Source organism: Sciurus vulgaris, assembly GCF_902686455.1.
Source record: "Sciurus vulgaris genome assembly, chromosome: 10".
Classification (NCBI taxonomy): domain Eukaryota; kingdom Metazoa; phylum Chordata; class Mammalia; order Rodentia; family Sciuridae; genus Sciurus; species Sciurus vulgaris.
Window position 1 is genome coordinate 137,765,708 of NC_136470.1, and position 288,358 is coordinate 138,054,065.

At 43.9% G+C, this 288,358-nt stretch overlaps 2 protein-coding genes across 18 annotated transcripts; one reads left to right on the forward strand and one right to left on the reverse strand.

Moving 5' to 3' along the window:
- Positions 1 to 2,506: 2,506 nt before the first annotated feature.
- Positions 2,507 to 202,827, reverse strand: LEKR1 (leucine, glutamate and lysine rich 1). 14 transcript variants are annotated; one of them, XM_079101109.1, is made up of 11 exons: positions 202,781 to 202,827; positions 201,687 to 201,802; positions 200,445 to 200,528; positions 87,877 to 88,062; positions 64,299 to 64,380; positions 54,530 to 54,607; positions 54,011 to 54,214; positions 28,824 to 28,917; positions 20,102 to 20,266; positions 17,220 to 17,519; positions 2,507 to 3,999 (listed from the first exon to the last, which is right to left on the reverse strand). In XM_079101109.1, exons 4-11 carry the CDS (start codon positions 87,995 to 87,997, stop codon positions 3,628 to 3,630), a joined length of 1,416 nt encoding a protein of 471 aa, XP_078957235.1. In that variant the 5' UTR covers positions 87,998 to 88,062; positions 200,445 to 200,528; positions 201,687 to 201,802; positions 202,781 to 202,827; the 3' UTR covers positions 2,507 to 3,627. The 14 variants fall into 14 exon arrangements, with proteins under 14 accessions (XP_078957235.1, XP_078957234.1, XP_078957230.1 ...); XM_079101108.1 differs by lacking the exon at positions 202,781 to 202,827 and adding an exon at positions 202,331 to 202,471; XM_079101104.1 differs by lacking the exons at positions 200,445 to 200,528; positions 201,687 to 201,802; positions 202,781 to 202,827 and adding exons at positions 101,092 to 101,267; positions 110,497 to 110,616; positions 127,992 to 130,978.
- On the forward strand, positions 201,824 to 235,826 carry LOC306638037 (uncharacterized protein). 4 transcript variants are annotated; one of them, XM_079101113.1, is made up of 4 exons: positions 201,824 to 203,233; positions 211,178 to 211,282; positions 216,346 to 216,431; positions 217,961 to 218,535. In XM_079101113.1, the coding sequence occupies exons 1-2, from the start codon at positions 202,297 to 202,299 to the stop codon at positions 211,189 to 211,191; spliced, it is 951 nt and encodes a 316-aa protein (XP_078957239.1). In that variant the 5' UTR covers positions 201,824 to 202,296; the 3' UTR covers positions 211,192 to 211,282; positions 216,346 to 216,431; positions 217,961 to 218,535. The 4 variants fall into 4 exon arrangements, with proteins under 4 accessions (XP_078957239.1, XP_078957241.1, XP_078957240.1 ...); XM_079101115.1 differs by lacking the exons at positions 216,346 to 216,431; positions 217,961 to 218,535 and adding an exon at positions 235,762 to 235,826; XM_079101114.1 differs by lacking the exon at positions 216,346 to 216,431.
- The last annotated feature ends 52,532 nt before the right edge of the window (positions 235,827 to 288,358 follow it).

The window sequence follows — 288,358 nt, forward strand, 5'->3', positions numbered from 1 at the left end:
CTGACACCCTCCTGCAACTCTTCTCTACTCAAAGCCTTTGACCTGAACTTCCCGCACGCGCCTTCTCCCTGCCCTTGGGATACAACTTCGGGTGTCTGTGATTCGTCTTAACTCTTCTTGCATCGTGCCTTTTCAGTTCTCCATGCAAGTTGAAGAAATGCACGAGGGACTAACAGTCTTATATCAACCTATGCACCAAGATGCTCAGAAACTGTGGAAGTTCAAAATCATCAGTCTTATCGAGTATTGATTTGAGGGCCAATTACTTAGTCTCTCTGCCTCATTCTTCTCTCATTTACTGGGAGTCTAAGGATTGTCTGATATACTTCTTTTGCTCAACAGGCACAAAGCACTATGCTCTATGAATGCCAGAGAGGGCGGAAATCCTTTTCTTTCCAGTGCTGGGGATTGAACCCAGGACCTTGAACCTGCTCCACCACTGGCCCTCAACCCCAAGGGGAATCCTAACTTACTAGACAATGGTAAATAGTGTTCCAAGGAAGTGCGTTCCCAATTCAACTGCTGTATTGTTAAGAAAATTCCTTATGTTAAATTCAGCATATACAAAGATGATGTCATACATTGTCTTCTAGAAATGCAACACAATAAATTGGCTTCAAAATGGCTACTACGTATGGTTGGTGTCAAATCTCTTAAGAAACCAGACGCCACCTTAGGATGACACCTATAATGGTCTCACGGGACCATTATAGGTGTCCTAGGCAAACACTGTACATTAACATTTTTTTAAAAGTCCAATACTCCATAATCATTATAAGATTTGTGGTCTGATTTCCTGTATCCCATAAGCTGTAGCACAACGGTTAGGAATTTTTAGTTGTAGTTATTAACCCTTTCAGGATACTAGGTTGGCCTATCAGTACAATGTCATAAGGATTTTAAAAGATAAAACTTGGAAAACTTGTTCCATAATCAAAGAAGTTAGCTACATGGATCTGTAATATGACAAAAATTTAGATTTATTAAGTATTAGAAGATCTTAATCTTATATAATTATGATATTAGTATCTCTTACAGGCCATTTCATTGCCTGAAAGCATAACTTTGAAGTTCTGACCAACTACAAATCCAGTAATTAACTTCATTAAGATTTTTAAGGACTGCTTGAGAAATTTCTGTTCACTATGGATTTCTCCAAACTGTGTCCACTCACACTAGTTCAAGAAGAACACAAAGAGGGTTAGCATTCTCTAAGGAACACTTGCTATCTTCTCTTCTGACACCCGTGTCATTGGAAGTCAGGAAAAACACGAAGGTCATGGAAGACATGTCTTCAGAGAAATTAAAACAATTAGAGTTAAGATCCTCTATGTGTATGTAAAGCCTTATTTTGCCATAATATTGCTACTTTTTTTTAACATTCCTGATACTGTTTCTTGGCAGGAGTTCATCCATCACTGAGAAAAATCAAGGATAATTTGAATGTGTTCTTACATACTTTAATGCTATTTTTTTTTTTTTTTAAAAGCACATAGTTTATTCTATACCATTCAAATGGTGTAGGTTAAAATAAAGGCAAATACTGTTTTGTTTATCCATGGAATCGCTTCTCGGACATCTAAGTGGAACATGACGACCTTAGTGCAGACCATGATTCTGTTCTCAGCGTCATCACTTTCAGAGCCGAACAAGCTGAGGAGCCAGGTTTTGCACTGGTAGTCTTTACCTCGCTGTAGAAATGCTTTTGTGTGGCTCTATCAATCTAAATATGTTCGTGATCTAGGGAAGAGGAAGACCCCATCACAGCCCCGGTTCCTGATAGGAGGGCTGCAACTGTTCCTGATAGGAAGCAGCAGGCAGGCCCTGGGCCGAGGCTGGCAGCCCAGGCATGCCTCAGGGCTGTCACCAGCACTTGGGATTTAAATCAGCAAAGGACAGGTCAGAGACAAGGAGGTGTAGTGCTGTGGTCCTGGCCTCTCACAAGATGGTGTTAGCTGTGCACCAAGGAACATCTCTTATTTTAAGATACATATTTATTTTAAAGTGCATTAGGAAAAATATAACCAGCAAATCAAACCAAGCTTGCTATTTCAGTTATTCTTCCTTGAATCCGATGTCCTTCTGATGCGAATAAAAGATTAAAAAGTGAGCACCCTTAAAGAAAAATGCTGATTACATGCATAGGTGCTACTGATTACAGGCATGGTGGAGCATGGAAATCTCTCGTGAGGTGTAAAACGGGGCGTGGTGATGGCAACTCTATCACCAAGTAGCTGCATTGCCTAGGCAGTGTGCAAGCTCTTGGGGCATCTACGCCTTATCTCAAAGAGAGGGTGAGGGTGTCCTGTCCATCCAGCCAGTGCCTCCATCTTAGGCCATGCTCACTTGCCAACTGTCATTACCAGGAGCAGCAATATCTCTGTAACCCAGAAGTTAGTGTCTGGCCCTAACAGATGCTCTCCTTGAACAAGAGGGAGAAATTAGTGGGTCTAATGTGGATTTTTTGTTTGTTTTTTTTGTTTGAGGTTAAAACACTCTATTTGAAACACTGGAGATAAACATGATTTTGCTTGGCGACTCTACCCTTTATACACATGGGAGAGATTCCAAATACCTTTGGATTCTCTCATTAATGAAGTAAGCAATTAGGAGAGAATTTTATACTACATTTCACATTACTATCATTCCGATATGTGAGTAGGAAGTTTGGATGTCCATGGAGGATTGTAGTCAGAGGAAAGATTTAAGTTAGTTTATTTTTTTGAAGAAAATATGCTGCTATCAGATAGAAAAAAGATGAATATTAGTCAAAGGTAAAGAATTATGTTTAAGACCAGGAGGAGCATGAAGCCTTAAGATAACTTAAAATAGCTGATCTGCTTTCTGGTTTTACTTTTTCACTCTGAAAACAAGAAAGTGTGTTAATAGCTACCCATTTTCTTGGGTAATAGAATTGGAATCCCAAGTGAGCTCTGCTTCCCTCACTAAGCTACCTGGAGGTCAGCTGTCTTCCCATGGCCGGAGGATGCGCGTTCCAACCCGACTCTGAGTGCCCAAAGCATTACATGCAGAAAATTTCTACCCGGCAATATTTTCAAGGTGAGGCTTCACAATCTATGAAGTAAATTCCCTGTCCTCGAGTTGGAGATGCTGCCACTGGTCCTAGAAAGTCCCAGTCACTAAGGAAGACTCCTCTGGCAGAGTTTCCATCCTTACTTCTGCACGGCCTGAAGAGAACCCACCAAACAAGTGGGCCGCAGGGTGAAGGTAAGGCTTTGCTGCTACTGCGCATTTGAACGAGGTATTTTGGAAATTGTCTAATTAAGGGCGAAAATACTTTCTCTATTTGGAGTGCTTATATATACGTGTAACCTATTTAGCTCAACAAACACACACTAACAAAACCAACGCCATCAATTTTGGGGAACAATATGTCTACTTGTAATGGTGCAAAAAAAAAAAAAAAGGTTAGAAGGAAAAGACTAGATGAAACGTTCCCGCGACCTCGGAGAGCGCACGCGCGCAGGGCACAAGGAGACAGACGTGGGACCAGTCGCTCAGCAGTTGTGATCTGCAGGCCTCCCGGTGGTGGCTGCCGCGCTGCCCTTCCCACGGTGGACGGGCTGCCCGCGGCCTGCACGCTGGAGGAGCGCCTGCCGTGGGGCATCACTGCTGACTCAGCCTCCTCCAGAGAGTGGCGGCCAGCCGCTGCGAGGGCGCCCGGGCCCGGGGCGGCTGCAGCTGCGGGAGCGCGGGCGGGCCTGCGGGCGGGGAGAAGGAGCGTCGGGGCGCCCCGGGCGCGCTCGGCGTCCTGACCCCTCGCCCCGCGCGCGGCGCCGCTCGGCTGCCGTCCCTGCGGTCGCCCGCGGCTGGGGCGGGGAGGGTCGGGCTGCCTCGGCCGAGCGAGCCGGCGGCCCGCGGCGCACTTCCGCTGAGCTTCCTCAGCGCCACCAGCTGCTCCCGGGCCTGGCTCAGGGCCTGCGTCAGCTCGGAGCGTTCTTCGCACTCTCTGCGCACCGTTTCCTGGAGAAAGGCGTTCTGCAAAGAGAAGGAGAGCAGCCCTGGCTTCAGACAGTGCACGGCACTGGACAGGCGTCGGCGGCGGCACCGAGACCGCGCCCCCAGAGGTCTGGGCTCGCCCTCTGTGGCGCCAGGAGGAGCGCTGGGAGCGCGCCTGGTCCAGCCCTTGCCTTGCAGGAGCGCACCAAGAGCCAGGGGCCAAGAGTCTGAGCGGCCCTGGATGGCAGGGTGGGTCTGGGGCAGAGCCTAGGCCTTCTAACACCTGCGTCGGTGTGCGTGCCTCGGATCTCAGTATGTTCTGCAACGTGATGTCCAACCGTTAAGATTCATTAGACTCATTATAGTGATGCATGTGGCAGTACCTAAGAGAAATAGGTCAAATTGCTTGAATTTTAAATCCAAAGAATAAAATCTATCAGCTATAGCATTTGAACAATAAAATCAACTATTTATATGATGCTTTTTCAATGAATTTTAAATTTAGATCATTTGCCATTCTATAAGCTAGTATCCCAAAATAAAGAACACTATCTTGTGTTTTTAACTCCACTCAGCAATCATTTATCAAGTTACTAGAAGTTGTAGTGGATACAGTTACTATATATTCATGTTACTATAACAAAACACCTGAAATAATTAACTTATAAAGAGAAAAGGGTTATTTTGGCTCATGGTTCTGCAGGTTTCAATCCAAGATCAGTCCATTGCTTTGGATCTCTTGCAAGGGTGGCACGTGCAATGTAGCAGTTCATAGAAATCATTAGCCAGGAAACAGAAAGGGAGGACTCATTGAGTCACACACATCTTTTGAGGGTACACCTCCAATGACCTAAGGACCTCCCGCAATGTCCCATTTCCCAAAAGTTCTACCTCCTCCCAATAGTGTCACCCTGGGGAACCAAGCCGTTAACACATGGGCCTTAGGGGATGCCCACCACCCGAACTATAGCATGGTCCTTGCCCTCAAGAAGTTTGCAGCTGACGAGTTTGAACAGTACTACTTTTTATGTCCCTAAGAGAGTCTGGACCCAAGGGTACATAAGCTTGGAGCTTAAGATAGGCTTAACTTTTTAACAGTCACAGCTGTCTGGATGGCATTTGGAAGAGCCAAATCTCACTTGGCAAGGATGCACGGAGACAGATTCAAACTTGCACTAGACACCAGCAAGGCCCCTTCGAGTCCTGAGCATCTACATGTTTAGTTCAGTAGTTCCTCCTCTTTCATCTTTGGAGTTTGTCAAAATTCCTTTGAAGCCCTGGTAAAGCTAGGTCTTAGTCTCCCCAATATCCCCAATGAGTCTCATCTCCCCAATGAGAAAATAAGCAGTTCAAAGTAGTCTTAATACATGCACAATTAAAACGACTGCACTATAGAATTCATTGACTCAGAATGAATTTCCAGGAGGTTAACTTGTTTCTAAAATCAGTCGTGCACTTCCAAAGCTGACTCTTGGTGGAAAAGATCCTCCTGAGGGTCTGCTGACTGCTGTCCTTCAGTGGGACTCACAAAAGCGGCAGCTTCCCGTATCTGAGTTTCTGTGATTATGGACAGAAAACTACTCAACTCCAAATTTGGCAATCAGAATAGAAGAATATGGAGCAATTCCAGATTAGCCAGTAGTTTTTTATAAAATTAGTGGCATGTCTCAGCACTTACATATAGTATTTACAAACATATGTGGTCCACATATTTACATACTTTTTCAAAATCACGGGCTTAAAAAAAATCATGGGCTAATTACTTGCTTCCAGTTATTTCTGTTTTGTATTTTTGGAGGAAGCAGAAGCCATGGTGCATGTGGCTTCACTGCCGGCTTTCATCCACTGTACCTGAAATGCTGTTGAAAAGGCAGGGGAAGCGGGGTGAGATGAACACGCTGCCCTCGCCCGTCCTCTTACGTACTGCTCCCAACAACTGTATTTGTCAAAGAAGCAGTGCAGCTCTGACCGGCCTTGCAACCTGCTGAGAGCACCCCAGCTCTGCGTGGTGGAGCCCTGTCTGGCCCCAGAGCCCTGCTCCATCTGCCTGGGCCCAGATTAGTTGTCTGACCACCGCATCAAGCAGGCAGGGTCCATTGTGTTCCCTTGAAGAAATAAACGGTAAGACATTTTGTTTGCTTTTGCCCATGGGTTTGAAACTCTATTGATCTAAACTTTCTCTTAAAGTTAAGGAAAACACTCCAGGAGCATTATGCTTCTTGTCTGCTGCTGGAACAAGCTGGCAAAATGTGTCCCAAGTGTTTACACTGTTGGTGGGACTGTAAATTAACACAGCTTCTCTAGAAGCCAGTATGGAAGGTCCCCTAAAGGCTAGGGATGGAACCACCACGTGACCCTGCTACACCTCTCCTTGGCATTTAAACTGAGTGGTCAGTCAGCACATTACAGCAAGTTTCTAGCAGCACAGTTCACGGCAGCCAAACGGTGGAACCAGCCTAGGAGTCCATCGATGGATGAATGGATAAAGAAGATGTGTCTCTACACACCACGCAGTTTTATTCAGCCACAAAGAAACATGAAATTATGTTATCTGCAGGGAAATGGGTGGAACTTGAGAACATTATGTCAAGCAAAATAAGCCAAACTCAGAAATCCAAGGGCCATGTGTTTTCTCTGATATGTAGAAGCTGGAGGAAAAAGGAAAGAAAGGTGAGGCAGGAATCCCAGGAAAAATGAAGGGAGATCAGAAAAGTGGAGGAAAGGGCCGGGAGGGAGGGCCGGGAGGGGGAGTGCTGGGGAGGGATGCTGGCCAAGCACTGTTGCTGTATCTCCTGCCCAAGTGAACACCTAACATAAGCGCCACCGTTATGTGCAGTTATTATGCACCAACAGAAAGAGTATGGGAAAAGTGTGTCCAAGTGACCAGATTTAAGTGGCTTTTAGTGAGTCAGGATAAAAATACCCTGATCAAGAAAACCACAAGAAGGAATGCATTTTATTAGAATAAATAAAAGAAAACCATGGGCAGCAGCAAATAACAAGGTGGGCAAATCGCTGACAAGATGACAGATGCGATTACATGAGGCCAGCGGTGGGGACAGAGATGACCAGAGCTCTCATTTCAGTAGAAGCAGAATTCAGCCAATTTATTAACACTAAAGTCTGAAAGGAAAGGAATGGTATCCTAGAAAACATCCCTACGGTGGGGCATGGAGAGGTGTTTTAGGCGAGAGACCAGGAGAGAATGAAGAGGTGGGGTGAACGGAAACACGTCCCCAAGGGCTGTGCCGCACGCCGCAGCTCCCACCACCTCCTGGGCCGCTGCCCTGGAGCCCATCCTTCTCCAAGGCTACTAGTCTTGGGAACGGAGGATTCATTCTCTTTCTTCTAATATTTTCAAAACCAGGAAGACTCTGAACTGAAGAAAAGATCCAAAGTTGGGGCTTTTATTTTTGTGCCAAAACACATGAAATCTGATGTGAACCTCATAATGCTTTGTACCCTGGGCCGCTGCTCCCACCTCCTCTAAAATTGAGATCGCACCTCAGCAGCGTCCAAGAAGCAGTTCAGATGTTAAAATTCATTCAATCACAGGGCAATTAAAATGGAAATAGAGCACTTACAAGTTTAGAAGTTTGCCATTTCAGGAGCAGAGTGACAGGGTGTGACAAGACATGTGGATGTGGCTGGAGTCAGTGACACATCAGTGGAAAATTCCATCATCCAGGAGGAGAATCGTCCCTGGGTTTGGATGGTTTTCAGCGATCTAGGCACGAGGAAGGCTGTGCAGCACTTTAATCCGTGTTTTCACCAACAAGGTGAGAAACCCGGGACGGTGGAATATGTTGTGGCGCAGGCCTGTAATCCCAGTGGTGCGGGAGGCTGAGGCAGGAGGATCACGAGTTCAGAGCCAGCCTCAGCAACTTAGAGAGGCCCTAAGTAACTCGGTGAGACCTTGTGTCTAAATATAATATAAAAAAGGGCCGTGGCTGTGGCTCCGTGGTTAAGTGCCCCTGGGTTTAATCCACGAAACCAAAAACAAAGCAATCCTAAAAACTGCAGGTCATGTGAGAACTTCCAGGGAAGCCGCATATTTTCCAGACAGCTCTCTCTGGCCATGTTTTACCGCAGCGAGGCCAAAGCGTGTGCTGGAGTGCAGCTGAACCAGAAGCGGAAGTGGGAGGGAGGCCTGGCCAGGTGAAGGGCAGGGGGGTCTCCAGGCAGAGTGGGCAGCGAGCGCCAAGGCTGGCATGAGAGGCGCACCTCACGGTGAAGCGCGGCTCAGTGTGACTCAGGGCAAGTCCACCGCCAAGGCCAGACCAGGACAGAGCGGGAGGAGACAGCAGCCAGGTTCAGAAGCAATCTGGCAAACTCCAGAGCTGTGGCTTAATCCCGAGGGTCACACGCAGTCGTGGAGGGGCTGACGTCAGGCAGGGCTGGCAGGTCCAGCCACAAGGAAGGAGGATCTCCGCCAGCACCGTGGGAAAGGGTTCGGAGTGGGCAAGACGGGGGTGGGGGGCAGGAGGCCCCTATCCCACGAAACCCTTGGTTAGGGTGGTCTGGGGCGGGAGGACCAGATTCCTGGGTCCTTACGCTCTGCCGATTGGTGGCCAGCATAGTTGATAGATAGCTCGGCAAAGTTTTCAGATAAAGGCCACGATGAGCTTAAAATATGGCTTAATCGCACCCCCACTGAGTAGGTAAATGTCAAAATGAAAATATAAATTAGCTCACCATCTGTTTTAAATTTCTAATATTAAAAATGGCCAATCTCCCCCACACTTGGCAGTGAAAGAGTGGTTTATTTTTATGTTTGTTTTCATTTTTATCCTTAGAGACAGCTGGGTTTCTTTCTATTCCAGAAACACTGGAAGAAGCAAGAGAGGGCTGTGCCGGGTAACCTGATCGTCCTGAAGGTGAGACTCCTGTTTGTGGTGTTCAGAGTCAGCTGTATTTGGCATAACCTGAAGGGAGCAAGTCCTCAGAGAAGAGTAAGCACAGATGGGTGGCGGGCGTCGTCATACTTTATACCCGGCGACGTCCACGTCCGTCATGGAATGATCAGGCATGCAGTTTCCGCCAACTCTAACTAGACAGATCCCAGGGGCGCCGGTGGCCGCAGGGCAGCTGGTGGGGGTGCTGAGATGAAGGAAAACGCTGTGGAAAGGTGTGGAAACCAGAAAGAGGAGCAGGGGTTGGCAAAGGGTGTGCCAAGCTCCCATTTAGAGGCTTCTGTTCAGCTCATCATCAAAACACCGCAGAAAGACTGTGGAAGTGGCCTTCTGCTGAGGCCAGAATGAGACTCTGAATAAATTTCCAGGATAGAAGCAAGATGGATGTCAGGCAGGTGGATCTTAGCATTATATTTCCATGCTGCCAACTATAAAACCAACCATAGCCAACATACCGGGTTTAACACTATAGAAACTGAGGGCAAGGATCTCTTAGCTGATGCATCTCAGAGCAGAGTTTCCGCATTGGGAGGAAAAGCCCACGAAGACAGCGTATTCAGGATTTACTTTTCTAAGTCAACAGTACAATTTGAATCAGGATTTAATTTGTATTGTCAGGCATGGTGCTACACACCTGTAATCCCAGCAACTCAGGAGGCTGAGGCAGGAGGATCACAAGTTCAAAGCCAGCCTTAGCAAATTAGTGAGGCCCCCAGCAACTTACTGAGACCCTATTTCGAAATTAAAAATAAAAAAGGCAGGGGATGTAGCTCAGTGGTAAAGTTCCCCTGGGTTCAATTCCCAGTATATAAAAAAAAGATTTGATTATTATTAATTAAACAAAACAAACACACGTCTTCTTTCAATATCCAGACGTATCCCTCTTCACAGGTGGTGACTCTGTCTGGGCATCTTGTCCTGTGCCCCAAGGCTAAGGCTCCCAGGTTCCCAGCTCATTGTCCTCCCTTCTGCCTGCCAGGCCGGAACTGCCCCTAGAGAACGTCCTCAATGTCTCACTTTGAGGAGACCCTGTCGTCTGTTTTTACCCTATTGGTGACTCACTCATGGTACTTTGATCTCCACCAGAGAAGGTGCGCTGTTTTCTCCATTCTGACTGAATGTGCGAGTACGGTAAGCGCATATCCTAACAACCAGGGAGATCTCTTCTGAAAATGAAGTTTTGTGTTTGCAAATGCTATAGACTTTTAATCTTTTATGGTTTACAGAAATCTATCCTTGCCAGGTTTACTCATAAACTTTTCTAAACAAATAGGGTTTCTTAAAAAGAAAAAAAAACCAAAAAAACAAAAAAACAGATTTTACCTTTAGAAAATACGTAAAAACACCGAAGTTTAAAATAATTCATGAGCCCAACATTTTTAGAGTATGTACAAGTGAAAGTCCTGCCCGTCCCTCCCTCTCCCCCAGGGGTACCCGCTGCTGAGTGGAGCCTTCCTGGATCCAGGCCGATCTCGCTGTGTCTGTAACCCCAGAGAGATAACTGGGACTCCCCCTATTTGTTTTGTAAGCCAAAAACCAGATCCAGAATGCCACGAGCTGGTCAGGCGAAGAGCATCACATAAATCACAACGGCAGCTGGGACGCGGGCAGCACAGGCTGCAGTCCTCGCCCCGCGTCTTGGCATCCAAAACTCTCCGCAAGAAAAATTCTGTAACTCATACCGTTGGCTGACACGATCTGCCAGTCTTATTTACGACACTAAGTGAGGACATGCAGATGCGTCACTGGGAATGCTGATGTCACTGCCCGGAGGGGCTGCTCCAGCTCTTCTGAGACTCGAACTCATTTCAGTTCCTCACCTGTCTGAGCCTCAGGTTCTCAGGTAACTGTGGACTGGCAGAGTTGCACGCTCCCTCTCTCCTTCCGAAACTTTCTGTCCTGGAGTCCTTGGCGGTGTCTGCCTACTTCTGTAGCCATTGCTGACCCTCCTCTTCCTCCTCGCCTTTAAAAGGTGGAACTCCTGTTCCCAAGCCTCTTCTCCATTACCTCATTCCCTGGCTGAGCTCACCCACTCCAAGTGTCAGCCACGAGTCTCTTCTGGGATGATGCAGAGCCTCTGGGACGCCTCCGTGGCTGACGCAGCAGGCGCGCTAACGCCAGCATGTCCACGTGCTAGGTGACATCAATAGGCAGCTACCTCGAGCCTTTCAGCTCGGGTGAACTTATCTGAAGGTGAGGGTCAGCCTCCTGTCCCAATCCTGGCCTCACACGGCTTCCTCTCTGCCCGCACGTCGTATTTCCACCACAGCTGCTGTCCCCTGTGTTATTCTGTGTGGCCCTCGTGTCCAAGATCACGCGCCCCTGAGCCAGAGAGCGTGCGCCTCTGCCTGCTCTTCCTTTCCAGCACTTCACTGAGAGTTATTGTCTCATTGTTCATCTACACGTTTTCCAGGTGTTGATAACTAATTTTTTACCAAACTCACATGAATATAAATATCCTCTCCACATATCCGAGTACTCCGTATTATTCACAGCTTTTCTCTGCTCTTGCAGACAGTTCTAAGGACCCCTCCATTCTGCTCTGCACAGCCTGGCTGTTCTAGAAATCCACTGTGCTTCTGACTCTCGTCCTAGGGATTCCGGGCACCCTTCCCTCCCGGGGTGAGGCCCCGATTTCTTGATTGCTGCTTCTCCCCTTTCTTCGTCTCTCTCTCGCTATGGTGTCACATCTCCTCTAGGAGCTTCCTGAGAAAGGCTGCAAGGGAAGAACCATTTAAGACGGCCCCACCACAGGAAATACCGTATTTGACACTGTGCTTGCTCGATGGTTGGCAGGACTGCCAGGCTGGGAGTCGCTTTCCTTCAGAACCTGGAAGGCATTTTCTTTCATTTTCTATTGTGGCTGTTAAGAATTCTTATGCCATTTTGACTCTTGATCCTTCTACAGTGACCTGCTTCCCACCTCTGAAGGTTCTCAGTACCTGTGTTTGTCAGCATAGCTCAGGGCACTGACGTCTCATGATGAATGCCCCTGGCGGGGCTGGGTGCCCTCCTGTGTTGTGTAAGCACTCAGTGGGTGCTTCTGTTCTTGGCTGTGTCCTTGAACCTAACTCCTGGGTAGTTTCCTCCTCTCCACTTCCTCTGTTCTCTCTTTCTGGAATTCCTACCAGTGGGTTATCAGATGTTCTGGCTCAGTTCCCTAATTTTCTTTTCTTCCCTCTCCATCTCCTTGCTTTTTTTTTTTCCTACTACTTTCTGGGAATCTTTTTTATCTTTATCAATGGCCCAAATATCAATTTTCTTTCTATTTTTTACATTCTTGTTCTTTTTTCATAGCTTCTTGTTCCTGTTCAACAATACAACAGCATCTCTTCTTCTGTGTCAGAATATTTGCTGTGGTTTGTGTGTAGTTTGAGTGTGTTCCCAAGGCTTCATGTATTGAAATTTAATCCCCAGTGTAAGATATGAAGGGATGAAACTTAATTCAACTATGGTGTTTGGAGGTGGACCTTTGGGAGTTGATAAGATTAGATAAAGTCATTAGGGTGAAGCCTATCAGACTGAATCCTGGTGGCTTTATAAGAAGAGGAAGAGAGAGAAGAACACACACACATGTTCTTGGTCTTTTCTCATGGGATGTCCTGTGCTACGTCAGGACTCTGCCAGCAAAAATGCCATCAATGGATATGCCCTTTTGACCTTAAGCAACCAGAATCATGAGCCAAAATAAATCTCTTTTCTTTTCTTTATAATTTACCCAGTGTGTGGTGTTGTGTTACTGGTAACAGAAACTGGACTAATCTGACGTTAATTAGACCTTTTTCCTGAAGCACTCTGCTGACCCTGTGTTACATCTAAGTTCTTCTCCCCCCACCCTTACTTGTTCATTTCTGGTTTCTGTCCTTTATAATACATGTGCTTCTCAAACACTTGGAGACCTCTGGCTGTTCGTGCTGAGTCCCCCGAGTGCTACCTGAAGCTCCATGTGCATGGGTAGGGCTCATTGGCTGCTACACCTGAGTAGGCAGCTTGTGTGTGACATGGTCATTTCACGGGGCCACCCCAATGGTCAGAATGCACAGCTCTCTTCTTTGAGGAGCTCATTTCCCTTGAGGGCTCTCTCAGCTTCTTGGCTACTGACCTATCAGCCTGCTGGCCAGTGTTCTGGGGGCTGAGTGTGACGGGAGCTGGGAGCTCTCCCACCTAACTGGCAGGCTCTCCTCTGGCTCTTGCTTTATCCCACACTCTGCTGTCTTGCATGCTCAGGTCCAGTGCCTCTCCCATTCAGTTTCGCTGGAGAATGACCTCAAGTGTCCTTCCAGGCTGCGTGGGGACTGGGGAAGCCACCTGAAGATCTACTCGCCCCTTTTACAATCTTCCAAGCAGTGCTGCTTTCAGCTCCTCTCTTCTGTCCCTCTTTCAGAGGTACCTGGTGTCTCCATTCCCGAGCCTCCAGGGTTAGGTCTGTTCCTTTCGGACCCCCTGCCTCATCACCACAGACATTAGGTCTCAACGGTCTATAGTCTGCTAAGTCAATGGTCTGTGGTTACCTCTCAGCCATTTGCTTTTCATGTTCCAAAATCTTATCAACATCTTTTCTTCTGCTGAACCCAGAAGACTTTACCACTGAGCTGCTCCCCAGCCCTTTTTGTGTTTTATTTTGAGACAGGGTCTCACTAAGTTTCAGAGGGTTTCACAAAGTTGGCGAGGCTGGCCTCAGACTTACAATTCTGGCTCAGCCTCCCTCCCGAGCCGCTGGGATCATAGGCGTGTGCCACTGCGACCGGCCCAGCAGCATCTTCCCATCCAGCATCTACTCCTCTTTTTCTCTTCCTCCTCCTGGATTATTCACTTTTCATTGAATTTTGCCATTTCTGTGGCAGCGAAATGAAGTAGATAAACATATCTGTACAATTCTCCATGTTCAGCCAAGAGCGTTACTTTCTGAATATCTTCCATCTTCATTGGATGGGCAACAAGAATTGGAGGATTAAACATTTATGCTCCTTTCTGCCCTTTACCTACAGTCTGAGAACAACAAAAACGTCGAGCGCTCTGCACTGGCTTTCCTTTAGTTCTCTTATGTGAGCTTTTGAGATATTTTCCCTTAATCTTCCATACTCTTTCTCTGGCTTTCCATAAGGCCGTGCAGTGAGACCACATCTCTTGACAAGATTTACATGAACAGGAATGAGGGCAACCTGGCCTCAGAGCATGTGCCCACGTTCACCTGGGCTGTGATGATAACTTGCTTTTCTTTGACACATCGACTTTCTCTTCTCACTTCCTTTTCTTTTTTTGTTTTTGAAGTTCGAAAGTTTTAATGTTTACGTCTGTTCCTCAGTAAGAATTGTTAGGGGCTTTTGTTCGCAGTTACGTTTCCAGTACAGTTTTATTTTCCATTTTCTCCCTTCTCAGTGACCTGCACCCTTTTCCTTGCTGCACCTTCTGTTGCTGTTGTTAATTCAGTGCGCCCGCTCCACTTGGGAAGGCCTGCTTACCTTCGGAGGTTAGCAGGGAGAACTTTCCTCTACACAATTAAAAGCAAAGTCTGCCCCTTCTTTGGCCTCTTGAAAGAGAATAGGACTTTCCTCCTTTTAATTTAGCCTCCCTATTTGGCCACTAATTCTTTATTTTAATGGGAATTTGTTCTCCACTTAAATGTTGCTTCTTTTTCCAGAACTCAAGAAATTTTAAGTGTCTGGAATGTGTGATCAAAAAAGAAAATAGTACTTTTCACTTTAATGTTTCCATTCACAGCCTCTATTCTTTCTGGCTCATAAATCCTGTCACTTTTATTGGCCCATTCCCTATTTTCATAAGCATGTTCTGGATTTTGGCTCAGTCAGAGAAATAGCCTTATTCACTTACACTTCAGTTCCAATCATTTACCCCAGAGGAGATGCTGGTAACTTCAAATGGAAAACCCCATCTGCCGCTCCCACGGCTGCCCCATGCTCATCTTTAATTAATTTTATCTTAACTTTTCTCCTCTCTAATAATGACCAATGACCATTTATATACTAACCCAGTGTCTTCTTTCAAAAGTCCATATATATTTTAAATGAAACCTCACTTCTAAGTTGCTTTCTTTTATAACTAAAGAGCAAGACAGCACCAGATGTAGCTCCTTTTGTGTGGTAACAAAATCTCTTTGTTTTTGCTCTGGTTTTTCTTGCTAAAATCACCTCCAGAGGCCTACGATTGGAAGTCTTTAAAATGGACACAGTGGTTTCTGCAGTCCCAATGGTCAAACTTGAGCGCTCGCTTCACCCCGAGTGTGGGCCGAGCTTACTGCATTGTCTGTAGCAAGCAACACGGGCAGAGGGATGGCACTTCTCAGACTCGGTTATACAAGGGCTGCAGCTCCTGTCCTAGCACCCTCCTGGCCACCAGGGAACCAGTGGACGCACTGTGAGCTGGTCCTCCAGGCAAGACCGCACCCTTCAGCACATGCCGACACCATGTGGTCTGGTGCGAGACCCCCAACCAGCTAGACAATGCTGGATTCTTGATCCGCAGAAACAATGAGATAATTTTGTAGTTTGAAACTGCTGAATTTGGAGGTAATTTGCCACATAGAAAAACATAATAAATACAGGCTCCTAAGGTGAATTGCCTAGCTTTTCATCTATGCTTTTCATAGATAAATTTCTGTTTAGGTCATTCTCTCCTCTGGAGAGGATTTAACTTAATCACTCATGAAAGATCTTCTTTGAGTCTTCTTTGGGGGCAGGAAGTGGCAGACATGGTCTTGCTCTGAATCACATCTCCTGTGCTCACCTAGCATGGTGCCTTGCACCCAGATGAGAATTTTTATTTTCTGAATTTGACACCTCTGTCTCTCTCTGCCTGTCCCAGTTACGTTACTCCTACCTTTCTGACTTCAGTTTCTCTTAGGATTCAGACCTGTGGGCTAGTTGCCTTGCCCTTTCCCTCCTCCACCTGCTGCCTCTCCTCTGAAGCGGCCACACTGCTGTCCAGCATCACCCTCTGTCCCTCAGTTCTGTGGTGGCATGTGTCCACTCTGCTCTCCTCCTCTCCTGCCTGGCTTGGGAAGCAGCTCCCTTGCTGGGGAAGGGGGACAATCCCCTGAACCCCTCACCATCCAGAGGCCTAAGGAGCGTGTAAATTGGTTTGTTTTCATTTTAAAAGTAATAAGTAGGTAGATAGTTGAGGCTAGGCGATATCTTGTGTAAAGTCTGAGGTCACCTTGAAATTTAAAGCCAGATTTGCTAGAACTCAGGTTTCTCAAAAGAAGAAACATCATACCAAGAGATTTAACTTTGAATCTGGGCTCCACCAAATTGTGTGACCTTATGGACATTTCTTAAGCTTTTCAATCAGTCCCCCATCCATAAAAAGTAAGTCATTTCTATTTTATTAAGTTTTCTTAGGCATTATTCTTGATCCAGTATTTTGTCCATTCCATATTTTAGCTTTTATCTCGTTGGGATAGGTTCACTTCATAGTTATAATGGTGATAAAAACTTTCTACTTTAGTTGATAATAATATAGCAAGAACGTGGCATATTTAGTTTTAGTAATTGATACTACTGTTGCTTTATTACTTTTTTTCCTTCATTAAGGAAAACCCAGCAAAAATTTGATTTCTCCCTGACAGCCAGAATCCACCTCCACCCAGTCTTTATTTGTTCTACCGTCATAAATGGGATCAAACAGTGTAATGCAGCAGATGGTGGAGATCAGAGAACAAGTGAGTGTTCCCCTATTTCTAAACTGCTTCTCAGTTCAGAAATAAGACTTTGTTAGAAAAAAGTTTCCAATCTGTTTGCAGAAAAAACACTGCTGGAATGATTATGCATACCTAAGAAAGAAGACGAAAGCATGTAAATCACCTTATGAGTTTAGGTTGACAGCAATGTAAAACACTAAAGTAAATTTGTTTTTATATTGTCCAAATAACTTTTTAACTTAAGAAGCAAAGATTCCATGTTAAAACGAAAAAGACACAAATACCTAAAGGCTCCTACTCTTGGAGACTTTAGTCATTTGCAGCACTGAATGGGGCACAGAGGGAACTTCAGAGATTATGTCGTTCAGTGTATTCATCTTAGACAGAAGGAAGCCAGGTCCAGAGGTAAGTGGCTGCCTAGTTAAGGACAGAGCCAGCCACTTGCCATGACACCAAGCTGCCCTTCGTGTTTTGCTAATTTGCTTTTTGAAAAAAAAAAAAAAAAAAAGTGTCTTATAAAACAAACAAAAAAAGCAGGGGTGGGAGGCAGGGGCTGGGGAATGGCTCAGTTGGTAGAGTGCTTGCTTTGCATGCACAAGGCCCTGGGTTCAATTCCGGGCACCACACACCAAAAAAACTCAAAAACGTGTCTCATGCTAATTGCGAAGGCACCATGGTCTGCATCCTACCTCCTCCTGGGACTGGCTGAGTTGCTGTATCAGTTGGGTTTGTGCCAGCAGTACTCTTTCCAGTTCCTCTGACTTGTGTTTCATTTCCTTCCTCAAGTCTTCTGAAACTGAATCATTACTGTCAATTTCCTTCTTCAAGCGAGATTCAAATTTTGCAACCAAATTTTTTAGATTTTCAATTTCTTTTTTCTTTGATTCAGATTCTTCACTGTATCGGATGTGGGAATCACGGAGTTTCTCTTTAAGAGTGGTCACTTCCAGCCTTAGGTCTCTAGTAGCGCTTGACATTAAGTCAGATATCTGTAAGATAAACCTCGTAAACCTTAGTTTGTAGGCAACAGTTTCTAGGTAACAACAGAGATCTTATGGTTTTTAAGAGGGTCATTCTAGTATGCTCTTCTAATTGGAGGAAAACGAACCCCATGACATCCACAGGCCTTCTATATTTTCTTTGTAAAAGTTAGTGTGACTTATTTTTCCACGTAAAATGGAAACACATTGATCAGTCAGTCACCCTGGGAAATATATAAACATATGTGTCTACACCGAGCTGCCAAGGATAGCTCAGGTCCTGACAAAGTGGATTCAGGGCCTGGCTGGACCTAGCTAGGTTGTCTGCAGGACCTCAAAATGCCTGATGTCTGGAGATGCGGGAAGGGGGACACCACACCATAGTCTACTAACACCATACAATTAAGTTTCCCTGGACATACTTTTGCTTTTCTTTTTTTCTTCCTTTCTTTCTGTCTTCACCTTTTAGAGCAATGCTGCCCAACAGAACTTCTTGTGATGGAAATATTCTGCATCACACAATGTGGTAGCGACTGGCCACATATTTATTCATTTATTATTGTACAGGGAATTGAACCCAGGGGCGCTCCACCACTGAGCCACATCCCCAGCCCTTTTTATATTATTTTGAGACGAAATTGCTGAGGCTGAATTGCTAAGGCTTTCACTAAGTTGCTGTTGCTGGCTTTGAACTTGCAATCCTCCAGCCTCAGCCTCCTGAGCTGCTGGGATTACAGGTGTATACCACTGCACCCAGCCACATATGGTTTTTGACAGTAGTGTGCTGGTAAATGACTCCCCCCACACAAAAAGTCAAATATGTATCTAATTTTCATGGTGTGCATACTCTCATCATGCCCACCACTGTGGTACCTGTGATCGTACTGAGCTGGGAGGAGCTACCCATGACAGGCTTGTGAAAGCCATGGGCAGTGAAATTCTAGAGAATATTAGACTGCTGTGAAAAAGGGCTGCTTCTTAAGGCTGTACTTCTAGATAGATAAACAAGACAATGACTTGGGGAGGTTTTTCCTTACAGTATGAAATCTTTAGAAGGGAAAAGACTGTTTTCCTTCTTAAAAAAACAAAACAAAGAACAGAAAAACAAGAAAGAACACAGTAATAAGGATATGAAACATATTCTTATTACTTCTGCTTCAGATATTGCCATATTATAAATATTAGCACAACAAGAAACTAGCCCACAGAGTCTGGAAAGCATTTATAGACCAAAGTTCCAAGGACTTTGTGAACTATTAAAAGAGTTATGTATCCAAACTTGTTTCAAATGTTAAATTTACATAAGAAATAACTCTTGAGAGAAATCTATTCACCACAATTGGTCATTTTATAAATTAATATTCTATTATCTTCAGTTAGTCCAGAAGGGAAGAGGTCACTGCTAGGTCTGCACGACTTTGAGACTGAGCTGGTTTTCCTGGGATAGGAGGTTCACCTAGCCATATATTTTGATTTTTTTTATAAAGGGAGTTAACATTTAAAAATCAGGAGATTTCCCTTATAAAATTTTGGACTTACGGCTTCTCTTGAGAATCAGAGCCATCTGGTCAGTTCAGGCCAGCTTTCCTGTGTCCCCACCCATGGGTTCCTGAACCGCCCAGACCTGCAGCCCAGTCATGAGGGGAGGGGAGGAAGGGCAGGGGAGCTCAGCGGGGCCCTTGGTACAATGACCAGGAATGGGAAGTCAGGACCCTTTTGGGGGAGACCAGATTTCAGTTGAGCTGAGGCTCCAAGCTCATGGCACATGTTCCACTGTCTCAACAGGATTTTACTTACAAAATCCCAAATTCAAAGACAAACCACCAAGAATGTCAAGGCAGCATGTGCAGAGCATCAGCCCACAGCACCAAGCCTTTCTGAGTGTGGGGGCCTGTGCCACGCAATCCTTGCTCGTGTGGCTGGTTTGCCTGTGGTTCCCAGTGGACCTCCGACAGCTCGGCGACAGCTCCTTCACACCAGAGACCACGAGGCTCATCGGATGCTTCAGCAGCATGGCCCCAGGAGTTTATCAAAATATGATTTCCCCACTGGGTCTTGATTGATACACACACACACACCTACACCTAAGTCCTATACAAACAGAGAAAACTTAACCTTCAGTTTAGGGCACACGGTTTAAGAAATTAGGGAGGTGTGATTATGTTTTGAAAACATTTTATCTTCCTTCAACAATGTTTGGAACTGGAAATATCTGCAATTAAAAAGTATAGACTTTGGTTGGGAAATTTTTACTTGCATTAACACCACCTCAGTTTTGCTGTTGGATAGTGAGCTCTTTGGAATATCTAGCCAGGCTAATTATTAGTCATAAAATGTATGCTGTTTTAAAGGTAAGTTTATCTTTGTAGAAAATTCCACATATCTCTGGATTGTATGCTTATGCAACTTACCTAGTTATCCATTCTGGAGAAGAGCCAGATCGTTTTACAGTGTAACTAAAACCAAGCGCAGTAGCCACAAGGAAAGCCACCAGAGTTATGAATACAGTAGTGTTCTTAGGAGGAAGTATGCACGCATTAAATAACGAAGCTTCAAAGACATTAAATAACGATGAAACAGCAATCGCTGACCTTCATTTGTAGTGCTTCCTGTTCCTTCTTATACTTTTGGATAATTTCTTGGTGTTTTTCTTTTTCAATATCAAGTTCCAGTTTTGCTTCTTCCTTAAAGAGAAGAGCCTGCTCCTCAAATTCAGCTAAATGTCGGGCTCTTTCCTTGGCAAGTTCAGCTTCAATCTAGAAAACAGCATTAGTTCACATATAAAACCACTTTATCTTAAAATAGGTACATTAAGCTTATTTTCAGATTTAATTTTAAAAAAATTCTAACATCAAGTTTTTAATTAAACTATTTAAAATTTTCAAGTACTTAAAAAAAAAAATTCTAACTTAGAACTTGGGCCAGAAGAAATGATCTTGGGTCAAGTATTACAAGACCTAAGACCTAAAATCTGAACTATTAGTAAAGAAGTTAGGACTATATAGTATTAGAGTTTTCAAAACTACTAAAAACTGAGTCATTTATACTTCATGACTAAAAGTTGAGTCATTTACACTGAAAATTCAGTCCTTGCCAGCTACCCATAAGTAGAAAAAATCTTTTTTTCTCAAGGTCCTCAGACTGAGTTCAGCTGAAATTCAGAGGAGCTACAAGTGCAGGTGTTGCTTTTGCAAATGGCCTTTTCCTGATGGAGGTCCCAGACTGTCATTCTAAGGTGATGGAGGCTGGAAAGATGACTGAAGGAAAACGCTGTGATTGACTCAGAATCACAGTGCCAGAAGGGACTTCACACATCCCCTGGTTCAGTCTCTGAAGTTCCTGTGAATTGGAGGAGGAATAAAGGAGGACTTTGTTTTGCGATGGAAATGAGTTTGATCTTGGCTCTGAGTCCTGCCTCTGCCGCTGACTTGCTGTGTGACCTGAGGCTGGGAGCCAGAACCTGTCCTGGAGGGTCAGAGCTCGCTCCCTCAGGGACACAGCCTGTGCGTGAGCTCCAGCCTGAGCAGGGACGCGGCCGTCAGGGGAGATGACCTCCACTGACAGTCTGCTGGGTGCCTGTCACCTCCAGAAGCTCCCTCCCCACCAGGAGTGCCCACTTCACATACACCAGGCCCGAGGCAGCTTCCCCGGGGCTCAGCCCACATCCTCCATGTGCTTTTTAACCGCTGGTGTTGGCTCTGCCTGCTGGAGCAAGAGAGAGGATGATCTCTGAGTGCTGCAGTCCTCTGTGCTCGGAGTTCATCCGAGATCAGAGAAATCCTGGCGACGGCTGGCTAGAGGCCTCTGCGGTGCCGAGCCACGATCCTTACCTCTAACGGGAGGTAAGCGCCAGGTAGGCTGGGAAGACCTCTCAGACTTGACCGACTGACTCTGGTTCTGGCCACTAAGAAAAGGGGAGTTGTCCTGGATACTCCTGATATCTCAAGGGGGGTCTGCTAAGAAACAGAAGGTTTGCTAAGAAAGTCCACAGGAAGCCCTTTAAATTAAATGAGACAGAAGACCAGCCCCAGTCAGTTGCCAGAACTGGGCGCCTGTCCCAGAGGCACGGGAATCGGGTTGACGGTCAATGGGAGGAGCTATTCTGGCTCTCTCAAAATAACTTTCTGGAAAGTTTGGGCAAAAGTCTACTGATGATCTGTCAGAACATTGTAGGATCGTTCATGCGGGCTGCTCCAGACTGCTGAAGAGGAGGAAAGCCTCAGGGCCACTCGGGGTAGACCCTGGTGTGATCAGGGACTCACGTCCACTTGCCTTCTGTAGCATTTGTGCAGCTCACGGGTGTGTCCAACAAGTGGCATGGCCTTGGACATGGTAGCCTCCCCAAAGCCTGTTCCTCGCCAGGCCCTCCGTGTGGGGACACAACACCACTGTCCACAGTAACTGGAGCCATCTCTCAAACTCCCTCCCTCGCCTCACCACACCTAACGAAAATCCCTTGAGTCCCTTTCTCCTCACCGCTCCCTCTGCCACCCTAATTTTGGCCACCATCCCTTCCTGACCAGCTCCCTATTGCCATTCTGGCCTCTCTAATCCATGCTACACACAGCAGTCTTCTTTACAAAATACCAATGAGATTCTTTTATTCCCTCTTACTGGTTTCTCAATGCATTGGTATAAAACCAAAACTCTGTATGTGACCTTTTATGGGGCCACCAGCCCACAGGACACCTTTGTGTGAATTGACAAAGCACTCCTTTCCTGAGATGAAAACAGCCTCATGCCAGGTGCAGGACTTGGAGAGCACAGCATGGGCTGGAGTCCAGCTCCGGCTGCCCCTTTGGCTAAGGCCCTCATGCAGGGTACAGCTGGAACTGTGTGTGGCAGCCCTGGATGACTCCAGCTGGACTTCTCCTTTCCCCATTTGATCACACAGGGTTAGATAAGTCAAGACAGGAAAGGAGGACGTCAAATGCAAAAAATATTAGGAAAAGTCAGAGGGCATCACTTCATGAGTTAAAGATCACAGGATATTTTCACTCTATTTTTTTTAAAGCAACATTGTTTGAGATGTTCAAGAAAAATGCATGCCAAGGTACTAAAATGTGAAGTGTTTTAAAAATAATCTCATGTGTGGTTAATTGGTAGAGCCCAGTAGTTATTTTAGGACAAAATGTATCTTTCAAAATATGACGGATTGCTCAAAATAAGTGAATGGCACACAAAGTAGGTGGAACAGGACATGGTCTAAATAAGATGACAGAAAAGACTTTGGAAGAACCTCTTTAAAAAGAAGTTCCTCAATTTTATTGATGGAGAAGAGGTCCTTTGATGCAGAGGAAACAAAGGAAGCACTCGGGGAAGAAAGGGGAAGGGCAGAGCTTTGAGTGGCAGAATGTTCTGTGAGGAGATCTCGCCCCTGACGCCTCCTTGAACTTCTGTGGGTAGGCAGACAGAAGGGCGCACACAGACCGTGGGAAAGAGAAGGCTCGGGGGCAGAGGGGCAAGAACGATTGACTGTTACTGGCTTGGTTTTTAATTGCACAACCTGAGAAGGAAAAGCAAAGCGGTGAGCTTCCGATGGGATTTCCAGAACTGCATGGGATGCCAAGAACCACCCTAATGTGACGATGCCGTGGCCGAGCCTGCTGGTCCCTTCATGACCCGAGGAGTTTGAACAGTGAAGAGCTCACACAGCGATCTGCTTACAGAACCTACTTGTACCATCAAGGGGTTGAATACACGCCCAGCTATGTGTTTACGCTTTATATAACTGCTGGGCTGATGTTTCATGCAAACACATGGTGTCGATGCTGCACATTCAAGCATAAGCTACTGCATACAGTAACTAACAGTAATTTTGAAGATTATGGGATAATACTGATTTTTTTAAATAGCATAAAACAAATGTGAGCTCAAGAGTCACACCAAGTAAAATCAGTAATCTGTGTGCACATTCCAGGATTTAGTTATTTTTGTTTTTATTAACCTCTACGAGTTCCAACTCCACCTCCTTGGTGAGGGCCTCCTGATGAGTCCAGAGCATTTGGAACGTAGCTCATTCCTTCCGTATGTGTTATTAAAGTGCAGAGTTAGTGTCTTAGAACATCTCTATCTAGTACTGATGTGCAGAATACCATCTTGTCACTGTTTTTTTCCGAGCGAGATCCTCCTAACTGTTGTCACCTCTGACTGTTCAGGGAGCCCATTACCACATTAGAACACAGCCGCCTGCTCTTCACTGATCCCTCTAAAAACACAGGGAACTTCAGATGCCAAAGTGGGGATCAGATCAACTGTTTACATTTGATATGCACACAGCATTCTTGAAAATATATCTCCTAAAATAAATCATTGTACTGTTTTCAAAATTGAAAACAAATGCTGATTGAAAGCTATGATTCCCACTGTCTAGATTACGAAATAGGCTCAGAGAGGTTAAGTTACTCCATCAAGATCAAGAGCTCTTGCGGTGGGGAGGTGGGCATGCTCAGATGTTCTGGTGGATTCTGTGGGGGCCTTGCTTGGGTTTTCCTGTAACTCCCTCCCCCCTGATTTATAGCAGAGTAGCTAATAGGGTGGATTGGTATTCATATAGTTTCAAAATACTGGGTGATTTTGCCAGATACCATTCTGTTAATGATTTCTAATTTAATTCCATTTTAGTCAGAGAAAAAACTATATGATTTAAATCCTTCTGGATTAAAAATCATGTATAACCGAAAATATGGTTTATTTTGGGAAATGCTTTATGGCTACATAAGAGGAATGTATACTCTGTTGTTAAGTGGAGGATTCTATAAATATTAGTTGGGTCAAGTTTGTTAATATTATTGGTCAATATCTCTTAAAAATACATTGTGATACCATTTTCCATAGCACAGGTTCTTTCTGGTTTTCTGGCTACTTTTCTGGCAGTCATTGAGAGAGAGAGAGATTACATTTCAGACTCCGGTCTCTTTCTCCTTGTAGTTTCATCAATTTTTTGCTATTAGGTGAATAAACATTTAGGATTATTGTGTCCTACTTTATCACATGAAATGGCCTTCTTTATCCCTGGCAATATCCTAAATTTTCTCATTTCTTTGCTCTGAAGTCTGTTGTGCCTGACAGGAATAAAGCTATGCCAACATCCTCTGGATTTGTGGTAGCACAACATACCTTTTTCACCTTTTACTTTTAATCTGCTGCATCTTCACATTAAAGCACATTTCTTCCAGTCAACTTATGATAGGATCTTGCATTTTTACCCAAGATGAAAAACTGTGTTTCTTAAGTGGAGATACATGGACCAGGGATTAACAAACCGTGGTCAGCAGGCTGAACCCAGCAGTACCCGTTCATTTGCATTTTGCTTCTGGCTGCTTGCGCTACGTGTAATGGCAGAGTTAACTGGTTTTGTTTCCACAAAACCAACACTACTTACTCACTAAAACTTTTATAAAAGGTTTCCTGACCTCTGGTTTAGATCGTTTACATTTATTGTTATTGTTGGTGAAAGCAGCTTTGAATCCACTGTCCTGCATTGCGCTTTCTATTTGGCCCACCTTATCTTTTCTCTTTTTCTGTCTTCTTTTTGCAATGAGTATTTCTTAAACTCAACTTATCCCTTTACTGGTTTATCAGCTCTTTAGGTGGTTGCTTTAGGTGTACAGAACACATCTTTAGTGCAGTCCACCTTCCAGGGTACACCACTAGGCGTACTGTAAAGAATCTCATGAGCGCACACAGGTGATACTCAGCGCAGGCTCTTTCACCTTGACAGTGATGTGAAAGTGACACATTCAGCAGAAAGCGTACTTTGAATTTTTATTTTTTTCTTGGCTAGTGATAGAAAAACTACTCTTGTTTTTTACTTTCAGGACAGTGTTCAACAAATTACATGAGATTTTCAAAACTTTATCACAAAACAGGCTTTGTGCTGGCCAATTTTGCCCAGTCATAGGTTGATGCCTGTGGTCCTGGGCACATGCCAAGTGGGTCAGGCTAAGTGATGCTGGACATACTGAATGTGCTTTGACGATGGCAGTGCCACCTTGCGGTGGGTCTACGGGGCTGAAACCACTGTTAGGGAGCGTCTGTTTCCCATTTCTTCCCTCCAAGCCATTGTGCTGAGGTTGTCAGAGCTTTTGCTTCTACATGTTGATAGTTCATATGAATCCAATTATTAAAGTTACATAGCATGATTAAACAAAATCAAAGTGTGTCTTCAGGATTCTTTTTAGCCATACATTTATTAGGTATAAATGTTAATAGGTATTATATGAATAATTTCATCTCTGGCAAAGTTTGTATTGTGCATGTTATTTTTTTAATTTTACTAATGGTTTATTACAACACATTGGGAATTATTAGACCATTTGGCTCTTGCTTTTGAAAAAGAATTGCAGATTTTTTTCCACCCTTCAAAATGAAAATTTAACATTTCTTGAAGTAAACTTTTCTCTCTTGCATTTTCACTATTGATCCAGTGACTTCAGCCAGAAGTAAGGCTTTGTTTGTTTTCAAAAGTTTCATGTAGTGCTTAAAATGAGGTCAATTGTGCAGTTCTAAAATGTTTCTGAAAGTAATGTCTTGATAATCTAGGAAATATTTGGTTGGGATTTGTTTACTGCGCTAATAAGTGACAGTCAGCAAGTGATGTGAATGGCTCTGTGAGCATCTGGTCACGGGAGACTTTTTAATTACTAAATGTTCACTGCATAGTAACAACAGTGAGCATTTGGAACCAATTTTAAAGGTTCAGCATGCACATTAATTTGCTTTCTTCGATCAAAGCAATACTTGAAATAAACAAAAGCCACGACAATTAGTAAATACAGTTATTTTAACGTGCCACCCCTGTTGCGTAGCAACTGTTGCTCCGATTGTGAGCTCTTTACATACTCTAAACTAATTAAGCTCAGGCACAAATTGCAGTCCACTTTGTTTGAATGTTAAAGGCATTTAAGTTATGAAGTTTATTCTAATACAGGTATTATATATTTATGAAGGGAACATTTCACTCCTACACAAAGGCACAGTGACCCGAGAAAGAGATGACAATGTCATACTAGCGATTCTCCTTTCTCATATGAGGACTTTCAGGGAAGTCTTTATTCACAGTCTCCATAGCTAACACAGCCAAGACCTAATTATCATTCCCTGGCTTTGCTGGCCTGGATTTTGATTTACTGCAAGTTAAAATGATAATGTTTATTAACAAGAAGTCAAACTATAGAAAAGCACACATACCAAAAGTACACGTCACATCTGTGCCAGATATCATGGTCTTAATAAGAACTTTGAGCCATTTTCCAGGAGTATTTCCCCATCACATAAACTCAGCATAAAGGAAGAACATAAAGCTTCCACAGGGTCAACTGCTACCACTACCTCAGTCTACTGAGTGCTCATGCCTCAGGACCAGGGCACACAAACGGGAGGCCAGTGTGGGTCAGAAGCAGAGACCTCCTTGCCAGTGTTATGGACCTGAAAACCTCTCGTGGGGGCGAATGTACAGGTGGGGCGCATCTGCTCCAGCAAAGGCAGCAAGTTCCCCAAACAGCGTCAAACAGGAAGCTCAGGAGTCCGAGGAAAGGGAAGGGTTGCTGATCTCCGTCCATGTTAATTCCATCAGAATTAAGTTCCGAGTCAGAAGATGGGACATATACTGACCAGCTAGTCTCCAGAAGGTGGCTTCAATTTCCAGTCTCTTAGAGAAAGTGGGAGAGAACCTTTCAGTAGCTCTTCACCACAGTGCCAAACAGCCTATAAGACGGATGGATTCAAGATCGTCTCTCATTTTACTTTGCATATTTTGGATTGTTAAGTTGGTCATCTTTGTTTTGAATTTTGAAACATGGATTTGGTAAGGATGGGAGAAGAGAATAAGAACAGAGCAGGTAATTAATACAACCAAGGCTTATAAACATTTAAAAGTGTGGGCCTTAGAAGAAAGAAAAGAACAGGCTGTGCGACGAACCAGGGGCACTTACAGCAACTTTAGTCCATACTCTTAAATTCTGTTCTCACCAACATGGAACTGAGGTCATGGCGATCACCTTGTTACAGAAGCCTACTCTGTACTCTAAGGAACCGAAGACAGGTGTAGATTTGTGGAGGGGTCTTACCAGCTGAATACGTTCTAAGACCGGAAACAGAAGAGACGATTTAGAGTTGACCTGAGCCAGTCACACACCTAAAGTGCTGATGGCAGAGCTGGGATCCCTGCTGGAAACGTCGGTTTGAAGGCAGCCACTGTTACTGATGGAGGTCACAAGTTACAGGGTCTAGTCCCCGAGGAGAGGAGTCTGATAACAACCAGACAAGCTGTGAGGACGTCAGTCAAACAACCTGAGTTTCAGTGGCCAGCTTCCATTCAAGAGAACATTCACGAGTTATAAGAAAACCCAGACGGGGCGTGGCTCCGTGGGGAGGCCCTCAGGGTGCAGGGTAGAGCCCAGCAGTCAACCAAGGAGTACTGGAAAGGACGTCAGGAGATGATATTGTCACCTCAGTGACTAGAGCTGTGCATGGCTTCAGAGGATAGGGACTGACAGTTTCAAAAACATGACTCATACCACATAAAATTACAAGTCACACATTTTCACTGTTGAAACTTTGAAACATACAGAATCTAAAGATTAGAATCAGTGCATTTTTTTCATACTCTAAAAGCAAACATTTCTTTATAATATCAGGCTAAATGGTAACTCATTTTATTTTGCCAGGATAGATATGATGAAAGTCCATAACTAAATAATTTTAAGTCATTTTCCACTCTTTTCTATTATCTTCTTATAAGAGAAGCAGAGAAGTTATAAGAACATTTCCCTTCTCTGAAGAACGTGATCAGTCAGGTGCAAGTGGTGCACTCCTGGTAATCCCAGCGGCTTGGGAGGCTGAAGCAGGAGGATCGTGAGTTCAAAGCCAGCCTCAGCAATTTAGCAAGGCCCTAACCAACTCAGTGAGACCCTGTCTCTAAACAAACAAAAAAAAAAGGATTCAGGATGTGGCTCAGTGGTTAAGTGCCCGAGTTCAATCTCAAGTACCAAAAAAAAAAAAAAAAAAAAAAAAGAAATCTGATCAAATATAGATTCTGACACTTATGTGAAAACGATTAACATTTAAAAGTAAAAATCATGCTTCTGCATGAGAACCAAGGGCTATCTTAATCTTCCAAGATTTCAAAATCTGTTCTTATTTTTTATTTCCTATTATGTTGTGTAATATTTTAGAAAATACACATCATAAGCATGTTTCCTGTTGGAAATCCCAGAAGGAATCAAAAGTGTAGACAGAAGCAGAGAAATCTCTCTGGGACAGTATTCTAGCAAACTCGACACAGGCTGGCGAAACCACGCTGCTTGTTACCTTCTCCTTCCAGCTATCGTCACTCAGCATCTTCTGTCTAATGGTCTCCTGCAGCTGCTCGATGCTTTTCTGATGCGACATCAGCATCAATTCCCTGAAAACCATAAACCAGCAGATGAGTCAAATGTCCCCTCACACTCCTTCCGAGTTTCAGCTCCTGGCTCAGAGACTATCCTCTTACAGCTTGGTGTTTATTCTCTTTAGAATATACGCATATGTACTTGTATGCACACACACACACACACAACATGAACGATTTTAATTGTTAACTGCAGTTCATAAACACTGCATATAAGGCTAAGTATCTTCTCAGGTATTACTTTTTTTAATTCATAATAAGTTGTTATTTTTGCATAAAATAGTAACATGTGGAGTCACAAATATAATAAAATGTTGTAAGTTGTAGTTCAATAACTTTGACTAAATTCCAGCACCAAAGAAACACCTTGGAATGTGTCTTAAAGCCAGTAAATGTTTTGTCAATATTCTTAACAAGTCTCAACAAATTTTAAGAAATTAAAATTATATTGTGTATCTTTTCCAACTGTAATGCAATAAATGTAGCAATCAACAAACAAAAAACTTCAAACTACACAAATACATGGATAGTAAACAACTTACTCTTGAACAACCAGTGGGTCAAGGAAGAAATCAAGGAGAAAATTCAAGAATTTATTGAAATAAATGAATATGGAGATATCAACATCAAAAATCTATGGCTTACAGCAAATACAACATACAAGTTTATAGCAATTAATGCTTACAGCACAAAAGCAGAAAGATATCAAATACACAACCTATTGCTGCAACTCAACCTATTTCTGCCACTAGAAAATCAGGAAGAAACCAAACCCCAAATAAATAAAACAAAAGGAATCATGACGATCAGAGCAGAAATAAATGAAATAGATACAAAAATACAAAAGAACAATAAAAAGAAGAGCTGATTCTTTAAAAAAGTAAACAAACTGATAAACCCTTAGAAAGCTAGATGAACTAAGAAAAAGAGAAGACTTAAATAAAATAAGTGATGAAAAGGGAGATATCATAACTGACACCACAAAAGCAAAAGGGAGTCTTACTTGTTAATATGAACAACTCTGTACCAACAAATCTGATAACCTAGGAAAAATGGACAAATTTCAGGACACATACCCCTGACCAAGACTGAATCATGAAGAAACAGAAAGGCTGAAAAGAGCAAGTAACAAGATTGGATCAGCAATAAAAGCTTCCTATCAAAGAAAAGTCTGGGATCAGGCAGTTTCACTGCTGCCTTCTACCAAACATTTAAAGGAGAATCAACACCGATTCTTCTAAAATTATTCCAAAAAATTAAAGAGGAGGGGTTTCTTCCAAACACATTGCACAAGGCCAACATTATCCTGACAACCAATCCAGACAAAGACACAACAAAAACCCCTGAATATAAAAAAAGTAATCCTGAGCAAAAAGAACAAAGCAGAAAGCAGAAGGCATCACGATACCTGACCTCAAAACACACCACAAAGCTGCAGACACCAAAGCAGCATGGCGCTGGCATGACAACAGACACAGACTGTACATTGGGACGGACAGCCCAGGGTAAGCCTGCACGTGCCCTACAGCCAACCAGCTTTTGGCAGAGGTGCTGAGAAGCTGTGGTGCAGAGAGGGCAGTCCTCAGCAACGGTGCTGGGAAAACTGCCACCTGCCAAAGAGGGAGAGGGACCTGGTTCTCTTGTCCATCAAAACACAGTAAAGATGCAAATGCATGAAAACTGCTAGAAAAGGCCTCCCCAGTCACAGGAAATAAAAGCAAAAATGGGCAGTGAAGTTACATCAAGCCAAAAAGCCCTGCACAGAAAGGACAGCCATAGTGAGGAAGCAGTCCACAGAGTCGGGGAAAATACTCGCAAACTATCCATCTGACAAGCAATTCATATTCCGTATTTTTCAAAGGGGAGTTATTGTCTTCTCCGCTGTGCGGGGGCTGTTTAGCTTGGAATCCCACTTGTCTATTTCTGCTTTTGTTTCCTGTGCTTTTTGGAATCTTGTCCCAAAAAAAACCCTTGCCCATTCCAATTCCTGAAGTGCTTCCCCTCTGTTTTCTTCTAGTAGTTTCATTGTTTCAGGTTTTACATTTATGTTTTTAATTTGTGCTGAGTTTCAAAAAACTTGGGAAGGTCCTGGGTTCAATTCCCAGCACAGCAAAGAATAAACTAAACTAAAATAAAACCCCATCATAAAATCTGATTTAAAAATGGGCACTAGACATAAACAGACATTTCTTGAAAGAAGGCATACAAATGCTCATCAGGCATATAAGAAAATATTCAGGGAAATGCAAATCAAAACCACAACAAGATGTAACCTCACTCTAGTAAAGATGCAACTGTCAAAAAGATAAAAGATGACAAGTGCCAGTGATATGGAGAAAAAGGAACCCTTGCACAATGCTGGGGCAGTGTAAATAGTAAAGCCGTATGGAAGTGGCTCGAAAAACTAAAAACTGAACTGTCATTTGTTTCAGAAATCCCACTACAGGGTATCTGTATCCCAAGAAAATGGAATCAGTATGTTGAAGAGACATCTGCATTCCCAGGTACATTGTAGCAACAGCCAAGAAATGGGAACAGCCTAGCATCTATCACCTGAGGACTGGAAAAAGAAAATGCAGCACATATACAGAATTGAATACTATTCAGCCATAAAAAATGAAGCCCTGTCACTTGCAACAACGTGGTTAGAACTGGAGATCATGATGGTAAGTGAAATTAACCAGGCACTGAAAGACAAGTGCCCCATGATCTCATTCATATATAGAATATAAAAAAAATGACTTCATGAAGTTGAGAGTAGCATAGTGGTTACTGGAGGCTGGTGAGAATCGGGGAGGCAGGGGAAAGGCTGGTCAGTGGGCACTAAGCTGAAGTTAGGAGCAAGTTGTGGGTGCTGCTGCTAATTACATACTGTACTTCTCAAAGAGCTAGGAGAAAGGACTTGAATGTTTTCACCATAAAGAAATGATGTTTTAGGAAGTATATATGTTTAACCTGACTTAAACATTACGTGATGTTTCTATATCTAAAAATAAGTTTTAAAAATGCAGATTTCACTAGCATGTTCGACAAGTTCTGCTTCATTGTGTCCCTCACACCGTTTCCTCCTTTCCTTTCCATCTGCCCATAGCCTCCCCAGTTCCCTGACTCCATCTCCCACCCAGAGGGTCGTGATAGAGTCTTGATCTCTTGATCTCTGGTCTCACGCTCATGTTATTCAACGCTTTTACCATTAAAATGATAGTGCCTTTACTTCTGGGTTAGGAAATTTAATGACACAAACACAAGAAGACACATTCAACTTGGTCATTCAGATATGAACATCATTTGAGGGAAACTGATTCTAAAAACCCCAAACTCCCAGACTTCCTTTCCAGAAGCACGTCAGACTAGGTATCTTAACAACTTTCCCGCTAAAAATAAATTCTAGTTAAAATGCAGGGAAATACCTTAAAGTTCATCAATGAGTTGGGCAAAAAGCGAGGACGTGCAGAGAGCAAAACTCAAGTGAAAGGACAGAGAAAGGCTCTCAGTGGAAAACTAGTGGGATCTGAATCAGGTCTGCAGCTCGGTTCATCCCGTATCAATGCTCATTTCTTAGTTTTGACAGACACCACAGTTAGAGAAGATGGGTGAAAGGGAATGGATCCCTCAGCACTGTCTCTGCGACGTCTCTGTGTCTCTAAGATCATTCCAAGCCAAGAGAGGCAAAAGGAGCCGTGAAAGGAAGAACCCGTGAGGGGGGCCTGGCACCCGTCCTCCCTGGAAGGCACCTTCCAAACCCCACAACCAGTCCGCACCGCTGGTTGGTCCAAGACCAACCAGTCTTGGAGCGCCAAGAACCACGCTCACCGGGCAGGCGTAAAACGCACGCGCTGAATGTCCGAAGGGCCGTCACCCTTCAGGACCAGAGGGAAACTACCTGCTTCGAACAACCAGCCGTGGCGCAGGCCTGTGTCTCGACTCCCTACCCCCGAGCGGTCCAAGTCCTCATGAGAGGATTCATTTAAAGTGGTGCTGGGCACTCTCGCCTCCAGATGCCTCCAGGAAGACGCTGAGAACTTGGAAGAACTCCACTGTCACCCAGACTCAAAGAATTCCTACCGGTCCAGTTTAAAAACTCTTAGTTTATAATGCAAAAGCAAGTTTTAAATTCGCAGTGAGAGGAGGAACGGGCAGGTAGAAATGGCAGCAAAATCAAACCTGCAGCTCCCAGCGTGCCAGATTTTCAGACAGAATATAAAGTAGGGATGGCTGGCACGGGAGAAGAAAGAGGAGAGTGACTTAGTGACTAATGAAAGAACAACCAGCCGAGGGTCCCGAGCACACCGTCCACAGTTGGAAAAGAGAAGTACTAAGATGAGACAGGACTCAAAGACTCCCAGTGCAGTGGGGGTAACAGGCCCAGAGTACAGCGGAGGACTCTGCTCAGTACTTCAGAAGCAAAGGAGACAGCAGCACTGCGGGCAGAACCCAGGTCTCTGAAAACCCCACGTGAGTCCAGGGCTCACAGGATTCCAAGCACAACGAACAAACTAGATCTCACACCTGGAGCCGCAGAGGGAAAGCGAAGAATGGCAAAGTTAAAGATCCTAGGAGTTGGAGAGGAAATCCTCGGAGGAACCTAAAGATCCTGAAAGCTCGTCCTCAATGGCAAGAGGATGACAAAAGCAGCAGAGGCCTGGTTATGAGCCTGTGTTCTGAGCCTGTGTTCTGAGTCTGTGTTCTGAGCCTGTGTTCTGAGCCTGTGTTCTGAGCCTGTGTTCTGAGGCCTGGTTCTGAGGCCTGTGTTCTGAGCCTCTGTTCTGAGGCATGTGTTCTGAGCCTGTATTCTGAGCCTGTGTTCTGAGCCTGTGTTCTGAGGCCTGGTTCTGAGCCTGTGTTCTGAGTCTGTGTTCTGAGCCTCTGTTCTGAGGCATGTGTTCTGAGCCTGTATTCTGAGCCTGTGTTCTGAGCCTGTGTTCTGAGGCCTGGTTCTGAGCCTGTGTTCTGAGTCTGTGTTCTGAGCCTCTGTTCTGAGGCATGTGTTCTGAGCCTGTATTCTGAGCCTGTGTTCTGAGCCTGTGTTCTGAGGCCTGGTTCTGAGCCTGTGTTCTGAGCCTGTGTTCTGAGCCTGTGTTCTGAGCCTGTGTTCTGAGCCTGTGTTCTGAGTCTGTGTTCTGAGCCTGTGTTCTGAGGCCTGTGTTCTGAGCCTGTGTTCTGAGGCCTGGTTCTGAGCCTGTGTTCTGAGCCTGTGTTCTGAGCCTGTGTTCTGAGGCCTGTGTTCTGAGTCTGTGTTCTGAGCCTGTGTTCTGAGCCTGTGTTCTGAGGCCTGGTTCTGAGCCTGTGTTCTGAGCCTGTGTTCTGAGCCTGTGTTCTGAGCCTGTGTTCTGAGCCTGTGTTCTGAGGCCTGGTTCTGAGCCTGTGTTCTGAGTCTGTGTTCTGAGCCTCTGTTCTGAGGCATGTGTTCTGAGCCTGTATTCTGAGCCTGTGTTCTGAGCCTGTGTTCTGAGGCCTGGTTCTGAGCCTGTGTTCTGAGCCTGTGTTCTGAGCCTGTGTTCTGAGCCTGTGTTCTGAGTCTGTGTTCTGAGCCTGTGTTCTGAGGCCTGTGTTCTGAGCCTGTGTTCTGAGGCCTGGTTCTGAGCCTGTGTTCTGAGCCTGTGTTCTGAGCCTGTGTTCTGAGGCATGTGTTCTGAGCCTGTATTCTGAGCCTGTGTTCTGAGCCTGTGTTCTGAGGCCTGGTTCTGAGCCTGTGTTCTGAGCCTGTGTTCTGAGCCTGTGTTCTGAGCCTGTGTTCTGAGCCTGTGTTCTGAGTCTGTGTTCTGAGCCTGTGTTCTGAGGCCTGTGTTCTGAGCCTGTGTTCTGAGGCCTGGTTCTGAGCCTGTGTTCTGAGCCTGTGTTCTGAGCCTGTGTTCTGAGGCCTGTGTTCTGAGTCTGTGTTCTGAGCCTGTGTTCTGAGCCTGTGTTCTGAGGCCTGGTTCTGAGCCTGTGTTCTGAGCCTGTGTTCTGAGCCTGTGTTCTGAGCCTGTGTTCTGAGCCTGTGTTCTGAGTCTGTGTTCTGAGGCCTGTGTTCTGAGCCTGTGTTCTGAGCCTGTGTTCTGAGGCCTGGTTCTGAGCCTGTGTTCTGAGCCTGTGTTCTGAGCCTGTGTTCTGAGGCCTGTGTTCTGAGTCTGTGTTCTGAGCCTGTGTTCTGAGCCTGTGTTCTGAGTCTGTGTTCTGAGCCTGTGTTCTGAGCCTGTGTTCTGAGTCTGAGTTCTGAGGTCTGTGTTCTGAGCCTGTGTTCTGAGCCTGTGTTCTGAGTCTGAGTTCTGAGGTCTGTGTTCTGAGCCTGTGTTCTGAGCCTGTGTTCTGAGCCTGTGTTCTGAGTCTGTGTTCTGAGCCTGTGTTCTGAGCCTGTGTTCTGAGTCTGAGTTCTGAGGTCTGTGTTCTGAGCCTGTGTTCTGAGCCTGTGTTCTGAGCCTGTGTTCTGAGTCTGAGTTCTGAGGTCTGTGTTCTGAGCCTGTGTTCTGAGGCCTGTGTTCTGAGGCCTGTGTTCTGAGCCTGTGTTCTGAGCCTGTGTTCTGAGTCTGTGTTCTGAGCCTGTGTTCTGAGCCTGTGTTCTGAGTCTGAGTTCTGAGGTCTGTGTTCTGAGCCTGTGTTCTGAGCCTGTGTTCTGAGTCTGTGTTCTGAGCCTGTGTTCTGAGGCCTGTGTTCTGAGCCTGTGTTCTGAGTCTGAGTTCTGAGGTCTGTGTTCTGAGCCTGTGTTCTGAGCCTGTGTTCTGAGCCTGTGTTCTGAGTCTGAGTTCTGAGGTCTGTGTTCTGAGCCTGTGTTCTGAGCCTGTGTTCTGAGCCTGTGTTCTGAGTCTGAGTTCTGAGGCCTGTGTTCTGAGCCTGTGTTCTGAGCCTGTGTTCTGAGTCTGTGTTCTGAGCCTGTGTTCTGAGGCCTGTGTTCTGAGCCTGTGTTCTGAGTCTGAGTTCTGAGGTCTGTGTTCTGAGCCTGTGTTCTGAGCCTGTGTTCTGAGCCTGTGTTCTGAGGCCTGTGTTCTGAGTCTGTGTTCTGAGCCTGTGTTCTGAGCCTGTGTTCTGAGCCTGTGTTCTGAGTCTGTGTTCTGAGGCCTGGTTCTGAGCCTGTGTTCTGAGCCTCTGTTCTGAGGCATGTGTTCTGAGCCTGTGTTCTGAGTCTGGGTTCTCTGAGCCTGTGTTCTGAGCCTGTGTTCTGAGCCTGTGTTCTGAGTCTGTGTTCTGAGCCTGTGTTCTGAGCCTGTGTTCTGAGCCTGTGTTCTGAGTCTGTGTTCTGAGGCCTGGTTCTGAGGCCTATGTTCTGAGCCTCTGTTCTGAGGCATGTGTTCTGAGCCTGTGTTCTGAGTCTGGGTTCTCTGAGCCTGTGTTCTCTGAGCCTGTGTTCTGAGCCTGTGTTCTCTGAGCCTGTGTTCTGAGGCATGTGTTCTGAGCCTGTGTTCTGAGCCCTGGTTCTGAGGCCTGTGTTCTGAGCCTGTGTTCTGAGCCTGTGTTCTGAGTCTTAGTTCTGAGGTCTGTGTTCTGAGCCTGTGTTCTGAGGCCTGTGTTCTGAGCCTGTGTTCTGAGGCCTGTGTTCTGAGCCTGTGTTCTCTGAGCCTGTGTTCTGAGCCTGTGTTCTGAGTCTGTGTTCTCTGAGCCTGTGTTCTGAGCCTGTGTTCTGAGGCCTGTGTTCTGAGGCCTGTGTTCTGAGGCCTGGTTCTGAGCCTGTGTTCTGAGCCTGTGTTCTGAGGCCTGTGTTCTGAGGCCTGTGTTCTGAGCCTGTGTTCTGAGCCTGTGTTCTGAGGCCTGTGTTCTGAGGCCTGTGTTCTGAGCCTGTGTTCTCTGAGTCTGTGTTCTGAGGCCTGTGTTCTGAGCCTGTGTTCTGAGGCCTGTGTTCTGAGGCCTGGTTCTGAGCCTGTGTTCTGAGTCTGTGTTCTGAGCCTGTGTTCTGAGCCTGTGGTCTGAGGTCTGTGTTCTATGGCCTGTGTTCTGAGCCTGTGTTCTGAGTTCTGTGAGAAAATGAACACTGGCCTGAAGATAGCCCCCAGGCATCATGCAGAATAAGGCACAATAACCTGGTAGAGCTTCCAAAGAATGTGCTCCACAGGAAGGAAGGTGGTCTCAGAAGGAAGGTCAGACAGCAAGGGAGGGTATGCAACAAAACTGCCCCCCACAGGCAGAGACCCCTGGGCTGTGCCAAGGGCAGTGGGGCCAGGCCCTGGGTTCAGGCTTCAGGGCTGGTGCTGTGAAGTCCTGAAACCTTGCTGTTTTTATCTTTGGATTTGTGTTTTTAAGTGGAGTCTGCAAAGACTCAAGCATGCACTAGGGTCTCGATGCTTCAGCTCTGACCAAGTCTCATATTATTAATTAACCCAGTCTCAGAATATTAATTCTGGTTATGTGCAATTAGAGGGGCTAATGAAAAGAATTAGAAAACTGGACCACAATGCAGAATGTATGTCAAAAGGGCAGCTAACGGAGCTCAAGTGTTCTCTGGTCTGTTCATTGTTCGAGAGGTGTTTAGGTATCTTAGAGGTAAAATTTCAAAATAACTGCTACAATAATAGAAATAAAATACACTGATAGTGGAAAAGTACACTAAGAAAATACACAAAACCAAAAATCCTCCTTCTAAAAGGCCCCAAATGAGAAACTAGTATAGAAAGAAAGAAAGGGGCGGGGAAAAAGAGAACACTTCCAACAATAATCAGAAAAGTGTTGAAAGTTAGAAGAAACAAACTTGATACAAAGCTTAGTTACATGCTCTATCCAGGAAACATTCCTAAACTATTAGGACATGTAAAGATTGAAAGCAAAAATTTGGGAAAGATCTAACAGGGATATACTATTACAGGAAAGAAAGAATATAACTATATCATTATCAGAGAAATAAAATTTAGGACAAAAGTCATTTTTGGGGCTGATAATGATAATAGGTTTGATCTACTATGAATACTCTAAACTTACATATACCAATTAAAGTGGTCTCAAAATAGGTGAAGCAAACCTTGCTGTAACTGTAAAGAGAAGCCGGCAGACCCTCACCACAGTGGCAGAATGAGGCACAGCTCCCTCGGTCATAGCTGAACAATCTAGGACCATACACGTGCCTTGGAAGCACAACTGCACAACTCTTGGCTGCGGCTGTGCAATCGAGGGACGCTGAGAATGAGTCAGTGAAGATACAGAGATTTAGGGCAAGCATGGAGACTGATTTGACATACAGGGCCCTGTATACATGTTGCAGAAAGACACATGATTATTTTCCAATTCATATGAAATTGACCACACACTAGGCCAGAAAGTATGTTTAAGCAAATTTCAAATAATTTTTATGCTATAAACCTGCTTGGCTGAATACGGTAGCCACTACCCTCAAATAGCTATAGAGCACTTAAAATACGGCGAGTCCAAATCGAGATGTGCTGTAAGTGTAAAAGACCAGATCTGAAAATTTAGTATTAAAAACTCCAAGATATAGCATTGGAGGTGTAGCTCAGTGGTAGAGCACACACACACCCACAATCGAAACTACCTACAATAACTTTGAAAGATGGTCACATATTTAAATAATATTTTGAGAAATCATGAACAGAATCTCCAAGAACTATGGGATATCAGGAAAAGGCCAAATTTAAGAATTATTGGGATTGAGGAAGGCTTAGAGAAACAGACCAAAGGAATGAACAATCTATTCAATGAAATACTATCAGAAAATTTCCAAAATCTGAAGAATGAAATGGAAGATCAAGTACAAGAGGCTTATAGGACTCCAAATACACAAAATTACAACAGACCCACACCAAGGCACATTATAATGAAAATACCTAACATACATAATAAAGACAGAATTTTAAAGGCCGCAAGAGAGAGGAATTAAATTACATTCAGGGGGAAACCAATATGGATATCAGCAGATTTTTCAATCCAGACCCTAAAAGCTAGAAGGGCCTGGAACAACATTTTTCAAGCCCTGAAAGAAAATGGATGCCAACCAAGAATCTTATACCCAGCAAAACTTACCTTCAAATTTGATGATGAAATAAAATCCTTCCATGATAAACAAAAGCTAAAAGAATTTACAAAAAGAAAGCCAGCATTGCAGAACATTCTCAGCAAAATATTCCACAAGGAAGAGATGAAAAACAAACAAATCAGCAATGGGAGGAACTATCCTAAAGGAATTGTCAAATAAAGGAAGAACCAAGTCGTCTCAAAATAAATAAATAAATAAATAAAATGAACCAAATGACCGGGAATACTAATCATATCTCAATAATAACCCTGAATATTAATGGCCTGAACTCATCAATCAAAAGACATAGACTGGCAGATTGGATCAAAAAGAAAGATCCAACAAGATGTTGCCTGCAAGAGACTCATCTCGTAGAAAGAGATACCCATAGACTAAAGGTGAAAGGATGGGGGAAATCATACCATGCACATGGACTCAGCAAAAAAGCTGGGGTATCCATCCTCATTTCAGATAATGTGGACTTCAAGTCAAAACTAGTCAGAAGGGATAAAGAAGGACATTACATACTGCTTAAGGGAACCATAAATCAGCAAGACATAACAATCATAAACATCTATGCCCCAAACAGTGGCTCATCCATGTATGTCAAACAAATCCTTCTCAATTTCAGAAACCAAATAGACCATAACACAATAATACTAGGGGATTTTAACACGCCTCTCTCACCACTGGACAGATCTTCCAAACAAAAATTGAACAAAGAAACCATAGATCTCAATAACACAATCAATAATTTAGACTTAACGGACATTTATAGAATATACCATCCAACCAAGAGCGAATACACTTTCTTCTCAGCAGCACATGGATCCTTCTCTAAAATAGACCATATATTATGCCACAAAGCTAATGTAAGCAAATACAAGAAGATAGAGACACTAGCATGTATTCTATCAGATCATAATGGATTGAAGTTAGAAATAAATGAAAGAGTAAAAAACAGAAGCTACTCCAACACCTGGAGATTAAACAATATGCTATTACATGATGAATGGAAAACAGAAGATATTAGGAAGGAAATTAAAAAATTCTTAGAGGTAAATGAGAACAAAGAAACATCATATCAAAATCTTTGGGACACTATGAAAGCAGTACTTAGAGGAAAATTTATTTCATGGAGCGCATTCAATAAAAGAAGTAAAAATCAACAAATAAACAACCTAACACTACAGCTCAAAGCCCTAGAAAAAGAAGAACAGACCAACACCAAAAGTAGTAGAAGACAGGAAATAGTTAAACTCAGAGCTGAAATCAACGAAATTGAAACAAAAGAAACAATACAAAAAATTGACAAAATAAATAGTTGGTTCTTTGAAAAAATAAACAAAATTGATAAACCCTTAGCCACTCTAACAAAGAGAAGACGAGAGAAAACCCAAATCACTAAAATTCGGAATGAACAAGGAAATATCACAACAGACACGACTGAAATACAAAACATAATTAGAAGCTATTTTGAAAATCTATATTCCAACAAAATAGAAAATTTCGAAGACATCAACAGGTTTCTAGAGACATATGAATTGCCTAAATTGAACGAGGAGGACATACACAATTTAAATAGAACAATTTCAAGTAATGAAGTAGAAGAGGTCATCAAAAGCCTACCAACAAAGAAAAGTCCAGGACCAGATGGGTTCTCAGCCGAGTTCTACAAAACCTTTAAAGAAGAGCTCATTCCAATACTTCTCAAAGTATTCCATGAAATAGAAGAGGAGGGTACCCTCCCAAACTCATTCTATGAAACCAATATTACCCTGATACCCAAGCCAGACAGAGACAAATCGAGGAAAGAAAATTTCAGACCGATATCATTAATGAACATTGACGCAAAAATTCTCAATAAAATTTTAGCAAATCGCATACAAAAATATATTAAAAAGATAGTGCACCACGATCAAGTGGGTTTTATCCCAGGGATGCAAGGTTGGTTCAACATCCAGAAATCAATAAATGTAATTCACCATATCAATAGACTTAAAGTCAAGAATCACATGATTATTTCAATAGATGCAGAAAAAGTATTTGATAAAATACAGCACCCCTTCATGCTCAAAACACTAGAAAAAATAGGGATAGTGGGAACATTCCTTAACATTGTAAAGGCCATCTATGCTAAGCCCATGGCTAATATCATTCTAAACGGTGACAAACTGAAAGCATTCCCCCTAAAAACTGGAACAAGGCAGGGATGCCCTCTTTCACCACTCCTATTCAATATCGTTCTTGAGACTCTAGCCAGAGCAATTAGACAGACCAAGGAAATTAAAGGAAAAGAAGAACTCAAACTATCCCTGTTCACTGATGACTTGATTATATATTTACAGGAACCCAGAAATTCCACCAGAAAACTGTTAGAACTCATAAGTGAATTCAGTAAAGTGGCAGGTTACAAGATCAATGCTCATAAATCCAATGCATTTTTATACATAAGTGATGAATCCTCAGAAAGAGAAATTATGAAAACTACCCCATTCACCATAGCATCGAAAAAAATAAAATACTTGGGAATCAATCTCACAAAAGAGGTGAAAGACCTCTACAATGAGAACTACAGAACACTAAAGAAAGATATTAAAGAAAACCTTAGAAGATGGAAAGATCTCCCATGTTCTTGGATAGGCCGAATTAATATTGTCAAAATGGCCATACTACCAAAAGTGCTATACAGATTCAATGCAATTCCAATTAAAATCCCAATGATGTACCTTACAGAAATAGAGCAAGCAATCATGAAATTCATCTGGAAGAATAAGAAACCCAGAATAGCTAAAGCAATCCTTCGCAGGAAAAATGAAGCAGGGGGTATCGCAATACCTGAACTTCAACTTTATTACAAAGCAATAGTAACAAAGACGGCATGGTACTGGTACCAAAATAGACAGGTAGATCAATGGTACAGAATAGAGGACATGGACACAAACCCAAATAAATACAATTTTCTCATACTAGACAAAGGCGCCGAAAATATGCAATGGAGAAAAGATAGCCTCTTCAACAAATGGTTCTGGGAGAATTGGAAATCCATATGCAACAGAATGAAACTAAACCCATATCTCTCACCCTGCACAAAACTCAACTCAAAATGGATTAAGGACCTTGGAATCAGACCACAGACTCTGCAGATTATAGAAGAAAAAGTAGGTCCCGATCTTCAACATGTCGGCCTAGGACCAGACTTCCTCAACAGGACTCCCATAGCACAAGAAATAAAAGCAAGAATCAATAATTGGGATAGATTCAAACTAAAAAGCTTTCTCTCAGCAAAGGAAACTATCAGTAATGTGAAGAAAGAGCCTACAGAGTGGGAGAATATCTTTGCCAATCATACTTCAGATAGAGCACTAATCTTCAGAATCTATAAAGAACTCAAAAAACTCTACACCAACAATACAAATAATCCAATCGACAAATGGGCTAAGGAAATGAACAGACACTTCACAGAAGAAGATGTACAAGCAATCAATAAACATATGAAAAAATGTTCAACATCTCTAGTAATAAGAGAAATGCAAATCAAAACCACCCTAAGATTCCATCTCACCCCAATTAGAATGGCGATTATCAAAAATACAAGCAACAGGTGTTGGTGAGGATGTGGGGAGAAAGGTACACTCATACATTGCTGGTGGGGCTGCAAATTAGTGCAGCCACTCTGGAAAGCAGTGTGGAGATTCCTTAGAAAACTTGGAATGGACCCTCCATTTGACCCAGCTATCCCACTCCTTGGCCTATACCCAAAGGACTTAAAATCAGCATACTACGGACATACAGCCACATCAATGTTCTTAGCTGCTCAATTCACAATAGCCAGACTGTGGAACCAACCTAGATGCCCTTCAATTGATGAGTGGATAAAGAAACTGTGGTATAGATATACAATGGAATATTACTCAGCCATAAAGAATGACAAAATTATGGCATTTGCAGGCAAATGGATGAAATTGGAGAATATCATGCTAAGTGAGATAAGCCAATCTCAAAAAGCCAAAGGACGAATGATATCGCTAATAAGTGGAGGATGACACATAATGGGGGGGGAGGGAAGGGTTAATGTTAGGGTTAGAGTTAGGGTTAGGGAGGGGGGCAAGTATGGAGGAAGAAAGTACTGTATAGAGGGTAAAGAGGGGTGGGAGGGGTGAGGGGAAGGGAAAAAATAACAGAATGAATCAAACAACATTACTGTATGTAAATTTATGATTACACAAATGGTATGCCTTTACGCCATGTACAAACAGAGAAACAACATGTATCCCATTTGTTTACAATAAAAAAAATAATATTTTGGATATATGAGTTAAGTAAAACATATTTTTAAATTTGATTTTTGCTTATTTTTAGTCTTTTAATGTGGCAATTAAGAATGTTTAAATTACATATATGGTTTATATTTTACCTCTTATGATCTATAATCAATATTCTGGGAAAATAAAGAAATGTCACTAACAAAAAATAAAATATCTCAAAGTATTTGAAAATTTAAAAAATATATTTCTGAATAACTCGGGTCAAATAAAAGTCATGGGTGGTACTTAAATATACTTAGAACAGAATAAAAATGAAATTGGTACATATCAAAACTTGTGAAATAAAGCTAAGGCAGAGTGGGCGGATAAATTGTGGGGTTCCAGAGAACACAAACCCAGATGAAGAAAGTGACCCTCAGCTACTCACAACCAGGCACAAACTCCAGGAACATTCTGTTGAGCACGAAGAACAAATCGCACATGCAGCATGATTTTTTTTTTGCAAACATCAGATACACATGAATCCAGCATTCCACTTTTTAGGAACAGAAACGTACTTGGTAAAATCAGAGAGAAGTAAGAGCACAGGGGCTGTGGCTCTTGCAGATGCCCTTGATCAGCTGGAGGCCGTTCCCTTTGACTCCTAGGTTCTGAGAACCAGAACCTGCCTGCTGGTGTCCCTTCTGAGGAAGGAGAGTCTGGGTGGAACTGGGGAGGGGCATCAGGGGGCTTCAGAGCTCAGGGGGGTTCTTTGTTCTACCCGAGTACACAGATCTCCTTGTATCACTTTGTACTGGGATCAACCTTCTCCACGAGTCCTCGGTGTTTATAAGAACAATTACTGATAAAGCCTGAACAGGCAGTGGGGAGGGGGAGGGGAGAATTCAAGGCAGAGGAAGGTGAAGGAAGGGGCAAGTGTGTAATAAGTGGGATTTTCTCCTGGGTAGTAGGGTTCACTGACATCCGGCCCTGAAGACACAGCGTCCCTGTCCATGTGGTGCTCAAATCCATACAGTAAAGGTTTGTCCTTTACAGTGTAAGCCAGACCTAGCAGGTTCTGATAGTCTGCCTGGGTCAGGGTTGGAGAAAGGGAAGTGAAGCAAGAGGAACAAAGGCAAGGCCAGCCAGCAAGCTCTCGCCAAAGCTTCACTGTGGCTCTCCCCAAGGGGCCAGACATCTCTGTCTCTTCACGTTTCCTCTTCTTCCAGTGCAAGCCAGATGCCAGCAACTCCCCAGTTTTCTCTAGTGCCATCTGTTCTGAGCGTCTGACACAGGTGCACCCAACTCTCCACCTGACTGCTCTGCTCTACTTTAGAAACACCCGAAACTTCACGTTTGAAGTCTTGGTGGCTGACAATGTGAGAATCCCCTTCGTGCTCACGTCCCACGCCGTACTGCTCACATGTGTTGTTCCAGGATGTGGCCCCAGGGGCAGCTCTTCCCTGGAATGCTGTCTTTGTAGCAGACCGAAAAGAAAAGTCATCAAAACACAGGATCTCTTAGAACTTCTGTCAGAATGGGGCATGTGACTTCTCTCACATTTCAGAGGCAAGAACGGTGAACTGCCAAGTCTGGTACCAGGTGGGGCTGGCGCCACCCTCGGCTGCTCTGGGTGGGGCACTGTGTCACCTCTCAGCCGGAGTCCAGGCCATCTTTGGAGCCCGGGAAGCCTGCTCTGGAGGTGGGAGACATTTCTTGCTCAGACGACGGGCCTTCCTCCTGGGGGTAATTTCGCAGCCAGTTTTCTCCACTTCCTGGCTTTCCTTTCTAAGATGCATGCTTTTTCATTGTCAACTTGGCCACATCAGAAAGGGCACTAGGGATTTTGCCCTGTTGGAAGAAAAACTGGCTTTCTCAACTTTCTTTGGGTCCTAAGATGCTGGGGGGCAGCTGTGCTCCTTCATACTCCCCAGGTCCTGCCCCTCTCATCTCCTGCCAACCCATGCTATGCTTTCTGTCGCTAGGTCAGTTTGATTTTCAGAATATATCTACATATCCGTGTATGAAACCATTCAGTGGACTCTTTCTGATCTAGCATCTTTTACTCAGCATGACTATTTTGAGTTTCATCCAAACTGCACTATGTGTTAACAGTTGATTGGCTTTTATGCTGAAGGTATCCCCTTGTACAGATGCAGTCAGATCATCCATGCACCCGTGGGTGAACAGATCATGGCTGCTACAGACATAGCTGCTGTCAGTGTCCGTGTGCATGTTATTGTGTGGGCATATGCTCTCACCTCTCTTGGGTAAAGATGTAGGAGTGCAATGGCTGGAAAACAAAGTAGATGTCTACTTAACTCATAGAGAAACTTCCAAACAATTTCCCAAAGAAGTTGTGCCATTCCACATTTCCACCAGCAGGTATGAGTGTTTTGGCTCCTCCACATCCTCTGCTGCACTTGGGATTTTCAGGCTTTTAGATCTTAGATGTTCTCAAAGTGTGTAGTATATCTCACTGTGGTTTTAATTTGCATTTTACAAATGACTAATGACACTGAGCATTTTTATGTACTTATTAGTTATCCGTATATATTGTTTGGTGAAGTGCCTGCTCAAATCTTTTGCTTATTTTTTATTAGGTTGCATATATTCACATAAATAAGATTCTAAAGTTCTTTATATATTCTGGAAAGAGTAGACGTGTATATATAGCTTCATTAGGTATATCCTTTGCAAATATGTTATCCCAGCTCGTTATGGTTTTTCTTTTCATTTTCTTACCAAAGTCTTTTGAAGAACAGTTGTTTTTCTTTTTTTTCCTTTCCTTCTTTTTTTTTTTTTTTTTTTTTTTTTTTTTTTTTTTTGTGGTGCAGAGGATTGAACCCAGGTCTGGTACATGCTAGGTAAGCACTTAACCACTGAGTTACATCACAAGTCCTCTTAGAAACTTTTAGTTATTAAAACAGGGTCTCAATAAGTTACCCAGACTAGCTTCAAACTTGGGATCCACATTCCTCAATCACCTGAGCAGCTGGGATTGCTGGTGTGTGCCACCACACTTGACTTGAAGAACAACTTTTTAATTGTGGTGAAGTCATTCAAACTTCTGACCTTCAGAACTGTAAGATAATACCTTTATGTTGCCTTAAGCTACTAAGTTTATGATCAGTTGTTATAGCAGCAATAGGAAACTCATACAATGGTCTACCTTCAAGGGATATTACACAACTAGGTAAAATATTAGAATCTTATAATAATAGTAAACTTGATCAAGAAAAAAGAGCAGCAGTCAATGGAAATAAAGTACCACTTCAAAAAGCAGCAATGATTTTCAAAATTCCAGGGCCACAGAAGAGGTATGGCTGCCACATGCTTATTAGAAGGGATCTGGCAGTCTGGTCCTTTCTCTCTCCCTCCCTTCCTCCCATCCTCCCTCCTTCCCTTCCCAGTCTTGTTTTCTCTTTCTTTCCTGCCTTTTTTGATGCACTTTATTTCTTTAACCAGATTTCTGTTTGAAAAGAGGTTTTACTGATTAGAAAATTCTGATGAGTATTTCCAGATGGTACCTGCAAGTACATTCAAAGTTACCTTTACTACAAAGTAGAGGGTACTAAATATCTGAGATGCTTGAATCTTAGTCTCCCTGGAGATAGTTACAATTTTGATACCATGAAAAGTGGAATCCATTCCATACACATTCCTTCGATGGACTCAGTATAAAGCATGGTTATTATATGTACAAGTAGAGTAGATTATAGCAGCTAAAATACAGTAGGTCATTCCATGTTCTTGAATAGGCAGAATTAACATTATAAAAATGGTCATACTGTCAAATGCATTATACAGATTCAGTGCAATTCCCAGCAAAACATCAATGACATTTTTCACAGAACTAGAAAAAAACGGTTCTAAAATTCATTTGAAAGAATAAGAGACCAGAACAGCCAAAGTAATACTGAGCAAGGACAGCGTTGCTGGCGGCATCACGATGCTGGACCTTAAATTATACTGCAGAGCTAGCGAGGGTAACAAAAGCAGGCGGTGTCCGCATCCAGACATGAAAGCAATGGAACCGGACACAGGGACAACCCACACACAGTTGTGTGACGCTCAACAAAGGTGCTGAGTACATTCGCTGGAGAAAAGACAGCCTTCTAAAGAAATGGAGCGGGGAAAACTGGATATCCACAGGTAGAAGAATGAAACTAGATCCACTTCTCCCACCCTGCACAAAAGTCAACTCAAAGTGGATCAGTGACCCAGGAATGAGACCAGAAACTCTGCAACTGCGAGATGGAAGTATAGACTCAACTCTCAACATTCGGTACAGGCACTGATTCCCTGAGCAAGACTCCTAAGGCACAAGAAAAAAAATTTAAAAATCAGTAAGTGGGATGACCTCAAATTAAAAAGCTTCTGCACAGCAAAGAAAACGAGTGCGAAGAGAGTCTACAGAGTGGAAGAAGATCTTTGTCAGCTGCTGCTCAGACAGGGGATCAATCTCCAGAATATATGAAGAAATCAAAAAACTTAACACCAAAAAAGGAAAAAAACCAAAAACAACCCAGTTAAGAAATGGCAAAAAGAATTAAACAGACACTTTTCAAAAGAAGAAATACAAATAGCTAATAAATATATGAAAAATGTTCAGCATCTCTAGCAACTGGGGAAATGCAAACCAAACTCCTCTGATACTCCATCTCACTCCAGTCAGAATGGCAATATCAAGAATACAAATAATAATAAATGTTGGCAAGGATGTAGGGAGAAAGGTTCACTCAGACATTGTTGGTAGAACTGAAAATTAGTACAACCACTCTGGAAAACACTTAGAGATTTCTCATAAAACTAGGAACAGAACCACCATATGACCCAGCTACTCTACTTCTTGGTATATAACCAAAAGATCTAAAATCAGCATGCTGTAGGGGTATAGCCACATCAGTTTTATAAAACAGCAGTGCGATTCATAATAGCTAAGCTATGGAACCAACCCAGGTCAACAGACAAATGGTTAAAGAAAATGTGGTATATATACAGTATACAGTTTTACTCAGCCATAAAAAAGAATGAAATTCTAGCATTGGCTGGTAAGTGCATGGAACTGGAGAAAAATAATGTGAAGTGAAATAAGCCAGATCCAGAAAGTCAAGGGTTGAATGTTTTCTCTAGATCAAAACAAGAGGTGGGGGGTGGGGGAAAGGCAGGGGAATCCCATGAAAATAGAAGAGAGATCAGTGCAGTAGAGGAAGGGGATTGAGGGGAGGGAGGTGGGACAGGAAAAGAGAGGAACAGTGGAAAGAATCTGATGGAACTTTCCGAGGTACATATCATACTTCACCACAATGAATTTCAACTTTATGTATATCTGTTATGCAGTAATTAAAAACAACAAGTAAGTAGAAGAAAAATCAGTTAGGTAGAGGGAATATGGAGAGAGAAGGGGGCAGGAAAGGGGCAGCACTGGGGCCTCACTGGAGTAAATCATATTCCGTGCTTATGTAATTATGTCAAAATGAACCCCAATGTTATGTATAATAAAAAAATATAGCAGGTCAGGGTTCAAATGCTAGAAATTAAGTGATTATTATTTAATGAATTTTTAGAATTATTTAGTCTGTTATGACATTTTCACAAAGTAGAAGGTGTTTGAAGTGAACTGCCTTTAAAAAATGAGCTTCTATCTGTGGTGGTAACTTGCTCGACCTTAGGGTTACAGAAATGACACAGATGTTTATACCTCCTTCATTTCCTGCTGGGCCCGTTTCCGACTCTAGGAACTCGGCAGCGTGAGTGCTGAGTGGAACAAGTGGAAAGAATAATTGCGTGTCATTTATAAGCACTGGCTTTCCTTGACTAGAATGGCAACGAGCAGTGTGTAAGGGGACTCATGTGTGAAAGACAGATCTGGCCCCAAAGAAAAAACCCACACTCACACCCTGCACCAGGGGAGGGCCCGCGCATCCTTCAGGTGAAAAACCATCTTCCTTCTTAAGACTTTGACAAGAGATAGTGATCTCATGTGGAAAAAACTAAAGGGACCGATTCGGGTGGCAGGGGCGTTTCTGTTGGGAATCTAGAGGAATTATGAGAACTGGCACAGTAATTTTAGGGGCATGAGTCATATTTTTCATGTTATAAAAGCTGACAACATGCAGCTGTTCAGGTGGCTGAGTTCCCTTACCAGAGCCAGTTCTGCCGATGCTGACGCCCTAGAATCACAGTAGCCAACACAGATTAATGCACTAAATTTGAATTCCACTACGAATCAAATAAGGATAACTGCCACTAGAATCCAAAGTCTGCACTCCACTCCTAGCTCAGAAGCTGCAAACCAGAAGTTCTGGGCCTGGAGAGAAACCGGGGCACTTGCAGCTTTACGACGGCACGCAGTTGCTTGATTAGAATTAAATTTATTCTCACTCGTACACACAGCAAATATTTACTGAGTGCCTGCTGGGTGTCAGGCACCCTTTCAGTGGCTCTATCTTGTTGCTCCTTAGGATTATGTTCATACAGTTCCCACATTTTTAGAAGAAAATGTAATATAGTTTTCTCACCAGATAGTGGGGGTTTTTTGTTTGCTTGTTTGTTTTGGTTAGGTTTTGGTTTTTTTGGTACTAGGGATTGAACCCAGGGGAGCTTTACCACTGAGCTACATCCCCAGATAGTTTTTTTTTTTTAAGAACATTTTTGAAGTTGACACAATAGGAAAATTGGGGAAATACTTGTTGTTAAGAGTATATTTTAAAAACATTAACTTTTAAATTCTGAGACCAATGAGCATTTTATGTCTTACAGATATGCAGGAATCTAGATTTCCTTAATTATAGTAAAAAATATAACTGCAAACAAATTTCAAATCATACTGCCAAAACAACAGCTTTTAGATTCTATTTCACAAGTGAAGACATCTTCACACTGTCAATCAAAAAGATCATTTTGATTTTGCCTCGACTCCTGTCTCCACTGAAAGCTGAGATGAGAAGTTTGGCAAACCAGCTGTTCGGAAGCTGCTGATGAACAGGGTATCAGAGAAAGAGCTGGGTCTTAGAGGAAAAAAATCTGGTAAGATTTATTATTTTAGAATATTACTTAGAATGCTTCATTTCACAATACTTTAAACTAATGGAATAGCATCCAAATTGAATCACTCTGAGGATTAATCTTTCCAACTGTATGAGCAAAGCAAACAATACTGAATTCAACAGATATTTATTGAACATCTGCATGGATAGTGCAGGATATAAATTAACACAATATGATGCTTCAAGGGAATTGCAACTTCTAGAAAGACGAAAAAGAGGAAATGAATGCTTACTGAGCACCCATCCCCTATGACCACAATTCTAGATACTTTAATATTCACGAACGTTAGCTGTCAATAACATGACCGTTTTTCGTGTAAAGAAAAGAAGCCTTATAGGGGTTAAGCTGGGATTTAAATCCGTGTTTGCCTGACTCGGACATCCATACTTCTTACACAAAGCCACACTGCCACAAGGTCCCAGAGGCCCTCCTATCACCTCCGAAGCCTTTTTTCTTTTTTAAATATTTTTTTTAGTTGTCAATGGATCGTTTATTTCATTTATTTATATGTGGTGCTGAGTATAGAACCCAGGGCCTCACACATACATGCCAGGCAAGCGCTCTACCACTGAGCCACAAGCCCGGCCCCTCTGAAGCCTTTTGATTTCTAACACTGGGTCTAGTGTCCAGCCTCACTGAAGTAGCTCAGCACCAAGTGCTCTTCTCTCTTCCGACCTGTCAAGCGAGGACACCCTCTCACAGTCACTGAGTGGACGGAGTGGACATGAACTAGGAAGGGGAGGGGATGCAGAGGGGCATTACGAGGTTTTTCCGCCTCCTGCAGGTCAGTGAGTTCCCTGGAGACTCCGTGTTACAACCTGTTGAGAAGGAGAAGACGCACTGAGAGTAACTGACAAAACAGCCCTTCAAGAAAGTCGTGCAAACCAGAGAGAAGGGAATTTGAGTTGTAAGGTCACACACAGCAGAGATTGTTCCTGTCTTTGCCAGTTATTGACCCTGAGTCAGACCGTGGCCTCCGTCGACTTCAGTATCCGCATCTACACGTGTGCACACTGACGCCTGTGTCAGAGGCCAGGGCCAAGCTCTGCTAGCCATGCCTTTGTGCCAATCTGAAAGGGGCCTCCCTTCTGGGCTGGAGAATCAGAAGCGCTCCCTCTGTCGGGGTGCACCTGTGACCCAGGGCTGGGCAGGAGAGATGGCATGCTTTTGCCAGAAAACGAGCCCCCTTCTCTAGGGCAAGTGGCTGGAAGCAGAGTCCAGGCTGGTGTTCAGGCCCCTTAGCCCTGCTGCTGGCCCCACACAATGGTGTAGGGCATTTCAATGGGGCAGTGTGTGGACAAGACACTGTCCCAACAGCTGAATGCATGGATCGTAGGTGAGAGGACTGGGGAGGGCTGGAGGGGAGGGAAGGAGTGGGGAAAAGAGGGAGAGAAAGAGAATGAGAGAGCAGGTATGTATGTTCAGGTATGGGGTCATGCATATGAAAGGAAAGAGCATCCTGAAATAATCTGCTGGATTTTATATTGTTTCTCTGAGGGTTTATAACTTTCAATTAAAAAATGACAAAAGACAAAAACACATCTGTCCTTATAAAATATATGTGTAAGTCTATTACAGAGAATTGGGAACACATTTTGACCTCAGAGTTTTCTGTAACCATGGAGCAGGTCCAGACCTCCCGCAGAGCACGCACTCAAGTGTAAGTTGTAGGTACAGGTCCCTCCCTGGCCACAGCGGCTGCACCAGGGGACAGAAGTCTGTTCCCACACAGGAGAGCAACCACACTTCTCCAGCACCACCCTGAGCTTACTGCCATCCTCCCCATCCAAAAGGAGGCCCTCAGCAGCCCCAAGGTGTCCGTGACCAAGCTGGGCAACCATCTCTGCCTGCAGACTCTCATGACCCTCAGAGACCCAGTCCTCTGGGAGTGGGAGAAAGCCACGCATAATTCAGCAGATTTGTACAAACAGATGAGCCGCTTCCTGGTCACTGTTTCCCTTCCTCTTTCAAATCAGAAGTTGTATCACTATTTTCTTTCCCCACTCTAGGTTTAGTTCTGGATTTTTATGTTGTTGTTGTTTTTTCTCCTCTTTTGAAGCTACATAACTTCTAAATTGCACATTTTGCAACCTCAGCAAGGGCTCCTTTGTCCTGAGGAGTGGCACCTGAGACCACCTGGATTTACAAAAACACACTGTTGCTGGGAGTGAGCTGGGCTCTGCCCTTTGGTGAGCGAGTACACCTGGCAGCCTGGGTGGATGCAGTGCTTCCAGAGCAGTATGGCAGCCTCCCAGACACCCCTGGGCCTAGTCAACACCATCTCCTTGGATGTCGCCAAGTCACACTGTGTCCAGTGTTTCCTGAGCCCAGCTTCTTCTCTGGGAGGGACTGTCTCTCCTCTAATTTCTTAAGGACAGCTCCATTTTGAGTCCCTACTGGGGCTTCACATCAAAGCTTAACCGACTCAGTTGAGAAACATGGTGGGTTTACTGAAGGAAGGAAAGTGAGAGAAGAAAGTCAAGTTCCTGTATGAACCTTGGGGAACGTCTGCAGTTGTGCGTCTTATTCAGTCAAAGGAAAGTAGAGGTAAAACCGTATCTGGAAGGACCAAAGCCAAGCCGTGTTGGCTTGTGAACTACAAAGACCTCATGCGACTCGCCCATAGAAACGGACATGGTGCCCGTGGCTGCAATGATGAGAAAGAGCTCTGAGACAAGACACCTCATTATCTGGGTGGGCTGGGCTCAGTGGTAGAGCACCACCCAGCACGTGTGAGGCACCGGGTTGGATCCTCAGCACCACATACAAATAAAGAAATAAAATAAAGGTATCGTGTCCATCTACAACAAAACAACAACAAAAAACAACCTGACTACCTGATTCTAAGTTGCCTGCTACCCTCTTCCCTGGCCCCACCCCAGGCGCTTCCTCAGGAAATATCTGCCATTATAAATAAGAACTAAAAAAATGATAAATCTTCTAAAGTATACTCATAAATAGAATAAAATGAAGATAAAAGATAAAGATGACAGGAAGAATGAAAAACAAATGACCTATCATGGACTTTCTGCTACAGAGAATAATACAAAACAAAAATTCCTACCCTTATAGAATTTGTGTTCTTTTGAAATATAATAATTAAATCTATAAATATAAATGGGATAATCTCTTAACATTAAAGATTCCCAGATTTTAAAACCACCACAACTGACAACAAGAAACCTTAGCTATGTATCAGATATGCATTTAAAACAAAAGGATTCAGGAAGAATGAATGAAGACACACAAGGTGAAAAAAGGAAGAAAGCTGAGTTGCAATATTAATTGTAGATAAGGATAATTTAAAGCAAATTAACGGGACAAAAAATATCTTGGACGGCTGGGCCAACATGCTTCTCAGTATCATCAGCACCACTGAGGAGGTATCTTTGCTTGTGGTAAGCTCTCAAGGAAAAAGCGGTGGCAGATGAGGAGGGAAGGGAAGTGACGTGAAAGCGCTGGCCCAGCAGCTGAGGCCTGGGTTCAGTGCCAGCACTACAGACACCAAGGCAGACACAGTGTGATGAAAAGATACTTTTCTGTTGAAAATGGCAGAGTTCACCAATCACTGGCTCAGGTGAAATTCAGTGGTACAAGCAGCACACAGGATGTGATTTTTTTTTTCAATAAAAATATGACACCAAATGAGACTTGAGTTCCTTTCATTTCTACTCTTACTGTGAGGCCTTAACCACGTCATTAACTGACGTGGGATTCAGTTTAATCACTTGTAAAATGAGGTAGTAAAATGCAGTGACCTTGCAATAAGATGTGTCTTTGGTCCTGTGATTTCACTGTTACAAATATTTAGGATGATGACATTTCAAATATATATGGACATTGTCTTAAAGATAAATAGCTTTGTAAGAAACCACACCTTTCATTTTTCAGTGCTGTGACCTCTTGCCTTGTCTGATTCAGAAGAGCTTTGGTGATCTCTAGCTCACTTTCTGAGACGTTAATTCTTCTCTTTGTGTCTTCTTCTTGCCTTTCTTTTGCAGTCAGCTCTTCCTGTAAAGCTTTGTATATTTGTTGACAAGTCATTAAAGAATCTTCTTTTTCTTTAAGCAGCCTAGTGTGCCTAAAAAGGAACAGAAAAGTATCTCACCAGCATGCATTAGATAGTATGTTTTTATATTTATCAAAGATGTATGGAAAGCTCATTTGAAATTAGAGACTACAACTGTAACCTTAAAAAGTAAAGACATTTAGAACATGATTGTTGTGTGATCTTAAACTGTCCCATCTATGCAGAGGCCAAAGCAATGAACAATCACAGGACATTATAACACTGGGTTAGGTATTACACATGTAAAGAATTAAGAAGAAAAGTTAAGTCCATTTTAAAATGTTTTCAGAATGATAAAAATATTAATTAAAAGTTTGCAATGTATACCGTGATTCAGAAATAATGGATTCAAACTTCAGTTTCCTTAGTTCTCTTTGATAGTCATCAGCTTCATTAGATTTATTCCTAAGATAATAAAGTATTTTAAATTAGTTAAAATATGGTATATTACAAATAAAGTGTAAGCATTTTTCTCTATCATTATTTTACTTAGACCAAAAAGAATTTCTTAAATCTTCATATTATGATGTCTTCAAAGAAATAAGCATTTAGTCCACTTTTATAATGACTAAATTAGCTTCTATGAAATATAGACCAGTCTATATTTCAATAAAAATAGCGAACTCTGGACAAAACTGATCAAAACAAAACCTGAACAAATAACCCCTACATAAAGGCACTGGAAAAGGAACCACCAACAGACCTAGAGGTGTGCTGACGTGGGGACGAGGAGACAGCACAAGCTCAGGCTGCATCCCAAGGCAGGTCCCAGGATGCACCAGGCAGGGAATTAAAACCCGGTAGAAAATGCCAGTCTTTTTGGCCTCAAGAATCAGAGCATAGTGTTTGAAGCAACCACCCCTGCTGGAAAACGAAGAGGGTCCAGAGAGAGAGCCCCAGGTGCTGTATGTAAATTCTGCTGAGCTCCACACTGGGCAGATTCCATGCAGCCCGGTTAGAAGAGCTAATCTAAGATGTAGCTGCTGCCCAGAGACAGAGTTGCAGTTTGAGACCAAGAGAACTAGCAGCTTACTGCACCACCCCCACTCCAACAATGACTTTTTTGGGAGGAATGTAAAAGATACAGAATCACCATAATATCCACAATGTCCAGACTGTAGTAAAAAATTACTTAACATGTAAAGAAACAGAAAAGTGTGACTCATTCTCAAGAGAACAGTTAATAGAGACTGACTCTGTGATAACTCAGATATTGAAATTAACAAAGATTTTAAAGGAGCAATTATAATTCAACTCAAAGTCATAAAGGAAAATCTGTAATTAATAAAAAGAGGAGAAATTTCAGCAAAGAAATAAAAACTATTAAAAAGAACCAAATGGAAATTCTAAATCTGAAATAAACACTTGTTTTTAACTTATATGATTGGGTTTTATAGCAACAATCGAAATGTTAAGAAAGATTAGCATTCCAGTTTACATTTATTTAGACTGCTCATTAACCATGTTGAATCACTTTCTGAATTTTCAAAATAGCTTATAACTGCACTATAAAATAGATTATAAGTGGGTCTGCCTTACTTGAAAAATGATTTTAATTTCTAGTAAATAATATAAAAATCATCATGAATATATATAGGATTCATTTGTTTTTAAACCTTTTATTATAAAATATATTAAACTGTGAAACAGAAAATTGCATAAAACCAATGTATAATATGGTGAATTATTATAAAGAGACTCTGATATCTATCATCCATGCCAAAAAATAAAACCTTAACCCCACTCTAGCAGCTTTTCATGACAGTGTCCCAAACATTGGCAGTCACCTCTTCCCTAAAAGTAACCATTCTCATGAACTTTGTGGTAATCACTCTGATTGTTTTTGATGTTTTATTGTCTATGCTGTATCCCCCAAAACTATATTTTAATTTTGCTTTTATTTTAATACCTTAAAATATTCTATTTTCTCCATCGCATGCTTTTTGTAAGATGTTAAGATGTTACTTTGATGTAAAACAAACTGTAGATCTTTTGGGGGTGGGTTGTGCCAGGATTGAACTCAGGAGCACTTGACATCGGAGCCACATCCCCAGCCCTGTTTTTTATTTTATTTAGAAACAGGATCTCACTGAGCTGCTTAGTGCCTTGCTTTTCCTGAGGCTGGCTTTGAACTCAGGATCCTCCTGTCTCAGCCTCCTGAGCCACTGGGATTACAGGTGCATGCCACCACACCCAGCAAATTGCACATCTTTAAAAATATACAATTTGATAGGAATGATGCATGTATACACCCAGGAACCATCACCATGATCCAGTAGCACGGGAACGCGCTCAGGAGCCAGGACTACTCAGTGAAATGGAAGATTGTAGGGGTGGGACGGAGAAGGTACATCAAACATCTTGCAATGCCAGAAAGAAAGAAAATACTTAGAAAAGCTGTGGGAGCTGTTTCCAAAACCAGAAGAGCCAGCTCGAAGTGCTCCCACTAGCTATGCCTAGGACAATCTAAGTACCAAAGTGACAGAGCAAGGAACTGAATTATCAACCATTAAAGCCAAGAGTGCACACGTCTAAAAATTAATGGATGTGTGAATGGAAGAAGGCGGCACCTGCTTAGAGCAGAATGCTGAGAGCTAGCAAGTGAGGCAGATGGTTAGGAAATGGAAAACCACCGTTTAGCACCCACTGGCCTTAGTAAGGATTGAACAGGCAAAAGCATTAATGGGTGTTATATCTAGAAATAGGTTTTGGTGAAGAGCAGAAGGTTTTCATGAATTTAAAGTGTTTCTTCTAGAATTTTTACTCTCTGAAGGGAAAGAACAATTCTCCCACCCCACACCATTAATTACATACTAGAAAAACAGCAATACCTGGACCAGGAAATCAAAATTACCAGCGGGGAAGATGATTATCAGGTGCCTCCAGATGTGATGCCCTGAGAAAGGCAGATCACCATCGTTGGGGCCCAGAAAATAATACCTCCAAAATGTGGCACCCTGATATGCTGGTTATTTTAAATTCAAGACCCCTGGAGAGCAGTAGGTGCCTGAAGAGGCTTTACTCTGAAGTTGCTTTATCTGCTTAAAGACTGGACCTGTCAAAGAGGAAGAGACTCACCTCTGACCCCTTCTTGAGTTTTCACTAAACATGCATCTGCAGGAAGGAAACCAAACTGGACAGATTTTGTCACAAGCAATTATCCATTTCCCAGACCTATTCAATTCCCTGAAAGAATTATGTTCTAACTACTATCTGAGCGTTGGACCCATTCATTCACCTAACATCACTGATGACCCCTCTAAACTTCCTCGTGCCACTCCTCTTCCCTGTGGGAAGGGCATACATGCATCTGACCTCACTGGGCTGGTCATCACACTCCTGTGACTGTCCCATGCACATTAATAACTCTTCTGTGGTCAGTTCACTCCAGTGAACCATCAGAGAGCTAAGGAGCCAAAACCACCTATTTGGTTTTCTAGTTGAGGATACATATTCTTAACCCAATCGTGGGAAATAGACCAATAAAATATGAGGAATTTTTTATTTTAAAAATGCATGAGGGGTTCTGCATTCTTCGAAAATGTCAAAGTCATAAAAAGACAAAGACAGTCTGTGGAAAGACGGTCTGACTAAAGAAGGCTGAAGAGGGATCCAAGCTGACTGACCCTAGACTGGATCCTGTGCTGCAGGAGAAAAGGCTGTGGAGGACTTTGTCCGTCAGCCGATGAAACTGAAATACGCATGGCAGATTCAAGTGTGTTCCATGCTGATTCACAACACCCAAGACTCCACAGTGGGCATGTAAAATGCCACTGTCCTGAAATATGCAGCGGGAAGTGCCACATCATATGTGATGCATCTTCAATCTCAGGAAGAAGATACGCATAGATCATAAAGCACAAGACAAGGACAAAGTCGTGCTCAGGTCGGTCACAAAGGAAAGAAGCTGTATACATGAGGGTTCAATTTTTTTTATCAAAGTTTTTAAAGTTATAAACTCAATATTGGTTAGGAAGTAGAGAAATGGGTATTTACAAATACTGCTGATATAAATAAATCAGTATAATCTTATTGGGGACAATATTCAAATATTTCTGTTTGATTCCAGTAAAAATTACTCCAAGGAAATAATTGTATGTGAACAAAAAGTTTCGTCTATATGAATTTTCTAAGCACCAACTTATGATAGAGAAGTACTTGCACATTCTAAAACAAGGGATTAGTAAATAAATTATGGTTCATCCAGGTTAAGAATACTATGTAACCATTTAATTATCTTCCACAAATATATAATGACATAGAAAAACATCCAGGATATATCACTGAGTAGACAAGTTTTGCAAAACAGGACATAAAGTATGATGTCAATTATGTTAAAAGTATTAATTACCTAGAAAAACAGACTAGAAGGATATGTCAGAATACAAGCAATTGGGCTGGGGATACAGCTCAGTTTGTAGAGTGCTTGCCTGTCAAGCACAAAAAAAAAAAAAAAAAAAAAAGGCGATCACCTGTGTTGCTCGGCTCCTGGTCTCCTTCTCCACCTTCAGCTCCATCACTGCAGCCTCTACTTCTGCCCTCACACCAACTTTCATGACTCCAACCCCTGCTTCCCATCTGCAAGGGCTCTTGGGATTACATGGGATTTTCCTGAATAATCCAAGATAATCCTCCCTTCTCAAAAATCCTTAATTCAATCACATCTGCCAAGTTCTTTCTGCCATATAAGGAACAGAAGGATTCTAGGGATTAGAACATTAAGAGCTTCAGGAGGCTCTGTTGGACCATAATTGGGCTCCTTGATTCCCCGGGTCTCAGATGCTGCCGTGTTAGGACGGCTTGCTCCATTCTGTCACCCAGATCTTGACTCAGAGGCCATCTGCTCAGGGCTGCCATCTTGCTTCTTCCATCCAGAGTACATCACTCCTCCCCATCACTTGCACTCTGACTACTTTATTTTGTATTTTCTGCAGTACTTTGCATTATCTGAAACCACCTAAGCAGCTCTCCAGGATCCTGCCAATCCAGTACTGCACACCACCATCCCGGCACACAATCAGCTCTCAAAAAACATTCTGTATTGAATGAATACAATTCATTCAAGTTAGGGCCATGTGAAAAGTAGATCTATACACTGCCACAGGATGTCACCAGGCCACTTTATGCTTGCCTGACAAAAATTGTTCACAAGTAAGTAGAAGTAAGAAGAAAATCAGAATTTGATACTTGCATCTCAATAACAGAGAATGTTCCAAGGGACAGATTGGCCAAATCAAACGTTGCTGAGAGATCAAGTCAGATGTTGCTGAGAACTTTACAAATTAATAACGTGTGCTGGTCGCAAGCTTGTTATTGCTCAAATTAGTTAAGCGAGAAGGTGGCTGCTGATAAAAGCCAAGTGTAAGTACATTACAAAGGTCCCAAGTTAGAAAATCATTCAGTATAACACTTTAGACACACTTTCTTTGTGGTTTTGCTCTCTGCAATTTCTGTTACCCACCATAGTCTGAAAATATTAAAAGGAAAATTACAGAAATGAACAGGCATGACTTTTAAGTCACACACAGACCTGAGCAGTGTGATGAGATCTCCTTCATCCTGCCCAGGCGCCAACCACCCACTTCCCAGCAGGTCCACCCTGTGCATGTTGCCCACTTCCAGCCCCAAGCCAACTGTCATGGCACCTCAGTGCCCGTGACTAAGTGGCCCTTCTGTAATGGCCTTCTGCTACATGTCCCCACGCCTACGTCACTTGCTACACTCCATCTTAGCACCCAGCACTGTTGCATCTCACTGGAAAGGGAGCAGGTACAGGGAGAAGTTCCAAGAGTGACAGGCCACATACCCATACCTCCCACTGCAGTATATCACTACAATTGCTCTATTTTATAATTTGTTGTTGTTGTTAATTTCTCACCATGCCTATTTTATAAATTCAACTTCATCATGGTATGTGTATGTAGGAAAAAATGCAATATACATTACATATCTGTATATATGTACATATATAAATATAAACACATATGTATATATGCCTGCATATATGCACATACAGATATACACATATATATGCAGGTATGTATAATAAAATAGAAGAGGTCAGGTACTAGCAGTGGTGTGGGGCATTCACCAGGTTTTGGAATCTATCCCCTGCAGATCAGGGTGGGGACTACCACATTCATTAGTACTTGACAAAATCCAAATCATTTTAAGTGAACATTGTCTTTTGATTACATTCATGAGAACAAACATGTCCACACAGTAAATGACACAATGTGCAGGTGTACAGAGTGAAATAAGGGTTTGCACATGTCCCCCCTGCTCAGTCCTTCCAAATGTCCACTCAGTGGACTTAAGCCCCATGTATGTGGACATTAATATGCACTTTCAACGAAAAGAGGTCATAAGTTTTCTGATCTTGTTTTTAATCTCTCAAATTCCTAACAGCCAGTGTCTCTTTGAGAGTACAATCCTGGGCATACCCTGTGTTCACCAATTTCCTAAGGCACTTCAGTTTTCCTGTGCGACCCTTAGCCCCTTTTGCAGGGTGGTGGGGAGTATGTTTTTCTTTACACGCCAACCTTTCGGCTTTAAGAGCCTTTGCTTCTCTGCTTTCCTGTTCCATTTCTCCCTCGGTTGTCCTGGAGGCTGTAAGAAGGTGCCGGGTCAGCTATCTGAGGTGGGCACTGAGTTTCCTCTTGGGCTGTGGGAGCCCCAGCTGGCCGGCTCCAGCCCCCACACTCGCTGCTTTAGCCTGAGGGCACAGATGCTTCCCCAAGCGCCGCTCACACAGGGCCGGCTGCTGGAGAGCCCTGCCATGGGCCAGCTGGCTGAGGTTCCCAGTGGGATTGCTCCGAGGGGGCGTCACTGAACCTCCCGCACTGGGAGCAAGGGGTGCATCAGAGTGCAAGGGCTTGGGGGTACTCCAGACCGAATGTGAAATCTGAGCATCTCTGGAGGGGCTTGGGGGACGGGTCACACTGCAGTGCTGGGCTTCAACAAGCTCCCCAGGAGCCTCACACAGATGGAGTCAGAGAGCCACTGCCCACTGTTCACCAGGCCAGGTCCTGCCTGTCACACGTCACTGCCACCAGCTCACAAGTGGCTTTCCTCTCGATTACTCCTCTAGAGTCGACCTTTCCTGTGCATTATGTCCCAGGAATTCCTGAAAATCTCCCAAAACCTAGGGCAGTCCTTGCCAGCCTTATTTATCCATCTCCAATATCTACATGAAAGTAGTAAAGACACACTTTGTATCTGTCTATACTTAAAAGCAATAACGTGAATTTCAATGTTCATGCTTTTCATTATTTTAGGGAGGGCTCCCCTTAATTAATTAGATGTCATGATTCCTAGACATAAAGCTTGCAGAGAATCTTGTCGCCAGCTCTGCAGAGGCCCATTTGTGCCCGTCACACAGCTAACACGGCTGGCTGCTTGGCCCTCCCCATGGCTTCCTCCCTGGCCCTCAGGGTCCCACCTGCCTACTCCTCTCAGGATGAGCCTGCCCATGAGCTCACTTTGGTTGTCCTGTTCCTCTTCCCAGTGACTTGTTTAGGAGAGGGTGTTAAGGGTTTTAGCCAAGAGGGTGTAGGGAGAGGGCTAGGTGGGGGCTTCTGGATAATTTTTTTTTCTTGCTTCTAAGGACACACCAGAAGAGCAGACCCATCCTGCCTCTGGTGTGGACACCTTGTTTGGACATGGGACCTGGAGTTGCAGCCACCTGCAGATCACAGGAGAGCTAGCTTTGGGTAGAAACCAGCGCTGAAGACAGCAGGAGGGAGAAGGAGAGAAAATCAGGCCCTCGGTGACGAGGCTGAGCCTCTAGATCAACTAACCCCCTGTTACTTGGAGCCCAGAGCATCCCAACTGACAAGAATCGGTTTTCAAATATATAACAGTGTTTTATAAACCGTAGAAAATATTTTCTTAAAAACATTAGAGGGAAAATAAAACCAATTCCATCCATGTGTAAACGGCTTCTTCCTCTTATACCAAAATTCACAAGACTTGTATCCAAATATTTAAACAAGAGAATTATCTAAGTTGAATAGGTAGAAGTCACTCCTACTCCAGCCCCTACAAAAGATGAGGACAAAAAAATTAAAGGAAACTGATGCCACAGTATTTTCTAATTTCTAGAAGCCCAAAGAGGTCTGAGTATATACAGTAAATCTCCGACTTACTAACAGGCTGAGTAAATTTTAGAGTGAATTATTTTTTACTCAAACTCAATCATTTAAAAAATGGCCAAGCCACACATTTGCCTCCAACCTATAAATAAAAGAGCACCAGTCAACCACTGGGAACCTCCTGGCTTCCGAGCAGTCCCAAGCTCTGATCCCAATCACCCACCGTCCCCAACTAACTCCTGCCAGTGCAGGTCCACAGCGTCGATGGACGATCTGGCAGGCGGCATTGGAAAGGTTGGTGGCACGGGAGGTGACTTCAATTGCTCTGCCATTCGCAGTTTACGTTTTCTGAGGACGGGGCTCTGGCCCAGGTGCAATGGTATGGAGGTGTCTCATGGGTAGGAAGCACCAGTTTTATCAACCAACGCGGCTCAGCAGTTCTGCCACCATCCAGGATCGCCTGCGGGTACTGAACTTGCGGGGCTTCAGTGAGGGTGCATACTTCTCCCCCAGCTGCAGTCTACCTTGGCCCTCGTCATTTCTTAGCACTCATGTCGCAAGTTATGTTTAAAATATAATGAACAAGAACACCACACAGCATGTATAAATCATAGGTGGAATGACTCCTTGTGTATGAAAAGAAGTCTGTGCGCGCTTCCCCTCCACGCAACCACCATAAGCTGCGGCCTTTCCCTGGCGGGCTTCTATTTAGCTTCTCCCCCAACTTTCCAAGAGTCCATCCTCCCAGCAGAGTCTCGGGTGGCCATGCATTTCCTTTTAGCTTAGCCCGGTGCTAGCACCACCTCCCAGCTTCTGAACTGCGCTCTCTGTACTTCTTGAGCTCCAAGAAGCCAATGTCACACAGTAGCTGTGGCCTGACGAGGCTGCTTCCCCCAGGCCATCCACCTGGCCAAGCCGCCCTTGCTTCCAGAGGGAGGGAAACAATGATCTCTTCTTTTTTCTTTTGCAACCACCACCCAGTTTGGCATGTTTCTTATCTCCCAGCAGCTTACTTCCTGGCTTGGGTAGGTCTTCCAGGACTGCTGCCCATCACTGATTCACCCGGCCATGCTACACAGACAGCTGAGCCACCCAGCTTACTGGACCATTAGCCTCAGTGTTATACAGCATGGATATTTGGTCCCCTTGGCTTTTGGTAACCACACTATTTTGCTACAAATAATCCAGGTATACATTAATTTGATGGAGTATTTCGGGATTTGTTCCTCCTTACCTCGTTTGGTGATTTAATTCTAGGAGTAACCCATGGTCAACACAAACACTTGGTTGCTAAGCATTCTAAATATTTGTATTTCTTATGAGGTTCATCCTTCTAAATTACAGGAACTGAAAACCAGAGCTAGCAGATTATACATCACAAAGTAAAAGAATGTACTTACTTTCAAAGATTACTTATGTTCTATTTTTGTTTTACAATTATATATGCTATGTTTATACAACAAAGTTACTTTTTAAATTTCTTAAGAGAATTAATTCTTAAAAGCAATAGTGCTCTGGATATTTTACAAGGTCATTTTTTATCATTTGTTTTCTAATATTTTCTTTTGCATTTTTTTCAAAGTTGAATCTACCATGCTAATGTTAAGAAACAACTCCAGTACTGTTTCTTGTGAAAAGACAGCAAAGAAATAAAAAAATTCAGAGTATTTCATATTGTTTGCCTCTGAACGACCAGGGAAAGCATTAATATATTGCTAGGTAGGTTGCTATACTTAATTTTGGCCAAAAGGTCATGAAGCAGCTGGCAACTTCCTTAGCGAGGGAAAGAAACCCTTTCCGTATTAAAAAATACTTACAGGTCCTTCAGTACATACAATCTAGGCCAGCAGGACAGCCCAGGAAAGCAGCAACCTACTCTTACCCACAGCTGAGCAGCTGCCCCTGGGGCGGGGCGGCAGACCCTGGATCTTCCTAAATTCTTCACTTTGTGGCACATGTACAGAGCACTGCAGTCTCACATCGTTTAATATTCATCAGCTTACGTGAGCATTTCTTGACAGTTGTCCAGCTCCGTCACTGCCCTCTGAAGTTTTAACCCAAGTGCTTCTACTTGACCCTGTAAATCTGAAATGACACAATGTATTTCTCTCATTAGCACATGGTAAGTGTCCAGATATTTTCATGGAGTAAATCATATTCCTTCAAAGTTGCCACTCAGTTCCTAAAGAACAACTCAGCTTTCAGTCCACTCAGCCTGTGTGACCGCTGGCAGCCTGGCTCCTCACTAACACCCACAGAAATAATGGATCTTGGTGGAAACTGATTTGTTGGCCTATTCTGCCCTCATTGGCAAGCTGATCTGCACGCAGCCAGTGGGTGAAATGTGCTGTCTCTACAGGACACATATGAGGCCGGCACATGGACTTCTGGCCTCTGACTCGTTGTGGAGACACTTGGTGGCCTGAGCGCGCTCTTGGGGTCCAGAACCAAGAGGCACTGCTGAGTCCTCCTGGCAGGACTGAAGCAGATGAGTCGTGCGCCCAGCTCACCGTCAAAAATTTGTTAGGTCAGGCATTTTCGTGACTTTCAGAACTGAGAGACTACAGCAGGAAATTGGCTTCCTGAATTGCAGAATGGGGAATTTAAGCAGTATGTGAAGATTATTCAAGAATTCATATCTAATGTGTGTAGATGCAGAACTAAAAGTAAAGCAGAAGGAACAAACAGCTTGGCCTCAGTCCTGCAGCCAGACCACGTGTGAGAATCAGGGTCTGAACCCAGCCCTGTGACAGTCCTCATTCTTTTTGAGAGTAAGGCAGAAAACAAACTTACATAGCTGGACTAACTGGTTTCTACAGAAAAAAGTAATTCAAAACACTGAAATTATAAAACTTTCATGTTTCATTTGCTCAACTAAAATGTGGTTTAATAATCTTTTTTTTTTTTTTTGTACGTGTGATTAAACCCAGGGTATTCTACCACTGAACTATATTCCACCCTTTTTATTTTTTGAGACAGGGTCTTGCTAAGTTGCTAAGGTTGATCTTGAACTTAAGATCCTCCTGCCTCAGCCTTCAGTCATTGGGATTACAGGTGTGTATCACTGCACCCAGTTTAATAATATTTTTAACAGTAGACAAAATCTTTATGAGGTCAAACAACACAAAACTTCTCTCTATATAACTCTTCAACTTGCCTTTTAATCTTTGTTTTCAGGAACAAAGAGCCAGTTCCTTAAATCAGAAAATGAATTCATCCTAAAGAAATGTCTTGCTCAGACATAAATCTTAAGTTTTATCCAGTACTTTCACATACATTCTTTTTTTTTTTGGGTGCTAGGGATCGAACCCAGGGCCTTCTGCTTGCAAGGCAAGCACTCTACCAACTGAGCTATCTCCCCAGCCCCTACATTTTTATTTTTAACCAATTACTTAGTTTAAACATTTTTAATTGTATTTATCATATATCACATGATATTTTGAAATATGTACACACTGTGACTAAATTGAACTATCCATGTGTGTGTTACCACAATACTTACTGTTTTTGCGGGTGAGAACACTTCTTAAGATTTGCTCTTAGAGATTTCCAAGAATGCAACATATTGCTATTCATTATGGGTACACTAGAGCTCTTGAAGTTTTTCCACCTCACTGAAATTCCATAGCCTTTGGACGACATTTTCTCACAAACATTATTTAATTGTACCCCTTACACCATCCCGTAGTTGCTAAAATCCCCATCCTGAGTCCCACGTCTGGTGTCCTGAAGTCAGTGGATGAGCGAGAAGCATCAACTGAGGATGTCCAGCCCTGCAGGATGCCGCAAGGACGGCCCCTCAGAGAGACGCGACGACAGCCAGAGGGGGACCTATCTGTAGGGTGCACCTCATCCAGGTATCAAGTGATACCTTCATATAGGAGAAAAGGGGAAGTGACAGGCAGGACATTTATTTTTGAGTGAAACCTTTCAAAAAAAGGCATTTTGTGAATGTGCTGTTAGGTGCTGACTCGCTCTAAAGCTCATGTGGGGCTTGTGGAGACTCGTTCACACGGGTTTCGACCCCACTGTGAGGGAAGCGGGGAGAAGGGGTGTTTCTCCACGTGTGCTGGTCCAGGCTCAGTGATTTTCACTCCTGGCCACAACTAACATGAAAAACAAGTCCACATTTTGGTTTTACAGATGAGGAGTCTAAGGATCAGATTAATTAATGAGCTTCTCAAAGTCCACGTGGCTAGTTAGAATGTCATCCTGTGATTCACGCTTGGGTCTACCAGACCCCAGCTCCGTGTCTCTCTAATGATTCAGCCATTCCTGGATATAAAAGCTGCCAGGGCCGAGGATATTTGTCTATAAAAGTGAGGTCAGCATGGCTACAGATCTGTTATCAGATTCCCAGAATCTTTAAAATGGTATCTGGAAGACAAATGAGAAGTACTATCTTGCATAAAACGTGTAGTAAACTGGGAGAATTTCTAACTCCAAGGATTGGTTCTGAAAGTTTGAAAATCAATGTAGTCTGACTAATAAAACCATTAAGACAAAGGTGGCATCACCGTGCAGATTCTATGGCGCTGACATCAGAGAGCACAATTGTGCCATCCCACAGATGTCAGGACACACCTCAGTCAGAGAAGCAGGGCTCAGAGCCCATGTGACATCGCTCCTCAATGTAGCTATCATTAAAAGGAAAATGTCTTAAAAGGAAACCCCACGGAATCGGTGTTTGGCATGTGAACTTTCTGCAATGAATTCTCAACTGCCTGAGAGACAGTGGAGCAGTGGATGGCAAGAATGGTAGCTCACTGAAGGCTCATGACAGCACTCAGAAGCATCCTGAGGCTCACATTTGGAAATGCTTGTGCATCACCATTCCAGAATTTTCCAAGCCGTCATGGCCCAAGTCAAGAGGAAAAGAAAAGCTGCTGCATTTCCAGTACATTCTGTCTGCCCAGCTGCCTAAGCTCCCTCTCCCCTCCTCCAGCTCTACACAAACACAGATGCTTAGCCTTTAATTCACAGAACCCAATGAGCAGAGAGCCAATTTCTTCAAGATTATTTGGCATATATTTTACAGCAACTTTGAGTAAAAATTGGGAAAGTAAAATACATGTTTTATTTTTCAAAAAACAAGAACCTCTGCAGGCTGTCAAGTGAAGTAAACAGACAGGAAACACAAGTAATGTCAACAAAGAAAACATTTTATATACGCTGAGACGATAAGAAAAATTCATACAAATAGTACATAGGCCCCCAGTGTATAATTAGGAGTTAATATATTTCCATGGCTGTTTTTTTAACCTTTAGCTATATTTTTAGTAATCAAGAAGTGCTATGAGTTATTTTTTAAAAAACGCAGGATATCTTTGCTGTTCTGAATGGGGTATAAGCAGCCTAGGGGTCTCCATAGGTTCTGGCTGACCAGCAGGGTCCTCCTGTTTACAGAAGCAGAGTGTCCCGCCCCTGTCCTTAATAATAAAGGGACACAGTTCGGACACACAGCAGAGGAATGAAGCGCCAGCTCAGAGGAGGGAAGAGCTCCTCCTGGGGAGAGGCTGCAGTCCTCTGGTGGGACAAGTCACCCTCAGTTTTCTGCTACTCGGCACCACCCTGGATCACAAGGCGAAGGCCCTGATGCCCACAGAAAGGACAGGAGCCCTGGCTCCCAACGCCCTGCAGCTGTGAGGCGGAGCCCAGAGACCACCCCAAATTCACGGCAGCACATCTTGCCAGGACGCGACTGCGTTCTTCACAGATAGTGAAGCAGCAGCAAATGGCTTCAAATGAACAAAGCAAAAAAGAACTCTTAGGCTCTCTTCCCATGAAGCCAGCCGCCTGCCGGGTGGCATTACCCAGGCATCAGATTTGGGGTAATCAGTCCTTTAGGAGAACTTTGCTATTCCAAAAGGTTTCTAGAAGCTACAAGAATAAAAGGCACTCATGGTTAACTATTTTATAGGATGATATAAAACTCTGTCATGTGGAGGGCATATTAAGTTGATATAATATTTGAGAAGACAATAAATAAAACCTTTATAGCAGAAAGCTATTCAAACTTAAACTTCCTGAAAAGCAACAAAAATTTAAAACTCTGGTGCAAAGTGCTGTTTGGAGGAAAATGATTCAAGACTCAAGCAGCAAAATGGAAAAGCAACTGGCACCCGGAGGTCCAGGGGAAATCTTTTAAATATGAAACTGAAGGCTGCTTTTCTTCTAAGTGCCCTCAAGTACACCGTGGTACAGGACGGTTTCGAGGGCTTTGTTCGCGTCAAATCCTGGCTCCTCTTCCTGCTGCTTGTATGATGACAGCATTTCAGCTTCCCTGTCTGGAAGGCGGTTACTGGTGCACAGGACTCTCCTGTGGACTAAGTGGCCTCACACACAGAAGGAAGGCAGCAGCCACAGCATGCTGGGAGCTCGGGGTGCGTGCCCCTACCCTAGCTGGTGTAAAGCCTCTCCCTTCCTGGGTCACATCGTGGCTCACCTGTGGGCCCTGTTCTTGTACACAGGACTGATGTCAACAGCCATCATCTTTGTATGGGGAGGAGCAAAAACAGGCATTTTACCCATATTTTCCTATAGCAATCTACAAAGTCACTGTGTTAGCCAGCTCTTCATCCCTGTGACCAAAGTACCTGATAAGAACAACTTAGAGGTAGTTTGGCTCGTGGTTTCAGAAGTCTCAGTCCAGATCAGGCAACTCCATTGTTCTGGGTCACATTCTGGAAATGACATGGCTGAGGAAAGCTGCTCAGCACATAGCGGCCTGGATGCAGAGAGAGGAAGGGGCCAGGGACAAGACGGACCCCAGTGACCTGCTTCCTCCAGCCATGCCTCATCTGCCTACAGTCTCCACCCAGCCATCCACTCAAATGATGAGGCCACAGCGCTCACATCTAATCATTTCACCTCTGAACATCCTGTACTGGGGATCCTGCTTCCAACACATGAGCTTTTCAGGGGCTCTTCATACCCAAACTGTATAACAGTAACTATGGCAAAATGTTGAAACTTCCAATATGGGTGATGGGTTCACTTACATTTTTAATTTTATTCTCTGTATTTTTCTGTGTTTGATATTTTGTCAACATGCATTGGTAAAGAGGAGCCTTGCCATAAGGGTCAAAAGTGACAGCATGTTCTGCTCCAAGGGTCTCATCAACTCTGTCCTGTGTGTCCCTGGTACAAAAGAAAACAAACCAAAAGGGGGGGGAAAACGTGCTGGGGGCGGGGTGAGATAGACCGAAACAGCAAGTAAGGGACCCACTGAGCCTCTGAGTAGGGAGCAGACAACTTTCAGCTGGGGCTGGGTATGTACCAACAAGGATGCTGTTGAGATGTTCGCTGTCCTTTGGAACACTATGTTCCAGAAGGCGTCCATGCCCGAGAACTTAACGTACATCTTCTAACCTGCATCTGACGTGTGAAAAAGCTGCATTTTTTGCAGGTGTTTTTAAAATTACATAAATTGTGCTAATCTACAAATCTCATTCTAATTCTTACTTTTTTTCACTCAAAAATCCTTACTTTTTTGAGACATATCCATGAGCTACATAGATGAGATTCATTCCTCTTTGCAATATTTCATGCACATTCCATATTTAATTAGCCAGTCGTACGGTGAAGGAACCTAGGTTACCTGACACTTTGTCACCACAAATCACGTGCATTCAAAGCTTTCCCCTGGTCCTGCCTACCTTCAGGAGGTTTCTCAGCACGTCCCTGGAGCTGTGCTGGGCCACGGGGGTCACGTGTTTAAGTTCTGCCTCACAGTTCCCAGAATGGCGCTCACACACTCTCCCACCACTCTGGATGAAGGTCCCTGCTTTCTGATGCCCATTGGAAAGAGCTGTTTTAAAATGCCTGCCAATCCCAAGGGTACAGAGTGGCGTCTCGAGGCCGGTGGAGCTGCAGTTCTCTGCTGAGCATCTCATCTCATCTCATCTCATCTCATCTCATCTCATCTCATCTCATCTCACCTCATCTCACACGTGGCCACGGATGTCCTTTTATGATTTGCCTTTCCCAATTCTCCTTGATAGGTCTTCCCATCAGGCTTTCTTCTTCAGCCTTCCACAAATGCAGCGCTTCTCAGGGTCGCAAACCCTCTCGTATGTGGGTGACTATACAGGTTAGCTGTCCTCTGAAAGCAAACGTGAGGTCAGCAGCACTTGTGCCGCTGTGCTCCCCCTCTTAGCAACATGCAGGCTGCTGCGCTCAGTCGCCATTGATGGTTCTCATTCTCAGGCCACTCTACCCGTGGGAAGCCCCTGGCACTGGGTTTCAAGCCTCTGCACCACATGCGGTACCTGCCAAGACGATCTCACCTAGTCTCATGGCTGTGGACGGCGATTTTCCATCACCACCATCACGGCTACCAAAATAGAGCACCGAGTGCAGGTCAGGCCTGGGGCCCACCGCTTCACACTCACTGTATCCTCGCAATGCAAACTTAATAAAGTGTGCATTTATGAAAGCAGGAACCCTCATCTGTTATATTCATAGGAACTGGGACATGGAAATTGTTCACAAATTAACCTGCGAAACAAGCAAATGAAATTTTGCAGGAATGCCAGTAAATGTGTTTAAAATTAAGCACCCAAGATCAAAATGCATGGAACATAGATAGTTGCAATTTTCATTGATATTATATGATAGATCTTTTGGTGCTAAAATACAACTTTAGCATAAATATGTTACTTTATTTCAATAGACATTTATATCTCTTATTTCTAACTAGGTTCTATGCTAGTTAGATTCTGAACAAATAGCAAGAAGATATATTTTCTTACCCTTAGATAAATTATAATCAAGTGCTTCATTTGGTTTTAAGGAATTTGTGTTTAAATAATGTCAATAACTGCTTTAAACTAGAAACTTCTATTTTTCACCGTTTAACATTATTTTATTAGTTAAATGTCAGTTATATGGTTAAAGCTGTGGAATTTCTGATCAGATATAACTGAATGAATAAAATCAAAATCAAGTCTGCTGTGTTAGATATAATATGTATATATGTTATATGATGAGCTGATAAGCATTTAGCCCTTTTCAAAAGCAATATCTGCTTTAAAAATTTGTATAATATGCATTCACAGAAGAAACCTTCGCACGTGTAAAAATACATGCCAATAGAACAAAGTTATTTAATGAGTATTCAACTGTGTCAATTCCAAATTAACATATTTTAACTTTAGCAAACATTTTACAAAGCTCAGATGGTGATATAGCCACTTAGAATATTCATTTCATTTGCCATTTATATTTCAGAGGTTTGCTTCATATCTATTTTGAACAAGTATTCTTGAGACATATTTAACATTTTCTACATTATGCCAGAAGGGAATGAAATAGCATTTAGAGATTATTATAATCATATGCTAGGACAGGTGTGAATACATGGCTAAAAAGGGGCAATGCAGTACAGACGTAGTTACAGTGTCTCTGTATGTACATGCATACGTGACAGGTGGTGGTGGCATTGGGAGATGGAGTGGATTAAATCAAGCTAAGGAGGTAATCAGAATATTTATAAAATTTATAAGTGAATTATAATAGTGAGCATGAAAACTTTCTCTTCAGAATTGTTCATGTAAAAATGCATATAATTTTCACTGTATTTTTATTCAGAACATTACACTGACTCAATATAACAGGAATATAATTATCATTTATAGGGGCTTATAAAATAGGACACATGTAGGTATGGATAAGACAGGAATCTTAGATTGTAGCTGTTTGGACCACAGGTAAATTGTGTAGTTATTCTTTCTCAACTGGCAAAATGAATAGAGCTGTTTGTCTAACTCATAGGGAACGAGTCCTGATAGATTTAGAAACTTTTTTATATGCTTTTGAACAGTCTTCTGATTTCTAATGAATCTATACAAAGAAATAAATGTAAGCAGTTACATGGACACACAGTCACATGGACACACACTGTGACAGGGACACATGTTATGCTGAGGAGTGCTAGGCAAGGAACGTACCACTCTGAGTGCACTAGCAAGTGCAGGACCCGCAGGGACACACCAGGTCACTAACTGAAAACCTCTATGGGGCAAAAAGAAGACTTAGGATCCATAACAAAGTAATCGATGGAAGATGGAAGTTGAGATCTTCGATTTAAGACATTTTCCAAGAGGGTCTCTCTCACAACCATGTGGACATGAACTCCCGAGTGAACCGTGTGCAGATCCTGTGAGCAGGACTACCTCCATGCAAGATGGGGAGGGGGTGCATCCTGGGAGTGCTGGCTCTCGCCCTGCCCTCTGCCTGTGCTCAGATGGCAGTCACGCAGGCAGAGGATGAGACACAGGACCTTCCTCCAGAGTGTTTTCATGCCACCCAACCACTCTGAGCTAACTGCATTCTAAAATGAACTCTGCTGCTCTACATGATGTAATCAAGAAGAAAAGATACCTTTCATAATTCTAAGAGTGAAGAGAGAGATCCGCAGGCAATACTCATGGATTCAGTAAAATTTAGCTAGGTGGATGTTTAATGTAATGTCACTGAGAACAACTGTGTGATAATAAGGTTAGACTAAGTAGGCTGTGATTCTCTGAACAACACAGCACTATGAATATTTCTAAAAGGAAAGACTCCACAATAAAGGAAAGGGGGTGGAGATTATAAAACTGTTATTTTAATAAAAATATATAATATTAAAAAAATAAAGTCTAGAAGGACACACTTCAAAACTTCGTAACTACTTGAATGTTGGAATGTCCCAATTAGTAAGTTAACATAACAGGAAACGAAAAGACCATATTAAAGTAGGCTAACAAGGAACCCGGAACATCTCACACACCACTGTGGACGTTTCTCGTGACACGGTTGGCATTGTTCGCCTGCCCCACGTAGAGAGTGCACGTTACCAGCAGCCCTGCTCCGGTGGCCTGGTAGGGCAGCACTCTGAGGTGCTCACAGACCGAGGCGCACATTAACAGCCCTGGGCTCAGGTTCCAGTTCTGTCTGTCAGTAGCTCCAGGGTCACGGGCAAGTGACTTCATCCCTCTGGGCCCCAGAAATCGCATTTGTAAACTGCAGATAATACTAGTCCTTAACACGGAAGGGTGACAGGAAGGGGCATGGTGGCTGAGCTGTGCCTGACCGGGTAATTGCTCTGTGACTGCTAGCTCTGTCCAGGCAATAGGAACTGTACCCAAACTCACAGGGACACTTTTTAATGACATAAGGACAGCACTGTGATTAGCTAGTAGGGAGAGGCTGACAAGGCAGTGACTGTTGAGCAAGGGGGCCGTTAATTTCCCAATGTCGCTATTACTCATGCTAGCAGCCCACAAACGTGGACAATCTGCAAATGTCTGTGAGCAGCAGGTACCTTCTGAGAAACCACGTGTGAAAGGTGTCTGTGTGGGTCGGCAGGAGTGTCCCTGTGGGTGTCAGAGGAAAGCTCCTCCAGCTCCCTCGCTCTCCCCTGGGAGGCCCTGAGGGCATAGAAGCTGTGTGAGAGAAGACCAGCAGCTACCACTGGCTCCTGGTGCAGCCTGGTGTCCCTCCTATGATCCACACCTAATTAGGACTGCTGAACCACCAGGTGAGCGAGTGGCCGGCATCCAAATGAGCAGAAGAAAAAGACTTAACTGTAACAGTCACGTGAGGCCATAGCATAAGTAGGAGAAAGAAAGGGAGGGGCAAATCTGTCTGAGAGAGGTGGGCGTAGGAAGCAAAGCCAAGGTCAGAGTCCACAGAATTTAAAAACACGAGTATCTAAAATTTACCCCCAATGTCCTGAGAGGTACTATGTGGTCAAAGAAAAGGCAGAGAATGTGGTAGGCTAGGTCGTCCCTCGAAAGGGGGCAATAAGATGTTGAAGGTGAAGAATGAGAAATCTGCAGGTGGAAAACACCAGAGAGTAAACCAGAGTCACATCGATCTCAGAGGAGAGAAAGGAGTCTGACAGGAGAGACATCGATCCTAAGTAGACGCTGTGACCACGACAGAACTTCCTCTAAGAGTCAAGCATTCATCAAATGGAGAGAATATGCAAAACAGAAATCACCGTATGGGAAGCTCAGTGTGGGGAGCAAATGAATAAGTAAACAGCAAAGATAACCTCTGAAGTCGCTGGTGGTCACAAACCAAATGGCTTCTGCAAGCCTACATTTCAATGGTGGCCTGGTCCTAAAAAAGGATTTTCAGGTTCTGGTTAGTACTGTCTGCCTCGCAACTTATCTAGAGACCTGGGGAATCTAGTTTTTGAGATCACCTTCTTTGGGGCATAGCAGCAGTTCACAGAGTCCCAATATCAAGCTAATCTTTTTTAAGGGCTATTGGATCTCGTATAACCACCGGTCACTGCAAATCTCCCTGGCTTTCTGTGTGTAAGCTTCGCACATTTCCTTTTATGAGAAGTCCAGGTGACCTTGTTCCAGCTGAAACTTGAGGGTTCTAAAGGAATGAGAAACTGGTGAATCAGCACGTGCACTGTGCTCTCTGAAAGTCTCACTTGCAGGTAAGGTCAAGGTGGAGTTCTCTTGGTAGTTTCCTTCCCCACCATGCAACAGGTGACTCCTGAAGTCACCAGAGACACTGCTTTCTGCAGCAACCTTTTCTAAGAGTGGGCAGACAACAGTACAGTGAGCCAAGGTCGACTGGAAGACACCTTAGTGAAGGCAGAAGGAGCTTTCAACAGCAGAAATCAAAATTTATCAAACTCCTATGTGATTAAAGTAGCACTTGGGATAACAACACCTTTCTGAGTGCAGATTGCTCACTGTCAGGTGCCTATCATCCGCCATTTGCCTGCCTCTTGCCTGTCCATCGCCTGCCTTTCACCTATCCATCATGCACCGCCCAAGGTTCACCACCTGATCTTCCAACAGCAGTCAGAAAACTGACCGCCAACCACCCATGGAGCGCCAGCTGCCTGCTGTTGCCTGGAAGGTCACTGTCATAGTACCTGCAGGTTTGGTTACACATGGCTGCTGCCATTTTGAGACAACAGCCAGGCCCCGTAGGAACCCAGTCCAGACTGACTGAGCCCCGTCTCCAGGATCCCTCAGCCCGACTGATCACTCCCTGCCTCTGGGGCCCTCACGTGGACTGACTGCTCCCTGCCACCAGGACCCCCAGACCAACTGACTGTGCCCTATCACCAGGACCCAAGACCGACTGATTGCACCCAGCCTCCAGGATCCCACAACAAGACCGACCACACCCCACCTCCATGACCCCTACCTGACCAACTGCACCCCGCCTCCAGGACCTCCAGCCAACCATGCCCACACTGGGAGCTGCAGCCATTTGCCAACACATTTGGAAGCCAGAGCGGCCATCTTGGATAATCCTGGAAGCCATAGCTCCGATCTTCAGGTGAGGCAAATCCCATCCTGAGACGCCTGCTGGAGGCTTAAAGCTAATTGTCAGGTACCTCCCTCTCATGCATCAGGCTACTGAAGACTGGAAGGTTTGTTAGAGTGTAGATTGTCTTTTTTCTCCTTATTGAAAAGTTTTTAAGTTTTTATTTCTTTACTTTTTTCACTCTTTTCCTTTTGTTTACCTGTTCCCTCAGTTTCTTTCTCCCTTTTTGCATGCTCACAACCAACTTCTTTTGAATACACTCTCACTCTATTATCTAGAATTTCTATATATTCTTATCCCATTGCATTATCTTATTGTGAATCTATTTGTTATACTGAAGATAATAATTGAACTCATTCTGTTTATTATGATAATATTGTTAATGTCCTCATAGGGGCTATTTGGTCTAGGGTTGCATACTGTTGGAACTGGGCACTGCTAATATTTATCTCCCCCTTAAAGAAAAGGTACTGGAAACGTATAGGGTCACTATAAGCCTATAGGGGGAAAATTGCAATACCCCAGATCTGCACTACTAGAGGGGAAGATACATGAACAACATGAAAAAACAAGGGAAGAAAATGATCCAAATAAATCTAGATTCTATATTAATAGAATCCAGTGACAATATGGTAGAAGAAATGTCAAAAGGACTCCAGATTATATGATTAAGATGATTCGTGCAGCAAAGGATAAGAGAGCAATGCAGGCAATGAATGATCATACCAATTAGCAGTTGAAAGAGCTACTGCAGGAAGCAAAAGATCCTTTCAACAAAGAGACAGAGATACTCCAAAAAAACCAAATGAAAATCTTTGAAATGAAGGAAACAATAAACCAAATAAAAAACTCAATGGAAAGCATCACGAACAGATTAGACCACTTGGAAGACAGAACCTCAGACAATGAAGACAAAATATTTAATCTTGAAAATAAAGTTGCCCAAACAGAGAAGATGGTAAGAAATCATGAACAGAATCTCCAAGAACTATGGGACATCATGAAAAGACCAAATTTAAGAATTGTTGGGATTGAGGAAGGCACAGAGATACAAACCAAAGGAATGTATAACCTATTAAATGAAATAATATCAGAAAATTTCCCAAACCTGAAGAATGAAATGGAAAATCAAATACAAGAGGCTTACAGAACACCAAATGCACAAAATCACAACAGATTCACACCAAGGCACATTATAATGAAAATGCCTAACATACAAAATAAAGATAGGATTTTGAAGGCTGTGAGAGAAAAGCATCAGATTATATATAGGGGAAAACCAATACAGATATCAGCAGATTTCTCAGTCCAGACTCTAAAAGCTAGAAGGGCCTGGAACAACATATTTCAAGCTCTGAAAGAATATGGTTGCCAACCAAGAATCCTATACCCAGCAAAACTAACCTTCAGATTTGAAGATGACATAAAATTCTTCCATGATAAACAAAAGTTAAAAGAATTTACAAATACAAAGCCTGTGCTACAGAATATTCTCAGCAAAATATTCCTTGAGGAGGAAATGAAAAACAACAGTATAGGTCAGCAAAGGGATTTTTCCTTAAAGGAAAATCCATTCAAAGGAGAAACCAAGTGAAGTTGAAAACCAAAAATAAGCCCAAATGACTGGGAATACAAATCATATCTCAATAATAACCCTGAACGTTAATGGACTAAACTCATCAATAAAAAATCATAGACTGGCAGAATGGATTAAAAAGAAAAACCTAACAATATGCTGCCTGCAAGAGACTCATCTCATAGAAAAAGACATCCACAGACTAAAGGTGAAAGGATGGGAGAAAACCTACAACACAAACGGACTCAGTAAAAAAGTGGGGGTTTCCATCCTTATATCAGATAAAGTGGACTTCAAGCCAAAGTTAGTCAGAAGGGATAAAGAAGGACATTTCATACTGCTTAAGGGAACCATAAATCAGGAAGACATAACGATAGTAAATATTTATGCCCCAAACAATGGTGCATCCCTGTACATCAAACAAATACTTCTTAATTTCAGGAATCACATAGACCACAACACAATAATTCTGGGTGACTTTAATGCACTGCTGTCACCACTGGATAGATCTTCCAAACAAAAACCAACCAAAGAAACCACAGAACTCAATAACACAATCAATAACCTAGACTTAATAGACATATATAGACTATTCCATCCATCAATGAGCGGATTCACTTTCTTCTTAGCAGCACATGGAACCTTATCGAAAATAGACCATATGTTATGCCACAAAGCAGCCCTTCGGAAATGCAAAAAAAAAAAAAAAAAAAAAAAAAAAAAAAAAAAAAATAGAGATACTGCCTTGTGCTCTATCAGATCATAATGGAATGAAATTAGAAATCAATGACTAAATAAAAAACAAATTACTCCAACACCTGGAGACTAAATAATATGCTATTGAATGACACATGGATAACAGAAAACATCAGGGAGGAGATAAAACAATTCTTAGAAGTCAATGAGAACGCCGATACAACATATCAAAATCTCTGGGACACTATGAAAGTGATACTAAGAGGAAAATTCATTGCATGGAGTGCATTCCAGAAAAGAATGAAAAGTCAACAACTAAATGACCTAACATTACAGCTCCTAGAAAAAGAACAGAACAACACCAAAAGTAGTAGAAGACAGGAAATAATTAAAATCAGAGCTGAAATCAATGAAATTGAAACAAAAGAAACGATTCAAAAAATTGACAAAAAGTTGGTTCTTTGAAAAAATAAACAAAATAGACAAACCCTTAGCCAAACTAACAAAGAGAAGGAAAGAGAAAACTCAACTTTCTAAAATTCATGATGAAAAAGGAAATATCACGACCAACACCAGTGAAATACATAACATAATGAGAAGCTACTTTGAAAATCTATATTCCAGCACAATAGAAAATACTGAAGACATCGACAAATTTCTACAGAAATATGCTCCTCCCAAACTGAACCAGGAGGACATACACAATTTAAACAGATCCATATTAAGCAATGAAATAGAAGAAGCCATCAAAAGCCTACCATCCAAGAAAAGCCCAGGACCAGACGAATTCTCAGCTGAGTTCTACAAGACCTTCAAAGAAGAACTCATTTCAATACTTCTCAAAGTATTCCAGGAAATAGAAAAGGAGGAAACCCTTCCAAACTCATTCTATGAAGTAATATCACACTCATACCCAAACCAGGCAAAGACACATCAAGGAAAGAAAATTTTAGACCAATATCCTTGATGAATATAGATGCAAAGATTCTTAACAAAATATTGGCAAACTGTATCCAAAAACATATTAAGAAAATTGTGCACCACCATGAAGTAGGGTTCATCCCTAGAATGCAAGGGTGGTTTAACATCTGTAAATCAATAAATGCAATCTACCATGTCAATAGACTTAAGGATAAGAACCATATGATTATTTCAATTGATGTAGAAAAAGCATTCAACAAAATACAACACCTCTTCATGGTCAAAACACTAGAAAAAATAGGGATAGTAGGAACATACCTGAACATTGTAAAGGCTATTTATGCTAAGCCCATGGCCAACATCATTCTTAATGGAGAAAAACTGAAACCATTCCCTTTAAAAACGAGAACAGGACAGGGATGCCCTCTTTCATCATTTCTATTCAACATCGTACTTGAAATACTAGCCTGAGCAATTATACAGACTAAAGAAATTAAAGGGATACAAATAGGAAAAGAGGAACTTAAACTGTCACTATTTGCTGATGACATGATTCTCTATTTAGAGGATCAAACAAACTCCTCCAGAAAACTTCTAGACCTCATCAATGAATTCAGCAAAATAGGTAGGATATAAAATCAACACTCATAAATCTAAAGCGTTTTGATACATAAGCAATGAAACATCTGAAAGGGAAATGAGGAAAACAGCTCCATTTGCAATAGCCTCAAAAAAAAAAAAAATGCTTGGGAATCAATCTAACCAAAGACTAAAAGATCTCTACAATGAAAACTACAAAACATTGAAGAAAGAAATTGAGGAAGACCTCCCATGTTCTTGGATAGGCAGAATGAATATTATCAAAATGGCCATACTTCCAAAGGTGCTATACAGATTTAATGCAATTCCAATTAAAATCCCTATGACATTTCTCATAGAAACAGAAAAGGCAATCATGAAATTCATCTGGAAGAACAAAAGACCCAGAATAGCCAAAACAATCCTGAGCAGGAAGAGTGATGCAGGAGGTATCACAATACCAGACCTTAAACTCTACTATAAAGCAATAGTAACAAAAACAGCATGGTACTGGCACCAAAATAGACAGGTAGATCAATGGTACAGAATAGAAGACATGGAGACATACCCACATAAGTACAATTTTCTCATACTAGACAAGGGTGCCAAAAACTTAAAATGGAGAAAAGATAGCCTCTTCAACAAATGGTGCTGGGAAAACTGGAAATTCATATGCAGTAAAATGAAAGTAAACCCCTCTCCCTCAACCTGTACAAAACTTAACTCAAAATGGATCAAGGATCTAGGAATTAGACCTGAGACCCTTCACCAAATAGAAGAAAAAGTAGGCCGGAATCTCCATCATGCTGGCTTAGAACCAGACTTCCTTAACAAGACCCCCATAGCACAAGAAATAAAAGCAAGAATCAATACATGGGATAGATTCAAACTAAAAAGTTTTTTCTCAGCACAGGAAACAATCGACAATGTGAAAAGAGAGCCTACAGAGTGGAAGAAAATCTTTGCCACACACACTTCAGACAGAGCACTCATCTCCAAAGTTTATAAAGAACTTAAAAAACTTTACACCCAAAATTCAAAGAACCCAATCAATAAGTGAACTAAGGAAATGGGCGGATACCACAGAAGAAGATATACATGTGATCAACAAATATATGAAAAAGTACTCATCATTTGTATTAATTAGAGAAATGCAAATTAAAACCATCCTAAGATTTCATCTAACTCCAATTAGAATGGCTATTATCAAGAACACAAGCAGTAATAAGTGTTGGCGTGGATGTGGGGGAAAAGGCACACTCATACATTGCTGATGGAGTTGCAAATTGTTGCAGCCACTCTGGAAAGCATTATGGAGATTTCTCAGAAAACTTGGAATGGACCCACCATTTGACCCAGCTATCCCACTCCTCGATTTATACCCAGAGGACTTAAAATCAGCTTACTACAGTGATGCAGCCACATCAATGTTCACAGCAGCTCAATTCACAATAGCTAGATTGTGGAACCAACCTAGATGCCCTTCAATTGACGAATGGATAAAGAAACTGTGGTATATATACACAATGGAATATTACTCAGTCATAAAGAAGAATAAAATTATGGCATTTGCTGGTAAATGGATGAAGCTGGAAAATATCATGCTAAGTGAAATAGGCCAAGCCCAAAAAACCAAAGGCCCAATGTTTTCTCTGAGAAGTGCATGACAATATATAACGATGGGGGGTGGCGGGGGGGAAGAGAAGAATGAAGGAACTTTGGATGGTGTAGAGGAAAAAGAGGTGGGAGGGGGTGGGGATGGAAAGACAGTAGAATGAACCAGAGAGTATTACCCTGTACATATGTATGACTACATGAATGGCGTGAAAATATATTGTGTACAACCACAGAAATGAAAAGTTGTATCCCATTTATATACAATGAATCAAAATGTGTCTGTAAAAATAATAATGAAGTAGCACTTGGGAGAATTCTAATACGTTTGCCCTATACACAATCATTTAGCTTGCTATCACACCAGGAAAACCACTTTGAAATGCCATTTAATTTTATGGGTCTGTATCATTGTTCTTTGGGCATTACTACATTTTCTCTTATCTGTACTCCTAACACTCTAATGTAAGCAAGGAAAGCCACCATAGTCCCATTTTATAAATGAAGCAACTGAGTCAAAGAAATTAATAACTTGTGCAAAGGGTCTGCACGAGGTGCAAACAGGCCCAAAAAATGACGTGTTTGGCCCCTGGGTCAGTCTTCTTTCCAAGTGCATGGCATTCATTTTAACTTTTTCCGACTTCACTAGTGGAGCCTCTCATTAAGGGACATGCCACCTACTCATGTTACAGCACAGAGGCGACCCGCACACACCGGGCAGCACGCACAGGACCATGTACTGCACGTTCCACTCCAGGGCGGCCACCTTCGGAGGCCAGGAGGAGAGGAGCAACCATGGCCCTGGGAGGGACTTCACAGGCATGAGGCTTCTTCACAAGGGTGAAGGAAAGGCTCAAAACTTCAGTTGTGGCAATGGTGACACAACCCTGTCCATCTCCTAAACACCATTAATCTGTACACGAATAAAGGGTGAATTCATGTAAATTATATTTCGATAATTCTGTGTTTGAAAAACTAAATTAGGATGTTAAAATATTATATGCAAAATAACTTCATTGTATTCAACAGCTTACTGAAAGAAAAAATTTTTTCACTTGGGATAAATATGAAAGTTGATGAAACAATTTTAGGGAATGATATTAAGGCTGGTATGATTTATCTGAACTCCGTCTTCCAATATTTGCGACTGCTGACAAAAAGCTAAGAACACATCATTCCACCAGGTGGAAGGAAAATCACTTAAGTGCACTGATTTGTAGGTCACAGTGACCTCTGAGAGGAGTATTATCAATTGAGATAAATTGTGCATTTTGGAAGTAATATTAGCATGAGCCAAACATAAAATTACAAAACTTAGGCCAATAAATCTTTAAAAAGGAAGCTAAGAATTTAGTCTTCCAATTTTTATTTTACATATTTACTTTTCTATGAAAAAAATTAAATTTTGGCATTAAGAATTGGGCTGCTATTGACAGTGCACAATTTACACTTATACCACTATTAAACTATCTGAACCAGAACTAACACATGCATTTAAATTTTTTAGCATCTATTTCAAAAGAAAAAAAGGGAAAATTCAAAGTTTTTTTTTAATTTTTTTTTATTTTTTTATTTTATTTTATTTTTTTATCATTTCTTTTTTTTTATTGTAAACAAATGGGATACATGTTGTTTCTCTGTACATGGCGTAAAGGCATACCATTTGTGTAATCATAAATTTACATACAGTAATGTTGTTTGATTCATTCTGTTATTTTTTCCCTTCCCCCCACCCCTCCCACCCCTCTTTACCCTCTATACAGTACTTCCTTCCTCCATACTTGCTCCCCTCCCTAACCCTAACTCTAACCCTAACACTAACCCTTCCCTCCCCCCCATTATGTGTCATCCTCCACTTATTAGCGATATCATTCGTCCTTTGGCTTTTTGAGATTGGCTTATTTCACTTAGCATGATATTCTCCAATTTCATCCATTTGCCTGCAAATGCCATAATTTTATCATTCTTTATGGCTGAGTAATATTCCATTGTATATATATACCACAGTTTCTTTATCCACTCATCAATTGAAGGGCATCTAGGTTGGTTCCACAGTCTGGCTATTGTGAATTGAGCAGCTATGAACATTGATGTGGCTGTGTCTCTGTAGTATGCTGATTTTAAGTCCTTTGGGTATAGGCCAAGGAGTGGGATAGCTGGGTCAAATGGCGGGTCCATTCCAAGTTTTCTAAGGAATCTCCACACTGCTTTCCAGAGTGGCTGCACTAATTTGCAGCCCCACCAGCAATGTCTGAGTGTACCTTTCTCCCCACATCCTCGCCAACACCTGTTGTTGCTCGTATTCTTGATAATCGCCATTCTAATTGGGGTGAGATGGAATCTTAGGGTGGTTTTGATTTGCATTTCTCTTATTACTAGAGACAAAGTTTTTAACATAAAGAAAAGCTATGACCATAAAGGTTATATACTGATTTAAAGCTGAAATTGGCTGGGCGCAGTGGCGCACACCTGTAATCCAGGATGCAGCTCAGGAGGCTGAGGCAGGAGGATTTTGAGTTCCAAGTCAGCCTCAGCAACTTAGTAAGGTCCTAAGCAACTGAACGAGACCCTGTCTCTAAACAAAATGTAAAAAAGGGCTAGGGAAGTGGCCCAGTGGTTAAGCGCCCCTGGGTTCAATCCCCAGTACCAAAATAAATAAATAAATAGATAGTTGAAATTGTCTGATGGTGTTTTCAAAAACAGTAACAAAATGTGAAACTATAAACATTTATTCAACCTCGGAAACAAACAAATTCAGAACTAGAATCCGGTCACAGCAGACGGGAGCCTGAATGGTCTGCAGGTCTGGACCCAGCCCGCTGTGGCCTGGGTGTGGATGCAGTTGCTGGGGACAGGTGGTGGTGTGGCAGTCCCCTGGGTACTGAGTGGCGGGTCAGTGTCCTGACCGTCGGCCTAGGATGCTTTCAACTAATACCACGTTGGTGGGGAACAGGGGTGGCGGGGGCTGGAAGACACAGGAGAGACAGCTCAAAGCTTGAGATGGAGGAAGACTGTTCTCAAAGTTAAGAGATGTGGAAGTACAAAATGCAGTACAACTTTTAAAACAGTTGTAAGGAAACACAATAGTGATAAAATACTCAGCACTAAAAGTTTAGAGTGTAATGAAATATATTTCATGTTAGTCAAAAGAGTGTGACATTTTACCTTAGTCAATAAGAGCATAACACGATGAGTCACTTCTTAAGAGAGAGAACCTAAGAGAGAATAAGGAACAACCAGGAGAATAGGCCACAATGGAAATTCAAGAGAACTAGTCCAGAAAGGGAGTGTATTGTGATACCTAACAGGCAAAATTGGTTCTGTAACTGTGGAGCTGGCAAATGGTTTATAGAAAGAAGCATAAACTTGCAGACGTTTAGGTTCTTTTTTTTTGTACCAGGGATTAAACCCAGGGGTGCTTAACCACTGAGCCACATACTCAGCCCATTTTTTTGTTTTTTATTTAGAGACAGGGTCTCCCTAAGTTGCTTAAGGCCTTGCTAAGTTGCTGACGCTGGCTTTGAACTCAAGATCCTCCTGCCTCAGCCACCAGAGCCACTGGGATTAAGGCATTTATCGCGTTGCCAGGCTAGAATTGTTTTTAAGATTTTTAATTATAATAACCCATGTATAAAGTTCATGTTAAAAGTGAATTTTAAGTACTTTATATTGTATTCTTTTTTAAAGTACTTTTTAGTCATTGATGAACCTTTATTTTTACTTATTTTTATGTGTTGCTGAGAATCAAACCTAGTGCCTCACACATGCTAGGCAAGTACTCTACCACTGAGCCACAACCCCAGACCCCTATTGTATTCTTTAAACATATTTTCTTTCTTCAAAACAAGACACAAAAGAGATGACTGTGTATCAGTCTCCCCTTGTGTTGATTTGCCCAAAGAACCTAAAATGCCATGCCCACTATATCACTCCAGTGATTTGTCTGGGGAGAAGATATTCACTGTAACATATTGGATTTTCCTTTTCTCAAAGGGTAACATGATTTCTGAAAAGACATAAGTAAATGGAAAAGGCATAGATAACAATATTACGACAACAAAAATTTCAAATATAACACTCAGCTAGTAACAGAAAAACTAGGCATGCATTAAAATAGAGCACATTAAGAAGTAAGACATTTGAAGTTCATGAAAATTGTGAAGCAAATGTCATCATATGGCAGAGAAAGTAAAACTAGACAAAATAATTGGAATGGCAAATAATTGGAGCTGGAGAAATTTACAGAACATTCTCAACACAGAGGACGTAAAACTCTGTTGAGACTCACCAAGGTCAAGAGCACCTGCACATACAGCTGGTGTGACGCCAGGAGGGAGGACATCCTAGGAAGACCCTTCAGAGCCAAGACCCTGTACACCTGACATCGAAGGGGAGACAAGGCCCAGAGGCTGGCACGCAGAAGATGCCCAGTAAACACTCGCTGAAGAAATGAAAGGAACTGCAGGCCAGCGTCAGCCAGGGAACAGCGGGAACAGCCGTGGTCAGAAGGTAGTGGACAGGTTCGTGGATAGTGGGCAGGGTAGTAGCAGGTTCCAGCAAGCGGGGAACAGGTAGCGGGGAGGAGGGAGCAGGCTTGGAACTCCGGGAGGGCTCCGCGGGTCCGCAGAGGAAACTGCACCTGGCTTGACAGACACACTGCAAACACGGAGATGGACTCTGCTGTCTTCCCTGCAACGTTACTTCTATAGTCTTCTGTGGGAGCTTCCGTCACTGAGACAAATACCCAAGAAGATGAACTGCAAAGGGGGAATGATTTATTCTGGTTCCGTTTCAGAGGATTCAGTTCGAGGTCACTTGGTCCTCTTAGGGTCTGGGCAGCACAGTGGAGCATGTGGCAGAGGAAGGCTGTCCACCCCGTGACAGCTGGGAAGCCAGGAGACAGACACAGGGGCGAGGCTTCAAGGGCGTGTCCCCAGCACCCTAACTTCCTCCTACTAGGCTCCACCTCTTCAAGGTTCCACCAACTCCCAACAGTACCATGGGCAGGGACCAAGCCTTCCACACAGGGGACGCTGCGGGACATCCAAAACCTCAGCTGCAGCACCTTCCTAAACCACTAGAATCCACTTTGGCAAAATGAATTGGAAATGTTGGTACAATCCAGTCAGTTCACCCAAAGAGCATTGGTGGATAAAGCAAGAGGTATGTTTATAAGCTTTTTAATAGATGTCTTGATGACTTTCACACTGAGACCCTGACAAGGGAGCGAGTAAGATTCCCGTGGGTTCAAACAACCTGGAACCCTTGGGAAAGAAACATAGGGAGTAGTATTTATTGTCACTAACTGAGGGTAGCTCTAGTAAGCCTGTCTACTCTGACTTATCAATTCAAAAATGGCTTCCACCAAGAGAAATGTAAAGGCCTTTAAAATTATTTCCTTGTTCATGTAGTGTGGGTGTTACCTGTGGAGAGAGTCTCTTCAATAGATTCCATGAGGGCCTATTGTTCACACATTAAAGAATCTCACAACTATTTATGTTTTCTGCCTCAACAGCTCCTAGTGCAATGAACTCTACCCAATCACTTTTGTGCTAGTTTCCCTTACATGTCTCTAGTGTCTCCATCTAGCTAGAGACAGCTTCTAGTTCTCAAAAGTCTGCAGGAATCCCCAATCCTGAGGGCCACCCTCCTGCGGCTCCTCCAGGTCAAGGGGGAAATCCCAAGAGGAGAGAATCTCAATGTCCTGAGGAACACAGGGTAACTCTTAGGTAGACCTTGCCACCTCCCTGCTTCTTCTAGTTCATTAAATCAGAGCATACAGCATATGGAGCATGTGCTGTGTTGACATATTTCAGGTCTCAGGTCTAAAAAATTCACTTGACTATAACTTCCATACACTCACTGCTGAGAACTGGTTTCTTCAGTCAGGCATGGTGGTGCCCACCTGTATCGCAGCGGCTCGGGAGGCTGAGGTCACTTGTGATCCTCTTACAAGTTCAAAGTCAGCCTTAGCAATTTAGTGAGGCCCTAAGCATCGTGGTAAGACTCTGTCTCAACACTTAAATATTTTAAAAGGGCTGGGGTGTGGCTTAGTGGTGAAGCATCCCTGGGTTCAAGCCCTAGTACCCAAAATAGAACCAGTTTTCTCATTCCTTGTAACACTACCACTAGCAAAAAATGTATTTGAAGCTTTAGCATCTTAAATCCTAAGCTGCCTAGTCAAACTTCCCAGCAACTTGGAAATCCTTTTATAATATTCCGGAAAGTTGGCCATCAGACTCAGCTCACTTCTTTATAAGGTAGCCCATATTGTTAAAAGGCTCCATTAAGACAAAGTTATTGTCCAAAATCCGATTCCTTGAAAACTGGTTGGAAAGAAACAGACCAAATTTATTCCCTTTTCTACATGGCAGCCCATTAAGAAATGGTAGCATCTTTTCTTATAATGTTGCACATTTCCAGTTCCTTCAAATCAGTCATTTCGAAATTCCAAAATGCCAATTTCCACTGGAAAGACTGCACACCTGGCCTCAGTTGTAGACTAAATGTCAAGTGAAAAGGGACACTTAATTCCCTGACTCCGGGCTTCCTTGTGGTTAAGGCATTCACCTTTGTTGCTTATTAGCTTTGTAACCTAGACCTTCAGTGACCTAAACCACCAATCTACTGCGGATCTCCATATAGCAGAGTAAGTTGCTCTTTGTTTTTCTGAAATCTGACTTTGGGCTTACAACATCTTCAGCGCACGCACTTAAGTCTTACCACTCAAAGACACAAGTGGAAGGGATGAGAGCAAGCAGGGCTCCCAGGCACAGTTACCATTGTAGTTACAGTTAGGCATATTTGCAAGACAAATAAAGCAAGATTTTGTTGTGATTGTAAGAAAAACATTTCTAGAAAATTCCTCATTATAGTTAGTTGTAGAAAAAAAAAATGCACTTTACCTAGTACTTCTTTCTGCAAATCATGGCATCTGACTTGTAAGTTTTCTTCCTGCTGCTTGGACACATGAATCTGCTGGGACCTCAGTATGGCTGTATCTGACAACAGTTTGAGATTTTTCATTTCCTCTTCAAGGCATACCTTAGTTCTCTGTGACACTGTCAAACTTTTATTTAGTGTCTCTATCTCTGTAGAAAGAATTTAAAATTTATAAATAAGTAACCCCAAAGAATAAAACATTTCTCCAAAAACTGAGTTTTAGAAAATAGTTGAAAGCCAACACATCTTTTCTGAGAGTATAACAACACTTAACCAAAAGGTTAAACTTAAATACAGTAGTGATTCTGAAAAAAAGAAATGAGAAAAGGGTTGTATTGCTAAATGACTTTAAATTATACCAAATGAAAATTCAGCCTACTTCTTAAGTACTCATAAATGAATTACATAATATCTGTGTAATGATCTGGGTTTTATCAAAATTACACTGTTTTCTTGGCAACATGATTCAGAAAAATCAGTTTAAATGTGCTAGCATGAGCTGGCTGGGTAGCATTTCTAAAATAATGGCCAGGACGGTTCTATGCCAATTATGAAGAAAGGCGATGGGGAGGAGCGGGCAAGGAGGATACAGTAGCTAAAGTTGATGAACTTCTGGGTAGCATTTATTAAGTTAGTAAATATGTTTCAATAATCCTAATGTTATCCTGTTCCCCCCAAAACAAATGAGACCAGAATCCATCATAGCAATTATCAGTCATTATTCTGTCTACTCAAAATTTAATAAAAATATATCTTCGAAGTTCTTAGTTTTAAATGTGCTAATTTTATATAATTTGAGAAATATGTGGAGCATATCATTCTTCAGAATAATTACCAAGCTCCCCTTCATCAGTGATTTCAGTATTGCACCATAAGCCACCATTAAAACATATGCACACACACACAGCAGCAATACTATAGAATTCGTACAATCACAATGGGGATGTGAGCTACATGAAACTCTAGGTGGTGTGCTTTTCCAGAGGACAGTCCTCCTGGGCTGTGTGACCATTGCAGGTGTGACTGGTGTTCTGGAGAGGTCGGCTTCTTTTATTGCTCTTCAGACCACCAGCAGAAACAGCAGCCACACAGCCAGGGACGGCCAGAAGGACAGACACACAGGAAAAACAGCAGCAGAGGCAACGTGGTCTGCAAACGGTCACAGGAACTGTAAAGTAGTGACCAGAATAGAGCACAGAGAAGATGCATGCCTTATGGGATGGTAACGAGCAGGACCTGGAACAGAGCCCGGGGAAAGAAGAGTCTGGAAGAGAGGGGCACCCACCGCCAACCTGGGCTGGAGACAAGGCTCTACCACCTTTTCATTCTAAGTTCATGGTCAAAATGGAAAACTGGAGAAATAAACTGGCAAGGACCAAATAAGTGAATTTCTATTATAGTACAGTGGTCACTTTCTGAGGAAATTTCCACCCAAAGATTAGCTAACCTGCTTCTTAAAACTTAGAATGATGCACCCATTTCTGTGAGGATAACTACCAATACCCAAGTGCATAAAATTTTTTAATAGACTGAAGTTTAAGAAAATAAGGATATAGTTTTCCCTCACACCTAACAAGTCTCTCTGGGTATTTCTTCTTGTGTCTGAATAAACTATCCTGTACCATAACTGTATCTACGTTTAAGTCAGAATGACACTGCAGAGTAGCACACACATTCTGTCACCTATTCATCGTTTGCCAAAATGACACCGCTTGGGTTAGCAGGCTGACTCTGTTAGTGAACACCACAGTCTCTAAAATAACTATTCATGTCAATGTGACTTTCTATCTGACATTAAAAGAATAGAATCTGCAATACAAATTTATTTGTAAAATGTAGTCTAAAACATGGAAAAGTACAGCCAGATTTCAAAATGAACAGGAGCCACAGTGTTCCCTTGGTGGAATCAGGAGTCAGCTCAGGGGAGGCCAACTCACCCTCGGCAAGCCACACGCTCCTGCACCTGGGGCAGACCTGGGGCAAGTCTGAACCTGCCCTTCACCATCACACCACCTCATACTTGTCCATCTCTGGTCCCAGGCTGGGGTTCAGGAATTTTATCCTCTACCAGACCAACCCATGTGGATGGGTGTACCTGCCTTGGGCCTCCCCTGGTCAGCAATATCCCTTGAAAGGGGTCCTCCTGTCCTCTAACATCAGGCCTGCCTGCTCAGCTGCCACCTCTGTGAGACTCTTCAGACCTGATCCAGCTGTGTCCTAATCTGCATGCAACCAATTTACACATTTGCACGGCACTGATCATACAAACGTGGTCTACCACTACAAGTTCCTTTAGGCTAGGGATAATACCCTCCTCATTTATAGTCACCCCATGATTCCTACCACAACACCCAGAATTAACTGGTGACTCAATGAGCACCTACACATGAGGAAGGCACGGCTGAGCAGAGCTTCTGAAGACAGTTCACCAGAGCCTGGTTGAGCACCCGGGCATGCGCTGGCCCCAGCCTTCATCTCAGAGGCTGGCAGGTCCCCCACGTGTTTCTTAATATCAGACTGTTAGACAGACACCCAAAGGGAAGAAGCATTTTAATAGGATAAGGAAAAAAGCCTGTTTTATCCTTAATTTCATCAGTTTTATTAAAACCATGGGCAATATTTCTAAGTTCAATTCTAGACTTGAATTTTAAAAGTTCAAAAGTATTCAGAGGCTGAGGGTGTAGCTCTGTGGTTGAGTGCTTGCCTGACATGTGGAAGGCTCTGGATTCTTAAAAGAAAAAAAGGAAGAAAGAAAAAAAAATAAGCTACTCAGTCCATAGTTGTTGTGAAAGTGGAAGCAAAACATATTTCACTAGGTAATGCAAGTACAATTATTAGCATTAATCTCATGCAATCAATTTCTTCACTGTGGTAAGATTTTTCTAGGGCTGGGGGTGTAGCTCAGTGATAAAGCACTTGCCTAGCATGTGTGAGGATGTGCGCTCAATCTCCAGCACTGTAAAAAACTTTCCCATTGTTTTTAGTCCTATGAGCTCAGTCAAAGAACTTAAAATACAACAGGTTAGTGAACTTCTAGAACCTTATTGTCAAGACATTCTAATGTTACACACTGTGTGACCATTAATTCATATGACCTTACACAGTTTTATTATAATAGAAAAATCCTCAGAAACTACAGCTATTAAATGAAGAAATCAGAAAACAGTATGTAGACTTTTGAATATTTTAAATATTTAAATATTAATTCTTAAGTGTGATTTTTGAAATAATTCTAGATCTACAGAAAGTTGCTAACAAGCATAGAGGGGAGTCCTGTTCCCTAGCTGCACTACTCCCCATGTGGGGCCTTTGGTGTAACCGCAGTACATGATCAAACTAGGAAATCTACACTGATACAATCCAGAGTTTATTCAAACTTCACTAGCTGTAAACACTCTGGTGTGTGTGTCTTCTGTGTGATTTTATCAAAAGCGCAGCTTCATGTAAGGACACCATGACCCAAACACAGAGGTGCTGCCCTTACCACATACCCAGCCCTGCAGCCCCTGGTGGCCCAACCTACCCAGCATTCCTCGTCCCTGGCAACTGCTTTTGTTGTTTCAAGAACGTTGCATGAATGGAAGCACGTGGAGGTGAGATTTTGCAACTGGCTTTTTTTCATTTAGCAAAGTCTCCTGGAGGCTCGTTCAGGTTGCATGGATCAGCAATTGTTTTCTTTTTTGCTGGGAAGTAGTATAAGGCCTGGATGTAGAAGGCTGTCCTTCACCCCTGAGGGGCACTGGAGTGTTTCCAGTTTGGGGCCATCCTGAATGGAACTGCTGTGGACAGTCACATGCAGGTATTCTTTGTGAACACGGGCTCCACTTCTCTGGGATAAATGCCCCGGAGTGCAACCGCTGGTTACGTGGGAAGTCACTTTTAGCGTCAGAGGAACCTGCAAGAGTCTTCTAGAAAGACTGCCCTCTGTACATCCCGACCGGAGATGCTGAAGGTCCAGTTTCTCTGATCCTCAACAGTACTTAGTGTGCTCAGTCTTTTCGATTTGAGACAGTCTGACAGACGTGTAGCAGTATCCGATGGCACTTCTTTTATGTCGCGTTCCTCAGGTGGCTGAGATGCGAGCACTTCTTCAGGCTCATTTTCCACCAGGACACTTCCTTTGGTCAAAGTACTGCTCATATCCTTTGCCCGTTTTTCTAACTGGATTTTTTAAAATTCAGTTTTGAGTTCTCTGTTCCTCACACAAGGCCTGTGCTGGGTGTACGGTGAACAGTCTCTCCTGGCCTCTGGTTTCTGTGGTGTCTTTTCATCCTCTTAACAGGGTCTTCCTTATAGCTCAGGTTCTTAAGTGCTAGGATGCAATTTATTGATTTTTCCTTAGCCTATGCCTAAGAACTTTTTGGCTAATCCCAGACTATAACATTTTTCCCCAAAAGTTTTAGTGTTTCATTTGATATTTATGTCTATGATATATTTCGAGGTGTAAGGTTAGGTCAAGGATTCTTATTTTCTCTATCTATCCATCTATCTATCATCTATCTATCTATCTATCTATCTATCTATCTATCTATCTATCTATCTATCATCTATCATTTTGCTTAAGGGCATAGAGCTGCCCCAGCACCATTTATTGAAAAGGTTGTCCTTCTTCTACTGAAGTGTGTGTATGCCCTTCCCCAAAATAAATTGAGCCAGGTGCCATGGTGCATACCAATCCCAGCAACTTGGGAGGCTGAAGCAGGAGGATCCCAAGTTCAAGATCAGTCTCAGCAAATTATTGAGGCCCTATCTCAAAAAAAAAAAAAAAAAAAAAAAAAAAAGGGCTGAGTATGTAGCTCAGTTATGAAGTGCTGCTAGGTTTAATCCTCAATACCCAAAAATAAATTGCATAAAATTTTTAAGAAATAAAATTATTAAAAAGAAAACTATAGCAAGCACAAGGCCCTGGGTTCAATCCCCAGCACCAAAAAACAACAACAACAAAAAAAAAAAAACTATAGGTGAAAAACACTGATTTTTGTTCCCTTAATTAAGAAAAAAATCTGCAAGTCTATGACAAAGAACACTTTTTGCAACACAAGGGGAGTTCAATGTGACAGGGGGAGCTTGGGGTTTAGAATAACAGAGCAGTGACAGCAAACGAATCCCGATTTGAATCCCGATTCCTCGCCCAGCCAGGCATCTTCAGTGTCCCCCCTTACAAATGCAGACACTGAGGCTCCCGGTTCTGTGACGCTGAGCCAGGGTGTGGACTCTGGCCCTCTGCATCTGGGCCACCGCTCTTAAGACACCTAGGGACCTCTGAGTGCCAAGAGTTGAAGCTACAGGACAGGCCAGCACAGACCAGCACAGGCCAGGCCCAGGGGACACAGTGGCTCTGGTAGCCCTTCTCCAGACCTGGCGGCAAGGCTACCAAGGATCCCACATTTCCTGCAGATTTCTCCTGGCTCTGTCTCAAGTTCTAACATTGTCTATGAGGAAAGTTTAATAAACTTAAGTAAAGCTGAATTAAATAATCAGGACAGCAAACTAGGAATAAGAGACATGGACAAGTTATTATGGAGAGTGACAAGTGTGGTATTCTTCAGCTGCAATTCACAGCGTCCTTACCAGTTTTAGAAATATCAATTGCAATTATAGAATTTTTAAAGCTTTTTAAAGTGTGGAAATATTTATTTATTTATACCTGCAACATTCACTAAAAATATACATAAGGCAAGTCACATAATTTTAAATTTCCAGTAGCCACATTAAAAATGTAAAGACAAACATGTAAAATTAATTTTAACAGTGTATTTTAACTCCATGTATCCAACGTTATCATTTCAGCAAAAGGCTATGGGCCACACACACCTCAGGTGCTCAGAGGCCAGGGGTGGCTGGTGGCTGCCATGCTGGATGGGGCAGGTGGACACCCTTCTCACGCTCTTCATCTTTCCACTAGGTGTGACAGATTCTCGAGCTTTGCCAGAATTAACCTTTAAAAACACTGCACTCCATTTTTTTCTATATGAATTTAAGATACGGATTATTAAAAATTCTAATTTGAAATTGGCTCCTTTATACATTTACTTAGAACTTCTGCTAAATTTAAAGTATACTCAAATCAACTGAAGAAACTGTGAAGAGTAGCATCCCCCCTGCGGAGTCTGGCACACACTCCTGCCTGCTGGAACACCACACCTAGGGGCTGGGACCTCAGTTCCATGCCCCACTGTGCTGTGCGCGAGCTTGTGCTCGGGAGGTGAACATACTGTCGTGTGTGTGGGTTTAGCTCTTGAGGCTTCTGCGATCCCCACCATGATCTGCACCAACCACCGCAGCTTCTGAAGCAATCGCAGGTAAAGATAAATGTAAAAGTCAAGGGTTGAAAACCAAAGATGTAACATTACTTGTAGATTAAAAAGCATTTAATTAATGGCTCTGACTCCACTTTTAGGAATTAACTATGTTAAGGAAAAAATGGGATAAGACCACATAGATGCATGTGTGGAACATTCACCACAAATTTAACAGCAAAAAGTATGATCAACCTTAATGCTCATGCATAGAAAACTTGATAAGACACATTTCTACAGTGAAAAGCTGTTAGCATCATTAATTGGCATGACTATACTTCCATGATATTTCTATACTGAGTATATATCTATGTACAGAAATTTAAAAATTCAGAAAGTTCTATACCAAAATGTTAAGTGTACCTCTCTATAATGAGATTACAGATGTTGTTAACTTCCTTTTTTGTTTATTTTCTGTTTTTATGTTGATGCTATTTTAAGGCTATGGTCAGAAAAATCCTTAAAGGATTTTGAACTTGGTCGGGGGGTGTTATTAAGTTTTTGTATGTGCTTCATTAGAAGTTCAATAAACAAGTTTCAAACTGTTTTTTTTTTTTTAGATACATATGATAGTAGGGTATATTTTGACATATAATATATACACAGAGTATAACTTATTCCCATACTTGTGGCTGCACACAACGTAGTTTCACTGGTTGTGTATTCATACATGCACACGGGGAATTCATTCCACTGTCTTTTCTATCCCCACCTCCCCCACTTCCCTTCATTCGCCTTTGTCTAATCCAATGAAATTCTATTCCCCCCCTGCCCCCCCGCAACACCTATTGTGTGTTAGCATCTACATTTTAGAAAACATGCAGCCTTTGGTTTTTTGGGACTGACTTATTTCACTTAGCATGGTTTTCTAGTTCCATCCATTTACTAGCAAATGCCATAATTTCATTCTTTATGGATAATATTCCATGTTTATATACACTACATTATCTTTATCCATTCATTTGCTGAAGGGTACCTAGGTTGATTCCATAGCTTTTCTATTGGGAACTGAGCTGCTATAAGCATCGATGTGGCTGCATCACTGTAGTATGTTGATTTTAAGTCCTTTGGGTATAAACTGAGGAGTGGGATACCTGGGTCAAATGATGGGTCCATTCCAAGTTTTCTGAGGAATCCTCATACTGCTTTCCAGAGTGGTGGTACCAATTTCCAGTTCCACCAACAATGAATGAGTGTGCCTTTTTTCTCACATCCCTGCCAACATTTATCATTACTTGTATTCTTGAACTGCCATTCTGACTGAAGGTGGAATCTCAGTGTAGTTTTAATTTGCATTTCTCTAACTGCCAAAGATGTTGACCATTCGCATTTCCTCACCTGTGAAGTGCCTGTTCAGTTCCTTTGCCCGTTTATTGACTGGGTTGTTTTCATGGCATTAAGTGTTTTGAGTTCCTTGTATATCCTGGAGATTAATGCTCTACCTGAGGTGCAGGTGGCAAAGATTTTCTCCCATTCTCTAGGCTCTCTCTTCACATTCTTGATCGTTTCTTCTGCTGTGAAGCTATTTAGTTTGATACCATACCATTTATTGATTCCTGATTTTGCTTCTCTAGGAGTCTGGCTAAGGAAGTTGGTTCCTAAGCCAACATGATGGAAATTTGGGCCTATATTTTCTTCTCATTGGCTCAGGTCTCTGGTCTAATTCCTAGGTCCTTGATTCACTCTGAGTTGAGTTTTGTTCAGTGTGAGAGATAGGGGTTTAATTTCATTTTACTGCACATGAATTTCCAGTTTTCCCAGCACCATTTGTTAAAGAGGCTATCTTTTCTCCAATGTATGTTTATGACTCCTTTGTCCAGTATGAGATAACTGTACATATGTGGGTTTGTCTCTGTGTCTTCTGTTCTGTTACACCAAACTAGTTTTAAAATTCCAATTTAAATGCCTTTTACTTCCCAAATGGTTCTCAGAACTTAACCTTCTGGGTAGTCAGATTAGTAGGAAGATCAGTAGGAAGAATTTTTTTGGCCTTAATGTTCTCATTGGCAAATGCAATAGTAGGTATGAAGTTTAGTCAGACATTGTGGGAATCTCTGGTCAGTAGCTATGGTGAATCTGAGAAAACTGAGGCCATGAAAAATAATAAGCAGGATGCACTAGAGAGCACATCATCACATGTCAGGGGATTTTGGAAGTGAAAGACTGTCCAGATCCTGCCTAACCTTTCAGTAAGCCCTGGAAAATAGCAGGCATTCAATGCATGAATGAATGAATTAGTAGAGTGAAGGGATTTGGGGTTGGTTGGTTGTTTGGTTTTTGCCTTCCCTGGAAAGCAGCCAAAGAGCAGATTTAAATTTGCTTAGTAGCATTTACACTAAACCCTTCTAGAGTTTCTTCCTTTCCTGCAGAAAGGCAGCATCTCATAGAAAATGTATTACAGGCCAGGAGCAGTAGTGCATGCATGTAATCCCAGTGACCTGGGCGACTGAGACAGGAGGATCCCAAGTCTGAGGCCAGGTCAGCCAAATTAGCAATAACCTATCTCAAATTAAAAAGGAATAGGCATGTGGTTCAGTGGTAAAAGATCCCCTGAGTTCAATCCTCATTACTCCCCAAAATTTTTAAATGAAAATAGTTTTAAAAGTAATATTTCAGGCTACTCATAGTTGCTCTCATATGATACCTCACATATTCTTCGTACCATTTAGGTTCTTATAACAGCACATGCTATGTGCCAGCTGCTTTTAATAAGTGCTTTACATATTATATATTCTGAGTCCTTACAACTACATGCAAGAGATACTATTACTACTTGCATTTATAAATAAGGAAACTAAGGCACAATTAATTTGCCCAGGAACACACAATAAGTAAAGGCTTTGTGATTCAAACAAACCCACACAGTCTTGTTTCAGTATCCGTGTGGGGGGGTTTTGTTTGGTTTGAGTTTTTTTGTACAAGAAATTGAACCCAGGAGTGCTCAATCACATTAACATACTTCATAAGCCACTCAGTATAATTCTTGCTTCAAGTGAGCATGTGAATTTCAAGGAAATGCAAAGGAAAAGGAGTCTCATATTTACCCATATTTATTATTTATGGTACATCCTTCCCGAGGATGTTGGGGCTCTGTTCATCATTTTCAATATTCATTTTATTTCTCCTCTTCAAACTGAATAATTCCTATTGATAAATCTTACAGTTCACTGATTTCTTTTTTCTATAAATGCAAAATTCTACAAAAGTCCATCCAGTGAATTTTCATTTGAGATTGTATTTTTCAGTTCTAGAAATTCCAATTTTAAAAATTTCTCACAGAGGTCTTCTATTTTTATTCATTACTAGTGCATTTTCCTTTATATCATAGCTATAGCAGCTGATTGGAAGTCCTGGTCAGCTACAGACACTCCTTGGACATAATGCAGTTAACCACTGCACTCAGGGAATGTCACCATAAAGCAAGTCCTGTAGTTCTGGCTTCCAATGTATATAAAAGTTATATTTCTACTATGCTGAATTCAGGTAAGTGTACAAAAGCATTGTGTCTAAAAGTACAGACCTTGATTTCAAAACACTTCAGGGTTAAAACATGCTAAGTCACCTGAGTCTTCAGTGAGCTGTGACCTTTCTGCTGGTGGAGGTCTTGTCTCTGTAGCTGGTGCTGACTGGTCAGGGCAGTGGTCACTGAAAGTTGGGATGCCTGCAGCAATTTCTTAAAATAAGACAACAATAAAGTCTGCACTATCAATTGACTCATCCTTTCCTGAAAGATTCCCCTGTGGTGTATGATGCGTCTAATAGCACTTTACCCACAGTAAAACTTCTCTCCGAACTGGAGTCTTGCTCTCAAATCCTGCCACAGCCTTGTCAGCTAGGTTTATGCAATATACTAAATCCTTTGTTGTCATTTCAACAATGTTCACGGCACCTTCCTGGTAGTGGACTTCATTTCCAGAAACCTCTTTGCTCATCCATAAGAAGCAACCCCTCAAGTGTGGAAGTTTTATCAGGAGACAGCAGCAATTCAGCCACACCAGGCTCTGCTAATTCCAGCTCTCTAAGCTATTCCCATCACATCTACAGCTACTTCCTCCACCAAGTCTTGAACCCCTCAAAGTCATACAGGAGGGTTAGAGCCAACTTATTCCGAACTCCTATTATTTGACATTTTGCCCTGTGCCCATGAACAATGACTGTTCTCAGTGCCACCTTTCCAGAAGGTTTTCAATGTACTTCACCCAGATCCATCAGAGAAACTGTCATCATTGGCAGTGATAGCCATACGAACTATCAGCTGTAAGACTTAAAATCACAATTGCTCCTTGACCCGTGGGTGAGTGCCGTTAGTGGCGTGAAGACAACATTAACCTCGAGAATCTCCACCAGAGCTCAGGTGACCAGGGGCATGGTCAGTGAGCAGTGGTTTGAAAGGAATCTTCGTTTTTTTCCCTGAGCAGTAGGCGTCAATAGTGAGTTTTAAAGATTCAGTAAACATGTCGTAAACAGACATGCTGTCGCCCAGGCTTTGTTGCTCCACTGACAGAGGGCACAGTCAGGGCACAGTCAGTATAATTCCTAATGGCCCTCGGATCTTCTGAATGGCAAATGAGCATGGCTTCAGTGCCATGCCACAGCCGTCTCAGCCCCTAATGAGTGAGTCAGCCTGTCCTCTGGACCTCTGGAACCAGGCATGGACTTCTCCACCTGTAACCATGTCCTAGATGGTATCTACTGCTTCACTGGATGTCCACTGCTTGGCACAGCCGCCATCCTGGGCCCGGGAGAGGAGGCGGGGTGGGGTGCAGAGACCGGGAAGGTCTCTACCCCCCTGGCCGAGGGGTAGAGCGGTGAGAACACACGTAAGAGTTACGGATTATAGGAGCTGGGCTTACAACTCAGCGGTAGAGCACTTGCCTAGCAAGCACAGGGCCTTGGGCTTGTCCCCAGCACCACACAAAAAAAGATTAAGTTCACCATCTTATATGGGCATGGGTCATGGTGCCCCAAAACAATTACAACAGTAACATCAAAAGTTACTGATCACAGGTCGCCATAAGAGACATAATAATAATAAAGTGTGACATATTGTGAAAGTTACCAAAATGTGACAGAGAGCATATGTTTACTGGAATGAGCACACATGCTGCTGGGAAATGGCCCAGGCACACTTGCTTGTCACAGTGTTGCCACAAACGTTTAATTTGTTAAAAAAAAAAAAAAAAAGAGAGAGAGAGAGAAGGGGAGGGAGGGAGGGAGGGGGGAGGGGGGGAGGGAGGAAGGAAGGAAGGAAGGGAGGGAGGGAGGGAGGAAGGGAGGGAAGGAGGGAATGAGGAAGGAAGGAAGCACAGGAGCAGAGGAAGGCAGTCTGTCCAAACGTCGAGGGCAGTGCCAGACTCTTCCGGAGGTCGATCTTCTCTTTCTTCTGAGTAGAGTAGTCTTGGATGCTACACTGAACACCGCAGGTGTCTCTTTGGAGCCTGGGTTCTGCTACATTCCTTTAAAAGAGTATTGAGGTGTTTTTTTATCCTGTTTTGTAACAAGTAGTTAATCTGGCTGAATTCCCACTGTAAGGCACTTCTCCCCTGAGGTAGGGATCAGCTAATATGTCAATTATTTTAGTCATATGTGGGTTTCTTGAGTCTTCTTTGTTGCACATGTATTTCAAGAATAAGCCAGAAATCTGGAAAGAGTTTCTATATAGAATATGAGCTCTCCCTGGCTGGGCTCTCTTCTCTGGGGCCTCCCCTCCCTCCCCAGAGACAGGGGCCACCTTGATCCAAGGCCTCTAGCCTTAAGGCCAAAACCAATACATGTTTCTACCAGATTCTCAACGTCTCTATGTGGAACAAATATCCTGCCCTCAGTCCAACAGCCTTTTAAAAAGTAAAAAATTAAAAGAGAAAGGAATTCACCAAGCTCCTCACCCTTCCTCCAACTAAAAAAAAAAGCTATTTCTTGGAGCAGTTTCAGGTTCACAGCAAAACTGGCAGAAAATAGAGAATTCCCACATACCTGCTGTGCTGACACAGAATCTCTTAGGCCTACGCCAGAACAGTGCGTTTGCTACAGCCGATGGACCAACACTAGTACACTGTTATTACACACTCATAGCCGACACTGGGGTCCACTCTTGGTGTTGTTCCTCCCACATCTGACAAACACGTAACACGTAGTATCACACAGAATAGCCTGTCCTGAAAGTCTCTGTGCTCCGCCTATTCTCCCTCCCTGTACCTAATCCCTGGAAACGACTGACACTTTGACTGCTAAGAGTTCGCCTTTTCCAGAATGATGCAGTTATTACAACACAGTAGTGACCTTCTTGGATTGGCATCTTTCACTCAGTGATACGCCTTCTTTCCAATTTGACACTGCCTCCTTAAATGAACTTGGATTTGATGACTTGCCAGTGTTTTCAGAGAATCATTTTGCCCAAAATTTATCACTATTATCTGTAGGAAGGCTGATCTAATATGAGCTATTCAATCATTGAGAAGAAAAATTTAAATACAAATTGGTACAATTAACAGGAGTAACCAGACTTCCAATCACAGCCCAAGACAGAGCATATCTTAGATCAACATGAACTTACAGAATTTTAGGGTTAGAGTAGATCTTTTATTTAAAAAAAAAAAAAAAATTTGTAGTTGTAGATGGACAGCATATCTTTATTTTGTTTATTTTTATGTGGTGCTAAAGATCAAACCCAGTGCCTCACACATGCTAGGCAAGCACTCTGCCACTGAGCTACAGCCCCAGCCCTCAAGTCGATCTCAATGGTCTTACTATACCAACCAATAATAGATTTAGCAATGAATCCTAAGTCCATTAACATATAATGAAATATCATTATTTCGTTAATTAAAATGTACCATTTTTAAAAAAAGGATGATTCTGTTCTAAATATAAATAACAAACCTGTCAAGGCTGTTTCACTTATAGATGTAATTTGCAGAAAAACTTCTCCTTTCAGTGAAGTCCAGTCTTGAAAATTATCATATATTTCGTTTTTAATACTGGTTAGCTCCCTTTTAGTAAAAGTAAGTAATGAAAGAGTCTTATTCCAGAAATATTTGTATTCCGACAATCTTTGACTGCAAAGTAGTAAAATAAAAAATTAGGATTTTTTTAAAGGTAAGCACAAAAAAATATTTCTTCAAAAAGTGGCTTTAAAGTGATCATAGAATTGTCTAAATGGAGACAATTTTGAAAGTGAACAGAGGTATGATTCATGTCATGCTGAGACATACAGATAAAAAATGGGAGTATCTCAGGTAGGCAGAAGTATATGGCCACGCCAACTCATTTCCACTTTGCTAGAATTTTAACTACAAAGAAAGATAATCACCTTCATGCTGACTTGTTCTATTAATTTTTTATTCAACAGCAAACATTCAGAGAAGAAAATGTGGTCAAAGCCACTTGGTCACAGAGCCTGAAGGAGAATCCGGGATTGTGTGTGACAGTATGCGTCCCACATACATGCTCAGCGTGAAACCCGCACAGGCAGTGACACCCGAGGGCATGGTAAGTGGAGCTTTTCAAAGTGTCGGGCCCCACCGGCTTCATCAATGACCACAACTCAGTCACAAACATTTTTGTCATCTCAGTGGCTTTGTTACTTCGGATACCCTGGCGAGGATTTCCTGACTCATCAAGCAAGGTGACGACTGAAGCCCAGAAGCGAAGTCATCTGGTCAGGGTTCACGGCCCTGAGCCATCTGCAGTGCAGGACCGTTCCAGTCTCGCTCACTGACAGCTTAGCATCTAGCACGGTGCCACAGTATGTGTCCCACGGTATGAGAGGGAGAAGAAGTGCTGGGGACACACACTGGACAGCACAGACTTGTGAGCAACTGAAACAAGATCTGCCACAGGAGACTCAGGACCAATCAGTGAGTCAGAAGGAAAACCCAAGAACAGGGCAAAAGAGGCAGCGTATTTCTAGAAGAGAGCAGGGGCCAGAACCAAAGGCCTCAGACAGGCTGGGCAGTCCACTGTGGCTAGTATTAAGGAGACACTGGTGACCTCAGGGAGGCATGAGGCAGGCCAGGGCAGAGCTGTAGGCAGAAGCGGCATGTGGCACCAGCTTTCCAGAGCCTTGACCCAGGGCGAGAAGGACCGCAGGACGGGGGGGACCATGTGATTCGGGCACACAGGCTATAGCCCAGTAAGGACGGGGTCACTCCTTAAAAGGGCAGGGAGAACCGAGGCTGATAGAGGCCAGCGTGCTCCACCCAAATGACCAGCGCCTCAGCGACGACTCCACACCTGGCCCAGCAGTGACAGACGCTGGCTTCAGAGGGCAGAGAAAGCATCTAAACTGGGAGCCCAAGTGAGGGGCAGCAGCCCGAATGCAGGGCAAGGCTGATGGCAGGGAGACGAGGGTGGAGCCAAGTCAAGGGCAGGCTGTGGAGGCCACGCTGCCACAGGCGTCAGGGCCACAGGCGCAGGAGGACAAAGACTGGGTGCGGTGAGGGCACCTCCAAAGGGAGAGGCCAGGAACAAGGCTCGGCTGGCCAACCAAGGGGTCATGGCTGGGCCTGGGCCCCATGGCTTCCTGGGGAGGGGGTGGAGGCACCAAAACGATAACTATGAAATGAGATTTCGAAGCGTGCAGTTAGTTATGCAGTGAGAAAAATCACTACAAATAAACACTCTACAGTTGACAAATTTCACTAATGTCACCAATAACAGGAAAAGAAGGTACCTTTTTAAACACCCCACGATGTGTTTTGCTGACATTTCTGGCTGTGAGCCCCACAGTTGGTTCAAGAAGCTTATTGCTTTCGAGGCAACCCCAGTGGTGAGCACAGGGCCCAGGAGCCCTGCCACTGGGTGGCCACGGATGCTGCGGTTTCGTAGCAGTCGCTCAGAAAGGTCTTTTGGCTTCAGAGGTTATTAGTAATGCCACTTAAGTATCTAGTGTTGTCAAATTTGGGAAATCCTCATCAATTTTTTCTATATAAATTATAAGAATTTTGGCATTTCTAGTTTCTTCAAAAGTGACTAATATTAAATTTTCCTTGAAATAACAAAATTTATGAGCCAGTTTATCTTGGATGTCACCTTGGAAATAGTACACCGTGATTTTTATATTCAGTATGTTAGCAGTTGTCAAGTGAGCAGGAAACAAAACTTTCTCCAATGAATTTGAATAATTAACTCCTCTTCATTGGATTATCAAATAATCCAATAACTTTTATTGAAAATTTATCTCTTTGATATAATCTGAAAAATTTATAATTTGCTTTATGCCAGAAAAACTTCTATCGCTTAAATTGCTCTACGTTGCTTTAATTTCATTAATTTAAAAAAAATTCATATGCATCTAAATTTTTGTCTGCAATTTTTTGCTTGCTTTATTGAAGCCATTCTAAAATATCTTTACAAATGGCAATTATAATGGTGTGCTCGCAAGTCACCTCTCCCTTACTGAAACCCGCACGACTGTCTACTGACATCAAAAGTGGGACAGAGGAGAAAGCAGTGGAAGCAGAATTTTTAACTGACTGGAATCAGACCATCTTAGCTTCATCCTACTCCCGGGACCTCAGAAGGAAGACTTGAGTCTGGCTTTGAAACTTATGCATCATCTGATTTATCAATCTGTCTCAATTGGCAACTTTAACTTTCTCCATGTGCTAAAAGGCAAGACATACGTTTCTGAACTGGGCTGATGAGCCTAAGGAGAACCGTGAGGCTTCTTCACTGAGGACCCAGGCTTCCTGCAGGCAGCTGTCAAGACTGGGGATTTTAAGGATCAGGACCATTGAATGAGTACAGGTAAAAGGGCTTGGAGGACTAGGAACCTCCTTTATATAGAAAAAACCTAACTCCCCCCGCCCCACACACACCACTGAAGTACATGGAAAATGACAAGCCCAGGACAGGGACATGACAGCCCAAAGGGGAGGCCATGGGATTGGCTGAGTGACTCCTATGTGGCGAGGCTTGACCAGAGTGTTGGTTCGAGATCAAAATGTCCCCTGAACTCTTTCTGACACCGGACTGGACTGTTCCACTGGAGAATGGGAGAATGTCTTCACCCCAATCCTAATAGTGGGGGACCCCTGGGATCCCAGTGGCCCAAGAGGCAGGGTCTCAAGCCAGGACACCTATCTGCTGGAGACCAGATAGGGTCTTAGCTCTCTGAGAATTTAAAGGCTGGTGTTGGATGCAGGAACAAAATGGCACAGAGGCCTCTGATCTGGAGGTCTGTAGGGTGCAGCGGAAGGAGGGGGCCAGGGAGAGGATGGCAAGGGTGGGGAAGGGGGTCAGAAAGGGGGCCTTCAGTGCCAGTAGAGGATTCAATACAAATTCTTGCTCCATCCACACAACTTAGGCTGAGAACACCTGGCCCAGAGTTGGGGTTGCTTACGGGTTGTGTAGCAGCAGCCAGGGAGCCAGGGTGGACTCGGAGGGTGTGGAGGGTCTCTTTCTATAGGGTGGGGAAGGAGGTGAGGGAAACAGTGTCTGGGGATTCAGCCATAGCTGCATGAGCCGTGGCTGGGGGTTCCCCTAACCTCAGAGATCCGTGGGGTGCCGTACACTCAACGGTCACTTCCCAGGTCTCATCAGCCATTTAACCTGACTGTTAGGGAGGGCGGTTCGTTAAGATGGGGAAGGAGAATATTTCCTCACTACCATTCCCGGGTTTCAGAACCAATTATGTAAACAAGAATCACCAACATGGTTTCAGCACCATTACGAAAACACAAATAATGGGGCGGGAAGCAGACGCACACGGATCAGCAAGCTTTCCTTATTCCGCAGTGGAGCCGATCAACCAGGCACTGGGGGGCTCCTTTTCTGGGTAGAAAAATGGCCACTGGTTACAAAAGGCGTCTGAGTTTTATAGTTTACAATGAGGGTGGTTTAGTTATTGGAGACTGAAGCAGGATGTGTTGGCCTGGACAGTCAGGAAAGAAGTTGTAGAAACTCACTGTCACGGGAAAAGCTCAGAATTCCGTGTTCACTGCTTATCTTCTTCCTCTGGGACCCGCTGTTACCCAGAGTTTCACTATTTGCTCTTCTCCTTCCAGGACTCATTGGCAATGGGAAAGGGTAAAAGTCCAGGGCCCAGCGTTTCAGTATCCACCTTCTCCCCTCTGGACCCACAGTGGTTGGGAAGGGGTGAACGTTTGCCTTTGGAGATGCGGGGGATGAACCAGGGAAGGGATGAAAGTTCATTCTTTTCCCCGGGCCCACTGTTACTGGGAAAGGACTTACTGGAAGAGGATTGATGATTGCAGTCCTCTTCCACCTTCCACCCCATCTGGTCTCCAACAGATACATACCCTGCCCCGAGACCCCATATTTTGGCTGACTGGGACCCCAGGGGTCCTCCACCATTGAGAGTGGGGTGAACACATTCTCCCATTCTCCAGTGGAACAGTTCAGTCCAGTGTCAGAAAGAGCTCAGGGCATGCTCTGATCTCAACCCGACGCTCCAGTCAAGCTTCCCAGCATGAGAGTCACTCAGCCAATTCCAAGGGAAGCCCCTTCGGGCCATCATTTCCCTGTCCTGGGGGTTATCATTTCCATATCCTTCAACCACTAGAACTAGTAAACAAGTTCATCAAGGTTGCAAGACCCGAGCTGCACATGCAAAAAAATAAACAATTTTATTTCTGTATATGAATGATAACAAATCCCCAAAATAAAATTAGGAAACAGTCCCATTCATAGTAGCACAGTGACACAAAAATAAAACATTAAAAATAAATGTAGTAAGAGAAATATAAGAAAATAAAACATTTCAGAAAGAAATGAAGACCTCCATGGAAATACATAATGTCCATTAAATTAAAATATTCAGTATTTTAAAGAAAGTGATTCTCTACAACTGAATCCATCACAGATTCAATACCAAACATACCGAAGAGGCTGGCGGCTGACCCTAAATGCAGATGGAAGGGCAAGGGAGAGGACAGCCAGCGCAGCCTTGAGAAAGCTGGAGGTCTCACAGCCCCCATTTCAAAGTGGACTGAAAGCAGTGTTCAGAGCGTATGGTGAGGACACGGAACAGACCTGTACACAGGCGGAACGGGACAGAGCAGGTGGAGCTGGGAACAGACATGTACACAGGCGGAACGGGACAGAGCATGGGGAGCTGGGAGCTCCCCGATCCTGGTGAGCTGATCTTGGCTAAGGATGTCCAGGCAGCTCAACAGTTCAGGAATAGTCTGTCAACAGCCATGCTGGAAAGACTGAATATCCACATGAGAAAAGATCAATTTAGATTCTCGCCTTACCTCACCTCATACACAAAAATTAACTCAAATGGATCCTAGACCTGAATTAAACTTTTAATTAACTTTTAGAAGAAATTATAGGAGAATAATCTTTGTGACTTTTGTTTAGGCAGTTAAATATATCACCAAAGCACAGTCCATAAAAGAAAATAGATGTTATATTTCATCCAAAATAAAGTTTGCTCTTCAAAAGCACCACTAAAAAAGTGAAAAGATAAGTCACAGATCAGGAGCTCTAACTGCAAATCATATTTCAGAGAGAGGACTTTTACTCAGAACATACAAGAACACTTTCAGTCCCATCATAAGAAAACGAGCAAATTAAAAAAATGGACAAAAGATTGAAGTAGATATTTCATCAAATAAGATACACAAGTGGCTAATAAGCATATCAAACAATGCTCAGCATCACCAGTCAGGCAGAAAACAAACGGAAGCCACAGTGAGATGCTATTTCTCATTGTAACTAATTGTAATCTGCAAGACAGACAATAGCAAGTGTTGCTGGGAACCTAGAGAAACCGGAACCCTCGTTCCTGGTGGGACTGTGAGTGTACAGCCACTTCTCAAACAACCTGGCAGTTTCTTGAAAAGCGAAATGTAAGTTAACCCTAAGTCCCAGTAATTTTGTACTTAGGGATCTACCCCAAAGAAATGAAAACGTGTGTCCACACAGGGACTCGCATGTGAATTTTTATTATAGCATTATTCATAAGCATCGACAGGTAGACACAATCCAAATGCCCATTGGCTATAAAATGGTAAACAAATGTGGCATATCCATACAATGGAATACTAGTTAGCAATAAACAGGGAAATTGCTGATAAATGTCACAACATAGATGAACCTCAAAAAAAAAAATTCTAGTGAAAGAAGCTGAATGTAAAAGACCACATATCATAAAATTCTATATATATGAAATGTCCAGAAAAACACAATTCTGTAGGAACAGGAAAGTCAGTGATTAACTAGGACTGTGGGGAGGGGGAGAATAGAGATTTATTGTAAATGGCATGAGTCTGTCTTTGGGGTGATTCAAATGCTCTAATATTGGTAAACAGTTGTACAACTCTGTGGACTTAGTAAACATTATTAAATTGTCCACTTAAAATGGGTCAATTTTGTGGTATGTAAATCATATCTCCATGAAGATTTTTTTAAAAGATGCAGGGTAATAAACTATGGGATTAAGGATATAAAACAACAGAAAAGCTAGAACATGGTTGGGAAGATGAGAAAAATTACATGGAGTCTTAACAAGACTGAAGAATTGAAGGAAAAGTGAGAGAGCTTCAAGTTGGCATTGAACATGTCAGAGATGACAGTCTAGATTTCAAATTTAAAAAATTAAAAACTAAGTATTTTATGTTTCGAATGACTTATGAAAGATTCTCAACAGGAGTCTCTGAAAGTATACACTGCCGGGAAATTTCAAACGTGGCCCAGAGTGGAACGCTTCACAGGAAGTGCAGCGTGCCTGCGTCCGTGGTGTTGGTTCCTATTTATAGGCCTTCTTAAGCTGGCTGTCACTTCCAAGGAGAGTCTGAGCAGTGGACACACTGAGCCCACCGCCCCGGCCTACTGCAAATGCTCCTGATCACTGCCTGCGAGAGAAGGCTGTGGGGGACAGGGACACAACCTGGAGAGCACTTTGCCAGGTGATCAACACACGAGCAAAGGCTCTGAAGACAGTACTGTGACCCAAACACAGATGACCCATCTCTTCCAAATTCCTCTGGAATTCCTCAGAGGTGATGGCTGCTGAGGGGAGGGCTCGGATTTCGATCCCTCGCCTGTTTAAGAGAGATTGCAATTACAGCTCCTTTTCTTTATCAGAGCAGTCACTAAGTTTCATGTCCTAACATATTTTTAAATGATCATAAACTAGTTTAAAATCAGCTTTTAATGATACAACAAAAGTCACTACGTCTCCAACCTTTGGTTAGTTTTATTTTTACCAGTCGGCCTTTTCCTATGTACTTATCTACCAGTGAAAATATAAATAAAACCAGTAATTATCTTCATTTTTTAGCACAAACTTTCATTTGTATTTAAATGTCTAGCTGGATGTTTATTCCAAAGTTGTTTTTAGCATGTACTATTTTTTTATATATCAGATCTCAGACTCTTAATATGTGAAATTTTGGCTAAAAATAAGCAAAAATCACAGGCCTATGGAAAACAGGTGAACAAACTAAGCAGTTAAAAGTATAATGCTGGGGACGTAGCGAGGCCCAGGGTACTATTTAAAAAATTAAAATACAGAATGAAATAACTTTTAAGTATGTATGTCTAACTTTTTTCAAGAACTGTAAAAATATGAACAATGAGGATCACTTGTATCTGTTCCGTGATACCTTGAGGCCACGATGCTCGTGTGATGCACGCCTGGTCCAGCCTTCAGATACAGGGGTCCTACCATCTGGGACGGCACCGATGGGTAAAGAGCTAGCACACCCCTACAGACCTGGGTGCCCAAAGCTATCAGGAGCCAAGAACGGACACCAGTGGTCCTGGTGAGAACAGGGGGTGCCACCTGGACTGCTGGCTCACTACCTGATTCCTATAAAAGGCTAAAGGGATTTTTTTTTTTTTTTTTTGGTATTAGGGGCACTGAGCACCAAGTCCCATCCTCAGCCCTTTTTATATTTTATTTAGAGTCAGGATCTCACTAAGTTGCTGAAGCTGGCTTTGAACTTGGGATCCTCCTGCCTCAGCCTCACCGGCCACTGCATTACTGGTGTGCACCACCATGCCCAGTGGCTAAGGGGATTTCTGATACCAAAAATGGTCACCTGTGCTCCGAGTAGATTTCACTCATTCGTCATTCCTTCAAGAATTCCTTACTGTGCATCAGTTACGTGCAAGGCATTTATGAAAGGCAGACAGCCAGTAGGTTATCACCAGATAATGCACTAAAACAATCAGTGAATTCTGTTATCGGAATGCTTCTGGTAATAATCAGTAGATTAAGAACAAAAGCCTATCATTCAAAATATGCAGCATGATTTTAGTTTTCCTAAGTCTGTGTCACTTGCCATGTTAATCTAACTTGTTTCCCTTTCTAAGAGCTAAAAGTTACTCAAAATGCAAAAGGAACCATTCTTTCTCATAAACGTTCTCAATACAGTCAATGCTATTTTCACTTATTATTTTTATTTATTTATTCATTCATTTTGTGGTATTGGGAGATGGAACCAACAGGCACTCTGTGAGCTACATCTCCACCCATTTTTTAAAATTTAATTTAATTTTATTTTATTTTTGAGACAGGGTCTCACTAAGTAGCTGGCCTCAAACTTGCAACACTCCTGTCTCAGCCTCCTGAATTGTAGGGATTATGGGCCTGTGGTGGCACACCTAGCTTCAGTGAAATTTTTAAGAAAAAGTGTACGCAGTAGGTTCTTTAGAACACTGGCTTTTATCTTCAGATATTTTAAGCCCTTTAAAGAGCATATAAAGCTGGAAGTGGTGGCACACACCTATAATTCCAGCAGCCCAGGAGGCTGAGGCAGGAGGATCTTGAGTTCAAAGCCAATCTCAGCAACTCAGCAAGGTCCTAAGCAACTCAGTGAGACCCTGTCTCTAAATAAAATACAAAGAGAGAGCTGAGGTGTGGCTCAGAGGTTAAGTGCCCTGGGTTCAATGTCCAGGACAAAAACAAAAACAAATATATGGAATACCACTTATGTTGGAGACTCCCAACTTTAGGAGGTCTAGTACTACCAACAAGTTTCCCTCCTCTGTCACATTTGATCACTGAACTGTCACTCAGGAGACCAAATACACCATGGAATACTGAACAAGAGAAACAAGCTAGCTACCATGCTTTTATTTTACATGTTACTACAAAATAAGAATGAAAACAAGGTGTTAATAAAACAACATGTTTGCCCAATTTAAATTTTATTAGTGAAACTATTCAGTTGCTATATGGTTACAAAAAAAGTAAAGCTATCTGGATTTTCCTAACTCATACCAAATCATAATACTAAAATGTATTTGAATTTTTTTATAATAAAGTTAAAAGTTTTTAAGATTTTCAACTTTTAAGGATAATCTTACCTGAAGACTTGTGACAGTCTATGTTTAATTTTTAATTCATGTTGCAACTGACTCAATTCTTTCTGTACTCTCTGATATTCACTTCGTTGACTTTCTAATTGCATGCTTGCATCTCGAATTCTAAAAATATAAACAAATAACATACATCACAATATTACATACATTACAAATATTCCCTAGTGAAAACTGTTTTAAATTAAAATAAAAGTATACTTTTAATAAGAATACGTAGAAGAAAACAATACATCTTTATATATACTCTATGAATGTACAGAAAAACAATATAGAGAAAAACACACCAACCAACCAAGATTCCTGGACAGGAAAGTGAACTTAAGAGGTGAAGAAAAAGAGAAAGAATAAAGAAGAAAAGCAGAGCTTTTACTCTATGTGCTTTTGTACTCTTCGAATTTTCACAGAGCATGTATACATAAATATTAATTAAAACATATTTTATTAAAGTAATTTAAATTTAAAATGTCATAATAATTTTAAATGTCAAATATTACTGAAGCAGTTTTAAGAAAAAGTAGCAATTATTCGCCTTTACCCAGTTTCCAGTGCCAGTGGCAACCACTTTCAATTGTTCCTGTTTTTCTCCTATTATTTTTCTCCATATTATTAAATAACAACTTTATACTGCTGTTGCTTAATATTTCATTCTAATATCATCCTAATGAAAAGTCAGCTAATATCCAGTTCTGCTACATATAATTAGGACTCGAGTCTGACTGCACACGCCTCACAGAGGAGCTCACGTGTGCGGTGCACCAAGCCCCGCTCCGCCCTTTTGTTCCCACAGCCACCGTGGAGGCAGAAGCCCCAGTGCTTGCACCCCCACTCCAGAGGAGCAGCAGCAGGAGATATGGCTTCCTCCACGCGCTGCCAGTCAGTCAGTCCCCTCAAAGCACCACTGAATACCACGCGGAACTTAGCCATGTGGCCTCAGCTAGAGCTGAGTGAAGTGAAGCTGGAGATGGAGTTCACCACGGGCGGATGAGCCCCCAGGTGTATTCACAGTCCTGCTACTAAAATGGGATGGGAAGCAGATGTTGGGTAGGCGGCTAATAAAAAATGATCCTCCTACATACAACTGCACACCTGTACCTGCCCCAACCCCTTCCCTCCTCTCATCTTCCCAAGGTAGTTCAACCCATCATTTCTATTAAATTATATTCAGTATTTACGTTCTTCTTCATTGGTTAGCCACACTTTATGCCACAATTACATTTATATTCTTGTATGACTTTTTGGAATTAAAAATAGTCTTTTCAAGAATGAATTTATGGCTTTTGCCAGTAAATGGATAGAACTGGAGGCTATCATGCAAAGTGAAATAAGCCAAACCCCCCAAATCAAAGGCCAAAAGCTCTCTCTGATATGTGAATGCTGATTCACAATGGGGAGGGGAGGGTGGAGTGGAGGTTCACTGGATTTGGTGGGGGGAGGGGAGAAGAATGAACCAGACATCACCTTCCCATGTTCATGTGAACACACCACCAGTGTGACTCCACATCATGTACCCTGAAAGAAGGGGAAGCTACGCTCCATGTATGTGTGATATGTCAAAATACGTTCTTCTGTCATGTATAACTAAAAAGTACAAATAAAAATTGTTTTTAAATACTGGTCTTCTTAGTTTTTTTTGTGTATCTATCAAGGCTTCTTCTTAACATGCTAAATTGGGGGAAGCTGTGCACACTCTGTACTGTTCTTGCAACTTTGTGTAAGTCTAAAATTATCACAAAATAAATAGTTATAAAAAGGGTGATTTCAAGTGATTTGTGTAGGTCCAACATATCTATCATTTTAAATCTTGGAAGTTATCAATATTGTTTTAGTAGCAAAATAAAAGGAATTAGCCTCTGGTCATCCTTCATGGTCAGTATATTCCATACATGGCCAGTCTTAGAGAAGCAAAAGCAAACAAACAAACCACTACCACCACAATAGCAAAAAACCAAAGAAGAAAACAAACAAACAAACAAAAAAAAAAACAAATAAATTGCAGTCTTGTGGAACGAAGCAGATCCCTATGTCATGGCCTGGAAAGCAGGTCAAGACTTCCCATTAAGGAGAAGGAAAGGGCAGACTGCAAGGTACTGACACAGAGCAAGAGCACAACATGAAGCCGAGGTCTACGTGTACACAGATATCTTAGAAAACAACCACCTTAGCAACGTTCATCAGTTACCCCTAGGACACAGGTGGAGAGGAGGGCCAAGGGGGAGGTACTGCTTGACACACTATTTAGACTAGTTTACAGTGAAGGTGTATTTATGTGTTGCTTGAAAATTAGAACTTAAAAACAAACAAACAAACAAAAAAAAAACCCTACAAGGAGTCGGGCACAGTAGCACATGCCTGGAACCCCAGCAGCTCGGGAGGCTAAGGCAGGAGGAGCACAAGTTTGAGCCCAGCCTCACAACTTCAGCAAGACCCTGTCTCAAAATAAAAAATAAAAAGGACAGGAGACGTGGCTCAATGGCTGAGCACCCTTGGGTTCAATTCCCAGTATAAACGAAACAAAACAAAACTATGTGGTCTCATTGTGTGTGTATAAGCATGTCTCAAGTTTATAAATGGAAAATATCTAGACATTAGAACGAAATTTAAAGAAATTTAAGTTTATATCGTACACGCATGAATAATAAGATTTTTTAAATATGTATTAAGCATTCCTTAAAAAAGGCCTATGCCAGGGCTGGGGTGCAGCTCAATGATGGAGCACCTGCCCAGCAGGTTCCAGACCCTGCCAGCTGGGTGTGTCTGCCGTCCCAGCCACTCAGGAGCCCAAGATAGGACAGAGGTCAACCTTGAGACTTTGTCTCAAAAAGCAAAACATCTAAATAAAAGCCCACTCCAACTATTAAGACTTCTCAGCCTGTAGTTTTACAAACCACTTTCTTTTTTGTCATTAGAAAAATGTACACTAAGGCACTTTTCAAGGTCCCCTCTTTGAAGACATTTCCCTAAGGAAGGTCATGCTTAAGTAACAGCCCAGCCCTCTGACTACGCTCCTGACCACCTGGCCTCTGCTCTGGCTACAGCAGGATATTTGCCTCCTTCAAATCAAACGCTAGCAGCTAGCACGGTTACAAACCACACGAGCAGAGAAGCACGTGTCCCCTTCTACTGTATGGATCAGGTCAGCTCTATGAAGCAAACATTCCACAAAATGCTGCAATACAGTATGTACTGTGCAAGCACACAGCTCTCTCTGAGCAGTCATAATTCTGCAGGGTTTGAACACTGTGTTGACATGAGGACATGATGTTGTCTAGTCAGACAGTGTTCCTGAAAATGTGAGACTAACAGCGTGTTCTAGCGGAGAGTCCTGTACTGGAGTGAGATGACCTGTACTGTAAGCCTCTTGCCAATGCAGCTATGAGAACAGCACATTTATTACCCTTATCTACTTCCCAGTTTTTCTTAGTCAACTTGATTAAAATGGATTGTGTGAGAAGCTCTGAGTTGTAAAACAACAGAGGAGAAGGTATTATCATGCCTTTTAAATCATTTTCATTTGGATTATCTATTAATATCTCTCATACTAAAATTATTCTATAATTGTATTTAAAATACTTTAAAATAAAAAATGTTAGAAAACACAAAAAAGATGATCCCATCATTAGGCATCGTACCACCTGTAATCTATGTTCTTTTTTTGTCAAGCTCCTGGGTCTAAATATTAATTTATGTTTAGTCTTTCCTTCCTACTGGTTTTGCAGTAATCAAAGAGGACAGATGGAAGTTCCGAGTCTGCCAAAATGACCCGGGAGGTATTCAGGCTCGCATTCTGCCAAGGTCTCACAGGCACAGGCATCCAAGGGTCAAGGGAAAGCGAGGAAGAAGCACAACAAAGAAATCAATCAAAATAAGCAGGTACTTGAGCTCCTGGGAATAAACTTCAGAAACCCACATACATCTGCCGTGAGGACGAGGGGCTCTGCGACGCTCCTCTGCAGTTAAGCACCACCTAAACACACCTAGAAACGGGGACTCCTTCCACGAGAGTAGAGGACGGGGTGGGAGTCCACGTACTACAGGTAGATAAGTCACTTAGGTTCAATAAAACCAGAAGGAGCTCTTATTCTGCAGGGAAGACATGAGCACTTTGTGAGACTGGGAGTAGAAACCAGGTCGCTATTTTCAAAAGCTACTACAGCTTCAGAAATACCATCAGGAGCAAGCACTGGACCAGAAATGTCACTGACATTCGAGCCTATGGACAGCAATGATTTTTAAAATGAAATTATTTGTAAATACAAATACTTAAGTTCCTGTGGAGTTGTTTTCTATTGCTTTTATTTAGAAAATTGGTGTGACAATTCAAAATTTCCACAAAATTCTTAGTTACAGCCAGTGAGACGGACCAAGCCTATAATCCCAGTGATTTGGGAGGCTGAGGCAAGAGAATCATGAGTTCAAAGCCAGCCTCAGCAACAGCGAGGTGCTAGGTAACTCAGTGAGACCATGTATCTAAATAAAATAGGAATATAGGGCTGGGGATGTGGGTCAGTGGTTGAGTGCCCCTGAGTCCAATCCCCAGGACCAAAAAAAAAAAAAAAAAAAAAAAAAAAAAACTTAGTCACTAAAATACATCCTTTTGTTAGGATAGTCTTAATTTTTTACCAGTCATTCTCCAGAAAGTATATTAATGTACTGAAAGTACCCAGAAAGGTAGAAGATACCTTGTACTGAACTGAATCAACATTGCTTTTTAAATTAACCACATTTAATTACCCTCACATTTTCTGGTGTTTGCTATTAGCAACAGCCGTTCCCTTGGCACCAATTTTATGTCTTGGTTCGTTTTCTGTTGCTATAAATGTATACTATGGACTGTGTAACTTATGTAGGTTTATCCAGCTCTTGAGTCCATGGTCAGAGGCTCAAGGTCAAGGGCCACACCTCTGGTGAGGGCCTTCCTGATGGTGGGAACTCTGTAGAATCTGGAGCGGGGCAGGGCATCATGTGGCAAGTGGGATGCATCAAGAGGCAGAGCCAAAATGGCCTTTCTACAGACCCACCCTCCAAAGAACCTACTAATCCATTAGTCCACTAATGGACAGATCCATTCACCAGGGCGGGGCCTCATGACCCACTCATGCTTAAGGTTCCACCTCTTAATACATCACAATGGGAATGAAATTTCAACAAGTGTTTTAGTGGGGACATTTCATCATAGTAGAAATTATGAAAAAAGATAAATATCACTAGATTACATGTGTGTTTTTAAACACTAGTCTATTCATATGTTTTTATGTGAAAAGTTTCAAGAGAATGATATGTGAGCTTCCGTAGATAATGTAGAAAACTGTAGGATGTTCAAAGAATCATTAAAATTTGGGATTTTCTTTCTTTCTTTTGTAAGATTTGAAGCAACAGTAACCAGCTCATAGAAGGAAAAGAGAACATGCACTATTTTTCTCTCTGGCTCAAATTGTAATTACACTAGGGGCAAAAGAAAAGTGCAAATCATTCACTTAAAGATACACAGTACACACCCAGCCTATGCACAACTCCATGCGGAGCACCAGTGAGGACTCAGGCATGGAGGGCGCCTGTCCTGCGGCTCCGTTGGGTGGGGAGAGGGTGGAATGGAAGCAGTCACACAGGGTTTGACAAAGACGTGAAGCAGCCGGCAGAGAGAGGCAAGGGGCCCACCGCGGCTGTGCGGCTGTGCACTCTGAAACACAGGAAGACTCTGCTGGAGGTCCCGGGTGCATCCCCAGAGGGGTTTAAAGCAGGAGGAGGAGACAGCAAAGGAGGGAGGGTGCTGTTAAGGAGTAATGGAGAGAGGAAAAGAAACTTTGCTAGAAAAACTTCTATTTTCTTCTCAAAATATTTATTAACCAGGAAAAAAATGTGAGTTATTATGATTACTTCCAAATCAAAGATCAAATAGTTTCATTAGTGTGTAGTGCCATTTAAAAATACCCACAGAATTACTCAATGAGATATCACACACTCTTCATTTCACCGTCCAACAGTGAGAGTAGAGACCTGCATAGCATTAATCAAAATTCAAACGACTACTTGCCATAATGAGGAAAATATTCAACTATAAATTATTAAATTATGTAAAAATAAATTGGTCAAAATGCTCTTGCAAACAGTGATGAAACCTATTTTACTTTTGGACAGTCTTTCTGTTGTCAGCATTTCATTAAACGTTCTCTGATTCAATCTTGACCTTATACTGAAAGCTTCATGCCTGGTGGCAATGCCATTAGAAAACGTAACATGATTTTTTTTTTTTTTCAGATTATCAAATAACATTACTGTGTCTCAGGTTAACTTTAACCCGATGCTTATAGGGTTCTCAAAAGTCTTCCAGCTGCAGGGCTGGTTAGGAGCATCATCACACTAAGGTTCTGTGATGAACGTCAGCCAGAGATGAGCGTGTCAAGATCCACCTGGGGTCTGCCAGGAGCAGCCTTCCGGTTGCCAAGTTTAGAAAGTCACCAACTGGTTCTTCAGCATGTTTTATTTGACTTGCAGAGAGGATTTCTTTTAAAATGAGCACCAGCATTTTAACTTTGAGAGATTTTACATAAAGATCCACACTCTCTGCTTCTCTTTGACGATCAAGTGATTCACAAACCATGAGACTAGCCGCCCCTACAGAAAAGGCCAATCCTTTGGAACAGCTGCCTCCTTTAATGAACATGCATTTTTCAGTTTACTACAGCTCCTGCCCTGCTGTTTCTCTCACTTATCCTGGATACCCTATAGGCATTTGAGTTTGCTATATCATCTAATTCTAAAACTCACTGGCTGAATTTTAGATGTTTTAAGAATCCACTTAAAGTTATCTGAACAGTGTTTCCATGAAAGGTATGGTGTGGCTGCCTGACACTCATCTGAGGAATTCTTATAAGAATAAATGAATTCTTTTTTATTTTGCATATTTAAAAAATAGGCAGAGATAAAGACAGAAAATGGTTAAAATCATGGGGAGACTCTGAATTTATACTGACAGGTAGCAAGATACTGTAACTTGCAGGCAAGGAGACATGACTGTTCCGACCAGCAGTCTGCCCGACGGCAGCAGCTTCTCTCACGCAGAGCCTTCTCTGCCTCCCTCCCTGTTAATAACCACAGCGGCACCAGCAGCAGCTCTGCCGAAGGCACACACCCCTTGCTTTCCAGTGCTCTTCATTTAAACCTCCTGGGGGATCCCAGCCCCAGCTTCTCAGCTGCCTTTTGGTTCCAATGAAGGGATTCTGCTAGGGATTTAGCAGTATTCTTGCCACATGAATGCTTTATTAATGTTGTTTAGTGTTGTCAAAATGTGTTCTACGGTAAGTGCCCCACCACGACCCAGAAATGGCTTCACAATAAAGAAAAACAGAAACGACAGGCTCCTTCACCTAAGGCTTCCAAACTCCACTGCACAGCAGACCTGTCTGGACAGCTACAACATGCTCTAGACGGGATGGCTCACGAAGGAAGGACTTCACTTTTCATAGCTCCAAGGGCTGAGAAGTTCAAGGTTGGGGGGCCCTCGGGCTCAATGTCAAGCAAGGGCCACTTCCTGGGTCTCAAGGCCACCCTCACTGGAACCTCACTTGGAGGAGAGCAAGGGGGGGTCTTCCCTAAGTGCCCAATGGCCACACCTCCTAATTCTATTGCCTTAGGGGTTAGAATTTCAACATATGAATTCTGGGAGGACATAAACATTCAGATCAAAGCACTGCACTAACATCTAGAGTGAATCACCAAGCAGAGACAGATACAGAGTATTTTCCATACAAAGCTGGATCACAGAACACTTTCTCAATACTTCTTAGGAACCTCACACTTTGAGAAGCAATGCTTTATTTTTAGCATTAATTTTATCATTCCATGTGACTAATTTTATTTCAAATGTCTAGTGAGTCCTGAAAGGCTTTATCCCTCTACATGAGCTGTCCACAGTAAAGGGCACTCCAGGCCAGGACAGAGCCCACGCACTGTTTCAGGGGGCTGTTTCAAACACTCCCTTTGAAGACTCCATCGGCAAGCCAATGTGCCCACCCAATTCCCAAGTAGAAGGGACACTGGGGTATTTTTACACCCCAAAACACCATTTCTTTGACTATGGGGGAAATCTGACAGTCCCACACCTATAAATGCTATTTCCATCATCCTGGTGAAGTTGGATGCTAATGTTTTTCTTGTTAAAAGATCAGTAAGGCCAATCTGAAAGATACACCAAGAGAGCTACAAGAGTAGTGTTTTCTCATGCCCCCAGACTGTCCCACTGTCAAATCCAGAGTCTGACTTATCTGATCTTCAGATATCTGCCACATAGCCCACATCAGGCACTTAAGAGCTGTGAATAAAAGTCTCACCCAAGACGGTCTCCTGGATGCCATTCATCCAAGAGAGGCTAAAGACACAGACCATAGGACTTCTTTTTTTCCTTTCTCCACTCTCAGAGAACCTGGGGCCTCCCTGGACAGGGAAGCCATAATCGGAATTCCAGAGCCTCTCCAGGGCAGTGTCCCATGTGCCCTGACCTGTGAGACTCTGGCTTTCCACAAGCAGCACAACCAGAAGCAGAGGCCAGCTGAGGAGGACTGCCTGCGCGTCTCTGGCTGGGTTCCTTCACTGCAAACAGGAAGCTGTGCTAAGTAGGCCTGAGGCACTTCACCCTTGCCAGCCATCAGACTGTACCAACTAAGTCATAATTCCTGCCACTCAGTCTCATCTGAGTCATGCACTTATTCATTCATCAAAAAACTCCAGTTAATGCAGAAGACTGGTTGGTCAATCAACAAGCACATACAGAAGTCTACATAAGCACAGAGGAGGACTCGGCTCAGGAAACCCAATGGTAAAGGGCAAGTTAGGGTCCTTTTGCATTAGGAAAGGATACGGTAAGCAAGGAACACCAGAGAGGCATTAACCAAAGCACAGAAGCTAGAGAGAAGATGGCACACATGGTCAGTTCTTAGCAGATGACCTGTAGTGAGAAAATGGAAGGCAAATGGAGAGTTATGTGAGTGGTAACCTCTCAAAACTAGATCCCTAACGTTCTCTTTTCAAGTCAGAACCAGTCTTGCAATTCAGTCTCTCTGACTGTTGGTGACTGGGTGATTGGACTTCTGCATTCCCCAGCATGAAAACACATTTATAAGAATGATAACAGTGACAACAGAAGTAAAACCCTATCGGGCATTTGCCAAGTGCCCTGTGCTCAATGGTGTGCGTGAACCAAGTACATCCGAACACCATGATATTCCCATCAGGTGGAAACATCCTCAGCCCCACTGACAGATGAGGAACGGGGTGGGAGAGAGGAGAGTGAGCAGGTGCAGGCATGAGCCACACAACCTGTGAGTGACCAGCTGGGATGCAAACCCAGAGAGCAGAACTCTTACCCTGGTACTAATGTGACCTTGGAATAAACCGTGCTCTGATTTTCTATCTTGGATTAGTTCTTTGCAGACCATTTTCAAAGTGGATTTTGATTTACACACTGTATGCTCATACTACCTGGGACAAGTCGATCCCCAGAGCTGAGGAGCAGCACAGCATTACCTAGAGAAGGAGGGGAGCAGCAGTGACCTCAAGTGCTGTGGGCAGGGAGGAGGAGAAGCAGATAAGAACTTAAACAAATCCCGAGTGTCTGCTTTTTTCAAGTCCCTTCTTGCAAGCCCAGGGGTTCACGGGCAGAGGGCCCGGTGTGATTCTTGTGTTCATGGGCAGGAGACATTTTCGGAGTCAGCCCCCATTAGTCTGTCTCTGAGCAGCACAAGGATCTGGCAAGGTCTCTCTCCCTCCCTCATCAGGCCACTCAGCATTCCAACCTCCACGGCAAATTGTTTTCATCATCTCCTCTGCTTCCAAACCAACTTCAGATCAGGGCAAAAGACAGGCAGCATTAAGGGAAAGAGGAAACAGGAGGCTGCTGGATCTTTTTTAACTATAACAAACAAAACGTGCGTACAGTGACGTGCGGCCTGACCGTTGGGTCTAATTCCTGCTTTCCAGCTGCGGCTTCCTTCTCGAGACAGCATAAAACAATTCAACGCATCATGAGGTGCCAAAGGGCGGTCTTCTAACCCAGCGAAAACTCAAGAGTCTAATTCAGTGGCCAACTTTTTCCTTCAAAAGAGGATAGTAAATAGAGAAAATCATAACCCATTCTGCTAGATAAAAGCACATACCTGAGAAAAATGTCTAGCCAAAGACAGTAAGATATAGAAATCTATAATTTCACATTTGCAAAAAAAAAAAAAAAAAAAAAAAAAAAAAAAAAAACTTTCCTTTTTAGGAAATAAGAGCAATAAAACAGATTATCTGGAGTTAACTTCTCAAAAGCATACAAGATACGTTTTGATTTTGGCTCAGATCTAAGACAGGCTTGTGTTTGGAATGTGATGCTCGTGCGAAAGACCCGAGAACCCTCGACGAGCCGGCCTAGAGGAGTAATAACGGCAGATACTCCAAGAAAAAGCTGCTCCTCCACAGACAACTTCAAAAAGAAGGGTTGGGGAAAGAGAAAACAAATATGAGTGGGGGAAAAAAAGCACAGAACAGGGCATATTAAGTAGCCACATTTCCCATATCAGCAGCACTCCAAGCTGCTAGCTGATTCTAACAGGTACTTGCAATCCTTTTATTTCTGCTTCTCCTTCTGTGAATCTTAAAAATCTTCCAGCTTCATATCTGAAGCAAGCCCCTGACTTCATAAAATTATTTATTTCACACAAAAAAAAGCATTAAAAAAAGATTCATTTAACTCAAAGACCTATGTGTGGCGTGGTGACAGAATCTTGTGGATTTGGCTTAACTTGCTCTTTCAGGGGGCCATCTTCTCCTTCCAGGGTGAGCCCGAGTGTGAGCACATGCTGTTGGTAAGACTAGTCACGAGACAACCATGCCTCCAACTGCACATTCTCTTCTTCAAAGGAATGTTAACCAACTTCCTTTTCCCCACTCAGACCTTCTTTGACCACCTCCTGTGCGATGGCCTTTGACTGGACAGTTTCACTGGAGCCAGTGGAAAGCTGGAAAATGAGACATCCTCTCCGTGCCCGGGAGTATATCACAATGAGCCTTGTGTCATGTCAGTGGTGAAATGATAAACTAGACAACTCTCTCGAGTTTGTCAGAATAATAACATAATGATATAAACATTGATGAATGTTCAAATATAGGTAGATGAATATTCAAATGACTTTCAAAATATGCCATCTGGAAGAAATTAGAAAATAATGAATCATTCATGAATAAATGAATGAGTTAAGCTAAATCTTTATGGAATTTTTCAAATGGCAGGGAAGGTGCAGAAGGTTTACCCTTATCCCAGCACCTTAACACAATAATAATGATCCATCTTAAATTTCTAAAATTTCTAATGGATAAAATTAATTCTAAATGAGATCGACTGTAGGACTAAAATTCATGACTGTATGAGTAGTTTGTTCTCTCTCCTGTACAATTACCAAGGGACTTTTATCAATATATATGTATCAGAATGTGTAAGTGAATCATTCAACTATTTTTCAGTGGAGAATTCAGAATTCAATACACCATTCTGATGGGCACACAAAATGTCAAAAAAATAGTTCATACTATTTAGGAACACACCTCTAAATATGGAGCCATGTTCCTTGAAAGAAAAACAATCCACTATTCCACTAACACAAAATTTGTGAAAGTGTTCCTTATGAAAATAAAGGTGATTTTATTCACCTTTATGTTATATATAGTACAAGTCTTTCAAACACAAAAATCCTGAAGAAAACACAGTTTTTAAAATGTTTTAGGCTTATCTACATAATCATGGATATAACAAAAATGCATAATTATTACAAAAGTGAAATACTGTTTCCTCCTCTGAACTCAACTGGCTAAATGCTACCTGACATTTAACTGCACGGTTCCCTTCCCACCTGCCCCCCTGCACTCCCCAGGCCCTGGGGGCAGGAGTGTGACTACGTCATCTTCCACTTGTCCCTGTGTCTTTGATCCTCCCCGAGTTGAGGCACGGGCACTCCACCAGGTGCCTGCTGGCCAGCAGCCCTACCCACCCTCCTCTTGTGAGGGCAGATGACAACACTGAGGAGTAAATGCACACTGGTGACAAAATTCACCTTCATTAATAGAAAAAGTGGAATATAAATTCTAGGAGATTATTGTGGTTCCACCTTCTAAATTATATTCAAAAGACACGCTTTCTATTGTCATTGACATTCATCCGGAACCCACAGAAGTGAAGCAAGAAATACGTTTCACAGAAAGCTCCCTATGCAGTTGTCTGAGAACAAATACTAGAGAACCCCGCACGGTGAGCTTCGAGCCCAGAACAGAGACTGAAAGACGGAGGCACAGTAAAGCCGGTGAGAACTGTGGGAAACACACTCTTCCCATTTCTCCTTTCTTGACATGGAAGTCATTTAAAATACAAGTAATGCACAAGCCTGAGCACATTCCAGGAGGCGCAGAACATTCCATGACACACGGGTTAAAGTCGAGAAGAGAGCCAACGTGGAACACTGTGGCTTCGTGATTCATTTCTTACTCATTAGCACGGGGGAAGCACCCACCTGGGCCCACCACTGTGCACTGTGCTAGGTCACGCAGGGACACAGGGAAAGGGAAGCCATGGTTCTGTTCTTAAAGAGTCCCACGTATTAGGAAGGCAAGGCTTAACAAACACCAACAGAAAGGCAGACCCAGACTCCAACTGCGGGGCTGTTTTAAAAGCTTGACTGCTATATCGGATCAAAAAGGACACTGTGGGAAGAACTAGAGGTAACATCATCAAAGAGAGGGTCTTTTTAAATTTTTTTAGATGTTTACAGACCTTATATTAGTCATTTATTTATATGTGGTGCTGAGAATCAAACTCAGTACCTCATGCATGCGAGGAAAACACTCTAACCACTGAGCACAACCCCAGCCCAAGAAGGATCCTGAACAATAAATATAACCCTAAGGAACAAGTAGTTTATTTCAGCAAGGGAAAATATGTGAAACAACTGAATGAGAATGCTCTCATCAAGTCTGTATCAAAATTATAGTTTTGACATATAGAAATGAGTTATTTCCTTAAAATTAATTGTAAGTCCCAGAACAGTTCCAGATTGAGCTTATTTCTCAAGAATCATTATGGATAGGCACCTCCTTCTACTCCCAACATTCCCAAATTGAACCATAATTGGGTGGTCATCTTATAATGAGCTACCTCAGCAGAGAATACTTGACATTCTTTCATTTAATAAAGATTACTTTGTTTAAACATCATAAGGAAGGATGTTTGCTAACATTTGTCCTTGATTCCTTTATGAAGATTACTGGTTTTCTATATTATCAAGGATACACCACAATTATCAGGGATGCAAGTGTCTCTTTGGATTAAGGGTACAAAGACCTGCCCCCTTAAGCGGATTTCACTTTTAGCATCTAAATTAAAGCTAGAACTCAGAGTTCTCCTGATGAGAAACTTCTTCAGTCCCCAATTAACACTATAATCAAAAAACATTTTGGGGGTAACATGCAGGATAGTGCTAGGCTGAATAAAGTCAGATGTGGGGAATGGGGTACAAAAATGTCTAAAATACAGCCTGGGCTCTCCAGCAGTTTACGACAGCCTAACTGTACATCCACCCACCTCTCCATCGCCTACCGACGGCCATTACCAGAACAGCGCACACTAGGTACAAGCGAGGAATGCAGGCAGGCGGTGTATGCACTCGGGGTTGCATCTGGTTACATATGATTATTTTCATATAAAAAGAAACCCAAAGCCAGTGGAGGGGTGCCACGGTGTCACTGATGACCCGGGCTCCCTCCCCTCTCACAACTCCACACTGGTCCTCGCCACTGCCAAGGCTGGGCTCCCTCGGCCCATCCTCTGGGTGGAGGTAGGAAGGAGAAGGAAGCACCCAAGAGGGGGCGGTGCAGGTTTTCCCAGACACCCCCAGAGGATTTCACTTCCATCTCATTTGACAGAATCTTCACAGAAAGTCACTCTTACTGCAAAGGAGGCTGGGAAAGAGTCTGGCCTTTTCCTCATCCACGGGGAAAGCTCAGCTCCACGGTTCAGAGTCAGACAAAGGAAGCCACCGTGTTCTTTCCTATCTGCTCATAAATGAATCAATTCAACAAATATGTAGAGCATCACTACGTGCCAGGCAACTGTGTTAGGTGCTGGGGATAGAATAAAGCAAAGAAAAAAGACTAGTTTTCATGAAACTTAGAACCAGGAATGCAAAATAGTTGTAATTAAGACAACCATGAAAGGAAAACAAAGGCCGTGTGGGCACTGCCAGCCTTGGCAAATGCCTGGGTTGTACCTGTCACCTCAGCCAAGCCCAGGAAAAGGAAGCAGAGGCGGTGGGAGGGGGAGGAGTCCGGAGGAAGGAGGACCGGAGTATGTGACCTCTCAGGAGCCGAAAACTAGGCTAAGGCGCCTGCCACAGAGGAGCCTGTGGAGAGCTGGAAGAGGGCTCCCTCACCTCGTTCTAAGGACAACGTGACCCTGCGGCAGGAGGAGGCAGCAGGATGCGTGATCAGATACGCCTCCCGGCCCGATCACCTGGGTGGAGAGCAAGAGTGGGCTAGAGTCGGGCAACAGGGAGGGCAGCCCCATGACGGCCCTCGCCAGGCTCCTCACCGAGGCCTCTGGAGGGCTGCTTTTAGTATGCACCCTAGGTCAAGAGCACCCGATGCAGCACATGCATCAAGGTCTTGAACATCTGCCCGCGAGCATGCCTACATTACCTGCTTACGAGGTGCTGCCTCTGTTGGCCTGCATATAAAAAGGCCTATGGAAGGACGGGGGCTGCCAGCCACCTGGAAATATAAACATGGCTCGTGTCCCAACTGCACCTCATAACTTCTTTCACCTGCTGGGATCCCAAGTATGTCTCCCAAGGTCTGAGTCCCTGCAAGACAACTGGCACAATTACCAGGATCCCAGGCAGGTGAGAGGTGCCTCAGCCCCTGTGGGCAGGGGGGCAGGGGGCCCATCCTGTGGCCACCAAGCAGCATGAGATTTGGTCCATTAGCATGGGATAGGGAAACAGTCTGAGGAGGCACACGCGGCCCCTGGGGCCGAGGGAAGGGTGTTCCTTACAGCTCTGAAGCAGGAGCCAACGTGACTTTGCAAGAGACTGCCAAGATGGAGGAGTTGCAAGATAAGGAAGAGGCCTTGGAAGCTGGAGTACGATCACTGGAGGAGGATCTCCGTACCCTGGAAAGATCAGCCTCAGAAGAGGAGGAGGAGGAGGAGGATGAAGAGTAACACCTGCAAGCCCAGCCAGCGGTAGTGAAGAAAATGAAACAACCAAATCCACCACGTTCCTTCTGTCAAGCAGAGGTGGTGAACTTGGGAAATAATTCAGTCAGAAGTCAGGAGAGCCCCTGGCCACTTTGTTGTTACGCTTGTGAAATTCAGGGGTGGATGGCAATATGTATAGTGCCCTAAAAATGGAGGGGTTAGTACCCCTCCTCAACAGCAGAGGTTACAAAGCAGTCAAGACCACAGAGACATTTAGAGGGGTCAAGAGAGTCCAGGTGTGCTAGGAGCCGGCGAGGACAAGAGACTTCAGGAGGTGCTAGGGCCTGTTACCTATGAGGGTGAACCGGAAACAAGCCCTCACCTTAGAGGCAGGCACCTCTACTATCCAGTGCTGGCTACACTGATGCTACTGATGGCTCTAGCCATGGACAAGCACTTGTAAGGATGGTGGTGACTATCGAGCCAGAGACAAGACACTATGTGGCTTGATAGTGATACAGGACAAAGTAGCCAGTGAGCTGAGCTACATCTGGATGACACAGCAAATGAAGCACCCCCACAGCTGTGCAGTGTATCGGAGGCGAGTTCTGTGGCAAGAGCTCTGAGATCTAGGTCACTGGACAGGTGACTGTAAGACATGTTACTGGCCTTCCCCGACCCCACAAGCCCAGGGAATGATGAAGCAGGTGGCATTGAAGCAGGTGGTATTACAAAATCACACTGCACTTGATTTGTTAATAGCAGCACAGGGAGGGGTATGTGCCATGCTTAGTATTGTGTGTGTGTGTGTGTGTGTGTGTGTGTGTGTGTGTGTGTGTTCCAGATCACCAAGAGAACATTGGTATGGCTTTAGCACATAGGACTTCTGAAGTTGCAGCCATACAACAACCGACTGGCGATTCTTGGCACAAACGATAGGCTATTCTAGGCATCACCCAGTGACGGTGTTTCGTATTTCCAGGCAGTGGGGCTTGTCTTCTGGCTGTATGTCGTTGCGGCTTTTATATGGCCATTGTGGCCTGTGGACACAGAGCAATGCCTCCTTGCTAAGGGATCACTGTGGAAGATTGACCATGCAGATGACATGGTGAGGAACACTAAAGGGATGGCCCACAGAGCAGGCCAAGATGGCCACAGTGAGGCTCCCTTGCTGAGGCTTCCAGCAAGCTCTTTCTTAGTATGGAGCCAAAGTTATAAGCCCCCTGATTCAGCATATGTACTCGTGGTCATGAACGTCCGCTTGCAAGCATGCACTCACGATGCAGCCTGTTGGTGTCGTGCCATCTTTGTCTGGCCTACATATAAAAAAGGCTTTTGAGCCAGGCATAGTGGCACATGCCTATAATCCCAGTGACTCGGAGGTTGAGGCAGGAGAACTACAAGTTCAAGATTAGCCTCAGCAACTTAATGAGACCCTGTCTCAAAGACTGAGCTCAGGATATAGTTCAGTGACAAAGCATCCCTGAGTTCAATCCCCAGCATCCAAAGTAAACGAGTAAGTGAAAGTTTAAAAGGCCTCTGGGATGACGTGGGGCTGCTGCCGCCCAGAATGAAACACGACTACTGTCCCAACGATGCCGCCGTCTCCTTTCACCTGCCAGGATCACAGGTCTGCTTCCCAGGGTCTCAGCCCCTGCAGGACAGGCCAAAGTCACCTGGGAAGACTTCTGCAGACGTCCAGACACAATGACTTGGGATGGCGCTGTGTGGTTTGAAAGACACATGATATTCAGGAGGAAGAGGACAAAACAGGAAAAATCAAGGATGATACACAGGGTGGATGCTAAATATGATCATTTTGTTATACGTGATTCACACATTTTATTTTATTTACATGGACATCAACCTCACACAACCCCGACCTTTACTCTAAAAAACTCTATAACACAGGAAATAATATTACTTCCATTTTACAGACAGGGAAACTGAGGCAAAGAGTATTTAAGTAATTTGCCAAAGTCCACACTACAAACATCTGGAGGAGCCAGGATTTAAACCGAGAATCCTAACACTACCTTCATGCTGGGTAGTGACCACAGAGCAACACTTCCTGGTATTAAGACACAAGAGCAGCAGGTGTGCAGGGGAAGGCAGGGGGATCAGGGTTGAGATACAGCCAGGCAGAGGTGCTGAATGGCAAGTTGAAGGGAATAGTCTGGAACCCGGAAGAGAAGGCAAAGGTGGAAGTGGAGATTCAGACGCCTACAACGCAGAGGGCAAGCTGAAGCCTCGGGCTAGAAAAGCTCACCTGGACACTGAAGACAGAACACGGAAGGCATCGGAAGAGAGCAGTGGACGGGCCTGACCCGCTCCAGCACTTACAGCAGGAGGAAGTGCAGAGGCCAGGAGAGGGTAAGGAGAGGCCAGAAAACAAAACCACAATATGACCTCCTGGGAGAAAAAGAGACAAGTGTTTCGAATCAGGGAGTAAATACCATGTCTAGTGCTGCTAAGAAGTCAAGAAAGATAAAGACCTAGCTTATTTTTATTTAATAGCAGTAAATAATTGGTGACCTGTCTTGGAATCTTTCCTTTGAAATGATGAGACCTCGAGTCAGCACACAGTGGGCTGAGGGATGAGATGGAGGGATCCAGTCCAGACCAGGCTCGCACGAAAAGGAAGAGAGCACAAAGAAGTCCTAGACTGAGTCCAAGTTTCATTAGTGTGTCTGCAGAGTCTCGAAGAAACGCTGTTGGTAAGGAAGGAGTTCACAGCAAAAGATGAAAACACCACAGAAGGAGAAGACAACAGCGGGCGCCAGGTCCCCAGCAGTCAGGCACCAGTACGAGGGGGACGGTTAGCTGGAGTCACCCACACGCGGGTATTCCAGGCTGACATGCTAAAAGAATAATGCAAAGGGGACTTTAAGACTCCATCAGGAGTGACTGACATAATAAAACATCACATCTGTGATGGACAGGAAAGAGGAAAGAGGTAAAGACACGTAGAGGTGTCGGTGGACTTCAGGACTCAATGAACTGCTCGAGTTGGCCTGGGAGGCACTACAAAGACAGACGGATGTCCAGGTTAGTCATTTCAGACGTAAAGCCTCTTTGGCTGATGAAAAGCATTTCATATTTGCTCTATGCCTTCACTTTAATTTTAATACAAGGCCAATAATACATGAAGATTTCCTGTTGGGTTCTTCATGTTGTTTCCAGAGACAGTTTCCCTAAGAGTTCTGCCAATTCAACAAAACCTTGTCTCTTGCTGAATACCAGCTTTTTTTCTTTTTCTAGGATTGGAGCTTGATAGTCCTTTTTATTTTTTATTTTGACACAGGGTCTTGTTAAATTGTCAAGGTCAACCTTGAACTTGCCATCCTCCTACCTCAGCCTCCTGAGTCGCTGAGATTGAATGCAGGTGCCACCGTGCCTATCTTAAACACTGGTTTTTTACACAACTGTTTCTTCAGTCCAACAAGATTAGGTTTAAGATCTGGTGTGCTCTGCCCCTCCAGAATAGGCCTCCTATGATAGCATCTTCACTCTGCTGTACTTTGTCTGAGCCATATTTGTTGATTTCTTCGATTAATCTAAATGGTAATATTATAGAAAAGAAAGACTTTAACCAGCTGCATGAGCACCATGACTTAATCTTCTTGTGTTTGTTTAGACATCTACCAGGAGTTGCTGCTCATCAATGAATTGATTCATTTGTCTCCAATTTGAAAACCATTGCCATTTAGAAATACACAAATAACATGTAAAGAATCCAAGAAGAAACCAAGTTGCCCACTTTTTAAAAAATGTGTTAATTTAAACCTGCAACAAATTAAAATCTTCTGACTTGTTCTTTCAGACTGGGGCCACATGAAGCAAGCCACGGGAAGTGGAGGGGTGAGGACAGCGGGAAACGGGCTGCAAGCTTCAGAACAGTTCTGCTGCCCTCTCCGAGAACCGCCACCTCAGTGCAACATCACAGGCACTGGCCATTGTGGCTGTTAGGACTGGCTTCAGAAGCACAGGCAGTGGGAAGTCTTAAGTCTTGTGCTTAGTTGGCCTTGCTTAAACAGAGTAACTAAGCCCACCTCCCCAGCCTCGGCTCCACTACCACGCCTACAAAAAGCTGGCAGCATGGCGACCCTCGGAGCTCAGGCAGAAGGGTCCGCAGGAAAGATGAACTTAAACACTGACCCCTGGGCTTAAGAGATCTAGTTTCCAGGGTTTTGTCTAGTCCCTCCCTCTCATGTTGTTAATTTTTTCTTGTCCTTTTACGCCACTTCATACCCTTTTTGTAAAGAAAGGGGGTCTAATAAGATAATCACACTCTAAAGTTGTACTTTCCACACACTCTCTACTCCTCTGAGCAAAAACACAGCAGTGGGCCTTTCATCCGCCATTTGCCTGCCTCTCGCCTGTCCATCGCCTGCCTTATACCTATCCATCTCCCAACGCATGAGATTCACCTCCATGGTGTGACAATAATCAGCAAACTTATCGCCAACCACCAGTGGAGCACCAGCTGCCTGCTGTTGCCTGGAAGTTCACTGTCACAGTACCTGCAGGTTTGATTACATGTGGCTGCTACCATTTTGAGACAACAGCCAAGCCCCATAGGACCCCTGGCCGGACTGACTAAGCCCCATCTCCAGGATCCCTCAGCCCAACCGATCACTCCCTGCCTCTGGGGCCCTCACATCAACAGACTGCTCCCTCCCTCCAGGACCCCCAGACCAACTGACTGTGCCCTATCACTGGGACCCCAGACCGACTGATTGCACCTGGCCTCCAGTATCCCACAACCACACCAAACACACCCAAACTCCAGGACCCCTGCCTGACCAACTGCACCCGCCTCCAGGACCTCCTGCTGACCACGGCCACACCCTGAGCTGCAGCTCCCCATTTGCCAACACATTTCGAAGCCAGAGTGACCATCTTGGATAATCCTGGAAGCTGCAGCTCTGATCTTTAGGTGGGGCAAATCCCATCCTCAGAGGCCTGCTGGAGACTGGAAGCTCATTGTCAGGTACCTCTCATGCATCAGGCTACTGAACACTGGGAGGTTTCATTACTATATGACTGTTATACTGTAGATTTTCTTTTTTCTCCTTATTGAAAAATTATGTTTTTATTTCTTTACTTTTCTTGCTCTCTTTTCCTTTTGTTTGCCTGTTCCCTCAGAGTCTCTTTCTCCCTTTTTGCATGCTAACATCCAATTTCTTTTGATTACACTCTCACCCTTTCTATTATCTAGAACTTCTGTATATTCTTTTCTTATCCCATTAACAACCAAATTCTCCATCCCTCTGCGTACTTTGTCCTCCATTAGAAACTGCAGACCTTATTGCAAATCTGTTTGTTTTACTGAAGATAATATTTGAACTCATTCTGTTTATTATGACAATTTTGTTATTGTCCTCATAGGGACTATTTGGTCTAGGATTGCATAGTGTCTGCTAATTGGGCACTGCTAATACTGATCTTCCCTTAAAGAAAAGGTTTTGGAAACCTATAGGGCCACTATAAGCCTATACGATGAAATCTGCAATACCCCAGATCTGCACTGCTAGAGGGGAAGATACATGAGCAACATGAAAAATCAAGGGAAGAAAATGATCCAAACAAATAGATTCTATATTAATAGAATCAAATGACAGTATGTTAGAAGAAATGTCAGAAAAGGACTTCAGATTATCCATGATTAAGATGATTCACGAAGCAAAGCATGAGATAAGAGAGCAAATGCAGGCAATGAATGATAATACCAATAAGCTGACAGAGCAACCACAGGAAGCAAAAGATCATTTCAACAAAGAGATAGAGAATCTCAAAAAAAAAAAACAAACAAACAAACAGAAATCCTTGAAATGAAGGAAACAATAAACCAAATAAAAAACTCAATGGAAAGGATCACCAAAAGACTAGACCACTTGGAAGACAGAACCTTAGACAATGAAGACAAAATATTTAATCTTGAAAATAAAGTTGCCCAAACAGAGAAGATGCTAAGAATCATGAACAGAATCTCCAAGAACTATGGGACATCATGAAAAGACCAAATTTAAGAATTATTGGGATTGAGGAAGGCACAGAGATACAAACCAAAGAAATGAACAACCTATTCAATGAAATAATATCAGAAAAATTCCCAAACCTGAAGAATGAAATGGAAAATCAAATACAGGAGGCTTACAGAATACCAAATGCACAAAATCACAACAGATTCACACCAAGGTACATTATAATGAAAATGCCTAACATTCAAAATAAAGATAGGATTTTGAAGGCCGTGAGAGAAAAGCATCAGATTACATATAGGGGGAGACCAATACGGAGAGCAGCCGACTTCTCAACCCAAACTCTAAAACCTAGAAGGGCCTGGAACAACATATTTCAAGCTCTGAAAGAACATGGTTGCCAACCAAGAATCCTTTATCCAGCAAACTAACCTTCAGATTTGAAGATGAAATAAAATCCTTCCATGATAAACAAAAGTTAAAAGAATTTACAAATACAAAGCCTGCGCTACAGAATGTTCTCAACAAAATATTCCATGAGGAGGAAATGAAAAACAACAATGGAGGTCAGCAAAGGGAGGAACTACCTTAGAGAAAAACCACTCAAAGGAGAAACCAAGCCACCTTAAAAACCAAAAATAAGCCAAATGACTGGGAATACAAATCATATCTCAATAATAACCCTGAACGTTAGTGGCCTAAACTCCTCAATCAAAAGACATAGATTGGCAGAATGGATTAAAAAGAAAGACCCAACAATATGCTGCCAGCAAGAGACTCATCTCATAGAAAAAGACATCCACAGACTAAAGGTGAAAAGATGGAAAAAACCTACAACACAAACGGACTCAAGTAAAAAAGCGGGGGTTTCCATCCTTTTTTCAGATAAAGTGGACTTCAAGTCAAAGTTAGTCAGAAGGGATAAAGAAGGACATTTCATTCTGCTTAAGGGAACCATAAATCAGGAAGATATAACGATAGTAAATATTTATGCCCCAAACAATAGTGCATCCTTGTACATCAAACAAATCCTTCTCAATTTCAGGAATCAAATAGACCACAACACAATAATTCTGGGTGACATTAACGCACCACTGTCACCACTGGATAGATCTTCCAAACAAAAACCAACCAAAGAAACCACAGAACTCAATAACACAATCAATAACCTAGACTTAATAGACATATATAGAACATTCCATCCATCAACAAGCGAATTCACTTTCTTCTCAGCAGCATATGGAACCTTCTCGAAAATAGACCATATGTTATGCCACAAAGCAGCCATTAGGAAATGCAAAAAAATAGAGATACTGCCTTGTGTTCTAACAGATCATAATGGACTGAGAGTAGAAATCAATGACAAAATAACGAACAGAAATTACTCCAACACCTGGAGACTAAATAATATGCTATTGAATGAAACATGGATAACAGAAAACATCAGGGAGGAGATAAAAAAATTCTTAGAGGTCAATGAGAATGATGATACAACATATCACAATCTCTGGGACACTATGAAAGCGGCACTAAGAGGAAAATTCATTGCATGGAGCGCATTCCAGAAAAGAATGAAAAGTCAACGACTAAACGACCTAATATTACAGCTCAAAGTCCCAGAAAAAGAGGAAGAGAGTAACAGCAAAAGTAGTAGAAGACAGGAAATAATTAAAATCAGAGCTCAAATCAATGAAATTGAAACAAAAGAAACATTTCAAAAAATTGACAAAACAAAAATTTGGTTCTTTGAAAAAGTAAACAAAATAGACAAACCCTTAGCCACACTAACAAAGAGAAGGAGAGAGAAAACTCAACTTTCTAAAATTCATAATGAAAAAGGAAATATCACAGCAGACACCACTGAAATACAGAACATAATGAGAAGCTACTTTGAAAATCTGTATTCCAACAAAATAGAAACTACCGAAGACATTGACAAATTTCTAGAGACATATGCTCCTCCCAAACTGAACCAGGAGGACATACACAATTCAAACAGATCAATATCAAGCAATGAAATAGAAGAAGCCATTAAAAATCTACCATCCAAGAAAAGCCTAGGACCAGACAGATTCTCAGCCAAGTTCTACAAGACCTTCAAAGAAGAACTCATTCCAATACTTCTCAAAGTATTCCAGGAAATAGAAAAGGAGGGAACCCTTCCAAACTCATTCTATGAAGCTAATACCACGCTCATATCCAAACCAGGCAAAGACACATCAAGGAAAGAAAATTTTAGACCAATATCCTTGATGAATATAGATGCAAAGATCCTTAACAAAATATTGGCAAACCGTATCCAAAAATATATTAAGAAAATCGTGCACCATGATCAAGTGGGGTTCATCCCTGGAATGCAAGGATGGTTTCACATCCATAAGTCAATAAATGTAATCCATCATGTCAATAGACCTAAGGATAAGAATCATATGGTTATTTCAATTGATGCAGAAAAAGCGTTCGACAATATACAACACCCCTTCATGCTGAAAACACTAGAAAAAATAGGGACAGTAGGAACATGCCTGAACATTGTAAAGGCTATTTATGCTAAGCCCATGGCCAACATCATTCATCATAGAGAAAAACTGAAACCATTCCCTTTAAAATGGGAACAAGACAGGGATGTCATCTTTCACCACTTCTATTCAACATTGTCCTCGAAACTCTAGCCAGAGCAATTAGGCAGACTAAAGAAATTAAAGGCATACGAATAGGAAAAGAGGAACTTAAGCTGTCACTATTTGCTGATGACATGATTCTCTATTTAGAGGATCCAAAAAACTCCTCCAGAAAACTTCTAGACCTCATCAATGAATTCAGCAAAATAGCAGGCTATAAAATCAATACGCATAAATCTAAAGCATTTTTATACGCAAGTGACAAAACAGCCGAAAGGGAAATGAGGAAAACAACTCCATTTGCAATAGCCTCAAAAAAAATAAAATACTTGGGAATCAATCTAACCAAAGAGGTAAAAGATCTCTACAATGAAAACTACAAAACACTGAAGAAAGAAGAAAGAAATTGAGGAAGACCTTAGAAGATGGAAAGATCTCCCATGTTCTTGGACAGGCATTAATATTGTCAAAATGGCAATACTACCAAAAGTGCTCTACAGATTCAATGCAATTCCAATTAAAATCCCAATGATGTACCTTACGGAAATAGAGCAAGCAATCATGAAATTCATCTGGAAGAATAAGAAACCCAGAATAGCTAAAGCAATCCTTAGCAGGAAGAATGAAACAGGGGGTACTGCAATACCAGAACTTCAACTATACTACAAAGCAATAATAACAAAAACAGCATGGTATTGGCACCAAAATAGACAGGAAGATCAATGGTACAGAATAGAGGACGCAGACACAAACGCAAATAAATAGAATTTTCTAATACTAGACAAAGGTGCCAAAAATATGCAATGGAGAAAAGATAGCCTCTTTAAACAAATGGTGCTGGGAAAACTGGAAATCCATATGCAAGAAAATGAAACTAAATCCCTATCTTTCGTCCTGCACAAAAATCAACTCACAATGGATCAAGGACCTTGAAATCAGACCAGAGACACTGCATCTTATAGAAGAAAAAGTAGGTCCAAATCTTCAACTTGTTGGCTTAGGATCAGACTTCCTTAACAGGACTCCCATAGCACAAGAAATAAAAGCAAGAATCAATAACTGGGATAGATTCAAACTAAATAGCTTTCTCTCAGCAAAGGAAACTATCAGTAATGTGAAGAAAGAGCCTACAGAGTGGGAGAATATCTTTGCCAATCATACTTCAGATAGAGCACTAATTTCCAGAATATATAAAGAACTCAAAAAACTCTACACCAAGAACACAAATAACCCAATCAACAAATGGGCTAAGGATATGAACAGACGCTTCACAGAAGATCTACAAGCAATCAACAAACATATGAAAAAATGTTCAACATCTCTAGTAATATGAGAAATGCAAATCAAAACTACCCTAAGATTCCATCTCACCCCAATTAAAATGGCGATTATCAAGAATACAAGCAACAATAGGTGTTGGAGAGGATGTGGGGGCAAAAGGTACACTCATACATTGCTGGTGGGGCTGCAAATTAGTGCAGCCACTCTGGAAAGCAGTGTGGAGATTCCTTAGAAAACTTGGAATGGACCCACAGTTTGATCCAGCTATCCCACTCCTTGGCCTATACCCAAAGGGCTTAAAACCAGCATACTACAGAGATACAGCCACATCAGTGTTCACAGCTGCTCAATTCACAATAGCCAGATTGTGGAACCAACTTAGATGTTCTTCAGTTGATGAATGGATAAAGAAATTGTGGTATACATATACAATGGAATATTACTCAGCTATAAAGAATAATAAAATTATGGCATTGCAGGCAAATGGATGAAATTGGAGAATATCATGCTAAGTGAGATAAGCCAAAATCAAAGGACAAATGATCTTGCTGATAAGTGGATGATGACACATAATGGGGGTGGGGGCAAGAATGGAGGAAGGAGAGACTGTATAGAGGGAAAAGAGGGGTGGGGGAAAGGAAAAAAATAACAGAATGAATCAAAAACTATTACCCTATGTAAATGTATGATTACGCAAATGGTATGCTGTTACTCCATGTACAAACAGAAACAACATGTATCCCATTTGTTTACAATAAAAATAAATTAAAAAAAAAAAAACACAGCAGTGGGCCTAATCAAAGTTGGGTTAGGCATTTTACAATGCCAGTTAAACTAGAATTCATCTCAGTCAAGCTGAGATGCCGGTACTTCCCAGACCAGAGCTTCCTTGTGGTGTTAGTCAATGTTTGGAGGCTGGAGGTGGGTGGGGTATCTACAGAGGCACCAGCATGCCCCCCACCTTCATTAATGAATGTGGGATGAGGGAAGAAGGAGGTGAGGGAGAATTCCTCAGGCACTGGGCGTGTGGTCAGCCTCCTGGGGCAATGGCTTGTTCTCTGGTGGTTTTGCAGGTGAAGAAACCAAGGCCCAGAAAGTGAAGAGGCGAGGTCAGGGGCTTGGCGACGGCAGAGCCCATACTGGTCATGCTGCATCACATGCTGCTTCCCTTTTCGTCATTCTTAGGATGGATTAGACACAGCCTGCTGAAAACTGCAGGATTCGGCCTCATAAAAATGCATTTTATCTATTACAATGATAACTAATGCTAAGTAAGAAAACTCAAGGTGGGACGATAAATACAAAGAACAATGATGGTTTCAAACTATCAAGATTAAAAAGCTTGGGGGAAAAGAATGCCTTTAAAAAGAGGAGAGCAGGAAAAAAATTGTCTTATTTTGGTAACCATGTTGCTATAGCAACATCAGAATGTATACAGAATGTATACAGAAGGTCTTTCAAATCTATATGGGTAATAAGAGATATACATGTATACATAGGGCTATCCATATCATTGAACAAATACCAATCCCCACAACCTTGCCAAATCTAGTAACAAGAACACACACATAAACATCATTTATATGAATCATAAAGCACCTGCCAGCTTCTGTTCGCTGTGAGCATGCATCCACAGAGAAGGAAGGGAGGAAAACAGGGCGCTCCATACCTGAGGACTTTGGTCTGGAGCTGATGTGGGAGAAAAACGAAAAGATAATCAAGGATTAGATGGTCTTAGAACCTCATGTTAAGAATACAACTTGTTTAGGTTCCTCAAAGTTCATGTAACACATAGTACAAACACCAAAATAATAAATTCATATTTAGCCATCTATACTAAAAACATGCTGCAAACTCCTAGGTTTAAATTATTTGTCAATGGCTGATGTTTACTGAAGTCACTTTTCAGCAGTCTGAAAAAGAATCCAATGGTGCTCAAGCTCCTTAAGTCTGACCACACTTCCGTAGGTAAGAGTTCATTTTCCTTCAGGAATTTTTACCTTGTTCCAAGAGGGCACACAGAATCCTGGGAGAGATCTGAGATGGTTCCTTAGGAAGTAAGCCTGTCCCCATGAGAATCACAGTTCTGCATCAGTTCTTTTTCTATAAAATCTTAACTATTAAAATACTCACTTATGGCATCATTCTTAACACAGATGCCCCTTATGCTCTTCCAAGAGCACCAAAGAGTGCTGCAAAATTAGAGAAAGCAGAAGCCTGTGTGGAATGTACACAGACGACCTTTTCAAGAAGGAGACTCGAGTGTTCAAGTAGGCACGGACACCTGTGCTCTGGAGAAAAAAGCAATGGCTGCAGAGGCAGGCACTGCCAGGGCCGGTTCCCCACCTTCCTCACCTCGGAACCCACACTGTTCAGGGAGAAATGAACCAGCCCCCTGCAGTCGGTGCCCATGGTCCCTGCAGCAGTGGCCAGGGATACAAGATGACGTTTCCTAGGAAAGTTTGATCTCCTTATAGAAGCGTTTGCCCTGACTGCTTCTCCCCTCATTCCTTGCCTAGAAACTGGACATGATGCCTGCTGGTCTAGGGCCCATCTTGAAACCATGAGGAGACCAGCAGGAGGCTGAAGATCTACTCGCTAAGGAGGACAGATGAGAGATGGAAAGGAATTGGGTCCCTGGTGGTATCACTGAGTTGTCCAATCCCCTCCTTGCTTCAAGAAACATACTCTTGTCCACCTAACCTACCTGCTATAGAATGGACGCCCAGCTGATATAACCAGTCCACGTAGAAGGCAATTTGGCAGGAAAAGAAACAAAAAATGCCCAAGGAAATCTGCCTGGTGCCCTACCACCCTCTACTCCATAAACTCAGACACACTCTCTAGTTTTGTCCCAAACTGTGGACTCAACTTGGCTCTCTGGACCTTTGGCACCCCCTGTGCCTCTTTCTTTGGGCTGACTGCTCTGAACATGACTTATCTGGCTTACCTAACCTGTGCCAACTGCCAATTATGATCAACAGGACTTTAAGTCCCATCCCTCCATGGGCAGGATACTTCCTTCTATGGCTTAACTTTCCATGTGATCATCTCAATGTGGCATGGGGCAGAAGAGAAATTAAAGAGGAAATGTTTAAGACACAAGTAGAGATTACTGTATATAACTGACTGACTTCTGTAAGCGACTGACATTTGTGAGAACTGAACCAAATACTTTTTTAAAAACTGTAAGGTACTCAAAGCACCACTTAATCTGACTGAATAGTCAACACGAGGTTATAACCAAGATGGGCAGCCCTCTTGCTCTCAGCATCTCTCCTTTGCATCTAAGAATCCAGGACATAACACAATAAGCAAGGAAGACTCTGGAAGGTGGGACAAAGGTGGCAGAGGACTTGGAATCTGGGGACTTGAGAAACACCAAGGCCATGAAGTTCCTAGGTTTCCTTATTGTCTCTCATACATGCCAGAGAAGGCGCTGCAGAGGTATCCCAACCAGAACCGCAATCACTGCAGAACAACAAAAGCTCAAGCAATCCTGGAACCACTGGCTGACCAATGAAGGCTGGCCAAACGGCAGGAACGTTCGTTGGCAATTACCTGCTGAACTCCAGCCAAACGCAACTAAAACCCTGCCCTCTCCACCCCAGTGAGCGGGGACTTGCCTTCTGTGCCACCCGCCCCGGTCAACGGGCATGGGCGCACACCCTCCCAGCCTCCCAGCTGGTGGAGTTGGTGGCTCGGCTGGGGCTGATCTAATTCTCCTCCTGCAGAAGCAGCAGATGCTCCTGTTCCCCCACCAGCTTAGCGTCAGCAGGACCACGGGGGACTGAGGCTCCACACTACCCTGCCCTGAGACACAGCAAAGTGGTGCAAGCTGTAGTGGCGAGTTCTCCAGCTTCCTTTCCCTCCTGGGATCAGTGAGACAGCGGGGAACTAACCCTCCATACTCACCTGGAAGCAGAGACTGAATGAAGCACTGGGTGCCCTAGCTCCACCTCTCCCATGCCTCGGGGCCAACAGGATACAGAGGAGAACCAAGTTTCTGTCCCTAAGCACACAGCAACAGAACAGTATGCATCGGCCCTCCTTGATGACAGTGAGTTTAGCAGCAGGGCCCTTCCTCCCCGTCTTCAATCTACTTAAGCCCCCAACGTTCTGGATGATGTCCACCCACATTGATGAGAACAATCTTCTCGGTTTACCAACTCAAACACTAATTTCTTCCAGAAACATCCTTACAGGAACAACCTCAAAAAATATCTTACTAGTTAAGTGGATCAAGAGCCTCATAGTACAACCTCCACAATAACCAGGGTACAACTGAAATAATTTATCAAATCAGAATCAGGAAATCACAATGTTAATGAGAAAAGAAGATTAATATAATAGACCCAACAGTGAGAAGAATCAGATGTTGGGATTCAAGGATTATAAAGCAGCCATCAACAAAAATGCTTCAAGATGCAATTACAGCCAGGCATGGTGGTATGAGCCTGTAATCCCAGCAGCTCAGAAGGCTGAAGCGGGAGGATTCAAGTTAGAAGCCAGCCTCAGCAACTTAGCAAGGCCCTAAGCAACCTACTGAGACCCTGCCTCAAAATAAAAAATAAAAAAGGGCTGGGTATGTGGCTCAGAGGTAAAGTATAAAAAAATTTAAAAATTGCAAACTCTCTTGAGACAAAAGAAAAAACAGAAGTCACAAAAAAGAACCAGATAGTTAAAAAAGTAAAAAGTATAATGACTGAAATAAATTCACTGGATTAAAAAAAAAACAGAGAATGACAGAGAACAGAATCTGCAAACTTGAAATCAACAGAATTTGTTCAATATGAACACAAAGAAAATACACAGAAAAACGAACAAATTAACAACAAAGCCTTCTGGAACTATGGGATGATAATAAAAGAGCTACACATGACTGGACTCTGCACAGGAAACTGCAGTGGTACAAGGTGTCACCACTGATGAAGGGAACAAAGGCCCTCCAGGCTTTCTTATGAATGTGTCTGAACATACAGTTAACTCAAAATAAAAGTCAAAATTTAAAAACCAATTAAATCCTGAACAGAAAGATCTTCGACAGTAACCCGCCACGCCACAGCCTTTCAGTCCTCTGAAATAAGCAGCGCTGCCATGAGCGTGCCACTCTAATGACGGGAAAGGTCTGTGTTGCTGCAGAGCCTTCTGACCACTGGTGAGCATGCACGGTGAGCGTGCACGGTGAGCTCACACCAGCAGACTCAGCAAGCTGGGCTTCATTAAAACGCAAAACCTGGGGCTGGGGAGATAGCTCAGTTGGTAGAGTGCTTACCTTGTAAGCATAAGGCCCTGGGTTCGATCCCCAGCACCCCCCCCCAAAAAAAAAAAAAAAAAAAAAAAAAACGCAAAACCTCAGTTCTGCAAAAGTCAACGTCTAGCAAATGAGAAGGCAAGCCACACACCAGCAAAAAATATTTGCAAAAATGCATCTGACGAAGGACTGCTATCCAAAATACACAAAGAACACAATAAGAACACAATCTGATTTAGAAATGGACAAAATAACATTTCACCAAAGAAGATATACAGGTGGCAAGTGCATAAAAGGATGTTCAATGTCATGTCACTATGGAATTGAAAAAAATAAGACCCCAAAAAACAGCAGAAGTAAAGTCTACAGAATCTGAACAGCACAATTTGACAGTGAAATTTGATGGATCTACTAAGACGCTATGTCCATAATGCACCCTTTTCAAGTATCTATGGAATATTTCCAAAAACTCTCTGTATATTAAATTCTTAAGACCTCCCAAATCAGTTATATTCTCTGTCCATAGTCAAAGAAAATAGATGTAAATAAAAGGATAGCCACAAAAAATATGCCCATCTAGAAATACTAGCATATTCTTCCAAGTATTTTTTAAATTAAAAAGGAAAAACTAAACTTTCATCTAATTTAGAAGTAAATGAAAATAAAGTACTATTATTAAAAGGTTTGTGGTTGGCTTGTCATCCCAGGGAAACTTGATAACTTTAAATGTATTATTAAAAACAGACTGAAAGCAAATTAACCAAGACTTCAACTCCACAATTATCAAGAGACCTAGAAATTAGAAGTTAATAAATACAAGTAAGAGAATAAATGAGTGAAATAAAAAATAAACAGAAAGAAACCAGTTTGATTGATGAAACCAAATCTGCTCCTTCGAAAGTCAATAAAAAGGACAATCTGTTTACTTTCCTCAGGAAAAAAGTTTCCTCCACCCCCCAAACACAAATAATTAAACCAAGGAAGAAAGAAAGGAAATCATAACAAAGATAGAGGATAACCTTTTAAATAAGAAAATACTACATATTACTAAATGCCAAGATGCATGAAATGCCAAATGATATGTATGCTTGATTGTCTAGGAAAATGTCAATTTCTAAAACTGACTCAAGAAGAGGTAAAAATCCACAAGTAAAACAATCATTACAGAGGAAACACAAAGGGTCATCAAAGTCCGACCACTAGAAAAAGATACAAGGCATATTCTACCACGAAGAGCTACCAAGCCTGCAAGAACAGGCAATGCTGCATTATTCAAAATGTCTAGTGTACCAAAGATGGAAGGCTTCTTAACTTATTTCAAACCAGGCTGATCTAAGCCAGTCTTTATACCGTAAAAAACAAAACTGCAGACCAGTTGACCTGTGAACATAGATACAAAACTTTATGTAAAATATTAGCATATTAATCCAACACATGAGAAGAACAAAGTTCTTCATAAACTATTTTACACATCACAGTAGTATGAACAATTACTTTAGTATTTACAGAGACATTAAAAACTATTTTAATAATTACATATTTATTTTTTGACCTATCTATGGCAAGTGATAATGTTCTTCTACTTATTATGATCATAAAAATACATATATTTAAGAGAATAGTTATAGAAAATAGTACAGAGTACTTACAGCTGTGGCAAAAATCACGAAGGAAGTAAACACATGCATAAAATTCAAGGAATCCCAAAGTACATACTGTGATCAGAATGGCTTTGTACCAAAAATGTGAGTATATCTTTATATTAGAAAATTAGTACTAATTATATTAGAAATAGTAATATATTTATATTAGAAAATTAGTACTATTAGTACTATATTAGTACTATTTATCATATTAACAGATTAAAGGAGAAAAATCATATGATCATCACAATAGAAGACAGAAAAGCACTTATTAAAATCCAGTTACAATTCGATTTTTTGAAAAATTGGAAATAAAAGGACAAATTCTTAAACTGATAACAGGACATCTTCTAAAAACCTAGAGCAAACATTCTATTTACACAGAAACACATTGTACAAATTCACATCGAATCAAAAATGACAAAGATGCACTTCCAAGTTATTATTTAACACTGTTCTCTAGGTCCAATGCAGTGTAATAAGAGAAGAAGGGTAAGGGGAGATGTAACAATTGGAAAAAAAAAAGATGTCTATTTGCATGATATGATCAATTTTCATGTGCATGTGTGCATCATGATATATGTAATATACATATATTCAACAAAATCAACTGAAAACATACAATAAAAACTCAGTAAGGGAGTTAGATGCAAAATCAATATAAAAATCAATAGCATTCAAAAAAATAGAAAATGTAGTGAAAAATGTTCGATTTCCAATACCATCAGAAATTATGTATCCAGGGGTTAAACTAATAAAGAACATGCAAGAAAATGCAGACTTTTATTAAGCAGTTCACAGGACTTCTGAATAAATGGCAAGGAGGGGAAGACTACATTCCAGGAAAAGAAAACTCAAGATTATAAAATGTCAATTCTCAAGATACCTAATTGTTCTAGAAAATAAATGCAACCCCAGTCTAAATCACAACACAGAATGTTTTATGAAATCTGGTAAGTTGACTCTAGAATTTTTCCAAACATGGCTTCCTGGGAGGGGGTGGAGGCACCAAAAACGATAACTATGAATGAGATTTCGAAGCGTGCAGTTAGTTATGCAGTGAGAAAAATCACTACAAATAAACACTCTACAGTTGACAAATTTCACTAATGTCACCAATAACAGGAAAAGAAGGTACCTTTTTAAACACCCCACGATGTGTTTTGCTGACATTTCTGGCTGTGAGCCCCACAGTTGGTTCAAGAAGCTTATTGCTTTCGAGGCAACCCCAGTGGTGAGCACAGGGCCCAGGAGCCCTGCCACTGGGTGGCCACGGATGCTGCGGTTTCGTAGCAGTCGCTCAGAAAGGTCTTTTGGCTTCAGAGGTTATTAGTAATGCCACTTAAGTATCTAGTGTTGTCAAATTTGGGAAATCCTCATCAATTTTTTCTATATAAATTATAAGAATTTTGGCATTTCTAGTTTCTTCAAAAGTGACTAATATTAAATTTTCCTTGAAATAACAAAATTTATGAGCCAGTTTATCTTGGATGTCACCTTGGAAATAGTACACCGTGATTTTTATATTCAGTATGTTAGCAGTTGTCAAGTGAGCAGGAAACAAAACTTTCTCCAATGAATTTGAATAATTAACTCCTCTTCATTGGATTATCAAATAATCCAATAACTTTTATTGAAAATTTATCTCTTTGATATAATCTGAAAAATTTATAATTTGCTTTATGCCAGAAAAACTTCTATCGCTTAAATTGCTCTACGTTGCTTTAATTTCATTAATTTAAAAAAAATTCATATGCATCTAAATTTTTGTCTGCAATTTTTTGCTTGCTTTATTGAAGCCATTCTAAAATATCTTTACAAATGGCAATTATAATGGTGTGCTCGCAAGTCACCTCTCCCTTACTGAAACCCGCACGACTGTCTACTGACATCAAAAGTGGGACAGAGGAGAAAGCAGTGGAAGCAGAATTTTTAACTGACTGGAATCAGACCATCTTAGCTTCATCCTACTCCCGGGACCTCAGAAGGAAGACTTGAGTCTGGCTTTGAAACTTATGCATCATCTGATTTATCAATCTGTCTCAATTGGCAACTTTAACTTTCTCCATGTGCTAAAAGGCAAGACATACGTTTCTGAACTGGGCTGATGAGCCTAAGGAGAACCGTGAGGCTTCTTCACTGAGGACCCAGGCTTCCTGCAGGCAGCTGTCAAGACTGGGGATTTTAAGGATCAGGACCATTGAATGAGTACAGGTAAAAGGGCTTGGAGGACTAGGAACCTCCTTTATATAGAAAAAACCTAACTCCCCCCGCCCCCACACACCACTGAAGTACATGGAAAATGACAAGCCCAGGACAGGGACATGACAGCCCAAAGGGGAGGCCATGGGATTGGCTGAGTGACTCCTATGTGGCGAGGCTTGACCAGAGTGTTGGTTCGAGATCAAAATGTCCCCTGAACTCTTTCTGACACCGGACTGGACTGTTCCACTGGAGAATGGGAGAATGTCTTCACCCCAATCCTAATAGTGGGGGACCCCTGGGATCCCAGTGGCCCAAGAGGCAGGGTCTCAAGCAGGACACCTATCTGCTGGAGACCAGATAGGGTCTTAGCTCTCTGAGAATTTAAAGGCTGGTGTTGGATGCAGGAACAAAATGGCACAGAGGCCTCTGATCTGGAGGTCTGTAGGGTGCAGCGGAAGGAGGGGGCCAGGGAGAGGATGGCAAGGGTGGGGAAGGGGGTCAGAAAGGGGGCCTTCAGTGCCAGTAGAGGATTCAATACAAATTCTTGCTCCATCCACACAACTTAGGCTGAGAACACCTGGCCCAGAGTTGGGGTTGCTTACGGGTTGTGTAGCAGCAGCCAGGGAGCCAGGGTGGACTCGGAGGGTGTGGAGGGTCTCTTTCTATAGGGTGGGGAAGGAGGTGAGGGAAACAGTGTCTGGGGATTCAGCCATAGCTGCATGAGCCGTGGCTGGGGGTTCCCCTAACCTCAGAGATCCGTGGGGTGCCGTACACTCAACGGTCACTTCCCAGGTCTCATCAGCCATTTAACCTGACTGTTAGGGAGGGCGGTTCGTTAAGATGGGGAAGGAGAATATTTCCTCACTACCATTCCCGGGTTTCAGAACCAATTATGTAAACAAGAATCACCAACATGGTTTCAGCACCATTACGAAAACACAAATAATGGGGCGGGAAGCAGACGCACACGGATCAGCAAGCTTTCCTTATTCCGCAGTGGAGCCGATCAACCAGGCACTGGGGGGCTCCTTTTCTGGGTAGAAAAATGGCCACTGGTTACAAAAGGCGTCTGAGTTTTATAGTTTACAATGAGGGTGGTTTAGTTATTGGAGACTGAAGCAGGATGTGTTGGCCTGGACAGTCAGGAAAGAAGTTGTAGAAACTCACTGTCACGGGAAAAGCTCAGAATTCCGTGTTCACTGCTTATCTTCTTCCTCTGGGACCCGCTGTTACCCAGAGTTTCACTATTTGCTCTTCTCCTTCCAGGACTCATTGGCAATGGGAAAGGGTAAAAGTCCAGGGCCCAGCGTTTCAGTATCCACCTTCTCCCCTCTGGACCCACAGTGGTTGGGAAGGGGTGAACGTTTGCCTTTGGAGATGCGGGGGATGAACCAGGGAAGGGATGAAAGTTCATTCTTTTCCCCGGGCCCACTGTTACTGGGAAAGGACTTACTGGAAGAGGATTGATGATTGCAGTCCTCTTCCACCTTCCACCCCATCTGGTCTCCAACAGATACATACCCTGCCCCGAGACCCCATATTTTGGCTGACTGGGACCCCAGGGGTCCTCCACCATTGAGAGTGGGGTGAACACATTCTCCCATTCTCCAGTGGAACAGTTCAGTCCAGTGTCAGAAAGAGCTCAGGGCATGCTCTGATCTCAACCCGACGCTCCAGTCAAGCTTCCCAGCATGAGAGTCACTCAGCCAATTCCAAGGGAAGCCCCTTCGGGCCATCATTTCCCTGTCCTGGGGGTTATCATTTCCATATCCTTCAACCACTAGAACTAGTAAACAAGTTCATCAAGGTTGCAAGACCCGAGCTGCACATGCAAAAAAATAAACAATTTTATTTCTGTATATGAATGATAACAAATCCCCAAAATAAAATTAGGAAACAGTCCCATCTATTCATGCACAGTGACACAAAAATAAAACATTAAAAATAAATGTAGTAAGAGAAATATAAGAAAATAAAACATTTCAGAAAGAAATGAAGACCTCCATGGAAATACATAATGTCCATTAAATTAAAATATTCAGTATTTTAAAGAAAGTGATTCTCTACAACTGAATCCATCACAGATTCAATACCAAACATACCGAAGAGGCTGGCGGCTGACCCTAAATGCAGATGGAAGGGCAAGGGAGAGGACAGCCAGCGCAGCCTTGAGAAAGCTGGAGGTCTCACAGCCCCCATTTCAAAGTGGACTGAAAGCAGTGTTCAGAGCGTATGGTGAGGACACGGAACAGACCTGTACACAGGCGGAACGGGACAGAGCAGGTGGAGCTGGGAACAGACATGTACACAGGCGGAACGGGACAGAGCATGGGGAGCTGGGAGCTCCCCGATCCTGGTGAGCTGATCTTGGCTAAGGATGTCCAGGCAGCTCAACAGTTCAGGAATAGTCTGTCAACAGCCATGCTGGAAAGACTGAATATCCACATGAGAAAAGATCAATTTAGATTCTCGCCTTACCTCACCTCATACACAAAAATTAACTCAAATGGATCCTAGACCTGAATTAAACTTTTAATTAACTTTTAGAAGAAATTATAGGAGAATAATCTTTGTGACTTTTGTTTAGGCAGTTAAATATATCACCAAAGCACAGTCCATAAAAAAATAGATGTTATATTTCATCCAAAATAAAGTTTGCTCTTCAAAAGCACCACTAAAAAAGTGAAAAGATAAGTCACAGATCAGGAGCTCTAACTGCAAATCATATTTCAGAGAGAGGACTTTTACTCAGAACATACAAGAACACTTTCAGTCCCATCATAAGAAAACGAGCAAATTAAAAAAATGGACAAAAGATTGAAGTAGATATTTCATCAAATAAGATACACAAGTGGCTAATAAGCATATCAAACAATGCTCAGCATCACCAGTCAGGCAGAAAACAAACGGAAGCCACAGTGAGATGCTATTTCTCATTGTAACTAATTGTAATCTGCAAGACAGACAATAGCAAGTGTTGCTGGGAACCTAGAGAAACCGGAACCCTCGTTCCTGGTGGGACTGTGAGTGTACAGCCACTTCTCAAACAACCTGGCAGTTTCTTGAAAAGCGAAATGTAAGTTAACCCTAAGTCCCAGTAATTTTGTACTTAGGGATCTACCCCAAAGAAATGAAAACGTGTGTCCACACAGGGACTCGCATGTGAATTTTTATTATAGCATTATTCATAAGCATCGACAGGTAGACACAATCCAAATGCCCATTGGCTATAAAATGGTAAACAAATGTGGCATATCCATACAATGGAATACTAGTTAGCAATAAACAGGGAAATTGCTGATAAATGTCACAACATAGATGAACCTCAAAAAAAAAAATTCTAGTGAAAGAAGCTGAATGTAAAAGACCACATATCATAAAATTCTATATATGAAATGTCCAGAAAAACACAATTCTGTAGGAACAGGAAAGTCAGTGATTAACTAGGACTGTGGGGAGGGGGAGAATAGAGATTTATTGTAAATGGCATGAGTCTGTCTTTGGGGTGATTCAAATGCTCTAATATTGGTAAACAGTTGTACAACTCTGTGGACTTAGTAAACATTATTAAATTGTCCACTTAAAATGGGTCAATTTTGTGGTATGTAAATCATATCTCCATGAAGATTTTTTTAAAAGATGCAGGGTAATAAACTATGGGATTAAGGATATAAAACAACAGAAAAGCTAGAACATGGTTGGGAAGATGAGAAAAATTACATGGAGTCTTAACAAGACTGAAGAATCGAAGGAAAAGTGAGAGAGCTTCAAGTTGGCATTGTCAGAGATGACAGTCTAGATTTCAAATTTAAAAAATTAAAAACTAAGTATTTTATGTTTCGAATGACTTATGAAAGATTCTCAACAGGAGTCTCTGAAAGTATACACTGCCGGGAAATTTCAAACGTGGCCCAGAGTGGAACGCTTCACAGGAAGTGCAGCGTGCCTGCGTCCGTGGTGTTGGTTCCTATTTATAGGCCTTCTTAAGCTGGCTGTCACTTCCAAGGAGAGTCTGAGCAGTGGACACACTGAGCCCACCGCCCCGGCCTACTGCAAATGCTCCTGATCACTGCCTGCGAGAGAAGGCTGTGGGGGACAGGGACACAACCTGGAGAGCACTTTGCCAGGTGATCAACACACGAGCAAAGGCTCTGAAGACAGTACTGTGACCCAAACACAGATGACCCATCTCTTCCAAATTCCTCTGGAATTCCTCAGAGGTGATGGCTGCTGAGGGGAGGGCTCGGATTTCGATCCCTCGCCTGTTTAAGAGAGATTGCAATTACAGCTCCTTTTCTTTATCAGAGCAGTCACTAAGTTTCATGTCCTAACATATTTTTAAATGATCATAAACTAGTTTAAAATCAGCTTTTAATGATACAACAAAAGTCACTACGTCTCCAACCTTTGGTTAGTTTTATTTTTACCAGTCGGCCTTTTCCTATGTACTTATCTACCAGTGAAAATATAAATAAAACCAGTAATTATCTTCATTTTTTAGCACAAACTTTCATTTGTATTTAAATGTCTAGCTGGATGTTTATTCCAAAGTTGTTTTTAGCATGTACTATTTTTTTATATATCAGATCTCAGACTCTTAATATGTGAAATTTTGGCTAAAAATAAGCAAAAATCACAGGCCTATGGAAAGAAAACAGGTGAACAAACTAAGCAGTTAAAAGTATAATGCTGGGGACGTAGCGAGGCCCAGGGTACTATTTAAAAAATTAAAATACAGAATGAAATAACTTTTAAGTATGTATGTCTAACTTTTTTCAAGAACTGTAAAAATATGAACAATGAGGATCACTTGTATCTGTTCCGTGATACCTTGAGGCCACGATGCTCGTGTGATGCACGCCTGGTCCAGCCTTCAGATACAGGGGTCCTACCATCTGGGACGGCACCGATGGGTAAAGAGCTAGCACACCCCTACAGACCTGGGTGCCCAAAGCTATCAGGAGCCAAGAACGGACACCAGTGGTCCTGGTGAGAACAGGGGTGCCACCTGGACTGCTGGCTCACTACCTGATTCCTATAAAAGGCTAAAGGGATTTTTTTTTTTTTTTTGGTATTAGGGGCACTGAGCACCAAGTCCCATCCTCAGCCCTTTTTATATTTTATTTAGAGTCAGGATCTCACTAAGTTGCTGAAGCTGGCTTTGAACTTGGGATCCTCCTGCCTCAGCCTCACCGGCCACTGCATTACTGGTGTGCACCACCATGCCCAGTGGCTAAGGGGATTTCTGATACCAAAAATGGTCACCTGTGCTCCGAGTAGATTTCACTCATTCGTCATTCCTTCAAGAATTCCTTACTGTGCATCAGTTACGTGCAAGGCATTTATGAAAGGCAGACAGCCAGTAGGTTATCACCAGATAATGCACTAAAACAATCAGTGAATTCTGTTATCGGAATGCTTCTGGTAATAATCAGTAGATTAAGAACAAAAGCCTATCATTCAAAATATGCAGCATGATTTTAGTTTTCCTAAGTCTGTGTCACTTGCCATGTTAATCTAACTTGTTTCCCTTTCTAAGAGCTAAAAGTTACTCAAAATGCAAAAGGAACCATTCTTTCTCATAAACGTTCTCAATACAGTCAATGCTATTTTCACTTATTATTTTTATTTATTTATTCATTCATTTTGTGGTATTGGGAGATGGAACCAACAGGCACTCTGTGAGCTACATCTCCACCCATTTTTTAAAATTTAATTTAATTTTATTTTATTTTTGAGACAGGGTCTCACTAAGTAGCTGGCCTCAAACTTGCAACACTCCTGTCTCAGCCTCCTGAATTGTAGGGATTATGGGCCTGTGGTGGCACACCTAGCTTCAGTGAAATTTTTAAGAAAAAGTGTACGCAGTAGGTTCTTTAGAACACTGGCTTTTATCTTCAGATATTTTAAGCCCTTTAAAGAGCATATAAAGCTGGAAGTGGTGGCACACACCTATAATTCCAGCAGCCCAGGAGGCTGAGGCAGGAGGATCTTGAGTTCAAAGCCAATCTCAGCAACTCAGCAAGGTCCTAAGCAACTCAGTGAGACCCTGTCTCTAAATAAAATACAAAGAGAGAGCTGAGGTGTGGCTCAGAGGTTAAGTGCCCTGGGTTCAATGTCCAGGACAAAAACAAAAACAAATATATGGAATACCACTTATGTTGGAGACTCCCAACTTTAGGAGGTCTAGTACTACCAACAAGTTTCCCTCCTCTGTCACATTTGATCACTGAACTGTCACTCAGGAGACCAAATACACCATGGAATACTGAACAAGAGAAACAAGCTAGCTACCATGCTTTTATTTTACATGTTACTACAAAATAAGAATGAAAACAAGGTGTTAATAAACAACATGTTTGCCCAATTTAAATTTTATTAGTGAAACTATTCAGTTGCTATATGGTTACAAAAAAAGTAAAGCTATCTGGATTTTCCTAACTCATACCAAATCATAATACTAAAATGTATTTGAATTTTTTTATAATAAAGTTAAAAGTTTTTAAGATTTTCAACTTTTAAGGATAATCTTACCTGAAGACTTGTGACAGTCTATGTTTAATTTTTAATTCATGTTGCAACTGACTCAATTCTTTCTGTACTCTCTGATATTCACTTCGTTGACTTTCTAATTGCATGCTTGCATCTCGAATTCTAAAAATATAAACAAAACATACATCACAATATTACATACATTACAAATATTCCCTAGTGAAAACTGTTTTAAATTAAAATAAAAGTATACTTTTAATAAGAATACGTAGAAGAAAACAATACATCTTTATATACTCTATGAATGTACAGAAAAACAATATAGAGAAAAACACACCAACCAACCAAGATTCCTGGACAGGAAAGTGAACTTAAGAGGTGAAGAAAAAGAGAAAGAATAAAGAAGAAAAGCAGAGCTTTTACTCTATGTGCTTTTGTACTCTTCGAATTTTCACAGAGCATGTATACATAAATATTAATTAAAACATATTTTTTAAAGTAATTTAAATTTAAAATGTCATAATAATTTAAATGTCAAATATTACTGAAGCAGTTTTAAGAAAAAGTAGCAATTATTCGCCTTTACCCAGTTTCCAGTGCCAGTGGCAACCACTTTCAATTGTTCCTGTTTTTCTCCTATTATTTTTCTCCATATTATTAAATAACAACTTTATACTGCTGTTGCTTAATATTTCATTCTAATATCATCCTAATGAAAAGTCAGCTAATATCCAGTTCTGCTACATATAATTAGGACTCGAGTCTGACTGCACACGCCTCACAGAGGAGCTCACGTGTGCGGTGCACCAAGCCCCGCTCCGCCCTTTTGTTCCCACAGCCACCGTGGAGGCAGAAGCCCCAGTGCTTGCACCCCCACTCCAGAGGAGCAGCAGCAGGAGATATGGCTTCCTCCACGCGCTGCCAGTCAGTCAGTCCCCTCAAAGCACCACTGAATACCACGCGGAACTTAGCCATGTGGCCTCAGCTAGAGCTGAGTGAAGTGAAGCTGGAGATGGAGTTCACCACGGGCGGATGAGCCCCCAGGTGTATTCACAGTCCTGCTACTAAAATGGGATGGGAAGCAGATGTTGGGTAGGCGGCTAATAAAAATGATCCTCCTACATACAACTGCACACCTGTACCTGCCCCAACCCCTTCCCTCCTCTCATCTTCCCAAGGTAGTTCAACCCATCATTTCTATTAAATTATATTCAGTATTTACGTTCTTCTTCATTGGTTAGCCACACTTTATGCCACAATTACATTTATATTCTGTATGACTTTTTGGAATTAAAATAGTCTTTTCAAGAATGAATTTATGGCTTTTGCCAGTAAATGGATAGAACTGGAGGCTATCATGCAAAGTGAAATAAGCCAAACCCCCCAAATCAAAGGCCAAAAGCTCTCTCTGATATGTGAATGCTGATTCACAATGGGGAGGGGAGGGTGGAGTGGAGGTTCACTGGATTTGGTGGGGGGAGGGGAGAAGAATGAACCAGACATCACCTTCCCATGTTCATGTGAACACACCACCAGTGTGACTCCACATCATGTACCCTGAAAGAAGGGGAAGCTACGCTCCATGTATGTGTGATATGTCAAAATACGTTCTTCTGTCATGTATAACTAAAAAGTACAAATAAAAATTGTTTTTAAATACTGGTCTTCTTAGTTTTTTTTGTGTATCTATCAAGGCTTCTTCTTAACATGCTAAATTGGGGGAAGCTGTGCACACTCTGTACTGTTCTTGCAACTTTGTGTAAGTCTAAAATTATCACAAAATAAATAGTTATAAAAAGGGTGATTTCAAGTGATTTGTGTAGGTCCAACATATCTATCATTTTAAATCTTGGAAGTTATCAATATTGTTTTAGTAGCAAAATAAAAGGAATTAGCCTCTGGTCATCCTTCATGGTCAGTATATTCCATACATGGCCAGTCTTAGAGAAGCAAAAGCAAACAAACAAACCACTACCACCACAATAGCAAAAAACCAAAGAAGAAAACAAACAAACAAAAAAAAAAACAAATAAATTGCAGTCTTGTGGAACGAAGCAGATCCCTATGTCATGGCCTGGAAAGCAGGTCAAGACTTCCCATTAAGGAGAAGGAAAGGGCAGACTGCAAGGTACTGACACAGAGCAAGAGCACAACATGAAGCCGAGGTCTACGTGTACACAGATATCTTAGAAAACAACCACCTTAGCAACGTTCATCAGTTACCCCTAGGACACAGGTGGAGAGGAGGGCCAAGGGGGAGGTACTGCTTGACACACTATTTAGACTAGTTTACAGTGAAGGTGTATTTATGTGTTGCTTGAAAATTAGAACTTAAAAACAAACACAAACAAAAAAAAAAACCCTACAAGGAGTCGGGCACAGTAGCACATGCCTGGAACCCCAGCAGCTCGGGAGGCTAAGGCAGGAGGAGCACAAGTTTGAGCCCAGCCTCACAACTTCAGCAAGACCCTGTCTCAAAATAAAAAATAAAAAGGACAGGAGACGTGGCTCAATGGCTGAGCACCCTTGGGTTCAATTCCCAGTATAAACGAAACAAAACAAAACTATGTGGTCTCATTGTGTGTGTATAAGCATGTCTCAAGTTTATAAATGGAAAATATCTAGACATTAGAACGAAATTTAAAGAAATTTAAGTTTATATCGTACACGCATGAATAATAAGATTTTTTAAATATGTATTAAGCATTCCTTAAAAAGGCCTATGCCAGGGCTGGGGTGCAGCAATGATGGAGCACCTGCCCAGCAGGTTCCAGACCCTGCCAGCTGGGTGTGTCTGCCGTCCCAGCCACTCAGGAGCCCAAGATAGGACAGAGGTCAACCTTGAGACTTTGTCTCAAAAAGCAAAACATCTAAATAAAAGCCCACTCCAACTATTAAGACTTCTCAGCCTGTAGTTTTACAAACCACTTTCTTTTTTCATTAGAAAAATGTACACTAAGGCACTTTTCAAGGTCCCCTCTTTGAAGACATTTCCCTAAGGAAGGTCATGCTTAAGTAACAGCCCAGCCCTCTGACTACGCTCCTGACCACCTGGCCTCTGCTCTGGCTACAGCAGGATATTTGCCTCCTTCAAATCAAACGCTAGCAGCTAGCACGGTTACAAACCACACGAGCAGAGAAGCACGTGTCCCCTTCTACTGTATGGATCAGGTCAGCTCTATGAAGCAAACATTCCACAAAATGCTGCAATACAGTATGTACTGTGCAAGCACACAGCTCTCTCTGAGCAGTCATAATTCTGCAGGGTTTGAACACTGTGTTGACATGAGGACATGATGTTGTCTAGTCAGACAGTGTTCCTGAAAATGTGAGACTAACAGCGTGTTCTAGCGGAGAGTCCTGTACTGGAGTGAGATGACCTGTACTGTAAGCCTCTTGCCAATGCAGCTATGAGAACAGCACATTTATTACCCTTATCTACTTCCCAGTTTTTCTTAGTCAACTTGATTAAAATGGATTGTGTGAGAAGCTCTGAGTTGTAAAACAGAGGAGAAGGTATTATCATGCCTTTTAAATCATTTTCATTTGGATTATCTATTAATATCTCTCATACTAAAATTATTCTATAATTGTATTTAAAATACTTTAAAATAAAAAATGTTAGAAAACACAAAAAAGATGATCCCATCATTAGGCATCGTACCACCTGTAATCTATGTTCTTTTTTTGTCAAGCTCCTGGGTCTAAATATTAATTTATGTTTAGTCTTTCCTTCCTACTGGTTTTGCAGTAATCAAAGAGGACAGATGGAAGTTCCGAGTCTGCCAAAATGACCCGGGAGGTATTCAGGCTCGCATTCTGCCAAGGTCTCACAGGCACAGGCATCCAAGGGTCAAGGGAAAGCGAGGAAGAAGCACAACAAAGAAATCAATCAAAATAAGCAGGTACTTGAGCTCCTGGGAATAAACTTCAGAAACCCACATACATCTGCCGTGAGGACGAGGGGCTCTGCGACGCTCCTCTGCAGTTAAGCACCACCTAAACACACCTAGAAACGGGGACTCCTTCCACGAGAGTAGAGGACGGGGTGGGAGTCCACGTACTACAGGTAGATAAGTCACTTAGGTTCAATAAAACCAGAAGGAGCTCTTATTCTGCAGGGAAGACATGAGCACTTTGTGAGACTGGGAGTAGAAACCAGGTCGCTATTTTCAAAAGCTACTACAGCTTCAGAAATACCATCAGGAGCAAGCACTGGACCAGAAATGTCACTGACATTCGAGCCTATGGACAGCAATGATTTTTAAAATGAAATTATTTGTAAATACAAATACTTAAGTTCCTGTGGAGTTGTTTTCTATTGCTTTTATTTAGAAAATTGGTGTGACAATTCAAAATTTCCACAAAATTCTTAGTTACAGCCAGTGAGACGGACCAAGCCTATAATCCCAGTGATTTGGGAGGCTGAGGCAAGAGAATCATGAGTTCAAAGCCAGCCTCAGCAACAGCGAGGTGCTAGGTAACTCAGTGAGACCATGTATCTAAATAAAATAGGAATATAGGGCTGGGGATGTGGGTCAGTGGTTGAGTGCCCCTGAGTCCAATCCCCAGGACCAAAAAAAAAAAAAAAAAAAAAAAAAAAACTTAGTCACTAAAATACATCCTTTTGTTAGGATAGTCTTAATTTTTTACCAGTCATTCTCCAGAAAGTATATTAATGTACTGAAAGTACCCAGAAAGGTAGAAGATACCTTGTACTGAACTGAATCAACATTGCTTTTTAAATTAACCACATTTAATTACCCTCACATTTTCTGGTGTTTGCTATTAGCAACAGCCGTTCCCTTGGCACCAATTTTATGTCTTGGTTCGTTTTCTGTTGCTATAAATGTATACTATGGACTGTGTAACTTATGTAGGTTTATCCAGCTCTTGAGTCCATGGTCAGAGGCTCAAGGTCAAGGGCCACACCTCTGGTGAGGGCCTTCCTGATGGTGGGAACTCTGTAGAATCTGGAGCGGGGCAGGGCATCATGTGGCAAGTGGGATGCATCAAGAGGCAGAGCCAAAATGGCCTTTCTACAGACCCACCCTCCAAAGAACCTACTAATCCATTAGTCCACTAATGGACAGATCCATTCACCAGGGCGGGGCCTCATGACCCACTCATGCTTAAGGTTCCACCTCTTAATACATCACAATGGGAATGAAATTTCAACAAGTGTTTTAGTGGGGACATTTCATCATAGTAGAAATTATGAAAAAAGATAAATATCACTAGATTACATGTGTGTTTTTAAACACTAGTCTATTCATATGTTTTTATGTGAAAAGTTTCAAGAGAATGATTATGTGAGCTTCGTAGATAATGTAGAAAACTGTAGGATGTTCAAAGAATCATTAAAATTTGGGATTTTCTTTCTTTCTTTTGTAAGATTTGAAGCAACAGTAACCAGCTCATAGAAGGAAAAGAGAACATGCACTATTTTTCTCTCTGGCTCAAATTGTAATTACACTAGGGGCAAAAGAAAAGTGCAAATCATTCACTTAAAGATACACAGTACACACCCAGCCTATGCACAACTCCATGCGGAGCACCAGTGAGGACTCAGGCATGGAGGGCGCCTGTCCTGCGGCTCCGTTGGGTGGGGAGAGGGTGGAATGGAAGCAGTCACACAGGGTTTGACAAAGACGTGAAGCAGCCGGCAGAGAGAGGCAAGGGGCCCACCGCGGCTGTGCGGCTGTGCACTCTGAAACACAGGAAGACTCTGCTGGAGGTCCCGGGTGCATCCCCAGAGGGGTTTTAAAGCAGGAGGAGGAGACAGCAAAGGAGGGAGGGTGCTGTTAAGGAGTAATGGAGAGAGGAAAGAAACTTTGCTAGAAAAACTTCTATTTTCTTCTCAAAATATTTATTAACCAGGAAAAAAAATGTGAGTTATTATGATTACTTCCAAATCAAAGATCAAATAGTTTCATTAGTGTGTAGTGCCATTTAAAAATACCCACAGAATTACTCAATGAGATATCACACACTCTTCATTTCACCGTCCAACAGTGAGAGTAGAGACCTGCCATAGCATTAATCAAAATTCAAACGACTACTTGCCATAATGAGGAAAATATTCAAACTATAAATTATTAAATTATGTAAAAATAAATTGGTCCAAAATGCTCTTGCAAACAGTGATGAAACCTATTTTACTTTGGACAGTCTTTCTGTTGTCAGCATTTCATTAAACGTTCTCTGATTCAATCTTGACCTTATACTGAAAGCTTCATGCCTGGTGGCAATGCCATTAGAAACGTAACATGATTTTTTTTTTTTTTTCAGATTATCAAATAACATTACTGTGTCTCAGGTTAACTTTAACCCGATGCTTATAGGGTTCTCAAAAGTCTTCCAGCTGCAGGGCTGGTTAGGAGCATCATCACACTAAGGTTCTGTGATGAACGTCAGCCAGAGATGAGCGTGTCAAGATCCACCTGGGGTCTGCCAGGAGCAGCCTTCCGGTTGCCAAGTTTAGAAAGTCACCAACTGGTTCTTCAGCATGTTTTATTTGACTTGCAGAGAGGATTTCTTTTAAAATGAGCACCAGCATTTTAACTTTGAGAGATTTTACATAAAGATCCACACTCTCTGCTTCTCTTTGACGATCAAGTGATTCACAAACCATGAGACTAGCCGCCCCTACAGAAAAGGCCAATCCTTTGGAACAGCTGCCTCCTTTAATGAACATGCATTTTTCAGTTTACTACAGCTCCTGCCCTGCTGTTTCTCTCACTTATCCTGGATACCCTATAGGCATTTGAGTTTGCTATATCATCTAATTCTAAAACTCACTGGCTGAATTTTAGATGTTTTAAGAATCCACTTAAAGTTATCTGAACAGTGTTTCCATGAAAGGTATGGTGTGGCTGCCTGACACTCATCTGAGGAATTCTTATAAGAATAAATGAATTCTTTTTTATTTTGCATATTTAAAAAATAGGCAGAGATAAAGACAGAAAATGGTTTAAAATCATGGGGAGACTCTGAATTTATACTGACAGGTAGCAAGATACTGTAACTTGCAGGCAAGGAGACATGACTGTTCCGACCAGCAGTCTGCCCGACGGCAGCAGCTTCTCTCACGCAGAGCCTTCTCTGCCTCCCTCCCTGTTAATAACCACAGCGGCACCAGCAGCAGCTCTGCCGAAGGCACACACCCCTTGCTTTCCAGTGCTCTTCATTTAAACCTCCTGGGGGATCCCAGCCCCAGCTTCTCAGCTGCCTTTTGGTTCCAATGAAGGGATTCTGCTAGGGATTTAGCAGTATTCTTGCCACATGAATGCTTTATTAATGTTGTTTAGTGTTGTCAAAATGTGTTCTACGGTAAGTGCCCCACCACGACCAGAATGGCTTCACAATAAAGAAAAACAGAAACGACAGGCTCCTTCACCTAAGGCTTCCAAACTCCACTGCACAGCAGACCTGTCTGGACAGCTACAACATGCTCTAGACGGGATGGCTCACGAAGGAAGGACTTCACTTTTCATAGCTCCAAGGGCTGAGAAGTTCAAGGTTGGGGGGCCCTCGGGCTCAATGTCAAGCAAGGGCCACTTCCTGGGTCTCAAGGCCACCCTCACTGGAACCTCACTTGGAGGAGAGCAAGGGGGGGTCTTCCCTAAGTGCCCAATGGCCACACCTCCTAATTCTATTGCCTTAGGGGTTAGAATTTCAACATATGAATTCTGGGAGGACATAAACATTCAGATCAAAGCACTGCACTAACATCTAGAGTGAATCACCAAGCAGAGACAGATACAGAGTATTTTCCATACAAAGCTGGATCACAGAACACTTTCTCAATACTTCTTAGGAACCTCACACTTTGAGAAGCAATGCTTTATTTTTAGCATTAATTTTATCATTCCATGTGACTAATTTTATTTCAAATGTCTAGTGAGTCCTGAAAGGCTTTATCCCTCTACATGAGCTGTCCACAGTAAAGGGCACTCCAGGCCAGGACAGAGCCCACGCACTGTTTCAGGGGGCTGTTTCAAACACTCCCTTTGAAGACTCCATCGGCAAGCCAATGTGCCCACCCAATTCCCAAGTAGAAGGGACACTGGGGTATTTTTACACCCCAAAACACCATTTCTTTGACTATGGGGGAAATCTGGACAGTCCCACACCTATAAATGCTATTTCCATCATCCTGGTGAAGTTGGATGCTAATGTTTTTCTTGTTAAAAGATCAGTAAGGCCAATCTGAAAGATACACCAAGAGAGCTACAAGAGTAGTGTTTTCTCATGCCCCCAGACTGTCCCACTGTCAAATCCAGAGTCTGACTTATCTGATCTTCAGATATCTGCCACATAGCCCACATCAGGCACTTAAGAGCTGTGAATAAAAGTCTCACCCAAGACGGTCTCCTGGATGCCATTCATCCAAGAGAGGCTAAGACACAGACCATAGGACTTCTTTTTTTCCTTTCTCCACTCTCAGAGAACCTGGGGCCTCCCCTGGACAGGGAGCCATAATCGGAATTCCAGAGCCTCTCCAGGGCAGTGTCCCATGTGCCCTGACCTGTGAGACTCTGGCTTTCCACAAGCAGCACAACCAGAAGCAGAGGCCAGCTGAGGAGGACTGCCTGCGCGTCTCTGGCTGGGTTCCTTCACTGCAAACAGGAAGCTGTGCTAAGTAGGCCTGAGGCACTTCACCCTTGCCAGCCATCAGACTGTACCAACTAAGTCATAATTCCTGCCACTCAGTCTCATCTGAGTCATGCACTTATTCATTCATCAAAAAACTCCAGTTAATGCAGAAGACTGGTTGGTCAATCAACAAGCACATACAGAAGTCTACATAAGCACAGAGGAGGACTCGGCTCAGGAAACCCAATGGTAAAGGGCAAGTTAGGGTCCTTTTGCATTAGGAAAGGATACGGTAAGCAAGGAACACCAGAGAGGCATAACCAAAGCACAGAAGCTAGAGAGAAGATGGCACACATGGTCAGTTCTTAGCAGATGACTGTAGTGAGAAAATGGAAGGCAAATGGAGAGTTATGTGAGTGGTAACCTCTCAAAACTAGATCCCTAACGTTCTCTTTTCAAGTCAGAACCAGTCTTGCAATTCAGTCTCTCTGACTGTTGGTGACTGGGTGATTGGACTTCTGCATTCCCCAGCATGAAAACACATTTATAAGAATGATAACAGTGGACAACAGAAGTAAACCCTATCGGGGCATTTGCCAAGTGCCCTGTGCTCAATGGTGTGCGTGAACCAAGTACATCCGAACACCATGATATTCCCATCAGGTGGAAACATCCTCAGCCCCACTGACAGATGAGGAACGGGGTGGGAGAGAGGAGAGTGAGCAGGTGCAGGCATGAGCCACACAACCTGTGAGTGACCAGCTGGGATGCAAACCCAGAGAGCAGAACTCTTACCCTGGTACTAATGTGACCTTGGAATAAACCGTGCTCTGATTTTCTATCTTGGATTAGTTCTTTGCAGACCATTTTCAAAGTGGATTTTGATTTACACACTGTATGCTCATACTACCTGGGACAAGTCGATCCCCAGAGCTGAGGAGCAGCACAGCATTACCTAGAGAAGGAGGGGAGCAGCAGTGACCTCAAGTGCTGTGGGCAGGGAGGAGGAGAAGCAGATAAGAACTTAAACAAATCCCGAGTGTCTGCTTTTTTCAAGTCCCTTCTTGCAAGCCCAGGGGTTCACGGGCAGAGGGCCCGGTGTGATTCTTGTGTTCATGGGCAGGAGACATTTTCGGAAGTCAGCCCCCATTAGTCTGTCTCTGAGCAGCACAAGGATCTGGCAAGGTCTCTCTCCCTCCCTCATCAGGCCACTCAGCATTCCAACCTCCACGGCAAATTGTTTTCATCATCTCCTCTGCTTCCAAACCAACTTCAGATCAGGGCAAAAGACAGGCAGCATTAAGGGAAAGAGGAAACAGGAGGCTGCTGGATCTTTTTTAACTATAACAAACAAAACGTGCGTACAGTGACGTGCGGCCTGACCGTTGGGTCTAATTCCTGCTTTCCAGCTGCGGCTTCCTTCTCGAGACAGCATAAAACAATTCAACGCATCATGAGGTGCCAAAGGGCGGTCTTCTAACCCAGCGAAAACTCAAGAGTCTAATTCAGTGGCCAACTTTTTCCTTCAAAAGAGGATAGTAAATAGAGAAAATCATAACCCATTCTGCTAGATAAAAGCACATACTGAGAAAAATGTCTAGCCAAGACAGTAAGATATAGAAATCTATAATTTCACATTTGCAAAAAAAAAAAAAAAAAAAAAAAAAAAAAAAAAAAACTTTCCTTTTTAGGAAATAAGAGCAATAAAACAGATTATCTGGAGTTAACTCTCAAAAGCATACAAGATACGTTTTGATTTTGGCTCAGATCTAAGACAGGCTTGTGTTTTGGAATGTGTATGCTCGTGCGAAAGACCCGAGAACCCTCGACGAGCCGGCCTAGAGGAGTAATAACGGCAGATACTCCAAGAAAAAGCTGCTCCTCCACAGACAACTTCAAAAGAAGGGTTGGGGAAGAGAAAACAAATATGAGTGGGGGAAAAAAAGCACAGAACAGGGCATATTAAGTAGCCACATTTCCCATATCAGCAGCACTCCAAGCTGCTAGCTGATTCTAACAGGTACTTGCAATCCTTTTATTTCTGCTTCTCCTTCTGTGAATCTTAAAAATCTTCCAGCTTCATATCTGAAGCAAGCCCCTGACTTCATAAAATTATTTATTTCACACAAAAAAAAGCATTAAAAAAAGATTCATTTAACTCAAAGACCTATGTGTGGCGTGGTGACAGAATCTTGTGGATTTGGCTTAACTTGCTCTTTCAGGGGGCCATCTTCTCCTTCCAGGGTGAGCCCGAGTGTGAGCACATGCTGTTGGTAAGACTAGTCACGAGACAACCATGCCTCCAACTGCACATTCTCTTCTTCAAAGGAATGTTAACCAACTTCCTTTTCCCCACTCAGACCTTCTTTGACCACCTCCTGTGCGATGGCCTTTGACTGGACAGTTTCACTGGAGCCAGTGGAAAGCTGAAATGAGACATCCTCTCCGTGCCCGGGAGTATATCACAATGAGCCTTGTGTCATGTCAGTGGTGAAATGATAAACTAGACAACTCTCTCGAGTTTGTCAGAATAATAACATAATGATATAAACATTGATGAATGTTCAAATATAGGTAGATGAATATTCAAATGACTTTCAAAATATGCCATCTGGAAGAAATTAGAAAATAATGAATCATTCATGAATAAATGAATGAGTTAAGCTAAATCTTTATGGAATTTTTCAAATGGCAGGGAAGGTGCAGAAGGTTTACCCTTATCCCAGCACCTTAACACAATAATAATGATCCATCTTAAATTTCTAAAATTTCTAATGGATAAAATTAATTCTAAATGAGATCGACTGTAGGACTAAAATTCATGACTGTATGAGTAGTTTGTTCTCTCTCCTGTACAATTACCAAGGGACTTTTATCAATATATATGTATCAGAATGTGTAAGTGAATCATTCAACTATTTTTCAGTGGAGAATTCAGAATTCAATACACCATTCTGATGGGCACACAAAATGTCAAAAAATAGTTCATACTATTTAGGAACACCCTCTAAATATGGAGCCATGTTCCTTGAAAGAAAAACAATCCACTATTCCACTAACACAAAATTTGTGAAAGTGTTCCTTATGAAAATAAAGGTGATTTTATTCACCTTATGTTATATATAGTACAGTCTTTCAAACACAAAAATCCTGAAGAAAACACAGTTTTTAAAATGTTTTAGGCTTATCTACATAATCATGGATATAACAAAAATGCATAATTATTACAAAAGTGAAATACTGTTTCCTCCTCTGAACTCAACTGGCTAAATGCTACCTGACATTTAACTGCACGGTTCCCTTCCCACCTGCCCCCTGCACTCCCCAGGCCCTGGGGGCAGGAGTGTGACTACGTCATCTTCCACTTGTCCCTGTGTCTTTGATCCTCCCCGAGTTGAGGCACGGGCACTCCACCAGGTGCCTGCTGGCCAGCAGCCCTACCCACCCTCCTCTTGTGAGGGCAGATGACAACACTGAGGAGTAAATGCACACTGGTGACAAAATTCACCTTCATTAATAGAAAAAGTGGAATATAAATTCTAGGAGATTATTGTGGTTCCACCTTCTAAATTATATTCAAAAGACACGCTTTCTATTGTCATTGACATTCATCCGGAACCCACAGAAGTGAAGCAAGAAATACGTTTCACAGAAAGCTCCCTATGCAGTTGTCTGAGAACAAATACTAGAGAACCCCGCACGGTGAGCTTCGAGCCCAGAACAGAGACTGAAAGACGGAGGCACAGTAAAGCCGGTGAGAACTGTGGGAAACACACTCTTCCCATTTCTCCTTTCTTGACATGGAAGTCATTTAAAATACAAGATAATGCACAAGCCTGAGCACATTCCAGGAGGCGCAGAACATTCCATGACACACGGGTAAAGTCGAGAAGAGAGCCAACGTGAACACTGTGGCTTCGTGATTCATTTCTTACTCATTAGCACGGGGGAAGCACCCACCTGGGCCCACCACTGTGCACTGTGCTAGGTCACGCAGGGACACAGGGAAAGGGAAGCCATGGTTCTGTTCTTAAAGAGTCCCACGTATTAGGAAGGCAAGGCTTAACAAACACCAACAGAAAGGCAGACCCAGACTCCAACTGCGGGGCTGTTTTAAAGCTTGACTGCTATATCGGATCAAAAAGGACACTGTGGGAAGAACTAGAGGTAACATCATCAAAGAGAGGGTCTTTTTAAATTTTTTTAGATGTTTACAGACCTTTATATTAGTCATTTATTTATATGTGGTGCTGAGAATCAAACTCAGTACCTCATGCATGCGAGGAAAACACTCTACCACTGAGCCACAACCCCAGCCCAAGAAGGATCCTGAACAATAAATATAACCACTAAGGAACAAGTAGTTTATTTCAGCAAGGGAAAATATGTGAAACACTGAATGAGAATGCTCTCATTCAAGTCTGTATCAAAATTATAGTTTTGACATATAGAAATGAGTTATTTCCTTAAAATTAATTGTAAGTCCCAGAACAGTTCCAGATTGAGCTTATTTCTCAAGAATCATTATGGATAGGCACCTCCTTCTACTCCCAACATTCCCAAATTGAACCATAAATTTGGTGGTCATCTTATAATGAGCTACCTCAGCAGAGAATACTTGACATTCTTTCATTTAATAAAGATTACTTTGTTTAAACATCATAAGGAAGGATGTTTGCTAACATTTGTCCTTGATTCCTTTATGAAGATTACTGGTTTTCTATATTATCAAGGATACACCACAATTATCAGGGATGCAAGTGTCTCTTTGGATTAAGGGTACAAAGACTGCCCCTTAAGCGGATTTCACTTTTAGCATCTAAATTAAAGCTAGAACTCAGAGTTCTCCTGATGAGAAACTTCTTCAGTCCCAATTAACACTATAATCAAAAAACATTTTGGGGGTAACATGCAGGATAGTGCTAGGCTGAATAAAGTCAGATGTGGGGAAGGGGGTACAAAAATGTCTAAAATACAGCCTGGGCTCTCCAGCAGTTTACGACAGCCTAACTGTACATCCACCCACCTCTCCATCGCCTACCGACGGCCATTACAGAACAGCGCACACTAGGTACAAGCGAGGAATGCAGGCAGGCGGTGTATGCACTCGGGGTTGCATCTGGTTACATATGATTATTTTCATATAAAAAGAAACCCAAAGCCAGTGGAGGGGTGCCACGGTGTCACTGATGACCCGGGCTCCCTCCCCTCTCACAACTCCACACTGGTCCTCGCCACTGCCAAGGCTGGGCTCCCTCGGCCCATCCTCTGGGTGGAGGTAGGAAGGAGAAGGAAGCACCCAAGAGGGGGCGGTGCAGGTTTTCCCAGACACCCCCAGAGGATTTTCACTTCCATCTCATTTGACAGAATCTTCACAGAAAGTCACTCTTACTGCCAAAGGAGGCTGGGAAAGAGTCTGGCCTTTTCCTCATCCACGGGGAAAGCTCAGCTCCACGGTTCAGAGTCAGACAAAGGAAGCCACCGTGTTCTTTTCCTATCTGCTCATAAATGAATCAATTCAACAAATATTTGTAGAGCATCACTACGTGCCAGGCAACTGTGTTAGGTGCTGGGGATAGATAAAGCAAAGAAAAAAGACTAGTTTTCATGAAACTTAGAACCAGGAATGCAAAATAGTTGTAATTAAAGACAACCATGAAAGGAAAACAAAGGCCGCTGTGGGCACTGCCAGCCTTGGCAAATGCCTGGGTTGTACCTGTCACCTCAGCCAAGCCCAGGAAAAGGAGCAGAGGCGGTGGGAGGGGGAGGAGTCCGGAGGAAGGAGGACCGGAGTATGTGACCTCTCAGGAGCCGAAAACTAGGCTAAGGCGCCTGCCACAGAGGAGCCTGTGGAGAGCTGGAAGAGGGCTCCTCACCTCGTTCTAAGGACAACGTGACCCTGCGGCAGGAGAGGCAGCAGGATGCGTGATCAGATACGCCTCCTGGCCCGATCACCTGGGTGGAGAGCAAGAGTGGGCTAGAGTCGGGCAACAGGGAGGGCAGCCCCATGATGGCCCTCGCCAGGCTCCTCACCGAGGCCTCTGGAGGGCTGCTTTTAGTATGCACCCTAGGTCAAGAGCACCCGATGCAGCACATGCATCAAGGTCTTGAACATCTGCCCGCGAGCATGCCTACATTACCTGCTGACGAGGTGCTGCCTCTGTTTGGCCTGCATATAAAAAAGGCCTATGGAAGGACGGGGGCTGCCGCCACCTGGAATATAAACATGGCTCGTGTCCCAACTGCACCTCATAACTTCTTTCACCTGCTGGGATCCCAAGTATGTCTCCCAAGGTCTGAGTCCCTGCAAGACAACTGGCACAATTACCAGGATCCCAGGCAGGTGAGAGGTGCCTCAGCCCCTGTGGGCAGGGGGGCAGGGGGCCCATCCTGTGGCCACCAAGCAGCATGAGATTTGGTCCATTAGCATGGGATAGGGAAACAGTCTGAGGAGGCACACGCGGCCCCTGGGGCCGAGGGAAGGGTGTTCCTTACAGCTCTGAAGCAGGAGCCAACGTGACTTTGCAAGAGACTGCCAAGATGGAGGAGTTGCAAGATAAGGAAGAGGCCTTGGAAGCTGGAGTACGATCACTGGAGGAGGATCTCCGTACCCTGGAAAGATCAGCCTCAGAAGAGGAGGAGGAGGAGGAGGATGAAGAGTAACACCTGCAAGCCCAGCCAGCGGTAGTGAAGAAAATGAAACAACCAAATCCACCACGTTCCTTCTGTCAAGCAGAGGTGGTGAACTTGGGAAATAATTCAGTCAGAAGTCAGGAGAGCCCCTGGCCACTTTGTTGTTACGCTTGTGAAATTCAGGGGTGGATGGCAATATGTATAGTGCCCTAAAAATGGAGGGGTTAGTACCCCTCCTCAACAGCAGAGGTTACAAAGCAGTCAAGACCACAGAGACATTTAGAGGGGTCAAGAGAGTCCAGGTGTGCTAGGAGCCGGCGAGGACAAGAGACTTCAGGAGGTGCTAGGGCCTGTTACCTATGAGGGTGAACCGGAAACAAGCCCTCACCTTAGAGGCAGGCACCTCTACTATCCAGTGCTGGCTACACTGATGCTACTGATGGCTCTAGCCATGGACAAGCACTTGTAAGGATGGTGGTGACTATCGAGCCAGAGACAAGACACTATGTGGCTTGATAGTGATACAGGACAAAGTAGCCAGTGAGCTGAGCTACATCTGGATGACACAGCAAATGAAGCACCCCCACAGCTGTGCAGTGTATCGGAGGCGAGTTCTGTGGCAAGAGCTCTGAGATCTAGGTCACTGGACAGGTGACTGTAAGACATGTTACTGGCCTTCCCCGACCCCACAAGCCCAGGGAATGATGAAGCAGGTGGCATTGAAGCAGGTGGTATTACAAATCACACTGCACTTGATTTGTTAATAGCAGCACAGGGAGGGGTATGTGCCATGCTTAGTATTGTGTGTGTGTGTGTGTGTGTGTGTGTGTGTGTGTGTGTGTGTTCCAGATCACCAAGAGAACATTGGTATGGCTTTAGCACATAGGACTTCTGAAGTTGCAGCCATACAACAACCGACTGGCGATTCTTGGCACAAACGATAGGCTATTCTAGGCATCACCCAGTGACGGTGTTTCGTATTTCCAGGCAGTGGGGCTTGTCTTCTGGCTGTATGTCGTTGCGGCTTTTATATGGCCATTGTGGCCTGTGGACACAGAGCAATGCCTCCTTGCTAAGGGATCACTGTGGAAGATTGACCATGCAGATGACATGGTGAGGAACACTAAAGGGATGGCCCACAGAGCAGGCCAAGATGGCCACAGTGAGGCTCCCTTGCTGAGGCTTCCAGCAAGCTCTTTCTTAGTATGGAGCCAAAGTTATAAGCCCCCTGATTCAGCATATGTACTCGTGGTCATGAACGTCCGCTTGCAAGCATGCACTCACGATGCAGCCTGTTGGTGTCGTGCCATCTTTGTCTGGCCTACATATAAAAAGGCTTTTGAGCCAGGCATAGTGGCACATGCCTATAATCCCAGTGACTCGGAGGTTGAGGCAGGAGAACTACAAGTTCAAGATTAGCCTCAGCAACTTAATGAGACCCTGTCTCAAAGACTGAGCTCAGGATATAGTTCAGTGACAAAGCATCCCTGAGTTCAATCCCCAGCATCCAAAGTAAACGAGTAAGTGAAAGTTTAAAAGGCCTCTGGGATGACGTGGGGCTGCTGCCGCCCAGAATGAAACACGACTACTGTCCCAACGATGCCGCCGTCTCCTTTCACCTGCCAGGATCACAGGTCTGCTTCCCAGGGTCTCAGCCCCTGCAGGACAGGCCAAAGTCACCTGGGAAGACTTCTGCAGACGTCCAGACACAATGACTTGGGATGGCGCTGTGTGGTTTGAAAGACACATGATATTCAGGAGGAAGAGGACAAAACAGGAAAAATCAAGGATGATACACAGGGTGGATGCTAAATATGATCATTTTGTTATACGTGATTCACACATTTTATTTATTACATGGACATCAACCTCACACAACCCCGACCTTTACTCTAAAAAACTCTATAACACAGGAAATAATATTACTTCCATTTTACAGACAGGGAAACTGAGGCAAAGAGTATTTAAGTAATTTGCCAAAGTCCACACTACAAACATCTGGAGGAGCCAGGATTTTAAACCGAGAATCCTAACACTACCTTCATGCTGGGTAGTGACCACAGAGCAACACTTCCTGGTATTAAGACACAAGAGCAGCAGGTGTGCAGGGGAAGGCAGGGGGATCAGGGTGAGATACAGCCAGGCAGAGGTGCTGAATGGCAAGTTGAAGGGAATAGTCTGGAACCCGGAAGAGAAGGCAAAGGTGGAAGTGGAGATTCAGACGCCTACAACGCAGAGGGCAAGCTGAAGCCTCGGGCTAGAAAGCTCACCTGGACACTGAAGACAGAACACGGAAGGCATCGGAAGAGAGCAGTGGACGGGCCTGACCCGCTCCAGCACTTACAGCAGGAGGAAGTGCAGAGGCCAGGAGAGGGTAAGGAGAGGCCAGAAAACAAAACCACAATATGACCTCCTGGGAGAAAAAGAGACAAGTGTTTCGAATCAGGGAGTAAATACCATGTCTAGTGCTGCTAAGAAGTCAAGAAAGATAAAGACCTAGCTTATTTTTATTTAATAGCAGTAAATAATTGGTGACCTGTCTTGGAATCTTTCCTTTGAAATGATGAGACCTCGAGTCAGCACACAGTGGGCTGAGGGATGAGATGGAGGGATCCAGTCCAGACCAGGCTCGCACGAAAAGGAAGAGAGCACAAAGAAGTCCTAGACTGAGTCCAAGTTTCATTAGTGTGTCTGCAGAGTCTCGAAGAAACGCTGTTGGTAAGGAAGGAGTTCACAGCAAAAGATGAAAACACCACAGAAGGAGAAGACAACAGCGGGCGCCAGGTCCCCAGCAGTCAGGCACCAGTACGAGGGGGGACGGTTAGCTGGAGTCACCCACACGCGGGTATTCCAGGCTGACATGCTAAAAGAATAATGCAAAGGGGACTTTAAGACTCCATCAGGAGTGACTGACATAATAAAACATCACATCTGTGATGGACAGGAAAGAGGAAAGAGGTAAAGACACGTAGAGGTGTCGGTGGACTTCAGGACTCAATGAACTGCTCGAGTTGGCCTGGGAGGCACTACAAAGACAGACGGATGTCCAGGTTAGTCATTTCAGACGTAAAGCCTCTTTGGCTGATGAAAAGCATTTCATATTTGCTCTATGCCTTCACTTTAATTTTAATACAAGGCCAATAATACATGAAGATTTCCTGTTGGGTTCTTCATGTTGTTTCCAGAGACAGTTTCCCTAAGAGTTCTGCCAATTCAACAAAACCTTGTCTCTTGCTGAATACCAGCTTTTTTTCTTTTTCTAGGATTGGAGCTTGATAGTCCTTTTTATTTTTTATTTTGACACAGGGTCTTGTTAAATTGTCAAGGTCAACCTTGAACTTGCCATCCTCCTACCTCAGCCTCCTGAGTCGCTGAGATTGAATGCAGGTGCCACCGTGCCTATCTTAAACACTGGTTTTTTACACAACTGTTTCTTCAGTCCAACAAGATTAGGTTTAAGATCTGGTGTGCTCTGCCCCTCCAGAATAGGCCTCCTATGATAGCATCTTCACTCTGCTGTACTTTGTCTGAGCCATATTTGTTGATTTCTTCGATTAATCTAAATGGTAATATTATAGAAAAGAAAGACTTTAACCAGCTGCATGAGCACCATGACTTAATCTTCTTGTGTTTGTTTAGACATCTACCAGGAGTTGCTGCTCATCAATGAATTGATTCATTTGTCTCCAATTTGAAAACCATTGCCATTTAGAAATACACAAATAACATGTAAAGAATCCAAGAAGAAACCAAGTTGCCCACTTTTTAAAAAATGTGTTAATTTAAACCTGCAACAAATTAAAATCTTCTGACTTGTTCTTTCAGACTGGGGCCACATGAAGCAAGCCACGGGAAGTGGAGGGGTGAGGACAGCGGGAAACGGGCTGCAAGCTTCAGAACAGTTCTGCTGCCCTCTCCGAGAACCGCCACCTCAGTGCAACATCACAGGCACTGGCCATTGTGGCTGTTAGGACTGGCTTCAGAAGCACAGGCAGTGGGAAGTCTTAAGTCTTGTGCTTAGTTGGCCTTGCTTAAACAGAGTAACTAAGCCCACCTCCCCAGCCTCGGCTCCACTACCACGCCTACAAAAAGCTGGCAGCATGGCGACCCTCGGAGCTCAGGCAGAAGGGTCCGCAGGAAAGATGAACTTAAACACTGACCCCTGGGCTTAAGAGATCTAGTTTCCAGGGTTTTGTCTAGTCCCTCCCTCTCATGTTGTTAATTTTTTTCTTGTCCTTTTACGCCACTTCATACCCTTTTTGTAAAGAAAGGGGGTCTAATAAGATAATCACACTCTAAAGTTGTACTTTCCACACACTCTCTACTCCTCTGAGCAAAAACACAGCAGTGGGCCTTTCATCCGCCATTTGCCTGCCTCTCGCCTGTCCATCGCCTGCCTTATACCTATCCATCTCCCAACGCATGAGATTCACCTCCATGGTGTGACAATAATCAGCAAACTTATCGCCAACCACCAGTGGAGCACCAGCTGCCTGCTGTTGCCTGGAAGTTCACTGTCACAGTACCTGCAGGTTTGATTACATGTGGCTGCTACCATTTTGAGACAACAGCCAAGCCCCATAGGACCCCTGGCCGGACTGACTAAGCCCCATCTCCAGGATCCCTCAGCCCAACCGATCACTCCCTGCCTCTGGGGCCCTCACATCAACAGACTGCTCCCTCCCTCCAGGACCCCCAGACCAACTGACTGTGCCCTATCACTGGGACCCCAGACCGACTGATTGCACCTGGCCTCCAGTATCCCACAACCACACCAAACACACCCAAACTCCAGGACCCCTGCCTGACCAACTGCACCCGCCTCCAGGACCTCCTGCTGACCACGGCCACACCCTGAGCTGCAGCTCCCCATTTGCCAACACATTTCGAAGCCAGAGTGACCATCTTGGATAATCCTGGAAGCTGCAGCTCTGATCTTTAGGTGGGGCAAATCCCATCCTCAGAGGCCTGCTGGAGACTGGAAGCTCATTGTCAGGTACCTCTCATGCATCAGGCTACTGAACACTGGGAGGTTTCATTACTATATGACTGTTATACTGTAGATTTTCTTTTTTCTCCTTATTGAAAAATTATGTTTTTATTTCTTTACTTTTCTTGCTCTCTTTTCCTTTTGTTTGCCTGTTCCCTCAGAGTCTCTTTCTCCCTTTTTGCATGCTAACATCCAATTTCTTTTGATTACACTCTCACCCTTTCTATTATCTAGAACTTCTGTATATTCTTTTCTTATCCCATTAACAACCAAATTCTCCATCCCTCTGCGTACTTTGTCCTCCATTAGAAACTGCAGACCTTATTGCAAATCTGTTTGTTTTACTGAAGATAATATTTGAACTCATTCTGTTTATTATGACAATTTTGTTATTGTCCTCATAGGGACTATTTGGTCTAGGATTGCATAGTGTCTGCTAATTGGGCACTGCTAATACTGATCTTCCCTTAAAGAAAAGGTTTTGGAAACCTATAGGGCCACTATAAGCCTATACGATGAAATCTGCAATACCCCAGATCTGCACTGCTAGAGGGGAAGATACATGAGCAACATGAAAAATCAAGGGAAGAAAATGATCCAAACAAATAGATTCTATATTAATAGAATCAAATGACAGTATGTTAGAAGAAATGTCAGAAAAGGACTTCAGATTATCCATGATTAAGATGATTCACGAAGCAAAGCATGAGATAAGAGAGCAAATGCAGGCAATGAATGATAATACCAATAAGCTGACAGAGCAACCACAGGAAGCAAAAGATCATTTCAACAAAGAGATAGAGAATCTCAAAAAAAAAAAACAAACAAACAAACAGAAATCCTTGAAATGAAGGAAACAATAAACCAAATAAAAAACTCAATGGAAAGGATCACCAAAAGACTAGACCACTTGGAAGACAGAACCTTAGACAATGAAGACAAAATATTTAATCTTGAAAATAAAGTTGCCCAAACAGAGAAGATGCTAAGAAATCATGAACAGAATCTCCAAGAACTATGGGACATCATGAAAAGACCAAATTTAAGAATTATTGGGATTGAGGAAGGCACAGAGATACAAACCAAAGAAATGAACAACCTATTCAATGAAATAATATCAGAAAAATTCCCAAACCTGAAGAATGAAATGGAAAATCAAATACAGGAGGCTTACAGAATACCAAATGCACAAAATCACAACAGATTCACACCAAGGTACATTATAATGAAAATGCCTAACATTCAAAATAAAGATAGGATTTTGAAGGCCGTGAGAGAAAAGCATCAGATTACATATAGGGGGAGACCAATACGGAGAGCAGCCGACTTCTCAACCCAAACTCTAAAACCTAGAAGGGCCTGGAACAACATATTTCAAGCTCTGAAAGAACATGGTTGCCAACCAAGAATCCTTTATCCAGCAAACTAACCTTCAGATTTGAAGATGAAATAAAGTCCTTCCATGATAAACAAAAGTTAAAAGAATTTACAAATACAAAGCCTGCGCTACAGAATGTTCTCAACAAAATATTCCATGAGGAGGAAATGAAAAACAACAATGGAGGTCAGCAAAGGGAGGAACTACCTTAGAGAAAAACCACTCAAAGGAGAAACCAAGCCACCTTAAAAACCAAAAATAAGCCAAATGACTGGGAATACAAATCATATCTCAATAATAACCCTGAACGTTAGTGGCCTAAACTCCTCAATCAAAAGACATAGATTGGCAGAATGGATTAAAAAGAAAGACCCAACAATATGCTGCCAGCAAGAGACTCATCTCATAGAAAAAGACATCCACAGACTAAAGGTGAAAAGATGGAAAAAACCTACAACACAAACGGACTCAAGTAAAAAAGCGGGGGTTTCCATCCTTTTTTCAGATAAAGTGGACTTCAAGTCAAAGTTAGTCAGAAGGGATAAAGAAGGACATTTCATTCTGCTTAAGGGAACCATAAATCAGGAAGATATAACGATAGTAAATATTTATGCCCCAAACAATAGTGCATCCTTGTACATCAAACAAATCCTTCTCAATTTCAGGAATCAAATAGACCACAACACAATAATTCTGGGTGACATTAACGCACCACTGTCACCACTGGATAGATCTTCCAAACAAAAACCAACCAAAGAAACCACAGAACTCAATAACACAATCAATAACCTAGACTTAATAGACATATATAGAACATTCCATCCATCAACAAGCGAATTCACTTTCTTCTCAGCAGCATATGGAACCTTCTCGAAAATAGACCATATGTTATGCCACAAAGCAGCCATTAGGAAATGCAAAAAAATAGAGATACTGCCTTGTGTTCTAACAGATCATAATGGACTGAGAGTAGAAATCAATGACAAAATAACGAACAGAAATTACTCCAACACCTGGAGACTAAATAATATGCTATTGAATGAAACATGGATAACAGAAAACATCAGGGAGGAGATAAAAAATTCTTAGAGGTCAATGAGAATGATGATACAACATATCACAATCTCTGGGACACTATGAAAGCGGCACTAAGAGGAAAATTCATTGCATGGAGCGCATTCCAGAAAAGAATGAAAAGTCAACGACTAAACGACCTAATATTACAGCTCAAAGTCCCAGAAAAAGAGGAAGAGAGTAACAGCAAAAGTAGTAGAAGACAGGAAATAATTAAAATCAGAGCTCAAATCAATGAAATTGAAACAAAAGAAACATTTCAAAAATTGACAAAACAAAAATTTGGTTCTTTGAAAAAGTAAACAAAATAGACAAACCCTTAGCCACACTAACAAAGAGAAGGAGAGAGAAAACTCAACTTTCTAAAATTCATAATGAAAAAGGAAATATCACAGCAGACACCACTGAAATACAGAACATAATGAGAAGCTACTTTGAAAATCTGTATTCCAACAAAATAGAAACTACCGAAGACATTGACAAATTTCTAGAGACATATGCTCCTCCCAAACTGAACCAGGAGGACATACACAATTCAAACAGATCAATATCAAGCAATGAAATAGAAGAAGCCATTAAAAATCTACCATCCAAGAAAAGCCTAGGACCAGACAGATTCTCAGCCAAGTTCTACAAGACCTTCAAAGAAGAACTCATTCCAATACTTCTCAAAGTATTCCAGGAAATAGAAAAGGAGGGAACCCTTCCAAACTCATTCTATGAAGCTAATACCACGCTCATATCCAAACCAGGCAAAGACACATCAAGGAAAGAAAATTTTAGACCAATATCCTTGATGAATATAGATGCAAAGATCCTTAACAAAATATTGGCAAACCGTATCCAAAAATATATTAAGAAAATCGTGCACCATGATCAAGTGGGGTTCATCCCTGGAATGCAAGGATGGTTTCACATCCATAAGTCAATAAATGTAATCCATCATGTCAATAGACCTAAGGATAAGAATCATATGGTTATTTCAATTGATGCAGAAAAAGCGTTCGACAAAATACAATACCCCTTCATGCTCAAAACACTAGAAAAAATAGGGATAGTAGGAACATACCTGAACATTGTAAAGGCTATTTATGCTAAGCCCATGGCCAACATCATTCTTAATGGAGAAAAACTGAAACCATTCCCTTTAAAAATGGGAACAAGACAGGGATGTCCTCTTTCACCACTTCTATTCAACATTGTCCTCGAAACTCTAGCCAGAGCAATTAGGCAGACTAAAGAAATTAAAGGCATACGAATAGGAAAAGAGGAACTTAAGCTGTCACTATTTGCTGATGACATGATTCTCTATTTAGAGGATCCAAAAAACTCCTCCAGAAAACTTCTAGACCTCATCAATGAATTCAGCAAAATAGCAGGCTATAAAATCAATACGCATAAATCTAAAGCATTTTTATACGCAAGTGACAAAACAGCCGAAAGGGAAATGAGGAAAACAACTCCATTTGCAATAGCCTCAAAAAAATAAATACTTGGGAATCAATCTAACCAAAGAGGTAAAAGATCTCTACAATGAAAACTACAAAACACTGAAGAAAGAAGAAAGAAATTGAGGAAGACCTTAGAAGATGGAAAGATCTCCCATGTTCTTGGACAGGCATTAATATTGTCAAAATGGCAATACTACCAAAAGTGCTCTACAGATTCAATGCAATTCCAATTAAAATCCCAATGATGTACCTTACGGAAATAGAGCAAGCAATCATGAAATTCATCTGGAAGAATAAGAAACCCAGAATAGCTAAAGCAATCCTTAGCAGGAAGAATGAAACAGGGGGTACTGCAATACCAGAACTTCAACTATACTACAAAGCAATAATAACAAAAACAGCATGGTATTGGCACCAAAATAGACAGGAAGATCAATGGTACAGAATAGAGGACGCAGACACAAACGCAAATAAATAGAATTTTCTAATACTAGACAAAGGTGCCAAAAATATGCAATGGAGAAAAGATAGCCTCTTTAAACAAATGGTGCTGGGAAAACTGGAAATCCATATGCAAGAAAATGAAACTAAATCCCTATCTTTCGTCCTGCACAAAAATCAACTCACAATGGATCAAGGACCTTGAAATCAGACCAGAGACACTGCATCTTATAGAAGAAAAAGTAGGTCCAAATCTTCAACTTGTTGGCTTAGGATCAGACTTCCTTAACAGGACTCCCATAGCACAAGAAATAAAAGCAAGAATCAATAACTGGGATAGATTCAAACTAAATAGCTTTCTCTCAGCAAAGGAAACTATCAGTAATGTGAAGAAAGAGCCTACAGAGTGGGAGAATATCTTTGCCAATCATACTTCAGATAGAGCACTAATTTCCAGAATATATAAAGAACTCAAAAAACTCTACACCAAGAACACAAATAACCCAATCAACAAATGGGCTAAGGATATGAACAGACGCTTCACAGAAGATCTACAAGCAATCAACAAACATATGAAAAAATGTTCAACATCTCTAGTAATATGAGAAATGCAAATCAAAACTACCCTAAGATTCCATCTCACCCCAATTAAAATGGCGATTATCAAGAATACAAGCAACAATAGGTGTTGGAGAGGATGTGGGGGCAAAAGGTACACTCATACATTGCTGGTGGGGCTGCAAATTAGTGCAGCCACTCTGGAAAGCAGTGTGGAGATTCCTTAGAAAACTTGGAATGGACCCACAGTTTGATCCAGCTATCCCACTCCTTGGCCTATACCCAAAGGGCTTAAAACCAGCATACTACAGAGATACAGCCACATCAGTGTTCACAGCTGCTCAATTCACAATAGCCAGATTGTGGAACCAACTTAGATGTTCTTCAGTTGATGAATGGATAAAGAAATTGTGGTATACATATACAATGGAATATTACTCAGCTATAAAGAATAATAAAATTATGGCATTTGCAGGCAAATGGATGAAATTGGAGAATATCATGCTAAGTGAGATAAGCCAAAATCAAAGGACAAATGATCTTGCTGATAAGTGGATGATGACACATAATGGGGGTGGGGGCAAGAATGGAGGAAGGAGAGACTGTATAGAGGGAAAAGAGGGGTGGGGGAAAGGAAAAAAATAACAGAATGAATCAAAAACTATTACCCTATGTAAATGTATGATTACGCAAATGGTATGCTGTTACTCCATGTACAAACAGAAACAACATGTATCCCATTTGTTTACAATAAAAATAAATTAAAAAAAAAAAAAACACAGCAGTGGGCCTAATCAAAGTTGGGTTAGGCATTTTACAATGCCAGTTAAACTAGAATTCATCTCAGTCAAGCTGAGATGCCGGTACTTCCCAGACCAGAGCTTCCTTGTGGTGTTAGTCAATGTTTGGAGGCTGGAGGTGGGTGGGGTATCTACAGAGGCACCAGCATGCCCCCCACCTTCATTAATGAATGTGGGATGAGGGAAGAAGGAGGTGAGGGAGAATTCCTCAGGCACTGGGCGTGTGGTCAGCCTCCTGGGGCAATGGCTTGTTCTCTGGTGGTTTTGCAGGTGAAGAAACCAAGGCCCAGAAAGTGAAGAGGCGAGGTCAGGGGCTTGGCGACGGCAGAGCCCATACTGGTCATGCTGCATCACATGCTGCTTCCCTTTTCGTCATTCTTAGGATGGATTAGACACAGCCTGCTGAAAACTGCAGGATTCGGCCTCATAAAAATGCATTTTATCTATTACAATGATAACTAATGCTAAGTAAGAAAACTCAAGGTGGGACGATAAATACAAAGAACAATGATGGTTTCAAACTATCAAGATTAAAAAGCTTGGGGGAAAAGAATGCCTTTAAAAAGAGAGAGCAGGAAAAAATTGTCTTATTTTGGTAACCATGTTGCTATAGCAACATCAGAATGTATACAGAATGTATACAGAAGGTCTTTCAAATCTATATGGGTAATAAGAGATATACATGTATACATAGGGCTATCCATATCATTGAACAAATACCAATCCCCACAACCTTGCCAAATCTAGTAACAAGAACACACACATAAACATCATTTATATGAATCATAAAGCACCTGCCAGCTTCTGTTCGCTGTGAGCATGCATCCACAGAGAAGGAAGGGAGGAAAACAGGGCGCTCCATACCTGAGGACTTTGGTCTGGAGCTGATGTGGGAGAAAAACGAAAAGATAATCAAGGATTAGATGGTCTTAGAACCTCATGTTAAGAATACAACTTGTTTAGGTTCCTCAAAGTTCATGTAACACATAGTACAAATACCAAAATAATAAATTCATATTTAGCCATCTATACTAAAAACATGCTGCAAACTCCTAGGTTTAAATTATTTGTCAATGGCTGATGTTTACTGAAGTCACTTTTCAGCAGTCTGAAAAAGAATCCAATGGTGCTCAAGCTCCTTAAGTCTGACCACACTTCCGTAGGTAAGAGTTCATTTTCCTTCAGGAATTTTTACCTTGTTCCAAGAGGGCACACAGAATCCTGGGAGAGATCTGAGATGGTTCCTTAGGAAGTAAGCCTGTCCCCATGAGAATCACAGTTCTGCATCAGTTCTTTTTCTATAAAATCTTAACTATTAAAATACTCACTTATGGCATCATTCTTAACACAGATGCCCCTTATGCTCTTCCAAGAGCACCAAAGAGTGCTGCAAAATTAGAGAAAGCAGAAGCCTGTGTGGAATGTACACAGACGACCTTTTCAAGAAGGAGACTCGAGTGTTCAAGTAGGCACGGACACCTGTGCTCTGGAGAAAAAAGCAATGGCTGCAGAGGCAGGCACTGCCAGGGCCGGTTCCCCACCTTCCTCACCTCGGAACCCACACTGTTCAGGGAGAAATGAACCAGCCCCCTGCAGTCGGTGCCCATGGTCCCTGCAGCAGTGGCCAGGGATACAAGATGACGTTTCCTAGGAAAGTTTGATCTCCTTATAGAAGCGTTTGCCCTGACTGCTTCTCCCCTCATTCCTTGCCTAGAAACTGGACATGATGCCTGCTGGTCTAGGGCCCATCTTGAAACCATGAGGAGACCAGCAGGAGGCTGAAGATCTACTCGCTAAGGAGGACAGATGAGAGATGGAAAGGAATTGGGTCCCTGGTGGTATCACTGAGTTGTCCAATCCCCTCCTTGCTTCAAGAAACATACTCTTGTCCACCTAACCTACCTGCTATAGAATGGACGCCCAGCTGATATAACCAGTCCACGTAGAAGGCAATTTGGCAGGAAAAGAAACAAAAAATGCCCAAGGAAATCTGCCTGGTGCCCTACCACCCTCTACTCCATAAACTCAGACACACTCTCTTAGTTTTGTCCCAAACTGTGGACTCAACTTGGCTCTCTGGACCTTTGGCACCCCCTGTGCCTCTTCTTTGGGCTGACTGCTCTGAACTGACTTATCTGGCTTACCTAACCTGTGCCAACTGCCAATTATGATCAACAGGACTTTTAAGTCCCATCCCTCATGGGCAGGATACTTCCTTCTATGGCTTAACTTTCCATGTGATCATCTCAATGTGGCATGGGCAGAAGAGAAATTAAAGAGGAAATGTTTAAGACACAAGTAGAGATTACTGTATATAACTGACTGACTTCTGTAAGCGACTGACATTTGTGAGAACTGAACCAAATACTTTTTTAAAAACTGTAAGGTACTCAAAGCACCACTTAATTTGACTGAATAGTCAACACGAGGTTATAACCAAGATGGGCAGCCCTCTTGCTCTCAGCATCTCTCCTTTGCATCTAAGAATCCAGGACATAACACAATAAGCAAAGGAAGACTCTGGAAGGTGGGACAAAGGTGGCAGAAGGACTTGGAATCTGGGGACTTGAGAAACACCAAGGCCATGAAGTTCCTAGGTTTCCTTATTGTCTCTCATACATGCCAGAGAAGGCGCTGCAGAGGTATCCCACCCAGAACCGCAATCACTGCAGAACAACAAAAGCTCCAAGCAATCCTGGAACCACTGGCTGACCAATGAAGGCTGGCCAAACGGCAGGAACGTTCTTGGCAATACCTGCTGAACTCCAGCCAAACGCAACTAAAACACTGCCCTCTCCACCCCAGTGAGCGGGGACTTGCCTTCTGTGCCACCCGCCCCGGTCCACGGGCATGGGCGGCACCCTCCCAGCCTCCCAGCTGGTGTGGAGTTGGTGGCTCGGCTGGGGCTGATCTAATTCTCTCCTGCAGAAGCAGCAGATGCTCCTGTTCCCCCACCAGCTTAGCGTCAGCAGGACCACGGGGGACTGAGGCTCCACACTACCCTGCCCTGAGACACAGCAAAGTGGTGCAAGCTGTAGTGGCGAGTTCTCCAGCTTCCTTTCCCTCCTGGGATCAGTGAGACAGCGGGGAACTAACCCTCCATACTCACCTGGAAGCAGAGACTGAATGAAGCACTGGGTGCCCTAGCTCCACCTCTCCCATGCCTCGGGGCCAACAGGATACAGAGGAGAACCAAGTTTCTGTCCCTAAGCCACAGCAACAGAACAGTATGCATCGGCCCTCCTTGATGACAGTGAGTTTAGCAGCAGGGCCCTTCCTCCCCGTCTTCAATCTACTTAAGCCCCCAACGTTCTGGATGATGTCCACCCACATTGATGAGAACAATCTTCTCGGTTTACCAACTCAAACACTAATTTCTTCCAGAAACATCCTTACAGGAACAACCTCAAAAAATATCTTACTAGTTAAGTGGATCAAGAGCCTCATAGTACAACCTCCACAATAACCAGGGTACAACTGAAATAATTTATCAAATCAGAATCAGGAAATCACAATGTTAATGAGAAAAGAAGATTAATATAATAGACCCAACAGTGAGAAGAATCAGATGTTGGGATTCAAGGATTATAAAGCAGCCATCAACACAAAAATGCTTCAAGATGCAATTACAGCCAGGCATGGTGGTATGAGCCTGTAATCCCAGCAGCTCAGAAGGCTGAAGCGGGAGGATTCAAGTTAGAAGCCAGCCTCAGCAACTTAGCAAGGCCCTAAGCAACCTACTGAGACCCTGCCTCAAAATAAAAATAAAAAAGGGCTGGGTATGTGGCTCAGAGGTAAAGTATAAAAAAATTTAAAAATTGCAAACTCTCTTGAGACAAAAGAAAAAACAGAAGTCACAAAAAAGAACCAGATAGTTAAAAAAGTAAAAAGTATAATGACTGAAATAAATTCACTGGATTAAAAAAAAAACAGAGAATGACAGAGAACAGAATCTGCAAACTTGAAATCAACAGAATTTGTTCAATATGAACACAAAGAAAATACACAGAAAAACGAACAAATTAACAACAAAGCCTTCTGGAACTATGGGATGATAATAAAAGAGCTACACATGACTGGACTCTGCACAGGAAACTGCAGTGGTACAAGGTGTCACCACTGATGAAGGGAACAAAGGCCCTCCAGGCTTTCTTATGAATGTGTCTGAACATACAGTTAACTCAAAATAAAAGTCAGAATTTAAAAACCAATTAAATCCTGAACAGAAAGATCTTCGACAGTAACCCGCCACGCCACAGCCCTTCAGTCCTCTGAAATAAGCAGCGCTGCCATGAGCGTGCCACTCTAATGACGGGAAAGGTCTGTGTTGCTGCAGAGCCTTCTGACCACTGGTGAGCATGCACGGTGAGCGTGCACGGTGAGCTCACACCAGCAGACTCAGCAAGCTGGGCTTCATTAAAACGCAAAACCTGGGGCTGGGGAGATAGCTCAGTTGGTAGAGTGCTTACCTTGTAAGCATAAGGCCCTGGGTTCGATCCCCAGCACCCCCCCCCAAAAAAAAAAAAAAAAAAAAAAAACGCAAAACCTCAGTTCTGCAAAAGTCAACGTCTAGCAAATGAGAAGGCAAGCCACACACCAGCAAAAAATATTTGCAAAAATGCATCTGACGAAGGACTGCTATCCAAAATACACAAAGAACACAATAAGAACACAATCTGATTTAGAAATGAGCAAAATAACATTTCACCAAAGAAGATATACAGGTGGCAAGTGCATAAAAGGATGTTCAATGTCATGTCACTATGGAATTGAAAAAAATAAGACCCCAAAAAACAGCAGAAGTAAAGTCTACAGAATCTGAACAGCACAATTTGACAGTGAAATTTGATGGATCTACTAAGACGCTATGTCCATAATGCACCCTTTTCAAGTATCTATGGAATATTTCCAAAAACTCTCTGTATATTAAATTCTTAAGACCTCCCAAATCAGTTATATTCTCTGTCCATAGTCAAAGAAAATAGATGTAAATAAAAGGATAGCCACAAAAAATATGCCCATCTAGAAATACTAGCATATTCTTCCAAGTATTTTTTAAATTAAAAAGGAAAAACTAAACTTTCATCTAATTTAGAAGTAAATGAAAATAAAGTACTATTATTAAAAGGTTTGTGGTTGGCTTGTCATCCCAGGGAAACTTGATAACTTTAAATGTATTTATTAGAAAAACAGACTGAAAGCAAATTAACCAAGACTTCAACTCCACAATTATCAAGAGACCTAGAAATTAGAAGTTAATAAATACAAGTAAGAGAATAAATGAGTGAAATAAAAAATAAACAGAAAAGAAACCAGTTTGATTGATGAAACCAAATCTGCTCCTTCGAAAGTCAATAAAAAGGACAATCTGTTTACTTTCCTCAGGAAAAAAGTTTCCTCCACCCCCCAAACACAAATAATTAAACCAAGGAAGAAAGAAAGGAAATCATAACAAAGATAGAGGATAACCTTTTAAATAAGAAAATACTACATATTACTAAATGCCAAGATGCATGAAATGCCAAATGATATGTATGCTTGATTGTCTAGGAAAATGTCAATTTCTAAAACTGACTCAAGAAGAGGTAAAAATCCACAAGTAAAACAATCATTACAGAGGAAACACAAAGGGTCATCAAAGTCCGACCACTAGAAAAAGATACAAGGCATATTCTACCACGAAGAGCTACCAAGCCTGCAAGAACAGGCAATGCTGCATTATTCAAAATGTCTAGTGTACCAAAGATGGAAGGCTTCTTAACTTATTTCAAACCAGGCTGATCTAAGCCAGTCTTTATACCGTAAAAAACAAAACTGCAGACCAGTTGACCTGTGAACATAGATACAAAACTTTATGTAAAATATTAGCATATTAATCCAACACATGAGAAGAACAAAGTTCTTCATAAACTATTTTACACATCACAGTAGTATGAACAATTACTTTAGTATTTACAGAGACATTAAAAACTATTTTAATAATTACATATTTATTTTTTGACCTATCTATGGCAAGTGATAATGTTCTTCTACTTATTATGATCATAAAAATACATATATTTAAGAGAATAGTTATAGAAAATAGTACAGAGTACTTACAGCTGTGGCAAAAATCACGAAGGAAGTAAACACATGCATAAAATTCAAGGAATCCCAAAGTACATACTGTGATCAGAATGGCTTTGTACCAAAAATGTGAGTATATCTTTATATTAGAAAATTAGTACTAATTATATTAGAAATAGTAATATATTTATATTAGAAAATTAGTACTATTAGTACTATATTAGTACTATTTATCATATTAACAGATTAAAGGAGAAAAATCATATGATCATCACAATAGAAGACAGAAAAGCACTTATTAAAATCCAGTTACAATTCGATTTTTTGAAAAATTGGAAATAAAAGGACAAATTCTTAAACTGATAACAGGACATCTTCTAAAAACCTAGAGCAAACATTCTATTTAACACAGAAACACATTGTACAAATTCACATCGAATCAAAAATGACAAAGATGCACTTCCAAGTTATTATTTAACACTGTTCTCTAGGTCCAATGCAGTGTAATAAGAGAAGAAGGGTAAGGGGAGATGTAACAATTGGAAAAAAAAAAGATGTCTATTTGCATGATATGATCAATTTTCATGTGCATGCTTGTGTGCATCATGAATATATGTAATATACATATATTCAACAAAATCAACTGAAAACATACAATAAAAAACTCAGTAAGGGAGTTAGATGCAAAATCAATATATAAAAATCAATAGCATTCAAAAAAAATAGAAAATGTAGTGAAAAATGTTCGATTTCCAATACCATCAGAAATTATGTATCCAGGGGTTAAACTAATAAAGAACATGCAAGAAAATGCAGACTTTTATTAAGCAGTTCACAGGACTTCTGAATAAATGGCAAGGAGGGGAAGACTACATTCCAGGAAAAGAAAACTCAAGATTATAAAATGTCAATTCTCAAGATACCTAATTGTTCTAGAAAATAAATGCAACCCCAGTCTAAATCACAACACAGAATGTTTTATGAAATCTGGTAAGTTGACTCTAGAATTTTTCCAAAAGGGAAAACATACTAGAAAAGCCAGGACAACTTAAAAAGTAAAACAGATTTGTCCAACGACAGTCAATTAAGAGGACAAAATGCGGTGTCCACAGATAGACTAGAAACGAATAGCACGTACTGAAAATCAGGGGAGAAAAGAGAAAGGATTTAATGAATGATATTAGGACAAGAAACCAGACATCCAGAAAGCAACAACCAGCATGAATGATAACCTACCTCACATTATACACAAAAAAACTAATTCCAAAGATATTTCAAAGAACTAAATACAAAATAATACCATTAAGTGTTAAACAAATGTTGTTGTTTTGACTTGCCTGAATCTACTCACACTTCTTCTGATAACAAGGGCCTATAGTGTCTTTAGTGAAAATCTTTTCCTTCGTATGAAGTCTTCACAGAACTGTCCATCAAGGTCAAGGTTCCCAGCTCCTCAAGCCACAAGGGGTAGGGGTGGGGATGGTCATGTGATCCTGGTGAAGCCAACAAAACCCTTTCCTGGGATTCCATTCTTGATGGAATAATGCAAGGAAGAAAAATCTGAGCTCATTCATTCCAAAGAGACCTCCAGATCCCCAAACACATTTTGCCACTGTCCGTTTTCAAAGCCAGGGTACTTGAGTGCTTCCTTTCTACCAATGAGCTACCATCTCATGCTTCTCCAATAAATTCCTTTTTGTGTCTAGGTTAGTGTTAGAAAGAGTAAGTTTCTGTTGTTTGCAACCCAAAGAACTTGATACAACTCTAATGGACCAGAATTTGGCACAGGAGTGGGCTGGGGAGATAACTCAGTTGGTAAAGTGCTTGCCTTGCAAGTACAGAGTCCTGGGTTGGATCCCCAGCACCGCAAAAAAAAACGAGAATTTGGCACAGGATATTATTTTTAAAAAAAAAGAAAACAAAGATACAGCCAAAAATAAACAAGGTAAAAAGAAGCATCTGTGAAAAAATATTAACATATAGAAATATGAAGTCAAAATATATTTAAACCTCCTGCAAATAAACAATCCAATAGAAAATTGGGCAAGTTATGTACATAGGTAAGCAACAGAGGAAGAAATATAAGTATCCTATAAACAGGAAAAGTGATCACCCTCATTAGCAAAAGCAAAAGACAAATAACCATGAGGTAATATTTTTTTTCACTCAAGATGCTGAGAAAAATTAAGATTCCAATATCAGCAAGCTGCGGGGAGATGGACGCTTCAGGAGCTCTTGGTTGCGTGTAGGTTAAGGCTACCGTCTCAAAGGGCAACTTGGTATGGCCCTCACCAGAACTTGAAAGTGGCATTTGCTTTCTTCCAGCAATCTCACTTCTAAGAATGTACCCTATGGAAACACGTGTGCAAAGGAGCGTAAATACAAACACTGCATGCAGTAGTAAAAACTGGAAATAACACATATTGAGAAGAGAAATGGCTGAGTCACTTAAGGCCATGGGGAAGGGCGGCGGTCCGGTAGGCTAACTGGAGCCACCTCCAGAAGGTGGCCGAGTGGCCAGGTCGTGGAACCACGAGCAGACTCACGCTTACCTCAACAGCCCAGGCTGCTCGAAGTTGTGATACTACACAACAGAAACGCATCCACAGCACAGGTAACGGCACCACAAGGATCCAGAAAGGAAGGAGCCAAGCCAAAGTGGTTTGACTCTGCTAAGAAGGCAACCAGCAGGGCAAAAAGGGACTCTCCTGCCTGTTACTTTCTTTGTGGCTTTTACTTCATGTGTTTTCATGCAAGGTGCCTAATACAACCTTTTACTAAAGAAAGTAAAGTGCAAATAACACCAAGCAAAAGAATCTGACGGGAAGAAACCCTTCAAATTTAAATTTTTAAACTGAATATTTCAACTCTTTAATTTTGTTCAGTTTGCCCACTCAAATATTATAAAATATTTTATGACTCAGATTTAAAACTGAAGAAACTATAACAAAATTTTCTTAGTACAGGAATAAAATACATTTTATTCCATTGGCAATTATTGTAGTATATAGTTTTATATAAAATTTTATAATAAAATTTAATAAAAGCATTTAATCCTAGGAAATTTAAAAACTAACAACTTTTACATGGACAATATTCACCAAATTCATTAACTGAGGGTTTACTAACATCAATTGTTAATAATTTAAATCAAAAAATTTTCATTCATAGGAAAAAGGAAAAACCATAAAACACCAGCAAAAAACCTGTGTGGAAGCATCTATATAAGCTCATTACTAATGTATCTTTAGGCAGAATAAATTGCTGATTCAATCCTATAGTATTAGCAACCTGATTTTCAATTTTATTCCAATTTCAATGATTTAGAATCATGTCCTAGTTTTAATGTCTTGGTATTCTTTCCAAAACACAAAGTCCTCATCACATTTTAAAAGCCAAAGTCATTTCAAAGCAAATGTTGGGTATTAAAAGTTGAATTTGAATAAATAAATATTCCTAATAAAAAGTTAGATGTATATATGTAAGGGGGAAAACTGATCCACCTCAACTTAAGACTTACCAAAGTAATTGGTTTCTAATTATTCAGATAGTAGATACATGCCTCAGAAGAAAGCTTCAAACTAATAATTATATTTAGTAGCTATTAATATAATTAATGAACTCAACTGTATTGAAATGTAAATCATACTTGGTAAGAAAATTCTTAAAAAAAACCCAAAAAATCAAAATCTATTTCCTGTACTTTTCTTTCAAACTATATAAATGATAGGGAAAGAAAACATGCCAACCTTTCTGTTTTGGATTCACTGTCAATTTTGTACTGTTCAAAATCTCGGCTAAGCAACTGCAGCTTTTCTTGGAGTCTCTTTTCACGCTCTACACTTTCTTGGTAAGATCGCAGCTCTTTTTCCATTGCTCTCACTTTTTCTTCCATAGCCTTAAACTCGTGAAGAATCAGATAGCTGACTCCACAGTATTTGCAGACCTTTTCTTCAGGAGACATCTAGGAAACAGAACACACATTTACTGAAAGGATATTCTTTGAATCCTGAAAAAATCAAGTTCAACTGAAGATGTTCTATTGCAACCATGCTGGAAAACACAGAGTGTCCCGTACCACAGAGCCATGATTGTAACACTGGCCACATCTGGATCGAGTTTTAAAACCTAGCATACTGACTCTGACACAAAATCTTGGGACTAGAGAAGGTCTCTGTGATATCTCTAGGAAAGATTTTCTCTTGAAATATTTTCTGTAAAGTAAAACTAAAAATGGTGAAAACATCTCCACAATTCTTGTTTTAAGATGAGTTCTCCATCAAGTTGGAAGAAATCACTGCCTTTCACCACCAATCATCTCTTTGATGCTGGAGGTGCCTCTTGGCTTTTTCAGATCTCATTTTCCTCATTTATAAAATTGTGGCATTGGACCAAATGAACACTAAATTCTTACTCACTTTCAAACATGTTATGACTTTTACAGAATTTAATATTCTGTCATAAAACTACAAACGGGAAAAACATTTTGAACTGAACTTCTCCCCTGACCAGTTCTTTTCCCTTAGTAGGCATGGTTATATGCATTTTTAGATTAAAACCTGAGACAGTCAAGTTAAGTAACCAGCTGATATGTGCAGAAGTTGAGATTAAAACTCTTTTTTTTTTTTCCATTACTATTTCAGCTTTTTTTTTTTTTTTTATTGTAAACAAATGGGATACATGTTGTTTCTCTGTTTGTACATGGAATCAAGGCATACCATTTGTGTAATCATAAATTTACATAGGGCAATGTTGTTTGATACATTCTGTTATTTTTTCCCTTCCCCCCACACCTCCCACCCCTCTTTACCCTCTATACAGTACTTCCTTCCTCCATATTTGCCCCCCTCCCTAACCCTAACTCTAACCCTAACACTAACCCTTCCCTACCCCCCCATTATGTGTCATCCTCCACTTATTAGCGATATCATTTGTCCTTTGGCTTTTTGAGATTGGCTTATCTCACTTAGCATGATATTCTCTAATTTCATCCATTTGCCTGCAAATGCCATAATTTTATCATTCTTTATGGCTGAGTAGTATTCCATTGTATATATATACCACAGTTTCTTTATCCACTCATCAATTGAAGGGCATCTAGGTGAGATTAAAACTCTTAAAACCAGTATCTACCTATGCCTTCCGTCATTTGTATTAGGAGAGCTACCCTCCTTCCCTCCGATGAAGTGTGCCTTGGTTCTGGACAGTACAAGGCCAGTGAAAAATGGCACCTCAGTAAGGGCAGGAAAGAGACAGTTTTTTGGTCTCAAGTATGAAGACTCCTCGAGCAGCCTCTGCTTGTTTTGCTTTTCATGAAAGTTAAGAGATGGCTTCATAATTTATTTGCTCCAGGACAGTAAGGTGAAACCAACTCCAGGATGATTACAGAAGCACTTATGTTCTTCATGCAACTGCCCTTGAGTCAACAGAAGCTGCTCCTTTAAGTGGTACCGCTTAGCAACACCACTAAACAAATGTCAGCAGAAAGAGAGTAATAATAAACTTGTAAAGTAACAGTAGGCTCATTTAAACATTAACAGTAAAAACTTCAAATCAAAAACCATCATACAATATGTGAATGACTACATCATTCCTCTGCCACTGATTTATGAAACATCGGGGTTTGAAAGAAATCCAAAGGAATCTGGTTCAAGCGCTGAATGTGTTCACGGCGATGGGTTCGTCCAACCTAGACACGCTGTCCCCACTCATGTTTCAACATCCCAAAGGATGGGAAGCTATTGCCCAAAGCAGCCTCTCAGGAAGCCTTGCCTCCTGCTTGCCCCAGATCTGCCACACTGGAGCCACACTAGTCCTTGCACCCCTAGTAACCATGCAGAACAGCCCCAAACACCAACAGCCTTTCACATCAAGGTCTTTGAATATGTTAGAAATATTCAAATATTAGGAACATTCCATGCTTTTGCTTCTCCAAATCAACACCTCCAATTCCTTCAATTGTTTCCACATACAATGGTTTTGAAGTTCTTTCTCATTCCAGATAATTTTCTCTGAACCTGTTTAACGGTTCTGTGTTTCAAAGTATGCTGTTCAGAATTGAATAGTTCAGTGCAGTTGGTCTTAAATACACAATGAGACTCAAACATCCCTTATTCTAAAGCCTCATTAGTAATATCATTACTAATATCTTCAAATACAACCTTAGAATACACAGATCTTTTTACTTTTAGAAATTTTATGTTGCTATTATGTACTGTAACTAGGTTTTATAATAAACAATGCCCTGTTTTAAAAAGATACCACAGTGCAAACCCATGTCTCATTATACTGAATATGCCAATCATTTCGTGCTCACTGAGATCCACTTTCCACAGCCCTGGCTGCTGTGTGTGGGAATGTGACTAAGACTCTGTCCACCCATCCAGCCCAGCCATGGTTGACTCATGAACCAGATTTAGACACTGGACCCAGAGGAATCAAACTCTAGGCTGTCCTAAAGCCACTATGCCTGTAAGTGTTGAAGAGTCAAGCATTTGGGTTACCTTTGTAACAACCATAAGGGAGAGGGTCATGTGCAAGATACAGAGTAAGCCACTGGAATGAGAAGGAAGAATGAGCAGACATGCACGAAGAAGCCAAGACAACACCACCATGGTTCCAGAGAGAGCAGAAATGGAACCAGTCACTGTCTTATGACTGGTGACCTTTCAGTTCCCTGCTCAGTCCCTCTCAAAACCTGGCTGTCCAACCTGTCCTTTGGGATCCATGCCCAAGCTTCTTCCACTATTCTCTTCTCCACATTAAGCTACATCTTCCTTGAAACTAATACTTCCCATCCTATTATGTGAGCATTCAGCTTTTCAGATCCAAGTGCAGAACTACAAACATGTATGTCTCATGAAATCTTAAACATATAGAGAGAGATCATAGATCATATGAGATACATATCTAGACTCAGCCTTTATTTGTTGATTTTGGTATCCAGAAATTTCTAAGCTTTGTGGCTTTTTCAAGTTTAATCCTTATAAGTCATTTTATCCACCTGATGCTTTGATTTAAAAATGCTGACTATGAAAACATTGAGGCTAGAATTTCATACCATGTCATATCACCTCGGTGGACACTGATCCATTACTCAGTACATTCCAGGCAAAAATGATTATAAAACTACCCAGTTATATTCATAAACAGCCTAAAATTCTTCACTTTCTTCCAGAATATTATTACAAACTTTATCAAATATCTTCACAAAGTCCATGAATTCTATGTCTGATATAGTTACCAGATCTAAAAAATATGAAATGGCAAGTACTACATGCTGTCTCTTAACATAAAATTGGTCCGAGAGTTACTGTTTTTGCTAACAGAGCCTCACAAACCACCATTTAGCAATCTCTTCTAAAATCCTGTCTGGAATTAAACTCACTGGTTGTGATTTATAGACATTTCACATATGGTACAGGGCTTGTGCTTTATTCTTTCTAGAGTCCTCAAAGATAATCAAGAGTGGTTCTGCGATCCCAACCAAAGACCCTGCCATCGCCCAGAAAATAATTCAACCAGGTAAAGGGGCTTCATCTAATTCAGAGCAGATGGGTATTTTCCTCAGAATTTCTTTGCCATGTTGAGATTTTTGGTTCTTCCTCGTCAACCTGAAAATCATACAGCATACTCCAAGGAACATTCATCCTTAACCTTTGCTGGTTAAGCATAGTTCTTGCCCTGCACCTGGAAAAACGCCTTATCCTTAATCTAAAGAAAACCCTTAAAGGATAGAATATATTTGCAGTTTGATGCACAAAACAGAAATAGTTTAAACTTCACAATGTGAAAGCAATTAGAAAAAATAACATTCATCATAGCTATCAAAGGAGGAAAATCTAAAATAAGTGAAGCAATCATTTCAGAGAAGAGGTTTTCTAGAAGTTCAGCAAAAAAAGAAAAAAATATGATATTCATTATGATCTAGGAATCAAAACAATAAAACTGTAATAATAGTTCTTCAACAGTGGTCTCCAGACTTCACCTGGGACAACCTGAACCCACAGATGAACTATGGTAAGTATACTGCACACAATGCTATTAAATTGTAAGTAATTTTCTATAAGCAAAATTGCAAACAAAAAATATAATAACCTTTTCAAATCTTTAGTGTCTGCATGGGCTAATTACTTAGGACATTTTTGTGAAACTTGAGAAGATATGAAATATTGTAATTATGTTTCCAAATGAAGCAAGTAAAAACTGTTTTTTGTGAAATATAATTTGTGCTTCATTCTTAAAACTTGGCATTATATCATCTCCTCGTTTTGAAAGTAAAATAATGATATGCTGTCATTCTTGACAAAAGGGCTATCATCAGCAGACTGCTTCTGTGGCTACGATGTGCTCTCTGGAGGCGGCAGTAACAAACGCAGAGCCATTGGAAAAAATTACAAAACAAATCTCCCAAATGCAGTCTTTGTACTTTTCAAATTATAGTTATTTAATATTAAAAATCAAGTCGACTTTTAAAAGGTTAAGTTGGGCTTCAGGTCCTTCTGAGAGTCCTATCTGCACTTCTACTAGAAAAGGCACTTAGCACCCTCCTGATGCCCAGTGAGGCAACGTCCATTCCGAAATTTGTGCCTCCTTTCTTCTCCCACCCATCCCAGGCTTTATGTGCTTGGATAAGGAGAAAAGAAACAAACTCTGCCACAAAGATAAGAGTGACAGCACTATAAAACATTAGGACTTTTAAGAGGCTTTTCATTTTTTAAAAAATGCCTTTACTCAAAGCAAAGGATCTGACTATTAAATTTCATTCAGATTAGCAGAGAATTTTTGAGATAGGACAGTAGTCACACAAACCACCTGACCACTTTCTAGGCCGTCAAGACTGTTCCTCTTTATTAAGTCAACTTGCTGCACCAATTTAAAAATCAATTCAGCAAAAAGTAGTAGCCAAAGAAACCTACAGCTACATTATACTTAATACTGAGCCTACGTGCTTCTCCCCTAACATTGGGAAAAGGCAGATGTCCACTCTCACTGCCCTTGTTCAACATATTGCTGGAAGTTCCAGCCAGAGCATGAAGGAAGAAGAAATAAAGGGCACACATATTGGAAGGAAGAAATAAAACTGTCTCTATTTGAGATGACATGATTATGTACACAGAAAATTCCAAAGAATCTACAACAAAACTTAAAATTAGTAGTTCAGCAAGGCTGCATGACTCGTGCATGTACAAAAATTAATTGCTCTTCCATATATTTCTAGTGAACACAAGAACACTGAAATTAAAATACAGACTACAGTGCTGGGGTTGTAGCTCAACAGTAAAGTGCTTGACTAGCATATAAGGGGCCCTGGGTTTGAAGGCCAGAACAGCAAAAACAAACAAAATAACAATTAAAGTTGTTCAAAAAAAAAAGTTAATACTGACAAAATATGTCCAGGATTTTTTTTTTTTTTTTTTTTTTTTTTTTTTGCTGTACTGGGGATCGAACTCAGGGCCTTGTGCTTGCGAGGCAAGCACTCTACCAGCTGAGCTATCTCCCCAGCGTATGTCCAGGATTTACATGCTGAAAACAACAAATGCTGATGAAATAAGTTGAAGAGCTAAATAAATGGAAAGACATACTCTGTTTATGGGCTGGAAAATTCAAAATAGTAAAAATATCAATTCTCCCTAAATTAATGCATAGGTATAATTCAATTCCTACAAGAATCCCAGCAAGATGCTTTGTAGATACAGTCAATATTATTCTTAAATTTATATGGCAACGAGTGTGGTGGCACACGCCTATAATCCCAGCAACTCGGGAGGCTGAGGCAAGAGGACTGCAAGTTCCAGGCCAGCCTGGGCAACTTAGCAAGACACTGTCTCAAAAAAAAAAAAAAAAACTCAGTGGTAAAACATCCCAGGTTCAATCCCCAGCACAAAATAATAATAATAATAAGAGGAGGAGGAGGAGATAGAAAGTCAGTCAAAGGAACTAGAATAGCCAAAACAATCCTGAAACAAAAAGAATAATAAAATGAGAGGAATCATTCTACCTGAATTTAAGGCATATTGTATGGCCACAGTAATCCAGACTGTGTGGTTCTGACAGAAGGAAAAGCATATAGATTGAAATATCAGAATGCAGAACCTAGAAATGGACCTATATAAATATGCCAAACTGATTTTTTTTTATACAGGTACAGAAGAAATTTAATGAAGGAAAGGCAGCCTTTTCAACAAATGGTGCTTGTACAATTAGATAGTCATAGGTTAAGAAAATAAATAAAAGAACCTAAACCTCATGCCTGGATGCAAAAGTACATTCAAAAATGAACCATGTAAACTATCAGCGATGTGAAGAGAGAACCTACAGAGTGGTAGAAAATCTTTGCCACTCATACTTCAGGTAGAGCACTAATTTCCAGAATACATAAAGAACTCAAAAAACTCTACACCAAGAATACAAATAATCCAATCAACAAATGGGCTAAGGAAATGAACAGACACTTCAAGATCTACAAGCAATCAACAAACATATGAAAAAATGTTCAACATCTCTAGTAATAAGAGAAATGCAAATCAAAACTACCCTAAGATTCCATCTCACCTCAATTGGAATGGCGATGATTATCAAGAATACAAGCAACAATGGGTGTTGGAGAGGATGTGGGGAAAAAGGTACACTTATACATTGCTGGTGGGGCTGCAAATTAGTGCAGCCACTCTGGAAAGCAGTGTGGAGATTCCTTAGAAAACTCGGAATGGACGCACCATTTGACCCAGCTATCCCACTCCTTGGCCCATACCCAAAGGGCTTAAAATCAGCATACTACAGAGATACAGCCACATCAGTGTTCACAGCTGCTCAATTCACAATAGCCAGATTGTGGAACCAACTTAGATGTTCTTCAGTTGATGAATGGATAAAGAAATTGTGGTATACATATACAATGGAATATTACTCAGCTATAAAGAATAATAAAATTATGGCATTTGCAGGCAAATGGATGAAATTGGAGAATATCATGCTAAGTGAGATAAGCCAATCTCAAAAAATCAAAGGACAAATGATCTTGCTGATAAGTGGATGATGACACATAATGGGGGTGGGGGACAAGAATGGAGGAAGGAGAGACTGTATAGAGGGAAAAGAGGGGTGGGGGCAAGGAAAAAAATAACAGAATGAATCAAAAACTATTACCCTATGTAAATGTATGATTACACAAATGGTATGCCTCTACTTCATGTACAAACAGAGAAACAAGATGTGTCCCATTTGTTTACAATAAAAATAATTTTTTTAAAAATGAACCATGTAAAATATAAAAGTACGATTTCAGAAGCAGAACATGGGAAACACTTTGGATCTAAACTAGTCAAAAAGTTTTTACACTTGATAACAAAAGCATGACCCATAAATGGAAAATTTGATATCCTGAAATTCATCAAAATTAAATACTTTTGCAAAAAAATAAAAATAATAATTAAAAACTGAAAATGACAAAAAGCTACAGACCATGATAAAATATTATCATGCCATATTCTGATTAGTACGTAGATTGTATGTATACAAAGAATTTTCAGAACTCAACAGTTTAAAAAAGTCCAATTAAAAAATGGGCCAAAGATTCATAAGATACTTCACAGAGGAGAATACACAATGCCAAATAAGCACAAGATAAGAGTCAACATTACTAGCCTTAGGAAAATGCAAATCAAACCACAACCATTTACCACTGCACACTAGTGACAGCATTAAATGCTGGCAAAGAGGAGCAGAAGCTAGACTGCTCCCCTACTGCAGATGGGAATGTAGAGCGGAACAGCCACTCTGCAGCAACTTAACAGCAGCTTCAAAAACGTGACATGCAGCTACCATACAACCTATCAGTTTATCTGTTGGGCATTCATCCTAGGAAAATGAAAGCATACGTCCCCATAAACAAATGTTCATAGCAGCTTTATATATAAAAGACAAACCTGGAAGAAACCCAGAGACTCTTCAGTAGGTGAATGAACAAATGTGTGCTCCCAACATGGAATGTCACCCGGCAATAAAAATAAACAAACTTCTAATACAAACAATAACAAAGCTCCAGAGAATTAAGAGTAAAAAGAAGCCAATCCCAAAAGATTACACACCGCAGGACTCCATTTATTTAACATTCTTGAAAGAACAAAATGACTGGACCTCAGATCAGTGTTCCCAAGGCCCTGGGCCAGAGGGAGGTAAGAGGACGGGGGAAGCTACCGGGAATGTGGCCGCGGGAGTGCAGGAGGAACCACTGTGCTGTAGCTGTCATCAGTATCCTGGATGTGACACTGTTCTTTAGTGTTGCCAAGTGTTACCCAAGGGAAAGCTGAGTAAAGGTGCAAGGTATGATCTCCTCAACTGCAAATGAACCTACGATTATCTTAAAATAACGTTCAAATAATAAAATAAATCAATCTGGGATTAAAATACCAGAGATTAATCCAAAGACACTTTGATGAGCACTGTCAGGATTCATAATCTATAATTATACATGACACACTTACAGCTACATAAATATGCTTCCGAAGTATATTTCCTCTAATACCTACTTTTCTACTAGGTAACAACCTTAGTAAATTCCACAACCTTCTATGGCCAGTTGGTGAAAGTATTTTTGACCACAAATTGACAAAATTTTCACGATTCATGATATTTTGGAAACAAATCGTTTTTCCTACTGAACTACTTTGGATCAAAATATTAGGTGAACAATCTCTCCACAAATTCATAGCTACCTTTTTTTTTTGTCAAAAACTACAGTTGCTTAAAAATATACCACACAGAGAAAGAGACACACATTATCTCCACTTTCCAGGATACGTGGTCTAACACCTCTAAGAACAGTTTCTGCTTTCCACTACTCTAACTCAATGCAAAATCTGAACTTAGCCCTGTGGCCCAAAATGACGTGGAAAATTAAGTTTATTTTCTCTGGCAATGACAATCTGTGCTTGGAAATATAAAACTGTTATTCTAAATAAATTTTAAAGTTCCAAAGTTCTAAAATTACTGAAACAGGACAGAATGAGCTGTTTATGCTGGGGAGAGGGACTGCTACCCCAGAAGGAACAGTGTGCTCTCCAGTCCCACACCGCCACTTCCATTGTGCAAAATAAACAATTCTGGTCTCTATTTCCCTGTGTCACATATGTGGTAAGAAAGATCTCCTAAAGCTCAAATCCTGTAACAAGCCTTCATTTTTGTCACCATTTTAAAAATAAGAGATCAATTTTGCTTGTGCGAACAGTCTTCCACCAGTTTGCTACTGTGTTGGCTTCTCCCTGAGTGACCTAGCAAAAACAGCCAAAGGAAAATCGTTCATTGATTTTTCTAAAAAGAGGATTTCACATGTCTAAAGTGAACTGATATTCACGAAGGGGAGAGAGAAAGAATCATTACTTGGCTGACCTATGTTGTTTTAGTTTTAAATTGTGAATTGCTTAAACTTAGAATGGTACTGCACTCTGCTTTCAGAATAAGGGATGAACATTCTCGTATCACTGCTGATCAACTGAGGTCAGAGAGGTAAGAATCTGCACAGACCAGAGGAAGAGGAGATTTGGAGATAAGGTCTAAGTACAGACAGAAGGGAAATGTAGAATCCAGCAGCAGACAAAAGGGGACAGGCGTGGCCTTCCTGTCTGGTCAGTGGTCTACATCTTCTGCCAGGTAAGGAGATGGAAGTTCTAGAAGTGTTCTGTGTTTGGTCAGACATCATGATAAAATGCAAAAGACCTAGGAAACAAAGTCAAAGGTTATCTCGTGTCTCCTTTCCTAAGGTTCCTTCGAGAGATGTGACCAGGGCAGGGTGATTTAGCAATCTGTCTCTGAGGCAGGTGGCGGATTCTCTGAAGTTTATCATCATTCCTTAACTTCTTCACATTTTCTTGCAATTCTCCTTTCTCTCCCATTCATTTTCCTAAAAACAGCACAACAGAATATAGCCATCTTCACATTCTAAAGCATCAACCATCCATATTTCCATATCACATAGCAAAAGTAGAAAAAAAGAAATAAGAAAGGCCCCTCACTTCCTCTCTGTTCCTACACTTCGCTTCCTTGCCTCTGCCAGAAAGAAAGGAAGCACAGGAGGGTTTCTCCAGAAAGATGAGTCAACTTATGGTGACACAAAAAACTGAACAGAAGAGAAAAGAATGAGGGGAAACAGCTTTGAAAGACCCATCACCACAATGATACACCCACCTCGCTTTTTTTCTCCAATAAAGAAATAGAGCACATTTTCCAAGCCATTATGGAAAATATCTTTTTTCTTTATCTTAAAAATGAATTGGTTCTAATCTGAACTGTCCCTGATACCACCATAAACTACACAGACCAATTATCCCTCATGTGAACTCCTGTCGTTTTCAGACTTGGGTATGTATACACACAAATAATATTATGTTAGTTTTTCATTGTTGTGACCAAAACTACTTGACACAAACAACTTAAAGGAGGAAGAATTTATTTTGGCCCAGGGTTTCACAGATTTCAGTCAATAATTGGCTGGCTCCATTGCTCTGGGCTGAGGTCGTGCAGTATGTCATGGTGGAAGGACATAGTGGAGAGAGCTGCTGGGGGGAGGGAGGAGGGACAAGATATAGACCCAAGGGTATGCCCCCAGTGACCTACTTCCTCCAGCCACGCCTACAGTCCCGTCTCCTCCCAGTAATCCATTCAAATTGTTAATCCGCTAAATAGATTAATCCACTGATCAGGTTATAGTACTCATGATCCAATCACTTCCCAAAGTCCCATTCCTGGACATTGCTGCTTTGGGGACCAAATCTTCCACACATGAGCTTCTTGGGAATGTTCAAGATCCACGCCATAACAGTGTTCTTGAAGATGGAACCCAGTGTGAATACATAATTCATTTAGGTTTCATATTTACTTCATACCATAGCCATAAGATATATTTTTATACATTTAATAAATATGTGCTTGAAACAAAGTTTTGTGGTGTGGAATTTTCACTTATAACCTCATGTTGGCCTTCAAAAGGTTTTTAATTTTGCAGCATCTTGGATTTCAAATGAGGGACACTTAACCTGTATATCCATATATTTAACATGATTCTGTATAATGTGATGTAGTGGGCAATAGGTATATTGCCCAATAACTAGGCAATTAAACAAATTAAATTATGGACAATGTAGATAAATCAAACACAGGTAAGAGTTTATGGAAAACAAATGTTTATTTTTTAAAAACTGTAAACTCTGGGAAGCATAGACACATTTCAGCTGCTTTAAATCAAGCACCCATAACATATAACAGGCATAACAAATTGTTTTTGTATAAATATATCTAACTTAGGCCTGAAGACTTCAAGTTCTAAATAGTGGGTAGGATGAGGGCTACAACCAGCACACCTGTCCAGGGATGCAGGGAGCCGAACCCCTCCAGGTATCCCTGTTTCTCTGCACTGCCTCAACAGCTGCCTGCCATTCCTGCTTCAGTCTAAGTACAGACTCATGAAATGCTTGGTTTTAGCATTTGTAAAACAATTTAAAGTGCCTCAAACATGAGAAACTACACTCTACAACTCATAAAAAACCTATCATAAATGAATGTTTTATGCATTCAAAGCACTTAAGTTGTTACCTATTGTCTAACTTGGCCAGCTTTTTCTCATCAGGAAGTTTCTCTGCCTTTGGCTTAGGTAACCTTACCCTCTGTCTACAGAAATAGCCTCCAAGGACCAGTAACACAGTTCATGTCCTACATAAAGCTCTCCTTTGACCATCCCAATATTCAGGATTCCTCTTCCCACCTTCTCCATTCTTTTAACAAATACTAGTAATGTAAAACTTAAGTCAGGCTGTCTTACAGAGGATTGGGGTTTTTTGAAATATTTTTTTTAGTTGTAGATGGACACAATACCTTTACTTCACTTATTTATTTTTATGTGGTGCTAAGGATCAAAACCAGTGCCTTACACATGCTAGGCAAGCGCTCTACCATTGAACTATAGCCCCAGCCCCATAGGATTATTTTAATGTCACTTTACATCTTCTGACAGGTGATTAGGATCTGAAGTGATTAGGACCTTATAGATTCTTTTGTTTTGCCTTGCTTTTTAAATATCCCTCCAAGTATTCCGTACATGGAAGAAACAAAGTTCAGACAAGGACGTTCCAGTCTTCAAACACAGAGAAGCACCACTTCTCAGATGAGTAGAAGCACGGCTGAGTGCTCTTCATGCTTACCATTTTACCCTTAATTTCAAAGGTAAGCAACCAGATGCAATGATTTAAAATATCTTTTTTTGTAACTGAACTACCAATTACCCTTAGAGTTTCTGCTAGTTTACAGTTTGCACAAATCTGAAGGACAGGCAGTACGAATAAAAACAGGCAGCCCAAAACAATATGTACAATGGGCAAAAGCATATCTGACAGCAGACTATAATTTTTATTTAAAAGGTAATAAATTGGTTATTTAAGAGATGCCTGTAATTTACTGGAAAACCTGAATGACTAATAATATCTAAGGTTTGAAGTTTAAACTCACAAAGTTATAATTTTCAAAATACTATGTATGGATTACTAAACTAAATATGGAGGAAATGCTTTTGCCTGAGGACAGATGTGACCTAACAGGGATGATAATAGCATAAGACCAGTGAAGAACTGATTGCTATCCAGATTAAATGGGTGATACACGTACAGTGCCTGACCACAGTAAATGTAAAAATCAATATAAGTGCCAGTCGTGGTGGTGCACACCTAAAATCCCAGCAGCTTGGGAGGCTGAGGCAGGAGGATCACCAGTTCAAAGACAGCCTCAGCACTTAGCAAAGTCCTAAGCAACTTAGCAAGACCCTGTCTCTAAATAAAATATAAAAATGGCTGGGGATGTGGATCAGAGGTTAAGTGTCCCTGGGTTCAATCCCTGGTATCAAAAAAAAAAAAAAAAAAAAAAATCAATAAGTGCACTACACAGAGACAAAAAGCATTATACAAAGTTATGAATATGGGTATTTCTAGGCTTTTTTCGCTAGCTCCACAACCACCGGGTTACATACTGCACTGAGATTATGTATCTGTCTTGTTTCACAGGAACATACATTATTTGCACTGAACTGAATTCTACAGTTCTGTCTGCTGTGACTATTTCCTCTCCCATTCAACCATCTCACTGCAGATTCTGTAAGCAAAATAAATTTTAAAAACCTCTCAATTCACTCCCCTGTATTTTAAGAATTATCTAACTGGTGATACCAATGCTCCTAATGTTATGCTGTAATAACAAAATAGAAAATCATACCTTTTGAATTTCTTCAGGTAAAGCATGCATGGGAATGTGACGATCCATAATTTCCCAAAATACAGAGTTCTGGAGCAAAAGAGTCTAAAGACATTGATGGCAATAGTCAGAAATAAAATAATGTGAAAAGTGCAAATTAAGATGATTTATAAATTCTTAGGAGTTTGGGGGGATGGATGGCAATAACGATTTCAACAGACATTTGTTTCATCAATAAAGTGTGGAAGGTACACTGGGGGTTTCTCTGTTAGTGCTTAGACTGAGGAAGTACAGAAAAAATATTTAGTTACCAGATTAAATATGATACACAAACACTCCAGTCATCAAAGTATCAGAACCAAGTGTCAATCTTACTTGAGATGGACATTTCTATAATTTTATGCGGATATTTACTTGTAACAAATTTTCGTTTTCTAATAAAAAAATTCAACACTACTTTCTTAAAACCACACAGGATGAATGAAGGAGCATTTTACATTCTTTTTATTTCTTTAACCCTTCCCAAATATGGAGAAGAGGCAGTCAGTCCAATTTGAGGGACAGATGTTTGTATATATCTAAACAGTTGAGGACACAAGGGAAGAGGTGGAAAGTGAGACGACACCAGCACAGGATTCCATAGCAGAGGTGTCGTCCTGAGTTAGGGAATTCGGGGAAAAGGAAAAAAAAAAAAAAAAATGTCCTGTGTTTCAGGTGGGGCAGGGATTTAGCAGAAACTTACTGAGGTTGCCTGACTCTGGTCAGGGAAGGATTTTGACAGGAGAGACTGGAGTCGCACAGAATGCTATCAGAGAAAGAACTCCAGCCACAGGAAGGATAGCAGGAATATTGTAGTTGACAAAAAAATTCATAAACAAATAAAACCCTGTCGTGGCATTATTTTTGTAAAGTGCACAATCACTGGTGGAAAAGAGGATTCTTCATCCCGTTAGCACAAATATTCTCATTTCAATAAGTTGCCATGTAAACAAGTAACTAACGAGCAGTCTTCTCACATAAAACATAACACTATGTATAGTTGGTAAAGTTAACAAGGGTCAAAGATGCCGGAAAAGTTAATGGCCAATTCTGTAACCTAAAGTTACATGTGGCAACAGACTAGAGGGCTCATTATTCTCATTTCTACCATTTTATAGTGGAATCATTATTGGTTAAAAAAAAAAAAAAGTTAACATCTTCAATTCCACTGAGAGTAATTTTCTTCCTAAAATGATTTACTAAACCTTTTAAGGTATTACCCACACGAGTACGTGAGATTCTGGATCTGAGTGACACTGCAAACAAGGCACTGGCAGGAGGTACCGTCAAAGTCCATCAATCTTACTATACCAATGGAAGTAACAGGCAGGTTCCGATCACTGAGGAAAAATTTAAAAATAAGATATTCTGTCAAGCCAGAAAACTCCACAATGCAAAAAGAAAACCTTTATTACTGAATAAGTATTTAACTAGATTCCAATGCTCCTTACAGCCAGTCTGCTGAGAAACTACAAATAAATCCCACTGTTTTTATACAGAAAACAGATGCACGTATTTGTTACATCCATGTCGCAAGAAAATTGGTCACTTGTCCTCATGTAAGAGGATTTAATGCAGTTTGCTATACATTATTTTATAGTTCTTAAATCCACCAGGTAATTGGTGCTAGCTAACTGCCGTCACGCTAAGGAACACTGGCAGGTAGTTACAAGCAAGACTTAGGCGTCTCGGCTAAATAAACTTCTAAGGCGTCAAGCAGACGGGGCACTGTTTTCCTTGATGTTTATTTTTTTTATTGTTTGCATTTTAAAGAACTAGCTTCCAGGTCCTCAGCAAAAGCGTTCCTGGGTCTTTACAAAGATGTGCTTGCATTATGAAAGGAACAGAGGAAGCTTCCGTTCACGAACCCTTCGTTCCTCAAGAAAGCAGGGACCCTTTTCGCCCTGGCAACAGGGAAAGCGGTCACTCTCGACGCACTGACTGTTTGGGGCTTTCACGCCCCACGCGTGCACAGCGCTTCCGCAGCAGGTGCGCCGGTCGGTGGCCGCTGGGATGCTCGCGCACTTGCTCTCCGTGCGGGCCACTTCCGCTTCCCTGCTCGCTCCGGGGTCAGCCGGGTCCCCCAGGCACGCCCCGCACGACGCCCACGGCGCGGCCAGGGCTGGGGCCAGGTCCCGGGCCTCCGCGAGCGGGAACTGCCGCCATGGCACGATGGGGGGTCGTCTTCCGCTCCGCCGCCCGCGCCGCCGCGGCCGCCGGAAGGCTCCGGGGCGGAGAGGACGGAGCGCGCGGCCCCCGCCCCCGCCCCGGAACCACGTCCCGGCCCCCGGCCGCCGCGGGACGCCGCCGTCTCTCACCTAGACCGCCATCCGCCGGGGACGCGGCGCCCCGTCTCCCGGGCGACCCGCGGCGCGCGGGCCTGACGTCAGAGCGCGGCGACGTCAGGCCCCCGCCCCCGCCGCCCCGGTGCGGAAGCGCAGCGCTGCGTCAGCGAGGGTCGCGGGAGAGCGGCGGGGCGCTGGGGCTGATCCGGCTCGTCTCGGTCCCACCCCGCGCGCTCACGTGGCAGCGCGCCGGGCTCTGCGCCGAGCCGGGCTGCGGAGGCCCTGGGGTCACGGCGGCCATGGGGTCACGGCCATCGCCGGCCGCCGTGCTGCGGCGGAGGACGTGGGCGCGGCGTTCGCCCGGGACCCGACCTCCGGCTCGGTGCGGCAAGCGTGCAGGGACGCCCGGTCCCCTGGTTCTGTACCGAAGGCTGCCCCCGCCGCAAGTGACCGGCGCCCCTCTTCGCACCTGCGTTTGTCAAACAGGTACTTGCTGACCGCCTGCTAGGCGTCCAGCACTGCGGCCGGCTGACGCTCGTGACTGACCCCGGCCGCCCCTGCCAGTGGCATGATTAACCGGTGACGCGTTCAGAGTCCAGGGCTCCTTGAGGAGTCCATGAAGTCCACACTGAAGTTCTCCCAGGAACCCAGGAAAACAGTCACGTTCCCTAGTAGAGAAAAGACTGCCGAAGAAAATGAGGTTGAGTAGGTAGGAATGAAATTAGTGACACTTGTAGAGAGCGACGTGCTGGTACAGTGGCCAAACTACTGGTGATAGCTATTTATTAGAGCAAATGACAGCATGGAGTACTGAACACTTCCTGAAAGCTTTGTTCCCCCAGGCACTGAAAGTTCCGGAGATCGATGTGCCCTGTACACTTGACCTGACTTTTGCCCCAGTGCCTGTCATTGATTTTTGTTTCCTCCCCTTAAAGAGTGTTCCTCATCTGGGCAAGATAGGCAGAAATTAAAGTAAGAAGCAGAGAACTGCCAGCCAAGTGTTCAAGTACAGCATGCTTAGAGAAGCAGAGAGCTTCCAGAGCTATCCACGCACCTCCTGTCTTTGAGGGATAGTGAAGGCAGGACTGTTTTCATTAGTAACAGTGAGGTTTTTACCTATAAGGTACAAAAAACATTCGTCCAGTTTCGTTCAGTGCACGCCTAAAAGATCAGCTATGTTCTGAGCTAGCTTCACATTGTTTAATGACCAGATTTTGTTTTTCTTCAGACATCACAGTGTGCTTATGCCAAACTAGATCAGGTAGCCTATTACATACCTAGACTATATGGTGTATATGTGTGCATATGGCACAACCTATTGCTCCTAGGACCACAATGACAAAATAACAGGTGATTATGCAAGGAGAAGAAAAAAATGCTCTCTAAAGACTTGGTAAATACAGGATGCATGAGGTGAACCCAAGTTACACACATGCTGTGTTAAACTTTTTTATAAGTAGGAGTAATTCTAAATGATAACCCTAAGTATAGCATAGCAAACACATAAACCAGTAACAGTCATTTGTTATCATCTTCAAGTAACTGGTGTTGTGTACTGTACATGTGCTCTACACTATTATGTGACTGAAGCCCAGCAGGTGTGCTTACTCAGCATCACTGCCACCTGGAGCAATGAGCCACACTAAAACATTACCATGGCTTGTGATGCCACTAGGTGATAGTAGGTTTTCAACGCCTTCATGATCTTTCAGGACCACCCCAGGGGTCTGTCATTGATCAAAACTGCCTTAGTGTAGCGTGTGACTGCAGGATGATTAGCAGTTATGATTTGTTGAGTACTTTGTGTACAAGACAAGGAAGGCAGCACTTTAAGGATGGGAAGATACCTGACCGAAAGGTTATGATTCACTCTGGTTTAATTTTACCTTGCTTATCATTTGCACATCTCCTTGACACCACTTTTCTTTCCACTGTAAATGCCTCTTAGACTTGCACTCTCCAATCTTCTGCATGTGATTTAATTTAGATAAAATGAAATAAATTTTAAAAGCCCAGTGCCAGATGGCACAAGCCACATTTCAGATGCTCAGTAGTCAGGTGTGCCTACTATGTAAGACTGCATAGACCCAGAACATTTTTGTCATTGTAGAAAATTCACTTGGACCATGGTAGACCCAGTAAGAATTTCAAAGGAAAAGAGAATTGGTTAGTTATAAAGAGTAGCCATTTTTAAGGGATAGCAATAAAAAGTCTAATTTAAAAAAAACAAAATAAAAGACAGCACCAATGAAATGTGAAAAATGCTACACAATAGATTTTTTAAAATAAAGCCACTGAGCCTGCCCTGTGTTGTTATTTTTTTCTTGGTTCTCTGTTGATCTCAATTTCTCCATCTCTTCCAAGTCTCTCTTATCTTCCCCATCTCTTTCTACCCCATTGTTGGCCATTCTAGAATTGAAGTACAATTTAAAATATTCCCATCATCGGGCATGTTGAATAAACTTGTGTATCATCCTATTCATGAATTTTTTTTTTTTTTTCTGCACTGGAAATCCAATCTAGGACCCCTTGTGTGAGAGTACTCTACCATTGAGCTATACCCCTAGCCCATGTTCTTAATTTTTAACTAAGCAGAGTTTCACTTTTACTGTGACTTACAAAAATAGTCTAGTAATAACCAAATTAAGTTCCTTTTAATTTCTCTTGTGGCTCTTTATTGTTTATCTCTGTAGGTCAGTGACCCTTGCCCCCCCCCAAAAAAAAGTGCTCTCTAGTTTTTGAAGTAGTATACAGGAAGTACACTAAAATATCTCCACAGCCTGTAGACCTTTGTGTCGGTGACTTTTTTTACTGCTGAGAATTTATCTGAGATATTTCTATAGGGCCCTGTCAGTGATCCACTCATTACGTCAGGTTGTCTTATGCACCTTCCTCCTTCCCCTCCACCTGTGAAAAGCATGGATGAGGATTGGCACTTTGTTTACAAGTCTGATAAAAATAATCAGGAAGGCTCCCCAAGAGAGCTAATTTTAAGATGAACCCAGGACTCTATGGAGGGAACATGAGAAATTACAGTGAACCTCAACTTATTTCCATCCTGTGAACACAGTACAAATCTGTGCCCTTAAAAGTTCGAATGAGATGGTTGCAAACAGGCCTCCCAGGTTGGAAACAACCACAGCTTTCACTGCTATTTCTGGGTTCTATCCAATGCAAATGCAAGGTTAAAAAAAAAGTTCATTGGTCTCTTTCTGTTTGCCAGGCACTTCATACACAATGTCTCATTTAATTGTGAATCCTTCCAAACATCACTCAGTCAGATGGTACTTACTGTTTACTTTGACCCAGATGATGGAAGTGGCCAAGGGCATGGCTCAACATGTGAGCACAGAAGTGCACTTGGATGCCATGTGCGCCTAAGTGGAAGCACCTGGGCCTCACATAGCGTGTTAGTTGACTCTGCCAGCAGCCAGTACCCGTGGGGCATCAGCCTACTGTGGATTAGAAGCAGATGTATATACCCACAAAGCATCTACTCTACAAACACCTTTGTCCTAGACTTTGCTCAAGACGTTTCCCGTACAACTTCCGCTTTTCAGGAAAGGTCAGCCACATGGGATTGCTTGCTTTGTTTTACTTACCCCAACACATTTTCTTTCCACTGAGATGTAGGTCGGGTTCTCCTTCCTGAGCTTTAACTGCTCTCAAATTTAAAGTTTTAGACAGCTTTATAAAGCTGCTTTTGCACATTTGAACCCCAAATAACTGTGGTGTGGAGGTGAATTTGACCCAGACAGTTATGTGTAAGTTCGTGCTCTGTGTCTTGTTTAATCCATCCTATGTGCAGTATAAACATGAGCACATAATGAAATGAGGGAACAGTATTTCAGTGGCATTTCTCCTAGGATACAAATGCCTTGTCACCCATGCAGGAACAAACTGTGTCCAAGCCAAATCCATGAACCTTGAGAATGTGATCACTGAACAGAATCTCCAGTGAGATGAGTTAGGCCCTTAAATGAAAAACATGTACTCTCAAACTTGAAAAGTAAGTCATACACTACAGCAAAACTTTTGATGATTCTAAATGAATTCCTTGTAGCCTATTTTGTATCAATAAGAACTTCATTCAATAAGAATTTTATCCAAAATAATGGTATGTGCCAAATACAATATCTGTTACATAGATATATTTTAAAACAAAAGAAAGCAAGCTCTAATAGCACTAACTTAATACTCTTATCATGAATTTGATACTCAAAAATATGGCCCTGGTAGCTCTTTAAGAGATTAATCTGTAATTCCTCATTAAACTTAGTATCAAAAATCTGACCTACAACTAGTCCTTAATGTTAATTCATTCAAAGACTGAAAATTTATAACTGCCTTATGCATTTAAAAAACTTTTTTGTAGAATTTAGTGCTTGCATGCTTAACAAAATTACTGCTTATTTCTGACATTTCCACAGGATTCTAGTATAGGATCAAAGATTAATTCAACACTTGTTTAATAAGCGATTGACAAAACTTCATCTCCTTTGTCGAGATGAAGTTCATATTTCTGTGCCTATAATTTTAAGTGGCTACTGAATTTATAGGAAACAAAGTAGAGCAGTTTTCTTGTCATTATGTCTCAATAAAAAGTTTTAATGCCATTGAGGAGTTGGGAATTATCATAAAGATGTTACCAGCTATTAATATGAAATATCAAACATCAGATCTATCAAATAAGATGAAAAGATTATAATAACTAATAGTCTGGTTCATAAGGGTGTAGAGCAACTAGCATTCTTAAACATCACGGTTAGGGGGAAATTAGTACAAGTATTACACTTTAATCCTCTTAAAAGTTTTAAAACTATTGTAGTGGACAGTTGATCCCCTTTTCCCTTTTGTTCAGGAATCTGAATTTCTTTACCCTGACCCTCTACCCTGTCCCCAAGCACCCCAAGCTGATTCACAAGTTCAGGAGTGAGTTCAGATTAAGTCACTTTGGCTAGCCCTTCCCCCTTGCCAGAGATTAAATCAAGAGGATGCCTGTGACCCAATTCTGACCAAAAAGACTCCATGAGGAGTCCATGTGGGAGCTTTTGGAAAGTTCTTACTAGCACGTGTGCTCAGTGTCCATCAGTCTCATTTATAATGTCTAAAAACTGGAAATACTAAATGTGAAATCGTTTGATTTATGCAAACGAGTACACAGCTGTTAGGATGACACCGTCCTTTGGTGAGAATGTTGCAATGGGCAGCTCTGGGGAGGAAAAAGCAAGTTAAAATGGTGTTGTTAATACTTAAAATGGAATACAGGTTTTAGATGTTTCTAAAAAAGTATGTTTTATTAGAATACAAGGGACCCTAACGGTCAAGGAAAGAGATGCACAGTTTCAGCAAAGTGGAAACCAGCACTGATTTGAGAACCTATGGATTCTGAACTCCTAGAAGGCCATAGAAAGGCTCAGTCCTTCAGATCTGCCATGAGTGAAAGCTGGCTCTGTTCTCTTACAGCTGGCAATCACTGCACACATCAGGGCAGCTTCTGTTCCCAACCTCTAGTTAGGAGAATGCCAGGAAATGACTTTCTTTGACACACCTTGAGTTACATGCCAATCCCTGGCCCAAATCACTGAGGCCAGAGTCAGCTTGAGCCACCCCTGTGGGGACCAGGCAGGCAAAGCCAGATGATGACACCTCCCTTTCCATTACACCCCCTGAAGAAGAGAATCCAAGGAGGGACAATTCTGTCCCAGAAGAAAGGAAGTGGGCTGGGCAGTCAAAATATGCATTCCCTACACACATTTAAGTGAGAATCAGAATGAGCTGGGAGAAATTTAAAATTAAGCAGTGACTTTCCTCTCCTCCCACAAGTGGTAATAAGAGAACATGCGTTTTTGAAAAGCTTCTTAGGAGTTTATGGCAAGTATCCTAACCCCGGAGACTCCCCCTCTTCTGAAATGTATATTTTTGTATAACAAAAATACGATGACTCCGTGTGTGCTTCACTGGGCACCACAGGCCTAAGGTAATAATAGGGAAATAAATGAGATCATAGATTCGCCAAAGTTAAATTAATAGAAAACAAACTCGTGTTTTCCGTGAAGAGAGTGGCTCTGTCTGATGGCATTTTGTCTTGCCCTCCTCTCGTGATGCATCTGCAGACCTATAGATATTCAAATGATGTAAAGAGAGAACTGCAAAATCACTTTTTTGCTGACAAGATCTTGAGAACACACTTGAGAGTCTGGGGTCTCACACCGCGTCACTGTTCTTTCTTAATGCCCTTGGGGCCCTCGAGTCACCTTGTAGAAGAGGTCTCTCCAGCGAGTGTGCCAAGGTGACCGGGCAGCACACCCACGCTTCCGGGACGAATGGCAGCATGTGCAGTCACAGCAGTTACTGTGTCGCTAGGCTGGTGCAGGGCGGCTAAGCCTGCGCCCCGGGCTGCCTCCGCGCCGCGGGTCCTAGCTCTGCACGCCTGTCACGCGAACCGCGCTGGCGCGCCTCCTAACTCGGCTTTCCCGGAAGGCGGCCCGGCTCCCGGCGCGGTCTGCACATCTGTCGGGGCGGGCCCGAGGGCCGGCGTCACCCCGCGCTGCCGGCCGGGGGCCGCGGGGACCCGCGCCGCCCGGGCCATCGCGTGACAGCTCCGCGGGCGCCGCCCTGCACCTGCCACCGCGGGCGGGGGCCCGGGGGCCAGTGCGTGCGGCCGCGCGCAGGCGGGTCACGCAAAGCCGGCGCCCGCCGGAGCCGGCCTCGCGTGCAGCGCGCCTGGCCCCCGGGGAGCGCGGCCCCGCCGGTTCCGGGCGCCGCGCGGCTCGCGGGCACCTGGGCGCGCGGGCGGGGGGCGCGGGCCCCGCGGACGTCGGCGCCGCCCGGGGGAGGGGGCGGGGCGTCACCGCGGCGGCGCCCCCGCCCGCGCGTGCGGCGAGGGGAAGCTGTCGTGACGGCGGCGATGAGATCAGCCTGAGTAACCGCCGCGCCGGGCCGAGTGCAGCCGCTCACGCAGCCGCCGCCCGGGGCCGCGCCCCCGAGCCCTGCCACCCGGCGGCGAGGGTCGGGAGCCCTCGAGGAAAGCCCCGCAGAGGGCGGCGGGCAGGCCCGGGCTGCGCCGGCTCGGGAGTTGCTGCAGTCACTCAGTGCCGCAGGCAGCAGGGGCTCCGCGGCCGTTAAATGTGCCTTTAATTTGTTTATATTGCTTCGTTGGGTCGGCAGCACACACAGCCTGCACATGCGTGCGTGAAATTCAATTTACACACGCGAGTCTGGAGGCCTGGCTTGGCAAGAGGAGAATTGGGAATTCAGTAAGAGAGTCAGGCTACAGTCGGATTATGTAAAAGAACAAACAAATGAACTGGAAAAAACCCAGTCGTGACACCAAGAAGTCATTACATGCATCTTTTCATGGTCCTGAACATCCCGTACCAACTCGGTAATGATATATGGCAGGAAGTTCCAGTTAGAAGTAGAAAACGCTCGCGTCAGCTGTCCCAAGCAGACATCAAAAAAGCCTTTTGTTATAGACATGAGTAACATCTGTAACATAAGAGAGTAGTGTCTCTGTAATGTGCTCATAGTTCAGTCACCGAGTATACACGTGGTTCACTGGGAGGTGCATCACTTTAAAACAGGATTACCGTGCACAGAAAGATCTGCTCTGATTTTTAGGAGAATTTCTTTTTTACAGGTTATAATGTTCACAGGATATGAGCTTGGTAAGGACTTGAGCCTAAGTGCCTAGCAGATTGCATCAAATTGGTATTTGTGAATGAAGGACTGAATGAATGACTGTGTAGGCAGTACCTTCTAATGGTTAGAGCTATGAACTAGTGTGTCATAAGTGAGTACTGCTACCCAGCCACTGTCCCACATGTGATCCTGGTATGTGGGATTGAGGCTTACAGCATGCCAGGGGTGCAGGGAGCTGTGCTTAGTGGACATGCTAAGACATGTCAATCCCTATCTCATTTGAAGCTTGTGGTAGAGGACCCTTAGGACAGAAAAAAAGTGTCACCACTGAGGGGCTTTCTGGAACGTCAGCTCAGGACTGGACAGATAGGATGTTTTAGCTGAAATCAGAAGGTGAATGCCAGCCAGTTCCTCATCAATCTCTTCTATTTAGAAAACCGTAAAACAAAAGCACACAGGGCCCTGCTTTCCATCATTCTCCCTATCATGACACCCTTGTCGTTCTTCTGCTCAGCCACCACTTTAAGGCTGCAAGTGCCTTTCACCAGGGTCCTGCACAGTTGTTCAGGTTGCTGATGGCACTATGATGCCAGGTGGAGGAGGTGGTTAGGCAGTGAACTCCAGCCCTGGCTTCACCTGCCAAGACAGGGCTTCAATCCACCTGAGGAAGAGGTGGGGGGGTCTTCTTCTAATTTGATCAAAATTGGGCACAAAGCTATTTCAGAGCTCTCAGGTCACTACCTCCCCTCTGCCACTCAACATGTCTTTTCCTGTTGAATTTAATAGCATTGCTCTGCTGAGTCTCAAGACAGCAGCCTTGGTTATCGGGAGAAGCCAGGACTGAAGGAGAGGTGAGCCTCGTCAACTTCCAAGGCGTCTACTCTTGCAGAGGTAGGTGAAGACCAGCCAAGACACGATTCTGTTGTGTGAGGTCTTCTGCAGCAGAAAGAAAGCAGTGACAGCAACAGCCTGCCTTTTCAATATTAGCAAACTGAGAGAACCCTGGGCGGGTTGCTCAGGGACTGTGATAGGTGACAGGTGGCTGAGTTCATTGGTAGGCTTTGCTGTCAGGTGATTGGTGGAGGACTGAACCCTGGGGGTGGCCTTGGGATTAGAGCATGTTCCTTTTCCCGTTGCTATCTTCTCTATAGCTTGTTGACATTACATCATGGTATAAATAATGAGCAGTAGAGTCTGCAGAGTCAGGAGCTAGTGACCTGATTAGTCCGAACTTCTCAGGGGAGACGTGCAAAGAGATGAGCCCCAACAGGATCTGAAGAGCTATGTGGTTTTGAAATCCTGGGTGGATGGGCCACACCCTGTATACACCTCAAATCTCCTAGTGCTTTGAAGGTATAATTAGTTGCTTAACTACTCCAGGGAGAGAGTTAATTAGATCTTTGTATGATTTGATTATCATAAAAATGAGAATTTAAAGGTAACTTATTAAAATGTGAAGATGTGAGAATAATATAAGTATATAAAACAAATTTGGAATTAATGTCATATAAAACCATAAAAATGACCCAACTGGATTAACACCTTTTAAAATGTAGTTTCTAACAATAATTAAGCAGTCCATCTATAATTTAGCACATCGGCCTAAAGCAAATAAAACATAGGAAGGAATCTTATTACTATGAACAACACAATTTATCACTTCACATATTAAATATTCTTATGTTATTTTAAAATTCATTAATGGTTACAAAAAGCCTTTAGAGAATGTTGCTTTCAACTCTATGTGGTTTCATGGTGGGGAAACAGGTTAAATAGGTGAAGTCAACTACTCCATGTCTTCCAAATCCTGTATCTACCAAAACTTAGAGAATAAAAGCAGCGGTGGAACTTTGCACATAGAAGACACTGAGTAGATAAATAAATATTGTTACAAGTGGATAAATACAGTCCCCCCTTGGAGACGAATGTGGCATGCCGTAGGCTGTTCTCGTCCGAGGACAGGCACTGCTGCTTGTTGGTATTCGCACTGCAAGTCCCAGGAGTGCGTGATGCTGGTTCCAATGAACCGATTAACGAATGGGAGAGAAACCGAATCAGAGCTCACCTCCCGGGCCCTGCTCCCCTCTCGTTGAGCACCTTCCTAGATCACTGCTGCTTTACGTGACCAGTGAGGAAAAAGGAAGCCGTGCAGATGGGAGCCTGGCTGTGGCCAGGCGTCTTTGAAATGAACAAAGCATTTGCAGATGTTTCAACAAGCGGAGGGGCTGGGCTGCGTGGAGGCCACAGGAAACAGCTTCCACACCTTGGGGCTACTACTATAAAGGTATCATCACTCATCGGCACAGAATTCCCTCGGAAGCTGGAAAAGGCACTCTGGGCTGGAATGCTGCATGAATCCAGACTTGCCTCAGGAATGCCACAAGCGATCCCATCTAAACAGAGAAATGAATGTGATTTGTAAAAATAGCAATCAGGATCTTGGTTATCTGGGAATCAAATCCTTTAATCACTGTGGACAGAACTAATGAAACTGGAAGAAACCATCATTGATTTTGAGAGTCTCCTTCTAAATTAGTTGGCCTTTGGCTTCTGGAGAGCAAAGTTCAAATTCCAGTTCCTGTCTGACAGGGAAATAAGTCAGACACAAAGTAGGCAGTCTTTCCGACGCCACACTGACGCGGAGCGTAGAGGGCATCTTTGTCTTGAAGAAACCGTCTTTTCAGAGTTGTTGAGTGCATTCAGCTCGTGTATATTTCATTGTTCCTTTTGAAAGTTTTTTGTTTTGACTTAGGACCTTTGTTTTGCTGGCAAATATAAAATTTTATGTTTTCTAGTGTAGTGTTCTAAATTCTACCAGCTTGGTGCATGGCCTCTTCTGGAGCACCTTAACATGTGGGCTGTGTGGACAGTAGTGCCTATGGTCCTAGGAAGCACCTGTGATCATCCTAACAGTGCCCAGCACTAGGTGAGGCCAGCTACTGGCTTTGTATCCTGGCATATTCCCATCCAAGTTCTCATCTCTGATATGGTTACAATCGGAGAATGCTTTTGCTTTTGGCTCAGTTTTATCAAAGTATCTGAATTCGTGGCCACTCTGAATTTGTTTCCCCCAAATCCTAAACTTTCCAAGTGAAAAGACCTTACAGTAACATAGCTGTGGACCACCTGATTTGTGGAGATGAGTTTTTTTCATCACTCCAAAATAAAAATTGTTCTTAAAGTATAAGGAATGGAAGAAAATATTAATGCTGACACTGAAATTGACCAGCATATTTGGAGAGGAGAGAACGATGAATTAACCCCGTTATTAGAGCATTACTTATGTACACGTTGCTGTTCTAAGTGCTTGTCCTCCATGAAGATTGGACTTCAATACACAAAGCTCAAGGCCAATGCTGGCCACACATCCTTTTGTCTTTTCTTAAACCCAGAAAAGGTACAGAAGTGTATCAGATTTGCTGTGCCTCCCTGGCACAGTTGGGTCCCTAGAACAGAGAAGAAACTCCTGTGTCATCGAGGTCCCCTCCCATATTTAGTGGACGAAGAAGCAAATCCAGAGGGCGATTAATTGATCCAACCAGCTATTATGATCATCATTTTGCAGGTACCACACACTGCACCAGTTTTGGTCTGAGGGCTCAGCAGTGAGCAAGACAAATGTGGTGTCTTGCCCTGGATCACACGGCTAATGGAGGAGTTGGAACCAGAAAGGAATCTGTAGCTTTCTAATTACAAGAGCCTCCATTAATCAAACGCTGCTTTGGTCCCAGCCCCTAAGTGTCTCACCTACATGCACTCTCTGCTGCCTCCTCTTCTCTGCCCAAGGGAAAAGTGGCTTATCTGTCTTCTTCGGAAGGAGTAGCTGCCTAAGTAATGCAGCCCTGTCCCTTCTCCCTGGGTGGGGGCGGGGTGCTGGGCTGGCTGAAGGATGGCTGTGCTGTGCTCCTCCAGGCCAGCAGAGAGAGGCAGGAGCTGTTCTCACAGGCCTGTGGAGCAGGGCACCAGCCTCCTTCTGGGGCTTAAAATTAGGAAGGCCAGTTTCTCAACAATACCAGCTTCCTCATCAGTCACATCTGTGTGTGTGTGTGTGTGTGTGTGTGTGTGTGTGTGTGTGTAAGAGAGAAGCATTTCATAAAAATAAAGGTGAAGACACAACTGTGCACTGTCATATTTGAACCATCCAAAGCCAGCATGCGCCTCACATTCTGAGCCCACAGGCCACCACACCTAGGAAATAGTGTCTTCACACAATACCAACATAACCTCCTTAACAGCTTTGCCCCAATTTCCTCCATTTCTACAACTGTGACATTCAGTTTTGAGGCTTTTTGGAGACAATGTGGTGAAACCAAAAGTATGTGGAATTTACAGAATTAGAAAAGCTGGATTTGAGTCTGAGTCTACTGTGAATAAGTGTCTGTAATTTTGAACCTCTGTTCTTTTTTTCCTCTAAACAATAGCACAGATTGCCTTACTGAGCTCATGTGCTTAAGGCCCAAAAAGGATAATAGATGTGCGAGTGCTTTGTAAACCATAAAAGACTATTTAAAAAAGTTAGTTGTTTTAACAAGTTTAAAGGGCAAGCCTGCCATAATAGTTCTCGGTTTTAGTATATATTTGAAGCTTGACTTTATACATAGGTGGCTGAAGGGTTAGGTGGGTGCTGGTGGGCTAAGTGGTTATTGTGGAAAGTCTAAGACTCATTCTACCACTAAGCTCTCCCCTGGCCCAACTAACATTACTGATTTTTTTAAAAGCTCTCTTCTGGGATGGGGAGATAGCTCAGTTGGTAGAGTGCTTGCCTTGCAAGCACAAGGCCCTGGATTCGATCCCCAGCACCACAAAAAAAAAAAAAAAAAAAAAAAAAAAAAAAAAGCTCTCTTCCATTGCTATTAGTCTTTTGCATTAAGCAATCCCTCTCCCAGTGATCTCCTTTGAATTTTGAGCAGGTTTTAGAAGGCTTTCCCACTACAAAGAAGCATGAGGACCCCTAAAAGTGGATTTGGGAAAGGCTAAAAGAAAGGTTGAAGGCAGGTAGTAGTCAAAGGAAAGTCTAAGCTGCAAGTTTCAACCTAAAGCACTTGTAAGGAAACCGAGGCAGCTCTGGGCACCATGGGGCACGCCTGTGAGCTCAGTGACTCAGGAGGCTGAATCAGGAGGATCGTATGTTCCAGACCAGCCTCAGCAATTTAGCAAAACTCTGTCTCAAAATAAAAGATAAAAAGGGCTAGGGATGTAGCTCAGTGGTAGAGCACCCCTGGGTTCAATCCCCAGTACAGGAAAGGGGGAGAAAATAACTGAGAAGGGAGCTAGGAAGACAGGAACATGTTTCAAAGTGGCACCTTCTCCATAAATACATTTTTCTCCATAACTGTTTTAAGGTGTGCTCCCTCTGATGACTTAGCCATGTCTTAGCCTGCAAGGCAGGAGAGATGAGCTCCAGTCCTGCCTCTTGACCATCTAGTGGGGTGGCCTTGCCCATGTAACTCCATCTCTGTGGGCTCAGTTTCCTTCTCCTTAAAATGAAATCTCTGGGCAAATGTTCTCTAAAGCCTATTCTGCAACATACAAGACAATACATTTTTCTCCTATGTGTGAAGGACAGGCTCTGTTTTCCTGCAAGGAGATAATTCCGTTCCTGTGTAGGTAGGTTTAAGCAAATGGGATCAAAGAAAGAGGCCAACCTCAGGATCTGGGCATTAAGAGCAAAGCGATTTGAAGAGGGCATCGGCTGATACAGTACTAATCATCCTGAGACTCCATCGGAACTCAAGCATACCTAAGCATACCAACATAACCTTCTTAAAGCTTTGCCACAATTTCCACAATTTCTACAACCGTCTTTCATGTGATTTCAGAAGTGATCAAATAGCTTTGGTGTCTATTAATAAATTTCCACTCCAAGGACCAACAATAGTAATACTATTGTCATTTTCTCTCATATACATTACAATTACTCTTTTCTACTAAATATGACTCCGTCCGTCCACCAGAACAAAAGGCCGCAACCATTACTATTAGACTAAAGGCAGACAACCAGGGAAAGTCAAGGGACTTTGGGAAGGAAGATAATACACAGGTAAGACGATGGCCTTTGAAATCAGATCAACTATTTGATGGCATCAAATATTAGTTCCACTAAGTCTTGACACTTAGCACCTCTGATTTCTATTTTCCTCATCTGTGAAAAGCCAGGCTGACACCGGCTTTGCAATTGTGAGGAATCACAGTACTGTGTGAGAAGTACTGACGGTCCACTGTCAATGTTATCACGACTTCTTTGTATGCGCAATTTATTTTTCTATATGGTATAAGGATCCAGGTTTTGGTGACACTGGGGATTAAACCCAGGGCCTCACCCATGCTCGGCGAGCTCTCTACCACTGAGTTACAGCCCCAGCCCTATTTCTTTGTAAAGGATGTCAGTGGACCAAATAACTCTCTTCTTCCCGTTTTAAACTTGAAATCATGTTCCTCCCAGCTCTTAACTCTCATGGAACTGCGCTCAAACTCAGTGAACTTGTTTTCTTAACTTACATACTTATATTCATAAGACCACCTCAGAAAACAATGATGGTCCTCAGGATGGAATCTCTCTCTCTCTCTTTTTTGGTTTTTTTTTTTTTTTTTTTTTTTTTTTTATTACTAAGGATGGAACCCAGGGGTGCTTAACTACTGAACCTTACCCCCAGCCCTTTTTTATCTTTTATTTTGAGACAGTTGCTTACAGCCTTGCTAAGTTGCTAAGTCTGGCTTTGAACTTGCAATCCTCCTGTCTCAGCTCCCAATCCACTGGGATTATGAACATGTTCCACCACATCTGGCTAGAATCTCTTTTTCAACATTAAAAAAAAAAAAAGACAGGGATGTAGCTCAGTGGTAGAGCACTTGCCTAGCATACTTAAGGCTCTAGGTTTGATCTTGAGCATTGAAAAAAAAAATATATATATATGTATTATATATATATGTACGTATGTATGTATACTGTGGTAAAAGACCAATAATATGAAATGTACCATTTAAGTGTGCAATTCAGTAGCGTTTATTACATCCACATTCTTGTGCAACAGTAAATTATTAATGTCTGGAATCCCATAGTGCCTAGCACATTTGCTGAATGGCCTAGAATCTACCATCTGCCTTAATCCATTGGGTGGGTGGCTCTAACACAATACCACAAACTGGTCAGCTTATAAACAACACAGGTTTGTTTCTCCTGCTTGGGGCGGTTAGGAAGTCCAAGAGCAAGGTTCCAGGTGGCACCTTCTTGCCCTGTCCTTACTGGAGGAAGGCGCGAAGCAACTCTTCCTCAGGAACCCTAATTCCATTCCTGAAACTCCGCCCTCCTGACCCCATCACCTCCCAAAAGGCCCCACCTCCCAGCACCATCACTGGGGGTCAGCACTTCAACATGGGAACTTTGTCAGGACACAAACCCATATCACCAACCCAGTCCCTAAATTGCCTCTAGCCTGAGCCCAAAAGGGACCTTGGTGGCCCTGTCAGTAAGGATAGAATTATTATTTCTAAATCAAATTATTTTAAATATTTCCTAAGAGCTGGCATATGCCTCATGCCTTTAATTTTGTTTACTTGTATTCAAAATAGGTCATAAATTCCCGTGGTTCAAAATTCATCGGGTGTGTGGTGAAGATTCCAATTCAGCTCCCCCAACATCCAGGCTCCCTCCCTGCAGGTAACTCTGATCTTCCCAGAGTGTTTAGACAGAAGCAAGCAGGAGCACGCAGCCACACGGGTCCTCTACCCTGCTAATGTGCTGTACCCCTGGGGACACCGTGCTTTCCTCACCTAAGCTACCTCAAGGGTCACACCATTTACTACACCCATTTTTACATTTCATGGATATGCAATAGTCTTAATTGATCAGTTTCCTGTTAACCAACATTGAGGGATCTTCTTTCTTTCTTTTCTTTTTTCTTTTTTGCCATTCTTGTTAGCCAAACCCTACAGCAGTGAATAACCTCTTGGTCCCCTGCTTGACAGGGTGCAGGTACAGAGTAAACGTCTAGACCTGAAATTACTGGGCCAAGGCATGTGCATTAGTAGTTTGGGTAGTCATCGCTGGAGATTCCCCCTCCCTACCCTCTAGCAGTGGAGAATCGTTGCAGTGTGATGACAGATGTCCCTGACAATGGAAGTGTGTATTCCACATGTGAAAAGAGTGGAGGCAGAAAAAATGGAATCACTACCCCCACGCCCATGCCCCCCCCACCCAGCTTCTTTTGTTCAGTATTTTCAATTCATCAGAGACATCTCTGCTTGGCCAGGCTCACCATGTCGAGCCCCACCTCCTCAGGGTCTCCTGGAGTCACTAGCCCTGGGTTATGACCAGCTGTGGGGTCACATGCTCAACTCAAGTCCAGTCTGGTGGCCCAGGGTCAGTTCGAAGAGCTTGAGGCTGTCTCTCTTTCAGGGGCTGTGGACAGTACAGGGTCCCTTCAAAGGAGTCTTGGACAGCCAAGTACTTGCATTAGAATATCTACGAAGGCAGCTGTCCTCCCGCTTTTCCGGGAACAGGCCCTGCTGTGTGGGTGGCATGATTACTGATAGTGCTCTCAACACTCAAAGCGTCTTGAACTTGATCATGACTTACTGACTTTGCATGGGCTGGAGCAGTTCCTACTGCATCGCAGAGTCCTGAGGGCTTGCAAAGGTGCATGGGGAGAGACTCGCAGCGGGAAGGAGAGAAGCCACGCAGGTGGGGTTTGGGCCCCCAGACCACTGCAGAACGGACTACGCGGAGTTTGAGTTTATAATAAACGAGCACACGTCTACCCAATAGGAGTTAGATGGTTCTGAAAACTTTTCAGTCGAAAGTGCTTGTCCCTCTCTATTAATTCTGTTGGGCATTTTCTACACCAAAAGAGATGATCGAAAGCCTGTTGAGGGAGTAGTCACTCTGATTGACTTGCAAAGCCACCCGTGAGCAGAGCGAAGCGTGGACGGGAAGGCAGCTGTAGCTGCCCACAGCCGCCTTTGTTTCCTGGTAAACTTGGTGGTCTTGGCAGCCTGAAAAGAGGGAGTTGTCTGGGAGGCCAGGAGAGCCCAGAGAGTGGGCTTCCTGTCATTCATGCCTCCAGCCACGTGAGCAACCAGAACCACTTCTGCCGCCATGGGAGGCAAACGCCTCGTGACTCAGCCAGCGGCCTCCTGCGGGCCTATGTCTGGAGTGCAGCCTTGAGGTGCGTGCCCTGCCCAGCCTGGGGCAGTCTCTGCTTGCCTGCACCTGGGCAGGAGGGTGGAGGAGGCTTGACGCGTTCAGCAAGCAGGTCAGCCTTGGCCTCCGACACACATATTCGGCCTTCAAGTTCGCAAAGGTGCTCCTGGGCTCCTCCTGTGTTAACACGGGCTAAAGGACATCTGTGTTGATTCGGCTCTGAGTCCCTGGGCCGGGCTTCCCGGGTCGCTAATCACTCTGCCTCATCTCTTGCTGATTACTCTTGATTGCAAAAGCCGGCTCTTCAATTGCCGCCTGATTCTCTTTGTCTCTCGGAACTCTTCCTTCTGAGAAACGACTCAGCCCTTGCACACATGTGACGCTCATCATTTCCTCTTCATTTCAAATGTTTGTTCTCTCTACTTTTGTTTCCATAGCAGTCATGTGTGTCCTCTTACTCGGACAACAGTCTCGAGGCCTTTGTACTCTCTTGACACAAAGGAGAGGAGAGTCTGCACCGAGGGCCTCCACAGCTAGACACCATCACAGCTCACACCACCAGTGGTGAACGTGACCACCCACGACTGGGAATGTCACTGGTCTGTGCCAAGCAGGGCAGAAGAGCTTGCCCCCCGAAGTGCAGTTCTGTTGGTTTCTGTGCAAGCGTATTGGTTTAAAATTCTTGGCAAGAAAAGAACCTTTTTTCTTCTTCCTCTCAGTCTCACTTCTTTTTTCCCTTCCTCAGTCTCTCAGTGAAAGATGGCTTTGGATCCGTTGTAGAATCCGAAGAAACTAATAATGGTTTGAATTACAAGGGGGAAAAATTGGTCCATGGAACAGATATGAGACTGTTCTGCTGTGTTAACAAGAAATTAACAGGAATGAGAAACAGCTTTGTTGCAAATGACTGAAGCATGGGGATCACTCGTTATTGCAGAATAAATCAACTTGATCTGAGTTATACAGCCATAACTTCCAGAATATAGTAGGGATATTTGGGGGTGGGGAGAGAGAAGATTCAGGTGTCAGTCAGATACCATTTAGCCTCCAAGGGAACAATTCAGGCTCTGAAGGGACCTGGGACCAGGGGACTCAGATGGAGCCATTTCCCAGTGACTCTCCTTCAGAAAGGAGGTCAGGGCTACTGATGGAATATTGGCTTGTCCCCAGAACTCATGCCTGGCGACTCCTGCCAGCGCAACGGTATCAAGAGGTGAGGACTCTGGGCAGTCCTAGGCTTGGATGAGAGCATATGGGGGGAGCCCTCCTGGACGGGATCAGTGCCCTTGTGAGGACCACGAGGAAGCCTTTGTCCTCTGCTTCTGCCACATGAGGACAGGACCAGAAGGCATCATTCTGCAACCCCAAGGCGGCCCTGGGCAGAACCGCCATGCTGGCTCCCCACCATGGCTTCCCGCCCCCTGATTCATGAGAAATTCATCTGTGGTCCTTAAACCACCCAGTTTGTGGTATTTTTGTCAATAACAGCCTGAATGGTCTAAGGGAGAAAAGGAGAATAATTCAGAACAATTTAAAGAACAGTGCCTTTTTCTTAGCTGTCTGTGGAATGGAATGACATCGCCTTTGGAGGCTAAGACTAAAAGAAACTAAGATTTTTCTTTCCTGTGATGGCAGTTGGCTCCTGAGGTGACTGGAGAGCCCAGATGGGACATTTACAGTCTCTCACTCACATCCCCACAGGAGGTGCCGTGTCAGATCAGCAGGGGAGCTGTGGTCATTCAGCTCCGGCCCACTGCCAGGCACAGTTCAAGGTAACCTGAGGAGGAAGCAGAGGGGCTGGCGGGGCGGCCAGGCCCAGGACTAGCGCACCATGCAGGGAGAGGCGCTTCTCTGTGTTCTCGTGTCTACTATTTCTGATACAATTGATGTTGAAAGCCAGGATTCAATTCTCTCTCTCGAGCTGAAAGACAGAATCTAGAGGTGGATTTTCCCCGTGACGTGAGGATGTTGTGTTCACTGTTAACACTGTCATCTGCATGGATGACTCCTACCTGTGACAGGTATAGACTGTGAGGTCAGTCACACCTGCCTGAGTCTCGAGGATGCCTGAGGGGAGTGATTCTTAAGCGTGGTCCTCGGAGCATCAGCATCACCTGGAAGCCTGTGGGAATGAGATTCCTGAGCCTTTCCCAACACCTACTGAATTTAAAATTCTGGGCTGGTGCCCAGCAACCCACACTGAAACCAACTCTCCAGGGATTCTGATGCACACTTGGATTGAGGTTGGCTGCCCTGGGCGCTTCGTTCTGAACAAGTGTCTCTCTCAGAAAGGTCTTTGTAGGCCAAGGCTGAGGCTCAGATCAGCCCCCACCCTCCTCTGAGCTCAGTGACCAGTCCTCCAGGTTGCCAGCCCCCCTCACCTTCAGAGTACGCCTCCCTCCCCTGGGTCTTCCACGGTCTGAACTGAGGTCCTGAGCCAGCCCTGCAGGACCAGTCCAGCTCAGGGCCAGGGCAGCTTCGGGAGCCACAGACACGTCCCTACTCTGCTCTCCCGTCTCCCTCGCCATAATCTCCACTTAGCACGGCACAGGTCCCTAATGAAATCTACCTGTGAGATTAGTACTGTCTTTTTTTACGCACGAGGAAACCAAGATGTGGAGAAGCAAATTCCTTGCCACCGTCACAGAGTAGTAAGGGATGGAATTGGGATGAAATCCAGTCAGCTAACTACGGAATCCACTGGGAAACCGGGATGTTCCTGGGATGCACACTTTGAAATGCTGCTATGAGAATCTCTGTCTACAGAGTTGACAGCGACTGTTGGAAGAGCCCTGGAGTGCCAACCTGCTGCCATCGGTCCCTGTGTTCTCCCAAATGAGGCGGTGGATCCAGACATGCATACATGCAGACACAGTTCTCATTTCAAGATGGGTGCATTTTGATGTCTCTTCATCTATTTGCTCTTTAAATTTTTCTCCAAACTAAAAGCAAGAGCTGTTCTGCTCTCCTGAATGCCACACTCTGCTCTGCATGCCTCCCTGGGATGCCCAGCAGGCGTGTCCCCAGGAGCACGTTCACAAAGCTCCTCATTGCTCCCTGCAGCCAGTTCTTCCCTGGTCTTCCCTATCCCGGTAAATACGCCATAATAGTCAAGCCAAAACCCTGATACTCGCATTTTACTTTTTCCTGTCTCCCATCTTCCATTTCTACTTCATCAGCAACTCATGGTGGTTTTACTTCCAAAATATATTTTACGTCTCTCTCCACTCTGTCCCCATCTCTACCTAGTCCAAGTCACCAACTGCCCCCCAATTAATCTTCCCATATTTATCATCTGTCTTAGTCAGCTTTTTCACTGTTGTGACTAAAAGACCTGACAAGAACAATTTTAGAGGAAGAAAAGTTCCTCTGGGGGCTCACCATTTCAGAGGTCAGTCCACGGATAGCCATTCCTCAGGGCTCAAGGTGAGGCAGGACATCATGGTGGAAGAGTGTGGCAGAGGACGGTGGCTCACATGGAAGCAGAGAGGCTCCACTTGTCAAATACAAAATACATGCCCCAAAGGCACGCCCCCAGAGACCCCCTCCTCCAGCCACACCCTGCCAGCCTTCAGGTACCATTCAGTTAATCCTGTCAGGGGACTGATTCACTGACTGGGTTGAGACTCCCATAACCCAGGCGCTTCTCCTCTAACCCTTCTTGCATTGTTTCACACACGAGTTTTGGGGAACACCTCGCATGTAAACCATAGCATCACCCCACCTCCTAAAATCTTTTCCACACGTAGACAGAATAAACTTTTGAAAATACGCACTGGTGGGGCTGGGGGTGTATAGCTCAGTGGTAGAATGCTTGCTTAGTACGTGCCAGGCCCTGGACTACTCCCAGCACCACGAAAAGAAGTAAGCAAATCAAATACCTTAAATTAACGAGAACGCACATTGGCTTCTGTCCCTCTCGTTGTCGTCTCAGGCCCCCTGGTCACATTTGGAACAAATCCTGAATTCCTCCCACAGGCTGGCTGGACCTCCAGGAGGCTCCCTTCCTCACCCGTCCGTCCGTTCCTTGCTCGCCTTCTTTACCCACCCTGGCTCTCTGCTTTTCAAGCAGAACTTACGTTACTTATCACTTCTACTTATCCTTTCACTTTTTTTGTCTTAATGTCCTCCCCACTGAAATGTCAGCTTAATGAAGATGACCTCATCGCCAGGCCTTGCACATAGGAGGTGATCGACAAGCATGAGTTGAGTGAGCCTGCACGAGGGAGAGCCAGCAGCCTGGGAGCGAGTGTCAGCAGAGCCGCTGCACCTGCAGGATCCATCGTTTCCGGCCCCAACGCGGTCTTGCACGTGCCGTGTCACCTGAGCGTCGACCGGTACTATTGATCTTCTAAAGGAAGTGGCCTGGCTTAAAAAAGAGAAAGACAACTCTGAAGATCTGAAGGGAGACCACAGGCACAAAGGGAATCGGGAATCGCACACGGCACGAAGTCTGACAGAGCAAACGTCAAAGAATCGCACCCGAGAACAAAGGCCTGTCCTCACGCAGGCTTTCTAAACACAGAATCCTGGGACAGAAGAGGAAATGGGAGAGAGAGAGATTGAAAAACTGGAAACAGGGAAACTGGACAGAAAGACATTTCTGTTCAACAGCAGATTCAAATCTTCCACCAGATAGCATTCATACCTATATTTTCTGGGGAGAAGCGTAATCAAAAGCACATTTTATTATGTACAAAGAAGAGGAAAACAGGGGTTGGGGATATAGCTCAGTTGGTAAAGTGCTGCCTTACAAGTACAGGGCCCTGGGTTCCATCCCCAGCACCAAAAAAAAAAAAAAAAAAAAAAAAAAGAAGAAGAAGAAGAAGAGGAAAGCATGCGGGAAGACTGGCGACTGGCATCTGCCAAGCTGAGCGTGAGGACAGCCCTCCATGGGGGCAGGTCTGCCAGCTGCCTCCCCAGCATCCAAGCATGGTTCTTGGAGCCTCCTGCGTGACAGGGTACTTCCCACGGAAAGCCTTCCGTGGTTGACGTGAGGTGGTGCTGCTTCAGCAGGAAATGAAAATGAGCAGAAGCACGCAGGGCGTGGGTGCTGCCCAACGCCTCTCCCTGCAGCCCCGTGTCAGCCGGGAGTGACCAGCGCAGAACAGTGGTTCTCTGAAACTGAACTCGTTTTACGGTGCAGGCAGCATTGTGCACGCACACCCATAGTTCATGTAAGAACTTCACCAAGTGGCCCATGAATAAAGAGGCTGTTCTAAATAGTCATTACGTGATTTATGGCTGGTTCTATTTCAAGCTATCACTATAGAAAATACATTTTGTGTTTTTAAACCGAGGCTTTAAGAAAGAAATACCTTAAGAGAAATTATAACTGGAAAAATTGCAAAAATAAAGTTGGCAAGAAATATTCCTCCAGGATTAAAAAAAAGAATGAATTGGAAGAGATTGTTTGTTGTATCATCTTCTCTATAATCCATTTCACATCACAGGCTGGCCCTGCTGCCAGCTTATCATCAGGGCAGTGGCCGAGGCAAGAAAGACAGCCCTGATTCAACCACTTCCAGCTCCAACATGCCCATCGTGGGTGAGGCACTGAGTCTCTGAGCCAAGCTTTTCCCATCTGTACTGTGGGGACCATAGGATTATCATGAGGGTTAAATGAGAAAATGGGTGTAAAACATCTGTCACAGAGTAGTGTGCGGGGCAGACGGTCATAATGATCATTATTTAAATCATCTGTGATATGCCTCTGCCACGGCCAGCATTGCTCAAGGGGCTCTGAACGTGTCCCAGGGCTGCCCTGCGCTGGCAGATGGACACCAGGCAGACCCACAGGCCACCATTTTCTTCATCCCCTGTAGGAGTAGCACACCTGGAGCTGGCAGGGAAAAAGCTGGGGCCCTATTTTTAAACCCTAACAGTGAAAATAAAATGGGAAAATCTTATTCTCTAATGAAGCAAATAATGTTTCTTATCATGACTTCACACTTTATTAATACTCTGTCATTCGACCTAAGAATGAGAGATAAGAAGTCAACGAAGCACCTCTCAAGTGTTCAGTGCTACGGCAGGTGGGGTGGGCAGCTTAGAAACTTATTCCAGCAAGTGAGTCGTTTAAAATCCCAACTGGGGGCCGAGATACAGGATAGGGGAACAGAAACGTACATCCATGCTAACCGCGCCGGAGAGTGAGGTCCAGGCGCACGGTGGGTGACCCCCGAACCGCCATCTTCTGCCGGCGGCCGGGGTGGGGTCCTTTCTAGGCCAGGCTCCCTCCCAACAGCGCAGCGGTTGCGCTCTGCGTCCTGACACCTCTCCAAGGGTTTCTTCGAAGTGAAGCATTTTCCCTCATCACGAATACCTCTGGCTGCAGACCCAGCGGGGTCCTGGTGGTTGGTCCCCTCTGGCGCCATCTACCCTGAACCCAGATTGCACCCCAGCACCGTCACTGTTCTCTCGGGCTCTGTTTCGATTCACTCCTTTGATTGTCCCCTTGGAGACACGTCACCGGGGCGAGTCACTGGGAGACAAGAAGGAAACATAGCTGCTCACCTTGCTCTCTGAGGGTGACGACCACAGATGCGCAGGGCCCAGCCCCGTCTCTAGGAAGTGACTGGTTGTCCAGGGATCCTGAGGCGCACCTGCTATTTATGTAGTGATGTGTGCGCAGCCACGTTGGTCCTGCCTACAGGAAGAGACCGTGGGGACTGAGACTTGGATTCTTATGGGAGAACTGGCATTATTTAATTAAAACGTGGTAGCCGAGAGTCATGCATATCAGAATCATGCAAAGAGAACTTCCTGTATGGTATTATCTTTCCCAGCCTTTAGCCTGTATCAATGGAAAATCTGTTCCCATGAAAGAAAGCTCTCCTACATTGTAACTGGATCGGATTCAACACGGAAGGTTAATGAGGGTAATTCAGCAAAATGAAGTGTTAAACACGTACCTTCACGTAACACACATAAACCTAATAAATGTCTATTACATCACAAAAATCAGCATGCTCCACACATGGCCGTGGAGGCCAAAGAGCAAGGGCTTCTCCGTGTTCCCGGAACTTATTCCATTTTTTCCACCTTACTTTTGCCTTTGCTTTTTCCTTTTACTGTACTAAATGCAGTACGTTGTACTCAGCACCACAGAGTCGCGCTTTTATAAAAGTGGTTCTCAGCTGGGACGGAGCTCAGCCCCAGGGACGGAGCCCTGCCTCCTCCTGCTCATCCCAGGTCCCAGCACAGCATCGAGAACATAGGAGCACATGATTCCCTACCTCCCTTCGAGGTCTGCACCCTCTACCCACCCATCCTCCCACCTGGGAAATGTTTTTCTACTCTTAATAGTGATAATGCCCTGGGGTGGGAATGGAGATGATTTCCCCCTGTTCAGATTTATAGTGTCTTAATTCTTCATGATGAGCATTGACAAACATATTTAATGTTTACAAAACAACAGTAATTTCCCCAAACACAAATAAAAAAATTAGAGAGATATTTTTTCAATAGTTGAAAAACTTCCTCTAGAATTTCCCTGAGTGGCCTCCGTAATTTTCTTAAAATCTCTCTGAGGAAGACACGAGGCTGCCTCTCGAACCAGTGCTGGTTGTCGCTGTTTCCCTCCTTGCTCAACCCACAGCACGGATGCTTTTTCAAGAGGAACTGACAATGGCGGGCCCGACACTCAGCTCCTGCCCTCACGCCACCTCCTGCTCTGTGCTACACCGACACAGTGGTTCTCCCCTGGTAAAGGCCTTGTCAGACCTCGCTTTTGTTCGAAGATAACGGTAATGCTCTTCCGGGTCTAAGAGCTGGTTTAAAGGCTACGGTGAGATGATCCAGGACCTTGGTCGGGCCCAGGTTTTTTGGATATGACCCCCAAAATGTGACAAAAGCACAAGCTGACAAACAGAATTACATCCACCAAATTCTCTGCACAGTGGAAGGGACCCTGGAGAGAGGGGGACAGTGCCTGCAGAGCAGAGGGGACACTGGACAGAGGGGACAGTGCCTGCAGAGCGGAGGGGACAGTGGACAGAGGGGACAGTGCCTGCAGAGCAAAGGGGACACTGGACAGAGGGGGGACAGTGTCTGCAGAGTGGAGGGGACACTGGACAGATGGGACAGTGCCTGCAGAGCAGCGGGGACACTGGACAGAGGGGATAGCACCTGCAGAGTGGAGGAGACACTGGACAGATGGGACAGTGCCTGCAGAGTGAAGGGGACACTGGACAGATGGGACAGTGCCTGCAGAGTGGAGGGGACACTGGACAGAGGGGATAGCACCTGCAGAGTGGAGGGGACACTGGACAAATGGGACAGTGCCTGCAGAGTGGAGGGGACACTGGACAGAGTGGGGACAGCGTCTACAGAGTGGAGGGGACACTGGACAGATGGGACAGTGCCTGCAGACTGGAGGGGACATTGGACAGAGGGGGGACAGCACCCACAGAGCAGAGGGGACACTGACAGAGGGCAACAGCACCTGCAGAGCAGAGGGGACAGTGGACAGAGGGGACAGTGCCTGCCAAGTGGATGGGACCCTGACAGAGGGCGACAGCACCTGCAGAGCAGAGGGGACACTGGACAGAGGGGACAGCACCTGCAGAGCAGAGGGGACCCTGGACACAGGGGATAGTGCCTGCGTATTAGAAGAGATAACTGTAGATTATCCACCCAGTGAGGAATTAATTCACAGAACATACAAGAAACTCAAACAATTCAACAGCAAAAACCCTCCAAAATAAGTAATCAGATTTAAACATGGGCGAGTGACCCGAATAGACATTTCTCAAAAGAGGGTATCCACATGGCCGGCACGTGTAGGGAAGATGCCCAACGTCACCAATCAGGGAACTGCAAATCAAAACCACAGAGAGATAGCATGGGACTCCAGTTAGAAAGGTGTCATCAAACGACAAGACTAACAGACTCTGGGAGGGCATGGAGAAAGGGGAACCCTCACCCACTGTTGGCAAGAATGCCGGTTAGTGCAGCTAGTAGAGAACAGTGTGAAGTTTTCTCAGGAAACCTACCCATAGAACCACCATATGGTCCAGCGATCATCCTGCTGCGTGTAAATCCATAGGCATTGAAGCGAATGTGCCTAAGAGACATCTGTACCCCGTGTTTGTGGCAGCTCTGTTCACAGAGCCAAGACACGCAATGAACCTCATGCCCACCAACAGATGAATAGACAAAGAAAACGTGGTATATTCCACAAGGGAATACTACTCAGCCATAAAACGAACGAAATTCTGCCATTCACCGCAACCTAGCTAGCGCTGAGGACTTCATGTGAAGTGGGGTCAGGCACACACAGCCACGTGGGGCGTGTTCTCACTTAGGGTGCCTGCAGCCTGGATAAGCCTGCCAAAGGCCCCCGTGTTAAGGCTCGGGCTTATTCCCAGCCTGTGGTGTGGAGGGAGGTGGTGGAACCTTTCAGAGGTTGAGCCCAGTTACAAGTCTTCCAGACATACAAGGGTGTGCCCTGATAGGGGACATCATGTCCCTGGTCTGTCCTCTTCCTCTTTTTATGATTCCTAGCCCCCAAGAGGTGAGCAGGTTGATCTACCTTGTGCTTCCCAGTCGATCTACCACATGCTGCCCCACCACGAGCCGAAAACCACAGGGTCACCCGATCAGGGACTGGAGCCCCTGAAGCTGAGAGCCAAAATAAACCTTTCCTCTCTTTCAGTTGGTTACCTCAGTTATCACAGTAACGGAAACGGACTAACCTGTGGAAGCTAAAAAGTTGACCTCGAAGAAGTAGAGAATAGAATGGTGGTTAGCAGAGTCTGGGGAGGATCTGGGGGAGGGAGGGAGAGAGACAAAGAGAAAGAGAGATTCTCCTGGGCATAGGGGTGCAGTTGGATAGGAGGAAAAACTTCTAATGTCCCATAGCACACTAAGGTAACAATGGTTGACAACAATTAACTCAATATTTCAAAATAGCTAGTGGAGAGGGTTTAGAATGTTCCCAACACAAAGAATGACAAACGTCTTTATCCATTCATCATTACCCTATGTACATGTGTGGTTGCACAAACGGTGTGTGTGACTCTACATCGTGTACAGCCAGAGAAATGAAAAGTTCCACCCCACTTGTGTACAGTGAATCAAAAAGAAAAGAAAAGAAAAAAGAAAATGAATGATCAATGTCTGAGGTAACAGGTAATGATGATCTGATCATTGCACATTATGTGCTTGCATTATAATGTTACACTTTACCCCATAAATATATATTTTACTATATGTCAATTAAAAATAAAAACACGTGTTTAAAAAGTCTGCCTGAACTTTTGTTTGCAAACTCAGAGCCTTCAAGTTCAGGACGGTCAACCTTAGACTCCATAGGGAGATTGGAGTTTTCAGGAAAATTATCAGAAGTCCTCCAACTCAGTCTAGATTGAATGTGTCTTTAATTTTCGTTCTAAGTTATACTTCCTCATCATAAAACATCCGTGTTCGTTGAATCGATAAAGAATAGCCTCTGGCTTTCAGCAAGTCATTTTTTCCCCCAAGTCCAAGTTCACAAATGGGCTTTGACTTTTTTCCCTAATTGAACAGATCAGTTTCAAAAACAAAACAACAAAGCCTGCTTGCGCTGAACCCGGGCGGCGCTGGGAGGTGTTCAGGGCCGAGTCGGGCTTGCTCGCGAGGAACGGTTCCAGGTGTCTCTCCGGCCCTGTCCTGTCACCCCCAGGCTCTCCACCTGTGCATTTCTAGCGGCCTGCGATGCGTGTCTCAGGATCCCTAAAAGGTGACGTCCAGAGAGAAGTCTCTCAACTTCATCGCCAGCGCCACTTCCAAAATGCACTCCTGCTCTGAACCTGGGAGCCCTCTGACTCCCAGCTCCCTTCCTTTGTTCTGACTTGCATCACGCCCTCAGCTGAGCCTTCATGACGCTTTCCTTTTTCACTTTCCCGCCTCTCTTGGCTGGAATCCACCCCTCCTGGCCCAGTCTGCACTCTCTGGACAGAAGAGCCCTCCGCCCCCATATTCCTCCTGGCTCTGCCCCTAGGAATCTACGGATGGATCTGCCGGCTCTCAACTCCACAGCCATCGCCCTCTGCCTTTTATTGTCAATGAAACCACTTCCCTGTCGGAAATGCTCTATCATAATCCGCTTATGCTTCCTCCCTGCAGGAAACCTCGTTTTAATCCAAACTCCCTACCGAGGCCTGAGAGGTACCTGTCCATCTTTCTGGTCTCATTTTCCACCACCATCACCAGGGCCCCTCTGTAGTGGCCACACTTGCTCTTTCCATTCCTTCTCACCAGAGGCCTGTGCACCTGTCTTTCTCTCTGCCTCTAGAGCTCTTTGTTCAGTTGGTAGCATGACCGGTTCCTAATCATTCGTGACTCGGTGCAATGTCGTCTCCTCGGAGAGGTCTTCCCAGACCATCCTAGTGAATCTGGCACACTCACAGCTGCTTCCGTTACGTTCCTTAGTTTTGTTTTATTCATAATATCGAATATTAGTTTTCACTTGGTTGTCATCTGTCTCTGCCACTGGAATAAATAACCCACAGGTAGCCTGGAACTTGCTGACTTGTGCGTTGCTGTATCCCTATAGCCTAGAACAGTGCCTGGAACACAGTTAAACTTAAGAAATGTTTGTTGAATGAATGAGCGAGTGGCCTTTTACTCCCCAACTAGGCCAGCTGTTCTCCGTGCTATCCTGCAAATCCCTTTGTGAACCCCTGGCCATGTATTATCCTCACTTTAGTCTCCTCTACCAATTGTCTTAACTATTCCTTCTGTCAATTTGTATCAGTCACTTCCTTCAAGGACTAGCTTGAAGGTCACTTGCAAAAAACCTCCTTGAATTCTTCCTGCCATGAACTCTCCATTTCTTCTCCTCCCTCTAGAACCCTAATTTCATTATACCAAGATATTTTTAATATGTTGCTTTGTAACTACAATGTGTTTCTTTTTGAGCCATCTGGTTGTTTTCTTGTCAATCAAAGGTGTAGTTAGTGACAGGAGCTTTGGACTAGAAGTCCTAATGACAGCCCAGACTTTGGAAAGTCATTTTCTACCTGTACAAATTGAAAGGGTTAGTCCAGACCAAAGGCCTGGAGTTGAATAAGACCCACAGATGTGTTGCATTTACCCTTAGTAAAACCCAAACTCCTTTGCAACATTTAAAAATTGGGATATTTTAGAACACTTGGAATTCTAACCTCTGAAAAAAGTCAGATTAGGCAATAAGAAACCTACATTCTTCATGGCAGAAAATTCACCAAGAAAGAAAGCAGCTGTCCCTCAGCACTGGGTACGGACACAGGACTTAGTGCCATCCAGTCTCTATGCTTTACTAGTTATGCGAACTCTCTGTCCGCGTTTGCATACAGAGCCCCAGGTCTGCATTATCCCCAAGGTCTCTTCCGCTCTGCGTGTTCACGGTTCTGGCTGCACATGACATATCTCTCCAAACATGAAGTTCACAGAGGACATAATCTGCTGCTCTCCCACTGTCTAAGCAGGTCACACTGCTGGGCAGAAAGCAGGTGATTAAAATGTGTTTACTGAACATTGAATTTGGTTGAATCCATAAATATGCAGTGAAAACCAACTACCACATTATAAAACATTTATTACAGATGTTTGGTTGGCTTTTATAAAGAAAGACATTCTGATGAAACAGTTAAAATACAATCATAGCGTTTGTGTGACATGGAAAATCCAGCTCTGGACATCAGTCAAATGAAGCTTCGTTTGGGCAACAGAAATACAGTCCTGGAGTCTCCATTGTGTGTCACTCCCACTAACTGTTCACTGGAGTTATGCAGGCATATCAAGAGCAGAATGTACTCCAGGGATAGAAAAATATTGCTATTTGTCCTCCCAAGTATGGCTCATGTGCTCCACAGCTGGATGTGGTGCAACCCTGCGCTGAATACCAATGGCTACCTTGCTGTGTTCCCACAAAACCACAAACAATTTGGCACGGTTCGGGACCACAATACTTAATATATCCCATTTTTCTCTTTGCACTAATTCATTAACATTAAAGGGAAACACATTTCACCTATTTTCCATGGGTTAACAGGATTAGCTGAAAGATTCCACCCCCAAGACATGCCCCAACCTGGGCCGAACCTGGTCCACCAAAGTGAACAGAAGTCACAGGTCTGTGATTGAGCGAACCTACTACCAATGTTGTCAAAACCCAGTGTCAGCACACTGCTTCTCCATCTTTCCATCCTTTTATAAAAATATTCAGGAATGACATAAACATTTAACTTGAGAAAATACTGCACTTCTCAAAAACTCTGTACATGTTAGAAATTTACATTTATTCAAAACATTATACTCTAGAGAACTAAAAAGGCCCATAAGTTAATCTGATGAGAAATTTCAACATTTACAATAAAAGCTTTTTCATTTGGACATTTTTAATCTCTCCTTTTTAAAACTATTTGTAAGGAACTGAGCTGAAGTATATGTCCAAGTGCTATCTATGAAAAATGGCTTAGTATCTAAGTGAATAGTATAAATAATAGTTGAAAAGAATCATTTACTTACCAAAGAAAATAATTTGTTTTGCAACTCTTGAGCTTTCTTTTACACTCTATTCAAAGTGTAAGCAAGACCAGACCTTCTTAGATATGGTAATCGTTTTTATCTATTGACCAGATCTGGGCCTGAACTGCAGCGCTTGTTAGTCATTTTTCTGGTTACTGTATGTACTTGGAAATAATAGAACTGCATTTCCTTTGAAATGGTCCCGTGGGCCCAGTTTGGTGAGTGTTGCTATATGTATTTATATTTGGGTCTGGGCAATTTTCATCTCCCATGGGTGCTTAAACTTTTGCAGATCACACGATTTGCATGCTAAAGAAACCCAGTCGTGGTAGGTCTCCTTGCTGAGCCTGGGTTTCTTCCCTGGTGGAACGGAGGTGGTGATAGTATTTCTCTCCCAGGGAAGCACAGGGGGTTGAGAGAGAGAAGGCTGAGGAGCCTGTGAGATGAACGATGCACTTCCACCTTCAACCGCATGACCCCAATTGGCAGAAGACCCTGAGACTCGAAGAATTGGGGCTCTTGCTCCAGATCATGCATTGAAGAACTGTCCTCGGCTGCTCCTGCTTGTACCCTGGCCTTAAGCAGGGCATGACTCTGCCACCGAAGCAATCAGAAACCCACACATGAGTCAGAGCTCTTCCATGGCTGGTGACTGTGATCCTGCACCTGGTTTTCATGTATTCCTGTAGGAACAGCTCCTTATTTGGGGGTTGTACCCTGAGCAGGGAACATGAGTCACCGCCCAGCGGCCCACTCCTCCACATTCTGACTCTCTCCATTATGAGTGAAGAACTGAGAATTCTCCTCTCCTCATTTCCCACGGGAGTTCAACCAAGCCTTCTCCCTTCTCCAGCTAGTATTGTCACCTTCCTAGCGAATTGCCTTCTGAGACTCTTCTGTGCACTTAGTCCTCTAGTTCAGGAAACAGTGTAACTTTACATCATTGAAGAAGAGCAAGACATGGCTTGGGTCGTGGACACTGCCCTTTCCAACTCAGCCCACGACCCTTAACCTGCTAGAAGATATGGCCCCCAGCACAGAGGATACTCCCCGTAAAACATTATTTTGCTAGGTTCTTTCCCCGGTAGAAGATAAATGGAAGGAAAGGTGGGCTGGCTGCAGTGCTGGTGATCGTGGCCATGGTACCCGGGATGGTGGCAGTGGTATCAGTTATGGGGCATCAGTGCTGGTGATGATGGGGTGATGGTGGTAACAGTAGCGGTGGGTGATAGTGATGGCAGAGTTTGTCAGCCATGTGGAAATGCTTGGGTGGGTGCAGAACTTCACTCTGCTCTCTAAAAGTTTGAGTTTATCGAACCAATGTTTCATGATTTACCAGGACCCTGGTGGAGCTGTTAGAATTTGTCAAATGAACAGCTTCTCTATTTGCCTCAGTGGCACAGATATTTTTTCCTTTAAAGTTTACATCTACCATAGGCCTAAAGCAAATGCCTGTATCTTAAGGCCAGGAATAAAATGAAATCATGTCATATGGATGTGGACAATTTCTCAGTTTGGGGAATTCTAGGTACTAGTACCCATGCAAACCTAACTGTATGCCCCCAGATGGATCCAAGATTCTTATGAAGAAAGGCAACAGCATGCCCGTTGTGTGGAGTAACTGAAATGCTCAGAATTAATGTGGTTTCTAGATTCCAAGGCTGGTCCGGCTAGTGACAGGTGTGGTAAGCGTGCTGAACGCCAGGCCTTCAGAGAGAGCTGGATGGCACCCTGTAAGAAACCCTTCAATGACATCAGGGGACAGGAAGGAACTATAAGCAAAGCTGGCCAAGGGCAGAGCAAAACTTCCCGGGCTCCTCTGTGGCCTGGTCTGTCCTGGTGCCTCTGCCCCGGGGCTCTCGCCTCACACAGAGGAATGCGAGCCCAGGGCCCCGTCCCGTTTTCTTCCCCAAGGGGCGGGAACTGCCCACTCCTGCTCTGTAAAACGCCCAGGTCCTCTGCTCTAGCTGTGGGGACAGAACAAAGGACGGTAATTATTGGATGTAACTTAGTCACTGGCCATAACGTCTGCCCCTGTGTGGGCGCTGGATCTGCACATCTGTTTCCCAGGAAAGACAGCGACTCTGGGAAAAGGAAGATGTCTGCCCAAATGCCCGGTGCTGTGCTCCTTTCTTGGGCCTGTCTTCACAGGCACCTGCGAAGCTGCGATACCGGCAATGTGAGCAGTGGCCTGACCTAATGTCCCTCTGTCCTGGGTCATCCAAAGTGTGTCCCCAAATGCCAAAACCCTTCTCCACCTTCATCAGCCTTGCCACGAGCTCACCCACCCATCTCCATGTGGCAGCCATGAGCCCAGGTGACCCTTGACTTGAGGGTAAAATACACATCAGATTTCCAAAACCAAGCATGAAAAAAATAATGTAAAAGAAGTCAGTAATCTTTGCCACTGCTCGCCAGCTGAAATGCTAATATTGTACTGAGTTAAACAAAATATTACTAAAATATTTTTTACCTATTTCTTTTTACTTCTTCAAATATGGCTAATAGAAAGTTTCAAATTACAGACGTGGTTTGAGTGTGTAGCTCATGCTGTATCTCGGTCCTATGGTGTGGGTCTACGTAGTTTCCAGACTTTGCACTGTTGCACTTGAAGGAAAACCATCCTTGGGCAACAGCGTCGAGACCGTTTAATCTTTTTATATGATGATCAAACAGTTTCAAATGGCCTGTCAACAATGTCCTGCATATTTAAACTTTTTTTTTTTTTTTTTCGCAGAATGATTGCATGTATCCCAAGCAAAGCCAGTTGTACCCAGAGTTCAAATCTATCAAGCCATCGCACAGGTAGTGGGACAAGTAGAGCACAGTGGGCTCAGGGGTTCCCCGCCTTCTTTGTGTCATGGACCCATATCGTTCACTGCGTGATATTTATCAAGTACCTACCATATCCAGGACTCTGCTAGGAGATCTGAAACTATAAACTACCCGAAGGGAACAGGGAAAGTTCCAAAACATTGGTCGGGGCAGAGATTTCTTTTAGGACCCTAAAAACATAAGCAATGACAGCAACAATAGAAAGGACCCCAGGGAACCACAGCATAGGCCACGGGGTGAAAGACAGACCCCAGCTGGAGGGAAACATCTGCACGCTGCGCACCCTGCGCCGAGGAGGGGCTGAGGTCCAAACAGTCCGGAGACTCATACTCAACGACAAGCAAACAACCCCATTTAAAAATGGGCAAAGGACTTGAATAGACGTTTCTCCAAAGAAGACTCACGAATGGCCAAAAGAGATATGTGAAAATTCTCGGCACCTCTAACCACGAGAGAAATGCAAATTGAAACCACAATGAGGTTATCCGCTCACACCTGCTCCACTGACAGTTATCAAAAAGAGGAAAGGTTAAGGCACGCTGGCCAGGCTGTGGGGCACAGGGAGTCCCGGTCGCTGTTGGTGGTGCTGCAAATTGGTCATTTTGGAAAGCAGCGTGAGGTTTCTCCAAAAAAAAGCAAAAGTAGAATCACCACATCCTCCCGTGATCCCACTCCTGGTGAACCCAAAGGAAATGCTGAAGGGGTGTCCACAACCTCTGTTTCTGGTAGCATCTTTCGCAGTGACCAAGATTTGGAAACAAAGTGTCCTCGGGGAAAGGGTGTATTTTAAAAACATGGTGTATATATACATACCCGAATGTTCTTCAGCCACTAACAAATAATTAAAAAACAGGAAATTGTGTCATTTATAACACGGTCGAACCTGGAGAACATTACGTTAAGTGAAATAAACCACGCAGGCCTCTCTGTAGAGGTGGAATCTAAATAAGTTGAGCACACAAAAGTAGAGACTAGAGTGGTGTTGCCAGGGCCTGGGGTGGGGGTGCAGAGGGAAGAAGTCTAGGCTCTGGAAATACAGCTGATGAATCCTCTGAATGTTAGGCCCTCCGCCCAGAGAAACACATAAACATACACACACTCACAGATTTGTACGTAGCTAGGCCCTTGAGACTGTTCTGAGGTTCATCTGTGGATGCTGGATTAACAGTTTCTAAGTCTGAGGAGTACAGACCTGCCCTGAGTTTGAGTGCCAGCTCCTGGGCTGCAGTTTACCTCCCTAAGTCCCAGTTTCCTCATCTGTAAGAGGAGACAGGGAGCACATTGCCGGCGTTGTGAGGACCAGCACTGATACATAGAGAGGACTTCCACTCACAGCACGTGCTTCCCAGGGCATAACCTTCATCTCTCATCTTGCCTTCTTAGGGGGCAACTCGAAAGGATGAGCGAGAGGACAGATTCTTTACATCCAAAGCTCCCTTTGTGCAGCAAGGCCTTGACATCTAGGGTGACCCTGCAGCGTGGTGGCTGAAACAAAAATAGTAGTTTCGTCCTCCAACCAAGCCATCGCCTTTTAAGTCAGATGACCCGAATCTCTCTGGAGGAGAGGCTAGGCGGTGTGTACACACCTTCGTCTGTCCTTTCTAACAAACCTGTGTCTGTCGGTCTGGGCTTCTGTTTGCAGGGAACTGTTTTGTTTGTTTTAGAAAATGGTCTTGGTAATACACATTTCTTATAGGTGATCTCCAATAAGAACATGCAAACTTTGGGATAAAAGTAGCCTTAAATGAATAAGAATGAGCCAGGTGCAGTGGCACACACCTGTAATTCCAGCCAATCCAGAGGTAGAGACAAGAGGATTGCTAGTTCAAGGCCAGCCTCAGCAACTTAGCAAAGCCGTCTCTCAAAAATCAAATTTATAAAAGGAGACGAGTCTCAGTGGCTATGTGCCCCTGAGTTCGATCCCTGATATATATATATATATATATATATATATATATATATATATATATATACACACGAATAGGAATGTGATCTAAGAAGCTGCACTATCCCTACGTTGCTTTCCTTCCAGCACCAAACTCGGCTAATTTATCCCCCACAACACCCTGTCAAAGGGAGCTGCTCACCAGCCACCAGGGGCAGGCAAGCCAGCATTGTCATAACTGCAGGCTTCTTTCCCCCCTCAGAACCAAGTTATGTATGGTATTTACGTACATCTGTGTGGCTGGGCATTTTACAAACGCTTCTTGGAGAACATTAAACAGGAAATTGATGCCACAGGGCAAATATTCATTCTTCCCATCCTCTCACAAAAACAAGTACAGATTTGCTGTGGCTAGACCGACTTCCTGCAGTGTGCCTGCTTATTGGATTTTAACACTAGAAGGAAAAAAACACATTCTCTGATTTAGTTTACAGCATGTTGAAATGGCTAACATGCATAAACCAAAAAGCTTCCCTCGTGAGAGCATTGAAATGGGGAATCCAGGGTTTGGAACATCAGGAAATGCAAAGGTTCACGACGTTCTTTACACCCATTGATGAAAACCACTTTGTGTCACATCAGACGCCTCAACCTCTGTTTAAGCAACATGCAGTGCGGGTTTTCAAATGGAAAAGTCTTCAAGCATTTGGCCCCTGCAGTTCTTCATGGAAGGACAGCGTCTTCTAATCTGCACAGTGGTCTTTACGTAGCAGCCTTCTCAGCATCCAAGATTTCACATCTGCTTCCTTATCAGCCCCAAAACTAGAGACCCAAGAGGTTCTGAAAAAAAAAAAAAAAAAAAAAAAGAATCTCCCAGGAATGGAGAATGTGACTTAAGCTAAATTACTCAGTGAATTATTTTCCCAGGGCAGAAACTCATTCAAAGTGTGTATGTAACCTAAGCGCATCCTGTCAAAGTGAACACCGAGGGGGCTGGGAAGTTGCTCAGTGGTCCAGCATTTGCCTAGCATGCACAAGGCCCTGGGTTCCATCCCCAGCAGAAAAACAAATAAATAATTCTTGAGGGTTTTGCAGGGAAAGTCATGCACTTCTCTCTTTTTTTTTTTTTTTTTCTGTGGTGCTGGGGCTTGAACCCAGGGCCTTGTGCATGTGAGGCAAGCACTCTACCAACTGAGCTACATCTTCTGTCCTCTTTCCTGATGGAGGAAAATACCAGAGCAGTTGGCAGTCACGGCAGTCATCTCAGGACCATGATGGGGAACAGCTTGAGGTAAAGCTAATATGAGGGAGGGCGGAAGAGAGAAACAAAACCCGCCCCAATGTCATCATTTTGGTGCTGGATCAAGTTTTGCCTGAAGATCTGTCTCTGGGTCATTTAATAACATAAACCATTAACTCTCCAGTATTCTTTAAGTTGGCTTGATTTAGAATTTAGTTGCCATTTGCAACTAAAGCTTTGAAACTGCCATAACTCTCTGTTGGAAAAGATTTGTAAAAGAAAGGGAAGAGGATGAGGAGAGGCTCTCGTGGACTGCTTGTAAGCTTAACTAAATAACTAACTATAGGAAAGCAACAGAAGACCAATAAGCAATCAAAGCGATTGCTGCTGAGGAAGGTTGAGGAGCAAAAGTCTCAAAGTGATGAGCAACCAGAGGCAGGAGGGGCCGCCCATGGCCTCCTGCCTGCGCTGGCAGAGCTGGTGACCTCACAGCAGGGAGGCCCCTCAGACAAGGCGTTCTCACCTTCCGCCCCGTCACCTCCCAGAGTGAACTATTTTAGCAGCATGTGCAGCTGCAATTATCGAAACCACTGGACCTCCATTCTCGCAGGTGGTTCTTAGGAGCTGTGTTTCAAAATTACACACTATCATCTCCATTTTGTAGATGGGAGGACTAAGGCCCAGAGGCCCCAGGTTAGGCATACAGTGCGCAGCAGTAGGGACAGACACCGCTCTCCAAGGCCTGGACCCCTGTCATCCACGAGCGCCGTCCTCGGGGGCGCTCTCTGTCGTGTGGTGCCTGGGCTCCTCTAGAAGGGTGCCTGAGGAACCCGACATCCGGCCCATCCCTCCCAAACCCTCCCCCTTCCCTCACACGCCACCAGCACTGATGTGCCAAGGTCGTGCTGACTCCCCACAGCGGTGCTGCATGCCCGACCTGATACCGCTGAGACCCCAACTCCCCTGGTCTCTGAGGACAGCAAAGTCCGGTCGTGGAGCACGGCCCTCGCTGACCCCGTCTGAACACACGTGTTCGGACCTGGGTGCTGGGAGGGCAGGCCTTCCACTAAGGCCTTGATCCCCCATCTGAACCTGAGGCAGTAGGGCAAGTTAGAGGCAGAGCCGTGGCTTGCTGGTGTTCCTCCTACACAGAGCCTCTTCCCTCACTTCCTCCAAGGCTCCCTCTGCTCCTGCAAGTTCCCGATCACTAGCTTCACCTCCATCGGCACCTGCTCCGCAGCCATTTCCAGGATGACCCAGCACATCTCAGCTTCCTGACACTTGCCCCCCGCTGGCTTGCAGGGCGAGTGCTCACCACGCCACACGCAGGCACCCCAAGAGCATGGGGTGTGGAATTGCCAGTTTGCCCCGTCCTGTGGGTTCCTTTCCTTGGTGAGGTCTGAGGCCTCAGGCTTTTGCAGGAGAGAAAACTGTTAGAAAGAGGGGTGGCAAACTTCGGGGCTACAAGGAGTGGTTTTGCGGCTGGCCCAGTCTCGCCGAAAACTGGAGCCTAGGACGGCAGGTTCTGGAGCCCGCCACACAAGCGCTCTGCCCAGTGGCTTCTCTGATCGTCGCCTTGGGCTTGTGCATTTATCTTTGCTCCAGTGAGGCCGCTGTCGTTCTGGGACTCAGCTGCTCTCTCTCTTCATTTGTTCTCCTTCCTTCTTTTCCAACTTGCCCCCGTTACTGGTTCTTTGCCCTCATTGATTCTGAGCCTTTTCACAGCATGTCTCTGGGTCTCTGTGCTTCTCTTCTGCCTGTGGCTTACTTTTTGTGACTCCATTCAAGGACTCGAGAAAGAGGATGCGTGTGAACTTGCCGGTTCCTGCCCGGGCCTGAGCAAACATCTGGGCCTTCTGGACTCAGGCTCGTCTGTCTGAAGGAAAATGAGAAGCCACGGGGCCACAGGAGCAGGAGCAGGCAGTGACCACGTGGTCCTTCGTGTGACAACCCTGGACAGGGCCCGCCCGGGAGAGTTCCTTCTTACTTGTTTTAGCAATAACTCTCTCCCTGACCCAAAACAAACAAAAAAGATTAGTCTAGCCAGAACAGAGTGACAGGCCCCATACATTCAATGGTAACTTGAGAACACTAGAGGATTCGGGTACACAGCGCTGCAAGCAACATGTGAAAAATAAGGCGATAAGGTTGACCAAGCCCCGAAAGCATGGCCTCATGTAATCAAGACCTGGAGATTGCTGGGAGTTCCAGATGTGCCCTGAGGACCAGCTGACTGGCGGTCCCAGGGAGAGTTCACAGAGGCACCGGATACTGCTGCAGAGTGCCCCGGCCACCGTCCAGCCCTCTCTCTTCACATTGCAGAAGTCTATAGAAGTTCATGACCAAACAATTAACTCGCACAATTAGTGGTGGAGCCCAGCTGTGGAGGGATGTCCAGTGAACTGCCAGTCTGTAATTTTGAGCTGGCGATGGATTTTCCTGCCTGGAGCTAAAATAGAAAACACTCAGTGCTCGGAGGCTCCACTGATTGTCCCTGCAAATGTAGACAAGGCCCCAGAAGAAAGCTGGACCTCAGCGGCTCGAGAAAGTCTGTTTCCTACGCAGGTACAGGGTGCCGTGAAGTCTAACAGAACACAAGCGAAAACAGGTGCATTTGGAATCGCAGAGTGAGTCTCATTCCTGCCACCAACCCATGCGATGGGCCACTGGAGCAGGAGCAGGCAGCAAGCTCTCCTTAGCCATAGCCGCGTGGTCCGAGGTGCGACAACCCTAGATGCGCTTAGACTGCTCCATCAGCCTCCTGGACCTCAGGCTTTTCACCTGTCAGAGGGAAGATTAGGCCAGAGGGCCACTTAGTTCCCACGTATGTGTGACTCCTGCAGCTCTGCCCTCTGGGAATGACAGTGCCTGTTAGGGTAAGCTCAGTGGACCAAGAGTACAAAACCAGCGGACGTCCAGCCGCTAGGCTGAGAATCGAACTGGGCGTTCTCAAAGCTCTCCAAGACGAGCGGACCCAGGAACGGACCTGGACCCAGGAACGGACCTGGACCCAGGAATGAACCTGGACCCAGCCTTTCACAGAATCTTGGCTTAGATTCTATATTGCCATTTTTATTGTTGTCAGAGATCCTTCCAAAAGTACCCAGAGAGGCCTTTAAAATCATAACCTGGGCTGGGGAGATAGCTCAGTTGGTAGAGTGCTTGTCTCACAAGCACAAAGCCCTGGGTTCAATCCCCAGTACCGCAAAAAAAAAAAAAAAAAATTATAACCCATTACAGAGAAAAAAATTCTCTATCTTACCCCATATATGGGGACATTTAAAGAGTTAAGCATGTTCTCCTTCTAGTGAACTAAAAATGAGGAAGTGAAATGATCATTACCAAGCACAGAGCGACGTTTTAATGTGCTGTCTAGGCAGCAGATATGGATGGATGGATACTGAAAATGGTCTGTGTGGAGAGAGGGTCTCTGGTCAGAAGGCACCCGCCAAGAAGGCCACCATCTCAGGCCACCTCAGGGCCACTGCAGAGGGTCAGACCCAACACACCACCAGCCACACCATTCATGCAAGTCTGTGGGCAGGGCCTCTGGAGTCTGCAGAGTTGCACAGTGGTCCCCAGAGGTCCCCACTGCAGGGACCTTAGTGACACCCCGGGGTGTGCCAGGTGTGCTGAGTGGCCTCTCAGCAGTCTGCCTGTGGTGCTAGTTCTCGTGGTGTTTCAGAAGAAACATCTATTTAAAATAACAAGATAAACGAAATCATTCCAACTGGGCAAAGAAAACACTTCATTTCCTGGATGAGCTTTCAGTCACCATTACATCCAGCTGCCATGAACACCGGAGAGGGAGAGCCACCTGGATTTGGAGCCTCGTGGACCTCTGCCGCTGGAGGGGAGCTCGAGAGTGCCCGTGCCTGCTGAGCTCCTCATCTGCAAAATAAGTTCCATGTCGTAGACTCTCGGTGAGCGTAGAATAAAATGAATTCCTGTTTTCAAGAACCTAGAACAACACCGACACAGTAAGCTGCGGGTATGAATTTGTCAGTAAGTCAGAGCACAGGCCGTCTTCGTTCAGGACACTTAACAAGGGCCTCCAGATGGGGAGGCTCACCAACCACAGACATTTAGTGCTCCTCGCCCGGAGGATGGAAGTCTGATCCGGAGACCACGGTTGGGTTCAGGCCACGGTTGGGTTCAGAACTTCTTGCTGCCTCCTAGCATGGTGGAAGGAGGGCTGGTGAGCTCTCCGGCCTCTTCTAAGAGCCTTCACCACTCACGAGGGATCCCCATCAGGACCTCATCTTCTCTGAAAGGCCTCACCTCTGAGCACCACCACTCTGGGTGGTTTCCGCGTTAATTTGGGGAGTACAAATGCTCAGTATTACATGGGCACATATTTATTAGCATTTACTGACCATTCCAGTATATTCTATTTGTGGTGCAGGGTGTTGTATTAGCCATTATCTATTTTCACCTGTACATCCAACTAAAATGGTCATTTAGAGGGAGTTTTTTTTTTAATAATGTATTGAGAATTATTTGAATCTTTCTCCAAACTAGATTAGACATGAAACATAAGAGTTAACTTCATGATTATTGCAGTGGGGATCAATTATTACTTTAGATTTTTTAAATGTATGGTCTGAGGGTGTAGTTCAGTGGCAGAGTGCAGAGTTAGCATATTTGAGGCCCTGGTGTCTATCCCCAGCACTCAAGAAAATTAACTCTACAAGTAAAATAAGTGTGCAAGTTCAGGAGTTTGAGCAGAAATTGGATTGTCAAACAAGGTGAAAAAGAACACCAGATGAGGTTTCATGTGTAGGTTTCATTTCTTCTTTCAAAATCATAAATAAAAAACGATTTCCATAAGCAAACTATGGCTCATTTCAGGATGAGAATACATGAACTCAGAGTCAACTCTCCCTACTGATCTGAGGCTTATTGCACAAATAGTAAGGCAGCAATGGTGTGAGGAAGGAGACACCATCAGCATTCACCCCAACACGTAGGGGTTTGCACTTCTTTGCTCCTGTCTATTCTGAGTCCAAAATGAAAACTCGGCAAAAACAAAAAACAAAAACCAGAATGCTCTGTGAGCCTCAGTCATCTGCCCACTTCCCTCATCACACTGCACACTCCCTCTGGGTGTCCTTCTGTCTGTAGTAAACATCTGCTGAGCACCTGAAAGGTGCCAGGTGCCATTTCAGGTGTTGGGGACACAGTGGTGAAAAGACAGACCAGGCCCCAGCCCTCAAAGAACTTAACTCTGGTCAGGAATAGACACTTAACGAACAAGTAAGCAGACTTTTTGGTGGGAGACACTTTGGGGAGGTAGAAGGCTCCTCTGGGGACATCTGAGCTAATGTCATGATGTCAAGGACCTAAGGCCTTCAGTGAGCATCAGGTGCAGCGAGTGCCAAGGCCAGAGGGTGGGAAAGAGCTCAGCAGCCTTGGGGAAGCATGAGGAGGCCGCTGGGGCTGGGGTTAGTAAGCAAGGACCCAAGGGAGGCAGGGTCAGCTTAGGGGGACCCTGAAGTCCTTTGTGTGGAGCTTGGATTTTATTCTAATCACAGTGAGAAGCCTTTTTAAGATGTAAGCAGGGGCTGAGGAGGTAGCTCAGTCGGTGGAGTGCTTGCCTTGTAAGCACAAGGTCCTGGGTTCGATCCCCAGCACCCCAAAAAAAAAAAAAAAAGATTTAAGCAGAAGTTGCACACGGTCTGTCTCACTCTCAGATGACTCTCATTACCCATAGACAGTGAAATATCATGAGGTGAGGACAGATGCAGAGATACCAACTGGGAGGTAGCTTCAAACCCAGAGCAAAAGAGGATGGGGCTCAGACCTGGGCAGAGGAGATGGAGACGAGTAACCGATGCGAACGTTTTGGAGGTAGTGCCTCCAAATTGGTGATGAATAGATGCAGCAGGTAAAGGAAAGGGAAAAAATAGAATGATTCAGAGCCTAGTTTGTTCTTGTTGTTGTTAGTCACCTGGCGAACTGGTGTATGATGGTGTTACTTATCTAGACTGAGGGAAGATTATTTAGGACTGAACTCAAGGGTGGTTTCTTGTATATATTAGGTTTGCAATGTCTATTTGAAATCCACATGGAAATGTCAGGTATGCAACTGGATACTTGGGTCTAAAGCTCAGCTCAGTTCACCTAACCACTGGGATTACTGCATAGCAACGTTGAAAGTCATAGAACCAGAAGAGAACAAGGAAGAAGAGAATAAAATAGAAGACCAGATCCTGTGGCTTTCAGAGTTCAGGCAGAGAAGAAAGCTATAAAAACTGAGTTTATAAAAGCAGTGTGATGTGTCCAAAGCCTAGAGTATAAAGTGAGTTAAAAAAGAGTTCTCATCTGTGTTGCATGCTCCTAGCAAGTCAAGTTAAATGAGGACAAAGTCAAAGCTGATGGATTTGGCAATATGGAGATTTTGGACAGTTTTAGCAAGATCAATTTCAATGGAGTCCTAGCTATCAAAGCCACATTGGGGTGGATGGCCAGTAAACAGATCCAATACATTTCCAGTAGAATTCCAAATAGGATGCTTCTTTAAAATCGATAAGACAATTTAAAAATTCACATAAAAAGTAACAGAGCAGGGGGGCAGCTTTAGCCCAGTGGTAGAGTATATATGCCTAGTGTGTGTGAGGCACTGAGTGCCATCCTCAGCACCAAAAATAAATAAATAAATAAAATAAAAGTGCTGTGTTCATCTATAACTAAATTTTTTTTTAAAAAAGTAACAGAACAAGAATAGCCAAAGCACTCTTAAAAAATAATGTGGTATATTTTTTAATATTAGACACCAAGATATTAAAGTCTAAGGTAGTTATGAAACATTGATATGTGGACAAAGTACATGGTGCAATTTTCAATAAATGGAACAATTGGTTATCCACATGGAAAGAATAAAACTGATCCCTAACCTCACACCATTCTGAAATATCAATTGCACACATATATTGAGAATGTATAACAACAAAATTTTAAAACTTGTAGAAGAAAGCTTTATGACCTCAGGGTAGAGAAGGATTTCTTAAGTAAGTTTCATAAATTTCTAACCAATAAAGAAAAGATTGATAAATTTGACTACATAAAAAATTTTGAAAACATTCACTCCTCAAAAGACACTACAAGAAATTGAAAACTCAAACCAAAAACTAGGCTGGGAGGATATAATTGCAGTAAGTGTAACAGCCAAGGATAATAATTTAGCATATCCAAAGATCTCCTACAGTATCCAGAGATGAAGGACTTGATAGGAAATGCAAAAGACATAGGAAGGAATTTCACAGAAGAGAAATCCCTAATGGCAAAGAGACGTTCAAAAAGATATTCAGCCCTCTTAATAAGGAAAAATTAAGCAGAAACTAGAATGATTTTGAGATGCCATTTTACATCCACTAGATTGACAAAATTAAGTCTGATAATATTGGGAAGATTGCATTCAACATAAGGTCTTAAAAGTACTGCTGGGAATTCTAATTGGTAAACCAATTTTGAAAATAATTTATTTAGCATTATCTTATACAACTCAATACTCATAGAGCCTATAATCCAGCAACTTGATCTCTGACATGTACCCTAATCAAATGGATGCCATGTTTATAACACTGTTCATGAAAATTAGAAGCAACACAAATATCCAATGACCAGAAAACGGATTAATAAATCATAGAATATTCTTAGAGTATATGACAGTAAGTGCAAATGAATGAGGCACAGCTACATGCATATGGGAAAATTGAGTCCCTCTCATAGGGTACAATACCAAATCTTCAAAGATCCAAACCAGGAAAACTATGTTATACTGCTTGGGATTACTGCATAGCCATATTGAAAGTCATAGAACCAGAAGAGAACAAGGAAGGGGCACACTCTCCCAGGCCCACCTCAGGGAGCCGCCGGGGCCTGGTCCACACAGGCTCAGAGGCACAGGCCGTTTGCACAGTCTGCAGCTGGGGAGTTGAGGAATAAACTTTTTGTTCCGGGACTTCCTGCACTGGCTCAGGAAGCTTCACACCCCCGGTCTGGCCCACAGACGGAGCAGAGGAAAAATACCACAGCACTCTGGAATCTGCCGTGGTACTTGTTCCCTCCTCTCTGGCTGAAGCCTTTCTTTTGTCCCATGAGACAGGAACTTGCATCCTGGGCCCTAGGCCTTAGAATAAACCATGGTTTCCAGTTCTGCACGGTGGGCTCTTGGAGTTTTGAGTCATTCTCGTTTTTTTGTCCCAGAAAGCCAGACTTTGAAAATCAAAAGGGCTCTCCCTCAGGCTATTTTGTTTCCCTAGGGACTAACTATTTTGAAATTCAGAGATCCAGGCGATGACCTCTTTGTTCCATGCTGTATCCAACACTGTCCCTTCCCTGTGACAGTAAGCCTCAGGTTCAGACTGTGTTTAATGTCCGCCAGGATGAAAGCATTCTGGATTACTGAAAGGAAAACAAACAACGAGAGACGTTTTAAACACCATCCTGTTCCCCTCTAACGTGAAATCCTCTCCCTTCAGGGGGGAGTCTCCTTGAATGGCCCCATTGTCCCTCTTAATTGTTCTCCAACCTGTTTTGCACTGTAGCTACCATTTACTTCAGGACCTGTGATTCCCAAGAGCACCAAGCCTCCTCCCTTTGTAGGATTTACGATCTTCTGCTGGAGATGAACCTATTTTCCGTGAGCTCTGAGGCTACCCCCGTGTATCCTGCTCAGAGATGCTGGACTGGGACTGGGCGAACCCCTTTCTGGACAGCAGCACTCAGTTTGGTTTGTGTCAACCGGAGGCACTAAACAGACCAGAGGCGGGAGAGGAGGAGGGGCTTGTCCTTCCTATCTACTTGCCGTTCCTTTAAGGTCACCCCACAGTCACCCTGCCCACTGGCCGCTTGGACACTGCCAGCACCAGCTTCCTCCCGCCTTCCGCGGGCTGCTGAGGGCCCCTCCTCTGGGTCTGAGATCCACTCTGTGTGGTGCCTCTGGAGCCTCCAAGTTCCCACAACCCCAGGTCCTCCCTCAGGTTCCTCATCCTGGGGCATGGCGGCTCCTCATGTCGGGCTCACCCCATGGAGCCCTGTGCCTCTTCAGCTGTCAGGCTGGCAACCTGTTCCCCATGCTGGACTTGCCCTGTGAAGTCCTTAACGTGGGCTTGCTTTCCTGAGTGACATTGCTTCTCCACTCCACCGTCCCAGCCATTTTGTCCGCTCCTTCCCTGCCAGAGCTTGTCTTTGTGCCTGTAACAGTCCCCCAGGGTCCCTTTGCAGGGACCTTTGCAGACTGCTGTCTGTTTTAATGTTTTCTTAGTTTAGTGTCCCACCACTTTGTGTGAGCTGTCAGAGGAAGGGACCGTGCTTTATTCATCTCTGTTGCACCTGTGAGGGGCCCAACGAGCACACATTCAATAAGCAATCCTTGAACTAATAATTGAACAGACAGATGAAAGAACACACGACCAGGAATGCGTCAGCAATCGCAGGGAAGCTTTGACACGTCCGCTGCGGTTGTGTCGCGTCTGCCCTGAATACCCCACGGGGTAGGCCAGGCTGCTCTGTCTGGACCCTGCCTGCCTCTGCGGCCGCTCTCCTTCCCATCACACCTGTCATCCTGCAGGCTGTGGCTCCTCTGCACACACTGACCTCCGTCCCTACGGCGCTCCCTTCCCAGGATGCGTATTCTACTGACACCTCTACTGCGCCACAGGCTGTTGGAGGTTCTCCTTCATTTCCATTGCCCAGGAGAGTCCCAGAAGGTGACAGGCAGTAAGGGCATAATTGTTAAATGAGCACTGCGGTATTGCTGCTGTTTTGATCTTTGTGCAACTTTCTACGCAGGTTAAATGTCATCTCCGGCCCCTTGACATTGGAGCAGGTGACTAGGGCTTGAGGGATAGAAATTAAAATCAACTTAAACCTCCATCATCGAATCATCCAAAACTCTTTTCACTCTGCACCTGGAAACCTCTGGAAAACAGAGGAATATCTTGATGTAAAAACAAAAACACACATGAAAATCTGCCTAAGTGGGAGTCCCCCTCCCGAACCAGGTTTTCCTAATTGGCTTTCATTATGTGATTGGCGCTCCTTCCCAACCGCACCAGACATGCCCATTATCTTTTCCTGCGGTGCTTCTGCGCTTCTGCTCACTGTAGTTTCAAAGAGGTTTGGAATTTCCAAGTGGAAGCAGGGAGGGGGATAGAGAAGACTTTAAGAGGCGAGTGAGTGGTGTGGACGTTGGGCTCTGAGACAGAAACCTCCCTGGACCTGTGTCCTCTGCCATAATTGAGCAGAAGACCCCCAAAGCCCTCCCTGAGTGAATTTCTAGGCCTTGCATGTCATGGTCCTGATACGAAGAAACCTCAACTAAACTCAAATTAGCTTCTGGCTTTCCTGGGTCTCAAGGACGAACAGCACAGCCTGACTCCCTCCCAAGTACCCGTCATCCTGCATTACCCTTTACACATTCAAAAATAATGATAACAACCCAAAGAATGCCGGGGCTGTGAGTCCTCAGGAAGTTCTTTCTCTCCCTCATTCATTATGACTGGTATGTTCTCCTTCCTCCAAATCTATGTGGACTCTGACTTGAACTCCTTTTGCACTCTTTGTTGACACCGAGTCCCGAAATAAATCTCCACAACCTGCAAAATACAGTTTCCTCCAATCAAATCTACGGTTTCCTCAGATCCGCAGGACCTCATCGGCTAATGGAAATGAATGAGCTCTCCTTGAGACTTATCCAGACTGCTTCTCATTTTGTATTATTGTTGTTTAACCGGGAGTTAGAGCATCCACTTCAACTTGGAGGAGTTGCTCTGGGCTGCTCGGCGCCACTTGCCTGGGGCTCGGTTCGCAGATGGTAGAAGGACCTGCCTTCCCTGTGCCTTCAGGTCTTTTTCAGAAGAAAGGCATTCATCCAGATCCACTTTTTTTCTTCCAGCCGACCAGCTCCTCCAACTTCCTCTCACAGAGAACAGGCAGCTGTGTATAAAATGCCTCTATTTGGAAGCCTCCTCAGGAGGCAAAAGGAGGCCTGAAGCCTCTGTTGTGTCCCTGCAACCTGCATCTTTACTTTCAGGCAACGTTTGTGAGAACAAGTAATATATGACCGTCCAAAAGGGAAAAGAAGGCACACGGTCAAAGCTGCCTCTCCCAGCAGAAGTGACCAGAGCGGTCAGCGTGGACCTCTGGGAGGAGAGGTGCTGTTCAAGGTGATCAGCCCTCTTTCCCTGGCTCATTGGCCAGGAGCCAGCCCTGCCAGGGTCCAGAGTAACTGGGAGGGGTTGTTTGGAAAGGGAGGTAGAGGTCACCCATCAGGGCAGCCCATATTTGGCCATCTCAGCACTTTAGAGGTGGTGTTAGACATCGAAGTGATGGAAATCAGACAGGAATGCTCAGCAAGGGCAGCTGGTCGCCATTAGGAAAGCAGATTCCCCTGGTCTATTCTCTGGGTGAATTCAAGTGGAGAATGTTTCACAATGTCCAACTGATATGATAAATGATCCAGCAAGTCATGACACAATGCAGTGTATATTTTTAATACAAGCCAGAGTTTGTCATTTAATTAGAGTGCTGCTTAAAATGAGTGCAGTGTGCTTTTATCATAATTATGATTATAGCTAACTAAGGGTGGCACTTGCTTCTCAGGTTGTTCACTCACAGTCCACAAACTCTTAATGGACCCTACTGTGTGCTACTCTGATTCTGACTCAGTCCTGATTCTGACTCAGTCCTTATTCTGAATCGGGATCTCAATAACTTGTGGTCACGAGCAATATTCCTCTAAACCCCCCAAGTCACCCTGATTCTGCCTTTCCTTGCTACATTTTTTTTCTTTTTTTGGTACCAGGGGTTGAACTCAGGGGCACTTGACCACTGAGCCACATTCCCAGCCCTATGTTGTATTTTATTTAGAGACAGGGTTTCACTGAGTTGCTTTGCACCTTGCTTTTGCTGAGGCTGGCTTTGAACTCACGATCCTCCTGTCTCAGCCTCCTAAGCCGCTGGAATTATAGGCTTGCATCACTGTGCCCGGCTACATTAATTTTTAATGCCAATATTTAAACTAAAATTTCACACTTTGGGATCATTTCCCGAATCAGTAATCACTTATTCTGTGGACTGGCAGAGAGAAAATTGCCTGGGTAACCTCTACTACTATTTTAGCAAAATGAGAATTCTTAGCTCTGGATTCAGTCCTGGATGGGAGAGATGGAGATTGATCTCTTTCTAGTGTGGGGGAGGTGACCTATCAAAGGGCAAACAAATAATTGAACTAAATAATTTCAGGTAATTCTAAGTGCTTTGAAGAAACCAAAACAGGAAGTTGTGGTGGAGACTGATTGGCAGGTAAGGGGTAACTTCTTTAGGGCAGTCCTGGAAGGCCCATCGAGAAGGTCACAGTTAGTCCTGAGTAAGGAGGAAGTTCCCAGCCAGCAAAGGCTGGGGCAGAGTCTGAGGAACCTTAAGGGGAGAAGGCTAACGTGACGTCGGGGTGCAGACTAGAGGAGACCAAGGGTGAGCTGAGGAGATGGGCAGAGCTGCGTCAGTCTGAGTGCCGCAGACACAGCTGGAAAACACCAACGGCTCCGGCTGAAAACAAAGAGAGGTCGGGGGATTCATGCTGCAAAGTCTTCATTCTGACCGTTTTCAAGGAGACAGAAGCAGGGAGAAGAGCGTAGAGGGGTTGAAGCCAAAGATCGATGGCTCAGTGTTGGCAGTGACGTGTGGTCAAGTGGATGGATCGGCAACATTTTGGAGGCAGAACCTCCAAACTTGCTGCAGAATTCCAGATGGGGGAGGAAACTTCTAGGTTTGAGCCATAGGGTGGATGGGGTGCTGTTACTGATATGCAGAATTGGACTGGGGTGGAGGAGAGGAGTGGCTTAGAGCTGATGGTGGGTTCGAGAATCCTCTGCATTTCTCTTCTATCTAAGGCTTCCACTGGACTCAGGCTGGAGCTGAACCCCAGGCATAGAACATGTGAGAAGGACTGGAATGTGGCAGGCACCCGCCGGAAGCTGCGCCACTGGGCAGCTAACTTTCTGCTGTGGTGAAAATAAAGGTGAAACCCATTTCTCTGGAGTCAGCAGATATAATGGAAAAGTAAACCGAGAACTTGATTCCATGAGGGTATTTGTGACAAGTGGCTGACTCCGGGCTGATGGTGGCGTAAGCAGTTCTTCAGGAACTGCGCTTCACCTCAGTGAGGGGCGTCTGGATTCTGGAGGGGTCTGGACAGCTGCCTCACACCCGTGTTTACTCAGGATTTCCAGAGTCCTGCTCAGTAATACTGAGTCACCTCCCTGTGGCCCGCAGAAGCTGAGGATGGGTGGGGATCTCCTCTATGGGTGTAAAGGCTCGGGGTTGATTCTCCGGACATGTTGGTCTGATGCAGTCAGTTCTTAGTACCAAGGTCTTTGGAGCCTTTGGGGTGACTGTCTTGCACATGTTATAAGTAAGTCATGCCAGAGCCAAGCGGGACCAGGCCCAGGGGCCTGAGAAGTGGGCTGGGCTTCAGAGCCAGGCTGGGTTTGAACCCCAGCCCTGCCACTTTCTGGTGGTAGGTCCAAAGATGCGTTCCCCACAGTCTCCAAATTCCAGTTTTGTCGTCTGAAATGATAACAGTGTTCACGGCGCGTGAGATCTAAGGAGGCGCCTGTGCTGGAGACGGACCCCAGACACTTGGAGTAGCCAGGAGCTGCAGGGCAGACTTTGGCCTCCTTTCTCTCCTTTTACCTCAATAGCTTGCAGTGATCAGCTGTGTTCCATGAAAACCCCCAAGGCATCCTGATTCTGGCTCCATTTGCTGCACTATTTTTTGAATGCAAAAATTAATACTAAAATGTTTTACTTTTAGGTGATTTCCCGAGTCCATGATACTTTTTTGTGAGCTGGCAGACAGCAAATTTCCCAGACAATTTGTACTGCGATTTCAGCATGAGAAAGAATTCTGTCAGGGAGCAGCGTTCCTTCTGGGTCTAGCTAACTTCCTCTCGGTTGCCACTGTACTAGTAACCTCAGAACTTAAATTCTAGAACAAAGAACAGGGACATTCCCTATCAACAGCTCGCCAGGTTTCCCTGTTGCACATGGTACAGTAATTTGTCACAGAGCCATTGTCATTTTTCATATGCTTTATTAATTCAAGTCCCAAGACCCTGCTAAGCACCCGACATGGTGTAGACCCTGGAGTGACCGCAAGTGAGAGGGACACAGCCCCCGCAGGCACCAAGGTTCACCAGCTCCTTCTGTTGGCAGAAAAGTCACTTTCTTTCCATCCTGCATTCCCAAGAGGCCTTTAATTCAGAGGAAACCCAGTTTAAGATTCCTGGAATTGCCTAGAAATATGAACTAAAGGTTATTGCTATCTTTTCCCAGGCAGCTTTCTCTTTCATTGAGGAATAGGAGCTGCTTGCTTGGTGTGTGCATGTTTCGAGTTACAAAAATAATGCAGGCTTGTTTTAAAATGTCTTAATCTCCCCTAAAATGGGAAGCTTTTCCTCCTTACAAGAGGAGAAGCTATTAACTGCTGGAACTTAGTGTCTGTACTTCCAGACTTTTCCCCAAGCAGGTACAAATGCATGCCTCTGAATGTCCACCCCTGTCCCTTGTGCACACATGGTGTTGACTTGTTTTGTTTTTACAAAGATAGCTTCAGAGCTACATGCTGCTCTGTACATTGATTTTTCACCCAGCAATATGCCATGAATATGTTTCCATTTTAGTGTGTTAATCTGTTTACTGTTTTAGTGGACTGCACAATTGCCATGGCATAAATAAATTATAACTTTTCTGTTTTTTTTAATCATCCTTCTACTATAGAAATTTAGCTTTCAATTTATTGCCATTATAATTATTCAGTGAATATCCTTTTACATAGGTATTTTCATGTTTGTGTGAGTTTCTCTGGGATAAAATGCTGGGGGTGGAATTTTTAGGCCAAAGGGATTGTGCATTTTAAACTTTGATCACATGAAATTGCCTTCAAGAAATCTGGCACTGAATGCAGGCTCCTACCAGCACAATATGAGAATGTTCTTTTCCTCTCTCCTCTTTAATACTGAATGTTATCATTCTTCATGTTTGCCAATCTAACAGGCAAAAAAAAGAAAAGAAAAGAGAAACAGGATTTCATTTTCATTTGTGAACTTCCAGTTTCCATTCTGACATGTATTACACAAAAATTATTGGAGGCCTTTGTTTTGGACTGAGCACCAGCAGGAGGCCCCGACAGATGACCAGACCAGACCAGACCAGACCAGAATGGAGTCGCTTATGCTAAGTGCTACATAATAAACTGAAACATCAAGGAAGCAGGTAGGTCCCCGAAGACACCAGTTTTTCCTGAAAACAGGAAACTCCAGTCCACCTGATTCAGGATCATACGGATATCTCCTCTGCTTTGACCAAAACAGAAAGAGTAACCTGGGTTAACTAATTAGCTGCTTTCCCCCATCATTCTGTTCCTTGTCCACACCTTACAAAACCCAGCATTCTGCCACTACCCAGTGGAAGCAGTGGATCTGTTTTGTAAAGTGACACCACCCCAATTCACGAATTGCAAATCAAAGTCGATTAGATCCGTAACTAATTTTGTTGTAATTTGGTCTTTTGACATATGTAAAAAGACTAGAAATCGCCATTGTCATCCTTACAATAAGAGCTGAACAAATTGAAAACCGGTGACCCTCCTTGGGTCCGCTAGAGAACCACAGCTTCAGAACCACCGTGAAATCTGCAGTCGGGTGCCGTCAGTGAGAGACCCAGAAGCCAGTGAGCGCTGGCCATTGTGATGGGTTGCTGGAGGCCCAGTGTGGACATCAAGAGACATCTGGGGCCCCACCCATACACAATTTTGAGGTCTTGACCCTCAAGAACCCCTGTCAATTGTGGCCCTGGCAGGGAGTTGGGAAAAGTAGCAACAGATTCTACCAGATTCTTCTCCATAACAAAACATAACAACACTACTCTCCAGGAGTAAAGATTCAACCCTCATCCCATCTGCGGAGGGGATGTCCTCTCTACTCCAGCCTTTCTGGCTCACAAACAAAAACAAAAACAAAAACAAAACACAAAATAGTCAGTCAAGCATGGAGACTAGAGCGTGGTGCTGAGGAGGTGGAGGGGTGCTCAGGGAGGAAGGGCAGAAGCACCTGTGGCAGCCACGCCCGAGACACGGGCCCCCAAAAAACCGAGATGGAGGCAGGCTTTAGAACACATCCTCTGCCCTGCATTTGACCACCACCCCAACAAACTTTCAGTGCGTCACAGCTAGAATAACTGCCAGACCCAGACTCCCCAGTACAAACCCAAGACAGGAGACAAGAACAAGTGCCCCGGAGGAATGTGAATCCTGTGGAACGTAATACAACAAAGATGAAATGCAGCCCAACTCTGGGCCAGATTAACACACATCCCCACAGCACGGCCTGTCTACCTCACTGCCTGTTACACATACTGCTGTCATGTCAGACTTTCAACAAAAGTACAAGGCACACTAAAAGACGAGAGGAAGTAGGTGAGGAACAAAGGGATCATCAAAACCAGATCCAGGCATGGCACGGACGCTGGAATGGTTGGACAAGGAATCTAAAACAGCTGGCGAATATGTTCATGGCTCTGAAGGAAAAGCAGACAGCATGCAGCACCAGTGAGGGAGGACGGTCAACAGAGCTGGAAGCCATAAAGATCAGAAGGCAACCCCAGAGACGAGAAACGAGTGGAAACCAAGGATCAGCTCTTCTGCTGGTCACGGCCAAGGGAAGGACCCACGAGTCTGAAGACAGTCTCAAGCTGAAACACAAAAAGAAAAAATAGTTTGAAAAATCCAGAACATTCAAGAACTGAAGACAGTATCAAAAGGAATAATGTGCATAAATGGAATACCGAAAGGAGAAAAGAACAGAAAAATATGATTGAATATTTGAAGTCAGTGTCGTCCTGGTAAGTGAGATAATCAGACATGCAAGCTACATTTCTAGCATAGTCAATGGTGGCTTTGAAAAGGACAGTGGTCAGTCTACCTATAAAATGTATGTGCTTGAATTTCTGCTGGTTAAGTCGATCCTTTGGTAGGAGGAAGCTGAAGGATTTTCTGCCGTGGGAGAGCAATGGATTATTTCACCTCAAAGATGAGTAATCTTTTCAGGACATTCGGGGTTGAGAGTAAGAGATACAGGAAACAGGAATAAAATAAGAATGAAACCACCTCCGGCAATCAGACATATGGTACAGAATATTTTTTACTCTAAGATTTGTTTTATGCTATAAATTCCTACACACCCTCATTAAGTGGATATATATTTATCCCGGGGAAACAAGGGCTGTTAATAGAACCATGGCAGCTTATTCTTAAGTGGTATGAGTCATAAAAAAAAAAATGAGTAAAAAAGATCATTCAGAAGGTTCTCATTCACCCAGAGCCGAGCCTCCCGCAGATTTAGCCTTCACACCCTGAGGTGCTGGTAAGTTCACTGCGATTGCCGAGTCGGCTTACCTGACCCGAGTTACAACGTCCAGTCAGCACTGTGCTCGGAAAGGCTGAGCCCGTTAGCATCTCTCCTAGACCCACGGGGCTACGGGAAGCCATGGAGCAAAGCTCTCTGTTCAAGGAGCAGAGTTCTCCAGCTGAACTCGAGACACTCCCAGGCACACTCTTGCCTTGCTGTCCCTTCTCTGACCACATTCATGAAGATTCTGCCGGGAGGCTGGTCTCCCAAATCCCCATAGGGTTGCTGCCTCCCGTAGCAGTTGTGATGGCTGAGCAGCAGGGTCAGAGTCTAAGAAAGCCCGGGACCTCCTCGAACCCGTTCCCCATGCCCCAGCTGGGGATGTCCAGTCCTAAGTAGCTCAGCACGCCATGCACAGCCCCAGAACATTCTTGGCGTGCTGCAGCTCACTGTTTCCTATCGTCTACAGAAGAAAAGCTGGAGTCCTTTTGTGTTCCCTGGTTTCCCAAAACCCGTACAACAGAACATGAGAGGGCGGGGGACGGTCCGTCAGACCCTCCCCCAGCAGGCCTTGGCATGAGTCACTTTCAGACAGGGCCTGTGCTTGCGAGCTCCGCTCTGCCGCCTCACCAGAAAAGCAGGAGAGCCTGTGGAAGGGGCTGAGTGGACGGTTGTGATGTTAGAACTTGAAATCAAGTTCTAACTGAGGCCCAGAAACAGCCTGTAGCTGACCAGACAAGCAGAGGATTCCTGCCCTCTTTTTTGATGTTGCTCCTAAAGCCTGTCTCTTTAACAAACCATGAAGAAACAGCCTACCCAAAGTGAGTCACACAAAATCTACAGCTCTCAGCCTTTATTTTTAAATAACACGTCCAGTCATAGTTTAGAGACTCATAAACAGTATATATCACTTTTAAAATCTAGGTGTTTAAAAAAATGTGAGGCCTTCGTTCCTTAATAACAAGGAAATGCTGAGAGCTATTTATTTTCGAATACAGCATTATTTGGAGGGCAACCTTTGAAGGTTTTTTTTTACTGGTGAGAGACGGTGATTCATCTCGCCCTGATGAAGCAGCCTGAGACAGGCCTGCTGATTCTCTGAGCGGTAGAGTCAGCGACACTCGTTAGCTAACACTTTCCCTTCTCAGAAGCCAATTAGTTTTGATGGATGGTTTTTATCAGATGCTTTCTAAAGAAACTGCAGTGTCTATCCTGAAATTTTCCTTGGCAGGAATCTTTCCGACGGCAACATCCGATCCCGGGAAGTGGCTTCTGAGGGCTGCTGGCCCTTTGCTTTTGCTTTTCCATCAATTGCCCCACTGGGCTTGTCCTGCGAGTGAGGAGCCACAGTTCTGATGTGCCCGGGTAGTGGGCAGATCTGCACAGAGGGAGGCGGGTCCCAGCTCTGAGGCACGTGCGAGCCCCGAGCGCTCTCTCCACTCCTCCATCTCAGGATCCGTGGATTTATCAGGATAGTGCTGACATCAAGATATGAAGCGAAACAGCTGAACAGAACAGCCGCACAGAATGTGGACTCGTGTAAACGGTCTGACCTCACGTTCTGCATGTGAGTTCCATGGAGTCTCCACATGGCGCTAACACAGTAACACGGCTACAAAGTCCCTGCGCTCATGACATGACGAGCCCCAGAGCCGAGGAAAGGGAGCCAGGAGGCTGCGCCGTGGCCGAATGGGCTGGCTCTGTGGGATGTCTCTTCTCACCGAGCTGCTCCTTTTCCTGGGGAGAGGGAGCCCAGCTGGGCAGCTGCCAGCACTGAGCTCCATGGGCACGTTGGTCCCCATGCCTCTGAAGGGCTAGGAGGGAGAGCTCTCAGAGTACTCTGCCTTACTGCATGATCAATGGATGTGGCGGGGTGGAGGGTGGCAGGCAGGGTGGAAGTCAGCTCGCCCCTTGCAGCCAGGAGGATGCAGGTAGAGAGAACATGACGTCAGTTCCAAGTGCTGGGAGGCCGGAGTCGCACCCAGAGCACGCAGTCCCACTGGTCAAACCAACAACACCACGCTGACCCAGAGCTGGAAGGAAGAGCCACACGTGTTCTTTTTCTTTTGCAAAAGACACAGACGACAGGCATTTGCCAAATAGTTCTGTGTTGCTCTGACTGGCTGTGACCTAGAAGAAAATTCCATTCTTAATTTCTTAAAAAGACTCAAGGCCACAGAATATCTGTTGGCCAACTGACCATGAAGACTCAGGGAGACAGTTAGAGAGCACAGCTTTCCCTGTTCGCTCAGCGTGGCTGGACTGCTTCCTTGCCAGCAGTTGCTAGGATGATAGCACACAGAGAAAGTGTGGGGTTGCAGATATATCCATCTGATAGATGTTCAGGGTCTATGAACTTATGAAACGTAGCAGCCATTTGCATGAGAGAATGGTAGGTGACGACAACCTGTTGGGCCCCTGCTATTTTAGAGTGGCACCTGTCAGCTGCAGGTGACATAACATCCCAGCTCTGTTAGACCTAGGGTCTGTTCAGAAGAGATTTGTTCAGAAGAGCTGGATTTCAAGAGTCGTGAATGTGGAGATGGAGGATTTCTGGACACAGTGGAATTCCCAGAGCCTGAGGAAGAGCAGGAGGAAAGAAAGGAGAGGTAGGAAAAAGCTCAGCTCGGGAGAGGAGAGACCTTCTGGAAGCGCCACGAAGCACACTCAAACCATACACTCTAACCTAGCTTTTTTTCCTCCAGTGGAAGCTATCTTTAATTTTCTGAAATAAAATAATTAAAAATACATTAATAGAAAATTGCTTCATAAATGTTTCTACCAAAATTTATCCACTCTAAAAAGGAGGAACTCCTGTGATTTTAATCAATGCTTAAAACAGGTGAAGAGATGAGCTTTACAACAGACCCATCCTAGACTATCTCCCAAAGCTAAAGTCTTCCTGACTGTGCTGCTGTCCTTCTGTCACGGCCCTCAACAGAGACGCCTGTCAGAGGAGAGCCACTGGGTTTATGAGAAATTCTGGTCTTCTAATCTGCTGGGGCCCGTGGTGATGGCTTAGATCCACTGCTGCTGAGATCAGAGTCTATTTCAGAGCTCTGTGCAGGTTCTAGAGCTTTCCCTAATTGCCCCAACTGGAATTACACCAACTATACAGCGTTAATGAACTGTGCGGCCACAGCCACCTCTGCCAGGCACACTGAGCCCAACGCTTCTGTCAGGGCCGTGCACTAATCACCTCTCAGGTTTTCTGCACATTCTTTCCCAAACCAGGCAGCCCTGCCAACTGGTCAACAGGGCATTTCATCTCTGAAAACCAAGTCACTTTCTTTTTTTTGCCTGAGAATGCCCACAGTCACTCTCTCACAGACACAGAAATAGAAGCAGGGTCTTTCTTTTACTGCCTCTTTAATTTAATGGAGGGCAGAGGCGGGGGGCCTCTGTAAGCTAATATGCAGCTTCCTTGGTGATTATAGTACAGCAAGCTTCTCTGATTTAAACCAGAGAACAGAAAACGTCACCACTCTCAACTGGTAGGGAAGAAAAAAGCCGTGCAGGTGGATGGTGTGAAATTTTAGCAGGTGGGAGGGAATTAATCCCAGTGCAGTGCTCCTCCGGAGAGGTGTCTTGGCGGCCCTCTGGTAATTTCTGGCTTGACTCTGTCCACTCCATGTTAATGCCCGAGGCAACTTGCTCCAGCTGGAAGAGTGTTCGTGGACTTTGGGATCCAGAGTCCCTGCCCTGCCACTTGCCCAGTGTCCCCACTTGACACCTGGGGCTAATGGCACCTGACCCAAGGTGCCACCATGAGGGTGAAATGATGATGGATACAGATGTGCTTCATGTCACCGCGTGCTGCCTGCTCCAGCTGTGTGGGCTTAAGCCAGCTACTTAACCCTGGTCGTGGATTTTTCATCTATAAAGTGGGGTTAATAGCAGCACTTCCACCCCTTGAGTTGGGATGAACATTGAATAAATTAAATTTCATAAAGTTACTAAAATATGTCTCAGCTTTAAATGTGCTCTGCAAATTTTTTTTTTTTTTTTTTTTTTTTTTTTTTTTTTTTTGGTGGTGCTGGAGATTGAACCCAGGGCCTTGTGTTTGACAGGCAAGCACTCTGTGAACTGAGCTATATCCCCAACCCCTGTAATCTCCACGTATTGGATAACACATCTATTATTTATGTTCTCAGGTGTACTTCACTGTATGATAACTCAAATACAGCAGAACTGATACTTGTAACTCAATTATCACTGAGTACTTTGTGCCCAGCACTGAGAGAGGTGCTCTATCAGAATTAAATTAGGGGGATGGGGGGCTGTTTTGCAAAGGAAATGGCGAGGCAGGGGCCTCAAGTCAACAGGTCACTTGGACAGCACCCACGGCACAGGCTCTGACACAATGCAGAGTTCAGAATACACACAAGACGTGGGTGTCATCACGAGACGCTCAAGAGCATCGCAGACAGAGCGTCCTTATATGAATGCGTGGTCAGGGTAGACGATTTTAGAAAGTACTGGTAAGTGATAACTATAATAATAAAATATCAAAATAAAAATGACATAAAACTGAAGTCACCACTATTCACGCTCAAAAAGATAACTATATTTTATATTTTAGTTGAGATTCTTTTTAAACGAACTTTAAAAAATGTTTTAATTCTGTGTGTGTGTGCTTGTGCAGTTGCACAGAAATTGGAATCCTGCTGCTCTTTAAAGTTTGATAGATTAAAACATCTTTGTGTGTTGCTAAGTGTTCTGGTCTTTATTATTATTTTTACTTTTTATTTTGAAGTAGTTTGGGGCTTAATGAGGGACTATAAAAATAACCCGGAGATGCATGGAGACCACGCAAAAATCCCATTTCTACTCACCCACTCTCTGTGGAATGGCTGGCTCTGGCTGGCTGCAGTGAGAGCTGCTGTTTAACCCTCTGGTTTCCCTCAGGACTTCTGCATTCATTAACCAGGACTCTCCTCTAGCGAAGGGCCCATTCTCCCTCACTTGTTTATTTCATCGGGGATATTTACTCTATTATTTGGGTTATAATCTAATAATGTGATTTTGTTATATACTCTATTGCTCAAACTATTCCAGCTTTGATTACCAGGAGCTTTCGGATTCGTTCATGTGCTTTATTTATGTACTATGGTATTCTGTAACAGCGGCATTAAATGGACTAAATCAGCTGTGACTATCAGCTTAAAAGGTTTTTTGTGTGCCGAAGGAGAGAGACCAGAAGCATTTTAATATATTAATAAATAATAATATCCACATATTAAATTTTTTTCTTTAATCATTTTATTACATTGCAATACCACAAGATCTCCAGACTCATCTTTATTGCCACTGCCCCAGCCCTGGAATCAGACAGTTCTCCAAGGATCTCTCTCTTTTTTTTCAATTGGACAATGGTATTGAGAAACCAACATCACTGGGAGTTAGGCACTCTCCTTTTTACTGAAATGTCATTGTTTCTAACAACCCTTCTTAGTGGTGAGATCTAGGAAGACAGATAAATAGGAATACAGCATGCCTGTGGTGGGTATGTGTGTATGTCAGTACATGCAACAACTCACAGGTGTACACATCTGTAGCTGTATCTGTGTCTTTCCCTTTTATGTTGCTATAACGGAACACCACAGTCTGGGAAATTTGTAATGAACTGAAATATAGTTGGCTTGTGGTTCTGGAGGCCAGGAAGTCCAAGGTCCAGGGGCTGCATCTGGTGAGGGCCTTCTTGCTTCCTCATAGTACAGTGGAAGGCATCACATGAGAAGAAAGGCGGCGGGGAGGTGCATGCTCAGAAACCCACTGAGATAACAAACCCATCCCTGCAGTAATGGTGTTAGGACAGAGCATTCAGCTAAGTTGCACATATTTTAATATATTGTAGTATTATTTTCTTTCAGTAAAAATTTTCTAATTTTCCTTAAGACTTTCTCTTTGATCAATGATTTTTTTATTAGAAGATACTGGCTTAATTTCCAAACATTGAAGGATTTTTCTAGATGTTTTCCTGTTATTGATTTCTAGTTTCATTAAATTATGGTCAGAGAAAATAGCTTCTACAGCTTCTGTTCTTTTAAATTTGTTGGTGTTTGTTTTATGCCCCATAATATGATGTATTTTGATAAATGTTTCACATGTACTTGAAAAAAATGTATTTTGCTGTCGGGTGACGTTTTCTGTGCGTGTCAATTGACCTAACTGTGGATGGCATTTTTCAGGCCTCTGTCACCAGCTTTCTGCTACTTCTATCACTTAACAAAAGAAGCCTATTGGAGATTCAAATAAAATCGTCCATTTTCCCTTTTTCTTCCACCTCTTCTTGCCCATGTCTGTTGGAGCCCTGCTAGAAGATGTATTTGCTATCTGATTGCTTGTTTTCTTGAAAAAAGTGAATCCACTATCATCATGAAATCTTTTCATCCCTCATAATATCCCTGTTCTGAATGAGGGATTAACTTCTGCTTAGCATATTTTTCTCTACCCCTTTTTGGGTTTTTTTTGTTTGTTTTTGTGGTAATGGGGATTGAACCCAGGGCCTTGTGCTTGAGAGGCAAACACTCTACCAACTGAGCTATATCCCCAGCCCCAGGGTTTTGTGTTTTTGTACTAAGGATTGAACCCAGAGGCACTCTACCACCAAGCTATATCCCCAGCTCTTTTTATTTTTTGAGACAGGGTTTCAATACATTGCACAAGCTGGCCTGGAACTTGCCTCAGTCTCTGGAGTAGCTGAGATTATAGGTAGGAACCATCACACCCAGTTCTATCCCTTTACTTTGAACCAATCTGTCTTTACGATTAAGGCAAATTTACTATTACATCTGTCTTTTGTTTCTTTTTCTCTTTTTCTGTCTTTACTTGTATTAATTGAATTTTTTTATAAATCTCCTTTATCTCTTACTAAGTATTCACTTCTCTTTTTAAACACTTGGTGGTGGTTTCTCTGGGGTTCTCTATGGTAAACATGTATGTATTTAATCAATCCAAGTCTGCTTCAGGTGCAGTACTGCTTTGCATGTTGTATGAGGGTCTAGCACCAGCAAATTCTTAACGTCTCCATCCCGTCCTGTTTTAGTTCCTTTGAGCTGCTACAACAAAATGCCTCAAATTGGCTAACTTATAAATAATCAATTTATTTCTTACAGTTCTGAAAGCTGAGAAGTTCAAGATGCAGGTGCCGGCAGTTTGGGGTGCGCTGAAAGCTTCGCTCAGATTTCAGGAGGGCGCCCAACCCCTGCGACTCAGCAAGGCGAAGTCAGAGGTGACCGGGCCGAGGGAGGTGGGTGGCTTCCGCAGCGTTTACGAGGTTGTTAAATCCCCACTGAACAGCACAGAGCTCGCCGCCCCAAGTCCCCACCTCTTCCTACTGTCACATTAATAGGCAAGCTTCACTCTGCATGCGAGGGGCACAATCAGACCGCAGCCCTGCCTGCCATTTTCTCACACCTTTCATTGATCAGAGGTGAAAACAGTACGTGCCACTGAGACTCTTTTTGACAGTTCGTTTTCTTTTAGGACAATTAAAAATAAGACAGGTGAATTTTATTTTAACTTATTCAGTTAATTCCATTTCTACAGTCTTTATTTCTTTGTGTGGATTCAGATTTGAGCCTGATTTTATAATCTTTGGACTTGAAGAACTTCCTTTGACATTTCCCCAGGCAATAAACCCTCTCAGTTTTTATAGTCTGAGAAGGTCCTTTCTTTCTTCTTCTTTAAAAGATATTTTCGCTGGATACAGAAATCTAAGTTGCTAGTTCTTCTTTTCTTTCAGGACTTTAAAGATGTGACTGCACTGTCTTTCGGCTTGCATTATTTCTGATAAAAAGCCTGTTTTATTCTCAGGATGTTCTTCAGGATGTGACATTCCTTTTTCCTCTGGTTGCATTCAATATATCCTCCTGTTGTTGATTTCAGCAGTGTAAAGATTATGATGTGCGTAGGTATGCGCTATGGTTTCAATACGTCTCCCAAAAGTTCATGTGTTAAAAACGTAGTCACCAACTTATTTCAGTCTTCTAAGATTCAAATTATGCATATATTAGAATGTTCAATATTGTTCTGCAGCTCTGGAACTTTAGCCTCTATTTTTTTCTTCCATTCTTTTCTCTTTGTGTTTCAATATTGGTAATTACTATTGATTACCTTCGGACTCACTGATTCTTGCCATGGTGGTATGAGTCTACTAACAAAAGTGCCTCAGTCATTGTTAGCTTTCCTTGCTGTAACAAAATGCCTGAGAAAATCAACTTAAAAGAGGAAAATTTTATTTTGGCTTGAGGTTTCAGTGAATAACTGCTTGGCCTCATTGTTATGGTCTATGGTGAAGCAGAATATTATGGCAGGAAGCATGTGGGAGAGCGAGGCAGCCTGTCACAATGGCCAAGAGAAAGGAGGACCAGGGTCCCCATAGCCCCTTCAAAGGCACACCCCAGTTCTGCTCACTAGGCCCTCACCTCCTAAAGTTCACCACCTCCAGCAGCACCAGCAGCTGGGGACCATGCTTTAACATGGGAGCTTCCGGGACAGTTAAGTTCCAAATCATCACGATTCTTTTTATCTTCTTCTTCTTTTTTTTTGGAACTGGGGTCAAACTCGAGGTTTTGCAAATGCGAAGCAAGTGCTTTGCGGCCGAGCTCCCTCCCAGTCCCTCGTCATCTCAATTCTTTATCCCTGTTCTACGTTCTTTTATTTCTAGCATTTCCATTTGATTCTTTCTCAAAGTTTCTGTTTCTCTTCTGAAATTAGCCACCTAGTCCTGAATTTTATGTTCCTCTTTCACTGGGGCCTTTGACACTGGGGCCTTTGGCCTGTAGTATTTAAAATTCTCTGTCATAGACAAATGATGTCGCAGGTCTTTCTCACACTCATCCCCTCACAGAAACCTCGACTGGCAGAGATGCTCACACACAGAGATACCTGCACGTGAGCTGAGGAATCCAGGCGAAGGATGAGGGACCTGCGGGTAGGACGGAGGCAGGTTCGCCTTACTCACCCTACCCTTTCCCCAAGCCCAGGCAAGGCCTGCGTGCGGAAGGAGACACTGCTGTCCCAGTCCCCGCCGTCCCAACTGCAGGCTCCGTGGAGTCTCCAGGACCACCCGACCCCAGGCCAGTCCCTGCAACCCCAGGCTTCACACCCACCTTCCTGCCAGGTCAGTATCTACGGATCCCAGGTCCATGCTGGTGCCCGGAACCCAGGCACCAAACTGACACCTCTGGACCCAGGCTTCAGACCAGCCCCACGAATCTAGGCCCTGGCTCAGCACCCAGAGCCCCAGGCTCCAGACCTGCCCCACAGCCTCATGTCATAGGCTTGCTGTGGCAGATCTGGTGTCGGCTGACTCCACTCATGTGGCCCAGGAGCTCTGCCCAGCCCAGGAAGGAGCCCCTCTTCCCCCGGGCCAACAGTGGTCAGTGTCTGGATGGAAACGTGATGTGTTCCAGCTGTCCTGGACAACACAGAACAGCAGGAGATGATTTTATTTACTTATTTGTCTTTTCCCTTCTTCAGTGAAATAGTCTGACCTTCTGGTAGGAGAGTCTGTCTTGAATCAGAAGGGCTCTAACCAAATCACAACAGGAAGTGGCTCCAGTGCCAGCAAGCCTCTCCCGCTCCTACTGGGGAGCAGAGCATCCATCCCGACTCCATAACCCTGCATCTCGCAGCAGCTGCCCCAGGGGCCTTGGCACATGACACTGCGCTTTGCCTCTGGGATTTCTGCTCCCAGAATGGCCTAAAGAAGATGAGTATTGCCCAAGGAAGATGCGCTGGTCAGGAGGCCTGTCTCTAAATGTAGCTAATTTCTATTTAATTGGCCAGTTACTACATTTAAAATAAACACCAGTTGGTAATCAAAAACAGGAGGACAAAGGCTGAGCCATTGTGTAAGCAAGATAGAATTACCAGGCCAAAACAAGGCTGGCGAAAGTGGAGAGCGGGCTTCAGAGCAGCAGGGCTCAGGGAGGGGCTGGCAGCGGGCCTCCCTCATAAAGATGGATATCAGTTTTTACTTGTGTTCATGAGCCATCAACAGAACTGATGCTAATCGCCAGTTGGCCTTTTGTTAGAAAGCATTTGTTCCTTTATTAAATAAAAATTAAAAACACATGTAAAGGGCAATTTTAAAACCGTCAAATGAGATGTGCTCAGCACCTCCTCGTGCATCCCAGGGACAGGCATGGCCTGGACAGTTTTCAGGAAAGCCCTAAGCGCCGGGCACTTGTCGACCACCTGGCTCTGGGCAGCACAGGCTTGCAGGCAAATGTGTAAATGTGACTGTCCCCTCCAGGCAGAGAGCGTGGAATCCACAGCGCTGCGCGAGGCCAGTCGCATTACCAGGCTGTCCCCTGCGTTCCTCATCCAGGCCTCTCACCGCGCAGGAGGTACAAGTGCACCTTCCCAAGACTCGCTCCCTTGCCTGTGCTGCGTGGCATGAAAGGTGGTGGGAGAAGGAGAAACGGGAAGGGGACCGACACCAATGGCTGGCCAAGGGTCCCGGGGCTGAGAGCAGCTTCTTCAGATTGAGCTTTTCTTAAAGCAGATGTTTTCTAGTTCAACTTTAAATCCAAACCTTTGTCCTATCTCTCTCCAAAAGGCAGGCTCTGTATCTCCCTCCTAATTAGCATGAAATCATTTCTTCTCCCTTCGTTAGAAACTGGGCTTGTTTTTTTTTTTTTTTCCCCTGAAGATGAAATTGTCATCCTTGCTTAATGTTTATTGGACTCACTGGGAAGCAGTGCGTTTTCATCAAAGGATCTAAAAGGCCCTAGAGATTCAGTTATGAAGGGCCATGCAAGAGGGTCACTGTAAGTAGCACTTCTCATCAAACCAGCTGCCCAGGGATGCTGAAGTGCTGTTTTTAAAAACTGGCAACTAATAAGGCCACTCGGCTTTTACTGTTTTCTAAGAGCCTCAGCTAAATTAATCATAGCACACAATAGCCCTATAAGGTAAAATAATAATTCCCAGTATTTTGAAAGCAATCAGTGATCCACAAAGAGGGAGGTAATGTCCCCCAGAACCGAGATTAAAACCCGGACACTGAGGGAGGTCCACTCCCTTCCTGTCATCAAAGGCCGGCTTGTTTGTATCCAAGCAGGGCCTGGGGTGAGCAAGCGTGGTCGGAGCAGCCCACAGCCACAGGAATGGGAGGCCACTGTGCCGCGAAGGATGACGGACAGTCTGTCCTCCCCAGGGTTTGGGGTGGGGGCTGTCGAGCTTATTTAATTACACACTCTCCTTGCAAGTGGTCAGGAGTCCTGCTCAGGGACTCAGGCCCCGAGGTGGCCTGCCCCAGGCCACCCACACACTGGTACGCCCGTGCACAAGAGGGCCGGCTCCCTTTTGGCATTAGCTACGGCCCCGCTTCCCAGCCACATCTGCACAGCAGGAGGAGAAGCCCATCCTTTCCAAGGAACGTGGTTCTTGGAATCAGAACCACAGAGAAGCATTTGTTTTCCTTTCCTCTCAGGTGGTGGCACACCGCCTCACCCCACGGGACGGGATTGAGCCGCGTTACCTGGACAAGCCTGCACCGCGCTGTGGAGAGGGGACGTGCCTCTGCTGGGCCTCTCCCAGGAGGAGCAGAGGGGACTTCCTGAAAGGCAGTTTGATTCTAAAAATGAAATGACACTTCACCTCCTAGATGTTGGGGGGGCACAATCAAAATAGTCACCAAGGCCACGCCAAGCTTGCGGGAGCTGAGGGACCTTCCCAGGAGCCTGTGCACCTCCCACTCCTTGGCCTCCGCCTATAGCAGCCTCTGTTCTCATTGTCCCCTCAGGAAGACCTGCCTCCATTACATTAAAGATGCTGAATATTTTATTGACTCAAAACGGGGGAGTGGACCCAGGTGGCAAACAAGTTTGGGGTGCCGTTTTTTAGCTGCATTTCTGTTTTATGCATGGAATCATTTTAACTACTGCCTTTAAAATTCAAAACACCCCTGAAATTCGGCAACGTGAGGGACAACTACAAATGTGTCATAGCAACATTTGGACACTTTCAAGATTATTCCAGGGACTTCAGTGATGATAAAAGAGAAAAGGGCCTTTTTTTTTTAAACTGACATTTCAGCTGCGGAGTGTGGACATCACAGGCAAGAGCCGGCATTCTGGATTCATACGGTCGGCGCCTGCAGAGGCCCTTCCGCACACCCCATGGGAAAGAGATCACCCTTCCTCTCATCCAGTAAAAATATCTCCAGATCCCAAATAGTACATGAGGAAGGGGCCGGGAAATGGGTGCCCACTGGGCACGCTCTGCAGGGATCCCGTGGTGCAGGCCAGTGAAGGAGGCGCCCTCTGCCCAGGGCGGGGCTTCCCAGGGTCAGCTCTCACCTGCACAGGCAGGGGACAAAGGGCAGGCCCCAGGCAGGGGTGCTCCTTCCCAGTGCCCATCGCAAGGCCTCTGGGGCGTGAAAGTCTTTTAGTGATCCTGATTTTGAATATCAAATGGAAATGAAAAGTGCATTTAAAAGGGTGGTCACTGTCCACACTGAACAGCCAGCCTTATGCAAATAGGTTGGGCAGGTGCCTGCCCCCCCACCCCCTTCTCAACTCAGTGCCCTGCCTCACCTGCTCTAGAGGTGCTGCGGCCTCCCCGCCCCCATCCTGCCTGGAGAAAGCAGAATTTAGTTGGCCTAGGGCGTGGCCCAGGCAGCAGGAGTTGCCAAAACTGTCCTAGTGACTCTGAAGTGTGGTCAAGGTTGAAAATAACTACAGAGTGATTAAATGTGGCCCTCAAGGGCCCTCGCTCCAGCTCCAGATTAACTTGACCTTTTCCTCCCGCATCTTATTTTAGCCGGTATGTGAGCCACAGAGGCGTTCTCACTGTGTCCTGAATAGGCCACTCGCTCATATCTCCATGTTACACATGCACATTGTCTCACTCAGGCACCTACTCCTCTGAGAAAGCTTCCCCGTCAACCCCACCTTCAGTGTGAGTCACTCCTTTGTCACAAGACTGCCATGTGTGCCCGTCTCTGTGGCAGCGCTTCTGCATTTCACTAAAGATACCTGCTGGTAGTTGAACCAGTGACTTCTGCCCACCAGAACCTGGGTCCTGTGTGATTTCAGGAAGAAGCACGGGGTTTGGCAGGCATAGACTTTCATGAATGCATGTTGACTGACGGAGTCCCAGTCTGGCGGACTGTTGATGTTCCCCCACGCTGAACCCTGTTCTCAAACCACGATCATCTGGGAGACCCGAGTTGGTAATTTGTAAGTGGGAGCTCTACAGCTTTGCTACTCAAAGTGTGGTCCACGACCACCAGCAGCTATGTTACATGACAGCTTGTTACAAATGCGGAATCTGCACTTTAACAAGATCCCCAGGCAATGTATATGCAAATTACAGTTTGATTTATATTTTGTAACAAGCTCCCAGAAGATTCCTGCTTAGCCAGTCTGCCAATCAGTATTTGGGACCCACTGTTCTAGACCTCCATTTACAGAGCAGAGTGGGCCCTGCGTGATTTCCTACTGTCTTCCTTTGATTCTCCCTTTCCCCATCCCACCCAAGCCCCATAGTTCTGTTCAGGTATCAACCATGCCCCACCAGGCCTGGGCCTCTGGGAAGCTTGCTCCACCTCCAGCCCGGAAGTGGACCTGATTGGTCACACAAACATCCCCTGCCCCAGGCCAGGAACTGGCTCAGGAATGGACATGGGACCAAATTCAGATCAGTGAAATGTGAAAGTCTAGAAAAATTTCCTCTTTATCCTCAAAGAAAGCTTAGGGGAAAAAACCCCTCTTCTTCCTCAGTGCATTATCTTGCAGGAACTGCTGTTGCCATCTTACTCCCTGCCTAACGGGGGAGTCCGGCTCTGAGGGGCCCCACAGAGAGACCAGAGCACCTGGGTCTTAGGATTTTGCCCTTCTGTCTCTGGACTTCTGTAATGGAAAGTAGTTGCAGGGTGAACTACATGCGGGAATCTTTAAACCACTTCTGTCCCTGGCAAAAAAAAGGCCCTGCTGATTTTGAACATCATGCTGTTTACTCCTCAACAGGCACATAAGCACCTACCATAATAGAGCCTTATGCTAAGTGCCTTGTGCAGACTTATTCTAATCCTCAGATGATCTATAAAGTGGTTGCTATTATTCCCGTTTTACAGATGAAGAAACTGACTCGCAGAACAATTAAGTTGTTCAGTCAAATAGCTAGTAGGTGGTAAAGCCAGAATTTGAACCCAGAGTTAGAATTTGGAGTCTGCAGGACCCCCGAGCATGCGTTCCTAGGCCCTGCTGTACTTCCTATGGAGGACACCCTTCTCTGTGTGTCCTTAGTAGGTCAGCATTTCCCAAATGTTTGGGCTCAGGACCCCTTTACATTCTTAAAAATATTGCAGATCCTCATGGGTTTTTATTTATTTGTGTTACACCTATAGATATTTACCATATTAAAAATTGAAGCAAATTTAAGATGTTTGTGACTCTCTTAAAGATACATTAACCCATTTCATGCTACCCTTAAGTAATATATTTTTATTTTTAAAAGACTGCATGTTCCTAAACAAAACAAAATGGTGGAAAGAGCGACATTGTTTTACATTTTTGCAAATCTCTAACATCTGACTTAATAGAGGACAGCTGGATTCTATCTGCTCCTGTGTTCAATCTGCTGAGATATATTGTTTTAGTTGAAATATACAAAGAAAATCTGGCATCGCATAGACTTGTCACTGGAAAGGGGAGGGGTATTTTATGACTCTTTTCAAATAATTGTGTAAAATGTTTTGATACTACACTAAAACTGCATGAATTTGTTTCTTAAAGGGAAGTTGCAATGCAGACTCTAAAGCCATGTGAATCATTTTTTTCATTTGTTTCACATAAAAACTCTACTGATCTGTCTTGTGCCTTGAATAAATATTTTGCTTATGCATGTTTTTAACATCAGGCAACGGTCATTTAGAAAATTCTGCATCACTGAGTTTCATAGATCTCCCAAATGTTGACATATTATAACATGTAAAAAGTTTCATTTGTAGGGGCTGGAGGTGTAAATCAGTGGTAGAGCCTGCCTGGCCTGCTGAAGCCTGGGTTCAATCCACAACTCTGCAAAAATCAAACAAAAAATTGACTTTGTTGACATCACCATTGGTCTCCTCAGTCAACTCTTTAAATGTTGATAAGCTGTGACTCTCACAGTGACTGATACACATTTTCCAAAATTTTAATTTTTGATTTAAAGTTCAAATTTTACCAATGAGGACAAATACTATCAAGTGTTTTCTTTAAAGTGACAGTTTTGATAGTTTATTTTTGAGAGGATGTCTGCTAAATACCAAAGTAAAAGTGGTATTCCGTGACAAAAGTGGATAGTTTAGCTTGTAACTCAATTACACGAGTGCTTTTCCTTGAGACAAATCTTGGATTTCCATATGTAGTACACGTGCTTCATGCCATTTCCTATTTCAGCACCAGAATATTAAAAGGATGTGTATTTAAGGATTTTAAAGCAATAAAATAAGTAGTTTGCACAGCTTCATACTTTTTTCCCTATGCTTCTGGAGATCAAACCCATGTCCACATGCATGCTGGGAAAGCACTCTACTGCTGAGCTACACCCCAGATCAGCTCAAGGACATTCTTAAATAAACCTAGCGGGACTTTTCTTTTCTTTTTACTGTGAATATGTAGCAGCATAGAATACGGTGACTGTTACCGTCGCATAATTATAGTTTGGTGCCACTGCCTTGATTTGTGCTAAGGCATCAGGAGTTTTCTCCAGCAGTGCTTTTACATCATTGGTGCAGCATCAATACATTGCAAAAGGTAGATGGCATCTTAGTACCACTGTGGGAACAGTTTAGACTCACTGTGTCACTCGAAGTGTTCCTGGGCTCCTGGGAATCGGCAGGCCACACCCAGACAACCACTGTAGTAAGGAATTATTTGGTAAAGAAAACCTCTCAGAGGACATTATGGGTACAAAATGGTTACCGCAGAGGCCTGTAGGAGACTGGATTCTGTGCCACATCATGGTTCTGGCTCCTGCGTTTGGGTCAATGTCACTGTTGACTCAATGGCTGCCAGTACTCGGGGCCATGAAGACAGATTCCTGGGCATCTCCAGGTACTGAAGTGCTTGGGAGGCCTCAGGTCAGAGGGCATGAAACCTGGCTCACCAGGCCCACGTGCTGCCAGTTACTGGCATTCCAACAACACTGGGCATCCTCCACTGCCTCCTGTTTCCCTGTTTGGCCCATTAGGAGATTTAGCATGTACTCTGCTTAGAGATGCACTGTTTAATGTGATCTGATTTCTGTTTCTAATTCTCAAAATACTCCTGTTAGTGAAGTCGTGTAAGTTTAGCGCTTTTCTTGGGTTAAATTTTCTCTGATGCTGAATAACTGTTAAACGATGAAGGCTGTTGTCATTCCAGGGGCATCGAGACTCTCCAGCAGCATCTTGTCCATGGGGTCCCCCAGAAGCAGGCATCTTGGCAACAGAACCGCAGCTCGAGGTCTCTCACTGAGCCAGTCCCAGCTCCAGGAGAGAGAACCGAAGTCCATGAGCCCTAAGCACTGGGATTCTCCTTCCTCTTGCTACAGGAGGAAGAACAACAACAGTCTGCTCGAATGCCCGCAGTGGGAAAAGCCTTCCCATAATCCGGCCTGCTGGGCACCTCCAGGCCCAAGGCAGTCCCTTGACTCGTGATTGCTCAGTGGAATTTGCCCTGGCACCATCGGAAGGGTTAAGGAGGGCCCTGTGCTCACCAGCTGAAGCTTGGTGCTGACTGGTACTAGGGGAAGGGCCAGGCATGCTGCTTGCGTGCTCTATCTACTGAACAAATTCCTTAAAAGCACAGAAGCAAGACAGGCAACCAAAAAAATCGACCTGAACTTGATCTGCAGAATGATAGTTTCTGCCTTGCTGTGTTGCTGTGAAGAAAACATCAAGATCTGAATGTGGCAGGGAAAGAAGCTCCCCAGAGCATCAGAGAAACAGCTTCGCGTTTTCACAAGCTTTTCCTAACATCTGACCTAAGAAGTTCTTTCTTTTAGGGCTTCTTGGACCATTTTTTTTTTCTTTTAATACCTTTATTTTATTTATTTATTTTTATGTGGTGCTAAGGCTCGAACCCAGTGCCTCACACATGCTAGGCGAGTGCTCTACGACTGAGCTACAACACCAGCCCCGACCTTTTTTTTTTTAACACAGAAAAACTGCCGCATCATATGCTCCAACCCTTACACCTGTGCTGGAAACTCAGGAGCTAGAATGAACTCCTCAGCTCTGGGCCTCTTAATCTTCACCTGACTGTCCCTCCAGACCACCCCAGGCCTCGAGAGGGAAGGCGGAAGCAGCAGGCCTGTGGCATCCCTGGAGCAATCATTTCCCAGGTCCAGATCGCGTTTTTCTTATCTGTGGGACACGCCTGGCCTCTGCCTGGCAGTGAGGAGTGTGTGCTCACACCTCTGCCGTATCCCAAGTCATCTGCTGCACACACCCCCAGTCCCACCACCCCTTTTTATTTTTCCACTATTTGCTCAGCATTTTCGTTCTTATTACGGCAGCATAACGATCTTTCCCTCTGAGCACAGTCCTGGTACGTTACATCTGCATTGCACTAGATTGAGAAATGGATCCAAAAGTTGGAGGAATTTGTGTTCTTGTTCCACCACTAAAGGGTCCTAAATATTGGAAAAGTAGTGTCCCTGTTCTGGGTTCACCTGTAAAATGGGTCCTGGAGAGGGGGCTGAATTTCCAGGGGTTCATAAACTTGGAGACCAGAGCTACATATTTAGTGAGATCCCTTCCCTACCACCCCGCTTTCCCAGTGGGTTCTAGACAGCAGTGAAGCCCCGCGCTGAGACAGGCTTTTGGGAAGCTCTGCAGTTGGCTGCTTCTGGGTCCTCTTCAATCCTAGCATTTGTTTTCTCTCTTTCTCTAGATGCCAAGTTTTTCCTCCACCCCCACCAGCTTGCAAACTGCCAAAGCTTCTGTGCCTCCTAGGTGGTCCACAGGCTGCTCCCCCACCCCCGTCTCTGCAGGCTGTGGTCTGGACCTTCCAGACCTTCCACAGCCCCAAAGAGATGGAAATCTGGTGCTTTTTAAAGTGCATTCTTTACGGAAGAGGGTGCAATGGAGGGTCACGGGGGTCAGATGAGAGCAAGCACTGAGACTGGAGCAAAGGCCATGTGCAGGCAGACGCTTCCTCCAGCACCGTGGCCTCGTGGCCACACCGAGGCTTCTGGTGAAGGAAAAGAAGGTTACTGCCAGTTTCTGGGGGAGCAGCCATGCCTAGGAGCACTGTCTGGAGCTGCTCCACCCACGAGCACCGAGGACCAGCTTAGCTTCCTGCTCCTGCGACCCAGGATGATGAGCTCCCACCGACACTGCTGCGGGGACACTGGAGAGCTTCGGGCACTCAGGGAGTGCAGGCATTTGCTCTCTGCAAGTGTGCTGGTGCTCATGGGCAAAGCCAAAAGTGTGGTTTCTGAATCCCTGATGCTGCTGAAGTCACACACTACGATTAGGAGAGAGAGAGAGAGAAAGAAGCCAGTTGGCTACGCATCTGTAGAAAATCTACAGAAGGCAACTCTGGGTGGTTTTAGGGGAAAACAAAGATGACAGACTTGGAAGAGAGTTCCAGAACGAGTGTTAGTGAGCACAAACACAGCGGGAAGACCTCTGCCTTCCAGAAGTGAACACCGAGCAGAGTCCTGCGTGGTGACTGATGTAAAGCTGCCACCCGCTCTGCTGCTCCAGGGGCTAGTAAGGCTCCTCACTTAAGACCCACTCAGTAGACAGGATTCGCCAACAAGGCTCATAGGAAACGGTAGACAGAAACCAGGATAAAATTCCGACAGCATTTATGTATATTTCCTAAAGCCACTATGAAGAGATTCAAGTCACTTCCTACTAATCAGCTTATCAACCTAAACCTACAAGAGAATCAAGAAATGATCACGCTGGCCGAGATGGAAAACATCTCGGCCAATGCGAAAGCCAACAGTGGCAGAACTGCTTAGACACCGGAGGACCCAGTGACAGAGAATCATCGGCTGGCTGATTGGTTATATAACCTTGGGGACATTTTCTGGCCTCAGTGTTGTTTGTTTGTTTATGTTTAATGTATTTATTTTGGTCCCAGGGATTGAACTCAGGGACACTCAACCACTGAGCCACATCCCCAGCCCTATTTTGCATTTTATTTAGAGATGGGGTCTCGCTAAGTTGCTGAGGCTGACTTTGAACTTGCCATCCTCCTGCCTCAGCCTCCCAAGCTGCTGGGATTACAGACATGTTCCACCATACCCAGCTTGGTCACAGTTTTTTGTAAATAAAATGGGACAATGCTGTTTCATGGCTCTGTTGTGAGAAAATGAACAATCCAACACACCACTACACTTCTAGTTAAAACGTAACCTTCAGAGTCGTGAGTAAGAGGTTCTCGTCTTTAAGAACCAGAAGGACACACACACACACACACACACACACACACACATCGATTTTTTAAAGAAAGTCTTCCAAAAGCTAGTCCAACCACAAAGAAACAAATAACTTAGTTGAGAGGGAGATACAAAGCTGACTCAGCTTTCAGCTCTTGTCCTTCCTGAGCAGATGACAGGGCTGGGTGCAGTGTGGTGACAGAGCATGCATTTAGTGTGTCTGAGGTCCTGGCTTCAATTCCTCAGTATCACCAAAAAAAAAAAAGAAAAGAAAAGAAAAGAAACAAAGTAATCATGTTTCATTTTCATAACATTTACTAAGTATTCGTTTTGCATGTATTCCCCAGATATTAAAAATAAGCTTCAGAGTCCAGTGAATTTAAAGAGATGTTTCCTTGATGCTCATACAAAGGTTTCACCTGCTCTGGAAACACGTGGCTGGTTTAAAGGTCACAGGTGTGTGGGAACAGGTGGTACTGAGCACCAGCTCACACCCAGGCTGAGAGAAGGCAGCCACAGCTACGCCCTGGGAGCTGTGGTGCGGGTCCTTTCTCCTCGTCACCTGCGTGGGGCCCAGGTTTCCACAGAGCCACATCGGAGATTTGACTGGTATCTTTTTTTCTTTTCTGTCCTTAATGAGAGAAAGGCAGGTACCTCTACCACTCTGGAGCCAGGGCATCGAGCTTCTGTGAGGATGGTAGCTAGAGTCCCCCTACCCTGGGCATAAAACAGAAAGGAAGGGGAAATGGGGAGTGAGATGGGCAGGCAGGCAGGCAGGGAGCCGGCTCTGCGGGTCTGGAAAGGACGGTGGCTCAGGTCAGGGCAGGTGGCAGGTTCAGGAACCCATTCCGAGCCACTGCTGCCCACCTCCTGGCCTCCCCAAGGGTCCATGTCACCAACCAAACATGCACAGTGTGAAGAATGGCACAGCTGGCAGGGGTCTGATGACAAGGGGTGGCCAGTGCCTGCGTGTGGCTGGAGACCCATCCACTCGAGGAAGCACCGTGAACCTCCGCTCTCTGGGAAGCTGTCCCAGGGGAGTGCCCAGCCTGCGGCTCTGTGCCCAGGCCCCACCTTTGGGCTTGGCTTCTCCGGGGACATCGGACTGGCCCTGGTCCTGAGCCAGCCTGCGCCTGGTAAATGGCGTTTTGAAGTCCAGGTGTCGGGCCACTTAGGCTGGCACCTTCCCTGCTGAGCACCTGGGAGTCGGCTGAGAAAGAAGAGGCTCCACCTTTGGACCTGGACCCGTGTGCTGGGCCCCTCCCACTGCCTAGCAAGGGGACAGGACATCTCTGCCCACCATGAGAGACCCAGGACAGTTGAGACTGTGCCTGAAAAGCCAGGGTGCTACCACCCACCCTGGGGTCTCTGTCCAGCCTGAGCCTCTGACGGCCCCACCAAGGTCAGCTGCTACCTACAGCTCACTGAGACACCAGGCAGCCCAGCACCGTCCGCAGAAGCTACGCTTTCTGCCAAGACAATCAGACCAGAGCAAACAGAAAGGGGGATGTGGAAATTCTGCCGTTCTGGACCTGGCTGTCTGGGGTCCCAGCTGAAAAGGAAGGTGCTAACACCCCCCATTCAGAGAAGAGTTTCGGGAGCAGGGCGCACAGCTCCTGGACTTTCTCACTCAGATGAGGCTTCCTAGCCTCCCACTGTCCCTCCACCCCACCTCTCTGTGGGAGGAGCAGGAAAGAATGATGTAGGTCCATAACCTCGGGCAGCAGTCACAGCAAGAAAGTCCCTTCCTCATCCCCTCCACCCACTGTCCACTTCTGTCTCGGGCAAAAGAAATGCGGGTGGGGCTGCAGAAGTCCCCACTCTCCACTCCCCAGGGGGACAGCGGCTTAAACAGTGGCCCTCAGATGTCCCCCTCTGCCCACCTGCACAGGAAAACGTGAACTGGAGAGAGGGCAGCAGGGCCGTCAGCAGGAGAGTAGCCAGCTGTGGCCGTCTCTCCAGAATCCACTCCAGAGCACGGCCCGTGGCAGAGGGACCCAGTAGCAAGAGGCTGTGCGGTTGCCACCATTGCTGCTGAGAGCTGGCAGAAGAGTTCCCACGGAGCTGGACGTCCCACCTCAGGGAATGTGGTCCCTGCTTCCCTGTCCCTCCACACCAGCCACCTGCGGGACCTAGAGACTAAGCAGGCCAGCATAGAATTCTGACTTAGACCTGAGAACCAGGTTTCAAGCTGGACCAGCTGAAGCTGAGTGTCTGAGGGGGACAGGAGAGGGGTGGCATCTGTCTGTCACGTGCCAAGGAAAGTTTTGGTTTCCTGTTTGCTCGGAGCAAAGCAAACAGGAAGGTAGTGACTGGAAACATTTTATGATTATACCCCACCGAGTTGGGACTGCAGGTCAACAGAGACATCCTCAGAAGTAGAAGGGACCTGAGGGAGTTTAATAAGCTTCCAGATCCTTCCATCCTTGAGATGCCAGACTTGATGGTAGCAGGTTCCTGTTGGAAAGAGAGCATCCATGGCTGATTCAGTGGTGTGAGGGCTGGACGGGAGGATGGTAGCATTCCAGCCCTGGGCCCCTGTGAGTCCTGAGGGAGGGTGGGGGATGCAGAGGAAAAGAAACGGGAAGAGCCACTTCCACGAAGCCTGGGAAAGACGTGGAGTCAAAGTTCTACTCTAATGTCACTTTATCTTAGTGCGAACTCTCTGGCCAAGAGGAAAAGCATTTTTTCTGACCACCGCTGAACCTAAAGTCCTGCTCTCCACGAGAGAAACCGCTCGGCACCTGTGCCCATTATATAATCGAAAATTCAAATGTAATGTCCCACGAGTCGCATTTCGAGTGCTCAGTAATCATATGAATAGCAGCTGCTGGGTTGAATAGTGAAGACACAGAACATTTTCATCTTCACAGAAAAACTCTCTTAGAGAGCTCTGTCTCAAAGAAGAATCTATTTGTTCCAATGACGGAACAGAAAATGGCCAAGCTGGATTTCCAAGAGATCATACCAGGCGTACAAAACACATTCTGAACCCACTTCACAGGCTAGCCAAGGTTAAAGTGAGGCCCCAGGAGGGAGGGAGGCCCAACTACTGCTGGGACGTGTGGGTCTGGGAGGCCTGAGCCTCCCGTTGGGGGTGGAGGGTGCCATGAGGAGGTTTGGGGCCAGGTGCAGCCCATCCACTGGCAGGGGCTCTGACCCTGAGGCAGCCACCTGCAGAGGTGGGGTGATGCTCAAGGAGGCGAGGGCAGGTGGCAGGAGGGCCTCCGTGTGCAGTGTGTGCAGCCCCAGTCAGCCCGCGACAGCTCGGGCATCTGGACTCTGCAGGGCTGCTCGGTGCTGCCTTCGCCCATACTTGGTGGACGCTGCAGCGCGGGACACCCTTAACGGCTCGCTTGAACTCGGATGGATTCTGTTGAGTGCGCATAAACGCGCGCCTCTGGAGGTGTCTGACTCCCTTGTTCTCCAGCTCACTGTAGGTAAGACACGCGACCTGAGCGGGGTGTGGCGGGGCACTGTTAGAGAGTCACTGTGCTGCCCCAAGAGGCCTCCAGTAGCTCGACCTGCTAGGGCCTCCACGGTGTCCTGGTGGTTGCTGTGTCAATTCCATGCTGGTGAGGATGAGGTGTGGCCTGAGCACGTCACTTGTCAAGTCTTATCCAATCCAGACAGCCTTTTGAGGTCAGGGCTGTCGATTTCTCCATTTTATAGATGGGGAAACTAACGTGTAAGAGTGTTATCCTGTTCCTAAGGAAGGTGAAATTGTATTTAGGACCTGTCAACTAGAACAGAAATGTTCCTTCGTAAAGAGCTTACCAGAGACATTTTGGAGCTTAAAGGAATGAATGGAAAGTTCACCTACAAAATCATCTTATCCTACCATCAGGCGCAGCGATTAGGTGGCTTGGGCACCCTTCTGGCTGAACATTCTGTATTCATAGAGGCCTGGCCCCCAAGGTCATAGGAATGGTCCTGCTGAGGTCGTCATTTGGGAGACCAGGGTCCCGCCAGGGCCCAGGTGTGGCAGTCTGTGGCAGCAGGCCCTTGCAATTGCAGATAAGGAAGCCTGGCCTCTCCGGGAGCTGTGGTTCCCATGGCTGCATTTCCCTGGCCAGCCTGGCACCCTGGCTGAAGGGACGCAGGAACCACTCCTGCTATGGGTGCTCACAGGGCTCAGTCGCCTCCACCTCTGTCTCAAGACCACAGAGATGCATCCCAAGAGGTCTCTCTTTGGAAAAGGTGCCATCCCTGACCTTGAGGTCAGGGCAGGCCTCCTCTGTCCTCTGCTGCTCCGGCTTCTACTGGGCGAGAGAAGTCAGCAGCTGGGAGGTTCTCAGCCAGCAAGTGGGGAAGAAGTCCTGAGTCTTCCCTCGCAATGATGTATGGAGAGGCCTTCTGACCCACTCAGCGTTGGGAGTTGGGCCGACGGCCTGGAGCCTCTGCGATTCTGTGGTCTTCACGGTAGGGTGTGTGGGGTGTGCTCATTCTTGTAGGTTTTCACAATCCATGGCCGTTCCCTCGAGGCTGAGATGAAGCTGAGATAATTCAGCCCTCTTTGAGCTCCAGAGTCTCCACAGAGCCCTGGAATTTCATGGTTTTCTGGAACGCAGGCCATGGTGAGAAATGCTTCAGTTTCTGACTCTTGGCAACTCTCAGCAGCCATTGTTCTTTCTGGCTGGGGACTGATCCTGGCTTCCATTTAGCCCACCGAGCCAGCCAAGGAAGGAAATGCAGATAGCAAAACTGGCCCTTGAAAACTAGAAGGATGACTGCATTACAATCCTCTGTAGGAACCGAGGGCCCGATGTTCTCTTTCAAACAGATTTCTTTTGTTCTCCAACTTCACAGCGTTCAAAGATCAAACACACCATGAGGGCGTGGCGCTGCTGGTCGTGGGGAAGCTGTGAAGCGAAGGACAGGGGCCTCCCACCCTCCTCTTCGAATGCTTTGCCACTTTTGGTGACTGTCTCACAGCAGACGTTGGGTGCTCTCGAGCCCTCCTCTCTGGACAGTGGCAACACCCCGCAGTACACACATTGGAAGATAAAGAAGCAGGGTCATGTGTGACAGTTCATGTCACCCAGGAGCAAAAAGCTCCAAACGACAGCCTCCAAAGCGGGGGTCTGTTTGGAGGAGCAAGTTGGTCTCTCGGCAGGGGTGGGTGTGCAAGAGCCAGCAGTCCAGACGAATGGGGAGTTTCCTAAATGTTCTTCCCCATAATAATTGCTGAAGGGTAAACCTGGCTTTTCCCAGCCTCGCCTGCTCCTCTCTGGCAAAGAGAGCTAGAGGTCTGAGTTCCTGTCATTCGTGTGTCCAGCTGAGCTGACGAGTGATGGCCTCTGCAAGCTGCGGAACCCGGGGCTGTGGGAGCTGTGCTTCCTGTGGGTCCCACTCCTGACTCTCCCTGGGTCCGCCTGTCAGTGGGGTAATGTCCTCTCTTGCAGGGCTGCTGTGCCTCTTCAGAATCACACGGATACAAACCCGGCCCTGGACATCTTCCCAACCTGTCCATGACCATTCTTCCCAGGAGCTGAAGAAGGATGAGAATTCTTAATTCTAGTGGAGTTGGAAAAAAGAATCGTCTATCATTTCAAGTGGGTGTTCAGAGTCCTTTTAAAACATTTATTTAAATGCTTTCCAACACACACGGCAGGATAAAAGTCATGTAACGCCCTCCGTGTCCCCATTCCTTGGCTGGCACAGGGATGGCTGTATCACCCTGCATTCTCGTAATTCAGTTTATTTAATGAGTCCTGTGGTCACCTGTGCTGGGTGTCCTTCAAATCTCCTGAGCTGCTGCCACCTTTTAGGGAGAGAGGGAAATTCTCAGGAAGAGCCAGTACAATGCTGAACGGTGGCGACTTCCACCCGCCCACACTCTGCCCGCTTATCACTCGGCTGACTCAGTCCCTTAGGCCTATGGAGTATGTCCACCAATAAGCCTGCTGCCTGGACCAGACAGCCCAAAACCGTGGTGACCTTGTCCCGTGGGCGCCTCATGGTGCCAGTTCCATCCGAAAGATGTGTTTTCAAAGACAGCAGAGGGACGGTATGCCAACTGCAAAGCCAGGCAGCGGACCATCCCCACCTGGGCCCAGCCCGCCGGAGGTCAAGTGCAGAGCCGTGTGTGAAGGACACCCCAGGCGTGGTGCGCTCGCAGGCTGGCGGAATTCGGCATCTTTGACCCCTTGTTCTAGTTCTTTTTTTAATCAGGGATTGAACCTAGGACGCTCAGCCACTGAGCCACATCCCCAGCTCTCTTAGGTTTTTATTTTGAGACAGGGTTTCGCTATGGCGGTGAGGTCCTGGCTAAGTTTCGAGGCTGGCTTTGAACTCACCACCCTCCTGCCTCGGCCTCCTGAGCTCTGGGATCACAGGCATTCGCCACGGCGCCTGGCAGACTCCTTGGTCTCGTGGTTTCACTCTGAGGTGGTGACAACCCCAGGGGATCGTGTGTGCAGCTCCTCCTATTTGTTTATTCATAAATTGCCATTGAGTGGAGAACAGATGGGTCTCGTGACCACCCGCACAGAGGTCAGGGTTCATGGCCATCTAGTCAGGGTCCATGAATCCAGGGCAGAGGTGGCTCTGGGGACCTGGGCTGCCGGGATGGTGCGCTGCAGAGCTTCTGGGATCCACGGAGTCTCGGGAAGCCTGGCTGGACCCGTGGGAAGGCCGGGGCTCTGGCTTGGGGCAGCAGTGTGGCTTTGCTCGCACCCCGCCTCCCCTGGCACTCAGCAGCGAGCCTCCCTGGGAACTCCATACTTGCGGACACTGGGCTGTAGGAGCTGATCCCCAGGCCTCCCGGGTGTCCCAGAGTGGCCTTCCCACAGTGGAGGCTGCTGACTGTGGTACCTGCCCTGAGTGCAGCCTGTCCCCGCATTCCTGTTGGGTGGCTTGCCTGCCCACTCCCTCCCTCCCTGAGTGTTGATAATCCCTGACACAAAGCCCTGTGACCAGGGAGTGGAGACCCAGCTCCCCGGAGGTCCATCTCCTGGCCTTCCAGTCTCTCTGCACATGTGACATACTTGAAACACCTCAGGGGCCAAAGAGGTCAAAAGTTGTCCTTTTTACTTAAACAAACAAAACCTATTAATCATGGTGAGAAGCAGGCAGGGAGGAGAGGAAGAGTCAGGGGGAGTGGCAGCCGGGCACCGTCACAAGCAGCAAGAGCCCGGCCTGGGCTTATCACTGCTGTGACCCAAGCCATCCCTCCTGTAGAGGCTCGGCCTTCCTGGCAATGAGCTGTTCATCCGGGCTTCCTGTAGGTCCTGGAGGCCTGGGAATATCGTGCCCTCTCTCCCTGGCGGTCTTCGAAGTTCTTCCGGTCCCACCTTGGGTCACACCCCTTTGCCACTGAATGACAGCATGGCTTTGTCACCTTTGGTTTCCAGGTTCCTTTATTCCTCATAAGCCACCTCCTCAGGATATGGAGCACTTTCCCCAGTGAAGAGCAACACAGCACAGGGAGACTCGCCGTCCGCCAGCCCCGGCTCCTGCTCCTGCCGAGCGCCAGGTAATTCAGACGTCCACCCGAGCCCTGGAGCAGTGCCCACAGCCGCCGGCTGCCTCGGTCTCAGAAAATAAATGCTTCTCGGAGGTGACTTTTTGTTCCCTCCGGTGTGAAGGAAACTCACCAGCCCCCTTGCTGAGTCATCCATCCCTGGCAGGGATCTGAACAAGGACCCTCTCTCCCAAAGTCTGCTGACGCGCCTCCTGGCCACCCAGCTCCGGGCCGCTGGCCTCTGCACGGCTCTCAGGCGTCGGGCTGAGCGCTGTCCTGTTTGCACAGCAGCAGCCCCTGAGCCGCAGGTGCAGGTGGCACGTGGTCTCCTCTACCTGCCCTCTCGTGCGGTGTGGACTGTCCAAAGGCCATCGCTGCCAGCTGATGTGCACACACCCTTGATGACAGGCCCACAGGCCAGCCCTGCTTTGTTGGTGGAGACTGGGCAGCGGACACAGCAAGCGTGCTAGCCACAGGGCTGGACGGCACTCCTGGGGCCTGGTTCATGTTCCTCCAACCTTACACTGGGCAGCTTCCCTTCTCCTGGACGGCACTTTCTCCTGGGGTGTCTTGAAAGCTTGACAGAGGGAAAAAAAAACCCATCAATGCACGTTTAAAAAATGCAGCCCTGACACAGCCACATCAAAGTTTATAGCAGCTCAATTAACAAGAGCTAAGCTATGGAACCAACCTAGGTGCCCTTCAACAGATGAACGGATGAAGGAAATGTGGTACATTTAAATGATGGAATATTACACAGCCATAAAGAAGAATGAAATTATGGCATTTGCTGGTAAATGGAAACTATCATGCTAAGTGAAATAAACCGATCCCAAATACCCAAAGGTGGAATGTTCTCTCTGATATGCGGATGCTAAGCCAGAGGTGGGGAGGTGGGGGGTGGAATAGAAGTTCATTGGATTAGACAAAGGGGAATGAGGGAAAGGAAGGAGGAAGGGAAAGGGAAAGACAGCAGAATGAATTGGGCGTAACTTCCTCTGCTCATATATGAATACACCACCAGTGTGACTACATCATGTATGACCACAAGAATGTATGTTTGATATGTCAAAATACATTCTACTGTCATGTATAACAAAAGAGAACAAATTTCTAAAAAAATTTAAATGCAGCACTGGCTGAGGGCTGGCACTTTAGCTTCCCAAGGGCTCGGGGCCTGTATCAGTTATGAGGGCCAGCCCTGGGGACAATATGCAAATGAAGCTTCTGCAGGCAGGAGCGCAGGTGATTCTGGGCTGCTGTATCCCCAGGCCCGACCGGTGTCTGGTCATAGTCAGGCCTCAGTTAGCACGAGATGAGTGACACCTAAGTCCTGGCTGCTTTCTGTGAGCCTCGGGGGTCAAGAGCAGGCCTGCCTGGCTGGGGCTTAGGAGCCGGGCCTGCGCTGCCCTCAGCGAGCGAGGGCTTTTAAACTGGGCTTCAAGCTCTTCTGAAGAACTCGCTGTCAGATCTGAAACGAGCTCTCCGCTCAGATGAGGAACCGCAAACATCCATGAGCTGCTGGTTGGCACACACGTCCTCCTCCAGAGGCACAGCCCTCTCCTGGCTGGCCACTTGCGGGCTCTTCTAGGGCAACTTTGCTTCGGGGCCAGGATGCAGGCAGCCAGGCTGGCTGTTTATGGGTCCTGGACAGGACAGTTCCGGGAGGACTTAGAGACTTCAGAGAAGCCCCAAGGCACCAACCTGGCTGATGCACAGGTTCCATGGCGGTTCATCAGAAGGACAGGCACCACCAAGGGACAGGCACTACCAAGACTCGAAGCCACACTCCGCAAGGTGACTGGAGGACACTTCCTTTCTGGGGCAATCCCGGCGGCGCTCAGCAGCCTCTCTGTTCCTTACCTGGGACGCACCTATTTGGCTCTCAGCTGCTCAAGTTATTTGAGGTTCTTATTTCCTGGGCAGAAAGCTAAGGCAGACAGATGTTTATAAGCTATAGGGAAATACGTTGGGAATCTTAGATGGAGCCGAATCCTAGCGTTACCATATTTCAAAATCCACTACGTTTCTCAAACACATATGTAATTCATTTTTCTTTGAAGAGTATTTTTACCAAAGGTCTGAACAATGTATGCTACAGAAAGAAGGTGCATCCAGAACACCGTGGATCCATTTTAGTCCTCATGTCCTAGAAACCAAGGGGCTCAAAACGCCTCGGCGCTTCGCCAGCTTTGGTGAAATCTGCTCCGGTGCCCAGGTCTGGAGGGGCCAGAGCTTGGCAAAGCCCAGAGCGAGGGTCCCACCTTCTGCCAAGTGTTAGCCTTTGGAAGTTTTTCCTTGTCGAGCTGGGCCTGAGACGAGACACTGGGCCGTCTCCAAGAGGCTCTCTTGAGCGAGGCGCTGCGGGTCTGTCCCACACAGGATCACCCAGTCCTGCCACATTCTTCCAGGGTCAGAGTGCACGCAGGTCCCTGGGCTGCTGAGGTGGGATGTCTGGCCAGGGCCGACGGGCCAGTGATGGTGGCTCCTCCGGGCCTTTGAGTCTGGACAACCATGCCCATGGGTTCTAGAGAATTCTCAGCAGGTATGTAGGCACCGCAGTCCAGCCGGAAGAGGAGCTGGCCAAACTCTGAAGCTGCTGTTTCTACAAGTTTGAGAAAACCCTCATCATCCGTATCAAGGAACTGGGGGAGGCGGCCTTCACGTGGAAAGGGGTCTGAGGTCCCCGTAGCCACCCCTCGGCCTGGCACTGGGGCGCAGAACCTCAATGCGATTTCCTCACGAGAAACCGAGCCGCAGTCTTGAGAGGCGCTCCCGCCGAGTCGGTGAAGAGGTGCCCTCCTTCACACGCTGACCACTCAAGACGGAGGAGCGCTGTCCCCTGGGCAAGTTCACTCGGTGTCCCGTGTCTCCCAGGACATATAACGTCTAGAAAGCTCAGATGATATCGTCACGTCTTCCTGGTGCCAAGCCAGAGAATGGTGGCACGAAACGTTGATGCCAAAGTTGTCGCTGAAGTTTCCCACACGGCGGAGTCCAATTAATCAGGCCTCGCCCACCTGCCGGCCACCCTGGGGCCTGCCTGGATGACCCGGGGAGGCTCAGAAGCACCCCTTCGGCAAACACGCCCCTTACCACCTGTGTCCGCGCATCACTCTGCAGCAGCTCCTGCCTGACAGAGCTTCCTCAAACCCAGGCTGCACAGACTCAAAGTCCTCTGCTAAAAAACGTTCCTCGAGCCACTTTACCAATATTGAATCATATTTCACTTTGCCCCCTGTTTTGCTGAGAGGCAAGGATAATGCAATCTATTTTCCTCCAGGCTCAAATCAGAGGACTGGATCTTTTCTGCCAGCCCCACTGGTTTTCCTTGATGTTGATGTGGGCCTCAGTTTCCCTCCAAGGCCTGTAGAACACTTCCAGAATCTGTCAGAAACTCCTCCCTGAGCCCCCAGCTTCATGCCTTTCTTGGAGGGGCCTGGAGCATTCTTCCAGGTGAACATCCTTGGTACCATAGGTACCTGGGCAACCAGCCCGTCATTCAACAAACACTTACCGAGTTGGCTCATTCAAGGTGCGGAGCCAACAGGACTGCTGGTCCTTCCTGCAGTCTACCTTCTAGCTGGTGGTAGCCAGGTAGAGGAGAAAATAAACAGACAAAGAGCAAAGGAATTTCTGCCAGTGACATGCAATATTAAGACCTGAATGATAATTGTGTCACATTATATTAGGTTGACTTCTCTATGTTTAAAGGAACTCCAAAAGACAAAGAGAGTGAAGAGGCTGACTAGGAGACCACAGTCCTCCAGCCCTTCCACTTGGGTGGGAGGTGTGGGAGGGTTGGTGGCTTGGTGCAGCCTCTAGGATGGGCAGCGCCGCGACCTGTACCCAGATTTCCCATGGGCCATCCTTCGACCCAACAGCCCCACTTCCAGCAATTGGTCTATAGACATAATATCACCTAGGCATGAAGGGGCAGGTACAAAGAACTCGCTGCAGCAGTGTGTAGTGGCAACACCCGCCAACAGCCCCAACGTTCATCAATAGGAGGGCGAAGAAATCACAGAACATTCACGTGAGAAAGTACTTTGCAGCCACTAAAAGGAAAGAAGTCGAGCTTCAGGGAAAACTGTCCAGTGGAGAAAAGCATGGTTGCAAGAACTATGCCTAATATGCTGTCGTCTCTGAAAGTCACATTATCTTTGGAAGGTCCTCTCAGCAGCTGATCCCATTTCTGCCATGAACAGGGAAACTCTGCATATTCTTTTGTAACTTTCACATTCTCTAATTGTGCATGTGTTCACTTTTTAAATAAATAGATGTTTTGAAAAATGACGCATAGCAGTATAAATAACTAGATAGGAGCTGGGCATGGTGGCACCCACCTGAATCCCAGCAGATTGAGGTGGGGGAGTGAGACAGGAAGATCACAAGTGTGAGGCTAAGCTCAGCCACCTAGAGAGGCCCCTAAGCAACTTAGTGAGACCCTGTCTCAAATACAAATAAAAAGGTTTGGGGATGTGGCTCAGTGGTAAAATGACTCTGGGTTCAATTCCCAGTACCAAAAATTATAAGTAAAATAAATATATATAGGATACAAAATAAAATAAAAATATATAAATATATTTATATGTTAATAATTAATCAAAATAATGTATAAAATTAAAATATACTTATTTTATTTTTATATTCGTAACTCTCATACGTAGCTCTTTTCCTGTGTACTTGTGCATCACAGCGCCAACTGGGATGGATTTAGTGCTAGGGATGAGCACCCGGGGTTGGTGAGGTCACCTTGCCCACTGCCCACTTCTCAGCCAGGGTTCAGTATGGGCTCTGCAAGACGGAGCTCAGGAGACAGTTCAGGGAAGGGATCTCCCCTTAGGACAGATGTCTTCCCTGGAAGACAGTTCACACAAAGATTTGAACAACTACTCTGACTAACGTTCAGATGGTGAATTGGAAAGAAAAAGACTTCTTTAAAAATACTTCCCAGGTCATGTGACATTCCAGTCTCCTCCTATGCTGGAACAGGCCTCGGTTTCTAGGAAGGAACCTGTTCCGGCAGGCATGTTTTCCTCGGCTCTTGCTGTGTCTCATTGCTGGGCCCTTGTGATGACGGACTGATAAGAGCCATCGGCTACCAGGACAATGTTAAGA

Bases quoted from the DNA above. Each gene is read 5' to 3' on its own strand.
- LEKR1 (XM_079101098.1), bottom strand. From the start codon at position 110,639: ATGTTATTTGTTTATATTTTTAGAATTCGAGATGCAAGCATGCAATTA. The intron at 101,268-110,496 runs GTAAGATTATCC...ACTACTTTGCAG, and splicing joins AGACTGTCACAAGTCTTCAG to TCAAAGATTGTCGGAATACA. The intron at 54,215-54,529 runs GTATACATTGCA...GTTCCTTTTTAG, and splicing joins TCCATTATTTCTGAATCACG to GCACACTAGGCTGCTTAAAG.
- LOC306638037 (XM_079101115.1), top strand. From the start codon at position 202,297: ATGAAAGGAACAGAGGAAGCTTCCGTTCACGAACCCTTCGTTCCTCAA.